This window comes from Anomalospiza imberbis, chromosome 3 (assembly GCF_031753505.1).
Source record: "Anomalospiza imberbis isolate Cuckoo-Finch-1a 21T00152 chromosome 3, ASM3175350v1, whole genome shotgun sequence".
NCBI lineage: Eukaryota > Metazoa > Chordata > Aves > Passeriformes > Viduidae > Anomalospiza > Anomalospiza imberbis.
The window spans coordinates 9640934-9905941 of NC_089683.1; the positions used below are offsets into that span (position 1 = coordinate 9640934).

Sequence of the window (265008 nt, forward strand, 5' to 3'; positions counted from 1 at the left end):
CGTTATTACGTTTGTCTTCCCAACTGTTACATTCTTTCCTCAAAATGGCTGAACAGCTGCCCACCAACAGGAAAGGTTGAGCATATTCCTCTTTTTGGTTTGCTTGTACACATGGCTTTTGTTTTCCCTATTAAACCATCATTATCTCAACCTGTGAGATTTTTTTCCCTCTACTTTCTCTCCATCCTGCTGGGGGAGATGGAGTGAGTAGGTGGGAGGGTATTCGACCTTTGGCCTGGGGCAGCCCACCATACCTGGACTCCTAAGGGTACCACTAGATATCTGTATTTAGGCATAAAACGACTGCTCACCCTTAAAGAAGCTGTGGGTCATAATAACAGGTGTACAAAACCCAAAACAGAGTAGAAAGAAATGGAAATGAAGCATAGCTACAAAAACTTTGCAAATACTCATTGTCCATTTTGTATGGTAACTTAAAGAATATGATGGGATAGAGGCTTACACACCTTACACATCTTCCATTTCTGCACTGCCTGAATCCAAACCTGTCCATGTCTCTTTCCCTTCCTGATATTGTGTTTGCTCCAAACTCTGACCATCTACAGGGCTGCAACCAGTTCTCTGCACTCACTGACATGAAAAGTGCTGGCCTTGCTCACTAGTGAGTTTATTTGGGGATTCCATTTTAATGGCAGGCCCAAGGAGAATTTCTCACTTGTCTGCTCCTGGAAGAAACTGAGCCAAATGCCATGCAAAAGTATATTTTCTCTCTATAGCAGCATTGTCTTTGGTAATCAGGGAGCTCTGCTGGCAACCAAACATCTCACATATTGCAGCTCTTCTGTGAAGAAATGAAAACAAACAGTTGAGGAAAAATCACTTCAGAAAAAATTTCAGCAAAACTGAAATGGTTCAAGGCTCGTCTTTCTCTGTAAATAAAGTGGTGAGGAGAATGAGATGTTTCAGTGAAGTGCTCGGCCACAGCAGAGGTACAGATGAATGGAACTAATGTATGTGCAACTAGAAAATGTTGAGTAGGGAAATTGTTCTACAAATGCCTTTTTTCCTTCCATCTGATCCCTCTTGTACATGCATTCCTCTGGAAAAGTGCTGTGTTGTTGTGGCAAAGGGATTTTGCAAGTATGAATATTGATCCATTCCTTAACAGAGGGAAGTGCCTGAGGTACAATGTAACTTGTGCCGTTGTGTTGGAATGCTCAGTCAGTAAGTTTTGTGCAAAGGAACTGATTGGGGATTTATACACTCTGACAAAGCACCTTTGTCCCATCTTCTATAAGAAAAGGCTTTAGAATCCAGTACATGATACATTATCCAGTGCATTATATTTATTATACAGATATTTTATATCTTCTATGCCAATATAAAAATACCTTGAAGTAAGTAGAGTGGATATCTTTCAGCCTCTTTACATTGCCATAATGTCTCATTAACATTTTATAGAATAATCTGTGAGACAGAGGCTATTAATATGTTAAATTTGAAGGCAAGCTAAAGATTACACAGCTAAAACGGGTCTGGTCTCAAAGGAGAACAGATGCAGTGACATTTTTCAGCCAGAGAGTAAGTGGCATCTTGCATTTTCATACAGAAAACATGCAGTAGCTGTGCTTGAGTTATTTACTACACCTGCACATACCTACAATATTACTTACAGAAAAAGTATTCCAAGAACCTGGAAAGGGAAACTGGATGGCATCATCCACACTTTCTGACTTCCATTAAATAGACAACACTTTCTAGTCACCTTACTTTGAATCAGATACTATGGGAAATATTTTCAGACGACTTCTGATTGACTTTCTGTTATCATTTTAAATACTGATAAAGTGGCTGGAGTCGTTACAAGTGAAACTGTCAGGAAGTGGCTTTTCCATTTTTTTCATAGCTGAACAGGATGTACAGAAGAGAAAGGTATTTCAGTGAAAAATGTAGAGATGACTAGCAAAGTTGCTGATCTACTAGATCAAAGGAAAAAATGCTGATTTAACCTGAACAAGAATCTAGAGCTTGTATTTTACATCTTCTTTCTACTTTCCACTATTAAAATGCTTAGTTCACTATCCAGATTGGAATTTTGCTTGTGGATTCAAGATGTAAAGATATTTTTAATTATATCAATAACTCAGAAAAACAAAAAAAAAAATCTTTAAATTGAACACTGAATTTAAGTCCAGAGGCTGAAAATAACAATTTTGTCCACAAGGTTAGGGTTTCAGAAAGCATACCCATTTTACAATAATGGTTGATTAGAAACCAACAGCATGAATCATTTGTTAAACTTCCATCTGTCGATATGTTTATAACCTTCACAAGAAAACACTGACTGTGGATGTCCCATCCCTGGAAGTGTTGTGCACCATCTCTTCCAACCCAACCCATTCTCTGATTCTACAATAATATGGTCTAGCTTTGGATTCAGCCCTGCTTTGGGCAGGCAATGGGACCAGATGACTAAATAACCCTGTGACTCTATAAGTGGTAAAATCGAATTTCAAAGCTGCTGCTGTTTATTTATTGTAATGGGGAAGAAATTTATGAACTTTCTTTGCTCCTGGCAAACAGGTAATGGGCTTTGCTTGCTCTTTGGCTTAAAAACTCTTAATCAAACTTGCTATTCAGAAGTATTTCATTCTGTCTTGTTAATAGTGAGAAGATTTGTGTAACTTGTGATGTCTTTTTTAAAATCGTTTAAGGGACACCCATCTTTATGTAGGGCCAGTGGGGCACTGTGAATCAGAACGGTGACCAAATCCCTGATGATGGCAGATAGTTAACAAGTTAAAAGATACCAATGGAGCTTCAGCAATTCTCCAGTCATGCACTTTTGCAAATATAATGTAATTTAGCCTTAAATGCTCTGCCCCTGACATCTTTGCTCCACAACTTGGCCCTTTCCATGTACTAACAGTATGTTCAGTCAGTGGGAGCACCTGAGATGTATTGTAGCTTGTCAAGGAACAGTGACATGATGATCTATCTAAGCCTTCCTGTGCTTCCTCCTGAACTTTAACTACCATCATTATTGGGATTTTTTATTATTAATCTACTTAAGAAAGCAAGAAAGAATGCCTGAGTCATCACTGAAAGGTGATAAACTCCCAGAGCTGTTCTTCAAAAGATCTAATGAGGCCTGAGCACCAGTCAGATCAGCAATTTGGCACACTAGTGGCTCCAGGGTGCAGTTCAGCTCCCCATGAAACCTCTGGAAAGAGTCTGGGAACTAGATGATGCTCTAAATGAACAAAGGCTGTTGTTCCACAGGCTGAGTGGCACTGAGCATTCCCAAAGGGTTTTATTATTATTATTATTATTAGATTAGAATCAGGTCTTAAATCACTAAATTGTGTGGAAATTTCCTATTCCAGAAGTAAGCAAACATTCAAGAGTATATATATTTTACTTAGCAGCTACCACAGAAAAATATACAAAGTGGGAATCTGTTAAATACAAAACCTAACTGGATATAAAAATGTATTCCCCTGACATGTCCGTTTCTTTAATAGAGTTTCATTAAAGAGGGAACCATTGTTTTATGGAATATTCTGTGGTTTAATAAATGAAATATGCAGCCATTTAATGTGTCTCAAAAATTTCAATTTTGCATTGTACTTCAATTTTTCATCAGCATAAATTTTGCTCAAATAACTCTCTGTATAAAGGCTTCACTTTGCTTCTGTGCTTGTAAAATACTTCTTTGATACTTCTTTGAAGTTTTGTTACCTTCATTTTTATTTATCCAATCCAGGTGACATTAAAGGTACAGTTCATTATTTAAGAGGTCAACAGATACTTGGGACTCGCTTCCTATAAATCATAAGTTTAGGATACAATAGTAGGGTCCAAAATGGGGTGTAGTCTGGCATGCACACAGGCATATGAGTGTCCCAAAACCACTCTTCCACATGATGGGGCAATAAGCCAGTAAAAGCATATGTCTGCTGTATGTATGGCTTTAATGAGGAGACAGTGTAGACCAGCCATGATGGTGAGGACATCAACCCTGCCAGCCAGGCACATTGTAGTGACAGGATGTCGTGGCCTCTCTCACACCACGTTGTGGAGCATAATGCTGGTTTCACCCTCTACTTCTACCTTGATTGTTAAACACATAATAAATGGCACAAATATTTCACTCAGTCCTATAACTACTCTTCATATCCATTTAACCACACATATGATTGCAGCAGCAACAACTGGCATGCACTGCAATCTCACGATGATGTAGTTCTAGAGATAATCAATGATTCACTCATTAATTTAATAGAAACAGATTATTTTATGGTGATCTCTGCCAAATGTCAGAAGGCCTACAACCTAGACAGTAAAAGAGTGGATTTTAACTTACATACAGAATATGAAAACGTTCAGAGCCACAACCTCAGCACCGCAGTCAGTTCCCTTGTGTGACTATCCCTGATTTCCTGTGAGAAAAGAGTAAACCAGCAAATCTTAAGTTTAGCTTGTGTTGGGATACTCTGAGTGTCGGTTAGATTCCTTTTGCCCTGTAAAAGATTGGTTATGTACACTCAAAAATGTTGACAACATAGAATTACACAATAATCACTTGTCTATAAACTACCATAGCAATAATAGCACTTGAAGATGGGAAAAGCAGAATTTCTGAGACATAGATATCATAGGGTTTTTGTCATTATTAAACTTAAATTTTGTGAAGATTATCCTTTAAAACAGAAATGACCCTCCATCAGCAACAGCTGAATGACACCTCCAGTCTTTCACTCACATACTTGTTCTGAAACTCGTCCTCAGCCGTCTCCTTGGTACTCCTTGTACCATTGTTAATCTGTCACCTGGAAATGACATTACATGTGCTACTTATATCAGTGACAGTGCTCAAAGCCAGTCAGACACAGACAGTTTCTACAGGAAAATTCATTAAAGTTCTCACATGGAATCAGAACTATTTGGTGTTCAGGCTCTTTTTTCCACTGATTAGTTCCAAATTTGCTTTAAATACATGCAGAGAAGAAAGCAGCAGAATTAGACCCTACTTCAGCAAAAACCTAAGCATGTGAGTTTATCCCACTGCATTAGTAACACAACTGAAGTCATGGAGAAGTTTGCTGAATTTGCTTTTCTTTGCAGCCATATCTGTGAAACAAAATCTAGTCTGCTGCACTAGGGAGATGCAGTACGTAGCTTTTTTAAAATAGAAGATGAGCTACAAAGTCTGATCCCTTTTTCTGCTGTAAGCTACAGTATGACTCCTAGCTTAACCACAGAGCAGAGGAACAGCAAACTTACAAAAGAGATGATGTTGGCAAAGCCCCAGTCATTATCTTCCAGCACAGTTTGCTTGAAAGTGGGCAATTTTCTGAGTTCACTTTTGTCCTATGGGAAATGGGATCTCCTGACTCAGCTTTCTTCTACTACTCTCACTTGAACTCTGGTCTAGGACAACTAGATAGGGTGTTCTTTGGGGAAACAGCGAAGACAATAGTCAAACATATCCCCTAGTAGGATATCTATAATTTTCAGTGACCTTAGCTCTTACAAGTCATGGAAATTGTTTGTGTTTGCCATCACAACCTTATTTACTCTTTTTCTGGACTACTTAAAATCACAGAATGGTTTGAGTTGAAAGGGACCTAAAGACCATCCAGTTCCTACTCCCTTGCCATGGGCAGGGACACCTTTCACTAGACCAGGTTGCTCAAAGCCCCATCCAAACTGGCCACGAACACTTTCAGGGATGGAGCATCTACCACTTCTCTGAGCAACCTGTGCCTGAGTCTCATCACCCTCACAGGGAAGAATTTCTTTCTAATATCTAGTCTAAATCTGTCCTCTGGTTTTAAATGGTTTTAAAGCCATTACCTCTTGTCCTATCCCTACAGGATCTTGTCTATATTACCTCTCAGCTCCCCTGTAGCCCTTTTAGGTACTTAAGGTGCTGTAAGTTCTCCCTGGAGCCTTCTTTTTCCAGACTGAACAGCTCCAAATCTCTCAGCCCATCTGCATAAGAGTAACACTTTTTTGCATTCACCCCATGTTTGTCATGTCTGGAGGGATTGCTACTTCTAGTCCAGGTTTCCACAAAGCTTAGAGGACATTCAGTTCATAGCTCCCCCTTATATTCTGTTCAAATTCAGACTATAATAACATCAGTGACACTTTGGAATGCAAGGTAACCCCCTAATCTCATATAATAAGCTGAGATCCTTGTAGGTCAGTGGAGAGAAAGAGACTAAAATCTGACAAACGCCTGAGTGAAGGCATGAATGTTCCCAGAGAACTTCTTAAACATCTATGTAAAATCCAGACCTCATTTCAAAGACCAAACTTATATTAACTTCAGCAGTGCCAAGACTTTAACCTCAGTTTTTAGTTCCAGCAGGGTGAAAAGCCAACTATGAAGAAAGTGATGGGACTGGGAAAAAGGAGAAATGTTGGAGGTGCAATAAAAATTAAAATGAATAATTAATTTCAACTGAGGTAGAACTGGGAAAAATTGTCAATACTGACTGTGCTGTTTTAGCTGGGATCAGATTTTACTTATTTTATAAAAGAATATTTTAGCAGAAGATAAGGAATTTAGCAGTGTCTCTTCTCGAACTGCTTCCATGCTTATCCAAAGGCAAAGTCTGTCCTTTTCTTTTTTGCACACTTTTTAAATTTATTTGCTTATTTCTGCCTTCTACATGCTAACATTTTTCCAAGTTGCTCAGCTTGGTTCTCCACTCTTTCCATAATATGAAAGCTTTATTGTTCCCTTTGAATGCTCCATCACTTTCCCCTCCCAGCTACATGCTTTGGCACAAGTGGACTCTTTTGAGCTTCTGTGTGATGACCACCTGCAGTAGACCTGGGAATGACTAATGTGGAGGTGAGCTGAGATCAGCTTTAACTTGAGTTTCAAATGTAGTCTACAGCTCTTGCTGTTTCCTACCCCCCAAAACTACTTCATTTCCTACACCAACTGCTAAAGCAATAGTCCTGAAAGAGGGAGAAATGATTTACAGTGGCTCTTCTTAATACATGAACATGAATTTTATTTATTGTACCAAATGCCAAATTTTCTAGAGATGAGGTCCATGATTGACATTTTGAAGGAAATATGGTAGATTACTCAAATCTATGGATATACATGTAGAGATTTATAGACCATTGCCTTCAAAATTTAGAACATAGTATATGACTAGTGCTAGTATATATGACTAGTGCATAGGATATGACTAGTGTCCAATGTGCATTTTGCTCATTTACTTTTGCAAGTGGAGATGAAATAGCTGCCAATTCACAAAATTAAAGGGATTTTTTGATAATAATATATTGAAGAGTAGATATGTAGAGGTAGGCTAAATGAAAAGTATCATTTAAAAGCAAATACATAAACTCAGAACCAACATAAACTATTTGTGATTTTTAACTGCTTGAAAATTACATTAAAAAAATTCTATCTATGAAAAAATCTATTCTATATGATCCTGTGAAGACTCAGTGCTAGTCAAAGGACACATTACTTGCCTAGTTCTATGCCTGATAGAGAGTGCCAAAGGAGAGAACTCACTAGTAGTTAAGCACTTAAGTGGTTGATGGAATTTACAGGGTCAGTAGTGACAATTTTCCAGCCATTCTCTTAATCAGGTAAGAGATACTTTGAAATCAATGAAACTACTCAGGATAAGCAATAAGGTGACAGAGTGCATAATAAGCTCCAATAGAAAAATTTCTTGTAATTCATTGTGCAACAAAGCAGATAAGAAAAATCTGCAGTTTCCAAACATGCCTGATACATAACAGCCAGGCAAACACACAAGTGCACATACTGAGGAAGTGAAATTAGTAAATGGTGTCATTTGGTTTAGCATATGATCACTTCTGACAGGCATGAGCTTGTTTCTGATGTGTTTTCTTGTTGGTGCTGGAAAAACAAAAATATGAAGCCAGTTAGGAATGTTTGTGAATGTGATGCTTTCCTTTTCTCCATTCTTTCTTTTCCTATTCTTACAGTAAAAACACTGGAAATGTTTAAAATCCCTAGATCATACAAGGCATATTTTTAATATCTTGTACTAGGGATAACCTTTTTAATAGTACTGGAAATCCCCATATAGCATATCTAGGTGTATCCAGATGGATTGCTTCCATATGAAGACATTTTCTTCTGCCATTTTTCATTCTATTGTACGTATCTGTACCTTATGCTTTTTATAACGAAGGGCTACTCTTAATAACCTTTTATTTATTTTATTTTATTTTTTTTTTTTAGAAAGAGCAGATGTGATGAAGTGAATGAGAGTTCTTGGTTTAATAAAGCACAGTCATCTTCTCTCAGATGTTACAATAAACCAGATTAGATAGAGCTTTAATGGATAAAGTTCCAGCATTACTTCTGCTCTTGATAAATGGTCTGAAATTTCATTTTCTCTGCTCTGTGTACCTTGCTTACGTGCTTGTGTTTAACTGTTTGGAAACTGGAATTGTGACAACATGAAAGTAAAGAACTCCAGGATCCCAAAATATCTCATTATATAAATGATGATTACTACCTGATAGGGAGAAATGAAAGGTGACAAATCCTTCCCTCTCAATTAAATTCCCTTCATGAGAGTCTTTAGTACATTTCTGGCCATAATGTCAGTCAAACAATAACAGAAAACTCAGTGTCATTATGGAAAAAGGACATTAAAACTGTTTTAGAGGTGGAGAGAGGGGATGCACAAATATACTTCAAAGAGAGGGTCTTGTTTTTCTTTTATTCCCTCAGTATTTCCATGAAACCTAAGGCAATGACATCACAACAAAACAAGGTTGCCAAGATATACTATACAAAAACATGTTTTCACATGGTTACATTTTCTGCAAATTATAGTTCTTGGAATATAAATCAGAATAATTGTTTAAATCAGAGTGACTGTTGAAACAGATTTACAGAGATCAAATCAAAAATGTAATAATTCTTGTGGTTTCACTAATGCTCAGAGCACCAAATACTTCTGAAAATTTTGGTTGTCAGTTATATATAGTGTTTACATTAACATGCTGCTTGAACAGAGAAAATATATATTTTAAGATGAAAATGTGAATCCAGGGTTACAAGAATGTTTCTGAAACAGCTAAGTCATCTTGCTTCAAGTAAAACCAGATGTTTGCTTAAAGTGAAAGGCAATCATTTCTTTTAATTATGTTCACTGGTTAGGCCACCAGGAATATCCATATGTGCACACAATGATCCAATTAAAATCAAAGACCTTACGATGGAGAAAGCAATCAACAACTGAAAGGCCACCACATGACATGCGAGGCACTGACCTGGATTCCACTACCTCCGTTCACTCATTTTCACTCAGCAAGTCAAACAGGAGAGACTGCTGCACTCTGCCAACGTCCCCTGGGAGTGTCATGTCCTGGGTCCTTGAGGTATCTCTGGGAACAATGGCTTCCCTAAACAGTTGCTCCAAATTGATGAACCTGGACTAGACACATTTCTCAACTTTGCACTGGGTCAATACCTGCAAAAACATTCCGTATGCAGTAAGGAAACAGCTGCAACACTCTTCCTTGGTCATTTCAGCTCTTAGGATGTTTGGCACTGTGGTGAGTCTAATGGAAGAGAGAAAAAATATGAAAACTCATGAAGTGTTTGGCATGAATATTTCATCAGAAGAGAAGGAGATGGAAAAATGTATCTAATACATGTATATTCATGTCTTCCTGAAATCCTGCCTGTAAATGCCACATAACCATGCTTGGCAGAGACTGTTAGCACAGAATATTAGCATGATATTTCTTAAATAATCCATACTCTTAACTTCTCTTCCTATCCTGGACATTTCACATGCATTTATCACCTAAATTTTTATCTGTGGCTGATGGCTTTGAAACTTTACAACACTTTTCATGGTTTGAAATTTTTATTCAAAACTGTGTTGGTCATATATATAAAGATATATTCTTAGTCCTTCTGTGAGGAAATATATCTACTCACTTAAAGGGAAAAAATACATCTTCTGGGAACTGGCAACTAACTCCAGTAGGACCTCCTCAGTGTCTATGTGATCCTCTCAGCAGACAAGCACAGCTCTATATCCACCTATTTCAATGACAACTATGTGTTGTGTATCAAAGATTGTGCATTACATTTACTTACCATGAAATATACGTGTAATATTTGCATAAACACATGTGCACAAACAACACTTGTACGTGTATAATATGTCACAGGTGGACATAACATTATATCCTCTGATTTTCTTTTTATAATATTCATTCTGGAGCTGAATATTTTCTCCAGGAAGACTTCACAAGTTAATAACTCCTTCTGCCCATGGTTTTCAATTGGTACTACCTCAGCTTAAAGTACAGGACCCTTTTTCTTCTGTGGCATATGTCTTGAGCCTACATTTACCTTTTGCTGGAGGCTGCTCAGTTTTTTGATGGTATTTTATGTCAAAGAGTTTCTTCACCAGTTTATGACAAAGAAAAGGAAAAAAATGAGGGAAAAACCCTTTGTAAAAGGTATTCTCTGACCACATGGATTTGTCAGAAGAGCTGGCATTTTCACACGAGACTGAATAAATAATCAGGTGATAAAATGTCCAACTCTACATAATCAGGTGATAAAATGTCTTTATAAAAAACATGAATAAAACATATGGCTGCAGTGAACCCATTGGGATTTTTAATTGTAATTTCAATGAGCCAAAGAAACACCCTTTTCTATTTTCCTGGGTTACTTCTGTCATGGTTGGGTAGGTCATTTCACATGTGCAGTTTCTGTGCAGAAGGTATTCTCCTTGTCCAATTGTGCACGATCTTGGTTCAATTGTGCATGATCTTGGTTCAATTGCTATATTGTTTTGCTTTTGTTTTCTAGTCCACTTTTTTCCGAAATATTTCTCACCAAAGAAGAGATCCTTTCACTTCTATCCTCACTGCTCTGCAAGACAACCTTTCCCTCTTCCAAGCTTTACATTCAGCCTGAGATTAAGGCCAGAATCTACAGCGTTCTTTGATAAACATGGATATGTATATATAACATCCATGTCCATGTCAACTTTATTTTGATCTTCTGAGTCCTGTACAGTCTTTAAAATGTTTCTTCTTCACATGGCTTCACTTAACTGTCAGTGTTCTCACAGGACCCTGTGTGCATTGCAGCCAATTCTTTAAAGTTCCTCTCATTGTTTGACTAATAAGCATTTATATTAAAACTCTAGGCCAGGATATTTAGAGGGGAAAAAATCATGCCGACCCTGAAAATTTAGTAGCAGACACTTGATTTTTGTTTATTAGTTTGTTGCCAGGAATATCTTCCTCAAGGCACACTCCTTTCTTGAAATACATCTTCACCAATTTTCAGCCTGAGAAAGGAACCAAAACAAGTCGGCATTGGAGTGCATGACCTCCAAGAACTTCTGGCACTGCTCAATGGAAAGTAGATGGCATTACTGCTGATTCAGAAGGGTAGCAGGCAGACTAATTTATATCCTAGAAGGATCCCAAAATATGTCCCAACTATTATTTATTACTAGAAGCTATAAAATAGATTCAAAGAATATTTTATTGCTTATTACCCAAGTCATAAAATATACAAGCACAGGAAATATAAACAACAGCAAAACAAGCTGAGAGAAGGCAAGCTTGCAGCTAGATGAATCATCTCAAAATTCTAAATATTATTTCATGATGGATGGCTGCTGGAGTCTGTAAAAGACTACCAAATCCAGTTCCTTTTTTCACACAGACCACCCCTATCGAAGACCCTTAAATCTAACTGTATTATCACATATTCTCCTCAAAACAGAAAATTTGATTTCCTCATCACCATTTGGTGAGTGTTATGTTGAAAAAGGGCCTACTGCATACCTCTGTCTGGACTAGCTTTTGTAGAAGGATTGTTCTTTTCCACTGTGTTTCAAGGAACAATCAAGAATGTCTACCTTCCTACTGTGCTTGCCTGGGTAAGTCTTTCAAGTCTAGATTTTACAAGCTTTCCAATACTAAATTCTAATAATTTGCCAGTGGTATGTTAAGTGATAGAAACACTATCTGTTGCATATACTGTGAGTTTCTGCTCATTCTCATTTATTATTCTTCTTTTCCACACTGCTTTGGAAGTAGCACATCTTTCTGTGCATCCCTCTTTCCATGCTGCCTACTGCTAATCTGAGGGAGTCTTAGGAAAAGGATATAAAATCAGAAGACAACATTAAAAAGGGTCACAAATTTTATAACTAACACATTTAGAATATTCACATACCCGCACAGGGTCACAAATTATATAACTAACACACTTAGTATATTCACATATCCACATATTCACCATTACAGGCACAAGCATTTCTGGTTTTAAATTCTCTGGTGACAGGGACTCTACAGCCTCTCCAGAAGATTTATTCCATTCCTCAATTGTGCCTTTTTCTACCTAATGCATAATAAAATTGTCCCTCTCTGCAAGTTAAATTGGTTACATCATATTCTAAGGATCATGACCGTGAAGAGCAGATTATTCTACTTTCTTGTAATTTAAAGATTCCTGAAAAACAAACATTTGCTTTTGGAGCCTCCTGACCAGATGGATTGGATTCAGCATATCTGGAAAACCTTAATTAACAGAATGAACACCTTATGACTGACTGAGCAATCTGAACCAATCATTCTATTTTAAATGAGGCTGAAAAAGCATTCCGAGAACTTGCAGATAAATTGTGTATTGGATGGAAACATCATTGCAAAATCTCAGAAGTTTGCAAAATGAATTAAGTTTTACAGCTACTTTATGAACTTGGAAAATGTGAGCCTTAAATGGGAAAAGTTCAATATTTGTCTTTTTCTCTCCTACTTCTTATTTCATTTAGCCAGAAAATGAACTCAGTGTTTAACAAAATTATGCTTTATATCAAATAATATATAATTACTACATTTGTTTAATGGAGTTTAATAATTAAGCAGCTTGAAATACAATCACTAATATAGTTTACAGATAAGAGAAAAACATTTGAAAGTATCTTAAATAAACTACAAAAACATGGGTTAATCTTACGAATGAGTGAAAGTCCATAATCCTGTTTAGGCCATGGTCTGCTGGTAATGCATTCGCAATTAAAGTATTCTGTGATTTATGGAAGTCAGAAAGGAAATTACTCAAAACCATCTACACTAAAGGTTTGTAACTAGCTCTCTGCTCCCAGAGGACAGGACTTTAACTGTCACCATGGCTCAGCTCAGAAAATCTTTGACTTGTTTTGCAAAATACTTGTTTGACTTCTTCAACCTCATATGTTAAATGTATTCAGCTCAGTAAGATAACTAGCAGAGAGGTTACACAAGACTTGTAATTACAATATCAATCCTTATAAGATATTTTCTAACAAATGGAGGAATCTATTTTTATTCTATTTTCATCTTCCTCAAGGAAAATGTTCAGACTAATTAACTTCCCTTGCCATTGAGAACTCAGTGCACCAATAAATAGAATTATAATCTCTTTTCATTTTTTAAATTTTAGACTATTTCAGTCTGTTCAGGTTGTTAAAATATCCATTCAGGACATTAAGTTTAATGGCAAGGAAAAAAAATGAAAAATTTTTCACAAATAATCAAAATTCTGAAGTTGTTTTCATTTTAAAATATTTAGGTTTTGCTTATTTTAAAAAAGCAAACATTTAAAGTTGCCATATTGAGAACATTACAATGGAATATATCGATTATAAGAAAAATGAATTAATGAAACCTTAAGCAAAATATTTGTGAGTTTTCTTTAGCCATGTTAATCCACCAGAAAACTCCATGGGAGAAAAATGCAATAATGTAAGGTAAGAAAAAAAGCAACTTGCAATCATGAACATAGGCTACTCTCAACATGTTGATTTTGTTTGGATGATACATTTTCTTGTAGGAAAGCTGGGAATGAACTAGTCTGTTGCTATTGAGGAACAAAATGTGGTTCAAGGTTTATGTCAAAGCAAGCCTCTGATTCTGTGATGTTATTACCTGTACTTTTTGTCTCTTTCTTGTAAAATAAATTCCTTCTGGATGTACAAGTAGCAGAGCTGATTGACAACACTGCCAGAATTAGTCTTGGCCGGAGAGATGGAACTGATTTTACAAATGAAAAATTAATTAAATGACCTTGGGAAAAAATGCAAAATAAGAAATAAGGTTCATGCCACCCCCTGCATTACAAGAAGCAAGAAGTCATCCTCCACTAATTTTTTTGCTGCTTATCAGTAAGTGCAGATATGCATTCTAAGGACTATGGTAACTGACGGCAGTGATACAGCTGGGATCTGAAATAATTGAACTTTTGAGCTTCATCAAGACAGTGAACATAAAAGATCTGCAAATCCCTGGCACTGCCAGTTGATTGGCTTTTCACAAGGCCATTAGGAAAACCGACTTCTAACAAATACTAAAGGCACCTGAAAATCATTTTTGCTCCATGGCAAAAACTTACTGTAAATGAGATTCTAACCCAACTTCCCTTTTAAAACTTGTAAGTGCCCAATGGCTGGCTCTTCTCTGTCACGTGCAGATGATGTTCAGCCAATACCTGCAGACAGAGAGCCAGCGAGGGACTGCAGAACCCAGCTGCAGTGGGAAGGGTTTGGGAGAATGGCTCCCTCTGATTACAAAGTGAGGCAAGGGATGGTGAGACCACAGGTCTGCCAATGCAGGCAAAAGCACCTGCGGGCAGAATTTTGTCAGCTGCAACCTCCCAGCCCATTGATGAGACTTATAGGCCACTTCCATGCTACAGTCCAAAATTATCTTAGGAACATATCAGCATACCCAAGGGAACTTGAAAAACCTGCACATGTTGTGATTGCAGCCTGGCAGGGGCAGCCCAGGCTATAGATTCCCTGATGGGTTTAAGGTGGGGCAATGGGAGGTAGAGGTAAGAATCTGAAGGAAATGATCCTCCACACATTCCCCATCCCACCAAGCAGCAGCTCCAGAAATCTGCTGTGGATTTTGGGTGAGAAGATTATAAGATATCTTGTTGGTAGAACTGCCACTATCAGTATCATGGTTGCACATGCCTTGGACTTGAAGACAGCAGCATCATAATAGATTTCAAGGCTCTTCTGGCATTTCTCACTTTGAGAGATTATGATCCTGCTAGAGATAGGAAAGGTGACTGCAGAGAAAGGTTTATTTGGCACACAGTCATGTTATTTTGTCATATTAAATATTTCAAAGAAATTCTTTGTTAGGGTGGTGAGGCATTTGAACAGGTTGATCAGAGAGGTTGTGGATCCCCCATTCCTGTAAGAGTTCAAGGCCAGGTTGGATGGTACATAAGTGTAAGGTATTCCTGCCCATGGCAGGGGTTTGGAACTAGATGATCATTAGTATCCCTTCCAACCCAAACCATTCTGTGGTTCTATATTTCCCAGCTTGTCAATAAATGTGACCCTTTTTACCAAATTCAACCACATTTGTTAAGGGAACATATAATTTGTACATATCAAGTTTTTAAGAGATTTGGAAAACAGACAAGTGGATTAAGAGAAGAGCAAAGGTTATGACCTGGTTACAGAAGGGTCAATTTAGCACCATGTGGGTGTGACCATATATCACTCACTCACTCACTCACTCACTCACCTCTTTGCAGAGCCAGGGTGTCCTTAATGAAAGTTGGCCATTTTCCCTCGCTCTGGGAAGGTGTTTGCATCCACCCCTCCGTCCCATAGGTCCCTTTGTCATTCCTCTGAATTGTCACCAGAGTGCAACTATAGACCATTGGTGCTGAAAAGGACAGCAGAGAAAAGGTGATTGATGGTAGTGCTGAAATGACAACACAAGGGGGAGGGCACTAGCAGTGGGGGTGACCCCAACCTAGTCAGGTCCAGGCAAGTCAAGCTGAAAGGAGCCTGGTGGAGAGGTAAGAAAAGCAGCAGCAGAGCAGTAGAAGTTGCTGTGAAGGTCTCTGCACAGAACTAAGTTTGTCAGGGGGGTAGTGCCACCCCCACTCGGACAATCCAGCTTCCAATGTTTTTGTTTTATCACCATTTTTTGTTATTTCAGGCTAGGGGGTGGGAAACATTATCTGTGGGAGCGCCCCCACCATATTGCCTTTGCCAGGTGGCATGGCACAGGAACAGTCACCGTATTGCCTTTGTCTGGGGGAACCACCTGGACACGACCTTCAGGGGGTCTCTGCCTTCTTGTTTTTGTTCCTGCTGGTGCTTTTACTAAATTGTTATCTCAACCCATAGTCTCTCCTTTTTTGTCCCTCCTATACCAAAGGGGGTGGGGGGAGGGAACTGGCCTATGTGGAGTTTAATTTCCTGCTGGTGTTAAAACCCAGCTAAATAAATTTAGTTTCCATGAGTTCTTCAGAAACTGATTCACTCCTTGGTGCCCTTCGCTAATGCCATCTCATTGTTCTTCACAGATCCTTGCACTGTGGACATCAAAATAAGGCCCCAGGGTAGTTTGCACTAAGTCTGAGGAGCTGTTGATGAATGAATCCATTAGTCCACATTAGAAGTCTGCTTGCAGCTGTTTATCAACCACCATTTTTAATCCTTTTTAAAGAAATTACCTTGTTTATTCCCTGGTTAAAATAATTTATTGGATCTATTGTTTAGGCAGATTACTTCTATTTAATATAATGCTGATTCCATGCTCCTTCCTTCTTAATGAAAGAACAACAACAAAAATAAAAATATATTACACTGACCTTTTTCTCTTATTATCAGTATAATATGTTACTATAATATTATTGCTACATCATACATCAAAGTATTTTGAAATCTATTTTCATAAGCAAATGACACTTGTCTTAAATTAAATTCTTCAAATTTGTTATGAATCTGGTTGAACTAACATATATTCCATACTTTTGTCTGAAATCAGCATCTCCCTGGCAATCTTGTAATTACTAGCATCAGTGTAATTATTCCTTTTACATTTAGTCTTGGCACTATGTTTCTTCTGACAGTCTGGCATTTCCAAATTCTTGAAATACTCACTGAAAGAGAATGATGTAGATTCTAAAATCTTCCTTGGGCAGCTAGTTTAAAATTTCAAATTAAAAAAACCTGGATCTAACACTGATTGTTATTTAAGAACATTGATTATTACTAGAAAGTAACATTTTAGATACCATATAATTTACCTTTTACATTCAGAGTAAAAAAAATATATTAAACACATCTTTGTATGTATTGTTATTTACTGTTCTAAAATTGTATCAATAACCTGTTCATTTTATTTATTCTCAAAAACTGCTTTCTTCATATTGTCCTTAACACTAACAGCCAGATTTCCTCTAATAGTATCAGTTTTTCTACAGCTTCCAATATAAAAACCCCAAAAAATCCACATTATATATTGGGACTTTTTTCTACACCTGTTACAGATATAGGTATAGTTACTGCTGCTTTCATTGATAAGTATTTTGGTTCTTTAAACAAGGCTTTCAGTCATGGGATTATGCTGTTTAGGGTTTGAAGTAAACAGTTTTTAATTACCACTCACATTTTTCTGATTAAATTTTTCCTCCCAGATGATTTGGTTTGTAATTGTGTTCAGCTTTGTGAAACGGGTCTTTGCCAAGCCCACGGGGTATGCACACACATGCACACACGCACAGGCACACACGCTGCAGGCATTGCTGCATGCGTGCTTGTGTGTGTGAGAGCGTTTCGGAGTGCGTGCGGGTGTGTGTCCGTGTGTGCATCGTACAGCTGTGCACAGATGGTTGGGATTTTAGTATGTTTATTCAAAGCAACTACAATCAAGTTGCAAATGCTTGAGCTGAACCACAAGCATTGGGAAATTCTTCTACTGACTTAAGTGTCTAACACAGGATTGTCCTGCGCTGTACACAACACGTTCTGACTTAGACAATCAACATGAACAATATTTTCAAATTCTTAGGACATTGAGTTCTGGCAACATGCAGCCACCAGCCAGCATTTCCCAGACTCCTGAAGTCTCTCAAAAGGAATCCTTCATCTTTCCCAAGGCACTGACAATTGGAAGTGCTTATTTGACTTGATCATAACAACCGATACTGACAATAATTTTCAAAAAAATTAGCATCACAATATGAAAAGCAGCATAGCAGACTATAAAGGCAAGCTACAGTTCTTTCCCATATTGAATTATAATCACATTTACATTAAATAAGACAGTCAGAAAATATTGAAGAGGCGGAGATTAAGAGGTTAAAGATAACAGGTGATTTCATGGACAGAGGTCAAAAAGCCAACCTGATCAAACACAACCAGTTGTGGTGTCAGAAAGAATAACTTCATATTAGAAATTTAAAATCAAAACATCTGTCTTAGATAGGGGTAATTTAGCGTTAGTGGTATCCAATTTTCCTCTATGCAGTGAAACAAAGATTTTTATCTGCTATGAACTTGGAAGAGAAGGGTTGGGCTCCTTGGTACAGTTTATTACAGTACTGTCTCGCCAGTCCTACATGAGGGTACTTCAGCAGTTACACAATCTGTTTGGTAACCCAGGAAGAGATTCCATTGCCTAAAATGGAAGGATTCAGAGTCATTTTAGGCACTGAGCTTTGTCCTGCATGGCCTCCATCTGAGTCTGCAGAAAAGAGTTCCTTGAAGGCCTGAAACATATCTCTCAGCTCCATTCAGACCTCTTGGGTAGTTTGAGGTACCTCAAACACACCTACTTGCCCATGTTTAGGTAAAAGAATTCTACCTACCAGCAGCTTCTAAATTTGGGATTTCTTTCCTAGCAGGTTGGCCATCTACTAAGAATTTTCAAGGTAAATGAAAGTTTTCATTTAATGATTTTTTTTTCATAATTTACTATTTGTGTTTTCTCCTTTGCTATTGATATGATCATGTATTTTCTACACTTCATACCAGTGCCATGTATGAATTCATATTTTATCTGTACTGATCTTCCTTTTCTTACTGGTTTCCATGTTTCATATTTTAAGTAAAAGTCTGATCTTAGTTTTTCTGATGCAAAAATTTACACTGTTCTCAGGGCTTTCCTGTCTTCATTTCTTCTGTCAGCACAGTGCTTCCTATCTGGTTTCACTGTGAAATTCACAAGAACTTCAGTTCTCCAGAAGCTCTCCTGAAATTCTGCAGTGCCTGACATAACAGCCTTTTATTTCCACCAGAAGTCACAAAATGCTTCATCAAAATGCAAGACCCTTGCAAAGATCAGAAGAGGGCTGGACAAGATATTCAACTCTCCATCCCATGAAAGAACAGGCATTTTCCAAATTGGCTGCACTGAGACCTGGCAACCAGGGAGTACCTTCAGGAAGGTCTCTGGTGCTGGAGCCTCTTCCTGTTTGTGCTCAGTCCATGAACACATAAGCCCTTTTCCCAGAACTGTGGAGAATGCTGCCTGATCCTTATGCTTCTAATTTCACAAAGATAATGTCTTATAACTATCTCATTTGGTTGCCTGGTTTCCTTTCTTGTATACTAACTATAAATATAGTTGTTATTTTTATTATTATTATTATTATTATTATTATTATTATTATTATTATTATTATTATTATTATTATTGCTCCAAAATATATCAAAATCTCTTTAATGATTAATTACGATATTTTCAAAATACTTTTCAGCCCATGATTAATCTCTGCAGTACAACTAGTACTGGTCCTTCCAAAACAGAAATTTGTGCATTTTGCAGAGCCAAGAAATTTTGAAATAAAATCTTTATTTGAAGGACCATATCTTTACAGATGTTAGTTTGCTCAGACACAAATGCAGCCATGTCAGTCATACATTTCCAGCATAATCTTCTTGGTGAGGGGCAAGGTAAAAATTAGTAATCTTATTTAAATTTTCTGTTTTGGGATTACTCAATAGTCATAATAAAAAGATGAAGGAGTCCCCAAGGAGGTTTCATTCCACTCATTTCAGGATCAGATTAAACACATTTTGATGTGTCTGTTTCCCTACAGGGAGCATGTAGCTGTACATGTCAGACACTCAGCATTCAGAGTTGAACTTAAATTTTCAAAATCCCACATTAAAGTGGGAAATCCTTTTTTTCTAAATATCATTACTAATGACCATTAAAAACATTATTTCTAGCCTCTGCTTTTGTTAAAACCTTGATTTACAACAGCCCTTAGGACATTATCTGCAGAATATGCTGACAGATTAATCACAGTGTGTTAGCTAAATTTATAGCACATTATACCACATCTCCAAAATTATATGTAAGAAGAAAAGATACCTTAAGCTTTTATTTAAACACAGTTTTAATTTGGACTCTTCTGATGTTCTGATGTTTAAAAAAACAAATAATAAACCAGGATGTACGCACCATAATGATTGTGTAACAGCTCATGTAGTGGTTAAAATTCACGTTCTCATTAAGTGTGTCAAAGATCAAGGTATTATATACAAACATGCAAATGCTATGGTGACAGGCACAGTATGTGACCTCAAACAGAACTGTGTTGGTGGGACAGTGCACACACTGATGTCTTGAACAATCTAGAACTTCTGGAAGTAGCTGATAAACAGGTAGAACAGTAATAGAGAGAGGACACTTGCTCAGCTAACATCTCCACAGGAGCCTACTGGACCATTGCTGAAAACAAAACTGCCTGAAGACTCCCAGTCTCTGAAGCTGAGATTTATCAGAACACAAAACATGAATTTGTGTTTGAGAAATGCTTGGTATCTTTTGACCCTGAAGTTGAATGAGGCTCATATGAGCTACTCTGCTACTATCATCCTCATTATCTTCAGTCATGCTGCTGGGTTTTGACCACACATCCCAAAATACACTTGAACATCCATATGGACTCTATGAAAGGAGTTAGACATGGCCCTGACATCCATGAACATTACTCCCCCTGAAATCTCTGGGAGTTATGTGTACATCTGAGGGCATAGTTCGGACCATAAATTTTAAGTACAAGCATCTGGGCACAATTTTCTCTAGTGAGCAGGATTCCAAGTTTCTGTAACATCTGCTGTGGGAACTATAAGTACTTTATATTAATGTTGTAAACTGTGTTAGCTATAATCACCTTTTTAATGGGAAAAAATGCACTCATCTCCACCTGGTGATTCCAGTGATGCAGACACCTGTCTGCTAGGAATTGGATTGAGACCATCAACACATTTCACACAAGCAGTTGAAGGGCTATGAGATGATAATGCCCTGAGGTTATAATTTGCAAGTGACCCACGGATGCTGAGCTTTTTTCAGCAGACATCATTGTCAGATAAGTACTTGTTTCTCTGTAGGGAGTCAGCTAGTTCTATCACTTCATATTTTTGAAAACTGTTTGGCTAAGAGATAACAAATGCATATGAACATAGGAAAGGAAAGAGTCTTTTAACCATGCTGTGGGTACAGAAATCAGAACCATGCTGTAGAATCTATTCTTATTATTTTAATTTGCTTCCTACTTATGTATGTAAATATATAGCAAGTATTGGTTTAACGTTTCCCAGTGCCATCAGTAGTCCTCTTAGCTGTTTCTGGTTTCTTGATGTTTGTTGTCTGCCTCATTATATCGCATTTTATCTCATCATGTATGTGATCCTGATTAAGGAGAAGTGCTTGACTACACTTTATGCTTAAAACTGATTTTCCTCATCTATCTAATTAAGGGAATAGTGAAAAGAGGCAGAGTCATCCAGAGTCATACACAGTCAGGTGTATGTTGCCTTCCATAGGTGGTTGTTGATACTTGAATCAGTCAGATTAAAAGAACCTGGGATAAATCTGCATATCACTTTATTACTACAGTTGTAGAATGCCTTTATAAGAAAAGATAAGATGCAGTTGAACTCTAGATTGAGTTCTAAAGAGCTATGTATGTACCTAGATACATTTTAACTAAATCCTACAAGAATCTCTTTGTTGGAGGAGGAATATTTTACCACTCCTGCTTCTATGCTAAATTTAGTTTCAAAACTGTCCAAAGGGCAATATTTCCAGCTGCATTTTTTAATGATTTCTTACTGCCTGGCCAGTGGAAATGAGTTGAAGCAAAAGTAAAATTAGTGCCAAACTTTTCCCACAGTTTCCCATTATTTTCTGTGAAACGTTATTGATGACCAGTGTATCATTCCCTACAAAAAGGAAGAATATATTTTGCAAAATTGACACTGTTCAGTCTTTTTGAATACAAAAGTAAGGCCCCAAATCCTCAGTACCAGCCTGTACCCTGGTCTGATGTCAGCATCAAAGAAGGGGCTTCTGAACTTACAAAGATGGCGGCATGGATCTATACATGTACCATACATATAGACAGAATCTGCAAGGTGGAAGAATGAATTTAAGATGGAGGAATCAATGGATACCCCAGAATCCTATAAAAACACCACATGGAAGTCTTTTTTACCACCAGTATAGTAGAAACCACTAAGTAACTTCCAAGTCCCCTAAATTAACCCTATTATGAAGCTCCTGATGTTAAAATCAACCTCCCTCAGAAGGCTGGTGTGCAAGGGTGTACCACATCCATGAAACCTCAGGGAGAATCTCCTCTGCTGTTGTAACCCTCAGGTGGCAGTACCTAGATGCAGTTTTGCCTTCTTGGACGAACATGAATTTATTCTTGGAGATTTTAATCCATGCACCATGTGCTTGCTATGTTTTAAAACCAAGTAGTGGAAGTATTTCTAATACTTGCCTCTGAGTCAAGGGTTAGGAGGAAAGATACCAATATAGCTGGGAAAGATTGGTTTGCTAAAGCCAGTTTAAAGTCAATGTGGGAGTGTAATTTTCCTCTGCTTGTGATTTTATTCCCACTGATTCCAGCTCCAAGCATTGAGATAGACTAATGAATCCATGTTTTTACTGGATAAGTAGGCAGGGGACTCAGAGACAAAAAAATTCCACTGAACTTTTATTTTTACCATACTCAAATTGTTAGTAAGGAGTAGGTTTTCTTCCATGCAAAATAAAATGAACTTAGATAAATTGAAATTCTCCAGCTTAAACTGCATGCTATTAGCACTGGCTAAGAAAAGTTCTTATTTTCTGGCAACTTCATGCAGTATGCCTTCAAAAGGAAAATTTAATAACTTGCTTCTTACCACAAGAATGGACCGTAAGCAGAAGTACCCATCAACAGCTTTAAACTCTTCAGTTGTTTGGATGTGAACAGCCTTCAAGAACCTTTCTGGATTCACCAATGTTGTGGGAACCTTCCACTTACACTTGGCTTGGGAAGTGTGAATTCTTATTTTGCAAAGAGCCTGGGGATCTTGCCAAGGCTAATATTCTGGGGTCCATATGTGCTAAGTGATCTGCAATTCTGGAACACAGCAGCAGGCAGTCAAATTGGGGAAACCTCTCAGAGACACTTCAGCCAAGGAAAGGAATATATATTTTTTTCAGGAATAAAGCAGAGAAATGGCCAAAAAAAAGATCATTTGAAATTTGGAAAAATTTAAGACGAGAACTTCTGTCCAGGCTATGTGCATCACAATCAGTTTTTTGTGTTGCTGTAAGTGACAAGCACTTTCCTTAACACTGATTGTGTAAAATGAAGTGTCACTGCACTCAGGATTGTGAGCTCTGAGACCACAACAGAACACATGTTTTACTAAAACTTTACTATATTCATTGGAATGACTATATGCAAGCTGGTGCAAGAATCCTTGGAGTGATAAAGCACCAAATAGATACTGATGGTATTTTTTCACTCATTACATATCAAGAATGCAAATCATTGTTTTCTACTTTCTAATGTTACACCAGAATCTGACTAGCACTGAAAAATACAAACAACTTGATATCTTTTTGCTTTCATGTTTGTCTAAGAAAGCTCTAGGTCTTATGTCATGTGTAACACAGGGGCTTATAGGTAGGAAAAATTAATCTAGTCTGCAGCACATTTATAATAGCTCTTGAATATCCTCAGAACGAGACTTAAATTATTCCACCACATTTACAAATGAGGTGCCCCACACTTCAAGAGAGACACTGAGGTGCTGAAGCAACAAAGCTGGTGGAGGCTGTAGACAGTAAATCATGTAAAGTGTGGCTGAGGAAGTTGGGGGTGTTTAGCCTGGAGGAAAAAAGACTCGGGGGGGACCTTATTGCTGTCTGCAACAACCTGAAAAGAGGGTGTATCAAGGTGGGCTTTGGCCTCTTCTCCCAGGCAACTGGTGACAGGATGAGAAGAAATGGCCTCAAGCTGTGTCAAGGGAGGTTCAGGTTGGGCATCAAGGTTTGTTATGCCTTGGAATGGGCTGCCCTGGGAAGTAGAGAAGTCACCATCCCTGGAAGTGTTCAAGAAACAACTGGATGTGGCACTTAGTGCTGTGGTTTAGTTGACATGATGTTCAGTCAAAGGTTGGACTTGATCCTGGAGATCTTTTTCAGTTTTAATGTGTCTGTGATTCTATCATTCTATGCATAGCAGTTAATTCGATCATACATAATAATATGAAGGTTGTTTTCAATGACAATTGATAACAATATCCACTCTAGAGACCACTGTTTTTCTGGCTTCCATGAAAGGTGAATTGTTCTTCAAAAAATACTAATAAACATTGACGCTATCTCTGGGATCATTACATGAAATTATTTTATCATTGCATTAAATTATTTTGATCTCTCTTTGTTATAGTACATACATTTTAATACATTGCTGTGACACTTTGTAACATTATAAATCTTCAGATGAGTAATACAGTTCTTAAACATTAAATATTATATATTTAGAGTACCTTAAAACAACCTGGCCAAATCACTCTTTCATTACATGTTTGATAGTTCAGTGCTAAGAAAAACCCCACTTTGCACTGAAGTTCAGGTTTGTTTGATCTGTGGTAACTGGGTAGATTTAAAAGTAAATATCTCAGAGGTTTCTCATTGAAACTCGCAGCTTTTGTAATGACTGGTGCACTTTGTGTAATATACGGCATTGGCTTAGCAAGGTTTGACATATATAATTCCATTAATATGTAGGGCTTCATAAAATAAAATGGTCTCTTCTTAGTTAACTTCTTCACCAGAAAAATACTTCTAGTATGGAAACAGTGGGTGGTTTTCAGGAGACCTTTGTGTAAACAGAGTAACAAGAGGAAGAGCCAGCAAGCAGATGGTCTTCTTCTGACTTCTCATTTTAGAGCTACTGTAGCAGGTGTTGAAAACGCCTTCCATTCTCCTGATGTAATAATAGGGGGAAAACAGACCTTTAGGAAAACCACAGAAGAGAGTAATGACTGTATATTCTGTCATGTATCAGTGGGAAACGTTCAAAAATGCAATTCCGTACATGGAACTGATTTATATTTCAAACAAATGTGTGCTGCACAAAGGAGATGTGGCTATTCACAGTGGCTATAAATTACTACAAATTACTCCAGAGAAAGGTCTGGGAAATGAACATCACTTTTCACAAGGGCCAGGAAGTTGGCATGAAAATAGTTTGTGTTTACATTCTAGCATTTTCATAACAACAACTCAAGCCATTTCAGAGTAAGCGTTCTTCCGATTTTGTGGGACTGCAGCATCTTGTGTTTTCCTTTCCCTGCCAGTCATCACAAAGCAAGTGCATTTACAAACACACTCAAAGCTGGACAAACACAAACACATGTTCCATCCAGTTGTTAGAGAACATGTAGAATTATCTGTCATGAAATAGCTATGGATATTAGAAATTTTAAAATTAATTTTAGTTTGTTCATTTCTTCTGGTTTTAAATTTACTTTGGAAAAGTGGAAGAATGCAAAGAGATTGAGGAAAGAGAGACTATACTCACAGCAATAATCCAGAGTTCTCCCTTACTAAACCTTTTCTAATCTGAAAACAGAATTAGATTCTAAATTTCTCCTCTTTCTTCAAAAAAACACTACTTTTATGGTCATCACTCCCCTTTCTGAGATCTAACATATGCTACTGAGATCAGCTGGCTGGAGAGAAGACAGAGATCCTTCATTTTATTGACTCCATAAATAGTCAAATACAAATTATTTGCTCAAGTTTCAGGAACATTCAGTTCACACCAGACAAGCTCAGTGTATTAACATTATAAATTACATCCTTTGGTATTTTTCATCACAGTATTTCTATGGTTAATAGTTTGATTTGGGCATCTGTCTTTACAACACTGAATATCTGAATAGGAAGAATGCCATTCATGGAAGTCTGACACCAATTTGATTGGCATTTAAACTTATTACAAGTTGATCTGCATTCTGCATTTATTGCTGGATTTATTGCTGGATTTCACATACTTGGGTTTATAGATTTTCAGAATCTTGGATTAAGATTTTCAGAAATAATCTCAGATTTTATAAGGCTCTGCTTTCGCATATCCAATTTGAAAAACTCATTTTCTCTTTTATGGACATGTTGATATATTTTCTGCTTTTGTTGACTGCAATTGGATTATAGGTGACTGAGGCCAAAACAACAAGCTCTAATGTTTAAAAAAAAACATTAGATTTCTTAGAATTTAAATCAGGTGAATTTGAGTCATCAAAAATTAATAGTCATATCTAAAATCTTTCAGAAATGAGCCCCTTAATTCTCTGCACTAGTACTTTATTTTTCTCTATAGGGAAGAATAGAGCTACAAACTAAAAATAAGTTCTCATTTGAATTGTCTTTTCTTAGTATGCATCACTACAATTTTATAGAGGATGAGTGAAATTACACAAATGAAGATACACCTGATGTAAATAAAGGGGGTAAAATTCAAAATAAGTAACAAAATATGTTCCTTTCTGCACTTAGATACCTCACGTACTATTAGTCTGAGAAGGAAAAGAAGATAAGTTTCCCTTAAATTTATCTCCTGGATATAATCATAGATTCATAGCAAAATTTAGGTTGGAAAGAACCTCTGGATATCTCTAATCCAACCCTCATCTCAAAGTAAGGTCAACTTAGATCAGGTTGCTCAGGTTCTTGTCCAATCAAGCTTTGAGTTAGCTCCAAGGATGGAAGTTTCAGAGATTTTCTGGATAATTTGTTCCAGTTTTTGGCCACCCTCGTGGTGAAAAACTGTTTCCTACAATGTAGTTGGAATTTCCTGTGGTTTTCACATTAGAATTTAATCACTGAGCATCTTTGAGAAGAGTTTGGCCTGGCCTTCTCCATACCATCACATTAGGTTGCTATAGCAGCAGAAAGACCCCCAATTCCTCTTCACTGGACTAGCTCTAGTGTGTTCATGTCTTTCTGAACAGGGTGCAGTACCCTGGATGTGGTGACACAGATCACAGATAGAAGGAAATAATCACTATTTTTATAGATATTCTGCTTTGACCTTTTCAGGAAGACTGTTCAGAGAATAAAAAACAAAAATCAACTACAAAAATCTGACTTTTGGTAAAGCATTGACTAATAAAGTCAAGTGAGGAATGAATATGAGGGTAGTGTAAAATTGTCTGTGGAAGTGGTGTCTAACTCAGAACTGTGTGAACAACTTGGCAATACGGGTGACTGCATGTCCTGGATCTGCCTGGTCTGCTGATGTAGACAAAGAATGCCTTGGAACATCTCAAGAATCCTTTTCCCTACTTTCCACAGGTGTTTAAATCCAGAAACACTCTGTAACATTGTCTAAGTCACGAAGACCTCAGAATAAAATTCATAATTAGTGTCCAACAAATAAGCAAGTTTTTTCCTTCTGCCAGGAAGAGTAAATAAATAAATCAATAAATAAACCAGACAGAATGTTCCAAAGATCTACAAATCAGGAATTTTATTGGCCAAAACAGAAAAATGTGTTTGAGTGAGGCAGAGTGTATTAGTAACAGTCCTTATCTTCCATCAGAGAACAGCTATCTGGAGTGTCCCTGAAGGAAAGAGGCGTGTCTATGTGGTGGCCAAAGTGCAAAATATCTTCAGCTTTACAGGGGGGAAAAGAGCATCTTTCATCCAGTCCAGACCTAACCAGCAATCTGTGGAGTTGCATCACCTACTTCCTGCACAATGCATCACTTGCCATAAGAACAGATGTACTGGGTCAGATCAAAAGTCCATCTAGCCTGAAATCTTTTCTCTGACAGCGGTCAGTTAAAAGATGTTAGCAAATAGGTGTAGGCAAAAATCAAAAGCAGGGATCTGAACAGCCGTGAACTTTGAAATCAAAATCCTCAGTCGGGTCAGAAATTATTCAGAGTTTCTATCCCTAAAACAGGTCCAGTCAAATCCCTGCCACTATCACAAACTCTGTCTGACAGCACCAAATTCAGTGTGTGCTGGTGAGTGCGAGTGGAAAGACACAGGAAGTGAAGAGACAAATTCCACAGCTTGAACTCCATGTTTTATAATAAACATTGGTTTTAAATCATTGTGGAATTAGCCCAAGAGAGTTGAATCATTCCGCTGCTTGTTTCAGTAATCTATTAAAGACATATACATACTTGCATAGTCTCTCACTATGTCTTTTCATTTTCTGACCAGCTGGATAAATGTTGATAACATGGTACATCGTCCTATTTTAAAAAAGCTCTGTATCTCAAGGATGTGTGTTTATAGGATTATTGGACTTCTTCATGACCTAACACAAACTCTTCTGCCAAAGGATGAAATTGATGCAAAGGCCAGATCTTAACTAGAAACACCCTTGGGTTTTTTTGCAGCAGAATGCCACACACCGTGTGTGGGAATACTCATGTCCAGGAGAGCCTTGCTGGGATTACTGAAATATGAATGCTGTTCATAAAGCACTGCACCTGAAAATACTCTGATCACTTACATAGTTGTGGATTAAGTTGATTAAAGATACAGGTAGGCATCCATCCTCTGGATAACTGGGGTATGTAGAGGAAACAAGATGCCAGACCTACACAGGATATTCCAAACTGGTGGATCTGGTGCTGTTATTTACATTATAACTGCAGAGTTTCACTTTCAAAGATTACACCCACAAATCAAATCCAAGTGTGCTCAATTTTTTCCCCCCACCAGTAACAAATGTCAGTCTTAACTCCAAGCACAAATTGTCTCCTCAGAATAAATCAACAAAACTCTCCTATTTCAAACTCAGTTATGACCACAACATTTTGCACCTGCAGCAATAAAGGGGCTTAGGAATGAAATTTTTCCAAGAGAAAGCAGATCCCACTATAGCAAAGCAAGGGAAGATCTGTTCATATGAGTAAATGAGGGTAGGCGGGCATGGGAGGGGACAGGTCTCTGACTCCCCTTACCCCAAAATGGCCCACACAGGTTGGCCACTGAATCAGTAAAAGCATGTAGGCATACACAGAAAAAAAAAAAAAGAGGTCACACCTCTTCCTTCTGATCAGGAGTGAGGTTTCAGTCCCCTAGGTGCTATGTATATCCGTACCTGTGTGTTGGTGTGCACATCTGTAAGGATGGCATCTGTTTGTGGTCCAGAAGATCCCTTTGCACTGAAGTTTCAATTCACTGCTCATCAAAAGACACTTTCCAACAACTTACTCTTGTGCTGTTTTCATTCTCCTGCAGCTTTCAGGCCTCGGAGACTGACAACCAGACACCGGAAAGTGTTTCAACACAATGTTTACTAATGCAAAAAACCTAGCAGGAAGCCTTGAATTTTTATGTAATACCCATGAACTCAAATCAATTAAAATTTCGGTTCCGCTATAAATGTTTCAGCCAGCTCTGAGCAATCCATAGCTGACACTTCCTTTACTCCAGGAAGCTCTAAGCAGCAGCAAAGGTTTCAGTCCAAGCCATTACGTTAATAGAGCAACAACAGCCCCTGTGCCATGTGTCTGACTTCTAAAGGGCCGCTCGCTGCCCACCTGGCACAGTGCTTTGCATACGCTGCTCATGCTGCAGAGACAGAAAACTCACCAGGGGTAAACTTCAGAGGTGAAAGGCAAAGGAGAGGGACCTCTGCTTCAAAGGTCTCACTGAAACTCTGATGGGGCTGTTTGAGTCTCTACTGCAGTTCACTTTCCCCCCATGTTTCGGAATTTTCTGTAGAAGCTAAAGTTTTTCAGCCCTGTCCTTAACCACTCCATAAAAACAGTGGGGGATCTTGACTTAGCTTACGTGAAGGGAACAGGGCTAGCTTTCCAAACTGGCAGTGTGTCTCCTTCGCCTGCTGAAGCCAAGCGTGCTGCCAGCAGGCCCCAGGTGTGCGCCACATGAGCAGGTGAAGAAAATAAAAAATGTTTATATGCATTGCGATGACAGTTCTGAGTCCATGTAAAGCAAAATACATGACAAGGAGTGTGGTTATCCCAAGACACCAACATTCCTCATGTGTACAAACAGGCAGGAATCCAAAGGCACTCTGCCTTCATCTTGGAAAAAATTCACTGGGCTGTTGCTCTTTAACATGGGTTTTTATTTTATGTTTTAAAAATTGATTCATTTTCAGTTCTATACTTCTTTTTTTAATATATTTTCCTCACAATAGGCAGCAAGGAACTGCTTTGCAAGACAGAATCTCATACTGCATTTACATGACTGCCTAAATTTCAGTGAGATCAGAATCAGCCACAGACAGGTCCTTTCAAAAACACTAATTAAACTACTCTTTGAAACCAGTTTAAATTGGAATTGTCCCTGTGACAAAAGCCTCCATGCTTATAGAGCTCTAACAAGAAAGATCTAACATGCAGCTTCTTTTGAAACAGTATGTGGCACTCGTGACCAATTCAGAGGAAGTGTCCCAAGCTGAGAGTCTGTTGATAAAAAGCTTATGTATAACCAAAGCCAAGTTACTTTATGGTAACAAAGACCCTTCTTGCTCTGTGTTCCAGTGAGGGGAGGCAAGCATTTTTCTTTTCTTTAAAGAGCCATTCTATTTGTTGCGCATCTTGAACAAAACCTCTTCTCATGGACAAATGGAAATTCATAACATATTAATGCCAACATCTATCCATGAATGCACATTCTATCACATCAAAAAGAATAATTTTAGAAATACATAGTAGATATGGGAGAAATGTCACAGTGACACCAGAGTCTCTCTGATAATTAATGATGCCATGAACAGTGAGACAAAAAGTGATAAAAATGCTTTACCTGTGACATGAGCAGATAAAGCCTCAAATTCTAAGCCTCAAGAAATTTTATATACCAAACTATTTCAGTTTGGTACATGGTGAAACTTTCTGTTGTGTTTAAGAAAATAATAAGAAAATTACAAATGCCTTGTCTAGCTAATTCAGATTTTAAAATTGAATTTTGGGGTTGAATTTGTTGTTTTGTATAGAAGAATCATTAGTTTTTAAAGCCTTAAATTATACAGTGAGGTTTAAAAAAATTATCCAAAGCAGTCACACACCTGCTTGATTCAATGCCTGTTTCCAGCAGACTTTGTTGTCACACAGGTGTGTGAGTGAAAACAAAAAGGAGATTGAAAGAGCATTTGTATGTATATGCTTTTATCTAAGCAGGGACATAAATTTCAACCACAAGAATGGGATCATGCCTGGTTTAAGTTGAACAACAGAAAACAAAATGGGCCTCTTGAGATTTTATTACCATCTTCACTTAAAAAAAAAAAAATTAAATCGTAATCTACAAAGTAAATGGACAACATATATATATATCTATATCTATATATATCTAGAGCTGCATCTGTTTCAGAAACATGAAACAGCCCTGAAGTTCAGGTTGGGAGGTAGAGAATGGGTGGCTTCCAACCAAATGAGTTACTAGCTACATTTTGTTTCCTGAACGTGCACTGGCTGCTCTGCTCTGTGGATTGTTACCAGCTTCAGCATTTTTTAAATATTTCCCATTACCCTTTATTTGATATTTTATGCTTCCCCTCATAAACCCTTGAAGCAGATTAATTGTGCCTGTGATGTTTGTTTGTAAGTACAGCTGCTCTTCCTTCCAGTTTGTTTTATAATTGTGATGTCTCAAAGATATCCTCATAAAACTGACGGGTGGATCTGCAAACAACCAGAGTTTTATCAGAAAGGAAATCCAGATTAAAGTTATTGGAGAAAACATTTGAGTAATGCTCAATGTTACCAAATAAAATCACAAAAGAAAACTTTTCAAAAACCATCACTTCTTTGACATGTTTATTATATGTATATAAATACTGCTAATCCTGTGGTTTATGTCATTCAATATACACAAATATACAGTTCTGGTACAGTAGGATGTCTTAGAACAAATAATAAATCCAGCCTCAATAGTCTAAGATGTAATACTAATTGGTTCAGAGGCTGTCATGCTGTACCTCCAACAAGTGCTATATTTCAGGATTCTTTTGTTTATTAGCTGGAAAGAATGGGTGAAGTTTCAGACCAAAGCAATTGCTAACTATAAAACCAGATCAAATAAAGGCTTCAGTTTGAAAGAGCACCTCTAAAGTCCATTTGTGAGATACACTGTTCAGCTGTTAAATGTCTTGTAAGTTTTCCAAAAACTTTGTTGAGCTTTCTTCATAAAATCTATATTATTTTCATTGAAGATTAATGATAGACTTATTAAAATATAAAAAACTTGGAGAGGCTTTCTGTGATTATGAGCAAGGGTCATCACACTACATTACTTTGGAATGTTCTTATAAGCTTTGTCAGTAGAAGTAAACTTTAAAAAAAAAATCTATAGAGCAACTTTTTCAAATCTGTTTTTCATTTTTAAAGGATATAATTTATTTTTTCTTTTTCATTTACAAGTACATGAACAACACCAAATACTAAAATACCACTCTCAGTTCCATCCACACAGTATCATTGAATATCATTTCATTATCACTTGTAACTGAGCAACCATGGCCAATTCAACAGCACAAGGCATGTACAAGGCAGGGAGGGTTGTGCCTGTGGGCTGGCACAGGTCTGCACGTTGCAATGAAGACAGAACGTGTGCACAGGGAAAACCGCCCCTGCTCCTCCATTTTCTATTACCCAAGGCAGGATAAAGGGTACACAGTTCCATATGGCTGCCAGAGAGGATTTGTGTTTCAGAATGAAAAACCTGGAGAAAACAAACAAGGAACCCTTTGGGGCTGCTGCAGCCAGTAAAGATTGTCCCAGGAACCAAGTGATGTGAACCAGGGCTGCCTGCCCCTCACCAGGCCATCGGGGTGCAGGGCTTTCTGCTTTCTTGTCCTGCAGAATAAGAAGTGGTATCCACTCTGGCAGAACCAAAACAAATAGAAGTGTCCAAGATGAGTGGCTGGTTGGCCTGACGTCTCCTTGTCCCTGCCTCTCTGATGGAGAGCATTGCTCTGCCTTTTACAGGGTCTACCACTGTTGAATCTGTCAGTTTATATGGACTCAGGTACCTGAAAGTGATTTAGGTAAAAGTTTTTCACAGTGCCCAATTTGAGATCCCCGAGAAGCCGCTGAAAGCCAAGAAAGCTCCTCTAAGATGCAGTGGCCTGGGTTCATGCCATAGAAGGGCAGCACCACCATGGATGGGATTGGTTTTGCCTTTGCCTATCCATCAGTACAGACATGCATCTGCAGAATCAGGTTCAGGTTTTACAGAGTAATTATATGCTGCAGGATACTGAATTACTCCTGCTGGTGCCTATTTCTCTAACAATTAGAGAGAACAAACTGTGGCTTTGACCCTAACTCAGGCATCTTAATTGAATTACCTGAATCCAAGCCGCTGTGTTTAAACATTTTGCTTCAATCTTATGTAACTTTAGTAACCACCTGTATTGGTATGCACATTTTTAAACAACTTCCTAAAGTGCAGAGTCATCAGTCATTGCTGGAGATCACAACATTTGACAGCGAGAAAGAATATAATTTAAAGTAAAGACTTCTATCACTTTTACCTGAAGGAAAATTAGGACTGAAATGGTAGAAGTACACTGGACCATTTTGGGAAATTCCTGTAAACAGTGGTGTCAGGATACCACCTTCTGTTGCTAAGTATCTGAACTTGAAATCAAGGAATAAGTTTAAACAACCTAAAACCTTTTTCTAAAAAAAAAAGAAAAATAAAAAGCAGCAGTGTTGGAATTTGTTCCCTTCCTCAAAAAACTCAAAGATGTCTCTGCAGTCTTTCCCAGTTTGCCAGTATTAATGAGAGAAAAGGTGTTAAATATCATAGAATCATAGAATATCCTGAGTTGGAAGAGACCCACAAGGATCATTGAAGTCCAGCTCCTAGCCATTCCCAGGATAATCCCAAGAATCACACCATGTGCCTAGGTTTTTGGAAGAGGTAAACTGCAGGTGTGAACTGTGGTTCCATAAAATTATATCAGCTAGAGCAGCAACTCCTTGTGAATCTTGAACTAAATTTACATACAATTATTTTCATACCAGATGAAAAGTCTACAGGACTAGAGATAAGGATCAAATTCGGTGCCTTTTATTTTTTATTACAAATCTTATTCTAAAAAACCTAAATGCACAAGACCCAAAAATGACACAATTTTCACTTCAAAGAGGAAAATGAAACCTCTTAGATAGGGTCACACAGCTGTCCTTACACTACTGAATTAAAGAGTGCCTGATCATATGCCTACCACCAGAGCAGGATTGTTTGAACTGTTACCCTCTTAGGTGGTGCCTGGTATAGTCTTGGCCTAGGCCAGCTAATATTCTCCAAAACTGTTCCCAAGCACACTCTGGGCATTAGCATGGGATTACTGTCTGTCAGTAACTTTACTATCATGTCCTGTGTTGGACAGCAAGAAGATTGAAGAGTGTGGATGTGAGCTAGGTCATGCAGCTGGTCCTGGTGAGAGGAAGTGGGCATCAGCAGCCTTTGGATTCCCAGTAAAAGGCAGGAACATCACAGATAGGAATAGGACTTGATCAAATACAGCCCTCCATTGTTGTAGATGTGCTTACCACACTCCATCTATCTGAAATATGCCACTACACTCTCAAGCATTAAATCTACACTGCTGATCAAAACCTCAGTGTTCTGTTGCTTCCCAAACCCAAAATACCAAATAAAAACTGAGATAAACCTCACCCTTCAGCTAGTCTTCTGATTACCCATCAGTAATTGTGTCCTCCATCAGCATGGCTGTTGCTATGCCAGCTCATAGTGACATCCATGTCTCCTAACACGTAGATGCCAACATCCTGTGATGGTCGATCTGCAGGAGTATTTACTGTCTCCACCACTACTGGTGGATCAGACAAAACTTCTGGCAGGTTCCTGGAGTAGGTAATTGTGCAGTTCTCTGCAAGAGGTGCTGGGGTCCTATACCTCTGCAGCCACCTTCATGGTCTTCCCTAATTCCTGCAAAAGTGCCACTAGCCTGTGGTCATTGTGCCCATTTAGTCATTATGGTGGTGGACTCTGAAGCTGAAAGGCACCAACCTGCGATTAACCCTAGACACAGTGCAGCAATCATTTTGAGTTACTACCAACCTAAGCCAGATTTGAACTGCTGACCAAGAAGTGAAAGGCTTTGTATCCTATTACCAATATCCTAAATCATTCAGCCTCCCCTACAACTATATTTTTTGGATTATTATGTAGGAATAATAATAGAATACCCCATAAACAGGTTCTTTAAATATTCAAACATGTCAGGTTGTACTTTCTACATTTTCAGATAATTGTGGAGTAAATATTTGTTAAATGAAGTATTTTACATCTGTCTTGGACCAAAGCGATCTTTCTGTCAGTAATACCACAGAACACTTGTAAAAGTATGCCGGCCATTACAGAGTTATGCACTCTTGGCAAATACAGTCTTTGAACTCATGTTGCTGTGCTGCCAATAAAAAACATGTTCTTTTTTATCAACTGGATGTCTTTCAATTATACAATCATTGTCTGACAGAAAAGCAGTTGAAATAGATTTTAAAAATCTTTTTTTTTTTAATTTCACACCAGTTGGCAAAAGGTTAATACTTGTTTGCCTAACTCTCAAATAGACATTTGGTGTAGTTCAACAGTACAGAGAAAATACTGTGTAAAGATCAAAAGGAAAAAAAAAGCATGCACATTTTCCTGTGGAAGACAACACATGGTCCTTGCAGAAGGAAATGCTGCCTTTCTTTCCCATATATCAGAGCTAGTCCTTCACCTCATCATGGTGTTCATCTGCAGTTAAAGCAAATTGTGCTGAAGCTGGAGGCCTGGGCTGGTGAATATTTTCATAACCCTTTTTAATCCTATAGAACACCAAAAGCAACCAGTTACCAAAAGTAATAAAATAGCTGCTTCAATCTAGACTGCCATTACACATTCATATATGCAGCCTAATTCAGACTACACTTAAAATTCTTAGATTATCTTTCCTATCACTGTAATCACTGAAACACAGTGAAATTACTTTTCAAGGACACAATAGCACTGAAAACACCCACCACCACCTAGTCAGAGCTGCACACAACAGCATGGATGCACTTTGTGATGTAACATGCTGCCACACTTTATCCTTTTCAGCACAACCTCACACACACCTGCCATGTGCAAAAAATTTACTTCATCCATAGGTTTACAACTAACAAAATACAGTTTAAATACTAAAGATATGCCAAGGTGCCTCCATCTCTGAAACACATGCATTTCCATCTTTTTCCACAAGCAATGCTACTACTTTTGCACTTTGAAAATTAATTTAACCTTCCTACGAAGGAAGGATGCACTTAATTGTCACCTATACAATCACCCTCTCTGTCTACTCTTCTTTCCATGTGCAATTACACTAGTATTTGTCTAACTGATGTGTGATTGCACTGATGTGGGATGTACTTGATCACCCTTTATTCTAAGTTGTTTGTTTTTAATGAGGGAATTTCTCTTTCTGAATCATTCCTCTTTGCATTGCCCAGAAGTACCAAAAACCTCCATTTTTTTCTATATGTATTGTCCTATTTACTTTCTAGACTGTTTCAGTTGGAATTTTTCCCTTTTCACATGAAAGGTCCTGCTGCAATTCTTCTTCCTCACTCTTACTACTTTTTCAATATTTTTTCATCAGCCACCTCCTGCCTCACTGTTGTGCAGGCTCCTCTTTTCTCCTTTGCACTCTCCTCTCTACAGCTCCTGTTCTTATCTTTCTCAATGATCCAGTTAGTGGAGGTGTGAAGACACCTCAGGCGCTGCTGCAAACTGAGTCCATTTGTGCTAGATGGATCTGTTAGTTAAATCAGACACCTTCCCCTTTCCAGCTTTGTCATTGGTCCAAACGGGTGCCGTGGCCACCTCAGTGATCAGACCGAGCAGTTCTCGAAGGATTAGGCTTGTTCCTTCCACAGTAACTCAGCCAAAAGCTCCAACACACCCTGAAAAACAGGAAAAGTATCAAATGTATTTGATATTTATCCCCATCTTCCATGGGCACTTTCCACACTTTGCTGATTAGATGTGAGATGCCCTGATGAAGGAAAGAGGAAAGATACAAACACAAAGCATAATCCTGCCAGGTGCTGAAAGATGCTGGGCATCCACTGAGGTTTTATAGCTAATGATAACCCCAGACCTTCTGCATCCATCAGTACAGATCAACTTCCTTGAAATGTGCTTAATTTGTGCCTGTATATCTTGTGAGCATGTGGTCATTGGGTTCCAGAGGAAGAGAATCTCCCCAAGAAATTGTCTTTGCAAGAAACACACAATTTAAATGCTGCTTCAAGTCTTTCATTTTCAGCATTTTGAATTGTGAATTAACCTGAATAAATTGAACATTAGTGAGATATACAACCTGTGGAATGGGATTTTTTTTCCCTTTATCTTTGAAAAAGTTTATCATGAATTTGTTTGCAAAGTCAAGCCTCAAAAAAGGTAAAATATGCTAATTTTTGAATTAAAATATTAATTATTTGCACCAATTCTGGTGAATTTGTTAATGTATTTACCAATATAAACAAAGGAGAGCTAAAGTCAAGTAAATGGACAGTTTTAAAGTTGATATAATTCCGGCTGTTCCCCAACTTTAATAATCTAACCCCTGTTTAAATTAAAATATCATATCAGCTTTTAATACAAGCCTTACATGAGTTGCAAATTCACAATATGTGTTAAGTTTAAAAAAATCTTCATCTATCATTGCACTATTTAAGCAGTGGCAGCTTTTTAAAAGGTTCCTAGGAACAGAGATCTTTAAATGTAATATAATGTTATATTACCCACACTTGAACTGACCTTCATAAATATAAAATCCTTAAAATTATATGTCCTGATATTTAATACTTTCCTGCAGACTAAGCTGGACCATGATACATTATGAGGTCACTTGTCATTTACAGCTCTTAGAGAAACTTATCATTTTAATGAAGACACTCATTCTGACACAAACAGTAAGGAAATTGTGGACAAACAATTCTTCTGATTGGCTCAGGTGAACATATTCTCATTGCACCATGCAGCCTGCAGGACTTTAAAAATGCCTTCCTAGGTCACTGCCCATTGCTGTATTGCTGTATTGCCCACTGTTGTATTAACAAGCAGCTTATGCTTTGCATTGTTACCATAGGAAATGACTTCTTGAGTTGTCCTGGTGACCACTGAAGGGTTAACCCTTCCTGGTCTCCTGGGATGCAACCAACAGGCTTCCCCAAGGGCTGCTCCTCTCTAAGCAGTAAGGAAGGCAGACGCTTCTGCTCACTTAGCCATTCAGCCAAGAAACAGAGCAAAATATCAGACTGGCCCACAATGTGTTGTACCCAGAAGCCTAAATTATGCCACTTTAGGTACTTTCCTGAGCCACTTACACCCTGTGCTCCCTCTGGAGTGAATGGTAAGTCAGAGGCATCTCTGGGTCACAATTCAACTAGGTAAGGGTGGAACACCTTGAATAAAGGGTTGAAAATCCTAGCAAAAGCAAAGGCAAAACATGGTTAATTTAAACACATTCAGTGTATCTTTGACCCCACCCCTGTTGCAGTGCCTACAATATTTAGGTCCAGATGACAACAGAACAACAGTGGAAGAAAGAGGGGATGTTTTCTTTCTCATATGATCTAGGATCGAGTTCCTGCAGATCTTTCTGATATGAGCTCATGACTGGTTTCTGATCCTGTGTTTTTATTTGCTTTGCATTTTTGGGGAAAATAATGCAATAGCCAAAACAATTAGGTGTGTTAAGTTATAGGCAATAAAGAAATTGGTAGAATCAGAAACAGGAATAACAAACATATTAGAATTTTTAAAATTATGCCAGATTGTCCCTGGTGCCCTTTCACAGCAGATATTATAACCTTTGTGAAAATTTGTATTATTTATCTCCTTTTTAAAAATCAACTGTCAAACAAAATTAATTTTCACTCAGCAAAATATGTCCCAAAATACAGATAATAAATTTATGGAATGAGAAAAGAATGATAAATTACCTTGAGAGAAAAATAATAACTCACTATTTTTTTAAACAATTTGCTTTGCTTTCCAGATTTCATCTATCACCAATTACAAAACAGAGCATAAAGATTTCTGTCAGAAATGTGTCTCCATGAAAGTGATATCAGTCTTTTCACAATGCCTTGGCCAGTATACTAACAGAACTCCTAGATGTGCTTAAACTGGTGATAGAAAAGTTTAGATCAGCTCAGACATGAAGTCACCTCAGTGGCCAGACATGATAATTCTTTCATATGGTGATCAAAATTGTTATGAACAAGTTCAATATGGTTGGAGCTTTTAAAGCATTTATTGTTTAGGTAAATAAATGTTACACTCTTGTTACAACCCCCCCCGCCCCACACACACACACACACACTGTTAATTCCCTTGCACACACCCTTATTACACCCCCCATGTAAACTCTTGTTATACTCCCTCACGGTTATCTCCCTTACAAACACCCCGGTTGTACCCCCTGGTACCCCCCCGCCTTCCCTGTTAAATTCCCTTACACATACCCTGGTTGTACTCCCTTTTACCTGTCCCCTTATAGAAGCCTTCGGGTATTGCCACTGCTGCTCCCTAAAATGGCGGCCGGAAACTTTCCCGGAATATGCAAATCAAGAAAAGCTCAGGAAAACCCCAAAAAAGACCCTGGAAACAACGAGCCAACTTAAAATTTGGGAAACTAAGTGGCTGGACCTACCGGGGAGAAGTTCCTCTACCCCTACAACTGGGTTTTAGAAATCACCCTAACCTAAGTGGAACCAGACTAGAATGAGGACCCCAGCCAACGAGCCAGAAATTGTCTTCCTAGGCACCCCTGTGAGGACGGAAGCCTCAGCTCTGCTGTGAAGCAGGATTGAACACCTCCACCTCTGCGTCACCAAAGAGAGCAACGGTGGTGTGCGCAACCCCTCAGACCCCCACCCAGAGCTGATCACTTTAATAAAGGCATCAAAGGGAGCTGGTCTCCTCGCCCATTTATTTCAAAAATGGTGATCATTATCATTTGGATAACGTGGAGCAACTACTCCAGCAGATACTTTTGGGAACATATATCCCATTGACCTTGTGCACCTGAATAACCTCCTAAATAAGGATTCCAGTCACCCTGAGACCACTCTGAAATCAGTGGGGAGAAAGTGCCTCTATGCTGCTTCACTGCATGGAGCCGGGGTATGAACACGTGCCCTGAAGTGTGACCGTGCAAATTGTTGTTGCTAGTTCACAGAGAAGGCTGATCCAGACCAACTTGTACTTCCCCAGACAATCTGAGAATTACCACAGGCCAACGACTTTTGCCATGAGCAATTTCAGCACAACCATCTTGCTTTGGAGAATAAGAGAATGTAATAATATAGGTACTATCAAAGAGGACCAGCTGGCCTAGAGGCCAAAGGGGGAAATTTAGCATTATTGAATTTACTAGTTAGTATTCATAGCCCTGCGAGAGCAGTTCCGATGGGATGACTGCTGAATTTTTGCTGGAATTGTCTAACCCCTCATCAGAGAAACCTACACTGTTCTCAATACCAATCTGAGGGCTTTATATAAGTAATATAAGAATGACACTGGCAAACAATGAAAATATAATCTATAATTAGGTCTAATGCATCTGGAAGTTGTCACCTCCCAGAACTGGGACTAAAAACCAGGAGGGCTTTTTTACAAATAATCCATTTCACAGCATCATCTAACTGCAATCCTGAAACTGTCAAGAGAAATCTCTCATTTCAAAGTTGTTTTTTTTTTTTTTATTTTCTCGCTTAAAGAGATACTCTTTGTGAATCTCAATCTGAGCTGCCTACCACTCATCTGTACATATTTCAGCACCTTAGGCACACACTCTAGTGTTTTGAATACCACTCCTATGTAAAATTTTTTAAATATAACAACACTGGACACTATAATGACTCCCTTCTATTTCTGGGTCTGGTCCTGAGTATCAAATAGCAAGAAATCAAGTAAGGAAATTTTATTAACAAGTGGCATGGCTTGACCAGAAGTCTAATCAGAACAAGCAACCATCTTCTTTCTCATCACCTTCCTTTCCCAGGAATAGGAGCTAACTGAGTTGATCAGGTGGAAAGTTAGGTCCATGTACCTACACTTACCTAAGCCTCCAAGGGGAACTACTCAGGAAAGGAAAAGGTGCACATTGCCTTTTCTTCTAGTGTGATAAATCACTGAAGATGGGGTGCACTGGCTGGGAAAACCCTAGGAGTTCATGGTTGCAGTGTTATCCCTCAACATTTCGTTCCTGATGATGTATAAGGTATAATGCAGCCCTCAGAGTGCTGTACTCTGCTGTGTTCAGATAATGAGGGGAGACTGAATGTTTCAAGTCCTGAAGATGATTGATACCTGTGTAAGTTTATCATGCTGCCAATAAAGCAAGCAAGTCCTGTGTCTGAAACAGTTTTCACATTAATGTGTATATGACTACTGAGTCAGGAAACCATAACCAGAAAGGCTGGATAAGTATTAAATTCTGAATGTTTCATATTGCACATTAAAAAAATTGTCATTCCAGGTAAAAAATGGTCTGATCTTCAAGAACTCACCAGGTTCTGAATGGAGGTAACCTGTATCACTTATATGAAGATTAACAGCACATTGAAACAAGTAAAATGATTCTGCGATGTTTACTGCAGTAGTTGCTACAACAACTCTAAGGTTCTCATTCTTCCCTAGGAGTTAGAGCTCCCATAAATTTGAAAAGACCACCAAAATCCCAACTCAGAATTAAAACAATCAAAATAGCTAAAAGAACTGAAGCAAGACTACTTAGGTTAGAAAAAATTACATACTGTAGCTTCTATTGCAGATGCCTGATAACTCATTAGCTAATTCCATTTCTCACAGTCTCCCACTATTATTTGTATCTGAAGGTAGGAGCCTTATGCAAAAAAAAGAAGCAATTCAGTATTTATTTAATTAAAATCAGCTGTAATCTACCATCAGTATGTTTGAGTCTCTATGCCTTGGTCAGACATGAAATCTGGATTGTACCCACAGACAGGTTGAAGAAAAAGTGATAAATTCCTGGGAAAAAAAATTAACTGAGGAACCAAAGACTGGAGAAGAGGAAGCAGGATGGTTGTGTTTAAACATATAATGGTTATACAGTGGGTATGACCTACATCATGAATACTGGTCTTCCTTTTCTTTTTTAACCATCAGACAAGGAAGAGTAACAATGGGCACATAACTAAAACTTCAAATTCTTTCATCTTTTGCATGAAAAACCCTCTAAGTCTGCTATTCCTAATAATCATTACGACTCATCAGACTTTGAAGATGACCAAGATTTCTTCTTTTGGTGCAATTCAAAAGTAATTATGGGTATAACCTAACTATAGCTTCATAATAATCTGTCTTACAATGAGATTGATTGATCAAAAAATGTTATCCAGTGTCTTACACCTTTAGGATGTTTCAAAACCATATCCATGAACAAGATTGTTTGCCTGGAAGTCATAACCCTGAATTACTCAAAACATCATCTGACAGACAGCAGAATGATATTTGTTCTCAAACATAAGTTTTTCTGGGTCACCATGTGAAAACATACAAAATGGGCGCTGAGCATGCTCAACCCTGCGTATCCTACCCTCTTGTTTTATTTTTCCCCTTAAGTAGTGATGCTGTGAGGTGATGTGAGATTTTGCATTTCCATTCACAGCAGAGGACTCCATGGAGTGCTCTGATTTGTGACCCTTATCTTTGCCACACATCCTTGCTTAGGAGCATGATCATTTTGGACAGCCTGCTGTGCCCCACACTGGGATTTACAGTAGCATAGACTAAATATTATCCATTTAAACTTATACCTAGAGATCCCAAGCAAGCAAGATTGGAGACATTTCTGTCTCAGCTTCTAATACCAGAATAAACTAACATGGACATAACAAGGAAAAAAAAATATATACACACTGTATTGTTGATTCCTCCTTTATGGGCTACACTGGTGGCAGTGTTTTCTGTTTCTAATCACCATGGCCTTTATGATACTGTACTTAATGAATTATGCTCCTCAGGAGGAGGTCAGTGAAAGAATTGAGCTAAAAACCCCTAACAGTGTTGTTGGCCAGGAGCCAGCTCTTTCGGGGCTGTGTTTCTGCATGAGGTCTACCACAGCTGGAGCGAAACGACTTGCAGGTGGCTCAGTGGGCAAGAGATCACACAGTAATGCTCTGTCCGCCCCTCGACAGCAAGGAGGGAGTCACCTATGCCTGCCGTTGGTGGCTGAAAATGAGCAGGAAATGTCTGACAATCTTGATTAAGAACTCCCAAGCATTGAACTTTCCATAAGGAAAAGGCACACTCAGATCTCTGGGCTTTGACATTCCAATTTCCAATTTAAATACTGCTTGAGGTCCAGGAGAAAACACTAATGCTTATCCTTATGAAGTTAGGCAGTAGATGCCTTAATAAAGATGATGTGCATGGCCCAGTTAGCACACCAAAGCATGGGCAATGAAGTAGGTATGCTCCATTTTCCCCCCAAGTTTCATTCAGAGAGAATTTATAGGTTTTATTTTAAAAGTAGCTGAAACATACTAAGTAATTTTCTGGAGTGTTTTTAAACTATTAATTTCTAAATTACATTAACAGATGCATATGCACAGTGGAAAATAGCATCAAGTAGCTTGGGGGAACAGAGGAGCTCAACGACCTGGCCAAATAAAGTTAAGTTCCACTAACAGCCTTCTTGGACAGCTCTTTTCACATCCCTGGGAACCCTACCGCTCGGTCGTTCAGCTTCACTTTCTTGCAGATTAATCGTTTGTGGTTTTGAAAATATATAAATCTTAAAGATCTGCAGAAACAGAGGAGCAGAAGGCTTTTCCACACCTCAGTCGACAAAAACTACTGTCCATTTGCTGCAGGACTCACTTGAAGCTCCTTAGCAGGAGAGACACAGCCCTGATGTGGCAGCCAAGGATGAAGGGCTGGAGTGACCCTCCTAAATGCAGGCTGGGAGCCAGTGGGGCTATTGGGAAAAGATCAGGGAGCTTGGGGATGGTGCTCAAAACAAACACAAACATCTTTCCATCAGTAGCCACTGAGAGTGTCACCACATCAGTGACAGCTCTGCCTCTCCTAGGCCCATTGTAAGGCTCCTCGTAGGCAAAAGCTGACCTCAAACATAGCACACACCAGGACTGATGGCATGGCTGCAGGGTTGGACCTCAGATTTGCATGTATTCACCAACTCTGCTGCTGCTGCTGCTTTCAGCAACTCAGCTTCTCAGTCTTCTCAGCTATCACCAGTGAAAATTATTTGCTGTTGTAGAAATAGTGTGACTCAGAAGCAACACCATGAGTGACCAGCACAGCTGGTGCTTTTCTCCAGAAAATACTAAATCAATCCTCTTCTAGAAATTTCTAAGGATAAGCATACTGCATCTTTGGTGCTGAGAGTCCTTAGGTTTGGTAGGACTACAAGGCAGACCTCTAAATCTGGCATCAGCAAAATATTTTGCTGAGCCTCCATGACTATATTTAGTGTTTTGCTCTAATTACAGTGATGCAGGTTGGCACGGATGTTGTGGTGCCAAAAAAAGGAAACACCTTAATGGTTTCTGCCAGACTTTTCATTGTAAATAAAATGGCTGTTATTCCTTCTTCAAAGGTAAAAAGTGAATGGCTCAAACTATAGCCTCCTTTTCTTTAACAGCCCTCCTTACTAATTATATTTATCAAATCAGAAATGAGAAACATGTGACTAAGGTGACCATAAAATGATTTAAAGAAAAAATTGAAATACACAGAAGAAATGCAGAGATTACAATTAAGTGTGTTGTTAATGAATCACTGAATATAACTACTAAGCTAGTTAACTATGAAATAACTCAATGTGCAAAGCACTGGCTAAAAGTTATAGAAAATAGCATACTTGGACAAATTTTCATGAGCACACTGTTTTGGCTCTTGATTCACCCACTACGTCTCACAACATTTACAACACAGTTTTTTCTCCATTTCCTTTGTGTAAAGACATGCAAATTTACTGGGACCCAAACTAAAGTCCCACACCTCCTGCAATTTAATTATATTGTAGACATGCCCCTGTAATCTGGAAAGAGTTACACAGACACAGAAGAAGCTAATGCTGATAGGAGCATTCTTAATTATCTTTACACTCATCTCACACTGCAGTACTTGTAGTACTTATGGACAAGCCAGGCCATGGGATTTAATGACTAGAAAGAGTCAGTGGCACAGCATGTTCAGCAAAGCGCCCTCAGCTCTTCCCATCTGGTCTCTAGTTCTCATTCCTGCACCCTTGATCATTAAGTCTTAATTTACTGCAGTTTAAACAAAAAAAAAAAAAAATGTATAATGGGTAACATACAAGCTCATGTTCCTGGTAGCGCTCATTCCCCATAAATTCCCACTACACCTAGGAAACTGTGGTTTGATTTTCTGTATTGCTAATTGGTGAGTACAGCCAAAGACATTCCTAGCAGGTTTTCATCTCTTGAATTTATTTACCACCATGGAAGGGGAAAGGGGCTGTTCCTCTGGGAAGGAGGGAGAAATTGGAAGGATTACATTATTTTGACCTTACATTTGAGCTGACATCTAGCACAGTACTAAATCAGTGACTTGGCACAGGAGAGGGGATTAGCACGGGTGGGTTACAAGCAGTTTGCAGGAGTGCAGCTGTCCTGTGGCTACCAGTGGATGTCAGTAGAGGCTCCACTTGCAAAGGAGCCAAATGGAAAGAGACAAAGGAAAGAAAATCCTCCAGGTTCTCTTAGTATAAAGTGCACAATGCATAAGTTCTTCAAAATGGCTTGTCTTTTCCAGCTAATGATTTAGGACTATCAGCGAGCAGCAGAACACTGAAGGATGTAGCAAAGCTCATTGGGCTGCTTGTAATTCTTCATGCTTTCACCTTTCAAAAGCAACATTTTTTCAGTTAGTTTTAAAACAATGAACAAAGTCAGGAGGCCCTCTGTTGGAATAGTAGAGATTAAAAAGAAAAAATATGTATATCAACTTCTCCCTCTCCTCCAGCCAAGCAGCCACAGATCCAGGAATACTTAAATGCAACAATAAAAATGAAACTTCTCTAATTATTACTTTGCAGGGGTTGGCCTGCAACCTTTTAGTAAAGAAAACAATGGACTAGTGAAGCACAGGATTTTAGCTAAACCCTAGAAAATGTTATATAGAACAAACAAACAGGCAAACAATGCAGTCCAAAATGAAAAGGATTTCCTTTGTTAAATTATAGCCCATCACCTCTTTCAAGCAAAAGCTGATGTCACTTCCGCAGTGAACATTCCTGGCCATGGAGTCACTGATAAGAGTGACTGAACTCCAAAATCATGAGCAGATTTTGATGCCATAGCTTACGCTGAAAATCACAGATTTTATGGGCCATGAGGTACTACCACAGAAGAGAAGAGGTATCACCATTTAATGAGCTTTTGTCCAAGAAAAGTGGTGGGAAAATCCCACAAGAATTTTCTTCAAAATAAATGTGGATTTTCCAGGTCTTTCTATCCTGAAGTAATGCAAAGTAAATTTACTGATTCAATAGGAATCTGAAACTATAATGTTCTATTAGAGGATGAAAGCTTTCATACTCCCAGCTGATATCCTGTAACAAAGGATTGAGAATTACTCTTAGTTATTCTAGCTTGGGTGGATGCTGTTTGGTTTAACATTTTCTGCTCTTCCATTCTGCCCAGTCTGTAAATACAAATTATTATAGCTCATGTGGTCACTAGACTTGGTCAAGTGTTTCAAGAAAATATTTTTTCTTCGGAAAAATGCCAGTCCTAGAAACTGACAAGTTTCATGGGAACATGCAAGTTTTAAAAACTTTTGTTGGGAAAATTTTTTCAGGTCCAGAATGGAATTTCTGGTCAAAACCACAGGGAGAGAGGGAGACAGCTCTATCTCATAATAACAAATACCACAGTGATCATCTTTCCTCATAAATCAGTCCTTTGAGGCTTCTAACTATTTTTCATCCTGGTTTCCTACACAAGTGATGAAAGTTACATGATCACAGGATCTGTCTGTTTATCTCTCAGTCCTCCATTAAAGACATGGGGAGCCATTGGCCAAGTTCTGTATTTACAGAGGTTACTCTGCACTATTTGGGAGTTTTGGATAAACCAAGGGCTAAGTAGAGGAGAGAGATGTAGCTATTCTGCCCACTGTGGGAAAGTCTCCAGCATGAGAACAGACATGAATCTTGGTTTCCAGCTTGCGAAAGAGTCCAGCAGATGTGAGGTGGGGAATTGGAGATGCTCCAAAGACACGGAGGGGCGAGGCAATCACAGACACAGAGAGGGAAGACTCTGAGATAATTGCAGTGGATGGGTGATGAGAAGAGGCACATGACTCATCCACAGGAAACCTGAATTTTCTATTAGTTTTTCCCAGAACCACCTGCACTGCTTTTCTGAAGGTTGTCAGTGTTTTCTTGACAATACTCTTTGCAGACCTGAGCAGCACAAAAAAGAAAGCACAGAACTGTAAAAAGATCTGCTACTTATCTCTTTTCTGAGTGCAAAACTATTTGCTGTATCTTTCAGCACTGTTTCTTCACAGGCATCCCTATCTGCCTGAGGCACTTTGCATTTTTCCCCATGTCTTTTTGCTTGATTATATATCATTGGTATTCAAGACTCTATCTCAGGTGAAAATATTAATTTCTGGTTTTCCGGTTCCTTCCATCCAAGAAGACTCTCAAGTCTGAATTGTGTTGCTTGTCAATTATTTCTCTTTTCCCTTTCTGTATCTGCAGGAGCAGACTCACCATGGATTATGAAGATGCACTGGTCATGGGTATGGCAGACAGGGGAATTAGGACACGATAGATCAGACAAGTCTCACTGGAGGGAAAAAAATAACAACCTTTTGATTTACTGAAAATGAGGAAGCTTCTGTGGAAGAATACCAGAGAAGGCTATTATAACTTAGCAGGTGTATTGCTGTGAGTAAAACCCTTTTTACATCAATTAACCACAGTAGATGAAGATTTGATTCATCCTCTGAGTATTTGCAGATTATGAACAGATTTGCCATAGGAGCTGAACTTCACATACAGGTACATTTCTTCATGGTCTGAACGAGCTTATTTAAAGGTGTGATTGACATGTATTGGCATCTTCTCAGAAACCTAAATAAATATAAACTAGCTCTAGTACCTACGCCCATCTGGTTCATCTGAAAATATTTTATGATTGGAACAGGCTTTTTTGTTGTAATCCCTCAGCAATAGAGTGGCTGCAATATCCCTCTTAAAAATGTATCAAAGGGATGTGCAAATCCAAAATAACAAGAAGATAAAACCAGCATTGTTCATAATGAGTTATTTTATAGGGTGTTTCCCTTCTTTAGCTTCAGTGTTCTGGTAATTTAACACATGGAATAATACCAGCTAGTAATTTTGGCTTTGAATGATGTTATTTTATGTCTTATGAGAAGTTAATTGCATCTTAGACACAGGCAAAAAGGAAAAAAAAAATCCTGAGATATGGGACAGGTTTCTTTATATTGTTGCTTTCTATTCATGCAGCAGTAGTCCATGCTAGACCAAGCAGAACCAAAAATGAGGAGGAAAAAAAGTGGACACAGCAGGTGTAACAGAGAGCTCAGAACACAAAAGGGTGCTATCATTTTATAACATGAGCAAGCCTTCCATAGCGACCTGCAAAGAATGTGGCCTTTGAAATAGCTGCACTAGAATTAGTAGCCTTTCAGGAAATATTACTATTGTTCTGAATTCCACTTGAAAATTTAATTTGCCCCCTGTTATTTTCAGGCAAATTCCAGCAGAGCTTTATTCTATGAAATCTGCGTAGGTGCATAAGAAACATCATCTTGATTAAGGAAATTCATCCGCCTTTGTAGGCAGAGTGATCTATTTATCATGTGTGTGCTTATCTGCTTGAGAGAGAGCTTATATAATTCACATGTAGGGGTGTGTGTTCTACCCTGGAATCATATGCATTCTGTAAGTACATTGTATGTCAGGAAATGTCTAATTAAATCGGAAGAATTGAACAGTTAACTAGCAAGTGTTGAAACATTACTTAGTAAGTACTGAGATGTGAAAACTCACAGTTTGGTCTTAAAAACATGCATAGTACTGCAGTATAGAAAAAAACAAAACAAAACAAAACAAAACAAAACAAAAATAAAACATGATGGGATGCAGCTTTCATACAAACAATATGCCAGAAAAGCAATTGCCTATTGTATGGAAGTCAGACTTTAATTCTGAATGCTCTTAATTGAGGAGTGAAGTGAGTATCAGGTAGCTCTGAGCTGCATCCCTGAGCGGGTTCCAAAGACAAAGACAGCCAGGTGTCATACAAGGTGACTCAGTTGTCTTCCCATCATGATGCCAGGGAGGAGGCATGTCTAGTTGGTTCAGTCAGTGTGACAATCAGGTGTGGTTGGCCTCCAGAGACCATCTCAAGCTTATTTTAGCAAATCTAGCAAGTTATCAGTGCTGATGAGGCTGCAGTAGCACCAGTGGAGTGCAGGAAGCTGGGGTAGTCAGAGCCCCTGTGAGTGCCCAAAATCCCCACTCTGACAGTCCCTGTGAGTTGGAGCTCAAAGGCAGATGCTGTAATGGATCTAAATGCCTGGATTGCACGAGTCTTTTTAATTTGCAGTGGCTCCTGTTGCAAATGACATGGTCTTTTACAGATATTACCCAAGCTTAGAGGGAAAATGTCCTAGCTAGATTTGTAACCCATTAGCAACCACCTCTTAAAAATATTTATTTAACTTAAGAACCTAGACTTTTTAAATAATATGAAAAAATATGAGGTATGGGACACAATTTAGGAGAGAAATTAATAAATTGATATATTTCTGCATTGAAGGATGTCAATGTTAGTAAAATATGTCAATGAAAATTACAGTAATTGTCCAGTCATCTGTGGTGCAATTCTGAAACTTACTACTTTATGGGCACAAAACAGATTTTGGATTGGATTCTGCTGAGATCAGCAAGACAGTTAAATTTGTCATTGGAGCTAAAAATAAAGGTGAACATAGCTTTAACTTATTCTGCTTTGATATAGTATATACTGTACATTTCTTTAGAGAAATGTTCAGCAATACTATTTTGTTCAAAGTCATGTGTAATAAGATCACTGGATTTGTATTTTTGTGTCATGCTAACTTTACTTTTTGCTTTGAAACAATCTTCAAAAAGGAAATGTGGAAGTCTCTTCCACCCGGCTGTACAATGTTTCAAGCTATGACTGGCTGCTGGCTGTCACACTGTGTTATTTCACACTGCCATGTCTGAAAAGATGTAACAGAATATGGCAGAACACAAGACACATCAGAAGTTCAGGAGCTGAAACACAAATTTTGGGGAAAAAAATTGAAAAAAATGTACAGGCTCTCTGCAAAATCCAACCAAGTAGCAAATATGTGACCAAGTACCTGACAGCCAATTTGGAAAGGAACTTATACCACTTCCTTCCCTCTCTCTACAATTAGTGGGTGAGAGGGGTCTGTCAGCAGGGAAAGAAAAATGTGAAGCTAAGAGCAAGAAAGACCATGAGAGCTGGCTACACAGCCTCCACTTTGGTTTAGGTTTTGGTTTTCTTTATTTTCCTTTTTTTTCCTCTGGGTAGATAAGCTAATAGTTCATGGCATTTTCCATTTGTTTTCTGTGGAAAATATGGGTTCAGAGAGACCAGACATTTTATGACTTCTAATCAATTCCAACAAATTTTTCATTAACAGAAAAGAACTGGAAAACACCCTAAAAGTTGAAAGATTCCTGGTTTCCCATTTGAAGTGACTTTAAGCTCTGAAATGGGTTTCAAATACATTTTTTTTAATGTCAAAAAGTAAAATACCTTAGGAATCAAAATAATTCAAGTGAAACAAAGCATTTTTTACTCAAAATATTTTTGATTTTTTCTGTCTGAATAAAAATCAAAATAATTTAAATTGCCTTGACTGACAATATTTCCCTTCCATGTTTTCTGAACTGCCAAGCTAAAACAAAATTCATTACTTTTACTGCAATGTACTAAAATATGCATAAATCTATCTATCTATCTATCTATCTATCTATCTTTATGTTGGATATCAATCAGGAAAAGCAGGTGGAAATTCAAACTCAATCTGTACACGGGAAAAAACTGAGGTAGAGGCTAACCAATAATCTGTTATAGATAATGTACATTAATTTTAGGAAGCATGACCTGGAAAACAGCTTTTTCTCAACACAGCTTGCCAGAATTGTTTATAGTGATGCTAAAAAAGGAGCAGTTGAGAGATTCCTATGAGAATTGACCAGAATTTAAATGAAATCACAGTAAAAGTATCAGATATACATATATGTGTTTTAATTACACTCTAATTTCAACTTTTGCTGTAAAGTTTTGCTGCATCACAAGGAAAGGGCACATTTCCAGACACCTGGGGAGCTGTGCTTAGCCCTGCTCTCTCTGCCCTGCAATGAGGTCATTACTCACTCGTCACTCCAATAATACTGCTATAACTGCAATAAAGCTGGAATATGCAGGGTAGATAAAAACAAAAGGTAATTTTAATATCTTAAATTACATTTTCTCCACTAGATATAGAAGATATTTACATGTTTAGCAATGGGTTAATCTCCCACCTTAAATGGCCTGCTTTAACCTGGAAAAATTTTGAAGAACTTTTAATAGTGAAACTTCCAGTTTCCAGTCTCTGAAATTTGTGTGTCTGGTCAATTTTCATTCTGATGGATGTGAATATGTATGGTGTGCACAGAGCCCAACTAGTAACTTTGATGGTAAAGAATTCACGTAACAGATTGGCTTTTAAGATCTGCTAACCACTGACTTTGGGATCTGTATTAACCTTAGAACACATCTTGCTTGAGCAGGGCAGTGCAAGGCAGAAATCTCCTGCTAGACCCAGAATCAGGATAGGGTGGTGGACAAGAAGATGAGTCCTGCTTCTCCAGGGCAGAGACACACACAGCTCTAATGGGACTGACCCCCCTTCCAGTGGGGCAAGGCTGTGCAATGCTTCTGTGCTTGGTGGTGGGGCTGGTTCAGAGGTCTCTGAATATCGCCACAGTGCCTTTGCACTTGCCCAGTGTAAGACATCTTCTGCTCTCGTGTCTGAGCTGCCTCTTCCTGAACCCTTTTTGCTGCAGAAACAAGCAGCTAATGCCAACCCAAAATGCTTCATGTAGAACACACAAGCCCATTGTCAGAGTCAGCTGGGCTGTACCTGCATTGCTCCCTGTTTGAGCTACTAAAGTCTCCCTCTCCATAACATATTTTAACTGCACAAGGCTGCTTCAAGTCCCTGGCAAAACAATGGCAGATATCTTCAAACACTTTGCCAGAACAGAACCAGGGTCCAGCCCTCAGAAACATCCCTTGGCACTGACCAAGTTACTAACATGGGCATAACCATGGAATTCAACTTGCTGCAGCCTTGCTGCACTGATACAGCTGATCTGACATATCACATCCTTTAGACAAATGTGAAGTCAATTTGTATATCTGCAGTGGCCATTTGCTCAGGATCTCTGAGCACAGGGCAGCTTCACTGGAGCTGTTGAGCTTCTCCAACAGGCCTGCCAATTGACTGGAATTCCTAGACTAACAGCCAAAAAAGCAGCAGGACAGTAGATGATGTATAAAGGTTTGCAGCCAAATATGGTGGAGTTGGCACCTGTGATTTTGGCTCAGCACTGCAGTTCCCACTGTGAAGATCAGTGATTATTGCTTTAATAAGCAGTTCTTAAGTGAGGTATCTGATATCTGTTGTTGCGAGAGAAGGAGTGCCAAAGGCACAAAATATGGGGAAGTTTTAACAAAACATAATCCTTGAGGCTCACCATTCAACTCCCCTTGGATTTCATTATTCTTGAAAAAAAATCTTTGAGTTATTTCACACACGGAAAAAGTACGCATAAAGAGATTTCTCAGTGGATTGCTTATTCGTTGAGATTTTACAACTTGCCAAGAGTGCCCAGATTTCTGAGTCCCATTTAACAAGAATCAAAACTGCAGAAGGTCTCCAAAGTACTAACTTGATACTAACTTGTTCATAATAGCACAACACTCCCAAAGAAAGACATCACCATGATGTTAGTTCATGAATCTCTGATGCCAGCAGGACTCTGTAAAGATTCTTGTTTAAAAACTTCAATTAAGGCTTGTGTTTCTTTGAACATCAGAAGTGGACACATGTTTATGTAAACATATTACGCATAGGTCAATTCTGTTGAGCATATTTGTAGTTTCTTTAAGTTACATTAACATTGGAATAAAAAGTGAAGGCAAGGTCGTGTCCAGCAACAGCTTAATCTGTTTAACTGTTTTAGAATGGAAACACTAACTGTTCAGTCTGAGACTGGGAAATAATTAATCCATATGTAAAGAACTTTTGAATCTGTGTACTAGATTTTTGAATGCGTACATTAATGAACTATTTTATGTGTTACTCATAGTGCCGTAATTGGCTAGATATTCTTCAGTTATGATAGCTACAAGTAGAACATCAAGCTTGGAGAAAAAGATAAAATATCAATGTTGTAAAAATCTCTGTCCTTAAAACCAGAGGTTAGACTTCTTAAGATTACTCTAAATAATGCTTCTTTCTGAAGCACAGAGGATTGCTTGACTTGACTTCTGTAGTCAAGTGAAATCTCAGAGCAATGTGACTTGTAGCATATGTAACTATTAATTCCGGGACCTCTGCAAGAGTTTCAGAAGAGTGTTTCCACTGCTACATGGGGAGCAGCATCTTACAAAGGTGCGTCTGCCTCAGGCTTACCAGCAGATGGAGTTGGAACAAGAGTCTTGATATGCGTCATTATTAACATGAATAAGGTTCTTTTCTGGAATAGCAGCACATAGCTGGTTTACTAGTGACACCTCCATTTATAATATGACAAATGTGCAAGATATAAGTGGAAAGAGATTTTTATTCAAATACAAGTGAAAAAAACACACTTGAGAAGCCTGGAATCTGTGCTGCAATGTCTAACGCTATTTGGTAAAGGTAAGACAAAGGACAAACATGGCTTTTTCCATTCACAAGCATCTGACTGGGTTATTGAAGTGACTTGTAAGGCTTTAAACTATTTCCAGAAAAAGTAAGGTTATGAATGACAAAAAAAGCACCGTGCCAAAGAATACATTGTTACAGATCCTCTTTTCATCCAGCTAATTATTATAGCAAATTTCTCTATTACTTATCTGCATTAATAATTGCAATGACAAAAATTGCATTTTGAATGGTCTAAGACTGAAAACTTTTAGAAACTATTTAATTATATCAAGAAATTAAGAAGTGATTAAAAAAAAAAAAACATTACCTTTCCCCTTCTTCCTGCTCATTTGATGTAGGAATAGATGCTTCTCACCTAAAATAATAATGGAAAAAAGATGCTAATTGCTTCCACTTCTATGAGACATATGAAAAAAGACTCTGACTATTGTATTTTGGTATGAGGACATTCCATGAGTCTTTACATTGGAAGAAGCTGTTCTGATTGCAGACCACAAACCTCTCGTTAAAATTCTTGGAGCAGAAACTGATTATCTGGCTGATTCGTTACAGGAGTGGACATTAAGGCAAAGTTCTTATCATTATGATGTCATAGCTAAGCTATCTGAAAAACAAAGCAAAGCTTTTTTCCCTGTTGACTATTAGAGATGAAAAGAACCTGCAAAGAATCCTTCCATGTACTCCTTCTGCCTTCCTCCACCTTTGGGAGACTGTGACAATGTACTCTGAAATGAGTCCCTCAGCAGAAGTTCCTGCTGCCTTGCAGCTTGTGCAGCCTTTAAAACCCAGGCAAAGTAGGTGAGAAGTGTTGCTCTCTGGTCTGGCAGTTTTTTACATTCAGTCCACACAGGTGCAAATGGCTAGAAGGTGCTGGACAGTGAAGGAGCAATAACATGGAGTTCAGAAAGATTCGGGAATTTGACTACAAATCAGGCAGCCTCACCAGCAGCCCCCAGATGAACTCTGTCAGTCACTGCAGCACTGACTCCTTCCAGATATTCTGGTAAATTGGGAGGAGCAGAGTCGGGGACAAACACAAGGCAGTCAACTATCAGTGGCCTACTTGGGTACCAATTTTGATGCCAGAAAGAGTGGACTTCTGCTGTGAAAGCAAGTCTTTAATTTGGGAACTAGAAGGCTTAAGCACAAACAGAAAGGAAAATTGTGTGATCACCTAAAAGTTTTCTTTAGTGTCCTCTTCCCAGATGCTTTACCTGACCACAGGGGATGCACCCAGGAACAGGTGGTCACTAGGTGGAACAATAACCTCTAATAATTTTTAAATTACATGCCTCTTCATTTTCACTTTCTACCTCTATTCTGCTTTATGGGTAAAGCCTGGAATGAAAGATCAGTTCATCCTTTGTGATCATATATCACCAATGCTCATGCACTCCTACAGCACCTGCTCTGGCCACTGAAGCCTTCGTAGCTGTTCTTTGACCCTAGCAATGCTAAGTAGGGCTCCTTCCCATTTGGCAAGCACTCAGCTTCTTGCCCTGAGGGACAAGAATACAGCTGACTCTGCTCAAAGGTGTTTCACAAAATAGATACCACTCAGGAAGATTGACCTGCAATGTTTAATCTAGGAAGAACCATGTGGCTATATATATGGTTCTGTATATATAGTGTATATATATTTTATATATATATATATATACATATGAAAAACATACATATATGTATATATACACATATATATAGCATATAAACTATTGTGTATATATACACCAATACTGTAAGCAGCACCAGCACATATTTGAATGCAATGGCATTCAAAAAGCTGCCCTGTGAATTTTTTAGGGTACTTCCTGGCATATCTATAGCCCAGGTCAACTAGCACTCTCATAAATTTCTGGGCACACTCAGGAAGTTACCAAAAGCCAGGAAACATTCCCAAAAGGCTGTTTGTATCTGAACCCCCTGTTTAATGGGAAGACAGACCCAGGCTGCTAGCCCCTGCACTGTTGCATTCATAAGCTGAGGTGTAAACTCAGAGCTCACCTATAAGAAAAGAACCTAGAACAAAAGGTACAGACCAAAATCTTTTGAAAGAGACAGAGAGGAGTAACTTTTGTTCTGCTCAATTGTTTAATGGCAGCTCTAAATCGGGGTAGGGAAAATGATCCTTAGAGGATGTACCCACCTCCTCTACACTCACCTACAGTCAACTGTAGGGGTATCCCTGCTCAACCATGGTCCCTCTTAGCATAAGACACTGTGAGATCCTATATGCAAAGGGGCTTAAATTCAATCATGCCCACTGTAGATTTGCACAACTCCTGATTTTTTTACATCACTTCTCAGTGGAGGAGAAAGGATTTGAATCTGTCACACCACAGTGTTCTGATCTGCTGCAGGAAGGAGGGCACCCTACATGCATCCCACTTCAGGAAAAAAAAAACCCTCTAACTTATCATTAAAACCAGATAGAGCACTATTTCACCACAGACAGCCAAATTGCAGATCATGAAGGAAGGAACTTATGTTACTAATTTTAGAAACATGCAAACGTTCAGCATTTGGCAAGCAAAGGCACCTCAGAGTGTCACAAATCAAGGTCCTCATCCCTGAGCATCACTCTGCAGCAACCTTCTCCAGGCTCTGGAGCCCATTCAAGATCGCAAGCTTCTTCAGGTGCCTTAAGAGCAGGAGGATAGTGACAATCTTCTACAGTTCTTAGGCCAAAGCTTATCTGAGATCCAGTCTTTTCTGCAAATATCTCCTAAGCTCACTTGGATACCCTGCAGCTCCACATATTTTCATAATACATGCTTTAAAAAATGAAGGTCCTATTTCTTTTCTCATTTACGTGCATGTAAATTCAGTGCACCTTCACTGAAGCCAGTGACTGAAACTGGCAAAGCAAAACAAACTATAGGAAAAATCAGGCTCTGCATTTCTTAGTTTCAGTTCTTGTATGTGACAAATGATTCTGGGGCCCTGTTTTGGAAGCATCTAACTTGAAACAGCTTTGCAAACCAGAGTACTTAATGCTGTCTAACAATCAGTCTTCTGCAGGCACCCAAAAGTGAAGTCTCACTATTGCAAGTCACTCTTAAAAATCTTGGCCATTTTTTCAAAGGATGTGTCAGGGTCTCAAACAGATGCAAAAGCAATGACCACTCAAATAGTTTGGTGTTTACAGGTTCATCAATCAAAAAGAAACACTTTGATCACCTGACATGATTCAAACAACATACTTGATATCTGATACCGGACCAAGATCATACAGATCTAATAAACTTTTGGCTCCTGCAAATTTCTTTTAAAAAATATAAAAGAGGATCAGTTATAGAGAAGTTGATTAATATGCACTCTGTTCAAACAGTCTTGAACATCTGTGTATTAAATTCATTTATTAAATTATACCAATCTGTATTTTAATGAGTAAAAGATACTTATTCTGCCATCCATCAAAATAAACTCAGGAAATACTTAACATTATAATCATTTTTCTTGTTTGAACATGAGTTATGAAATATGAATCCCACACTAAGAATGCTGTACTTGCCATTATGATCAAATATGTTTTTACAGGTGCACCAAATATTCTGTTTTCATTTCATTCTCAAACTGTTGAAAATATAAACCATGTTTTATATTTCTTTGGTAGGTAATATTGCCTTTTTCCCCCCACATGGCACCCATTATTAGTGAGTTATTACCATGCCTTTTTTCAAACACACACTACATATCCTAAAGTTGCTTAGTAATGAAAATACAAATTTATGTAACATCTAGTATCAAATAACATTTAGGGCACACTTTGGCACTGAAAGGTTTGGGGCACTAATAATTTCAAGTGCATGTTAATATTGCCAGATAAGGTGTATACAATCTGTTGGGCTAAGTTTAGCCTTTTACCACTTTGCTTTTTTGGCCCAAGGAATGTTAACTTTCAGGTACAGCAGGGTTTAATACATGCATGCACAGAACCTTTGTTTCTTATTGTCCTGATAATTATGATTTTGATTTCCATTTTCTTGGTCTCCTTTTATTAAAAAAAAAAAAAAAAGTGGAAGAGGAAAAAATCCTGGCAGATGGACAGCAAGCAGAGCTGGGACAGCAGGTGAGCTAAATTGTAGATTTCTTCCCAGTATCAATTTGACACTATGCCAAACACTAAGTACAGTCATTTAGAAAATTCCTTCCTTCTATTTGTACGGAGTGGATATTCTCAAAACAATACTTGGGAAAGTACAGCAAGAAAAAGCAAGACATGACTGCAAGGCACAAAGCTGCTCAGCTGGAATTGAATCCACACACCTCTGGGCACTTCCGTGGAGCTGCAGTCCAACACAGGTTTGGCACTGGGACTGTGATAAACAGGTAAAACTCACCAAATTAGTAATCCAGTCTACAATGCTACTTTCAGCGAAGAAGTGGGAGCCTCTTCACTGGTTTCAGCAGGAGTAGCTACAAACCATGAAAGAACACATCAGCAACAGAGCCAGCACATTAGAAAAAAAAGCAGTCACACTCTGGAAAGCCCATGTAAGCACACATTAATCTGTTTTTTTTGTAAAACATATCAAGAGACTAGGAAATAATCTGGCATTTTTTTGGCAAAGGGGGAAACCCCTTCAAGGAAACCATCACCTCATACAGGTGCTACCACAGCAGAAGTTACCACCCTGCCAAAATTACAGCTGGGGCAATGTTAACCCTTTTTACAGGTGCGTGGAAACCAGCTGGTACAAGGAAGTTCTATGATGAGTAACTAGGAGTAGCAACTCTGTCATAGCTGATTGTGTCCAAACATTGCACTAAGAGTGAGAAAATGTACCACTTCTAACTTTAAATCAGTATTCAAAAAACTCATTTTCTTACAAGACATCTCATCATTGTCACAGCATTTATGATTTTTACTCCCTGTCTAATTAGTCCATCTCATATACAACATTCTAGGTAATTTCTTGTTGAGGAATCCACTATTTTTGTCCTGTACCAACAGTTTATGTAGATCCAGAAAGTAAAGAAAAGCCACTGGTGTGAACTCTCTAAATAAATAGGCCAAGTAACTAATACATTGTATGCTTAACTACTGTTTGCCTTGACATTCTCCTCCTTGAAACAGCATTCAGTCGTGACTGAAAGACTTACAATGATGTAAAGAAGCTATCACATCCTGACCTGTGTTATTACAAATATTAATTGTGGGCATTGAAGAATTTTCCATGTTATTTTTAAGCACAATTCATCTAGAATTGTGTTCTGAATACTGGATTCCACCAAGAACACTTGCACACCAGACTTCAAAGATAAGAAAAAAAGTAAAACACATCTGATAGGAACATAACCAGCACTTGGTCTACCAGAAGCATGTGAAAATCAAGCAAGTTCCTATCTATTCCACATCTATTTAAACAAAAAAGGGAGCAGACAAATCCTTCCAGCTGGCAAAGCCTAAATCCTTTTTTGGATATTCTGTACTATAAAAAGTAAAATATTGACATATTTACATGTGTAAAAAAACCACAAACAGTAGGGTTTTAACCATAGAAACATTTTCCCTGACTTCTTTTATTATTTGAAAAGTACCTTCCTGGATTGCATTCTATGGACAGATTGGAAATATTTGAAATGTCACATTTATTGTCTAGTTGGAATGAACAGAGATTCATCATTAAATGTAAATAAATAATTAATTAACTTTTCTCTCCATTTTACCACTTCTAGTCAATGCATGAAGAGGAAAAATGTTGAGTTGGTAGAATGATTTCTGCAATCCCACATGATTCTAGGAGGAATCCCTATCAACACAGAAATCACCTTTGTCAGCGACAAACAGGGCTTTAACAGTCATGATTCTTATAAACTCCTCGTCAATAAACATATAAAAAATAAATCTGCATGAAGTGGCAACCCAAAGCCAGTATGGTTTGGGCATGCATCAGAGACAATACTTAGTTAAATGCTGAACAAAGCTTGTCAGGAATATTGAGGATGCTTGAAGTTAATTGCTCGAGTCAGTGAATTCTTTCAGGGAAGTCTTTCGTTTGCAGATCTCTCATCATTCAGCTTCAGTTCGGACCCTCTTTTTCAGGCTTGCCACACATCTGAAAATTTGTCAATTTTTTTATTATAAAGCATGAACTCATACTCTTGTGTAAACTTGGAAAAGATTGAATAGTTTGGTAGTTTCTCCTCCTTGGCCTCCACCCTGATTTGTGAACCAACCAGCATAAACCAACATAATATTTCAGGTTAAACCAGTAAAAGAGTCAGTGAACTACTCCTGGGCTATTTCTTACCTGGCCAAAATCTGGAAGCTAAATTCTCTACCCTTACTAAAGAGGTTGCTCAACCTTCTGCCATCCTAATGAAACTCAAATAGTTTCCACATGGGTGTAGCAATCCTGCTCATATGAAATATTGGCAGAAAGTGTTTTCTTTCTTCTACTCATTAGAAGGCTAAATGGCTGCAAAAGGTTTTTCATGAGAAGAATTTGTTAATTTATCTAATTTTAAGAGAAATAAGAAAATAGCAGTATATTTTTTAGTATTCCACAGAAATATGAACTTCATTATCTACAAGCAGAGGAGTAACACCTGGGTCTAGCTTCTAGTCCCAAACATTCTGACCCACCCAAGGATGCTGATAACAGTATTCAGAATCAAAAATGTGTTTTTCTACTAGTAAGCCTTTTCCTTTGCATGCTATAGGCTATTTTAGGTATCTATGAGACACTTTTGTATCTAGTGGTCAGGAAGAAAATTTAAGTTTTGAGTAGAGAGAAAACACAAGCTAAAGCCCTTAAGTGAATAGTCTACCACCAAACTATTATTGGGAGTTGAATCTTCTGATGCTTCTGATTATTTTTTACCAAAGAGAATCCAATGTCCCTGTGTCCTAAAAAATCCTTCACCAGACTTTCATCTGAGGTCTTTGGAGAGCAATATATTACTCAAGTTTGTAATCATTATATTAAGGAATAAGTTTTTAAACACTCTCTGAACGCATATAATTAACCCAAAGGTGTAGACAATAAAATGCTAACATATAAAAGATTACTTAACATGGAAAAACCCAAATCTCTTAGAAAAATAACAGATCAGAGCAGAGACACTCAGTTCAAATTGAAGAAGATACCTAGCAAGAACTAATGCTGGAAAAACTTTTGTATAAGAAGCAAATGCAAATTCAGTGCAAGTTTACGAAGTTATATGGCTTTAATAGAGGCAAATATATCTCTGAACTACATATACAGGAAAAGGAATGGGTTTTTTTCTTCTATCTCCTGGACTCTGCCTTGGTCCTTTCTACCTCAGTGCTTGAAAGCTATTGGTTAGTTGGAGGGAATATGCAGGAATGTACATAAATTGTCCAACATTTTATAGCAGTTGATTTAAATGAATATGTGAACCTCATAAGGTTAAATGCTAAGCAGAGAACATAAAACCAAATACAAATATTTTAAAGTCCAAAACACGGACCTGTTTAACCATTCTGGCTGGGTAAGTTGCAACTTCTTTTGTCAACATTGGGAGACATCAATGCCTTACCATAAAAAAACTCGGTTCACAAGTTCAATTTCTGTACGTGTGTAGGTGTAGAGCTCCCAGATAGCAGCAAAGGTACTACACATCTGTGAATTAGCTGAGCTGCACATGCATTACTTCCACATACCTGAATCAAGGATTCCTGCTGGTTTTAGAATAAGCACACTTACTGTACACATGTTACCCAGTGTAAGTTCACCCAAAAGTCCCTGGGATTCCTTAGCTGGCTGTCAAAGATGATGTCTGAGATGTCTTCTGCTATTAATAATTGGACAGTTGACTCCTGGTTGACTTTCTCTTCCAAAAGCAACTTTAGGGGATACATGCTTTGAAGTAACCTCAACTACTTTCTAATCACTGTCTTTCTTCAAGGAAGCCCTCCCAGCTGTAATGGCAAGGAACATTGCTATTGCTGCAGTAGATCAGTGGAAATCTTTATTTTTGTTTGTAATGTCTATCAAATTTACATCTCTCTCTCAGAAGCCATATCTTGTAAAATCTGTCTGCTAATGAGACTATTGTTTATTTCCTGTGTGCTTTTTTATATACCACACTGAGAAAAGCAATTGACCAAGAGCAGACACATCAAAGATAATGCAACTGCTGAGAATATAACCATAATTAAAAGCTATTATTTACCAATTTACCATGAAAAATATTTTAAGTGAAACATAAACTGAAATTTTCTCTTGGAGATAGCTGAAAATAGTCCCTTAAGACAAAGGAGTAAGAGATTGTTTATAAGGGCCAGTTCTCAGCAGAGGTTTTGGGAAGGAAATAAGCATTCTTCACCAGTTGCACAGTATATTGCCTTAGGCAGAGTACATTGATACTAAAACAGTTTGTCTTATTATTCATCTCTGTTCATTTCTGCAGTTGGTTTTGGTGTTGACATGAAAATAAATGAATAACAGAGTATCTAAACAAATGTTTTGTCTAATGGAGATCTTATAAATGACATGCCAGTTACACAAAATGTCAGATTCTCTTCTGTCGTTGTGTTTTGCATCAAAACAAAGTATGTGATTTATGAGAAAAACAATTAAATACAACCAAAAGTGCATGGAAAGACTATTTCTAAATTCCACAGAGCTTCAAAATGGATTTTTTAAAAGAAGAAATAAAATTTACTGACTAAAAGCTTTTAACCTCAGAAGGCCCATGGGAATATTAAGAAACTTACACTACTCTGAAAAGAAAAGCCAAGTGGAAGCTCCACAAAACACTTATAGAAGAGGATAGCAAAGCAACAAAATCTAAAATAAGACATGTAGAATGGATTTAGATTAGCTTATACTAATGTCATCTATTAATATTTGGTATACAAGACTACAGTTCCCACAAACATACAATTATGGATATGAAAAGTTTTGAAGTGTCCAGTGTCTCTACCTCCTAAATTGCATGTTTCTTATGGTGTCAACAGAAGGAAAGAGAGACTACCCCAAAGAATGCCTAAATTAATTTTCTGCCCTAAATTCTTCAGCAGAGTCTAGAGAAGTACTGAAAGGAGCATGGATTTGCGATGCCTAGTCCAATTGCTTACTGCTCTTGCTACAGTTACAAGAGTAAGCACCCATGGCTGCTCATATATTGGCCTAAGCCTTTTGTGGAATGCTTTTCCCTTCAAATACTGATCAGATCTGAGGTGGAATGGTGCAATTCCCTGCCCTATTTCTTGTTGACTGCTCTGCCCAAGTCTTAATTTCTGACTGGTCACCAGCTGCTCTTAGCCCCTACTCAATACGAGTTTTACTGATACTTCCAGAATCCTACTCCACTGTGACTGCCCATGGTGCAATTTATCTGCTGATTACTCACTGCTTCAGAGGACATTTCTAATTTTTCCACTCTTTTGGGGGCTCATGCTTGTCCAAACACCTGAATACACTGCACATGATGCATGTTACAAAAATGTCAAGAAACTTGGTGCCTATAATTATCTGGCCTGAATTCCTGCTGTGTGAACATAAAAGAAATAATACTGTTGCACAAAACTGTAATTGTACCTACAGCTGCATTTGGTTGTGCCACTCAAGGCAAAACATCCATTTTATTCTGATTAGCTCCTCTCAGATTCTTTAAAGGAAGAGGACAAGAAGGCTGGAGCCTTCACCTCCTCCATGAGCCATAGCATAGGGGCACCTGCCTCTGTTTCTGGCCACAGACCCTGTTGATTTGGACTCAGACCTACGGACCCAGTTGCTGGCTCAATCTTGGACCAGCCTGGGGATCACTGGACTGTCTCCAATTCTAGTTACCACTACCAAAGCTGACCCTGATCCTGATTCATGCTCTGTTCTTTACCCTGGTCTCCCCTGTCACCATGGACTAGCATGGTGATCTGGACTCCTGGCCAATCCCAGTTGCCACCCCTAGGCCTGCCTCACTCCTTTGCTTGGAGTCAGTGGGATGTGACTCGCAAGGCCTCTGCCCTGCTGGCCATGGCTCCCATCTACCCAGCCCTTAGGGAGCAGCTGACCTTCACTTGCATCCCAATACCTGGCCTTGAAAAAGTGATCCTACCTTCCCAGCATCAATTCCTGAGTTCCTCTTGCTCCAAGCTCCAGTCACAGCTTTAAAAGCGAGGTGCTCTTTGTACAATTGGTTGATGGGGCTATATCAGTCTCCCCCATGCCCTACACCCCACTTGCCATACACAGAATTGCCTTCTGTAGGAAAAATCTATCCCCATGTAAAACTCAAGGGGGCTGGATGCTTTATCCTCTGTGTTTCAAGATAATTCTTCTCAAGAACATTGTTCAAAATTTTCCAAGTCAGCCTTGGAGCTAAGTCCAAGCAGGGATGCAAAAGTCCCAAGACCAGAAGGGCAGAGGAGGGGTGAGCAGTAATCCCCTTGGCACGGGCACATGTGGAGTACCAGACCCAATCCCCCAGAACAAGCATTGCATAAATGGATAAAACAAATGGAAGTGGTTCAGAGCTCATCTGTGCTCCCTCTTCCACTAGTATTCTAATACCTAGATGGAGATGGAGATGAAGATGAAGACAAAGACATAGACAAAGATGAAGACTGATTTTGCCTTTTTTTTCCCCAAGACATCTGCTCTCATAACCACATAGCCAAACTATTTCAAATTACTTCAACCCTAAGAAGTGAGCTGCCTAAGAAGTATAAAACTCTGAAGGACATTCCAGTGACTTAGGAAGAGTCTGGGTACCTCTGGTCTACAGTTCACATGCTCCACATTCTAAATAACACTTATAACTATTTGCATTTAAAGATAAATGACAAAAATTGCATCACACAAATATAAGATAGCAGCCCTCCACACACCTTTAGAGTCAGCTGAAACTAACTTCTCCTCAAAGGAAAGAGAATCTGAAGGTTATGTAAGAAGGGTATGTGTCGTAAACTAATTCATTACCAGCTGTTTTAAAATTTTGTTAAATCAAACAAGAATTATACCAAAATAAATTTGGGTAAATTGCTGGCAGTGATACCTTCCAGTGAGTTAAACTGAAGGAAAACAAAATTTAAAAAGCCAAATATAGAATAATTTTTCATCACAAAGTCAAAATATGGATTTGTTTAGCTGGGGAAATTTTGTCATATTATACTATAATCACTCAACAATAATGATATCTACGAGGTGTCTAGAAACAAGGTTGCTTTCTTCTTTAGTAATTTCCAAGAACGTTTATTTATTCTAGAATCATATTGACCAGAAGGCTTTAACTAAACTTTTAGTGAGCAGCTACAAAATACTGAATACCAAATACCTATGCTGTATATTCCAATAACTAGACCTTAGAATAACTGTGGGATTTTGTGTGTACTGGGAAAAAAAATCATGGTTGTGTATTCTTTCTGTGCAAGAATGTTAATTTAAACTGGTTTAAGTAGTTTATATTTCTAATCTTTAGTCCTAATACTTTCCTTTGATTGAAATATTTATGGGATTATTGATAGTCCCATAAATTCTGAGCACAGTAAAGACCTTCTCACAAGACGAATAAAAATCTGGATGGAAAAGGCCAGATTTCAAGTTTCATTTTACCTCAGAATTCAATAGAATCAGTATAAATACACTTTTGAGCCCCATTATTTTCAGTAATTTGATTTACTAAATGATGTGATATAAACTAAAAAAAAAAAAAAAAAAAAAAATTTGCTTCATAGTGCTTTTATTTAACATTAAATTCTGCTTTGAATTCACTGAGTTTCAAGTTTCTTTAGTTGCAGAGCAAGTAAAAATTCAATAAATTCTTAAGAAACTTGTTATGGATAATTACCTTATTAAAATCCTTGAAGCAGTTATGGGTGTTTTTTATTGTACTGACCCTAATATTTGCCCATAGCACACATGTACACTAATCATATTTTATTTGATTCCGTAGTTCCTCTTTTTTTGAGGCCTATATATTAAGGAAATAATATTGTTAGGTTCATTTGCACAATCAAAATATGCTATATTCCCATGATTTGTACATTTCTCTTCTCTACCTTGATAAGGATTTTAAAATTACAGACCTGTACATGGCATGGTGATTGGCAAAGAATGCTGTATGAAAGACTGTGTGCTGGTTAGAACTGAGATTACCATTTGTTTCAAAATGTTCCAGAGAATGATCGCCCACTAAGATAATGTATCTGAAGTAAAGAAAACATCAAACAGAGTTTAACAACAAGTTGAATCGTGTATTTAAAGGAAATTAGCTGTATTTAACACAGTGCCCTGTGTTGTAGAGTGCAATACTAGACTCTTTATAAACCTTTCTTACCTATTTTTCTAACAGTGACATAAAAAATTCAGTTACAATTCATCATGCCAAAGAGGTGACCCTAGGACTTTAAGGAAACACAAGTAATTATACAGAAAGGATATGTTATAGAAATAATAAAATTCCAGTATAAAGGTCAAGCTATGTGAAGTATAAAGCTTTTATTAAAGAACCTCTAGTTCTGACCTAGAGACCCTCAAAATCATTATTATCGTCCCTACCTCTGTTAAAATTAAATGGTTAGGTCAAGAAACATATTTTAATATCTTCAGCGTAAGTTTTACTGAGAATGTACTCTTGAAAGATCAGATTATAGCAGTATTATGAATAGCAACTGCACCCAGCCTATCTTTTACTTAATTTTACTTTTCCTTGTGCCTCTGGTTCTTTACTTTTAAGAGCAATTTGGGGCAATGATTGGTTTAGTCTTAGTCTAAGAATTAATGAAATAAATTCACTCCAGAGTAATGTTTTATATTCTGTTAGAGCAGATAGCAGTTCCAACTTTGTCAAACAGACTATTACAAAATCTTATAAAAATCACAATAACTGTACCAAAGAGCACCTGTCTTAGACAGCAGATGATAAGTTAATGAGTCCAAAAGACATTAAATAATAGTGAGAAAAGTATGAACAGCAATTGCTCAGTGGCCACTCATGACTGATCCGCAAAACAGCATGTGACAAAAATAAAAAGGCACACAAATCCATATTTGAAAAGAACAAGAATGAAACAGCTCTTTGAGTACAAAGGACAACACATTGATTGCACACTGTGATATATTCTACATGATTTTACACACTCCAGTGTCAACTCTTGTGCGAACTATTTTCAGAGATTTTTCTTAGCTATTATTTTAAACTTTCTTGTTTCACAGGAGAAGGCAAGGTGAAAATATTTGCAATATAGGCTATAAAAAGTAAGACACTTGTTACAAGAAAGTGTTGTTCAAACATGATGGAAGATGCTGAATGAGATGGAAGCAAGTGTGTAAGCGAAGAACTGTGAACTTGTACTCACTTTTTTGTTAAGCTCCTGTTGTGGTTTGACATGGAAATGATTTTTTCAGGAAGTTGAGTCAAACCAATCAGTGGTCAAGTTTGGATATTGGCACCTGAAGTGACCACTGAAGATAGGGATACGCCTCTGAGAACACAGGGGGTTAAAAGCAGGAACTCCCAAGAGCTCGCTCTCTTTGGTTCCGGTCAGGGTGCTGTGCAGACCTCCCCTGCCCAGCCATGGGGTTGGGTGGGGGAGGGGGAGCCATGAGGCCTGGTCGAGGTGAGCTGAGGGGTAGAAGGACTGGAACCGAGCCAGCTCCTGTGGACGGAAGGGTGGAGAGAAGCGGAGATGTCTTTGTCATCCCCCCCCAGAGGGAAGAGACAGAGAGTCCGGACGGCACCTGTAACTTTGCCAGCATGGAGGAGAAGGAGAGGGGGGAAGGCACCCAGCCTTGGCCTTGGGAATCGGCTGCTGGGCAGAGATATCAGCCGTCCAGGGAGTCTGAGCTTTTAACCCTTTCCTGAGAAATGAGGGCTTTGTAAAATATTACTCCTCCTTGATTTGAAGTAGAAGAGAGACAGTCTGGGATCTGAGATGATGGAAGAAGAAATTCTTGAGTTGGAAGGAGATGATGGAGTGGCTTGTGGCTGGACTTTTCTTGTTAGCCATAGACTGAACCAAATTCTCCTAACAGAAGCTGCACTTAGGGTGGTGCGTTGGTGTGCCAAGAGACCTGTTTCAGTGATTACCAGCAGAGGAGTAGAGAGAACAGAGGAGAGTTGGAGAAGGTGTGGAGAAGCCCTCTATCTTCAAGGAAGAAGAAGAGGAGAAGACCTCTGTTCTTGGACCCTCAGCCCCAGGGGAAAATGGGGGGGACTGTAGTCCCAAAATGAGAAATTGAACTGTTGTCTCTTTTGGTCCATGGCAAAGCATCCTTAAAGGAGCCCTAAGAGCAGTCTGTCCATGCACGGTGGTGAGAGCACTGTAACATGGAAAGGAGAGTGTCACCATGGCAGATTTTCTCTGGGCGGTTGCCATGTGTGACATGGAAACACAAGGGTGGCAATTGTGTTTCCTGGGGAGTCTGTGGCACAAGAGAGACTCCTGTCTCCCTTGAAAGATTGAGTATTTGAATATCTGGAGGGTAGCAACTTGATCAGGATCCTGGGTGGTGTCTCACTGTTGAGTTTGTTTAGAAATTAGGTGGAAGGAGGAGGAGTGTTTTGGAAAGTCTTCATCCAGGAATTAGTGTTTGTAGTTTTTATAGTAGTAGTAGTAGTTTAATAAAGTTCTTTTCTTTATTACTAAGTTTGGGCCTGCTCTGCTCTGTTCCTGATCACATCTCACAGCAATTATTTAAAAAAGTACATTTTCATGGAGGCGCTGGCATCGCGCTAGTGTCAAACCATGACAGCTCCTGAAAAACAATATTGTTTAGGAAGACAGATGGATACCAATGAAGCACACTGATCTGTAATAGATGTGGAAAACTCAAGGCTGGGAACCTTTGAGCATCGACTAAAAGGTTCAATAGCTAATGAAATCAATGGAAAATTCTTTTCTCATTTTCAGAACAGGATTTGAAGATCATTACTTTAAATGCACTTTTCAACTGGGAATATGGAGCATTATATGATGGAGAATTAGTCTTTCCATGTTTTCCTGCAGACCTTCCAGGCAAACATAAGAACATCTTTCCCTGTTTTCCCCTTCACTGAATCCACTTCATTTTTCTGTTCCGTTCATAGACATTTTTTATTAACCATAAGCTCCATTTTTTTTTTATTTTTTATCTCTATTGCTTACTGTATTCATTAGCAGGTGAGCATATATTTTCATAGATCATAAAAATAACACCAAAAATATTTTAAAGTTATATGCAGAAGTGAGAGTGTGGCAGAAATAAGTTTGCCCATGCAAGCTCAACTGATTTATCTTGAGAACATGCATTTTGATACATGCCTTCATTACATGATCATTAACTTTTATTTTCCATTGCACACCAGCCGTTTCAGTTCTCAGAGTGGATGGTGTTTACTTAATGAACAGCTGTTCAATATTTACTTCATTGTTCAGTACATGGCCCCATTGTTCAATGGATGGCCTCATGCCATCTTTGTTGCACACTATTCAAACCCTTCTCTAAGGGACATTAATTAATCTCCCCATGAGTTTTCTTTTATGATGCTAATCAGTATAATTTTGAAGGCTTTACAAATATTAATTATATCCACAGTATCCATGTGAGTTTTATGCACATCCTACAAACTCAAGACTGAAGCAGGGAGATTACACTTAATAATATCCATGAATTTTGAGTATCCTGTCTGATACACCTGGGGTTTGATTTCATTGACCTAAGTTGCAGTTGGGAGTCTTCAGCACATCTTCCAATATGTTTCCCCAGTCTGAATCTGGGTACTAAAAATATGAAATACATTCTCTTAGCAGCAATCTATGCAAAGTTTGTTTTAAGTTACTTACTCATGAACATATCTGGAGGTGGGAATTCAGTGTCTAGAATTGTATTCAGTCTTCATAATGAGGTTCTCCCTTTCTCTTACTAAAATCTTTTGCTCTAGCTTTACATTCCTTCCCAGTTCTGCAACAAATGGGTGACGAAGACAACCTTATCTGTGGTACAAACTCCAGAAAGATACTCTCTTGGGGGCAAAGATCCTAGAGGTAAAAACATATGGACCTCTAACTAAAAGTTGCCATGATACATAGGCAAATCTTTAAAGCAGAATTCCCTGCTCTTTGATGCCTAGAATTTTAAATGTTCATAATGTCTCATTTCACACTTCCAGTTTTCCCTGTTACTGATTCCATGCCCAGGTAATTGCCCAGTGGAGAAGGACTTGGACGTGCTGGTGGATGACAAACTGGACATGGCCCAGCAATGTGTGTTGGCAGCCCAGAAAGCCAAATATGTCCTGGGCTGCATTCCAAGCAGTGTGGGCAGCAGGTGAGGGGAGATTCTGCCCCTCTAATCTCTGGTGAGACCCCACCTGCAGTGCTGCATCCAGCTCTGGGGTCCTCAACACAGGCAGGACATGGACCTGTGGGAGCGAGTGCAGAGGAGGCCATCAAGTTGATCAGAAGAAAGGCTGAGAGAATTGGGATTGTTCAGCCTGGAAAAGAGAAGGCTTCAGGGTGACCTAATTGTGGTCCTCCAGTACCTTAAGGAATCCTACAGGAAAGAAGGAACAAGACAATTTACAAGGTCATGTAGTGACAGGACAAGGAGAAATGGGTTCAAATTAAATTAGAGTAGTTTTACATCAGAGATTAGGAACAAATTCTTTACTGTGAGGATGATGAGGCCCTGGCACAGGTTGTCCAGAGAAGTTGCGGATGCCCCATCCCTGGGAGTGTTCAAGACGAGGCTGGATGAGGCTCTAAGCAACTAAGTCTAGTGGAAAGTGTCCCTGCCCATGGCAGTGGCTTGGAACTAGATGGTCTTCAAGTCCCCGTTCCAAGTCAAACCATTCCATGATTCTATGATTCTCTGAATTTCCTCTCTAGTGTTTTGTTTTCCTTTAGTTCTCCCTTACATCCCTGAGTTCTTTTTTCTTTAGATATATTGTTTCAGTCCAGCCCTTTTCTTTCTCAAATTTAGCTTTTTTTTCTATTGCATCTGAGCACAATTTCTCCTTTACATTTTTGTGACAGAACAAGGTTTATAGATGAAAACAGATAATTGTCATAAAGAATATAATGTCAGGCCAGTTTCCTGCTCTTGTTTTAGTGGCCATACAAGTCATAAAGTCCACCTTTTTTTCTACCACTATGACCTAAGATATGCTCAGTTCCGTGGTGAGTGATGGTACCTACTGAGTAGAGAAAGATCTATGGACAATCAGACACCTGAGGATGCTTTGGAGCTTTTAATTCATAAAACTTAAGGTTTCTTATCTGCATCTTCACTGAAGTATGAAAATAACCACTGAAGGCATACTTTTATTTTACAAACCAGCCCCCTGAAAATTTTAATGTCTGTTGCCCTAAGTATAGGGTCACTGGCACATTTCAAAGCCCAGATTTCAAGAACTTCAAGGACATGGGCAAAAAAGCCTTTTTTTTCCTTGCATCATTCCTAGAAATGGCAGAACTGTTTTGGCAGGAGCTTTCCAGAAAAGTACAGCCTGGGACAGCTACTTGGCATGGAAAACTTCAGTCAGAGCAGTTACAGTTTGGCACTATTATAAGTAGAGAAAAATCAAAGTTTCATAATAGGAAGTATTAGGTAATTTTAATAATAGGCAGTTCTATCACCTATAAAACCTTTAAACATAAAAAAATATTATTTGTGTAAACAAATATTGAGAAAAGTCCGTTTAAAAAGTGTCCTAGTGAAATGGAGTAAAAACAAACATACAAAAAATGTGAAATATCACATCCTGACTCTGAAAAATAAAGACACATATACTTCTCCACCTTAACACAGCATGTGTCTTGAGCTTTCAGTCCTCAGTCCAAAAACAGAAGAACAAAAAACATAGCTTTAATCTGCCAGAAGATTTTTAAAATAGGTAAATATTAAGTAAGAGTCCTTGAGCTTCCTTGCTTCCCTGTATTAAAAAATGGCTAGTCTAGGGCCTAACTTCTGATATTTTTCTAGGCCCTATAATTTACCTTAATTAATCTCCAAATAATGTATTTAATTTTCTGTGTACTGCAATCTGGTGAAGATTCTTTTTTCATCTCTCTCTCATTTTTCCATTCTGTCAATAAAAAATCTATTGCCCTTGACTCCAGTCTCATGGGCCAGGACTTAGCTCAAAACTTTAAAATGTCTTTCACTGGCTTTTGAAAAAAATTATTACAAAACACTGTCCTGGAATTAAATACACCAGTGATACTCAATGAATATCAATCGGGAGTGCTTAAGACAGTTGAAAATCACATTTATTCAATAGTTCCTACTTTTTAAAGTCAAAGAGGGTTTTATGACTGTCTAATCAGTCTTGCATAACAGTCTATAACTCTTCCACAATAATTTCTGGATTATTCACATAATTTTTCTACTTGCTAGAGAACATGATTCAGAATCATATTCTCTCTGGATGTAAAATCTTCATGTAATGGCAAATGTACCTCATCTTTGGAACAGTGGTTTTAGCCATGAAAAACAGACAATCCAGCACCAGCACTACATAGAAAGAAAACCCACAAAGTCTATTCTGTTGTTCTGAGGGCAGCAAAGGATTGACTTGAATAAAAGTGATCACACGCTATGTGGATAGTTCAGAATTCATATCAACCAGCAGAAAATCCCTGGGATAAAAAGAGTTACCTAAATTAAAGGGTTATATAGATATATATGACACAGTATTACTAGTATATATTGCTTCTATTGTTTACCATAATCCCAGGCAGTAAACTCACAGGACCTTGCTGGTTTAAATAAAATGCAAGAATGAACTGACTGAAGGATACATTTTAATAGCCTTCTGTCAGAGAGAGTTAACACACTTGCACTTCTAATAACAGCATTTTTATTAAATCTTTATTATGTTGTATTAAAAAAAAGTCCCCTTAGCCCTCAGGTAGTTGGTCAATGCTGAGTTTTCAAATGAAATATTTATGAAGTTCTTTGTTTAGAAGTTTAATTGTATCTTTAAATGACTTTCATATGTTTATATGGTTTACCCTCCCATATAAATGCCATATGATGCTCTATCATACTGTCCGGAATAGTCATTATGCATTTCACCATTACAACTGTTACATAACAATAAGCAGAAAAAAAGGACAAAAGGATAACTAAGTTAAACCAGATCTTATACATACTTATTTTGTTGGTAACACAGATTGTATCTCCAGCAAAATGTGTTTCTAATCATGTAACATTGCATAGTGCTGTAACACTTTCCATATTTAAACTTTTGGTCAATGTATAATACTATAAAAGATACTAAATTGTACTCTGCACTGACCTTTCTATTTCTCTGCCATGGGGAGAGGGAAGGAGAAAACTCTTGTGAGAATGGGGCTAGAATGAGAAGACCTAAAGAGTACTCCTTGAATGAATTTCAGTTTTGCTTTATAAGAGCTCTGAAGATCTATCACTCTCATGACACAATATTTAAGGAAAATGCATGGCTTAGAAGCTTTATTATCCTTCCAAGACATGAATGAAAATTTTCAATACATTTTCTGCATTTATCAGCTAAAAGGAAATTTTCTAAACTGAAAGCACACTGGTGATTTTTGTCACTTCATGTGAAAGTAGTGCTGCATTAAATCTGACCCCACTGTTTTCAACAATGCTATTAAGGTGTCTTCTGTAGAGCAGATTTTGGACATCTGGTCCAGGCAATCTTTATTATTAGTCTTCAAAAGGTCTAGGCCAGTTAGATGACAAGGTCTATGCCAGTTAGATGACATGATAGGAGATCATCTTGGAGATCCCAAATAAAGGTGTCTGCAGCTTTATCCATGGAAGACATCCACCCATCCACCTGTGAAACCCTTTTCTGACCCACAGCTAGGGAGTGAGATCATGAAACCAACTCAATTTATTGTGAAAAGTGACACCCTTCTCTGTGCCTTGGGCAGGCTGGAGAGTCACCACAAGATGAAATCAAAGGAAAGAAAAAGATACGAGAGAAATTCAAATGAATAAAAGGAAATTGTAAGTTCATTACTTGAGATTTTGCTTGTAGTTGCCAAAAAGGATGGGGAAGGATATGATATCTGTGGTTTGTATGAACCATACATTACTATTATGTAATCACAGGTTTTAATAGAGTGTTAGCTCACAGCACTACTCAAACACCCTCTGCAGATTTCATATTTGTTGGTCAAGTACTACATCAAAACCCTTTGAGGAGAGTATCAGCTCACAGCTCATGAAAACCAGTCCTTTTGCAAAACTGGCATAAAAAAAATCCTGTTGATCAAGAGGGCTGTCAGTACATGACTAAGTAACATGCCCTTTCTAAAACAGCTAAATGTCTTGCTAAATCTGTGCTCTTGATGACAACTTTCATTGTAACAAATGGCCCCTAAGCTCTGTCTTTTCCATATAAAGAACCTCATCCAGTTATTATACTAACAGCCAACGACTTCTGAGAAATAATCTCATTATTTAAGGTAGATACCAGTGTTTTCCTATCTAATACATTAGAATGAACTCTATGTGCAACAAGAAAAGCTCTGGAAAGTATCTGTGGGGGCCACTGATTTCAGAAGCTTTTTTTAAAGCTGCTGCTATTTTATAGAAAAGACCACCTGCAAGAACTGAAAATTTTGCAACTTTTTGTATAACTGCTCCAACAATCATGCACATAACTTTGAAATCCTATATGTTAACTGCACCAGCTGAAAATTGATAGAATTGTTCTCATCAAGATGCCTATCTTTGAAAGAAAAAGTTATAGCTAGATATGATTAAATATGGTAATCTTTTAAGTGACATAAAAAAAACTGCCAGGTTTTTTCCAATATTTTATAGTGCAAACATAATTTAATGTTATAATTTTAAATCCAATTGACAATAGTAGCTCACCAATTTCAGTAACTAGTTAGTTAAATGTATCACACATAAAATAAATTTTTTTCCTATTTTGTTCTCATACAAAGGCTGGATTTTATTCTAGTCTCATTGATATAATTCTATTTACTTCACAGTCGTTACTTATTAACGACAATGGGAAGAGAAACAGAGCCACCAAATCCGTTTCCTCTTTTTTTCTTGATGCAACCTGATGCTTTTTGGTTTACCATGGAATGGTTGCATAGTGAGGGAGAGAGATTTGCTTGTGTTTCTAATAATGTGTTCTCTTCAGAGAGAGTCAATATTTGCCCTGCCCAGTTTGACTGGCTTCACTTTAAAAATCCTTATTTTTGCTTTAAAAAAATTGGAGGTGGTAAAGAACACATCCATTAGGACTTGCGGTCATTTGGGAAATGTGACTGAAAGGAACATCCATTTTTGTCAGAGAAAATTATATTATTGAATTTCTTTTGTGAAGTGAGCAAGTCCTGCCCTAAAACTAAATAAAGCCCTTTACATCTACCAGAATGTCATCTAAGAACATAATGCTTAAAACCCTTCAACTCTCCATGTCAGACTTCATGACCCTTTAACCTCAATTTTTTTCTTAGGCAGCACTGTCCAGTAGCTGTTCCTTCTGTGTATTCCCCCCTCTCTGATAGGTGTCACTTGACAGCAAGTGGTACCCCCTGCCTGTTTCTGCCCTGAATAATCTTGGTACCCCCAGTACATCTCATAAGAACTTAATTCCACTTATTGTGCTGAACTTATTCTGCTTTCTGGAAAATGCTTAGCAGAATAGTACATGCTATTCCAGATAAGGTCTTATCAGAGAGTTGAATCAGGACAAATAGCCTATCTTTATGGAAGAACTGTTTTGGAAGTATTTCAATTGAAATTTAATGGAAATACCATTAAGCTTTGTTTGGCTTTGTAAAAGGTGATACAAAATACTCTGAATCAGCGCAGCTGAAAAAATACAATCCTCACTGATGCTCACTCAGAAAAAAATTTTCCCTTTTGAGACGACTTGGTTAATTACTTTGCTTATTTGTGACCAAAATTGAAAAGAAAAGCAAAAAGCTCTGTCATTACTCATTATGTATGTAATTTATCACAGAATACAGTTCTGTCTCTCCGCTTATTAAGCTCTCCCAGACATTCTTTTGTGTTCTGGGCTTCTGAAAAAGCCTAAAAGAAAACTGATGTTGCCTAACTGAATCACTGCAGTCTTCTGCAAACCTCACTGATGTTTCCTCACTGGTACTTCTAAGCTGATTTAGGATTTTAGACACTTAATAGCCAACTTGATCATTCATGAAAAAGAAAAATTAAAAATTAACAGTTTGCACTTCTTGTATTTCATTATGCTCAGGCAGGAGTCTGCTGATCCCTGCTGACCCCTCCAGTGCAACATTCTGTTAGTGAGAATGGCATGAAAGGATGAGCAAAGGTGCCACACAAAAACCACTTTGAAGTGGAGGACCACTCCAACTTTGATTTCTTTCTCCTTCTCTGACCAGTCTCTCCTTTGAGGAGCTCTTGTGGGCATTAGCCAGCACAGTTGCAGAACTCTGCTGCCCCAACAGTGTGGGTCTGTCAAAAAGATCCTGGTGGGTTGTGTTGATATTAGCTCAAGAGATAAAGGCCAGTTGTCTCGTGATCCTTGAAAGGCATTAGGAGGGAGTCAGCCCCAGCAGTTAGCCAGGAATGATGGACAGGAACAGCCTGCAAGCATTTCTCAAAGGAGATCAGTCAGAGAAGGAGCCTGCAGCTGCAGAGCAGGGAGGTGCTCTGTTATTGCTCTTGCTATTTTTCTTTTTTCTTTCCTTTAAATAAAGTAGATTATTATTCTTTTACGTAAATCAGACTCACCCATGTTAGTGCTTGGTTGAGCTCTGAGTGTCAAGTTGGAGCACTGTGCTGAAAGTAGGGCTGTGATTTTCAAATTGTCTAAGGACTTTGGGCAGACATAACTAAATTAAAGCTGGGATATTTAATGTTGGCACATTTTGAGTGATTTTCACAGTGGTGCAGATGAAACACTCCAAGTTTGTAGAGAAACCTATTCAATAGCTGAACCACATTCCCATTCCATGCAGTTCTGCTTCTCCCATGTACTGCAGAGAACAAACAAAAGAGAAGGATCAGGCTGTGCTGTTTCAGGTAATGTTCTTCACTCTGTTCCTTCTCCCTCAGTTTCTTCTGTGCCATTGCAAGAGTGAGAGGGAATGTATTCCCAGCACCACATCCAGGCTGGAACAGTCACATCCCAGTTTTTGCCCATGGTAGACAGGAAACATGCAATGATAAATCATTGAGTCACAGGCTGAGATCATGCCTGCAGACATGTTCAAGCAGGTTTATGGGCTTTCCTCACCTGCACACTCCCTACCACCCCAGGGAAGCTTTGCTCAACAGCTCAGTCCCACCAAGGTGCACCACTCTGTGTAAATTCATGGACACCAAGTTGATCAGGAGTGTTGATCTGCTAGAGGTAGGAGGGCTCTGCAGAGGGATCTGAAAAGGCTGGATCTGTGGGCCAAGACCAGTGGTATGAGGTTAAACAAAACCAAGTGCCAGTCCTGCACTTTGACCACAACAACTCCCTGCAGTCCTACAAGCTGGGCACAGAGCGGCTGGAAAGCTGCCAGAAGGAAAAGGACCTGAAGGTGCTGGTTGAAAGCAGCTGTACAGCATGTGCCCAAGTGGCCAAGAAGGCCAGTGGCATCCTGGCCTGTATTAGGAATAGTATGGCCAGCAGGACCAGGAAAAAGTACTGTACTCAGCACCGCTGAGGGGCATTTGGAGTGCTGTGTGCAGCTCCAGGCCACTCACTCCAAGAAGGACATTGAGGTACAGGAACGAGTGCAGAGAAGGGCAATGGAGCTGGTGAAGGATCTTGAACACAAGTCTGATGAGGAGCAGCTGAGAGAGCTGGGGGTGTTTAGCCTGGAGAAAAGGAGGCTCAGAGGGAACCTTATTGCACTCTACAACTTTCTTAAAGAAGGTGATAGTCTGGTGGGAGTCAGACTCCTCTCCCAGGTAACCAGCAACAGCATGAGAGGACATAGCCTCAAGCTGTGCCAGGAGAGGTTTAGGTTGGACATTAGGAGGAATTTATTCACTGTGGTTAGACATTGGAACAGGCTGCCCAGGAAGGTGGTGGAGTCACCATTTCTGGTAATGAAAGACTGGATATGGCCCTTAGTGCCATGCTTTAGTTGTGCTGGGTCATAGCTTGGACTTGATGATCTCAGAGGTCTTTTCCAACCTGAGTGATTCTATGGCTGTGTGACACATCACACCCACTGGACCGTGTTTTCCTTAGGAAGAGTTTTGCATGGAAGATGCTGGAACCAGACAGTAGTAGTATCAGATACTGGTGAACTGCTATTAGTAGAATTAAATAAAATGCAAACATAGGTAGCTTGACTTTACAGTGTCTCTGCCTATTGTAAGAACTCTTCCTTAGTATAGGCACCATAGGCTGCCCCATAGCCAGCAACAGCTATTCAACTTCTTGTTTTCACTATAAAATGGCAGTGAACTTTCCTAGCTAAAGCTTTTGTGTCATTTTGGCAAGTCCCTAAGTCCTCTCCAGTACTCAAAGCCCAAATCTTTTTATCTGGGGGAAAAAAGGCACAAGAAATAGAAAGGAAGAAGTTTTTTTCTGATGGCCTTGTGCAGTTAAAAGTCATAAACAGTAAAGAAATCTACATGCTAAGGTTCCAACAGAAACAGAGACTTGGCTGACTTCCGTAATCTGAATTTTGCATTAATTAAGTGTTTTGAATTTGATTAGAATAAACTAGCCATCTCATTTGGTCCAGCATTTGCCCCTTTCCAGACTTTTTAAAAAACATATACAAGGTGATCCAGGATTCTAACTAAAGTAATGAGAAGGCAAAGAAGAGGATGGGGAGTTGAAGACAGAAAGATAAGCAGGACACAGACAAAAAAAACAGTTTTCATCTTCCTAGGACTTGCATTTGAATTTAATATCTGTTTTACCTTGTGAGACCTACACAGACGACACTCCTATATTAATCCTAAATTCACATATTTTATATATGTATTTTTTTATTGAAGTATAATTATTTTCTGAAACCAAGAAACATGAAATAAACATGGTAACAATTATTGGTGCTTTGTTCCTGCTTTTGTTGGATCTTGGAGAGGCACTTGACAACCCAGACCAGGGCTACTTTGACAATGTTTGAAGAACCAGTTCAGCCATAGGTTGATGTCAGCTCCACTAATCAGAACTCTCTCAGCAGATAAGTGTATTCACATGTTGCACTGCACTGCTCAGATGTGCGTGGCAAGCTCCACACATCACACAGGCTACTCAACATCAGCTTTCTTTACAAGACAATTTATCTTGAAACTATTCATTCAGCTGCAGTGTCACTAATTTTTCCTTTAAATACACCTTCACCAATTCCTGATAAGAATGACTATCCGGATGCCATCTGGATGCCATCCAGAGGGACCTGGCAGGCTTTAGAGGTGACCCAGTGAAAACCTCACACTCATCAAGGCCCAGAGCAAGGTCCTGCACATGGATCAGGGCAATCCCAAATCCAAATATAGCAGGGCTGAGAATGGATTGAAAGTAGCCCTGAGGAGAAGATCTTAGGGAGCTGGTGAATGAGAGAAACAAATAACCCAGCAATGTGAGCTTGCAGCCCAGAAAGCCAAACCAAAAGAAAAATTCTGGGAAGTGATTCTGTCGCTCTACTCTTCTTTCCTGAGACCCTACCTGGAATACCTAATCTGATTCTGGGGTCTCCAACGTAGGAAGGACATGGACCTGAGGTAGCATGTCCAGAGGAGGTGCTCAGAGGACTGGAGCATCTCTGCTATGAAGACAGGATAAGACAGTCAGGGCTGTTCAGTCCTGGGGAGAGAAGGCTCTGGGGAGATGTTGTTGTGGCCTTCCAGTGCCTAAAGGGGCTGCAAGAGATGGAGAGGGACTTTTCACAATGGCATGAAGTGACAGGACAAGGGAGAATGTGTTCAAATTGAAAAGAGGGTGGGTTTACACTAGATAGTAGAAAGAAATTCTTCATTAATAGGGTGGTGGACACTGGAAGAGGTTGCACAGAGAAGCTGTGGATTGCCCCATCCCTGGACGTGTTCTAGGCCAGGGTGGATGGGGCTTTGAGCAGCCTGGTCTAGTGGAAGGTGTCCCTGCCCATGGCCAGAGGCTGAAACTAAATGACCTTTAACCAAACCGTTTAATACAAACCATTTTATGGTTCTATGCCTGCTTCAGTCAATGTGAAACCTTGGAGAAGAGTTCACTGTTACACCATCACAGCCTTGTACGTAAAGTACAGGAGCAGAAGTAACAGACCTGGAGTTCAGTTCCCCATTCAGCTACAAGGAGCCTGAACCCTTAGCTCCCATTTCCCAGCATGCTGAACTGGAGACTATGCACCACTCTTTGTTTGTGCAAACATGTGAGCATGTTCACAGAGAGAGGAAGGGGAGAAGGTGTTGAAATCTGTCCTGTGACATAGCCAAGAATTCAAGATTCATGGGGCCAGACAGACACTTAACCAATTCTGATTGTGTAATCTGCTCGGCGACCCACAGTCCTGGGAAGTAGTAGCAGTAGCTGCTGATTTGAATCCCCCATTTTCTCCCTTGACTTTGTATTTTAAGTTATGCTCCATGTTGGATTTACCATTGCCTATGCACCAGGCAGCTCAGGGGTCACGTGTTATTTTCTTGAGCAAAAGCTATACAGCCTTCTGAGGACATGCTTTCAAAACATTCAGCTGCAGCAAAAGGTGCCTTAAAGCACATGCAGCAGCCAAACTGTGGACACTTTAAGCTTTTACCAGAATATTTCAGACCTTATAACAATCCTGGTTATTATTCTTGGATTTAGACACTTCACATCAGTTGTGTTCTGGGCAACTTTGTATTATTCTGGATCTCATCTTAGACATCCACAACATAACTGATCTTTAGCTCCTGCTGTTAATTCCTGCAGCACACCAGTGCTTAAGGTTTTCTATTGAGTTGAGCAGAGACATGTCTGAACTAAATCCAGTAGTTTCATTACTGTGTCACTTAGGATGTATGTGTTCCTGTCCAGGAATTTAAACATTGATAGAAAAATTGGGTATGTTGAAATATTTTGCTGTTCTTTTGATCATCTAGAATATTTTTCCAATGCTATATGTTGTTTGAAGAGCACTTTTATGCTAAAAATTTCTGCTTTTTGTTGTTTTTTAATTCCAACCTGGAACTAAGCACCATGCAGTTGCTCTCTCACTGCCCCTCCTACACAGAGGTGAATCAGAGAGGGGTAAAACCTGTGGGTTGAGAACAGTATAACAGTATATTGTGATATAACAATAATAAAAACAACAATAAATAATAATTATAATTAAAAGAGAGACAATAAAGAGAAGGAGAGAAATAAAACCCATGGGAAACAAGTGATGCCCAGTACAATTTCTCCCCACACACTGACCAATGCCCAGCCCATCCCTGAGCAGTGATTGGCAGCTCCCAGCCAACTCCCCCCAGCTTATGCACCAGGCATGACGTTCCTTGGTATGGAATATCCCTTTGGCCACTTTGGGACAGCTGTCTTGGCCATGCTCCCTCTGACTTCTTGTGCACCTCCTCACTGGCAGAGCATGAGACGCTGAAAAGTTTTTGACTTTGGGTAAGCACTACTTAGCAACAGCTACAACATCAGTGTGTTGTTGACATTATTCTCATGCTAAATCCAAGAAACACAGCACTGAACAAGCTAAGACGAAAAAAATTAACTCTATCCCAGCCAAAATCAGAACACATTTTCAATGCAGAAGTGAAACAGAGAATCTGCAGTTTCCATTTCAAATAAATAGAGAAAGGGTGTGTTGTCAAAAAAATTGTCATTCAGTTGAATTGGGATCTTAGTCGTGGAGTTTTATCACTTAAAGACTCATCTTGCAGGAAGCAAAAGAAACCTGTAAGCAGGAGAAATAGAGTAAGCTGAGCAGAAACTCATAATAACATCTCTGTTGATTCACCAAGTTGCCACCTTGATCCCTTTATATACTGTTGTGATAGTGGCAGAAGAAACAAGATTTCTCCAAGGTTTCTGAGTCAGCCATGTCTCTTTCTCTGCATGGACCTGGAGCCTGGAACCAAAGCCTGTGGTTCCAGGAATTATAAAGACTAGCTGCAGTTTAACTTTTACTATTTCATTTAATAAAATATGTATATTTTTATAACACCATGGCTATGATGTGCCATGATCCTAACTACTGTTCCTGTCCTGACCCAAGGCTCACATATCAGCAAAGCTACATTTTTTTAGTAAGCCTTGGGTATATTCCACTTGGAATTTTTTGTTTGCAAGACAAAGCTCACGACCCTAGTTCTTTACTTATCTGTATTAAATTACAAGTCTTGTTGCTACACAATGAGAAAAATTGGTATCAGTCAGTTTTAAATGGATTGCTCTAAAATTGTAACAGACCACAGAAAGATTTCTGAACCTTCTGTTTATAGCAACTAACAGAAGTTTTGTTTCCACACAGTATTTTCCATGACATCTACAAAACACCACTAGTGAGAAAGCTCAAGTGCTGAGATCACTGTTTGCCATGATGACCAAAATTGCTTTACAGTTTCCCTGTGCTTCCTGCTCCCCCATAACTATTTGTTGTTTCTTGGCTTATAACAAGACTGTAAATTCTTTCAGGTTTCTTTTCCTTTGTTTTTTACAACACTTAGCACAACAGGATCCCAAGGATCTGAAACATTTTAGTAATATTGCAACTAATAATGAAATCATAGGAGTTTTGTCCAGTGTGGTTTAGTTGCAAATCTGTAAGGACAGGGAAAGAAAAGAATTATTTTTAGAGTTCATCTTTTCTACCTCCTTTCGATATTGTTCACCCAGTTCCTGTTACTGGAGTTGGCTTGACTACGTGGTCGGTCCAGTAGTACAATTCCTCCAGCAAAGTTCTTTGCCTGCTGTACAAAGCCGAGCTCAATGGGCATTGTTATCAGCAATGACATGGGATATAGTCCTCTAGTTATATTTGTACATTTTTAAAATTTATTTACTTGGTTGATAATACCCACTCATAATAAATCAACTCCAAGCCACTCCCAAAGATCCTCTTCAATACCAAAAGTATGAGACTACACCTGCTGACTGAAAAGAAAGCATCCCTTCACTAGGAGCAGGTTTCCTCGTGGATTACTAGAGAACAAGTTAAATTACTCCCTTTCTTCCACTGCAGTGAAAATGTCTTACTTCCACAATTTCAAGTGGTCAATACCTGGGAGAAGAGAATCTAGAAAAGTCCTAGGTATCACTGAGAAGGAAGAAAAGGCAGGTACAACATTTGTAAAATATAACCATGCCCCTCCCACTCTCCCATTGCTCATATTAGACAGAAATATTACCGGGAAATGTATTTGGAGTGGCTGCTGTGAAGGAAAAGGAGAAGAAAGCAGGTATGATGTAATATTTTGGCAACTGGATGAAGAAACAGAAAGAGGTTTTGAAGTTAAAATGAAGATAGTAAAGACAATAATCAGAAGATAATTTTAAAAATCAGAAAAATAACATATATCATGTGAATATAGACATTGGTGAGCAGGTGCTATTGCAGGTGCTGACCAGCGGGAAGGAAAGTGAGTGCTTAGGTTTTGGTTGATCCTGCTGTGAGGATAAAATGTTTCACTGAATGTGTAAAAAACCAAAGTGGGTCAAAGGGAGGTAGAGGGTCAAGGAAGAAGGCTCTGCACTGCTACCTGAAGAGGTAGGAAGAAGAACAAGGGAAAGATGTGAGGGAAAAGGAAGGGGAAAAGGAGAGGAGAAGAGAGGAGAGGAGAGGAGAGGAGAGGAGAGGAGAGGAGAGGAGAGGAGAGGAGAGGAGAGGAGAGGAGAGGAGAGGAGAGGAGAGGAGAGGAGAGGAGAGGAGAGGAGAGGAGAGGAGAGGAGAGGAGAGGAGAGGAGAGGAGAGGAGAGGAGAGGAGAGGAGAGAAATGAGCAAGCAGGTCACCAATCAGTAACATTAGCGGCCTAAGAAACTCACTATTAAAAATCATTCCTGCAGAGGGAAAGAACTGAAGGAAATGCTCCAAAAGTTTCTCAATTTAGGTTTGCTTCCTTATATTTTAGGTCAGACTTTTTTTCATATGCTCAAAGTGAGCTTCTTAAATTACTCTGTTTAGAAATAAACACATGGAAACAATAAACATCTAGAACATCAGCTTGCATATTTCCTTAATGTATGCATATTTCTCTCCAATTTTCCACATGAAATGAGACTAATTCACTTAAATTTCTTGGGATCCACCCTCTGTAAAAGTTTCCATGATTTCAGGGTTAGCTCAGTAGTTGGTTAATACCTTTGAGAGCATTGACTTAAAAAGTTTAAGTCAGCCACTCAGCTGGTGCATAGCAGAATATTTACACCATATTCAAGTAACCTCTGTCAATTTACACTGATGAGAAATTACCTTTTATTTCTTTTCCTATAGTAAATAAAGACAATATTATGCATATAATTATAAAGGAATACAATCAAGGTTTCTTCAAAGGTTTTTCTACTTTGAGGTATTTTGTGCCAATTTTATTAATATATTATTTGAAATTTAAATGTGCTGCTTTATATTCCACAGTTATTTCCAAATGTAAAATTAGTTCACAGTCTTCCCCTGGCTTAATACTGACAGCAGAACTATGTTCAATCTGAGTGTTTTTCTGGCAATCCTGGAGCAAAGAACTTGTCTTCACACTGTTTAACTCTGTTGTCCTCAGCAGTGGCAAAAGGAGATGCACATGACAGCCCATGATCATGGTTACTCTTTGTAGCACATGCACTTCAAAAATTCCCATACCCCCAAACCAACACATGAGAGTTGCCAGAAAATGCACGCCTGTGTGGTCCTTCTCATATCTGTCAATGGACTGCTGTCCATTAATTTGGCTAATCCTGTTTTGAATGTGCTGGCACTGCCTCCACAACATCCCAGGGCACCACAGTACAGATTTGCATTGCCTCTTTTATAAAGAGTAATTTTTTTTCTGGTCTGCTTTCCCTTTTTTCATTATTATGCCCATGACATTTCAGATTCTGTACAGGTGACTCATGCTAAAATCTCACTGATTACTGTTATGAATTATCTGCCCCAATTCATCTAAGAGATCTTAAGGACAGATTTGCTCCTAATTTTGTAGTAGCAACATATAGCCTGGCTGGAAGGAGAGCATGGCCCAGTATGCAGGAGGAGGTAAGAGGGAGAGAGTACATATTGAGGCACCATGAACTAAGAGGGAAGGTCTTGGGCAGTGGGGGAGATCTGTTTATGTATTAAACTATTCTCAAGGGCTAGTTTAATGTGTGGTTGGGGTCAGGAAAAGACAAAAAAAAACCACTCCTGAATTTGAGAGTCCTACCTCTGCCACTTATACTTTCAAAGACTTCTTGACAGTTTATAAATAAAATGTAACTATAAATTTATGCATATTAATTATTTATATATATAAACTATAACTGTATACATATATATATATATATATATATATATATATATAAATTTATTTTATACATTTAATAAATATTTTATGCTGTTCTAGCCAAGTGTCCCCCAACTTACCAGTTCATATGTTGCAATACTTGTTAGAAACCACCTCTGTCTACAAACTCTTTTGGACTTTATGTCTGATTGATTTAAAAAGTCTTAGTGCCATGCAAACATGAAGAATACCAAAAGAATCCATTATCTTCCAATGCATGGTATTAAGATTTTTGTCTGTTTAATAGCACTGAATAAATAAATACCTTATACCAAGCATTATCGAGCAGTGGAACTTATTTACCAAGTCCCATGGTTTATCAACTGACAACTAGAATCTCTCAGTTAGAAAGACTTCTATTATGTATTTATTTTACATGATGTCAAACCCATTGCAGTCCTCACTGCACAACACTCTCTGGGAAATATATCACTGTGAAAATGAATCTGCCCACTTCTATTTTTCCCTGGTCTTCAAATTCTGTGCAATTGTATTCTTTCATGCCTTTTCTTTATTACAATGAAGAAGGATGGACTATGAATTACTTTCTTCTCTGTGCACATGGACGTATTTTAATAATTCTGTTAATTTGGTTTATGCATCACTGAACTTCTTTATGCTTTATTTTTCAGACTGTGAACCATTCTTTTGCTTCTTAAGCTTTCTAGTTTGATAATATATGGACATAGGAAATGAAAAGTATGCCAGAAGTTGCAGTATCAAATTAATAAGTTATATGAGTGAGAGGCAGAATACTGTCCCCACTTCTGCTCCCTATTTGCCAGTCCCTATGTCACTTACCACACTTCATTCGCTCCTGGGATAGCTTAGTGCTTGTTATTACAGATTCATCATTATGTATACAACTACTTTAGCAGGGATTTTTATGTAGGAGATTCCCATTGATGTTTATTTTTAGGCATCCAGTTTATTTTCTAATGCTCTGTTTTAACCAGCATTTTCTTCATACAATACCTTTTTTTTCTGTGATCGACTGCCAGTGGTCCTCCCATAGAATTTTATCTCTCTACTCCAACATATCCCTAAAGGTTGTTTAATGTAAAGGCTATAAAAATGTCAACATGGATTAGCTACATTCATATTTTTAATTATCCAATCATTTGTGAAGGACTTGCTCTCAACTGAATGGCTCTGCAATTGCTTCATTCCCTTCACTCACTGCTTTTATTAAACCTGACACACTGTAGAGCCTCTTTGACAGCCACACAGGAATCACACAAACAGGAGACAAGGAGCTGACAGAGTTCCACCCAGGTGTTTTGACATCACCCCATCATATGCATCTCTCTGGAATACAGCTATAACTTTCAGGCCTACTGCAGGATAATCAAATCTGTCAGATGATGCTATTTTTCCTGCTGTTGCCTACACTCTAATAAATGGAAAAGGGATTTGCTCTTTTTGAGATTTACTAAGTGAGTTTTAACTTGTGTGGATAATACTTTTCTATAACTGAGTTACAGCTGAACTTATGATAATGATCCCACTACATTTTTATGAGCTTTACAACTTTTACAACTTTTATGTTATTAGATATCATTGTTAATGCCTCAAAATTTAGCATTTCAAAAGTTGCCAAGTCCCAAAGGCTAAAAGGAACACTTGAAACTTTTAACAGGCAAACTCTTTTTTGACAACTTACACATAAGTATAAGCTTAAGCTAGAAAATTTAAAGTAGGAGAAAGCAATTTTTTCCAAAAATATTCACTGAAACAAATTACAACGAGATATGATATCTGGTTTTGCTCTCAGTATCTTCAGATCAAGACTCTTCTGCAACTACAGGTTAACCAACCACAAGGTATCAGAAGCATTAATAATTTGATATTTACCATATATACTCTGCATAATAAAATTATATTGATTAATATAGCATTATTCTGGTCATGAACTCCACAAACTTTATTGAATGTACTTATTGCAGTCTGTGATAATGACAATTCTTTATTTTGAAATCCACATGTCATTCTGATGCAGTAAAATATTTTAAAACGTTAAGCCTAGGAAATCTTGATCTTCAAATTTTTTGGGAAAAAAATTCTTACACAAAAAAATGTTGAACTTCTTGACACAGTCCAACAATGTTCTGCCAAGTCGTCAAGGTAAAAAAAATAACCAGCTCGGCAGTGATGCATGAAACATTCACAGGAGAAAACCTGCTTTTATGACAGTAAAAGAATTAATCAGTTCCACATTTTGAACAATCTATAAAACAAAAACTTTCCCAATTTTTTTCTAAACTTTTGAAAATACATTCAATATATGTTTCATTTGCTTTGTTTTTTTTTTTCCCAATCAGATTTATTTATGTGCCTATTTCCCACGCAGCATTTGTATCTGTTCACATTGACTGCTCAAATATTCCTCAGGGAAGCAGGAAGTGGGGACCTCAGCCTTCCACAAGGCCTCCAGTGAGGCAGTGGGTTGATCCACGGGATGTAGAAAGATGGTAAAGGTAGGTCTGTGTTACTGGATGGCCAGATGGAAAACAGGGCTTATTTTACCCTTGCAGCACCCACATTCCTCCAGTTTGCAGGGATAGCCTGTGTTTGCACTGAACAGGTGTGGTAATTTGGAAACAGCAATCCCCTCCTGACTTATGAAGGAAGAAGTGTGTTCCCAACTCACATCACATTTTATGCTCTGCAGACTGTGCAGTGTGGTTAAGACACCCATTGCAATTGCTGCTCCTAAGAGCTTTGGTTTCTTTTACAAGATGCAATATTTACTTTGTGGATGTCAAGAAGCTGGAGAGGCAGACACACAGTTGAATCTCAGCTGAGAAGAGAAGGCTGGAGGCAATAAGGGCTACATTCCTATGTACATCTCAAGGGAACAGCAAACAATACCCACAAAAGTCTGATAAACCTCAATGATCTGAGGCACAGACAATGAATGACTTTTTGCCACCTTCCTCCAAATATAAGTGTGTCCTGTTCCACAATCATCACCTTGAAATCAAGCCAAACCAGTGGCTGTGGAGGTACATGCAATAAGACATGGCTAACTCCCGCTGTGTGAAAGGTGCTTGTGATGCGCCATTACCTCCAGCTTTCAATTCTAGCTGATGTTTCCTTAATTGTTACCACATCACTTCTAGTTTTGTTTCTCTTTTCACTATTTTTATTGGGGAAAAATGCAGATATTTCCCCTGAAATGGAAGCTGGAAATCAACTTGAGATATGGTGAGGTGAGTCTTTTTCAGCAGTTGATTACTCCCAGCCCTTTCACATACTCAAAGTAAATGCTGGAGTCAGAGTGGAATACTTCAGTCCCACAGGTTCAATGCAAAACAGATTTTAATCTACAGTTTGTATTTTTGCTGGTAACACACATTAAGATACTTGATATCTTAATGAGTTGCTATATTCAAGGCACTGAATCAGGAAAAATAGATTTCAGATGGAAGCTAAGCCCCCTGTAAGCATCCCCAAGCAGAATAGCTTTTCAAACTGTGTGTTTTCCCTTTCAGAGAGGCACACATGCAAACAGATTGTTTAGGGCGTCCTCTAAGGCAGTACATTCCTCAGGAACAGCCATGCCTCACTGCAACTTAATGGCCACATTTACAGCAGTAATGAAAATGAGCCACGACTGATTCTCTGCCCAGCTGACACAGCAGAGGTTTCATCCGTACAACTGAACAGTCTCACTGCTCAAACCTGGTGGTACCTCCGAACCTTTTGCTGGGAATGAACTCCGGTATGTGCCACCCGTAGGTGTCTGTTCAGGCATCACCTGGGAGACAGCTTCTTGGCACAAGTGAAACGCACGCCCGAGACTGTGTGCTAGCAAACAATATGGACAACATGTGGAAGTGCCTGGACCCGCACCAGCAGTGATTACTTTATTGGAAGAGCTGGAGTCAGCGTGTGTAGCTCTAATTATTTAATGTCAAAGCATTAAGTAGCCATGAGAGCCCAGTGTGGGATACTCTCAGAACTGTTTTTGGGTGCCTTATACTCTAAGACTCCAAACAGAAATACTGCAATGAGCACCTACACCATGTCCAGGGACAGCGCTCTTTTGTCAGGATCAATGGTCAGGGAAGCTGTGCTTCCAGTAGTTTTTGTTCTTGTAAGCAAACCCAGTGGAGCTGCGTTGGTCAAAGTAACAGACCATCCATCCAGTCTGCTGTAGAGAAAGGAGACTCAGATGTCTTTTGTCTCTGGCAGTTATTCTTCCATAGAAATACAATGCAGTTGAATGGGTGCTTTCCAAACACAGTCTACAACATTCTAACAAGCTTGGAGAGCTTTTATTTATCTGTGCACAATGTTTGTTTTTTAATTGGACATTATGGAAACTCTGACAGTGACATAAAAGATGATTAGCAATAAAACAACATATAAACGAGTGGCTTCTAGATTTAGTAATAGGCTAAATGTCTACATTCAGACATGGTTAATCAAAACCAGTTTGTAAACTTCATTTTATTCAGGTCAGCCAGTCAACAGTACATGTAATGCATACTATAAAACTGATTTAGGGCTTTTGGACACCCAAGCATCTACATAAACCAAGCCAGCATTAACCAGGTCTGTCTACTCATAAATTACAGCACATTGTTTTTAAGTGACCAGGATAAAAAGCAACATGCCGTGAACCATCTACATCATGTTTTTTTCTCCTTTGACCAATTTCCCAGTTACTCTCTCAAATTATCACTCCAGTTTCTTCTTTGTTCATCCTTGTATTGTTTCCATATAACTGTCCAAACCCGCCTGCAAGGCAACTAATCAAAAAAAGCTGAATCACAAGAACATTGACCACTTGATAGTTTGCCCAGCTTATTAAAAATATGAGTTTGACATCCTGCAGCATGTTTTAACAATTGGTTTGCAAATTACAGAATGGCTAAATACAATTAAATTCATTCCATTGTACACAATAACTATTTAACATATGCTGTGAATCTTGTACACAGATCAGGACTCTGCACTGTTTTCCTACAGCTGTTAGTTAAGTCTTGTTGCCTCGTGCTACAGATCCACCAGTTCTTGTAACATAAACAGACTTGAGCTGGGTCATAGCTTGGTTGCAATTTTAACAAAACTAAATAAAACCTCAAACCCCCATTCAGATGGTTTTTAGAAGCAGTGATGGCCTTCCATAAATGAAATTATTCACTTCATACTCACTGCAAATCAATACTGGGTTCCCTTACCTCTCTTAGAGGTGAGCCATTCCCTAAGTACTGGACCAGTACCTTGACTTTTATCTCAAATACCAGAACACAGGCAGAGCTGAAATTACTTACTGCTTATTCCAACAGTGGGTTTTGCATAAATTTATATCACTTTCCTTCCCCTCAAAAAGTACATATTTTATCCACTACCATATACGTGATAATATATGGGTTCACATGAGCTAACACGACATAGGATCTGTCCCATGGATATTCCATGCCACTCCGCGTGCATCAGATCTAAGAAGCACGTGATCCATGACTCCCAGGGGATATGAAACACATGTGGGTCTGATTCTCCACGTTGTTATTCCAACTCTACACCCTTGCAACTCTAACAAAGTTACACCAGTGCAAAACTGTTGTACTGAAGTGGAGGATTAAACCCATATGTCTCTTTATACGAGCCAAATTTACAGGACAAAGTTTTTCAAATGCATTCAGTAAACATTCAGAATTCTTCAGAGTTCTATACCTGTTTGGTCCTCAGACAGTAATTTTCCTGCTTAAGGAAAAGCTTTATCTTAAGGACAGCAACTGTTACTTGTTAAAAGGCTGTCAATAAGAATCTGAGTTTAAAAAAAAAAAAGACAAAAAGATTGAGAAGATTTGCAACCTATGAAACACTTAAAACAAGATGGCATATCCTCAAACTCAGTCAGCCATGATTAGAACCCCTTTTCCCTGCTTAGATGCATATCTCTTTGTAGAATCACAACCCATCACCATTTGAAAAGACTTATGATTCCATTGTGCAACTTTTGAAGAGTTTCTCCTGGCCTCTTTCCAGACAGTACACCTGTACAGACAGTACAAATTAGTTTAGCAACATTTTACTGCAATAGAAAATTAACTAATTCTGTTTGATTTGGATTTGTATAAAATTCTGCAAACTAATAAGCTATATGTTTATATACTAAGTCAGATACAGATAGAAAGACATTAAACAAATATTGACTGATTCTCCTGAAGTGTACTTTAGGAACAGGGATCTGGGCTGGAGCTCTGAGGCGACATTACTAGTTTAGTTTAATAGATAAACCCAAAAATTCAGATTAGCTCCCTATATATATCTTCAGAATATTCCACTGTATTCAAAAATTTGAAACTTCCTTCTGGTTGATGAAAAATTATTGAACCAGCCTAAAGAAAGTTGAGAGTAGATTTTTAATGCTATGCAAAAAATACTGAGGAAATCTAATAATTATGAAGATAATAAGAACAAAAATAATAAAAATAACACGATTTTAAAAATACTGATGTATTTTAATTTCAACCAATTATAGGTCAATTCTGATTGTATGTTCTGAATGTTTTTCCTCCAGGAAGTGTCTTTGATCAAGGCAGTTATTTATTTGTTTTGTTAAGTGTTTAAAAATTATTTTATACCTCCCTACTTATACCTGTAATATGATTAGATATGGAAATGAATAAATAAGCTCCATGAACACTTTATATTTAGTTATGATAGTATTACATACTAATACAGTTATTAACATAATAACCAAAAAACAGTAGTGACTTCAGTTATTCAATACCATAAGTAATATCTAATATGAATATCATTCCTGGCGTTATTAAATTAGAATGAGAAGGGCATATCTAAATACTAAGAGTTCTCTGATCTAAATACCTTTTTGTGCTTAAATAATTATGTACAGACACTTATTTAGACTATGATATCTCCCACCTAATTCTAATACTAATAGTAGGAGGTTGTTTCAGCCACCTAAATTTAGATGTCATATACTTGGGTGAAGGGGCTGAACACATAAGGGACAGTAAGGGAGCCATAGAACTGGCAGCTCTGATGTACCACCCATAATTTTCTAGAACAGCAGCTGTAGGTCAGTCAGGAAATAATAATATTCCCATTATAATCTGAATTTCTAGTTTAAGCAGTACAGTCAGTGGCACTGAAACAGCAATTCAACTCACTTGGCACACTTAGGGTAGGATTTGGTTACTTAAGCAAAGGTATCTGCTGCCACTGGGAAGCATAAGAGTCCTTTGGGTGCAATATCCATTCATCCCATCCTAACATATGGTAATATCCATTCATCCCATCCTAACATATGTACCATAGGAGAGAGTAGATAATCTTTCCTCTTCATTGAAAATAAACACTGTCATAAAGCTAAAAAACACAGTCACTTTTTTGGGATTTCCTTCATTTGCCCACATGTGTCTACAGTCACGTTAGGTTTGTTGTGTCTGAGATGACCATACAGTGATGGATGTTCTGCAGCAGCAGCAGCAGCAGGGAAGTAAATGAACCGATATCCTCTGGTGAAACCCAGGCATCAGAAGCCCTCTTAGATGTCATTTTAGCTATCTGAAACTTCTGACACGTATTAAACAGAACTTACAGAAAAGCCCCACCTTTCGCCTGTACTGAAAGTCACATGGAATCCCAACTGAAAGTCAGGTGGGATCTCACACATGGTGTCTCATGAATCCCATTTATACAGTTTATCACCACTGTTCCACCCCTACTCTGGAATTTGACTTATAGATCAAAGTTTCTACCAAAGTAGAAGCTGTTGGTTGGAGCTTAGCTGTATGGGAATTTGCTAAATTGACTAATGAAGCCTTTTCACCTCCTCCTTCGTCTCCTCTGTGCTCTCTTTGGGATCAATTCTGTTTCTAGCAGAATTTTGTCCCCAACTTTATGGAGTATGACTGGTCACTTCACATGCACTGCTGCTTTCCTGAACATCAGTCCCATTAGATGACATTCTTCAGTATTGTCCTCTTACGGACAAGATAAATAATGCTATCAGAAATGCATTAATTTTGTGTAGTTTCACCTCTAAGTCCCATGAACACTGAGTCCAGGATTTGATTTTGTGGTTCTTTTCCCTACATTTCCAAGGCTTCAACATTTTTATATAAGACAATTAAGTGCCATTCCAAGCCTAAAAATGTTACAGAAATGGGTAAAGATAGCAAACCTTTGGGCTTAGCCCAGAGAGGAAAAGAGAAGGAAATACTATGAGTATTTTTTCTACATCTGAATAAGTATCTAACATCTAAATCAAAATAGTTTCTACTTAAAGAAGAATTACGTTACAGATACTTTTAACAATGCTGCATACAGCATCACAAAATGCAAAAACTTTCATGATGCTTTGGAAAACCAACAGGAATTTAAACGAGATACAAACCAGGCATCTTCTAATCCTTCTTCAAGTTTTGTTCCTTCTTTTCTCCTTGTTCACAATATGACTCAGAAGGGCAGATCCTACCTGATATAAAACAGTCCATCCAGCTTTATCAAAGTAGTTACAGTCACACTGAAGGAAAATCTGGCATGATGCATCTAAAGTCCAGATTTAACATTAACTGTGACTAATTGTGAATGTTCTCTTCCTACGCAGAGTTATGTCTTTACCTGAACATCTTTCTGCTTTTTATTATTAGGCCTAAATAGGACATCAAAGGTTATTTATTTTTTAAATCTTCATGGAAAAATGTCTCTCATTTCCATAAAACTTCTCCTTCTTACTTTAATTTGCTTCTGAGGACTTCAAAACATCTTATTGTCTGTAGCAGAAGAAACATCTGTTGAAGTCATACATAGTTTATTGGCTGGAATCAGTGATAAAAGACAGCATAGAGACTCACCAAAACATTTCATTGCTATCAACGTAAAACAAAATATTACAAAAAACAAGTTTGTTTTTTTTTTCTTTTTTTTTTCTTTTTAATAAGAGAAACATGGGGAAAATTTTGCAAGCCAAATAGACAAGAAAACTGTGAGTTTAATTCATTAAGCCTCATATGACCAGATTTTGTATCCCAGCCAGCTGAAGCCTAACCACACTACAAAATTGTTTTTTAATTAGCTAAGAAAGAGAAACAATTTATGAACAATGGTATTTCTCTCCACAGGATTTCCTGTTTAGAGGAATTGCTTTCTACACTAGAATTGATTTTTGCTCTTTCTACCTACTGATCCGTTTTACCACTTGCCTAGTGCAGCCTGATATTAATTACTACTCTTTTTTTGGCATAAAACACCAACAAGGCCCCAGCATCACATTTCAGATCTAAGCCAGCCCCCTAGAAGTAAGGTGGGAAGTATATGCAATGAAAATAGAACTGCCATATTTTTTCCGTTTTTTTATTAGTCTTCCACAATTCATCAATGCTCTGCCTCAGACACAGAGAATTTTAGAAAGAAGACCACTTGGCAGGTTTACAGAAACCTGACTGTCTTATTGGCATGACAATACAAAGGCAAATAACTTGAATAAAACTTCTGGTGATGAGGAGGAAGAATTGCAAGATGGTACATTGGAAACCTCGTGTCACAAAGTACACTTCTTGTGTAGGAGCAAGGAAGACTGCATCAAGACTGCATCAAAAAACTGATACTTAGCAAGTGGGATCCCCTGCAGATACTTTCGCAATTTGATACAATTGTCTATTCAATTTCCATCTACTTGCAGGTGTTCAAGCAGGTTCTAGTGCTTCTGCTCAATTGTTCTTTACTTTTTTTCTATTTTGCTATTCCATTTCCTTTTTAATGGTACCCTACCTACCCTACCTACTTTTTCCTTTTTGTTTTGGGTTGGTTTTTTTTCTCCTTTACACCCTAGAAAATGAAAATTTTTCCATTTTATCTGTAACTAGTTTCATCTTTTCCTTTTGCAGATTCTCTCCGCTTTCCACCATGTTCCTTACCCTTATGTATAATTCTGTTTGAATTGTCTTTTCTCCCTTCTGATTCCTATTTGTCTCCTTTTCCTATTAGTGCTATCTATACCATTTTCTTTTACTTCATGTCCAATTTTATCTAGTTTCTCTTATTTTCCTTTCCTTTTCTTGTCTTTTTTCCCCAGGTTCTCCACTGTACCTCAGTTTCTGTTGTACATACACATTGGCATTTGAGACAATGAAAAAGGCAACAAATGAAACGAAGTCAGCTGAGATAAGCACCAGAGGTCTGGTTGTCTCTTACATATTTTCTGCATTTCTTTTTTGCCTTTTCTGCATGTGCCTCAAGCTTGATGATCATTTTATTCCTCAATGTCCTTCACACTTTTACAAGAGCATCAGCTGTTTTTGCTTGAGGTAAGCATTGTTTATTCAACAAAATGTGTTTTTCTTCTGCATATACAATTGTGAAAAAGGCGTAACTGTTAACTATGGATGAACAGATAGGTTTTGCCCTTTTGAGCCAGATTTCTTAATTCCAAGGTCCAGAGGTTTATGACTTGTTTTTTGTAGTTCCAGATCTGCGGTCAGGATGCCCTAGCCCCCAGCTGGAAGCATCTATGGCTTCTTGAAATATTTTTTGTATTTTGTTATTTCACAAAACTCTGTAGCATTTATGTCAAACATCAATATTTTTTTGAAAACCCCATAGTACCCATAGGGATCTTCTTCATAACTTTCGTTTTAAAGCAGGTAAGCATTCAGTCTCCTTTAAGGAAGCTGCAGATTATTAGAAAGATACTAAAAATATTGGGATAAATTAATGATTCAGAGCAGAATCTTTACAAAATATATAATTTTAAAAGGTAAAAAGCAGTATGTTATAGATACCTACAAAGTCAAAAGCAGAATGTGTAGTAAAGAGTCATTGCTACTTGTTCCATAGGTAAGATAATGCAACCCACCCACTTGCTGCTGCAAGAGAGAGAGGAAGTTTTGCTGAAGAAATCAAATCCTGAAGGGACTGTATGATCATAACAGTAATGGGAGGAGTTATTATGAAAAGACAATATATAATTAAATGTAACATTCCTTTGAAAAAGAAAAATCCCCACAAAGAATCATTTCACAAGTGCTAGGTATACCTGAGAATGTAAACTAAGTAATTTTTGGCTACTGGTTATTGCCATTTGACAGTTTCTCTACAGGCTGAGTAAAACAGAAAGATGGTCTTAGCCACCTCCTTAGGACTGCAGACCATAAAAATTCCTTTTGTGCTAAATACTCTTTCCATAGAAAATGATTTGTCTCATCTAGCTCTATGGCATATGGCAGTTGTTAATGCAAAGGAGTCCCATGCCATTTCATATGCCTTATAGAATCTTCTCTGGCCTCCAGATGGGTCTATTGTACATTGCTTGCTCCAGGGGGACATCTCGGGTACTGTATGTCACAGGCATCAGGAATTTATAGTTTGGCAATCAAACAGTTGCCTACGTCATTAGTAAGAGAATCTTAAACACCTACCTCACATGCAGATGCACAAATATTGACAGTTATTTAGGTTTAGGCTCTGAATTTTAAATTCATTCTGAATTTAAAGCAATTTGAATTCTACCCCTCAAATTACAGAAGATTATTTCTACTCTTCATGTTATCCTCCAGTGCTTACATCACATGGCTGGTTGTCACAAATCAACTCCTTGATTTCCATTGCCTCAGTATAGTTCCACGACCTTGTCAGGCCCAATGGTGAGACTGACTGGCCTGTAATACCCAGGTTTTCCTTTTTAATCTTTTTTTTTAAAATCGGGGTTATGCTTCCCCTTTTGCAGTCAGTGGGAACTTTGCCATAATGTCACAACTTCTCAAATGTGATGGGTAGTGGCTTAAGTGATTTCAACCACCAGTTCCCTCAGGACCTGTGGATGAATTTCATCTGTTCCACGTACCTGTGCACCTTCAGGTTTCTTAGATGGTCTCAGACCTGATCATCTCTTACAGCGGGTGGTTCTTCATTCTCCCAGTCCCTGCCTCTGCCTTCTGCAATTCAGGCAGTGTGGCTGGAATGCATTGGTGAAAATCAAGGCAAAAAAGTTGTTGAGCATCTCAACCTTCTCCATATCCTGGGTGCCCATGTCTCTCAATTCCTTCCAGAGAGGGTTCACATTTTTCCTAGTCTTCCTTTTATTGCTGAGGTACCTACAGAAGCTTTGCTTGTTGCCCTCGATGTCCCTGGGCAGGTTTAATTCTATCAGTTTTCCTAACTTGATCCCTGGTCCTCAGAAAACTTCTCTACATTCCTCACAGCCTACTTGTCCTCACTTCCTCCCTCTTGTATGCTTACTTTTTGCATCTGAGTTTGTTGAGGAGCTTCCTGATCATTCACGCAGGCCTTCTAAGGCTTTTGGCTGACTTCTAGTTTGTTGGAATTCATTGCTCCTGAGCTTGGGGGAGGTGATCCTCAAACACTGGCCAGCTTTCTTGTGCCCTTCTTCCCTTCAGGGCTCTATCCCACAGTACATTATGAAGCAGATCCCTGATGAGGCCAAAGTCTTCTTCACTGAAGTCCGGGGTACTCAGTTTGCTGTGCGCCCTCCTTGCCACCCCATAGATCTCAAACTCCTGTAGTAAGGAAGCTGAACCCCGGGCTGTGGCCCCCGTCCTGCAACCATTTGTCAATCAACCAGATTTGACTGGCCCTTTCAAACCCTTGTGACTAAGTCCTTGTGATGAAGAGGACTGATGAAGAAAAATATCGGCTCTGCAAAGCTCCTTACGGTTACTCCTAGGGCTCTGTAATCCTTCCTGACCCTGCTCAGCCTGCTCCTGCCTGTATCACTGGTGTCCATGCAAAACAACAGCAGCAGATAATGCTTTGTGTTCCTATACAAGGCTTGGCAGTCTCTCGGTGACATCCCTGATACCAGCCACCAGTTGGCAGCACACCTCTCTAGAGAGCACATCAGGCCAGGAAATGGGTGCTCCCGTACTTCCCAGAAAGGAGTAATCTACTACCACAACTCATCACCTTTCCTTATTTACACTGGTTTTTGTACAGGGAGCAATTTTACATTTCATTGCATCACACAATGCTTGACCAAAGTATTAATAATGTTGTGTTTGATCTAGAGCTGTAGCCAAAAGGAAGACTTGCTTATGATATGCTCTTAAGTTAATCTCATGATATTTAAATTGTTTAAATGATTTCATTTTTCAAACAAATTTAAACTAAATATTTAAATTATTCAATTATTTAAATTAATAAATCACTGACCCTGCTGGGGTCAGAATTATTGCTCTGTTCATGAGGATTTGCTATCGGTGTTTCCTTGATTACCTATGGGTGCGTGCAACAACTGAAATATCACAAATAGAGCAGTTATTTCTGCATGTAAAGAAGCTGACAATTCCAGTGCCTTTTACAATACTGTGCAACTATGTTCTAATATTTGGCTTTTCAGGTTACTACTGAATTCAGGGAGGTCAGAAAATTACAGATATTCCCATTATTTTTGGCTTCGCAGTTGACATGTACTTCAAGTTCCTACAAGGAACACTAATTAAGTGTTGGAGGCTTATCTACAAAAAGTCTCAGTATTCATTCACCTCACAAATAACCACTGCAATATTCAGAGCAGAGTAATTACAAGATACATACACAGTTCACTGAGTTTACCTCTGCTTTTATCAGTATGGATCTGCTTTAAAGACTACCCTGAACTGATCAGCCATGTTATCAGGATTATTTGCTTTCTGGAAATGTTAGAGATCAATGAGGACTGAAATCCCCTTACAGCAGGCACTGTGCCTTCCTTCCTTTAATAGCCAATCTCTGCAGCAGTGATTCCAGACTTCAAAGACAAGATCAGCTAACTCTTCTTGTAAAATAGGCCAAACTCTACCCAGAGAGTGCAAAAACGTGTAAAATTGGATACAAACTGACAAGGCCTTCAGATGTCCTGCACACAGTGAAAGAACTCTGAAAACCTGAAATATGCGTCTGATTTTGGAGCCTGTAAAATTGCTGCAGTTTTGCCAACAAAAAATTCTCCTACAGACTTGAAAACACATAAGAAACTTAAACATTACAGAACAAAGATGGATAAAATGAATAAAAGAAAATTCCAGATTTTACACACTTTATGGTGAATTATATTTTTAGGATCAATCCAAATTATACATTTCACAGATTATTATTATACAATGAAAGGATTCCTATTCAATTCAAGCAATTAATTAGCCAAGACGGTGGGTTGGCCCTGGCTAGCTGCTAAGCACCCACCCACTCAGTTAACTCTTCTCTCCCTTAAGACAGTGAGAAAGTAGAAGGAAGGTGAGAAGACTCACAGACTGAGTTGATAATAGTTTAACAAAGAAAACAAAGGTTGCATGTGCAAGAAAAACGAAGTAATGAATTCATTACTCCCTATAAGCCAGCAGATATTCAGCCTCTTCCTGGGCAGCAGGGGCCCTGCACACACAATAGTTACTTGGCAAGACAAATGCCATAACTTCCCCTTCCTCTTCTCTCTGCCAGTTTTTATTTCTGGGCACAATGACATAGGGTATGGGATATTCCCCCTGGTCTGTGGGGATCAGCTGAACCAGATGTGTCTCCTTGTCATATTTTGCCCTACCCAAGCCTTCTCACTGGGGGTAAGCAAGGGGGGAGAAAACCTTGATGCTGTGCAAACACTGTTCAGCAAAAGCCAAAACACTGATGTGTCACCAATATTGTTTCAGCCACAAATCCAAAGCACAGCACCACACAGGCTGCTGTGATGAAAATTAACTCCATCCCAAGAAGAGCCAAAGGAAAATTAGAATTTGTCTGAGTGGCTGAGTAGTAAATACATAATAAAGACTAATTAAAGTGTAACTGGGTTGATGAAATGTGAATGGAAGAAGCATGTAGAAGAGTCACCAACTACCAGCAAATATGGACTTGACCAAGGATCCCATTGTCCCTAAAACCACATAGAGTCATGGAAAGGCTTGTGCTGGAAGGGACCTTAAAATCATCCAGTTCCAACCCCCCTGTCATAGGCAAGGACACCTTCCACTAGACCAGGTCCCTCAGAGTCCCACCCAACTTGGCCTTGAACCGTTTGCAAGAGTTTCAGTGATCCCACACAAAGGGCGATGAGGAGAAAGCAAAATATTTCATGAAGGTGGAGGATCTCAACCTCAAGCAACATTACAGAACCAACATAACACCCATCCTGTGGGGAAAAAAGAAGGGGATGTAATGCAAGAAGCATACGTAGAAGAAGTGTAAAACATTTTCTTGAAAACACTACAATGTGAACATTACATGCAAAGTCTTTCTTCTGATGAAAAGGGATTACCAAGCCAGCAAGACAGGCAAGTTATTTCAAAGTTCTTCCAGTTTTGAACAGTTTCCATACACCTAGGCACAGTACCTGCTTTTTGCACTGTTTTATGAGAGAAAGTGTTGATTTTCTTTACATTAGCATTTCCCACAAACCCAACCACAAGTGAGCTCACGTACCCACTTGTGCAAATGGAAGTGGGTTTTAGAACCTGGTGTTTTGTTGTATCGTGTTTTTACATCTTTGTAACAGTTCTGTAATGGTCTGCCCCTTCACCCCCCATTTTCCCCCAATGGTTCCACCCTGAGCTCTCCCACCCCTCCTCCAATGCTACTCCTCCCTGGTGACTTGTCCATCACACAGCTCCTAATCCCATCCTCCCAAAATCTTCCACCTTGGGCATCGAGTGAGTGGACAAAGGCCAGGGGTCCCTCCCTTAACCTTCCCCCATTGGTTTGTGTTTCTGTCTGTCCTCCTGCCTTCCACTCCCCCGAATTCCCCCATTGGGTGGTGGGCGTCCTTCCCCCTTGTCTCCGCCCCGGTACTTTAGGTGTTTATGAAAGCCATGTGGGCACTTTCAGCCGCCGGGACATGGAATTCAGAGCTCCCCAGAGCTTACAATAAACCTAAGACTTTTCCCCTGCCATGAGTCGACTCCCTCATTACCTTCTCGGATGCCGCCTCTCCTCCATACAAGGCAGACAGCGAAGCACTCTGTCTTAGCTGCTCCCCGAATCTGCCACAAGAGACAGGAGAGTGGCCCCCGCTGTTGACCATGCCTCTGCCGGGCAGGCGAAGCCAGGGGGCTTCAGAGTTGAGCACAGCGGCAGTGTTTTGCACAAAAAACGTTTTGGAACCCTGCTTTGGCCTGGAATCCATTCAACTGCCACTGAGGACAAAAAAATTTCCAGTAAAAAAAAGATTAAAAAATAATTTTTTCTTTGACACTCTACCTCAGATCATTCTCTTCAAGAACTTGGCTCACCCTGTGGTCAATACACATTGTTTGGTCACTGCTTTGGATTTCTTGCTATGCACAAGAAGCTTTCACACTATCTTTTGTAAACTCTTCCAAGAATTAATCTGGCAGGGTGATGACCATTCTGGCCTAATCCAGAAAAACACTTAAGGCTGTCTTTAGGCACCCAAGTAGTTCTAACCAGACTGAGCTCATAATACTATTGTTTTACAAGATGGTGAAATATCTGTTTACTCATTAAAGTCTGAATATTAAGATTCAAGATTGCTTGTTCTATCCATTACAGATGTTTTCTCCTCATAAATGACAATCAAAATTTCATTTGCTTGATGTTTATATCTTTGTTCCATTTTCTACTCTACTGAATATCTCTCAGTGAAAAATTCCAGGCTCTTCTCAAACAATTTATTGTTCTTTTCTTTTTCTTCATTATTATTAATGGGAAATTCCAGACTTTGCAGATAAGATTTATATACACTTTCAAATAGGTCAGAAAAAGAGACTGTCAGGAAAGTTTAAAAAGCCTGTCTTGCAATTTATGGCTTTATTGAAAAAAAAAAAAAAATTGTGTGCTCAATTAATGTTAAGCACATGAGTAGCTTATATACCTCACTGTACAGTTTCATTAATGACCTAAATAATAGGAGACAGAACATGACTATTAAGCATTCAGATGACACTATGAGAGGAGAAATAACAATGTCCTGTTGCAAAAAGAGTTAGGCTTTATATTTGCTACATAATATTAGATTTACTTCAGTTTTCAAAGGGATTTTTCTTTAGTTTAACTCTTTTTTTTTCCTTTGGTAATCACTCTCTTAATACAGATAGAAAAAACAATAACCCTTTTCCAAGCAATCTATTTAGATTTGCCTGTAATTGATCTTCTCATCTTATTACCATGACTGTGTTCCAGATAGTCCTTATTTTTCCTAAACACATAGTGATTCAAGCAAGTCAAGCATTTTCTTTCTTCTTTGACTTTCTGATTCTTCCGACCCTGGGGATACTTACCATCTTTGTGTCAGTGCTTCTGCACTCATTAATATGTTTTGGTCTGGAGAGTCCATTTACTCAAGGGAAAATTCTTTCAGTTTTTTTTTCCCTGGATCTTCAGGTTTATTTTTGTCTCAGGAAGGAATTGAGGATATTGGCTTCTGGATAAAAAAATTGAGACTTTGGTCATGTATCTATGTATCTATGTATCTATGCATCTATGTATCTATGACTTTGGTCATAGATATCACTTCTCTTTATAGTGCATTAAAAATACAGCTTACTTGCATGGCCTGACATTAGAGCATACAGATTAAAACACTAAGATTTATTAATAGTGTGGTATTCTCAGTGATACTTTTTGTTCTATGATCCTTCATCTTTTTTTACTAGTTATTTTTACTAGTTTAAAGTTTTTTTACTAGTTTTTGAGACAAGGCATGTCTTTTTGTAAGACTGCTCAAGATTTTTCTCCAGCTTTTGGCTGTGGCCTTCTGAAAAGATTACTGTATTTGAACAGAACTACAACAATTTTAAACAAACTTATTATCTAAGTGTGCTGTAGTTTCTACAGTATTAAAAGCTTCCAACATTTCCTAGTTCAAAGAGTTCAAATGGGAAAGAATGAAAAAGATCGAGCCAGACTCCTCACATTGTCACCAACTGACAGGATGAGATGCGTTGAAACACAAAAAAACTCCATTTCAGAAGAAGGAAATTGTTTGGGGTTTTTTTGTTTTGGTTTTTTTTTTTTTTTTTTTGTTTTTTTTTTTTTACTGTGGACATAATCAAACATCAAACACTGGAACTAGAGGTCAAGAAAGCTTGTGGAGACTCCATCCTGGGAGATGCTCAAATTCCAACTGGACACAAGGCTCTGTGCAAGTGGCTCTAGGCTCTAATTCACGCTACTTTGAGCAGGCAGATTGGACTAAGAAACCTACAGAGATTTTTGACAACCTCAGCTGCACTGTGAGTGGATGACTATGAAACCTGACTCTTCACTGCTGACATTGAAATACCCACCCAGGATGTGGACAGCTGTCTTTCAAAAACTACATCAGCAGAACATTTGGTCAACTTAAAAACTGAAGTCACTCTAACAAGAAAGACTTATCATGAAAACCAAAAGCAAAGAGGAAAGAGCACTCTGCGGCGATAAGATATGCTGACACTGGGATTGTTATCTTAGTCACTGGACAATGTAAAACCAGTTTCCATATTGTTAGCAGTGAAAACTGAATAAACTTCAAAATCAGGGCTCCTGGTGCTTCTTCTCCTTCCAGACACCATTGCTTTCTCATTTGTATATACAAAATATTTTAACTTCAACAAGAGAGTTAACGTATTAACCACCTTACTGTTTTTTTTCTATCTTCAGCTGACAGACAATTTCATGGTTAGCAAACTTCCTTAGGCTATAAGATAACTTTTCAGTCCCAATCTTATTTGTTAGGTACGTATCTTAGCTATGAAACTGTGAAACTTCTATACAAAAGACATTGTTGCTTCTCTATGGGTTGATGCATAGGGGCTTAAGATATTAAAATCCAATTGTGTGCTGACTACGGAAGTCTTTATTCTTCCATGACTACATGTTTAATATCATAGCCAAGTGCTCTTGAGCTTTGTTCTGATAAGCACAAAAGCTTATAAATCAGTTAAGGCTGGGTTTTTTTTAAGCTATTCTTTATTAAGTGTATATAATCCAGCAAAGAAATTAAGAGTTCAAACACCAGTCATAGGTAAATGAGATATAGTAAGCATGTGTATACATAATTATAGTTTGTGTCCTGTAAAGATAATCTTTCTTATGGAACAATGAAAACAAACATAGAATCAAAACCACAAAAAATAGGAAAGAAAGGGTAGAGAGGAAAAGATAACATGAAAGATTAATGCAATCTGCAGTATATTAGTCTGCTATCTGATACTCAACCTAAGAGTGTGCTCGGTAACACTGAACTATGACTTGACTGTTCTGATTGGAACAAAGGAATCAATCACTCAGTTTGTGAGGAAAATGTGTAGGTCTTATATGTTCAATTTATTTATACTAGGCAGCTCTTCTATACAAAGCTTTTAAGTTCTGGTAGAAAATGTTAACATTGCATTGCAAACCAGTTCTAATAATATTAAAGGGCATTATTTTGGTCATATTTGCAGAGTGCACTTAATATTATTTTAAAAAAAGGAAAGTAAAATAAAAAGAATATTCAATTTCCCAATTTCTATTTTGCAGGCATCCCTAGTATTCCTCTAGCATAACATTTTTCAGAAAATATTTACCTTTCCTGGTTGTTAACTCTTCCTTATTCAAGAGTATTTGTCAAAACGTGTCTGGCTAAAGTCTCAAGACCCTGGGTATCAGTTTCCGAAAGGGCTGTGTTGTACCGGCCTGCCAGATTGTTTGGAAACCACTCAAAAATCTCTAGTAGGGCACGGTATAACAACGGCAAAACCCTCAACCTAAAAGTGTGTGTGCCACCTTTGAAAATAGGACTAAACTCACTTGGCTGGTGCCACTAGAGCCTCTATCATATTTTTTTTTACATTGTAAAACTGTAGTGCAGATAGAGAATTCTGTGGCTGAGAGCACTGTTATTCTCCTGGAGAAACAGTGGAATTTCATAGCTTCCAGGATAAGTCTTGTGACATTTCACAAGCTAAATGATGTCATCCCAACATACTCTCCTAAGGATCTTGATATATTCCCCTTCATGCAGGACTCTTCACCACTGCCACCTCCCCAGCCAGGCAAGGAGCTCCCACAGATCCTCCATCACATCTGCATCAGAAGCCATTGTCTCAAAAGCCCAGGGGCATCTCAGCAGAGGCTCAAGTGTGGACAACTGCATCAAGGCCACAGAGTTTGTTCACTTACCTAGGTAATTCATACTAGCTGTACTGTAGACAACCCAATTTAGATGTCTGCATCTGAATCTGAATCTAAATCACAAACAGAGTTTTGACTTGGCATCTAATATTAAGCACAAATTTCCACAACTGGAAAGAAAGTATTTTACAAGTCAGCATATTGACCAGAATTCTATTACAGAAAGTTTAAGGGAAGTCAGAGGTAAAATCCCTAATTTTTAACTATATACATAGAATTAGACATTTAGAAGCTTTGCAAATTCCAGTGCTGCATATCTATGCACTTCAGTATATTAAGTGACTATTAAATGACCTGATAACATGAGCATTTGCAAGCACAGGACCTCAAAAAATCTTCTGCATTCTTCCAAATAAAATGAATTTTACAGTAAAGTAAGTACATTGGCCACAGTAGATGGTTTTGGTGAAATACTTCAGAATTTATAAGCAAGAATACTGACACGATGATTGCACTGTACCATTACAATATTGCAATTACATGCAAAACAGGGTTTGTGGATCTCAGTCATTATATTAAATTGTCACATTTATCCTTAGATTGATTTAACATGTTTATAAAAATGTATTAACACTTTCTTATAGTACATTAAATTATCCCAGAAAAGACACTTTCATATTTTGAAGCATGAAATTTATTTTAAAAATTGGTTTCACATTTTAAGAAAATGTTTTGTTTTTCTTATCACAATTTAGAGAAGTACATTGCAATAAGAACACTGGGATTCTTCTTCACATGTCCATGGCTGGCCACACTTAATTTTCAAATCAAAAAAGCTCAAATTCAAAAACAACTGTGCACTTATAAGTGACAGATAAAAGCTGCAGAAAAACTGAAAAGGCAGCCCATTGGGTTTCTTGGATTTTTTTAGCAGATTTCTTTGAGGATTTTTCATTTTGGAAGTTCATCACTTAATCTTTATTTTCATCATACAGACTCTAAAGAAAATCACCATGATTTTCAACAGTCTATTTATTGTGCTACACATCACAATTGGTAATTTATAAAAATTAACAGTTTCTCTAGAACACATTATCAAAGAACATGTGTAACTCTTATGCACCAGAAAGATTTTTTCTCCCATAAAATCCACTGATGCATATCCAAGAAACCCCTGGACAGAGCCTGCTGAAGATCTTTTGCACTTAATGTATAAGACTACTCAATTCAAATAATGTGTGCAACGCTGAACCTAAGAGGCACTAATGCCAGAAACAACAACTGCACCATATCAAGCCCAGGAAAAAGTAATGGGACTAGAAAGGGAGATTTTCCAAAAATCAGAGGTTTTATTTCATCTGTAATATCGTTGATAAATGGAAATGCTACCATGCAAAATCTCAGCATTTTTTTGGCTGGAAAGGCACTCATGCTAATATAATGAGTCTGGATTACAGAGGTTTGCCAAGCTTAGATCATGTATAGATTAGTAATGATGCCTTTTAATGTCTTAATGACCTCTTAATGAAATACATTTATAATGCTACAATTTGGTGAGGACTCACTAAACATTTTTCATATCAGAACATGATGTTCAAAGCTAAGTTCTTAATAATAATTAACACATGTATTGTTCTTTTACTCTTCAAAGTGCTTTAAGAACGTCAGTAATTAGTTAAAAACCTGTGCGCTGGATGTATGTTATCTGCTTAGGCTCGAAGAGGCCCACAACAATCAAACTGGAGCTAGCCAGTAAAGTCCAAGCAGAAAATAGTCACTTCTCCTGTGTTCTGAAGAATTTTAGATCAAGGCAGGAAAGACCTGTCACAAGATAAATTAAATGCAGGTGGTGGCCACTTCATACAAATAGTATTAGACAAATAGTATAAACATAGACTATACTTTTAAAAAATGCACCCAGAATATTAAAGCTTAATTAATTTTTTTCTAAAAAGCAAAGAAAGAAAAGGCAACCTCTGAAACAAAAAACTCCCCCAAACCATCTGAAACCTCATTTTGCTAATTTATGTTCTCAGCATCCATAGTGAGCAATTTTAGCATAAACAATGGGAGGCTTGTGGTGCTGATTCAAAACTTGCTGATACTCACTGTGAGCTACAACACACCCCATGTAAATCACACGCCTTTGCTCCTGTGACTGATATGTGGCAGGGCAGGGGTTAACTGATCAAAGGAGGGACTGCAGCTGCCTAATTTGCAGGGGCTTATCTGCCAGATCAGTACAGGTAGGAAAAGAAATCAGAGGTAGTTGTGGCCAAGCAAGGCTCATCCTGAGTACCCAGAGAACATGGTTGCTTGAGAAGAGAGGTTTCCCTTCTCAGGTTCACATGAATATGTCCCCCAAACCAGGGAAAACTTCATTCTGAGAACCTTCCTTCAGTGCTAGAGGAAAAGAATTGTTTCACACCATTGTACTGCTTCAGATGGAACAATTTACTACTACAAAACAAAGTGAATTCAGAGACTTTGCTTTTTATAGATATTATAGAATTTTGATTTGAACAAATAATTCAAATACATCTCTGAAAACTCATGCAATAAGCCAGCTATACATGAATATCTCATTCTAGTTAGGCTAGATTTCAAATTGTTTTAATACCTAATCAACTGACGTGTTTGTTTTCTAAGGAGAGACAACAGCAACTCCTACATTCACAGAAATATTGTGAAGATAAACATATAAAAGATTCATCAGCAACGGCATTATGTGCTTAAAATAAATCTGCAGCTAGATTTAGTCAGTTGGAGTTGGGAAGGATTTGGCTGTCTGCTTATGATCTCAGTTTCAAGGAGAAAAAAATGTTTATATTTAGTTGAATTTTAATTTCAGCAGTCACAAAAGGTGTTACTTATTATCCTTTCTAACTTCTTTTGCCATTTTTAGCAATGTAAGATTTAAAGTAAAGTGATACTCCAAGCTTATTTAATTTGAAGCATTGCAAAAAAATGCCAATATTAAACTCTGTATGTTTTAGCAAAACATACTTTTGAAATTTTATTTGAGAAAGGAAGAAATTAGGAATAGAGGAGAATTTGGTGATTGAAAGAATGGCATGGAATATTCAAATAATAAAGAACTGATTGTAACAAAGAAAACACCTTTAGTAAAGGGCAGAAGCTGAAAGTCTGATTATTTACATATTGCACTCACTTGGATTTCTTCCAGCCATATGCTGGAATTTCACTTTACCTTATGTTAATTTTTTGGCAAATGGCAGCATGATGCTTGTGAGGTCTTCAGAAATATGACCTAGAAAAAAACGATAGCAAATTCTTGAACACACTTGTTCTACTTAAATTATACAGACAGCACAAGAAAGGAAGGGAAGAATGTTCAAAAATGCTATGGGATCTCAAGCTGCTGACCTCTGAGTCTGAAGAAAAAGTGACCAGTTTCCATTCTTTTTCTTGGAAGGCGTAGCGAGGCCAAGTTTTATGGAGCAAGCCTTGCCCTACCATAGCCACCTCCCTCCTGCCTGTTGAAGAGTCAGTCTCCCCAGAAAAGCAATTCCAATAGACCTCTGAAATCTAAGGCAGGAAATTCCTTTCAGCACTGTTTTCAGCAATGAAAAGGACTGTCAAAACACCTTCCCAGAGGATTACAGGGCTCCTGCCCAGGAACTAGTGGAGAAAGTTCGGCACTTACATGAATACAATGCCCCCAGCTCTAGTTCATGTGTAACAAGAGCAGCTTTAATGCACATTTATACTAAGGCCAGTTAACACTTTCAAACTCAGTGCAAGAATGTCACTTTTGTAACGAAGACTGCTAAAAAATTCTAAAAATACACCAAATACATTCTTTCTCTAAGTGTGCATGCCTCCCAGTTTGCAAATGGAATTGTTTTCTTAATTAAATACTCTTTTTTATTTTGTATCTGGGCAATACATAATTTTATTAAAGACCTTTTTATAGTCTTCCCATAAACCCACTGCATATGCAATCACATTCCATATACACAGGTATCAGTATGCATATGTTTCTTCTGCTCTCTTTCAAGCACAGTAACTATGAATTTATTGGTAAACTTGGAAATGTTGCTTATTTCAGAGTCTTTTTTAATACAATTGGTAAGGTGGTGCTGCTCACTAGAATTCACTCAATGATGGCTGACTGCCAGGACAGGATTGGGTTGCACAAACACCTGAAAGTCCCAGCCAAGATGTCCTAGGGGATTTTGCTGTGTTCTGAGATGTTCAGACACCAGCTGCCAGACCAGAAAGTGCCTGATAGTCCTGTGTCTCCTGTGCCAGACCCCTACATATGTCTTAGGTGCACAAGAACCTGTCAAATAGCACTAGATTGCTACATGTAGGCAGCTGAATCCAGTTTCCAATGGCTTTCTAAGTAAAGTAAGCAACAAAACTGGCCACAACAGCGAAACAGCTGACTTCAATAGCTCCAGTAACAGCCTAACTCCACCTCTGAGCTATTCAAAAATAATTGTATTGAAAATAGCAACTACTTGAAATGTTACTCCCTCCTAAAGGAAATCCCAAGAAAACTAAAACCCCAAAATAATAGGTTCCCATAGACTATAATGGGAAATAAACATAGAACATTACAGAGTATTTCTCAGATGGAATTGTCTGGGTTTAATTATTTAAACGTACCTTGTAAGTTAACAGGAGTTTGTTGTCAGTCATAGAATCATTGAATCCTAGAGTAGTGTGGGTTGAAAGGTCCTTTAAAAGTCACCTAGTCCAACCTCTCTGCAATGTGCGGGGACACTTTCAACTAGATCAGGTTGCTCAGAGCCCCAGCCAACCTGACCTAGAATGTTTACAGGGATGGGGTATCCAGCACCTCTTTTAGCAACCTGTTCCAGTGTTTCACCATGCTCATCAATAATTTCATCCTTAAATGTAATCTACCCTCTTGTTTTTGTCATGTGCCAGCAAACCACAGTCTAATATTTGTGTCATTGATATATTCTTATATTTTTTAATAGGTAAGTATTTCAGAGCAACAGACAAATACCACAATCTCTGGCCTCCTCCTCACCCTTTCCCCTGATTATCTAGTAATTGAACCTGCCTTGCACCCCAGTAAAAAAAAAACAGTAGAAACTGGAGGGATGTGTCTGTCTATAATCCAAAAGAAAAGTCTGCCATCTCAAGAAAGATGAAGACTCTCTGCACACTCTGTGCCCATGCAGCATTCTGGAGAGAGGCACATAAGAAAAGCTTATTCGCTACTGCTAACTGATTGAAAATATAGTAAGTCAGAATGAGGTTTCCTTCTCCTGTGCAGGGGAAAATGATGTCCTGTGAAGTCAGAAACACAAGCACAAGATGAAACAGCAGAAGAATTTGCCAGAGAATAATAGATGAGCCATTATAGGCACTTCTACAGAAAATGTAAGGAGATCTGATGTGCTGCAAACTGGGAAACTGCCAGAAATCATGGCAAAATATCAACAACTGCTAGGTTCAACGGGCTGTAATCAGTGGCCCCAAGTTCAGTTGAAGGCCACTCACTAACAGCACAGCCAGGGGTTGATAGCAGGACCAGCACAGTCTGACCTCTGCATTCATGACCTGGACAACAGGCCAGACCCTCAGCAAAACTGGGAGGACTGGGGTGAAGGCACTGACACTCAGAGTAACCTCAGTGGGCTGCAGGGACGGCCATAGAGGAACATCACACAACTCCACAAAGTACTGAGCTCTGCACCAGGAAAAGGAATGATCCCACACACCAAGCAGGCTGGGGAACAAGCAGCTGGAAAACAGCTCTGCAGAGAAGGACCTGGGGGTCCTGGTGGACAACAGTTTTACTGCAAGCCAGCAATGAGTCCTTGCAACAAGGAAGGCCAACAGTATCCTGGGGCTGTGGCAGGAGGAGCATTGCTAGGAGGCTCACAGCAATGACCCTTGTCTTCCACTCAGCAGTGGTGAGGCCTCATCTGGAGTGCTGTGTCCAGTCATGGGATCCCAATGCAAGAGAGACATGGACTTACATGGACAAGTCTAGCAAAGGGCCATAAAGATGACTGAGGGACAGAAGCAAGAGAAGGCCTAGAGAGATGGGACTGTTCAACCTGGACAAATCTCAGGGAGCTTCTATCAATGTTTAGGGGAGTAAAGATACCTGATGTAGGGAAGTAAAGATGTGGGAGCCCGTGACATGATAAGAAGAAGTAGTCACAAACAGAAATTCGGGAAATAAAATATAAAATTAAAATACCCCAAACCATCTTACTTATGGTAAGACTGGTCAAAAATTGGAAGAGGTTACCCAGAAAACTTGTGGAGTCTCTATCACTGGGGAGAATGAAACTCAAATGGTTACAGAGCTGTGAGCAACCTGCTGCAGCTGACTGTGCTTTGGGCAGGGGAATTGACCTAGAAAATCTCCAGACTCCCTTCCTATGTTATTCTTCCTATGAGTCTGTGTATCTGTAAGGGCAGTTTAAAGGGGCAGATGCAAAAGCAGAAAAATAACATTTTGGTTTGTCATTCCTATGCTTAACTTCTAGAGTGAAATTATAACTATGTAGTTACACTTGTCCATGTACTCCATTCACCATTTGTGCTAGACTCAGGAGCAGATGGGTTGACCTCTCTTCCATTTGATGGCTAAACCTCATGTTTGTTTTGGAACTATATCTCTTTCCAAAATTAAATAAGGGAATAGAAAATCAAAGTTACCTACTCTGCCCTATAAAGTACTATAACAATATAATGGTGGCAGGGAAAGGAGAACAAGGGTTCTAAAATGTTAAAACTTTCTTTTGTGTAACACTGACATAAATTAAATGAAAATTATAATACATCATTAAATTAAAATTCAGTCACAGACTTTACTTCACCAACAATACAGTTTTAGAGTATAAAGAATATTGCATTATTACCAAGGATACAGATAAGACACACATAACATTTTAGGGGATTTAACGTAGTTAAACTTAAGCAAAAGCTGTTGTAAAAAAGAACAATTTGATACATTTAAAATGGCGGAAGCAGAAATAATTTTAATTTACTATCTGCATTGGGACTAAAACCAAAACATTACCACAGCAGGTTTTTTGCTGCATATTGACCTCAAGGGCAAAGTAGTTGGTCTCATCACTAAGAAGAAGGAAATAGTGTAGAAAGGTGTTTGGAAAGTTCACCACTTTCTAGTGGTTTGTATTTCATTGTCGTCTTTTAACTCTGCATATGACTGCTTAAAGGGAGATCACATACAAGTAATCGTACATAACAGCTCAGAATAAAATTCAGTATTCTGCAAAGGCTAAGCAAAAATGTGATCCATGTTACTGAGGCAAAAGGTAGGGCTAGAACTGACTTTTTATAAGAGAAAGACTGAAGCCTGCGCCCTCTGAAACATCAGAAAATCTCTGATGAGGATTCCTAGCCAAACACGGCTGTGATTCACAACTAACAGTGCTCATGGTCAGTTTTAGATAGCAACAGAGGAAGGCAAGAGAAAAAAGAAACCACAAATTATTCAACTAGTACTCAAATGCACTTATAAATGGAATTTATTTTCTTGAAATTCAATGTTTTATTTCATTTACAGTTTGCAGCTATTAAATATGAGGCAGTTGCTGTGTGAGTTGTTCCAGTACACACAGCTGCATTAACAGCTAGCTACAAACACATTTTACACTAGTGGGTACTTTCAAGAACCAAATGTCTCTTCAGGAAGTTTTACCAGCAACTTTTTTTCATGTGCTTGTGCAGTTTCAGCGAATTCAGTATGTTACTTTCCACATACGTGCACTTTTTTCTGTCTCTGCTGCCTTAAAACTAATTTCCACTCATCTGTGGGGCAATACTAACAAAGACACTTCCATCTGTTCATCGACAGGATTTGCTATCCTGTAACTGTTGACATGTAAAGGGCATTTTCTATTTTGATTGGACATGAATTGTGCTTTCTTTGGATTAAGCATTTTAAACTGAACTATGAAATAGCTTTAAATATATAGGTCATAGCAATTATTGTGTTATTTATATTACTAAACAAGTCTGCAGCAGATGGCCTCCAGGGCTCTGGCCAGAAGAACCTAACTCCTGCAGATTTATTTGGTGCTTAGAGATACTACCAACTAACTTCTCAAACCTCCTTGAATGCCATTGTGCCTCTCTTTTGACGCCAGAAAAAATATTCCAGGCTTATTTGTTTCAGCACCAATATTCCTCAAGGCCTTCCTGGTACCTGGCTATATAAAACTTTCCTACTTGGGCCAGGGCCATGCCCCTGCAGTAAAATGAAGCAGCACCAGAGACCCTTAGCCATCCAAGGGGCACAGCCTGGCCACACTTACACTTTTTAGTACTTGGGTCAGTTCTTTTTTGGAGCTAGGTGGTACCACTGTGGCCATTAGACAAAATTGTTATATTGTGCAGGGGTTTTTTCATTCATAAGTACTTGAAAAATACAAAGACTGTACTGCAGTCCTCCAGGGTGACTTCTTCATTTCACAAAATGTGGGCGAGATGCAGTGCGATGGTATGGGCTGGGTGAGAATGCAAAGGCTGCTAGGGCAACTCTGGAAGACTACACGAGGTGAAGAACATCATGTCTGATGGAGGCTTTTTCAGCCTGACTACTCAGCATGACTTCTGGTGCAAGTCCATACCCTAGAATGTACCCAGGACTTTTCATCAGTGTTCACAGGCCCAGAACAGGGCAGTGCTTGACCAATCTGAACAACCAGTGGTTCAGCACTAAAGGACACACTGGTCCTGTTTCATGTAGCAGTAAAAACATAACCAGGGAAGTAATGCCAAATACTCATGAAAATCTGACCTTATAAAGCACTACCCCAAGCTTCCATAACATAAGTTTCATTTTTTCCCTATGCCTGAATTAAATGAGCCCTTAAACATATTTATTGTATTCCACCCTGATCTACCAAAATTTTTTACGCACATGACCCACTTTAAGATCACTTTTTTCCAGGATACTGTTTGTTTAAGCAAGTCTATGCATGTCCAGAAACTCTGGGACCATTGCTCTATGTGAGATCATTCACATGCTCCAAGTTTTGTGTTTGCTGTATTGTGGCTTTATATATTAAAAAAAAAAAAAAAAAAAAAAGGCACAAGAGCAATACTACATATATATATGAGAGACATAAAATATACAACCTCCAACCAAGTTCTGATTCCAAAACCTTGCAGTTGTCTTTTTTAGTCTTATAATACAGGAATACCCGCTAAAATGTTATTGCTGCCATTTATAATAGGAACATAACTCAAAGGCACAACGTCTGCATGTACTCACACTATTGGGCACAATGAGACAATCTCTTGACACTATGTCAAGTTCATTTTTTTCCAAGGAGATGTGGAATATGGACATTTTTCTACTTCAAGTTTCCCTTTGCCCACAGACCAGGGCAAAGTGCCTCTTCCAATAAGCAAAAGAGCTTTTTGTGACTTCACTACAGTAACTTACCAACTCTAATTCATATCAAAAGAAACACATGCATTCATTATTTTAATATCACAGATGAGCTAACCTGCCACTGACAAACCAATTTTATAAACAGTTTAATAAAATGTACTCTGATCAACAGTACATTAAGCACCTCAGTGGCTCTTGTACATATTTGCACATTAGACAAACTGAGTTCTGGAATAAGAAATAACCCAAAGGATTTGATATGAACCCCAGACAAAAAGCAATGTTAGTGGCAAATAGGAACATGAAAACTGTATCAGATCAGGCCAAAAGTCCATTCTATCTTTGACAGCCTCCAACAGTTGTGCCAAGGAAAGGGCAAGCACGTTGGACTACTTCCCTGGTGCAAGCTCTGGCACAGTGACAGCTCTCAGGGCTACCTGAACCTTTACAGAATATTCTCACATTTAACAGTCCCTGATAGATTTTCTTTCCATAAATCAGCCTTATCTTTTTGCAAATTCCTGTGAAATTCTAGAAATCTGTGACATTTACAATAAAGTTTAAGACTACTTAAAATACTTTTTGTTTTGAAACTGCTGCCTATTAGCTTAATTTGTTTTCCAAAGGCTTTGCATTAGAAATTACAATGAGGAATCACTGTCCATTCAACTTGGTTTCACAAACCATTGTCATTATTTCCCCAAGCTACTTTTCTCATTAGCTTGTCTTCCAATTTCCATTTTACTTACTACGAGGAAGTGTTGGAACTCACCCCGGTAAGGGCCACTAATTGTTGGCATCAGTGCCTGGCACCCATCGATGGTGGATGGAAACTGACTGCCACCATTAGTTTATTATCTTACTGTAAGATTTTCATGCCGTCTCTCTCTGAGTTCACACAGACAGCTCCTCACAACACTGGCTCCTTTTCCCTTTCTTCCTCATGGCTGGCTGACTTCTTCCTGTTCCTATCATGACCTCCTAACACTTTCTGTCCCAAGTTGCACATACTAACCCTTACTGCCCCTAACACAAACACCCCACCCTTGCTCCTCACAGCAGCACAGCCAACCAACTCTCCTCTCAACCAGCTGACCCACTCTTTTATAATACCCATCCTTACTGGACACAGCTGTGACCTAACAAAGGCAAGGCTGCTCCTACTCTTTGGTAATTAGTACAGCTGCAACTCCTCAGGGGTGAGATTGCCTTCTCTATCCCTGCAATGCACTATCCCTGACTGCACTATCTCTCTTCTCTCACAATCCATCCTCCCACATAAAGGAATTTCAGATCTGTGAAAAATTCTGTCACATTATCCGTATTTTTTGCAGGATTACTGCACCCTTTCTGAGAGATAGGAACTGCAGACCCCATCCAAGCAGAGAGCATGTCACCATCACACAGAGTAAGAACCATGGCATTCACTTCCCAACAGTTGGTGACACTACCTGACTGTGGAAGCACAAGGCTTTATATTCCACCTAATGCTCAGCTTTATCTCACATGTCAACATGTCCATCATTTTACTGCTCAATAGAAATCAAGAAGTCCTTCTGCAACCTGACAATTTTTCTTAAATCTAAATAACTCAGTGTGAATAACAGACTTTACTACTTCACTGTCCACCCCTTTTTCCAGACTATTTATGCCTGTGTTGAACAGTACTGACCTTCAGACAAACTCCTTTTAAGTCCTATCTATTACACAATCAATTGAAAAAGACGATAATCAATTCCTAACCATTCTTTTCTACCCTAGCTTTCTACCAAGTATCCACCCATCTGAAGGTTGTAATCTTTATCTCATTGAGCTTGTTCACCAGTGCACACCACCAATTCACACACTGATGTGAAGTATTCCAATTTTTGTTTTGAGTTTGTGCAAAGTAGGGATCTTGGTGCTAAGACACAAAAGACTGGCTCCCCAGTCATCAAAACTTTACACTATTTATATGTTTTAGCCTACAATGCCATCAGCATTATGCAATTTTTTATGTAATTAGCACTCACACCCCTTATATGCTAATTATAGCTCTTGTTTCTCATGACAATTAGTCCACATGCACAGTTTTTTCCCCCATTAGAGCTGGGAGTCTGTTTAGAGCAGGTGGTCTATGAGCTGATTGTCATGATCTCCTACTGCTGGACTTACCTTTCCCTCAGTTACTGCTCAGTTCTCCTGATTTCACTCCTGGTGGCTGTCATTCAGACAGCTCAATCATCGTGGGATTGTCCTCCCTTTTCCTTAAAACAGATTAGCCAAGCATGCAATTTTCACAATGTAACTGCTTAATCATAACTGTCTTGTTATAGCTACTAATTAACAACTAAAATTGCAGTTTGAGTCAAATCCTGAGGGGCTCAAATCTTGAGCGGCTCAATAAAACATGACTCCTGAATCTTCTAAAAACCTTTAATGAAAATTCTTGCCCAAACCAGCAGGGCCTACCATGCCTGGTGCACCCCAAGTATCGCCAGCTGGTCAAGGGAGGTGATTGTCCTGCTCTGCTCTGCACTGGTATGGCCTCACCTTGAGTCCTGTGTGCAGTTTTGGATACCACAATACAAAAAATAAATAAAGGTATTAGAAAGTGGCCAAAGGAGAGCTACAAAAATGGTGAAAGTCTAGAGGGAAAGCCGTATGAGAGCAACTGAGGTCACTGGGCTTGTTCAGCCTGGAGAAGAGACTGACAGGAGACATCACTGCAGTCTTCAACATCATTACAAGGGGAAGCCAAGGGGCAGGCATCAATCTTTCTCTTGTGACCAGGACAGAACCTGAGGGAATGGCAGGAAGCTGAGTCATGGGAGGTTTAGGTTGGATGTTAGGAAATGGTTCCTCACCCAGAGGGTGGTTGGGCACTGGGAACAAGCTCTCCAGGGCAGTGCTCAGAGCACCAAGCCTGACAGAGTTCAAGAAGCATTTGGACAATGCTCTAAGGCACATGGTGGGATTCTTGGAGCCTCCTGTCCAGAGCCAGGAATTGGACGTGATGATACAGATGTGTCCCTTCCAACTCAGGATATTCTATGATTCTATGATTCTGTGTTCACTGGCCTGGTTTTGCATTGGCAGATGAGGTCACTTGGCTCCTCCAGAGATTCCCACAGATTTCTGAGGCACCACGTCCCTCCACAGAAAATAAACCTGATGGTTCTCAAGTGCACCATATCTACTCCTATTCCACTTCCTCTTGTGTTTGTTATTTTTCTCACTGATTTGATCAATATGCACACCAACCTTAGGGAATCTTTTTGAAGTTGCTCAGGGTTTGGCTAGAAGCAGTACTCCCCAGTCCTCCAGCACCTCCTGTAGCATGTGATTACATAGTCCAGCTGCTTCATGCCTGAAAACCTGTGCAACTCCTGAATAAACACCATCCAGTCTTGCCAATTTCCTACTATTCAATTTATTTCTTTTTACCTGCTACTCCGGCTTCAACTGGAAACATCTCTTCCAACACTTCTACCCAAAAAGCAGCATTTTAACATGACAACCTCCCTGAGGTCCTCTTAGATAAGCTTGGGGTTTAGTTTATTCATTACATCTTCTCTGAGTTCCTTTCATACCTTACCTAGCAGGTGTGCAGACTCTGTGTCAGGTTCCTGGTGCTTAGGGAAAAAAATTACTGCTACTTTTATTATCTCCACAGAATCACAGAATCAATTAGGTTGGAAAGCACCTCTGAGATCACTGAGTCCAACCTATGACCTAACAGCAGCATGTCAACTTGGCCATGGCACAGAGTGCCGTACCCAGTCTTTCCTTAAACACCTCCATGGACAGTGACTCCACCACCTCCCTGGGCAGCCCGTTCTGAGGTCCAATCATCCTTTCTATGAAGAATTTCTTCCTAATGTCCAACCTAAACTTCCCCTGGCACAGCTCAAGAATATGTCCTCCTATCCTGTTGCTAGTTGCATGGCGTTCTTTTGCAAGTTGATCCTCAAATCATTTTTTTAATTTTTTTTGGAGTGGGGAGGAATGTGTGTGCTTTAGTGTGTTGCTACAGTCCAGGTGCTCTGGTACAGTTTCCTCACTTAGATGCAACTAAGGGAAACATCCTTGGGGGTGCTGGATGACAGACAGCTCAATATGATCCAGGAACATGCCCAGGTGGCCAAGAAGGCCAATGGCATCTTGGCCCATATCAAGAACAGTGTTGCCAGCCAGACTTGGCCCTGGTGAGGCTGCAGCTCCAGTAGTCTGCTCAGTTTTGGGTCCCTGATTTTAAGAAGGTCATTGATGTGCTGAAGCGTTTTTAGCGAAGAGGAACAAGGCTCATGAAAGGTCCAGAAAACATTATGAGGTATGCCTTATGAGGAACAGCTGAGGGAGCTCAGGGGCAACCTCCTTGCTCACTAAAGCCACCTGACAGAAGGTGGTAGTGAGGAAGGGGGTGGTTTCTTCTGCCATGCCTACAGTGAGAGGACCAGAGGAAATGGCCTTAAACAGACTTTTAGGAAAGAAGATCACTGTTAGAGTGGTCAGGCATTGGATTAGGCTACCCAGGGAAGTGATGGAGTCACCATTGTAGGGGGTGTTTAAGAGGTGTCTGGATCTGGTGCCAGGTTGATGTGGTTTAGTGGTTTTGGGGTTGCAGCGGCAGCACTAGGCTGATGGTTGGCTCGGAGGATTCAGCCTTGGTGATTCTACAATTCTAGCCTTCAAACATACTGAAGGGTAAGCCTGCACTTCACTATCCCTTTCTCTGCCATTTTTTAGGCACTCCAGCTCATTTTGCTCTTTCAAAACTACCTATTCTTTTTCTCCTTTGCCAGAATTCCCGAAAAACCGTGACCTGTGAGAAAGAGTGAATGACAGGCAGAAGGAAACCCCCAAAACGCGCGTCCCGGGACGACCTCCCCTCTTGCTCCTGCCATTCCCAAGCGGCTGGCAGGCGCCTAAGGCCGGGCGAGCAGGGCTGGGTAGGAAGGGCTGGGTGGAAGGCCGGTCCCCTCCCTCAGATGGGTCGCAGCCGCCGCCCTCACAGCGCGGGCGGCGGGCGGCGGGCGGCGGGAGGCGGGTCGGGCCCGCCCTCAGCGCGCCCCGCGGCCCCGGCGGAAGGAGCGGCCCGGCCCCTCCTCGCCGGCTGCTTCCGCCCGGTGTCGGCAGAGACAGCGCCGGCCGCCGCCTTGCCGGGAGCCGGGGAGCCTGCCAGCGGGGAAGGTAAGTGCCGCAGCGGCCGTGCCCTGCCCTCCTCTGCCCCTGTGCCGGCTCCGAGAGCCACCCCGAGCCCGCGGGCGGTCACCCCCCGCCGCCGTGCGGGGCTGACCCGCAGCCTCGCCCAGCAGGGAGGAGCCGCCAGCCCGGCTGTGTCGGGTGTCAGGTCTGTAACAGACCCGTTCCAACGAATACCGCTGGTGATCTCTAGGCGTGCGCTTGAGGATGGACTGACACATCCCATGCAGAAAGAAGCGCTTCGTGCTTGCTCCCTTGACTTGTTTTGTCATGGAGGAGACTTCATGAAACGAGTCCTAAGTGGTGTCTCTTTTTCCAGAAAATAACTGAGGTGATGCTATTTGTGGTGTTTTTTCTCTGTTTTAGCGCTTGTTCCTGTGAAGCATCTCTCAGAGCTGAGTGATGCTTGTTATCTTGGTGGCGTGTTATAAAACAAGAAACGAAGGAAAAGTCTGTGACCTGAAGGGCCTATAAATAGGAAAAGAGGAAAATAAGATTATACATTCTTAACAGCTAGAAGTTAGATGAGATTTTTTTAAGTGGAAAGAGACGTAAGTTAGTTGCGGAGGTACTGGTTTGGAAAAGCAGGGAGTCCTGCAGGCTCACACCCTCTTTCGGGAACCTGCTGTCTGTCAGGTTTGCTGTCACTGCTGGTCCCAGGGCATCATCACTGTCAGCACCCACCTTCACGCCTGTAGTTACTACACAAGAGAAGAGGTGCTTGTGCCAGACAGGGTGAGCAGCAGGTTCTGGAAGCAAGAAAATGCTGGAATGGAAATGTGTGGTGAAAGAAATTAGGAAAAAGATGAAGAGCTATTTGAGGCATCACAGTTGTTGAGAGCTTTCTTAGTGATAAGTTTTTTGTTGCATTGCAAAAATGAAGAAACAGCTTATTTTCTTGCAACTTAACTGTAATAATGAAGCCTTGAATGGCTTGAATGATGCAGAATGTTATTTTTTTTAGGTGTTGTATACTCCTGGCCCTCTGGGACTTTATGGTGCCCAGTTAAGGTCTGAGAGTCCATCCAGATGGGCCTGTGTCAGAATCTGGATATAAATCCGTATTCTGTGTGCCTCAGAGACTAGAAGCCTTCAATTACTAATTGTGATTATTGCAGCTTCCTATTTTCTTGTGACACTTGCTTATGATGTCAAAGAGGGAAGTGGTCATACGTTTACAGACCTGGGTAAGCGACGACACTAAGATTTTATACTTTCCATCATGGAATTACTACAAGGTTTATATCAAAGCAGTTGAAGTTAGTGATTTCTTATTAATCTTGGACAGTAACCTAAGCCAATGCCTGTGAAAAAAAGGCAAGCATGTCTTCTTTACCTAGTCCCCCTCTGTGAGTATCCACTCAACTTGCAATAAAGTGCAGTCCAGGAACTTTCTGGAATAGATGTGCTGAGGTCTTAAAGAGCCACTGCGGATTTCTCCATCAACTCATCCTTGCTTTGACCCATAGTTAGCTCTAGTTTTCCAAACATCCAGCCTCAAGTAGTTCTGTGGGTCAAAAATCCACTAACTCACTAACATCTGTTGGTTTTCGACACGCTTTCTGCTACCTCTGCATAGCATTGTCTGTTTTGTTTGATTCACAAGGGCAATTACGATAAATTGTATATGTGTAATGGTAAAACAAATTTTCCAATATGACTGGCCAAGCCAAAGAACTTATCAGTAAATTTGACAAGATTTACCCTACAGCTTCCTAATTGCACTGTTTTCAGTGCTGTTTTTTGTTTGTTTTTAATTGATAACTTTGATTTCTTTTAAATTAATATTTATTTTTCCATTCTTGTGGTGTGTTATAATGAGGGCACCTTATCTGGAAAAAGGGGTGATCCTGATTTTGGATGATGTCTCGGTTATTTTTATTGAGTAGTAGAATCATAATTTCAAGGTTTCAGCTTTAAAGCATGCTACGTATGTATTTGTACAGAAAACATGCTTACAGGATATGAAGAACAGGTAATTTTCACTTACTTATTTCAGGCATGCTCTTAATAGCTATGTGGCTGTGTTTTTTCTGCTCCTGACAAACTGCTGTGTAGACACTAAATTCCCAGTGAAATGTTTGACAACACTGGATTCCAGCTTACATGTTGAATGATGACATTTAGATGTCTTGTGAGGCTTGTAAACATGTTACACTAAATTATTCTGGTAAAAAATATTCATAATAGGAAAAAAAAAAGTGTAATATGAAATGTCTGAGCTTAAAGAACAATTAGGTGTGAAACAAATGGAAGTTTTCACACTGAATACAAGCCTGACTACATAGTCACTGGTGAAATGAATGAGAACTACTTGTTTAGTTCGCTGGGGTTGCACAACCACCTCATGTAGTGTGACAGCACCTTGTTACCAAATGTTAGGTAATCCTGATGTGCCAGAACAATGTCTAACCAGTGATGCTACAACTTCAGGTTTGGCAGGGTTTCTTTCATCATTACCCTTGTTTCTTTCTTCAGTATCTTTGCTTCCTCCTGCTGCTACTATGCTGCCTTGATTCTTTCCTTTTTCCATCTCATCTCTGGCTTCTATTTATATTCTGTTACCACTGTCCTTTGTTTAGACCAATTCTTTGTTCAAATCTATAGTTAAAAAAGAAAAAACCACTGTGATCAAACTTTTTGCAGAGTCTGACTCCTCAAATTTTACCTCCTGAAAGAAATTGTAGCACCAATTTGGAACGAGTATCAGATGATAACTGGATTCTTATTTGAAGCTGTGATGAGCATAGGCTTTATGTATTCAAAGTCACGAGTTACCAGGATTTAGCAGAGTTATCTTGATGGGAGGAGCTGGGCCCTTGTGCAAAATGCTGTAATCGAGTAACTTCAGGGGTTACTGGTGCGATGAGGAACAAGCTGCGGTTTTCCCAGCACGGTGATTTGTCTTTGGATCCTCTTGTGACTAGAACTGTAGGTCTGCCTGTTAGAGCACTGGCATGTGCAGGCCTTCTTGAAGCACTGGTTGTAGAGAAACCTTCTAGCTCCTGCACCACTGTGTCCAGCCTGGCTGTTCAGTTCCCTGTCCTGCCCACCTGATGAGCAGAACCAGTGCTTCTTACTGGGAAGGACTCGGACTCCAGGCCTCACATCAGTAGTACAGACAATGAAATTGCTGTAGCGACTCAGAAAGGGATCTAATACTGATGTTACTCATGTCTCCTGATCATTGCTTCTCCTGCTTGACTTCTATGTCCTTTGCACAGAGCTCCATGCAGTCTGCTTCAGTTTTCATGTCTCTGCTTGCAGTGCCTTCCTAACCTGTTTAGGTGAGTGGATGAGTATCAGAATGTACAGCTGCTGCAGGAAACATGAGGAGGTGGAAAGCAGCAAGCACAGGTTGAGGGGTAACTGGAGAATGCAGCTGTGACTAGGAAGTTGATCTACTGTGAGTCCATGGGATTTTGACTAATTCTTTTATGTCCTCATTAGAAAGCAAGAAAACCAGCAGCAGCTGGAGAGCTAAGCTGAAGGTGGGATAAACAGTTGATGTAAGAATATATGCAAGTTGAAATAATAAAACAGGAAGAAAAAGATGTTTTGCATTTGGAGCATATTTTAGGTCAAAGGAGAATAACTAACATGGAAATATAGAAGAAACAAAGAAATAAGGGATAGTTTCATGGGGAGATTTATGCTGAACAGCATAGGGAAGGATGGGGGAAGCCAAATCAAGGGCAGTGTGATGCTAATTGTACTTGTGGACTTTTTTTTTAAATTTGATGTCGGCTTCTTGCTAGTATTCTTTATGCTCTTTGAACTTTGCATTACTTGACAAGATAAAAGAAAGAATAGTGCTCTCAATGAAGTAGTGAATCTTATTCTGATAGGAGATGGAAAAGAAGTTACTGAGCATAAAGTGAAATAGATTTGCTTTTTTCTCCTTTTGCCTGTTATTATTGCTGGTGAAAGATGGACGTTTCTTCAAATGCTTAACTTCTGGGAGCTGTGGTTTAAGGGAATATGTAGGTTGCTGTTACTTTAAATTGTTGCATTTTTATGTTTCATGGAATGTTGGGCAGATTACCTGTATTACTTAAACATCTGTCCAATAGAAATGTGACACCTGTAGTTCTTTTGATGTAGGGGAAAAATAAGAGTATAGAACACCAGGCTGACGAGCCAAATAGTTTTTTGGTGTTTTTCTTTTGAAAAGTCCTCATTTTCCCTAGGGATAGTAGGAACCACATGGTAAAGAAGTATAATCTTTGTTTATTGAGCAAGTGGTTTTTTCCCAAATTCTTAGACCACAAGCAGGCTTGTATATGTTTCCTCTTCCTCAGTGCTATTTTCAGTTTTTTTCTTGTCCATGTGTCCTTGATAACCTATTCCTTCACTCTTTTTCTTTTTTTTGCAGCATATTTTGATACTTCTCTCTCTCCTTTGAAGCAATACCCTGTGAAAGGCCATGTCTTCTTCCCCATAATTCACATAACTGTTCACTTTTGAGCATGCTTTTGTTTGTGAGGTGATTTGTGCTGAAGTTTAGAGACCAGGGATGTTTCTTCTCTCTGTATCCAAACATAAGCATGATGGGTTCTTGTTCATGAAGAATAACATTTCCACCTCTAACTTCAGCCAAGTTTTAACCCAGTCTGCAGTCGTGGTGTTACATTTCAGTTTTGCCCACTGCCTCCGAAAATACTGATGTTCAACATAATTCTAATAAACAAATTGCATACTTTGCAAACTTTACTGTATTTGTGACAATTTTCTCATGCTATCCACTCCAAAGTGATTTATTCTCCCTTTGACTTTCTAATGCAATGGGCAGCTGGGAAAGTTTATTTGCAAGATTCTCTTGACATGAGTCTGCTCTGTCTTTGAAACTTATTGGTCAGAAGAGACCTGGCATAGATTTTTTTTTTTCCCCTGGAAACCTTTCTTACCATGTAGACATTGTACTTCAGCAGCAGCTTTTTATGTTCTTTTATGTAGATACTCTATTTGACTGAGGTTTTGCTAACATTGCAGTTTAGTCTCAGAATATAAAGTATGTTTATTATACCTTCATGTTATTCATGCCTACCACCTTCTGTTTATTCCCCCGTAGGATTTCAGTTTAAAAAGCCCCATTTTCTCTTTGGATCCAGTACTTTAATGCAGTATTTGGAAGGAAAGCAGTCTTTGAAAGTTACTTTATTTCACCAGTAAATTTCAGTAGTGTGTACAAATGAACAGCTTTTTCTTCCTTTGAGACTAAAAGGTTTCCCAAAATCCTACTTTCTGTTCTGGAAAATGCTTCATATTACACCAAATGAAGCCATCCTATTTGCTTTCATTCAAATGAAACCACCATGACTTCTTTGAGTAGATGTGTTTCTTTGAGCAACAGCTTTCTTTTTAGGTCATGGACATTCTTAGTTTTATCATCAGGCCTGTGTACTGACTGGGAAATTTGAATTTGCTGGGAGAATAGTTACCACTTTCTTGTAATCTGTGGGATTCCCAACCTTAATTATGCTCATGAAGTTACTTTAAGAAAAAACAAACCAAGACAAAAAACTTGTACTTGTTTGGGGTCATTTTCATGTTGGTAGCTCTCAACAGTTCACAAAGAGTTTGCTTTTGAAAAAGTGAAAGTTACCATCTTGGTGTGATTAAATAGAGTAGCAAGACATGATATGTAGGACCTCTTCCATTGTATCCTGAAATGTCTTTCATAAAACGTACTCCAATTTTAGAAAGTCATGTCTTTCTCCTTTTGGATGCATTTGTGGTGTCTGGTATTGTGTGAAACCTCAGGGACCCTTGGCCACACCAGGGTAACTTCTCGGGGTTTCCTCTAAGTTCGCTCTGAGTCCAGTGCTCTGTGTTTAACCAAGAGTTAAACTGCAATGGCAAATGAAGGAGCTTTGATCTAGCTGATAACAAAGGACATGGACTCTGCTCTTGGAGCACTGGGCAAGTATAACTGGGATTTTGTGACCTTTGTTAAGCTGGAGGTCTGTGATTGCCAAAGGAGAAAGAGACTAGGCATCAAAATTGGAGCATTGTTGCCGGAGCTGTAGTGAAACTGAGCTGTAGTATCTGCTTGCCGACTGTTAAGTGCTGTAGACCGCCAGTTGATGCTTTCAGAGGTGTGGCTGCTTTCACAAAGGTTTAATAAAGGTTAATAAGTGTACCTGATCCCCATGGAAGTCTTTAATTTGCTTTCTTACCTTCTTGAGAGTAGCGAGGAAGTCAAGGCCAAGAGTACTGTAGTAGTTCCATAATGATAATTAACAGAAGATCTTTTTTTTTTTTTTAAAGTCAGTACATCCTGAACTTCTCAATGCTAGAACTCACAGTGACATATAAAGATTGGTTAAAAGTTGTGGTGGGCCTTCCTAATCCATTTCCCCAGGGTTTGATCATCTTATCTGTTGAATAATTTTGTGCCAGACTAATGTATCATTGTGGGATCTGAAAATGTTTTCTGATTTCTTGATTCCATAACTCCAAAACTCTTTCAAATCATTTATTTCAGAGCAAAGCACCTGTTTGGAATAACATAGCTGGGGAACCCATCTGTTCTTTATTTGAGTCCTCAAATGGATCTTTCCAAGCTAACAATTTTTTGATTTGTGAGTCCTGTCCTGCTTTGATGAATAGCTGTCTCAATAATTGTTTTATAATGTTTGGCTGTGACATGTGCACCTTGTCTGACACAAAATGGATTCCCAGAAGCTATTTTCCCTGCATCCCTAACATAGGGACTGTGCTTGGTCATTGCTTGGTCATTGCTACAATATTATTAATGATAATACCATGTTACAAGGTCTTGCAGGTAGATCTAGTTCTTAAAACTAGGTTTCTCCCTCCTTAGGTCTTTTCACAGTCCCCCATGTGTTGTCTTTGAACAAGTTTCAGACTTGAGAAGTGATACCAGTTTTCATTCTGCACTTCAGCTTTTTATCATTACAACCCTAAACATGAGTAAGCTGTGCCCCATTTCCACATGTGTCACTGATATTTTTGTACAATCATCAGTGAAATTCTCCCAGCAGTTTTACTCCTTGAGGGAGTGGCATGGGGGAATGACACAGGAACAAAACAAATTGAAGGCATAGTATTGTTAGCTCATCAAATTATTATTAAAACAAGGCTTCCTAATTAGTTTACTGGTTTTAGAGGAAAGCAGTGTTATTTTGTATAGCTACATTGCTTTGTTTGATGTGTCTGTAGTGTTAATTTTTTAGCTTTGTTCATTTTTACAAATAATGCCTAACAGTTTTTATTTACTAATTCAGAGCTAGTGTGAAAGGGACTCGTATATGACTTTGACAGGGAATTGTGCTGGAAAGTACAATGAAGAAATGTTTCAATTTTATGTGCTACTGGCTGCTGCTGCTTTTCTTACACAGAATTGGTCAAGATTTGTGACTGATGTCACAACAGCTTGCAGAGTCTTTGGCCTGTGTTTATTGTTTTCCCTGAGAAAATCTGGCATCCATTGTTTGTTGTTTGTCCAGATAAATCTTTGGTGAGATCTGGGCATCGTGTGTCATGTTGTACCTCATCTCTCACATCATGAAATCCCCACTTCCCTTGTTCCTCTTTGCAGTTTTCTTACCAGGTCGGTCTGTCCCTTTCTAGTTCCTAGCTATGAGCATGTAGGTTCCAGTCTGCAGATCAAAGAGCTTACGTCGGGTCTGGATGGTTCTCCTGTGGGAATAATGAAGAAGTTGTCAGAGCCTTAGTGTAGAAGGCAGCTGAAGGAATCTTGTTATTTTTCTAGTTATTCTTTTACATTCTAGTGTTGAATTCAGTCACATAAAATCACCTATTAGGGTAGGGTTTCTTTTTTATTTAACCTGGTACAGCTAATCAATAGAATACATCGACTTCAGTTTCCTGTATTTTTGGAGGACTGGTCTAGTTTAGATTCATTTTCTGTCACCTAAATACTTAGTTATTGTCATGGATTGTGTTCATGAAACTGTGCATTTACTAAGGTACTAGAAAACTTGTTTGAGATCCTTGTTGTACCTCATGCTTTATTTTTTCTGCTGTTTTAGGGCCATAAGAATTGTAAACTGTTGAATTGTGGAAAACTGTGGAGAAAGCTTAGTACATCTTTCTGTTGAGATCAAAATTACCATTTCGTCCACCTGAGTCTTAAAAACCTTCAAGAAAAATTCCGCTGCCTTCCTAGCGATCATCCATTGCCTTCTTAGCAGGTAGTTTTTTATGATACCTTTGAATGTCAAGACACAACTTGTGGCTGTTACCTCTTGTTTTACCATCTTCCATTGCAAAGAAAGCTTTGGCTATGCTGCTTTTGCAGGTCTCCTTCAAATGGCTCTAGGTTGCTATTTGGTTAAAGCATGGGAGACTTAAAAGCACCTTCATAAAACTTTTCCTCTAGCCTAGTTATTTACTTGACCCTCCCAAGTTTCCTTGTGTTCGTGATGTGGTGGGATTGAACAGAGCTGGGCTCAGTGTTGGAGGTGTGTTTCTGATGAACATCCTCAGTTTTACAGGCTCCAGTATTGACCCAAGATTACTTGACAGCTGGCAGACAGTAGTTGATTATCTTTTAAGCTTGTTCAGTTACTTTTCAAACTATGCAAGTCAGTTTATCCAGTCTGCATTTCCTTGGCCTAGAAAGGAGAATGCAGAGGGAGACAGTGCCAAAATTCTTAATAAGGCAGTGTGCATATTTACATATTTTATTTCAGTGTGCATTTACTTATTTTCTTTCATTCTTGTAGTCAGGTATTTTCAAATTGAGGGCAGTTGCATTCCTTGAGCATGGTTTGCTTGTGGCAGACTGGTCTCTTGTTCTGATTAGCATCTCTTCCTTTATGTGATCAGAGGAACTTACACGATACACGCTTCTATGATTTTTCCTGTGGAGTCAGCTGAGCCAGGTCTACCTATAGAGCCTTGGGTGCTCTTTCTTGTCTCTTCTGCTGGAAAATGGCTTTGATTTTAAATATCTTTTCATCCTTAACCATCAAGACCGCCACTGATTTACAGTGGGTTTTGATAATCAGCATCCGTGCAATTGGCACTTTATGGTGTATCTAGTCCAGTCTCATGAATTTACATGCTTTATATGTTTTCCTAACTTTGTAGGTTATCCCTAAGATGTAGTCCAGGTCCTTTCTCAAAAAGGTCAAAGCAGGTCAGGTTGCTGAAAGCATTATCTAGTTGGAGATTGTCCTGCCTTTCAGGGCAACTTGCATTATTTGATAGTCCTAATTGTGCATGTGGGGGAAACCTTCGTTAGAATTTCCTTCACTGCAACTTTTGACTGTTTCTCCTTGTCCTTTGGACATACATCACATGCTTCAGCATCCATATAATCTAATTGGCTTTCTCTAGGATATTGATGTCTTGCTTGTCTGAGGAGTCCAAAACTGGACACGGTTCTCCAGATGCAGTCTTTCCAATGCCAAGCAGTGGAAGATAAAACCATTCCAAGATTTCAGGCTATTCCTTGTGCAGTCTTGTATACACTTGAGCTTGATGGTTATAGGGACTCATTACTGACTCATTTTCAGCTTGCTAATCATTTGTGTCTTTTTTGGAAAGCCTCTTCCTAGCTTTTAAGCCCCCAGCCTGTGTTGCTGCACTGGATTGCTGAACTCTTGGTGCGGAACTTTCTATTTGCTCTTGGCTTTCATGTAGTTCCCACCTTTCCAGCCTGTCAGGGTCCATTTGGATAGCAGCCCTGCCCTCCAGTGTTTCAGTTGGTTTGTCTTCCTCCCCCTGACATTTTGCAGGACCCTTCTGAGAGTGGCTCCTGTCCTGTGTGCAGGTGTTCAGTGGAGACATTGGACATTATTGCCCAATACTCATTCTTGAAAGACATTGCTGGTACATTAATGGTTGTTTCATGTTCTTGGGTACAACCTTGAGTGGGATTTTTTATTTTTTTATATAACTTTCTGTGAACTGAGGTGAGGTTGACTGGCCTAGAGCTCCCTGGACACTCTTAACATGGGCATGGTGGTTGCTTTTTTTGCAGTTTCCAGACATGTTTTCCAATAATAGAATTGTTAAGGTTGAAAAAGAGCTCTAAGGTCATCAAGTCTGACTGTTAACCCAGCACTTCCATGTTCATCACTAAACCGTGTCTTCAAGGGCCACATCTACACATTTTTTAACACTTCCAGGAATTCCACCACTCTCCTGGGTAGCTTTTTCCAATGTCATTGTGACTTACCAGAAAAGTTAGAGAGTGGCCTCATAGTAGCCTTGGCCATGTACACCTTGGGGTGTGTCTCTCATGATTTTGTGGAAAATCATGTCATTTATGTCAAATCTGCTGCAGTGGTCCTTTCTCCTTTATTTTGGTTTCACCATTGTTTTATGCAAGTTACCTTTGCCCTTGTGGTTACCATTGCATCTTTCACTACAGCATCATGCTTCAGAATAGGTACACCAACCTGTTTGCCTTGGCTTGTGATTGAATAGTTTCTATGCCAGATATCAGTTTACTTACTCTGATTACATTGCATGGTGCTAGTCTGAGTTTGTGATAACTCTTTTATTGAACACTCTAAATGTCTATCAAATTTTGTTATTTCCAAGTTATCTTTGAAATAAAATGTCAAGTCCAAGTAATAGTGTGGGATGGAGCGGTTAAAATATGTTATCAGGAAAGAGGCATAAATAATTAGCCCGATGCTTGCAAAGTTCACTTAGCTTTACTATCAGCATTTTACTTTGGGGTCAGTTGAACCAAAGATGATAAGAATTGGTCCTATGGCAGAGGTAATCTGCCCTTTTTGGATAACTCTGTTTCCAGATATTCCGTTCTGAAAAAATGACCATAGGTGGCTTCTGGATCAGTGGGGAGACACTGAAATACATGTGTTGGTTTGCAGGTGCACTTGTATGTCTTCATATGTTTTTACTATAATCTTTGGTAACCAGAAGAGGATTTTTCTAATCTGGAGGTAGCAACCACGAAACTGATCCCACGATTATTCCCCTAATCAGTTCATCTATTGACACCTAAAGCTTTGTATCCTGTAATAGGAGTTTGTTTTCTGGTCAACACCTACACTAAGGGTGTGTTAATCTAGAGCTAAAGCCCTGTGAATCAAAACCCATATTTCGATATTCTGACAGAAATTTTGATACTAGATTAAGCACTCTTGACAGAATCTGAATTTCTTGTAATACTTTTCTTGCATTTGGTTAGAGAATTTATGTGCAGGGGTTGCAGAGAAGGAAGAAAATACTGCTTGGGATTTAATGAGGTCTGATTTCCTAGCTAGATGCATCTCTTTGAGTCTTGTTACTTTTCTCGGTGATAACTTGTGAAACTCCCACCAGTCAAGTTTGTCCTTCTGTCTCCTCAACATTCTTGGAGTTGCTGTGGCACAAACTGTGCTCTCTCTGTGTGCTCATCTCTCAAAACCTCTGCCTGTTAAATCTATTTGGAAATAGATAGACCATCTTACGATATTTCTAGAGGAAATGCAGGCAATTTGAGCCAAAGATAGATGCCTGTAATAGAATTACTGTTCTTCGAAGCTTCATTTAGGAAGGAGGAGGGAGATCCAGAGGTATTTTTGGCTATTACTGATTTCATCTTGAAACAGGACTGAATAGTATTCTGGGAGAATATCCACTATCTTTTCCCTGTTTTTCTCTTGTGTCCATTTTTATTACCAAAGGCCATAAAGTCACAAATTAAAAACCTGACAATAAATAAATAAAAATCCCTCAGATACAACATAGAGCTAGTACAAAGAAGCCATTTGGGATTGTCTCAGGCAGTTTTTCAGATAACCATTTCTTGTCTAGTGTAAAATCTTCTTTTCAGGTACTGCAATCCTGTGTGTTTTTGAGATTTGAAGTTAAAGACTGGACCAAAGCTAAAACAACAGGTCTGTGTGAACCTGAAAATCCTCCCACACCAGTCCAAAATGTATTGTTGAGTTTTCTGCTCTCATTACTTAAATTCTGACCTTAATGTTGCAAATGCTTCTTTTGAATGAAGAGTTGTCAGTGGGATTTCCATTTAGATTTGCTGTGTGAAATCAATTCATAATGAAAGTATGCAACAGATTTTATTGGTTCATGATCAGAAACTTTGTCCAAAACCTACTTTCTTGGGTAAGAACTAGTCAATTTTGCTTCTTGGATTCTAAACACCTCAGAAAAGGGGTGACAGTTTATGTTCACTGTGGTTGTTGATGTAACTGGATTTCTTTATTGAAACTGTTCTTGGCTTCTTTTGACTTTAAATAATGAAGAAATACAAGCAGGGGTAATGCATTAAAAATGTACCTCTTTACAGTTTGGCAAAATTGACTTTACTTACATTTCAGTCACTACAAATTAGATAATAACATGGCAAACAATGAAGTAGTAAAGGTGTTTGCATTATCATTAAAAGAACTTCTTTTTGCGGGTGCGGGGGTGAAATGGGCAGATGGGGGTACAAGGTTTCATCCAGAGAATTGTGCTGCTATTTACAGTATTAAAGAACACTTCTCCCTTCCCTCCAGAAGTGTTTTCTATTTGTACTAGATTCAGTTTTTTTCAAGGTGGTACTTGTTAGTTCAAAACAAAACATTTTCTGTCTTTTCTGTATTGATTGTTCTTTACCTTAACCTTTCAAAACCCCAGATTAAAACACGGGAAAGTAAGGAAATGTTGTTTCTTCACATGTATTTTTCTAATGTTGTCAAGTGTCATTACTTAAAATTTCAGTCAGATCTGTTCCTTTTAAGTTGTGTAGCACTGAGAATTTTTCAGTGACTATTAGTGAGGGTAGTGCCCCCCACTTAATAGTGCAGCAGACCTTGCAGATCTTTCAGGCTTTGGTTTACATGCCTGAAATTTCACAAACTGACTAAGAAATAGAACTTGTGTTCTTTTTCACTAAGCAAAAATAGTTGAAAGGCTTAATGTTATTTTTAACTATGCTTTTGATGGTTAAAGATCATAGTATTATGCTGCAATATCCACTTTTATTATGAGGCGCACAGAACTTGGAAAGACATTCATGCACTAGTTCTGGTTTTTTTGGTATTTTTTCATTTGTTTGCCTTCAAGCAGATTAATCTGCTTCAGATTAATCTTTTCAGTAGACAGTATGAACAAGAAATTGAAAATTATTTGCCTTTAAGGTAGAATAGAGCTTATTGTCCAGTTTATTGTGGTAAGCACATTTACAACAGTTTATCATTGTGTATTTCTGTGACAGAAACTGAAAGATGCTTTCTCTCATATAGTAGCAACATGTATCACCTTCTACAGCCCCTTCAAACATCAAAGACTGAACTGGGCCTCAGATTACTGGATATGACAGCTGTTGTGGGTGGGATGGTTTGGCTGTTTTTTTTGTTTGTTTGTTTGTTTTTTGTTTTTTTTTTTTTTTTTTTTTTTGCAGTTATTCTTGGGCAAGGCATAATAGCAAAGAGACAACTCTGTAAGTATTGACCTGTTGTAACAGTATCTTATTCTGCTCAACAGCAAACATGAAGTCGGGGTCAGAAGAGCCAGTCCCCTTACATGAAGAATTTATCTACTGTTGTGGAGCTGCTACCCATGTCTTAAAGTGTGGGCCCTGGAAAGATCTCTCAAAAGATGAAAGTAAAAATCTACCCAGGCTCTTGTTCATGATTATTCCTGGTAAGGGTCTTTTTTTTTGTTTAAGTCTAGAAGTTTGTTGATTGAAAGAGGTATGTCCAGTTTCATTTTCAAAAATCTCACTATGTAATTGGTAGATTTTGGCTCATGCACATGGCCAAAAAATCAATAATATTGCAGTGGTGAAATTTCTTTGTTACATTCGATTGCTACCGCTACCTTTATTTTTAACAGTGCCAGAAGGCAGCACTTAGAAATTAGGATGTCTTACTCATTTTCTTCGTGGTGGTGGTTTGCTGAGAGCATTGTGGGGTTTTGTTTGTTTTCATTGCTCTTCTTCCATTTATCTCTTGCACCTTGAAGTGTTATTGCAATGTCAGCTGTGTGCCAACTGACAGATGAAAGTTACAGTATTTGAGGAAAAATTCTAGATCCAGTTGTTTCTTTAAGTTGGTTGTTTTTAATAGTAAAGGTTTTTTAACTTAGATTTTTGCACATGAATTTTTATGCTGACCTTCTTGAACTCAGTGAGTATTGTACAGTTCTTCATTATATTTAAATGTGGCTGTCTTAAAATGAGAGCTCTCAACTTGCATTTGTCATATGTTAAAATTATTGGAGAAGTCCTAATTTCGTTGAAGTCTACAAATGAGCTGTAGGAATTCTGTCTTTAGCAAAAGTAGATCTTGAACCCACTCAAGAACAGATACTGTGACTCTTTCACCACCTTACAGTTTGCAGATTTCTAATGCTTTCTATTGTTTATTTGAATGTACTGGATACTGTTGTTATTTCTCCTAGAATGAGTGGTGCAAATAATGACTTTTCTGAGTATCCACAACTTTGGTTCACTGTTAGTGTTCCTAGTTGCTGTTTATGGGACTGTGTGTGGCTTGGTCTTTACTTAGTGGTAAATGAGAATACAGGTGCATTTTTTCCGGGTTTTTTTTCAAGGTTTTGGAAGATCCATGGAATATTTGATGTTAGTTTCCTTGGGCACAGTGATTTTATGCCTTTGCCTCCAGGAGCTGAATAGTAACTTTTTAAGCAGTGACAGTGAAGTTTAAATTCTTTTCTTAACTGAAAAGAAGAAGCCTTCTATGAGTACATCTTGTTCCTGTTTTGTGGGGAATAACCTTTTAAATCAAATACCCTATACAGTATCTCTTTAGTACCTCTCTGGAGGTACAAGCCTGATTTCATGCTTTTCAATTGCTGCTTTCTCTCAGTTGAGGTATTTGATATGGAACAGCTAAGTTTAGAATTTCTTTTTCCCCCATGTTCTGGAGTTTTCACCTGTCTTCAGACTGATGCCTTCTATTTGGGGTGATAGTAGAGGCTGTAACAAAGATAAATCTGTAAAGCTAGATTATATCAGTAGAAAGATATATAGGGGAAGAGCAAAAAAGTCAAACATTAGCATCCAAGGCTTGGTACCTCTACTAGGCATGTAATTTATTCTGTTCAAAATGTACCAAGTCACATACATTGCATGGTCTCCATATTAATAATAGAAAACTTGTAATGCAAGAAAATGTAGTGGCAGGGCTACATGGAGCTGATTTTCTGCAGAAAAGTTCTGTGAAGACTCCTTAATAACATCTTAACTAGACAGATGTTCAGAAACAGACATCAATGAAATACTCAATGTGCTTCTGTCATGGTCTTCAGGCTTTTGCAAGCAGGTGATTTATTGTTTTGTTCTTATTTCAGAATTATGTTGGTAACAAGCTGGAAGTTCTCTCACTGCGAAAACAATTTAAAACCTCAGCAACTGCTATAATGCTATCTTCACTTTAAGTGCCCAAATTCAGTAGTGAATTAAGTTACCCAAGCTTCTTGCTGTGGCTGGCAGGGAGCTAAGTGGGACCTGGCATAACAAAGTGCAGTTTTGCTTCTCATAAAACAAATGGTGGAGTTTTTTGCTACTGTTATATGCCTAATTTTTAGCCTTCAAGGGAAGGCTTATCTGCCAGTGCAAAAAACACAGCCTTAGGAGAGATCTGGACATTTGGGTCATCTGGCGACGTGTTCATGTACCTAAACAGTCAGGATTAGATAGCATTCCCCTTGTGCTTTTGTAACTTCCTGAGTATGAAAAGTGGAGCCCTTCTGGAGTCCAGCAATTTTCACACTTGAAAGGCATGTATCCATGGTTGAGATTCATTATGGAATGTGGGAAAGAGGGGCAGAAGGACAGCTTGGTACACAAGTCAAGGAAAGCAATATCCAGACAAGGGCAGCTCTGACTTTAAAAAAGAGAGCATGTACAGCCAAGTGTTGAGTGATCTGAACTGAAGGTGATTAGTCCTGCTGCATGTGTTACTCTGTTCTGTGCATTGAACTGCTCTGGTACATACTTTTCCAGTCCTAATGAGATTCAGGCATATGATTTTCTTAACACATAGTCAAACCAAACAGAGTTGTGGGTGGGTATTGAAAAAGATGACAAAATTCTTGGCTTCTGCTGGAATCTAATTGTTGCAAGAGATTTGAGAATAAATCCTGTATATTTATTTTCATTTTGTGTTTTAATCAGGTTACTTCAGAACAGGGAGGATTCCTCTCAGGTCCAACTTAGCTTTCTCCCTCTCTGCACTTCAAAAAAAAAACAAAAAAACAAAAACAAAAAAAAAAAAAAAAAAAAAAAAAAAAAAAAAAAAAAAACCTCCAAAACATTCTTCTACTCTGAAATCAATGACTTAAAATGAAGCAGGATTCTGTCTCCTGAGAACTGATAACTCACTGTGCTTGAAGCAGTTGAAAAACAGAATATGCAGCAGGGTTTAATATCATTTCACTGCAACAGGCTAATGTTTTTTTTGTTAGTGGCAGAGTGAGTGAACTTACAATTTTAATAAAGCTTTGCTGTATTAATAGAAATGTTTAATACACACTTTGTTTCATAGCATTTCTTCTTGTGTCCACAAAACCGCTGAATAGGAGTAATAATGTGTTTTACTAAAGTAATTACTGTGTAGAAGGTCAAATCTTTCCTCAGTCCAGAATATATGTGTATACTTGTTTGACTTTCTTAATATGAATTCTTTTCTATTAAAATTGATGAGATTTACTCATTAGAATAACATTAAATGTGTACAGTTGAAGGATCAGGTACATGATTTTCTCATTAGATTTACTCATTAGAATAACATTAAATGTGTACAGTTGAAGGATCAGGTACATGATTTTCTGGATATGTAGGTGTTATGGAAAGGACAGGAATTGCTGTTTTTCCTCTTGTGTCCTAAAGGACTGTTTTTGCTTTTACAGTGTTTGTTTAGTGTAAAATTAGCAGTGAAATACAAAATCTGCTACAGCAATATTTAACATTGCTTGTGTTCATTGAAAACCATAATCCACAAAGTGTAATGGAATTTTTTTTCTGTTTTAATAGTATCTGTCTATTTGTGCCTGTGTATTTATGAAACATTTAGCCTTGTAAATAAATACTCTACAAAATTTAAAACCACTGTGCTGTTTATCATGACATTTTGCTTTTCATCAAAGTTTTTCCTGCATTTCATTGCAGGAGTACATTGGGATACCTTTGTTTCAGGCTTCCTAATTTGTGTTACCATTGCTGTAAACAAGGCAATTTTGCAATTTACAATCTTGTACTTGGGAAGCATATATAAGGTAAATTATATATTTTTTGTGGTAAATCATGTTACACAAGTTTCATTCATTAATATACAGAAATAATTTCAGAATCTGGTTCTCTGGCCTGCATTCAGAATACTCCCTATGCTTTGCCAAGTTTCTTGATCTGCCTGTTTGCAGTTGAATCACTGCTGTTTTTTTGGATCATGTTGCTGTTTACCAACTCATGCTGTCACTTGGTGATGTTTAAGGGCTATGAGGACTTAGACACTTTTTTCAAGTATAAAGGTATTTCTTCTGAGCTAATCCTCTGAGTCAAGAATTGCTTATGCACAACAGAAATTGCATATTTGGATTCTCATCTCCTAGGAGTAGGTAGATGTACTTACATCAACAACACTCTTTCACTTGAAGACTACTGAACTATTTTTCAGCAATGAAAACAGTGCAAACAATTTTTCTGGATTATGACAAGTCTTTAGTATATTCTCTCTTGAGATGAGAGTTCCTGTTAGTTTTAAAATCTTTACATTTTTTACTGTAACCTAGGGACTCCAAAAAGCTTTCTATACATTATCTACCTTTGTCTTCACCTGCTGTTTTACTTAAGTCATCACCCTCAACACTTGCATAAGGAAAGTTATAATAAGAATCACTGTGTTATAATACTTCTCAATAAAACTAATTGTATAGCCCTGAAGCTTAGTTTCTTTGTATTTTGTTTCTTTGGTTCCCACCAAACCAGCTGTTTAAAAGTTATTAATTTTTCACTCTGCTCAGCGGTTACTGGAATGAATTGTTCTTCAGAGGGTCTATTTTCACCATCGAGACCAAGGGGTAAAATAATCAATTTCCTCATTCAGCAAACTGTGTAGAGCATCTTTAATTCTCTTCAGTTTGGTTTTAGAATGGGCGTTGGTTTATACAAAATTTATGTGACTAAATGCCCTTGTTGGTACAAAATGTTCTTATTATAACTTTGTCTGCAACAACTGAATTGGATCTAGTAATGACCCTCAATATCAGATGAGCCTGCATTATGTCGCTTCTGGCAACCTTAGCCAGGCTATAATCTGGAATCCTGTATGGAATCTTGGCACCTCATGTGGATGGTTCAGACTGTTTATGTGAAGCAAAATCTGATTTTGGAGTCAAGACCATGGAGTTAGTCAGGGGAAGCTACTTTATCTTTTCAGACACTACTTTCCAAGTCAGCAACCAGTCTCCTCCCCCAGAAAACAGCAGTGTTCACGACTTGCCTTTGAAATGCAGCTGGAGGAAAGGGAATGTTGCTGGCAATGGCCAGACATATTAAGAGGAAAATAGATTTCTTACCTCCTGGGCAAGGGGAGTTCTGAGTTCTGGGTCATTTATGTTTTGTGCCTAAAGTCACTGACTGAGCTCTAGCAGCAATTCTGTGAAGGAAGTTGAGAACCTGTTCTGTCTGAATGCATTAGGCAGTTTTTCCTCTTTCTAGTTTTGTGGTTGGTTGTTCTTACTTGGGTTTTTTTGGAAAGAATAGTACCAGAGCATCATCCAGGAAAAAAAGACTGTACCCATGTGTTCTTTCCAGTTTTGTCACTATCATCAGTATTATGAGAGCTCTTATGAAGTTTGGTTTGGTTTGTAAGTTTTTGTTGTTGTTGTTGTTGTTGTTGTTGTTGTTTGGGTTTTTTGTTTGTTTTTTTGTTTGTTTGGGGTTTTTTTTGTTTGTTTGTTTCCTTTTTCTTGGCAGTTTGTTGGGGGTTTTTTGGTTTTTTTTTGAGGTGGGGAGAGGTGGGGTGTGGTCAAACTGAGTCCATGGCATTACACCTGGTTCAGAAAGGGACTCTAAGGCCCAATTTCATAAAGCCTGATTAAACAACTAATTCAGATGTTGAAGGAAGGAGCATAAATTTCTGTGTAGTTTGTAGAACCAGTAGGTAGGGATGGCACTGCCATGAGCATTTCTGCCTACAGAGGGGTTAGGTGGTTGCCCTGAGATGTGAAATCTCCATCTGGGGAGATAATCAAAACTTGAGTGTGTCTGCAGCCTGCTCTGACTCTGCATGAGCAGGGAGGAGCTGGGCTCAGAGATCTTAGATGATCCCTTCCAAATTCAGTGATCCTGCAAATGTGACCCCTGAACTGGCCATCCAGGCTCCTTCTCCATGTGTGGATTCTAGTCTTGGTTGATATTGGGATACTTTCAAAAGGTACTAAAGTCTATGGATAATCATAGATAAATCTTAAGAATTCTTAAGAATTGGTCGTCCTTTCAAAAGCTGTAGTTTGCCTTCACAGCTGTACTGAACAGTGAAAACCTTAAAAATGAAACTGGGTTTGTTAATTGTTGGGAACCAAATAGAATTAAAAATTGATAAGGAATGAAGCATGCTACTTATATACAGTATAAGCAGAGTATGCCAGAAGAGGGAGCTGTTCTAAAGATCAGGAAAAAAAAATTAGCGTGTTTTGGCAAAGTTATTGCTAAAATAGCCAGATATAACATACTACAGGCTTCAGGCTGTCCTCTGAAAGCACAGGTAAGCATCTCTACTGTATTCTTATCAGAAAAAAAAATAGTTGTTTTATAGGACCGTGTGACAGTGATTAACCAGTTATGTTAGTTGCTGAGGGTCATACAAATGCCTTTTATTTGCGTTAGGAGGAGTGAGATAAAACAAGTCAAATTAGAGCAGAGAATATAAGATTGGGAGTGCTAAGGCTTCTGTTACCACCTTTCCTTTGGGTTCCTTCTCAGTATATGGCCAATCATCCTCACAAATTGTGTCCCAAAGTACCAAAAAAATCTTCGTTCACATTTACAGTATTTGTAATCATACAATAACCTAAGCTTCTAGTCTAGCATTCGCTTACGATCAGCTAACACCAAGTAAATAAATTAACATAGAAGCACAGCTGCATAGAATGAGACAACAAATACTTCCTCTCTGGAGTGTTTAAATCATTGACAAGCTCCATGGGCAGCTCCACTCTTACTCACTGTGAAAATTTCTTGTGCCAGGGCAGGTGTCACCTTCCAGTGTACAGCAGTAAATACCCAAAGGACATTAAGGAAAATAACTAAGCACATAAAAGTACTTCTGGTCTTTTTTAAAGGAATCATTCATTTAATTTTGGATTTTTGGGGTTGAATTAAGTAATGCTTCTACATGCAATGAGAATTTTTAGGTGAAATTCTGGAAGTGTAACTACATTATGTTGAAAAAAGCTCCAGAGGTCCCCTGTTCATACACTAACTTACACTTTTCTTAGTCCTGTATCACATATTTCTGATGTGAGCTGAGGTTGTTTCTTATGTGGATATTTTCCATCATATTAACATTGTGTTTTGTGTGCTTATCTTTACCTACCTCTACTAGTGTAAGGTACAAAGTTTCATAAGTCCTATTGTCTTTCCTCATTTTGATCATACCATCCCAAAGAGGTGGTTGCTTTTGTTCTCCATCCTCAGCTGAGACAATAGAGCAGATAAAAAGGAAATATTAGGTGTTCAGAAGTGGAAATGTTGTTATTTAACACATCTGGTCCAGGGAATCAACTCAAAAATTTTGTTTTATTGGAGTCTTGGCTCTCTTGACAAGGCATGTGGAGGGTTATGGAGCTCAGAATGGCATCTAGTCCAGCTGGCACACTTGAGTCACATGTGGCTGATCAGCAGGAACCAAAAAAAGTCTGAGTTCTGCATTTGATTTGTGTCCTTATTATATGCTGTTCATATCCAAACAGCTGAGCAGAATTTGTTCTGTGTGTGCACAGATACTCTATTTAGGAATGATTTCTCTTTTACATTTCATCTTAGCAGCAGCATTCACCTATTCTGTGGTATTTGCAGTGCGTGAAATTAAACTTAGTTCTGCAGATACTATACTTGACTGGATTATTTACTGTTAAACATTGTTCTTTACTGTGTGGAGAGGATCACCAGGCAGCAACTGAATGAACAAGAGGACACAGTCTCAAGCTGCGTCAAGGGAAATATAGGTTGGATATTAGGAAAAAGTTTTTTACAGAAAGGGTGATAAAAGTACTAGAATGGACTGCCTGAGGAGGTGGTGGAATCACCATCCCTGGATGTGTTTAAAAAAAGACCGCATGGGGCACTCAATGCCATGATCTAGCTGAGGTGCTAAGGCATGGGTTGGACTCGATGATCTTGAAGATCTCTTCCAACCCAGACATTCTGTGAATTCTGTAAAAAAAAAAAAATCCCTGACAACCTTCAGTGTTTTCCTTCAGAGAGGAAGAGAAATGCTGTGCTCTTTTATTGTGGCCTCACCTGCAGCATAGGGATTGAAGCAACCAGTTGATTTTTGAATGTATTATTTGCCTGCTGGGCTGCTCATTGCACTGGCTCAGAGATAACTACCTGGTGTTCCTAAAATTTTCAAGAGTCTTTCCCTGTATTCCACCTCCCTGTATTATGGCCTTACATGATCAGCATAACATAATCAGAGTTTTCCTGGAAAGTCTGTACCATTACCATCTTTTATTAGCAGGTAACACTTAAGCAATTGAACCTGTCTTTAGATGTGGGTGGCTAGTGAAGAGACTAGCCATTCATATAGCTCTTGCCTTCACACAGTTGTTAGAACCATGAAGTTAGGTATAAAGCAGATGTTCCTGAATGTAAAGTAGTGTGGAAGTTAGAAACTTTTTGTAGAGTGTTCAATTAAGGCTCACCAGACAATGGAAATCCAAGAGATTAGTGCTTGGAGCACTTAAAAAACTTCCTAAGGCCATTATTTTGCAATTCAAAATGTTTGTCAACAATACTGGCATAAGGTATTCCTTTTCCCACCATGGTGTGCCATTCCACCCCTCAGTTATGCCAGAACAATACTTTCAGAGATCGTGCTGTGAATTAAATAAATACATACATTTATTTCTGGGGTCTTTTTCCAGCTGGAACAGTTCCCTGTTTGGATTCACAGCAGGGCCCCCCCAGAGTTGTGCCAGTGTAATTCAGGGGCTGGTGAGCCATGGTAGGAGGGTGGGAATGATAGTCAGGGGGGAAGGTGGGAGTTCCTTCAGCTGGATTTGTCACAGAACTTTCTGTTGTTAAATTATGGTGTCAGTCCACAGCACTCAGCACATACATGAGTCCACATGTTCTGAGACTTTGGCAGGAGCGCTGCCCCACCAGCCTCTCCAGGTGGTAGTGATTCGCTGAGAATGCCTCTCCCTTGAGGCTTCGGCTTTTGTTTCCACTGCAGCTCCAGCTGAAGCTGCTAGCTCTTTGCATTTGACCTTGAGTTCTCAGATTCTGACGTTGAGAATTTGTATTTTACATCGCGATTAACCTATTTCTTTTTTTCTGAGTAAAAAAATTTGCTTTCCTACTCTCCCGTAACTGGTATGTGGGATGAAAAAGTCATCACTGAGAACAGACTACACTGTAGAGTTGAAAGTTTGTGCAGCATAACAATCCAGGTAGAAGTACATAGAGTAAGATAAAATGTTTTTCCCTTTCCCTGTGACTGGTCTTCTTATCAGCAGGTACGGAAGTAAGAGCACAGTTTTTTATTTCAGTGAGAAATAAGCACTGCAAAACAGTTTTTATTCTTATGCTTGTATGGGGTGTGTCACTATATTTTGTGTATTTGCACTTTGCACAAGAGCAAAAGCATACGCACAAACATACACAAACCAAGAAACAACGCACCCATATCTACCTGATATTTCCAAAGCTACTCCTCCCAACTTTTCTAGCCATTTCTTTATCTCCAGCGCAAATATTCATGACAAATACAAGATCAGCCTTGTTTCCTCAGGTGGTCGTGAATGTAAGGTACTGTAACCTGGAGTTTGTGCATAAAAATTAAAGTATTACTAGCCACTGATTATTTGGTTTGTTTCTTATTTATAAAATGTGAATAAATATCAAATGACCCTCCCCTTTACTTACTGAGGTAAATAGTTTGACTTCCTGAGGACATTATTTGTAGCAGATAATACTAATTTGTCTGTACCTATTTGATTTTTGCTTTCACTCCACATAAAACTTTGAATATGTTGGTGAATTTTCCCCAGTTTTTTTCTGAGACATAGTAGATGCCAAAGGATACTAAAATAAAAGCTTGGCTAGAAGACATGCATGCTGGTAGAGTATCCCCTTAAGGAAAGGTGTGTATTCTATCCCACATTATATATTAAAAAATTCAGTTCTTAGGACATTGTTCTTCACTATTTCTGCTGCTTATGGACTACTTGTTTGTGACTAATATTTTAAAATATGCTGACAGTTGAGCTTTGTTTACTGGGTCAGCCCACAAGCTTCCATTGTCTTTAGAACAGAAAAAAACATAGTCTTTCATTAAAAATAAAAACTTCCTCATGCAGAGAGGAGACTGTATGTCAGGTCTAGGCTTGAAATATGCCATTTTTGTTGAATTTCCCAGTGCTCCACAAGTATCTCTGATGGGGGCTTGGCACAGTAGAGCTTGTTAAGTTTGAGAAGGCAGAGTAATGACAGGATGGTTGAACATCCAGCTGTGTTTGACAGTATTTCCCTCCACTAAATCTGGGTGGCAGATGGGACTTACTGAAGTGACTTACTGAAATTTCTCAATCCACAGGCTTCTTTTGGTGTCCTCTCCCTACTAATGAGGCGTTTTCAGCATGGATCCTTCCTGCCTGGCTGTGTGAGCAGCATCAGGGGAGGAAGTGATCCCTCTCCTGCAGCATGCAGTGGCTTGAGTTGGCCAGAGTTACGGAAAAGTTGTGTTCTAGAGTATTTTTCTTGATTTGAAAATTTTGAAAAGGATCTGTTTCTCTTCATGGGATGAATGAATCAGGAGGGAAGAAGAAATTGCTTGGTGAAGGCCCTACCTATGAAGGAAATCCAGTGTTTCCATGTGCATCATATACAAACAAAGCATTTAAAATGTTTAAAGGTACAGCAGCAGTGTACAGTGTACTTCCTTTCTGGGAGCTGATACCAGAAATACCTGAGCTACTATGAATTTGCCTTGATATTAAATATCTTGACTTAGTTGTATCTGACAAGAATGAAAAATAAAAATCCTCTTTCAGATTCTAGTTAACATGGTCTTATTTCTATCCAATATTAACTCTTATGCATCACTGAGTCTGTAATAGAAACAAATATGACCTATTATGTTCAATATCTGGATTATGGAAAACAGTATGAGCAGAAACTCAGTCATAACTCTTGCTCTTGTTTTTCTGTTAGGGGCATGATGGAAGATTTTGTTCATTGTCCTGATTTCCATTTTTGAAAACAAACCTTGATTATCCTTGGATTAAAAAATTCTCACAGGAATAAGTAAATACATAATGATACATAAATACTGCCTTCCGTCTTTAAGTTTTAGATATTTTTTATCCATTATTACAGCCTTCTCTTAAGAGGCAGAAACTCTTGGCAATAGATCTTGAATGGGTGAATAAATGTGCTTGTGAAGTGACTTGTGTTTTGTGTTTCTTGAAAATAGTGTTTTAATTGAAGTCTTCACGGAGCATCTACTTAGGACCAGTATTAATACCCCAACTACAAGACCTTTTTCCTCAGTCAGAAATACAGTGGTGTCAATGCAAAATATCTGCCCCTAAGGATGTGAATTGGTAAATCTTGATTTATCCATGTTCAGAACAGTCTGTTCTTTTATCTTGCGTTTCTGAAGGTGCAAGGCAGATGCAAATGTAGAATTAGTTCACAAAATCAACTTAGATTGTTGGTTTCAAATACAACATTCTTTAAGTTTCAATACACAAAATTTGCAGAAGAACGCTTTCAGCCTTTTTTTTCTGAAATCAACTGTCTGGGTGTTTGTTCTCTCTTGCCATTTGTTTCCTGTCTGTTACTCCCTTGATAAAACTAGCAATAGCCAAACCTAATAACCCCAAAGCACCCAAACCTGTGTGTTTTCTTCTTTTTTTTTAAAATTCTTACCAGTGGTACAACATAGGAAAATCTGATACAGATTTGAAAATATTTTTCTGGTGCCATTTGAGTGTGCTGTTTGCTTTCTCCTTGTATATTATTCAAAAGTGATCAAATTTTCAGAGCTGTGTATCTGCACAAAACAAATAATTTGTGGTTATCTTGGGCTTGAATTTTTTTTCCCATCTTTGTCTTTTTCCTGCTGCTGTTGTCTCATCAGGGCTGTGTTATTCAGATGTTTCGTAGGCTTTCTTGTGAACCCATTTGACATCAAGTCTCGTGTTCCTCTTCACGCACTTCCTTTGTTCTCCCTCTTTCTGTCAGGAGGTTTGTTTTCTTCTGCTCCAATGCTGCTTCAGACAACGAAGCTGGCTGAAAAATTTCCACTGGAAATTCTAGACCCAGCACAGAACTCAGAGTAGCCTCTCTGCCAGCATTGGTTGTAAGATGGTTTGCGTCAGACCAACTACCTCTGGGGTGTTAAAAGTAGTTATATCTGTCTTCATCTGCTTAAGAGACTATGTATGTGTAGGTGTGTACTAGGAGATCTAACTAAATGTTTTGACTTTTCATTTACTGTGGGGAAAACAATACACAAAAATTCTTTAATTGTAAGCACTAGAAAATTCTGGGTTTTACCATTGAAAAGTGTTAAAAATTGTCTATTCCATTGAGAACTCAATTATTTCAGTTTTATGTCTCTGTCTTAACTCCCAAGAAACATTAGTTTACAGACACATTAAAAAAATTAAATCAAGGCTTTTTTTGTATTTATGTACCTCTTTTGGTTGAGATGGCAGAAGTAATTATTGAAGTACATCTGTGGACTTTATCACGCTTGCAATATTGCTTAATTACAAAGTCCAGTAGGTTTTCAGTGGATGAAATCAGTATTTTGGGCTTCATATCTTATCCGCCTGGATAGATGCTGTTAATTATTGCCATGGGAAAACCAGCATATACTGTCACAATTTTTAGCTGGTAATTTTAATTCACAAGGTTCAGGTACTCTTGTCACTTGGGCAAAAGCAGCTGTGTTAGGTTAATTCAGGTTTATCAGACTGTCTGTGGGATTTCTTTAGAGGTGAATGAACCTACATTTATGCTGAAGGTGAAACAGCATTAGAGAACAACAGACAAGCTTATTGGCTTTGCAAAACATATACAAAAATGTGTATTATAAAATCCTATATGTAAGTTTTATAGCTGTTTCAAACTAATAACAGTGTATGTGTGTAGGTATATATAGGGAAAAAATATGAAATGTTCTTGAAAAACCTCTCTAATAAGCTGTGTTACAGACACCTGGCTGAATACTTCTGAGATCCCCTATTTTCACAACCCCAGCAAATATCTTACGGTGCTTTCCAGCCAAATTCACTATTCCAGAGTCAGAGAGGATCAAACAGAGTTTTCACATGTGTTTCTGTATAATGTTCTTGTAATGTTTTGCTCCTTGGCTGATGCTGCTCCCCTAGAGTGGGGACTATAAAAGAATACAGGACGAAGAATGCCAGCCCCTGAGATGTGCAAACAGGTGAAAGCTTCATTGACATGAGTTTATGATGGTCACTCAAATGTTTTTTGACATGTTTTATATGAAATCCCTTGACCTTGCATGTCAGAGAGACCTGTGTGTTGCCTTTTAAGGACTGCTCACCAGCCATGGTGTCAGATTCTGCAGTTTTCTCCCAAGTGTGAGAACATCATTGTGTTTTTTGCATGCTCCATTTAAATTCTTCTGACATCTGTGTGGGCTGCTTTCCATTCAGTAATATAGGGGAGTTGCATCTTCTTCCATGGTGGCTGGTCAGACGCCAAAGGCAGATTAAGTTTCGTTGAGCAAGGAACTTGTCACTGGGGCTCTTCGAGCTGGAGCTGGGAGCTTTGGCAGCTCTGTGAAGAGGCAGTGAGAATCATCACCACAAAAATTATTTTTATGTATCCTGCTGTGCACGCCTTGATTTCAAATTTGATTTATGGCTGCACTTCTTTTATTTTTTTTTACTTTTTAGAAGCTGCATTTGTTTTTTCTTGCAGGAGACTATAATGTGAATACTGTGGCATACACTTCATTCTGAAAGTGGATTATTTATAAAATTACTCTTATGGTAATTGCTGGCATATTTTCCAGTTTCCTAAAGTTCTCTGTAAACCCACTGCTGGCTGTGTATTTCCCTTCTTGTATTCATGTAGCTGCCGTTATTCTTTATAGTCCTGCTGAGGTCCCAGAGCAAGCAGAAAGCAACTGCTGGAGAAGTGCAAAAAGCACCATGGCTCAGTGCCAGCTGCTGCTCCCATGGATGGTCAGGTTCCTGGGATGCCTCTGGAAGCACTGGGGAACGTCTCACAGGACAGTGCATGGAACCCAAATGCTTGTTTCAAAGCAAGGTGCAAGAAACCTTGTCGCTGTTTGGGATGACTTAGTTACACGTCAGTTTTTTATTCACTCCCCACCACTCTTGGCTTTTACTATATGCTGCTTAAATATATCTCTCTCAATTCAGCTATCCCTTCCAGAACTGCTAAAAATTACCTAGTTTTATGGTATAGTCTCAATTTCTTTTGAACAAGCTGTATATATTTTTGACTCACATTTTTCTGCTCAGAAGACTTCTTTCATGTTTTGGTGAATATCTTTGTTTCTAACCTGAAACATTTTTTGCATGGGATTTTCTTATGCTAGTGTTCTCTTACCTGTGGTTTCCATTTGACATGAATGTGTTCTGTTGCTGAAGAATTCAAAATGCTTGGCAATTTGTAAGCCATAAACGCTGTCATTGCTTGTGAGGAATGGCTGTGTCTGTGACTTAAAGTGAGCATTATGTGTTTGTTGTTTTCCATTCATAATTAAACTGATAGAGTTGCACTGATGGTACACTGTATGCAAGTTTAAATTTATCAAGTCTGAATAATTCCCCTTGTGGAAGTGCAGCATCTCAAATATTAGTATTTCATTTTAAGACAGGCCAAGTTTGACTTTATGATGCATTGTATAGGAAATCATGTGAAATCAGGATAAAGGTTATTCTTTAGAAGAGATATCCTGGGGTAAATATTCTATTTATAGAAGTTATTCTCTTTCCACTGCCTAAGTGTCTTATTGAGGAAGCAGATGGCGTTTAAAATCTTGATTTGATGGAAAAAGCGTTACAGGAAAATGTTTGAAAGGTAGGCAAATGCATCTTTATAAGTAATGCTCATATTTCTTCTTACATGGCTGACTAAAGAGTAGTACTTCTACTTCTTGGAAGCCTGTATCTGCAGTATATAGCAGTGGAGAATATTTACCTCCTAAAATAGCTCCAAGTTCCACCTCTGCACTCTTGGTTGTTCTGTACTGTTTCGTGTTAGCTGTGGGTGGAACAGATCGGAAAAGGAAACAGTGGATTCCCACTTCAAATTAAAAATGGAAAGACTTTGAGCTTAATGTAGAATAGCTGGGGTGAAATGTCATGTGTTGCAGAGAAAAACAGAGTGTGGCAGGAGTCCTGTGCTTATTGCAGCTTATGGGTGCATCAGATAAAGTGGTCCCACTGTTCTCATTCACTGTATAAGTTGTCCATTTGACACACTCTTTCCATGAAGTGCTTGGAAATCTTTTGCAAATTAGACAAATCCTCAGTGTATTACCGTCTTGATTCTCTTTCTGTTATGGTCACCATTTACAGCTATTGTTCTGAAACAACATAAATGCTGTTGAAAATTAAGCACAGTTGAGAGTAACTGCTTGAGATGTGCTTCATGGTTCAGATGACTGCAGTTTGAGATTTATTGGCATTCATGAATGATTCAGCTGTCCTGAGGTGTCTGAGGATTGATGTGGTATTCAAATAACTGGAGTAACCTTCAAATCATGGAGGTTAACACTGCATTTACTTATGGTTTCCATTTTTCGACACTTAGTTGCTGAGTGATAGAGCATAGGCAGTTCTGGTTTACTGTACTGGGAAATCCTTATAAAGCACAAATGAGCACTGTCTGGGTGCCCTTGTGATTAACCTGGTAGTTCTTTGTCTATAAAATAAAATAATCTATTTGAACACAGTCCAGTTGCAAAGATAAGCTTAAAACATTATTGATCACAGACTGCTGTACATATTAAGTCCCAGTTATTTCTATTAGCTGTTATTATTACTCTGTTGTATGAAGAAAATCTTAATCAGTCCAGGTTTTGTTTTTTTCCTCCCATAAAGTATTTTGACAGCAGCTCAATCAAGAGCCTACAAAATTACTTTGAAGACATATGAGATAAATATTCTTCACTCATAAATATTGTAGATGCCAGCTTTCAAGAGCAGGGACTATTAATCTGCATTTACCTTGGTCAGTACAAATCTGGAATAACTCCATTGGAATTGCAAGTTCAATAAAGAATAAATTTGTAGCTGCTTTACACATGGTGATTTCTCTGTAGAAATTTTTGCTGTTAAAATTCTTGTTGATTTTCATTCCCCTTTGTGCCAGCAGTTCTAATTCATACCCCTTCAAGGCATTTTGAAATGCCAGTAGCAGTTCTAACAGCTCAGACCTCTCAGTATATCTCTTACCAGGAGCAGGTGCTTATGAGGTCTGGGGCTTCTTTTGCATTTATGAATTTTCTCTTCTACCTGCATAAAATGCACACCACCTTTATCACAGGATGAAAGTCCCCTTTCACTGAAAGAAGTATTAGATTTTCTTAGGCTTTGTATAATATTTGATGCAGAGCCTCACTGTTCTTAAGCAGTTCTTACCTGACTGTTCTTCAGCTAAGCAGATTTTATGTGTTAGGTTCACCTGGCTGATCATGGGAAAGAGCACCAAAATGTCTCAGCTGCTGTCATTTCTTGCATCCTTGTTCTGCATTATTAAAGGGGAGAAAAGTGTAAAGAAAAAATGCTGCGATTGAGATTAATTTTGTGATTCCTTGATCTCAAAACTCCTAATGGTGTTATATTTCAGGATTAAACATAATGCAAAACATTATGATAATTTGTACTATAAAATTGTACTACAATTGATTTTGGATAACTGCTACTTTTTTCTTCAGCCTTGCTGAAAGACAGATTTCCTCTGTGTATCATCAATCCAAGGAACTTGACAAATGATGTCAAGATTATGTTTTATTGTCTCTGGGGCCCTTCATGTTGTATATTTTTGATGGATGAAAGCATGATGCAACTGTATGGATGTGTGAGTCTTGTGAATTTTGAATTGTTTTCCTGGAAATCAACTTGCACAAATTTGGTTGTGTTCTGGAGTTTTTACAAAACAACAGTTTCTTTTTTTAAAGTCTCCTTTAATGGCAAGCTTACTAAGAGATGCTTAGAAATACATAATAACTGATAGTGATGTTTTGGGTTTGGGGTTTTTTCCCCCCACATCTGTGTACTCCAGTAAAAATAATGTTTTTCTAAGATCACTAGTTTTATTAAGATTTAAAACCCCCCAGAGACACTAAATGTAAGTGAGGGGTGAAGTGTGTGAGATACATTACCTAGAGGGAAAGGCTCCCTTCCTGTGCTCATGCATCATCCCAAGGTGAGCTGTGCACCTCCCATGCACGTGGTTCTGCTCTGGGTGGCTGTGGGTGCCTCGGTGGCACTGGGCTCAGGGAACCTCTTGGGACAGCAATGAACTTACTGTGTGCTACCTGAAGACCAAAAGGGTGGAAGTAAAACAAGAAAATATGAAAATACCCGCTACTGAAGGAGAAAAAGTTTTTGTTTTTATTTCCATGCACCGTTTTCACTGGTACTAATTTGATTATAGGTCTAATTCTTCTTCTCTGTCACTGTCAATACTTACACAGCTCAGCCTCTGTTATTACAATCAGGCTGATATAGAGAAGTTGACAGAATTTGAATGAAGGCTTTTTTGTTTTGTAATACACAGGTGTTATTTTGGCATATCTTTGTCTTAAAAAATGACAGCCATTTACACAATACTGCTCGTGCTGCCTTTTGCTGTTGACGATAACCACACTAAGAATTGCCTGATGTGGGAGTTGAAAGGCACATAACTGAGCAATCCCAACCATGATGGTTAGCTTTGCTGTCGTCTAAACAATAATAAAAAAATCAGTGTAACTACTCTGGAAAATCAATAAATAAATAAATAAATAGGAATTTTATGTTCTGGTATCTGTGTGAAATTTTTTATGCATCATATGGAAATTAGGAAAGTTCTGCTTCATCTTCATATGGATTTCCTCTCCAATTTATCCACTAGTGATATCCAACAGAGAAAGAAAAAAGGAGGAGCAAAGTATAGAGTTTTGTTTGTCAATCCAGAGATTCCTTTCATATATATACTTTCATCTTTGGGACAGTATTTCAGTTTCCACTTCAGCAATGGTATATGACTGTTGATATTTTCCATGTTTAACAGTGGATTTTAGAGTAGGGTGGTCTGAATTCCCAGGGCAATCATGTCCATTCAGACACCAGCCTTTTATGAGAAGGCCTCAGAAGCTGCTGGGACACCAGGAGGGAGGACAGATTATCCCATGGTTCTAGACCACAGGAGTTGAAAAGGAAAGCGCTTCTCCACTGGTGTAGAAAGGGACAGAGAGAAAATGAAGTTGCAAGCAGGAAAATATTTATTTGGTCCAATGTGTTGAAGATAAAATCATCCTTTCTTTTAGGGTCAGGACAGCCTTTTTGTATACTAACAATGCCACATACCTATTTTGAAGTGGCAAAACTGAGATATTTGGAGAGCAGGCATTGGGATCACGTGATACATGCTGTACACTTTGTGATGTTTTAATTTCACATTCCTGTGACTGGATGGGATAGATAAGCAAGCTGGTTGACCGCTGACGGAAAAAGATGTTTTCGCTTGTGTTCGACTTCAATTTTAGGTTTTGCAATTTCGAAGTAATTCTGTAAAATGTTTCCCATGAGTGCCATTGGTCAGTGGAATTAAACAAGTTGAATAGCATAGCCCATAACATTGAGGAAATAAAAACTGGAAATGTACTAGAGAAAATAAATTAACAAATTGCTGTGTAATGCTGTTTAGTTTGTTTTGAAGCAGATTGCTTGCTGTTGAAAGGTTATTATTGACTGTGCTTGTATGTTTTGTTTTTTGGCAGGTAACCCTGGACTGGCAGGTTATTACAGGACCTTTATACAGGCCCTTTATTGTGGACTGAACCAGCAGTATCCCGTCTGGGTTGTGAGCCACGCTGGACACTGTAAACCTCCGAGTGGGATGGAAATGATTGAAGGTACAATACTGTAACCTGTGTATAGAATTGTTTGTACCCTTCCAGTTTCAGGGGCAAAACTTGTGCTTATTAAAAACAGATTAACACGAGTTTTAAATGTCTCCACTGTATTTGCACAGAAAAGTTTTCACAGTTGTATGTGAAGAGAAGTTAGTGAAGTATTTTAGGTAATATTTTAGGTAATAGGTAGTATTTTAGATTTGCCAGACAAATATGTGCTATTAAGAGAATAAAAAAGTTAACTGTTGGCAGTCATTAGAGACACGTTACAGTGAAGAAGCTCTAGAATGTGTTTATGTTGAGAAGAGTAGATTAGAAAAGTATGTTTTTTAATTAAATGTCCAGTTCAGAGATTGAGTGCGTTAGGAGAGATTTAATTATCTCTGAATTTAAAAATAGATGTACTAAATCAGTGAATTACCTGGAAGCAAGTACATCTTTCTAAGACTGGGGCATGGGATGTTTGCAGGGGAGAGGTTGCTTGTGTATCTGTTAAGAGTCTTTTGACATGCAGATCTGCAGCAAGAGATGGTGCTCCAAGCATAGTTAGATGGGGGGAACCTGCAGTGAAACCTGTCCTGAAAGCTGATTGATCTTGGAAGTCCTCTGGACTTGGACAAGCTACAATGATGTAGTAGTAAATCCAGTGTTTCTGATATTTTCTTCCTGTATCACACTGTGCAAACACCCCACTTCAGAGACCACTGATTTAGAGTGTGCAAGCATTTAAATTGTGCACTTGACTTATGAATGATGCTGCTCTGTAAAGAGGTCTAAAATGTAGCAAACTACAAAGGAATAATACTCCTGATAAGACTTAGTTCAAGTACAGTATGGAAGTCTAATAAAGACTAAAGTAAGTTTTCCAACAGCAGCCATCAATCACAGACTACTTCCTAATTGACTGGAGGGGTATCACTTAGCAATTTGGAAACTGAACAAAGCTACACCCTTCATTTCTACTTCTGTATGATATCCTTCTATTCAGAGAACTCTTGCAATCTCTGCTCCACAGAGGCACACACCATTAATTGAACATTTCACTGCTGTAATTCTGCTTCCAGCAATCAATCCACTGTGCAAAACTATTTGAAACTTAATTTTACTCATCCAATACAATACAGAAGTTTACCTCAGTTTCAATGCCCTTATCCCTCTCCTCAGCTTTTAAAAAGACATTTATTTTAAACACTGCTGTGTAAAACAGGGCAACATCAATCCTTAGGTGTAGGCAAAGTTACAAAAATAAGAAGTTTTCTAGTTCTCTCTTATTTTGTTTAAAATTAGCATAAAACATATGCATAGACAGCAGGTGTACATAGATAGCAATGTTTTAAAGTGGTTTAATACTGTGGACATCTGCCGTGGCTGGATGAGAAATAAGAAATAGAACATTTCAGACAGAAATAAGTGTAGAATCATGGAATCATTACATTTGGAAAAGATTAAGGCAACCTAATGCCACAATACCCACTAAACCATATCAAGTGCCATGTCTGCTTATTTTCTGAACACTTCCAAGGATGGTGACTTCACCACTTCCCTGGGCAGCCTGTTCCAATGCTTAACCACTCTCAGTGAAGACATTTTTCCTAGTGTCCAACCTGAACCTTCCTTGGCACAACTTGAGGTCATTTTCACCTGTTGTATCCCCTTGTTACCTGGAACAGACCAACCCCTGCCTGCCTGGCTACAGCCTCTTTTCAGGTAATTGTAGAGAGCAGTAAGGTCCTCTCTGAACTTCTTTTTTCCAAGCTGAACACCCCCAGCTCTCTAAGCTGCTTATCAGATTTGTGCTCCAGACCCTTCCCCAGCTCGTTGCCTTTCTCTGGACACACTCCAACACCTCAATGTCCTTCAAGAAAATGGAAGGCATGCTTTTGTTTGTCCTTAGGGCTGCCAATAAACTACTTTTGGTAGCAAAGCGAGATTGAGAATAAAGAAAAATTAAATCAGAATTAAATTATTAATGTATTTGTCCTAATAGTCTGTATTTGCCAGGTACTACAGAAATATGGAATCCTGTGATTCATATCTTAATCAACTAAAGAGACACAAATGATGTATTAAAATATCATATACCTTATAAGTAGCTAATCAGCATTTGTGACTTAATGATACAGTATTTGGTCAAATGATAAATTATATTCAAGATAAATCTCTAGAACTTCATAAATTATACAGATGAGTATTGAGTTAGACACAGTCAAATCAGCAAGGCATGTTTTTCCTTCTGAATGACAGGAAATTTTGTGTGGCATTCTTAATAGTCAATTTACAAAATAAATTTCTAGTTTGATCTTTTATGTTCTATGGCCTGTAGAAAATAATAGTGTGTCCTTAAAATCTGCTAAACTAGCCTTAGTTTATAGTTCTTGGTGAAAAAAAGATAGGTAATGATTGATTTATAGTCCATCAAAAGAGTGTTTCCACTGCTTGCTCTTTACACGGGGAGAATAGGGCCTTCAGACCATTTTGAAACTGAATTACATCCTAAGAAACAGTATGGGAAAAGGAGAGAAGTGGTGAAGGAGTAATAAATTATCTGTGAAGACATTGATTATGTGAACCTGAAATGTTAATGTACCATCAGTGTGAAGTTTTGAACTCAAATTAAGTTGTGCATAAAAAGAAGTAAATTCTAATGTTACAGGAAAAATTTGAAGTGGTGTGTAGCTTAAATTTATTTGATATATTGCTTCTTGACTGTTGTTATAATTCATCTGAATGGGGTTTGCTTTTGCAGCCCTCTGGCTTCTAATGAAACTGCAGAACTGGCTGTGAGTGAGAGTCTGCCTATAGCTCAAGTGGTATAAATCCAGAAAAAATGACTTAAATTGTTTGGGTAAAATTGAATTTATACTTCAGCAAGTTAATAATCTTGTTAATTGCTGGCTAGTTGTCCACCAAATGACAGATAGAAGTGTGGGCATGATTAGCAGATATGAGCCATAAGTTTTTACCATCATGATATGCTGTGCTGGTAGGAAAGAGCCTAAAATAGTATCTTGAGCAAGACAAAGAGTGTGGTGTTCTATAATAAGAGGTTATGAGTTATTTAGGACAGTGATTCCCAAACTGTGATCTCGCTGATCAGATGCACTTGGCACTTTTGCTGCTTTCCACTTGCTAAGTGGAATGAATAGTGACTAAGAATACTTTTCCAATAACACTTCTGTGTAAGCATTTGCTGCAGTGCCCTTGGAGATGTTGTGCCACCACGAACGTGTGGTGCTGGCAAGGAGTGGGATTGTGGTCTGCACGTCTGCAAACGGGAGAGGAGGAGGTCGTGGAAGTTTGGTGTTCCAAGAACTGGGTTCCTAAAAATAGGGACTTTTCCTTGTTGTTGTGTATCACAGAATTATAGAATGACCTGGCTTGGAAGGGAACTTAAATATCATTTAGTTACAACCTCCCTGCCATGGACACAGACACCTTCCCCTAGACCAGGTTGCTCACAGCTCCATCCAGCCTGGCCGTAAACATTTCCAGTGACAGAAGTTACACAGACACAGGGACTCTGTATGCATTTGGTAGTTTTTACTGGCTTGTGACTCATTTATTTAAAGTAGAATAGATGTTTTTAGCAATTGCTGATGAGGGAAAATGCCTACATTGCTGAATCAGGTGGATCAGAGATACTGGCAGTTTCTTTGGTCAGTAAAAAAACACCTCAGAATTAATCTCTGTCATATTCAGAAGTTTTTTGACCAGCACATCCTTATCTGTGCTTCAGCCCTGTATGATTAGTTATAACAGCAGATATGTGGCCACACTGAGGTATGCAGTGATAGCCATGTTTAAAAAGCATTGATGTCTTGCATATTTCTATATACATATATACATAGGCAGAAAAGCAGTAGGAATGCAGCTGGGCTGGCATCTCGCATGCATACTTTAAACTTATGCGTATACACATTTAATTTATGTTATATACATTTAATTCACATTAGTTTCTATTTCAATAACATTTTCTGCTTCCTAGATGTATCAGTTAAAATATCTGAGAATCAGTGAAACATGAATTGTCTTTAATATAAGTTCCTTTGAGTTTTAGTCCGTTACATTTCTATATTACAGATGCAGAAAACTCTATAGTTATGTTTATGGCCTAGAATACATTAAATTCTGCTTAACTGTAATGCAGATTTATATGACACAATGTTTCACAGTCTAGTGGTATCACACTTTAGATACAACAAAAACCCCAAATTTCGAGCATGCCATCACAGTAGAATTATGCTGGTTTCACAACTATTTCATACCAGATGTATTTATAGAGAGGGAAAGGTTCCTGTTCATGGAGCTGGCCTTGGCACTAATTAATCACATGGAGCCCCTCTCGTGGTATTTGTCAGCAGTGAGGGATCCCAGGTCAGGGTGTGCACAGAAGGATTGGTTGTTTTCACAAAATGGGACAGAAACTGTCAGCTCACTGCAGTGCAGTCCTGCTGCCCCTTGTGATCCAGCAACTGCTGTTACCCAGAAACCTTATTCCTTCCTTGTCTTGGAAAAGGCAACCTAAGGACGGAAGCTTGTGTGCATGTGTAAAAGTTATTATGAGCCATTTAAATGTTGAGGTTTTTGTCTTAGCCTGCTAAGATCTGAATTTTACTGTATGGCTTTAATGCTTAGTGTCTATTTTAAGGAAACAAATGGTCAGTTCATCTTATGAACCCACTGGAATGCTTGAAATCTAGATGTGTGAAAAGTAAGCAGCCCTAGGGATGCTACACTACTCCATTTACTTCTTTCCTTTAAACCACATTCAGTTAATTATTCATGGAGGTCCCATAATCATGCCCATAATTATGCAAATACATCCTTAGAGTGAAATCTTGGCATTTGGCATTGACTTTATCAGTCCTGCTTAATTTCAAGCGTGTGTTTAAAAGTCTTATTGCATTCAAAATCAAAATTAAGAAAATTAAAATTTTGCCATATATGAAATATTTCTAAGTTGCTCTGTTGTTTTTTTTTTCTGGCCATTCAAAATGTTAACAATTTTAGGTGTTGATATTATCATACCTTAGCAGCCATGTATTTAATTGTAAAGATCATTTATACCTTAGCAGCCATGTATTTAATTGTAAAGATCATTTATACCTTAGCAGCCATGTATTTAATTGTAAAGATCATATAAACACTATTAAGCTCATTTTGGTACTGCTTAATGTATATCCCATTGAGTTTGACGGAGTAGTGACCAATGTTTGCTGACATTACAAGGAACAGGATTTTGTCTTTACATTTCTTATGGCTGTATGAAAAATAGGTTCTCTGCATTCTCTCATTTCTTTCATTCTTAAGTTTTCCACTAAGTCTGTTGACGTAATGTGTATTGGAATATTATTAAAAATTGTCCACGTGGAGAGCTTTTTAATCCATTCTAATACTTCATTCAACTAATTCATTGGTTAAAAGAACCAGAATTTTTTATCCATACCTACAAATAAGAAAAACATAATTCTGTTTTTAAAGATTTTTGAAAACTGATACAATCTTCTGGATCTTTATCCAGAAAACAAGATTTTAAAAAAAAAAAGACAAGAATTCATCCATTAGAGAGCACAATGTCTTTACTGCATTCCAGGAAACTTTGGATGTAGGTTTTGAAATTGTTAAGGGGTTATTTTGTGCATTTCATCCCATGACATAGGTATGTTCTCCAAATGATAACACCATTTCTGTTTAGATGCAGGTGGCTTTTTGGGGGAAAAGTGTTCAAGAATGTTCTACCTGGTTAAGAGGTAACAGTTACATCTTCTGGTGTCTGTTTGAAGGCAGGTCACAGTTCCCTGGAATGAGCAGTACTATGATGTTTCAGAGTAGCTTGTTTAATGCTTACCATACTGTTAAAGGGAAAGTAAAAACCTAATGTAATTTGAAAAAAACAGAGTATTTAGAGGATCAGGTTATTTTCCCCAGGGAGAATACTTAAAAATCTTTTAACACAACTCAATTTGAAAGATATTCTTACATCTGCTAACAGAATGACAATGAAGTAACCCCACAGCAGGGAATAATCATTATGTCTGAAGGTGTAAGAGGCCTGGATTTGTTTTTATAGTTGAGTCAAAAATTTTATTCACTTCACAGGTTGGCTGCAGGAAGAAAAGCTGATCAATAGTTTAATTTAGCAATTCTAATTTATATTAGGGACCTTTGATTTAATTTTGATACCCACAAAACTTGAAACAAATGTACAGATCTTGATGGGATCAGTCCAGTGTTTAATGACTTTTTTTTTAATTGATAGTGATCTACAGCTGTAAGAGTGAGAAACTATCAGTAATGCACAACAGCATTCCACATTCTAAAAATAATCAGGTTTGGAACATGGACCCTTTCTGGTTTTGTTTCAGTTTTAGGAATTTCCCTCCCTTTGAGGAGCAATGTAGGCATTTCAGGGAAATACAGGAAACTGTAAGGCAGAGTGTGCAGAAGTGACTGTGAATGGCCTCATTCTTAAATAACCAGTAATGAGTTACTGTTACCTCTAGTGTATCTTAAATCTGTATTATCTGAGTAGAGGCAGAGTGCTTGAAGAGATGATAAAGAACAAAATATGTGGTACTGTGGATTCAGGTTGAATGAGTGAGTCATTGCTGCTTGCTGGATGAAGTTTTTCTTTTTTCTAATTTTGATACCATGGGGTACTACTGTCTTTCTTTAAGATATACATATTTTTACATTTCTAAAGGCTGAATTTGAGGTTTTGTCGATTAATACATTTATTAAAATAACCTAATTTACTGCAGTTATTGAATTACTGGTGTGGTCAGGTGAATACTTGTTTGCCAAGTAATGCCCCATTGGGGTAAACATTGTAGCAGATAATTTAAATTCTTTGGCAGTGCCGTTGTAGTGTCACTTTTTTTAGAACAGAACTATGGTTTCAAGCATATTTATTGCTGAGCTTGCTGCCACTTCCGTGCTATGGTTTACATGATTTGGGGGATTTTTCAGTTAATCACAAAGAGGGCAATATCTGTGTTCCCGAATACAATTCAGTATGAAACTACTTCATCATATTTGGAGCTGTTTATATCTAGAGTGCAGGTAAGACTCAGGTAATGTGTCTTATTATAAAAATTATACTGTAAAGCCTCAGGCAGTTTCAATACGTTTATATTGAGCTGTTGCTTCAATATCTGCTAACGTAAATGAGTGAGGAAACCAAACTTTTTACAGCCGTGACTCTAGAACTGCTTGTGGTGAGCTGATTTACTTTCCATGAAGGACCTCTCACATGTGCAAATTGAAGACCAAAAATCCCTTATTCATCCCCTACCATGGGCAGAGACACCTTCCATGAGATAAGGCTGCTCAAAGCCCAGTTCAGCCTGTCTTTGAGGGATGGGGCATCCACAAATCACAGTAAAGAATTTTGTCCTTATACCTAAACTAAACCTGCCCTCTTCCAGTTTAAAGCCATTTCCCTTTCTCCTATCACTCCATGCCCTTGTAAAAGTCCCTCTCCAACTTGCTTGTAGCCCCTTTAAGTACTCAGTTTTGTACTGGTGGCATTTCAGTCTCTATTTCACCTATCAGGTAAAACTCCAAGTAGAATAAAGCCATCACAGCAGTACCTTGGGCAGGTTGCCATAGTTGTGTGCTGGGCACTTCAAGTGCATGGTTAGGAAAGAAACCTTCAGCATTTTCTTCAGGAAGGTTAAAAAGGAAACTGCTGTCTTGGTAACAGAGAATTAATTTTTAAACAGTGTAACAGAACACTGGAGAAGAAAAGATATAAATCAGAATTTAAAGTAGTAATTTCACAAAAACGTGTTTCTTCCCCAAAGATACAAAATTTGCACTGCACAGCATATGCAAATGGTTACTTAAAGCATCAGCAACTGATAAAGAAACCTGCTACTTTTATACAAAGGACAAGCTAATATTCTATTTGCTCTGCTGAGTTTTACCATTGATTTTCATAAATTCAGACTTTTGCAGGTGCTGTTTTGTCTGTTTCTCTTTTGCCAGTGGGGATCAGTTCTGTGAGTCACTGAGCCATAGCTGGTTCCCTCTGCTGTCAGGTCACACTCCTTGTGAAAAGAGGAGCCCAGGCAGAGATTACAAAGCTTTTCAAGGCAGGTAGCATTGGGAGTGTTGACTGAGTCCTGTGAGGTGGCACAGCACTGCAGAATGTTTTGCAGACATGCTGTGCTGCAGCCCTCAGCACTGCTAGCAGGGAGTCTTATTCTCTGCTGCCATAAACAGATGTAGCTCTTTGCAGTCAGTTCTGTGCTACCAGTTTACTGCAGCAGGGAATAGAAGATAATAATTTTAAAGGGTTCTTATAATCCATCAGTTTTGAGTGATACAGATGAAAGATGGAAAAATGTTATGCTTGCCTAATTGGATCATTTACTCCTTAAAAAGGATGTTGTTGTTACATAATTTGGATCTTAGTATTAAATTTGACATTTCCATGGACTAATGAACATAGAAACCTACATTTCCATTTATATTTCTATTGAAACAGTATCCAAGATGAATATTCACAAGGGCGAAGAAAAAGACTAAGTTTACTGAATGCCATCCTAATGTCCATTACAGGAGCTGGTGAAACAGGAAGTGCATTACTCTTATTTTGGTATTGTTCTGAAGAGTCATACTTAATTGAGCATGTCAGTCTTAGTTGATACCACAGTACTGAATAAAACTTTTGGATGGATTTTCAAGAAAAATTGGGACTGGCCTAGCAAATTAAAAGTTACAGCTTCAATTCAGTAGAAGCATCAAAAACTTCAGAAAATGTCACACATCAATCTGTCCAATCACTGTGAAGTACAGATTCTGTATTGTAACTTGGGCTGTTATATAACTGCCCCTCTCAACTCCCTGCTTTTTCCCTTTTCTTTCTCTTAGCATCATGATGTGCACCTTCTCATTTTCTCTTACTTGGAAAATAATTCTTTTTATTTCCTGTCTGTGAAATAACATGGGTTGTCTTCCTTGGCCAGCTGTCTTACTCTGCTCTAAACTCTGGCTCTCCCTTGTTTGCTCTCAGTCCTTCTTTCTCTATTTGTATCTGTTTAAACTGCCCAAAGTTTTGAAGTGCTGTTTTCAATAGGTGTGACTGTTGGACTTGCCTACTGTGGTGCAGCACCTCATTTGTCATAACCAATGGAATCAATGCCTGTGAAGTGATACTCGTCTATTTGTTCCCTTCAATACTCACACAATTTCTACTGTCCTTTCCTTACCATCTATGCTACACCTCCCCATTCTTGGTGTGCAGAACATCATTATTCTGGTTTTCTTCTGTTGTAAGTTGTGTTGAAGTGTGCAGTTTTGTTTTGTGGGTGACTGGGGGGCATTGACACAGCCTTGCACTCAACTTCAGTGTGTCCAGAAACAAAAAACATAGCATGGACAATCACCTTCCCAGGGACTCAGACCTCTTTGCTTTTTGCCCCTTGAGGTCATTTTATGTTGGAAATTCAGATCTGCTCCTATACAGTGATGGGTCTCTAGCCTGTATGCTGCAAAGTGTGGGGTTTTTTTTTGAAAGTTTGTTTTATTGTTTGTTTTCTCTCTTTGTAATATGATGCTGAGAATTCTTAGAGATTGCACTTCCTGCAGTTATTCAGCTTACTGACTATAAAATGCAGTCATTCAAATACAGAAAACTTTAATATATACATTATGTAAAACACCCATATAACATTTGCTTTATGCTCATTAAAGTGCTTGGAATGGAGATGTTGATTGGTTAGAACTGCATAATAAAACACTTTTTAATGATGTTTGCCTTGCATTGGAAACAACCAACAAAATTCTGCTTCAAAGTTTGTACTGTTATTTCATAATTACTTGATAATAATTACTCTGAACAGATGGAAACAAGACTGGGAATGTAAAATAAAATAAGTTTCTAAGAGATAATTTTAAAAGTTCAGGGTGCTCCTGTATGCTTTTAATAAAAATCTGGGGTTTAGTACTTGTCATGTTTATTAGTTCATTTTGTCAGACTACTCTTGTACTAATTTAATTATAATACAGCTTCCTTTGAAAAACATATTAGGTGTTAAACAAGTGTCCCAGCAATAGGTGTGTAGAAAGCAAAGGAAATCAGTAGTTCAGTTTGTAAAATAAGGCCTTGTTATTTTTTTAGTAAAGAAAATAATACATATGACCACTTCAGTGTCTTGAGTAAATGGTAATTTATTTGTGGAGGATACCTTTACAAAAAGCAATTGCTCTAATAAACACTAATGAGTGGTGTGTTTATATTAAAAGTTGCATGAACAGTTCCTGAGGGTGCTAGGGCCAGACTAAGGTCTAAGGGTTAATCTAAAACACAATGCTTTAAGACCTGGTTCTTGGTGTCAGGAGGAGTTCTTCAATATTTATTTAACATTCTTTCAGAGTTTCCAGCCTATTTCTTTGACATTTTTTTTGCTTGCTGATACAATTTATCCATGGTTCACTAATCAAATGAAAGATTGAATGAAACAGGCTTTGAGCAACATATCTTTAGGGGATGCCCATACTAGACCCACAAACCTTAAGTCTCAATTTTTAAGCTTACACTTCTATTGTGACACTTTCAAATGGCATGGTTCATTTTTTAGGAATTATTGTCTTTTGCTATGAGGAAAAAAATAATCAAATTATTTATTTAATTTCCAGAATTAGACTTTATATTATGCACACCATTTTAACCAGCTAATCTAAGTAAATTTTTTGTCATTTCTGCCTGTCACTACATATAGGAAAAGATAAAAACTTTCCAGGTGTTGCTTCATCTAAACACAAGTTATTCAGTCAAAACTACTGCTGCTTCCACCAGTGTCTGTCTGTGTGTTTGTGGTGGAAAATAGAGGTGGTATGTAAAGTCTAAACCACTTGGCTCAATATGTTGGTTTTACTTGGGTATTTGGTGGAGATGCAGAGGAATTTATATGTCCCTGAGCTACCCCACTCATTCAGTCTCCAGACACTTACTTGTCCTTACCCTGCAAAAGGTCCAGTTCTGAAAATTCTTGACCACATGAGTTTATAGAAGTGATTGCTTGAAGTTTGTCCTTAGATATCCTGCTACCACTTCTTAGAGTCAGTGGTCCATGGAAGAGGAAGATACAGTGCAGGTAGACCAGTGTTTTTTACCTCCCTTTCCTTCATTACATGTAATTGCAGGTCAGCTTTCCTCATGGTTCCTTACTTGTTCAGGAGTAATTTGGAGACCTTGTTTATGAGCTGATCTTGGGACATTCTTCAAAGTCACTCCATGACAAGTGGACAAGTGTTCATATGTACTGAGCTCAAATACTCAGTCACCTGTTGTGACCAGTGCAATTCGGAGTTTGGACATGTAAAATTGGGGAAGTACAAAGGTGTGCAGAAATTTAAAGGTCCTGTTAGAAAGTCAGGCCTCTGGTATCTTTTTGAATCTTCCAGTAAAAAGAAGTCTATGATTCAGCAGACTTTTTAATGAAAGGCTAACTTTTATGAATTGGCAGCCTCAAGTCTGCTCATATAACTGCTACACTTTTTTTTCTGAATAAGAATTTCCTTTGCATACACAGCAGAAAAACAAACAAACACAATTCTCTGTTATTTCCCTGAAAGCCAACATCCTCTTTCCTAGCAAGATTAACTTGTCGACTAATCTTAGAGCAAACACTTTATTTTAATATATCATTGTTTTCTGCCTGTAGTTTTAGTAGAGGTTAGAAAAAGAGATTCATTAAAGTGATGGCGCATTTGTTTTTCTGAAAGCATATCAGAAAATTAATGCTTTGCCAAAAAAAAAATACAGAAATACAGTATTTCTTTTAATACACCAATTAAATAAAGTCTTAAAATCATGTCTTGGCCCAAATGGGGTGTTTGTAGCATAAGGTACAAGTCGTATAATTTCTACTATCTGAAAACTACTTAAATGAGCTCTCCTTCAGCCATGGCATGTATTCCACACCTGAGGTGAAGTCACTCTGGTCTGTTCTTTGATGTAGAGCCATTGGAGTGCTGACTGCCAGTGTGTTTGTGCAAGTCTGTTTGCTTATACAAAGAACCCATTTAAGCTTCTCCACCCAAGAAATTCATGTTGATTTTGGATAATCCCTAGGCGATTTTATTCTGTAAAATAAATAAATAAATCTTTCAGACTTGTGATGCAGCCCAGCTCTTTCACATTTTGGACTATTAGAAGTGTAGCATTTGTGTTGGGGAAACATGAAGTGACACAAGGCGTGGGCAATTTTATGTTTGTCCAGATGTCAAATAGGATGCCTGTTTCAATACAGGGTTATGTGATGCTGGAGCTTCACCTGAGGAGTGTGGGGTTGGTCCATGATGAGAGTTTTGCATGGGAATTACCAGTCCCCACACGGCATGCTCATTCCCCGGTGTGGCTTCTCTAGGAATAGTGCCAAGATGATTTGCTTTGGCAATAAACCACTATTTCAGAAGAAAAGGAAAGGTTGTATTAAACAGCTGAAACAATTCTCTGGGGTCAGCCTTGGCTGTCAGGACTGACTGGCAGTCTCAGAGAGGTTCTCTGTGTGTGCAACACAGGCCAGTAGCCGAGGGAATCAGAGCATCTTTGCTCTGAGTGTGTGAGCAGGGCTGCGGTGAGGGTGATTTGGCCCACAGTAGAATGAGTGTCCATGGTCATCATCAATCACAACTGACCCATCCATCCAATTAAAAATCGCTTCTGCAGGCCCAGCTCTCCCTGGCTCCCTTAAGGAAACACTGGTGCACAGGCTTGAATTGAGTGTTCTCAAGTCTGGCCAAATGCAAGGAGGAAAAAGCCATTGTTTTCACTTTATTCTCAATCCCCAGCCATGTCCTTCCTCAGGGTTCTTGCTCTGACAACACAGCTGGTTCTGAACAAGCACATTTCTACTGAAGCCAATGGGTTTGGGTATGTTAGCCAGAATGTCTACACTGCTATTTATTAGGTAAAAAAAACATTAAATTAGGTATGTAATGTCTTAGCTAATTAACTGTATTTGTCTAACATAGTTAATCTAATCTTAGAAAGTATTGAGATGGGCCTAGACTGTCTCTGCTGTGCTATTTATTAATTTCATGGCAGCAGTCTTCAGCAGCCCTTTTAGCAGATACTGAATTCATGTATGGAAAAGCCATTAACCTCGTGAGACTGAATTATACAAATAAAAATTTGTCTCGTTTCCTGCTTGGTTGTTGGGGTTTTGTGAACCATGAAAAGTTCTCTACAAGATTTATACACATACTTTGTCTCATTTTCCCATGCTTTAACTGGAAAATAAGCTGAAAACACTTATTTTCAATAATTGAAAGGAAATATAAAACATTAAAAGATGTGCTGATAAACTGCTGAGATGTCAGGGCCCGAGTGAAACAGTACGGAAATTATAGCAAATGATTACCAGGGATAATTGAGTCACTCAATCCAACACTATATATATTACCAACACATATATCTTACAATATGTGTTGTAATACATATATACTCAATATAACTTACTCCTTCACTTGTTGCTCTATCCAGTGGGCCATCATGTTTGTACTCTTCTGGCATTTTTTGTGTTACATATACCTGTAATTAAACTTGGGATGTAGACAACCTGTTCCTACATGAGGCTGAGCTGCTGTGTAATTTAATGTAGGAATGGCAGCTTTTGCTAAAAATAGAAACTAAATTTAAAAACAGTGGTTTTGCCTTAGACTTTTGTTTAGGGTTTTGTAAAATACGACAAACTCTTTGTTTTCCATTACATGTAGAAAGCCTAAAATAAACAAAATATCATTCTCATCTAATTTTGCATTCCTTGGGTGTATTTTGGTAAACCTTTTTTGTTTTGAGTAAATTGTTCATAAATTATGCTGGGATATGATCATCGGTAGTTTTAGCAGAAATACTAGTTTAACTGAAGAGCAACTTTGTTGGGACTTTGATGGTAATTATTTAAACTCAGAAAAGATCCATCTTGAGCAGTTATTTTTCTTCTAAAGGGTATGTTCCGTACACATGATCAAAAAGGTGGTATAGCGCCAGCCCACTTGGGCTACCAGTTAGTTCTGTCACTATCAACTTCCAATAACTTCACTACAGCAGTGTTAATAATCTTTAGTATTTGAGGTTATTGTCCAGTTGCTATGAAATTTACTGTGTAGGAATTAAAGCACTGACAGCCATAATTTGATACATGTTGTTCACAGTCATAGGCAGTTAATTCATAGTTACCTCTTTCCTCAAGCAGGTGCAGAACAATCTGAAACAGAACTACAATTCTGACTTTCTTGTACCATTGTTTTTCAATGTATTTCAGTCTTTTTGATGTATTTATCTTAACAGTGTCTGCCTGATGGACACTTTCTTCCACATCTATTTTTCACACAGGGGACTGTTGCAGAGCTCATCAAAAGACACCAAGTGGGAAGTTAAACACCTTACTGAGCCAGTTAGGGCTGTGTGTGCACTCTGTTAGCTGCTCCTGAGTTGTCAGAGGTGGGTGGCTTTTGCCAGGAACCTAGGAGCCATCTGTAGGACCATGGCTCAGTAATGAGCTGATCCCCACTCTGTGTCCAAACTGTGCTTCCAGGAGGTTTAGCTTACTTCAGGCTAAAGCTGCACTGCAAGTCAGCCTGAAGGAGCATAAAAGATTAGAGGTTTAATCTGTAGTATGAAACTGAATCCTGAGATAATAGCACAGATTTAAGAGGTTAAGTGATACTAGTACCACTCCATCTCATCTAGGTAAGCTAGGGGCATGCATTCCTTCATTCTTTCTGTCTCTTTTCTATTACTCTTCTTTTTAGTATTTATTCTTACAGTCATGTCAGTAGAGTAGTCCAGCATAAACTGGAGTGGTGTATCCTTAACTTAGTGTTTAATTGTGGATGTGACAGCCTGGTCAGAGAGCGAGAAAACTAGATAAGTTTTCCCAGAATTGGCTTGTGAGACTTTAGGGAGTTTAAGATAAACAATGATAGCTTGTTATTATAAACAACCTTCAGGTATTGTTTTCCTACTCTCCCTGTTTTTCTTAAGGATTGTTTATAAGAAAGGCATTTTGTTAATTAGCCAATCAGGTGAAATCTGTTGATTAATTGACCAATCTGGTCTGTCTGTATCAGAACAGTCTATAAAAAGAGAGAATTTCAAAGTAAAGCGAGATGCTGTGTAAACCAGCCTTCTGGTGAATCTCTGTCATTTCTTACTCAGCAGCGACATTTAGTTTAGTGGGTAAAGCACTTTTCTAGCAGATGAAAGAGCTGTGAACCCCCTTAGAATGGGGAACTTCAGATACACGTCACCATTGTAATAAGCAAGTTAAAGATGCCTGAATTGCTGTATATTTTTACAGACACCAGTTCAATTTGTCTTGTTGACTAGCCAGGAAGTATGGAGTTAAATCCTCATCATGAGAGATTACCCAAGCTCCTTTAGAAGGTCCCTGTCAAAACAGGAGTGAAACTGTACAGTAATCTACAACCACAAAGCGTTAACTTGATTTTCCTCTTTGCAGCTGAATTTTCCTCTTTGCATTAACAGGGGTATTTTATGTAGGTGCTGGTGTTCTGTGTTGACACATAGCATTTCCTATTTTTTCTCATTCCATGGGACATTTTTGTGCATCTTTAATACAGGAGATTTTGAATATCTGAAGGTTGCTAGTGCATGATGACATATATGGTAGCTTGTCTTCTGTGGGGAGGGACTCATTCCTGGGCAGTATTGCTGTTGTAGGTCCTGATCTCTCAGTGTAAAGTTGGATTGATTTAAGCTGATCCAATGCGCTGAGTTTGGTCTTGTTCTGAATGAAGGAGATCAAAATAGTGGATGATGTGCTATGAAATCTCCATGTGTTTACATATCTTGTGCTGGTTCCCAAGCTACACATAAGGCTTCACATCCTGTGCATGTGATTTATCAGTCAGTGTTTTCCAGTGGTGGTAACTGAAAATTAGATTTTTAAGTCTGGTGAGGGGTTTTTCTTGTGTTTGGTTTATTTGGGTTTTTTTTAAATTAATACATATTTTTATTTCAGTGTTCTACAAAGAAGAGGGCAAAAAAAAAAAACATGCCTGAAATTTTATTCACTGAACCAAAGGACTTCTTTTCTTTTATGTCTCAGACACAGATATTAAGGAGCTAGAGGATGTTTTTGGACTCAACGGACAAGTAGAGCACAAGCTGAACTTCCTCAAAAAGAATGTGTCAAAAGATATAAAGCTGGTACTGATTGCTCATTCTATTGGTTGCTACATCACCCTGGAGATGATGAAACGAGCATCAGAACTTCAGGTACATGAACCTTCTTGAATGCGAGTTGCTTTATTAGCAAAGCAGTGCACATGCTCAGCCTGTGGGTAATGCCATGTATTTCCTGTGGAAACTCTGTTTTGTTATACACAAACAAACAAAAAAAATGGCTTGAACCTAGTAACATATAATGAAGCAGACTGATGTAATTCTGTGTCTGAATTTGAATCTTTAATGCCCTTGGAATATAAATAATTAATAATGGTGAGACATATATTTGTGACTTCCTTGTTGTCATCTTTAAATAATTTATAAGCAAATCACTAGATGTTTGGCAATTGCATTATGTGTTACACCAAAAATTAAGATTGGTAGTGATTTTTATGGTGGTCTCTTATCTTGAGGCAAACTGCTGCTTAGACATGGGAAAATGTATGGGAATGAATAGTAATATAAATTATGAGGAGTACTACTACGAAAGACATAGATTTTAAAATTTAATACAAATCACTGCTTCTGCAATTCAGTCTTGGTTTGTGTAACCAATGACAGTGAGAGCTGTAACTGCATGTTCTATATATCTGAACATTTTTCTTTGTCCCTGTGAAGCAGTAAGAAGGCTGAAGCAGGACCATATCCTTGCCCTCTGTAAATGGCAAACTGTGCTCAGTACTAACTGTCTATTAGTGGCAGATAAATGGAAAATAGGGAGTTTTTATTCTTAAACATTCACTCTTACTAAATTATTGCTTCTTTCTTTATTTTGTAAAATCTTCAGTGGAAGTTCCCATGTTAGTGATGACATGAAGTCTGGGGTTAATATATGCATGTGGTTAGTACATGTAACATATGTGGTTAATATATGCATGTCCACTGCTTCATTACCATTTTCACTGCACATCTAACTTTTTCTTCCTTTAAAGGTAAAAGGGACTAAAAATGTGAAACATGAGGATAACCTGATCTATAATAATAACAGGCATATTTCACTTTGTGATTATAAACAAGAATATTTTTTGAGAGAAATTTTGCATATTTTCAGAAAGGAACATTCTAGAAAATATGTGCATTGATTTATTCAAACGTGCCAACTTTTTGGGGTCAAAATCTGTAGTCTTTATTGCTCAAATGATTTTATCTGCTTTCAATTAAAATAAAATTTGTTGAGTAACATTTTTACACCTGGCTCACCGGATGCTGACAGCTTTTTGTCAGTATTTTGAAATGTAGGGATCTTTGGGACCCTCTTAGACCTCATGGTGCACTGTGTGCATAAAGTTAATTTATGACAAGCTACATTTAAGATGCATTCAACAATAGAAAATATTTGTGTAAGTCGGAGTATTGTGCAATCTTTGTCCCTTTGCCAAAAATAAGTTAACTCTTAGGTTTTATAACATATGAAGTGTGATAATAAGAAACTTGTGTTTCCATCTCTCCCTTTATTTTTACTGGAATATTTCATTCCCACAAGATTCTGAGCATATGTGTATTTTAGTAGCTAGATGATTTGATTTTATATTTGTGTAGTTCTTGGTGATATTTTTTCATTATATGAATTTCTGGTTTGGTCTTTAAATTCTCTGCTTTGCAAAGAGCCTTTCATTATTTACAATTTATTATTCTGAGCTAGAGGTTAATTTGTTGTATTTTTTATTCAAATAATCCAGTAAACATTTATATTTGGAAATGTATGTTTAGCAGATTTGATTTTTAGAATCACAGAGTCATAGAATTGTTAAGTTTGGGAAAGATCTCTAAGGTCATTGAGTCCAGTTGTTAATGCAGTACTGCTGTGTTCAGCACTAAACCATGTCCCCACAGTGCCACATCCACATGTTTCTTGAACAGTTCCAGGATGGTGATTCAACCACTTCCCTGTGCAGTCTGTTCCAATGCCTGACCCCACTTCACTGAAGAAACTTTTGTTTCATAACTTAAAGCTCTTCCATAGTTCAACCACATACAGACTAGATTGCCCCTCCCTTAGCATGCATGAAAAGGAGAAAGTACATCCCCTTCTCTCTCCTTCTTGGTTCCTCTTCAGCTATCAGTTTTCACAGAATCAAGGTTTCACACTCATCAAGGTTGGAAGAGACTTTCAAGATCATCAAGTCCAGTCATCAACCCAGGACCACCATATTCATCCCTAATCCATATCCCCAGGTGCCTTATCCAGTATGCCTTTTCAACACTTCCAAAGACAGTGCCTCCACTACCTCCTAGGGCAACTTATTTCAATGCCTAACCACTCATTCAGTGCAAAAAAAGATCTCTAATAACTAATCTGAATCTCCCTTTGTGCAATGTTAGGCCATTTCCACATATGTTTTCCCTTGAGACTGACCCCCATGTCTCTGCAGCATCCTTTCAGTTGTAGAGGTCTCCTCTGAGCCTCCTCTTCTCCAGACTAAAAAATCCAGCTCCCTCAGCCACTTCTCATAAGACTTGTTATCTAGACCCTTTACCAGCTTTATTGCCCTTCTTTGGACCCGAATGCTGCTGCTATCTAGGGCCCCTGTGCTCTGCAAGTAAATGGGGTACTGCATTTTTTCCTTAGACTTGTGTGAGATAATGCTTTCCTCTTTAATTTGTGGAAATGAAACAGGAATTGCTGGTTTATTCCAGCATGAATTCAGTTTTGGAGCCTATCCCTATTTTCCCATTGACTCTCAGGGAGGCTTCCATTGAGGGTTCCTTCAGGAGAGCCACTAACACAAACTTAGTCTTAGGTTGATGCCTTTAACCAAGTCTGATTAGTAGAGAAGGACATACAGGTTCCATCCATACTTGTAACTAAGTGGGGCTATGGCACAGATTTCAGCAATGGGACAGTGATGTTTAAAACTTGTCTGTAAGTGACTTTCTGGCCCAAAGGAAGCAGCAACTCCCAGCAGTACCCTTGCATGGTTCTGGGCTTGCTGAGGTCCGGGACCATTCCCAGTAGTTAGTTTGGATGTGACATCCTTTTTGGAGGCAGGAGGAGATTCATCCATGTGAGCACAAACCATCCTGTGCCCTCCTGTTCAGTGAAAAGCTGCAGAATAATTCCTGGCTGGTGTTTTCTGGCTCACAAGTAACCACAAACACTTTCCAGTTGTCATGGTGGGCTTCAAGTCTTAACAACATTCACCTCTCCGTGGGAAGTAGAGCATCCAGATTTTGCCAGACTGCTAAAAAATTTTGGCAATGGGAAGGAAAAAAATCAGCCTCACTTTGTGAAGATGGAAAACTACAGTAATGTACAGCTTCCTTGATACTTGCCCTTAACCTCATAATCTTCTTCACTCTTTATTCAGACAACAGAACTGAAAAATGAAGCTCAGTGACAAAATTATTTTCTCAGTTGTTGGAACATGCATCTGACCCATAAATATGCTACATCCCCCAGGCATTCTCTTCTAAAATACAAATCCTTACTTGGAGGACTTCCTTGTACTTTACTGGCGGCACTATTGAATGTTTCCTAAAACACTCCATTTGATCATTAATTTAATCAAAGATTGACAAGTTTCCTTGCTAGTGAAATTCAATCTCTTACAGCATTAGTCCTGCATTTGCAGTGATGCTTTTGAAATGCTAACACCTTTGTGGTAGTAAATTTACTCTTGTTAATGAGTATAGTATAAGTATTGCTCTTCCTGTAAAACTCATAGAAGAGGAAGAGTTTAAAACCTCTGAGTAGTATCAGTTTAAGCAAATTAAATTTCTGTAATATGTAAATCAAACTCACACATTGCTACCGTGTCTCGGTGTTGTGAAGAAATATTGGGTATTGCTGGAATTTGTTGATTTCAGAAATGATAGCTAAAAACACAGAACTTGGAATAGTTGTGCATTTTAAAACACATTCCTCACTTGGAAACCCTGAGGCATAATTTCTGTGCACATACTGATTATTTAGTTTCAGTTGTTGAGCACTTGGTTGTGAGTATGGGGAGCACTTTCCTAATGTTAGGAAAGAGAAAACTACCATGTTTTTAAATATGGGTACTTCTACAAGAAAACAAAGGTCTTTACTCTGGAACTAGTGGAAATCTGCAGCATCTGTGAGATTGAAAGACGGGGATTTTTTTAACAGTACAGGCACTGCTAAGCTTGTCTGACCTTGGAGAAAATAGGGAATCTTTTCAGCAGGATTAAAGGAAGGGGGGAAGAATATATGAAAGCAGTGACACTCATTCAGTTTTTATCTTGCTGAGATTAGAACCTAAATATGTAATCCAATACGCATGGTGTCACCACTACAGAAAATATCTTCTGAAAGGATGGCAATGTAGCAGGTTGTGACTAGAAGTTCAGGTGCTTTTTGGAAAGAGAGAAAAGATGAAAATATAACCACTCATGAGAGAAAAAGGAATATAAATTTTTATTACATATTTCAATGAAAGTTTCATTTGATATAATAGCATCTGATTCCAATGTTGATTACCTAAATTAGATGTCATGGTACTTTAAACAAAGTCAGTTTATATAGCTGTCATCTAGATAAATTAACTTCCAATGGTCTTACTGTCTGTTATAAAATATGCTTAGCAAGGCATATTTTTAACCACCTTGAATGCTCCCTTTCAACAATAAGTTTATCTCAGATATTTTGAAAAGTTCAGTGAGACTGCATAAAATAGAGAAATATTATAGAAATATATATTGAGAGGGAGTAATAATACACAAATTTCTTGTTAGTTGCAGGCCTCAATGAAAAAGTGAAAAAAATCAGCATAAAAATAAAATGGGTAAGAGACTTACAGTAACACAAACTCAGTGACAATATTTGTAAAATTATTATACGGGGAAAAAACCAGATGGCTATGCTTAGCAGACTTCACAAGGGAATTGGTGCACATTTCAGATAAATGTGTATCTTGTGAAGAGAGCTGTGCATTTCTAGGCCATGGTATAAAACTAAGCTGAGTCTGGTGTTGTTTTCTTCTTCAGTCCATCCATCCATATAAATGAAATACATATTAAAAGAACAAACAAATGGCATTGGGCTCGTATGCGCCCACCTTCATCCCCCTTTATGTGTTGAGGAAGCAAGAAAAGACCTGACAAAATTTTGCACAGATTTAAACATGAATCTAAGTTCAGCTGCCTTCAGTGAGGTGAGTGTATTAATTTAACTTTATGGATGTCTTAAGTTGGTCTCTGAGTTGGATTATTTTTATGAGACAGAGAGAGTGATTTGGCAGTTCTATCAGTTCTGGGTGCATCAAGTCTTTGGAAGCATATACAAGGAAGCCCAGGCGATCTGAGACAAAATCAACCTCGGAACTGTGGATGATGCTTCAGTAATTCTGATGGAGCAGGCAGTAAAGCAGCAATAGGAACGTTGGGCATATGCAAATGTTCTGCAGCTCACTTGCCTGGAAAAAGGGAGAAGTAGTGCAGATGACTTATTAAATCTAACCAAATAAAATAAATAAGATACTGTATCTTTGAAGAATCAAAGAAGTTGCTACAAAGATATGTAGAGAGATTTTTTTTTCCTAAAAAAAGAAAATATGAAAAAACCTTCACATGAAAAGCTAAGGCAAATATAAAACATCCTCTGTATGGGTGGGAGGCTGCAAAGTAAGGAGATGGGTTCATGGCAAACAAAGGTTTTTAAGGGAAATACTAACTTTTGGCTGAGACACTCATAGAAGGCTCGGATTTAAAATTTCAGCAAACCTTGAAAATACCAGCGAAAGGCTGATAACTGTGGAATGAGGTTGAAAGTGTCAGCTCACCCAAGAGACTGCTAGCAACCATTATTTTCACTGGCTTGATGACAGACCCTAACCCTGAGGGATCCAGTTATATTCTCTTCTACCTTTCCCCTTCAAAAAAAAAGCTTTAAAAATGTAAACAGTAAGAAAATGCAGCAGTCAACAGGCAGATGGGCTCTTTTGTATAACCCTCAATGGACACTGCTTTTGTCAGTAGGAGCAGGCACTGTCCATTTCCATGTGCTCTGCTAGAAATTACTTCACAGGCAAACAACCCCACCTTGTAATACAGTGAACAAAAGATTGTGAAGTGTCTCAAGGATGCAAAAAAAAAAATTTAAGAAACTTAAAACGAAATGAGATATACCCTGTTGAAGGTGATCCAACTCTTAAGATGTGACATGCCTGAGGGAATTTTAAATTTTGAACAGTTTTCCATGTGTATCCATAGTGTACCTTGTGTGGTTTTTGAAGTGGGTGAAGCAGGTAGGTGTAACCTGCTCAATCCTAGATCTTTATTGGGAATAATGGATTACATATACTTCAGTACTCTCCTGAGTCAAGAAAATTTGCCTTCCAGAAGTGTTGAAGATGAGATGAGATTGGTAAATAGCAGAGTTACAATTTTTGCAATTAAAAGAGAGGCCTGACAAAATCAGCAATGCTGTATCTGTCAGCTAATTACCAAGCAGATGAATAATAGTTTCTGTTTTTAACACTGATCACATTTTAGGAGTGAGGATTCAGAATTAATAAACAGCATTGCCCTAAGATTTCCTTGTTTGGACCATAAGCCTGTGATCAGAAGGCCTGAGAAAAAGCTCAATTCCCAAAATTTTCTGTGAAAAATTGTGTTTTATTCATATTTTCACTGAAACTTCAACTTCTCTCAAATTGTTTAGTATACTGGTTTACTGCTCAGTTAAATATAGAAATAATAGGAAAAGCAAGATTTGACCTGTTCTAATTCAAAGAAGGAAAACTTAAGAATAATAATTTTGATTTCAAGAGACTTGATTTTTTTCATAATATTGTGTTTATTTCACTGCTAATGAAACATCTGATTTCAAGTGTATGTAGTCAAAATTCTAATACACCTATAAAAATTATTTTTTCTAGAAGTTAAAAGACATTAAAGTAGCCAAATGTACAAACAGAAAAGAAAGCAAAATAAACTGAAAAGTAGAATCTGTGATCATTCATCAGGAATCCAAAGTAAAACATGAGAATTAGGCGGAAATGAAGGACTAAAAATAAAAAGATGGTTAAAATGGTAAATGGCAGAATAACAGGATTTAATAAGTACTATGAATTTTTACAGATTTGTTAATAAAATTTGTTATTTTGAATCTTCAGAAATTTAGATTCATATTGTAATAACTAACTGAAATGACTGTATAAAAATGAGGCAATTGAAAGCAAGAAGTGAGTTTCAAAAACAATTAGGATTTATGGCATATGTTTTAAGAAGAGCTCAACTCAACACCCTTCTACAAGCCAGATTTCCCAAAGAACATTTTATGCTGGGTGGTGAGATCTTTTGAAATTCTGCAGTCATGTGCGCATAGCTCTTGAAAATCAGAGAGTCATCTCTTTGGAGAATTGGACCAAATTATTGGAATTCAGTATATGTTGCACATAGCTTGAAATTTTTCTGTTTTTATACTGCAGTTAATGTGCTTTTACAGAAGACAACAGAGCCAAAATTCTAGCAGTTCTCATGCTGTTTTAATGGTAGGTGAAGGAGATCACCGAACGCAGCCAGTTAGGACATTAAAGAGTTGTTCATGAAAGGAGCAGGTGAAGGGATATTGTGGTGATTTTGAACATAGACTTTGCAAACGTAGTTACACTTTGAGCTCAGCTTTAGCTCTAGTAACCAATATCTGTTCCCAGAAGCTCTATATTAAAATGGAATTTCACTGCCAGTCTAGAGCCCTCAGCAAAGAAGTTGAGCTACTTAGTCAGCCTTTGCCTCATGCTGTATATGGTACAGTTGCTCAAGCAATGAGGAAGGACTTGGCTTAGAACTTTATAAAAGAGGTTACTGAGGATGGACAGGGTTGTAATTGCAAATATTTCCTACTCTGCCGTATTGTTCATTTGTCCATTGCACATGATCCATGGCAAAGCCTAGGGGTACTTCTGCTGCATTGGTTTCTACCCAAGAGTGGTTTGTCCTGTTTGAAGAGTTCACTGTAGGAGTGAAAGGAATCGGGAAATGACAAAACTTCATACAAAACAGTTACAACATCTCTGAGCTTAGATAGCACATCCACTGCATGGAGGGCATTTTTAATACCCTGTGGAATTAAGTCAGGCAAATGCTGGAGAACTTTTTTTTATGTATGTCTTTAATAATTCATTGATTGCTGATTATTTTAGGGGAGTTTTTGCCACCATTGATCTTTTCAGATACCTGAGGATGTGTTCCGTGACTATAAGCTTGTCTTTAGGGAACTAAATCAAGCCCTCAAGATTTCTTCTTAGGAATCCCCATCTGTACTCTTATGGCTGAGGCTATCTTCAAAATTAAATATTATAGAAGTCCACTTACTTTTCTATTTGTCTCAATGTGTAAGTGTTTGAAATACTTAATTTCTGGTTTTTGGGTGCAAGTCTACTTATCTGTGGCATTTTGTGAAAAAAACTCATTGGAGTTTGCTCTTTTATGTGGAATTGAGTGTTAAATATACATTTAAGCAGAAGTCCAGGAAGGACAATGTATTTAATTAACTTATTTCCTTTGAAGTCCTGTAAGGAAGTTGAATTGATGTTAATGAAAATATGCTTTTAATAGCTTTGTTACAACATTTTTAGTCACTGGAAAATTTTAAGAACATTCTGCTTAATTTCAAATTCCAAAACAAAGCATAGTTTTATATAAGGAGCTAGCTGAATTCACTGAGTCCTAATTGTTCTTGAAAACACTGAATTTCTGCTCCTCTGTTTTAAAACAGTAGTATGACTACTGCAAGTGTATTTTACTGAGATGGAAGGTACAAACCCCATTTTTCAATAAATATAATTTAAATTGTGACCTTTAAATGTGAGCTGGCATGGCTCAGACTTTTTTCCTGTCACTGGCAATTGAAAGATATTCTGCAAATTCTTGTTCTCAGTTGCACTAAAACCTTTACTTACCTGATGACCAGTTTTATTTATGTGATAAATTAGATATGATAATTTTTCTCTTTTAGAAGATTCCTGCATATATTCAGTTTGTCGTAATAATTAAGGCTACCGGTAGTCTGTAGTATTGCAAAGGAAGGAATTTTCTATTTTTCCCTTACTATATAAAATCCTTACAGTTCTGGAAAGATGAAAGCAAGGATGGAAAAATGAGCTGAGAGAATTCCTAACTCCATTCTCTTTTTTTACCTTCCTCTGATACCCTGACAAGAATTTGGGACGTAAGTTCTCTTTCAGAACTCAAATATTCATGGTTTATTTTCATTCTCTGACAAAAATATAAAGTTCTGCTCAGTGTATACTTCCTGACTCACTCATCCTGTTTTTCACTGATATCACAAGGCAGAACCTTACTGTTCTTCTTTATTCAGCGTACATGATTAAGCCACTAAGCCACTTTCATTTGTTAAAATGGTAAGGGCCTGAACTCCTTGCAGTATTCAATACCAGCTTAGCTTGTCTTACTCCTAACCCTTTGAGCTGAGAAGGACTATGGGTCTGGTTTGACTGGATGCCTTTTTGAGGGCTGACTCAAGTGAGTAGTAAAATAAACCCCTTCCAAATATCTTGAGTGGAACACTTAAAAATAGAAGTCTAGGGATCTCAAGGCACTGATGGAAAATCATGGCCTTTCCTTTTCATCAGCAGAATGAGATTATAATTGTAAAGCTGGTTTCTCATTTACTTTGTTCAGCCCCATTTCCTTAAACTGAATGGATTGTCATTGAGATTTATTGGTAGGTATGGCTGTACATCAATAGCTGTGAAAGCAGTTGGTTCAAGACAACACAAAGTCTGATTCTTAATGTTTTCTTTTGGTTGAGCCACCTCTTCACTTTAAGGGCACATTGCTGGTTCATCCTAAGTGGTAAATGTGCCAGAGAATGTGTACAAAGGTCACATTTCCCAGTCCCTGTGCCATAAGGGTACCTGTAGATGCAATGTGGTGATCTCACGGGAGTGCTACATTGAAAAAAATAACCCACCCTGTTCTTCCAAAATGAAAATGGAAAGAATTTCTGCTGGAAAGTGGCAGCTACATTCTGACATCCATGTAATGGGAGCAACTGAAAGCTTTATGGTGTGTAACTGTGACACTGCATTCCAACATAAGCTTCTCCCTGCCCTTCTTCCAACCAATAAACTATTCTTCCTCTCTTTTCACTCTCACCCCTCCTAATCTTCTTCTGTTTATATGCTTTAATCATAATAGCAACAAATCCATCCCTGCTGGTATTATCACACCGTTGCAAATTTTGGCCGTCTCCTTTGGCACTTCCCTTGTAGATGGAATGACGTTGCCCACTTTGATGGGGCTTAATTCTCTATGTAAAATACTGCCCTGTCAATGAATATTTTCTCTATTAAACTATTTTCAGTCCAACAATAAGATACAGATTTTTGGGAGAACAGTTTTGTCATTATTACCTTAACCCATAAAAAGGCTTTTTTTTTTTTTTTAATTCAAACATTTTGGGCAAGTTTTCAGTTACCCAAATATTTGTAGTACAGAGTAATTTGCATTTCAGCCCTGTGAGACTTATAAATGTAATGAACAGTCTGTGTGTTTAATATTTTTTACATTTTTAATAATTTGCAAATAGTTCAGTATGTAGACCTGACCTGATGAAAAATAGTTTGCAGTGTCTGTAGAGAATACTTCTGAGACTTTTGTGTATTTAGCAGAATTCTGGGCTTCAGCTGGAAAAATTCTAGGAGTACTTTTTACTGGAAAATATTTCAAGTAATGTGAAGCAACAGATAGTTTTTTCCTGTGCCATGACCCAGTTGTAAGGTGAGGTATGGAAAGTCCCTCTCCTATTGCTATAAAACAGGTTTCAGCATTGGAAGTCAAGTACACAGAAAATGCTGATACCTGATGAAAGGTGTGATTGAAAGTATATTTACTTCAAAGGAAATTGTCAAAGGTCTCAATTTACTTGTCAATCCAAGAGATTAATCTCTAACTACTTTGATCAGTGTTTTGTGGCAGCCATGGTCTTCATCTGTCTATCCAAGAATAGAGAAGAGAGTCTTGGTTTCTAGAGCTGGGAATATTGTGTCTTTGGTGATATCTGCATGGAGTGTAGGCTTTCACATTTAATCACTGGGAAATTATCCTTTGATCAGAATTTATTCATGGGGCAGAATTAGGAGATATTAAATTAATGAACATTTTGCCACTAGTTTCAACAGGAGCAATATCACACACCCATCTGTACTGTAGGTGCAATCACAGAGCACCAGGAGTACTCAAAAGGGACATTGGGTACAGTCATATCAGGGCTCTTCTTTTTGGTTACTGTGCTTGTGATCACTGTTGTCAAAGGTGATTTCTTACTCTCAGCAGCTGAAGCTGGATACTGCTGAGATTTCCATGCCTCTCACTTGCTTATCCTCAGTTGCCTTTGTCCCATTCCAGTTCTTTTGTAATTAAACTCTGCAGAGCAACTTGTAGTATTCTCCTAATAATACAGCACAAAGTTAATACTGTAGAAGCCTTATGGGGATTCATGTTTTAACAGGACTCTTCGTATGGAGAGGCCAATGAGTTTGGATGCAGGACTCCAGTGCATAAGGCTCAGAATCAAATTTATGCTAAGTCAGTGGAAAGTGGCCTTAAAGTAGACATAAATTTAGTCACACCTCACCTTGGTGCAAATGACACTCAGATCCACATACCTAAGGATGTAATCATTGTACCCAGAACTGTATTTGTCATTACACTGGAGATCACGGTTTGAAATGCAAATACATTAACAAAAATGCTGGTCCTTGAATTTTGTTTCCATCCAAGTGGAACTGCCAGGAAGCACTGGAGGCTTGGGGTCTTATAGGTGTACTTCAATAAAATTGGATAATGTATGTTAAATAAAAAAGGAGCCAGGACATGGAAAAACCATGTGATCACTGTAGAGTATTTTAAACAGATGCAAATTTCGCCTGCTATATATATCATCAGGTAAAAGCTGAAAGAAAATAGTAAAAATATAAGTAAAAGTTTTAGTCCATTTGAAAAAACGGGTGGATTATATATATTTTTAAATAGTTGGTCAAATTCAAATGTTGAAGGAGGTCTCATTTATATGATAATATTGGACATATTGAATGTAAGAAACAATAAGTTAAATAACTTATAAAAATTCAGTTTGTTGTGATCCATTGTATTACATTTGACCACTTCAGAAGGAAGATACAAAGAAACCTTATGGTCAGGAAATACTAACCAAAAGGAAGCTTCCCTTAGATTTACTTAACTGTTGCTTGGCTTACATTTGTGCCATTTGCAAATAGTGACTTTGTCTGATATCACTGAAGTCAGCATTGCCCATACAACTTAATTCCTTTAAAAAAAATCCAAGTATGACCTTATATTTTGCAACAGTTGATACCATTATAGAACATTGTGAAGTTGTGAAGATTATGCCCAGTTTCACAAGATGGGTCTCAGTGTGCCCTGTATCTTTCATTACCTTTTATCTTGAAGGAAGTTAATGCTATTGAAGTGTTTGGAAACAACACATTTCTGAGGTTTCCAGGAAGATTTATATGTATGTTGTTTCTTAGAGAAACCTTCCAGGAAGTATATAACTATATACACTGTTTCCTGAAGAGCTGATATAGCTGATACTTCATGCATAGGTCCAGATAGGAATAGCTAAAACCATGGGATATGTGTTTATATGAATTTGTGTTGTCCTGAAGCCAGCCTGTTGTAGTCTGTGAAGTTCTCTCTTCTATAAATCAGAATGATGGAGATCTGTCTAAGTTGACCACCTCCCTTTAGGTCAGTAATAGTGATGAAGATTTTTAGAGGTGAGAGGGGTCTCCATGGGCTTTACCTGTGATGCAGGAGAAGCAAAAGTGGTCTCCTCCTCAAGCTGAATTGAATATCCCAATCTATTAGAATATGCTATATGTAATTTTAACTATAAAGTTAATTCTGAAAAAAGGAGAGTGCATCAGACACCAAGAGGCAGAGACATCCTTGACATCAAAGGTAAATGGAAAACAGCACTTGGACAGGAAACAGCCCTTGTCACACAGCCAGCCTGAGCTGAGGATGTGAGTACTTAATGGAAAGGACTGTAAAGAAAGCTAAGAGAGTACATCTTTTATGGTGGCTGTAGTTTTTACATCATGTAAATATTGTTCATGTGTTTTATATATATATATATGTTTATGAAATTTAATTATTATTATAATACCTAAGCCCCTATTTATGGACTTTTCCGTAGTCCAGCAAATATTTTTTGCCCTGATGTGAAGTATAGCTTCTGTGCCCTCATCTGCCTTCCTTGGAAGCAGTAAAAAATGACTACAGGTAGAGAGTATATGCTGTGTTCCCCATAACACTGTAAACATTGTTTACACGCTCACAGTAAAATTCATCAAGTATTTGAAATCACAAAGGAATTCTCCATCAACACTGATTTCTGTATTTTGTTTCAGTAGCCTTTTCTCTAGGCTTAAAAAAAAATTCTTTCCTGGGCTTTTAAAAATATTTTAATTTAATGACTTCCATATTAGAAAAGGGGACCCATGAGAGTGATAGTGTTGTGGGTCTGCCATCTTCTCATCCTGTGCTGTATCATCAGTTTTGGGGGTTTGGATCTTTTTCCAAAGCATCATAAAATATGTCCTTGGGTGCTGGAGGATTTCTTACAGTTTGATGGGAAGGAAATAGAGAATGGTTGTGGACTGGGTTTAATGATCAATCTTGTGCTGAAGTGTTGAAAAGTTCATCTTATTAACAGAATACTTTGAATTACAAGTATTTTTTTCCATGGTGTTCTTAACTTCACCTTTTTTTTGTTTTTTGTTTTTTTTTTTTTTGGAGGAAGAGTAAAAGCTTTAGGAATAATGTGTGATTTGTTTTCTCCTTCTGAAAGGATATATTTCTTTCCTGAGCATAACCACTCTGCAGACATTCTGCCAGCTTGCTGTATAACTGAAACAAATAGATTTTTAATTTTTGAATGTGTTAAACATTTACACAAAATAAGGAATAGAGGGAAAAAAACCCTCACTTTTTAAGTCAATGTGTTTGCTTTTCATCATTCATTTAGTCAGCATCTATAATACGCAGTCCCAGTAGTTGCATGAGGAAAGTTGAATATATAAGTAACATCATCAGGCTTTATGTTAACTAGTTTTTTACAGCTCCCAGACACAATGTTCTGGTTTGGGAAGTCCAGGCTGTCTGTACATCCATGTAAGGGGGCATTTCTTTTTCTTGCACCATTCCTGCTGGTAACAGTTCTACAGTTGGGACACTATACCTTGATGCAGCATAAAAAATTGTGTCAATACAGACTCCTGATACCTGCTTTAGCATTTTAGATTTTTCATTTCTTTCCATTGCATTTACTTGTGTCACTTGTTCCACCCAGAATATTATTGAGTATCATTTGCATTTATTGCCCTTAAAAATTTGTGTAGGTATGATTATCCACCCCATTACCTTTTTGCTCCCATTTTGCCATGCAATTCATGTTTTTTTTCTCTATATATAACTTCTTCGAGAAATTTTATCATCCAAGCCCCTTGTTAATTTTAGGCTGTATTTGTGGCTCACTCTTGGTTGAAATCTTTCCATTTAGGATGTAGAGCACAGGATGCAATCTGCATTATCTCCCAGAGGCAGAGCTTCCTCTGGCATTTGTGATGTGTTTCCTCACTGTGTGTAACATGAAGTTGCAGAGCTTCTCTCGTTTGCTTTCTGCACCATATCATATTGCAAACTTGCATCTCCCACATGTCTTTACCACTGTATTACTTGCCAGGATTTTTGCTACTCATTCATGCTTTAGATTTTTTTTTTTTGGCATATTTAAAAATAGTAGTAGCTTCTAAGTGTGTTCTTTGAGCTGAATAATTAAAATACCAAATTTAACTTCACCTCATTATTATACCACTGCTTTCCAGTTCAGGAGTGGGGTGAAGGTGGGTGTTGTTTTGGGGCTTTTGTTGGTGGGCAGGTATTTTCTGAACTTCTGCTTAGGAAAATTACCTTAAAGATCATAAAACAGGCACCCAAGCTGGATCTCAGAAAGGTGGTTTGGCATGTACTGAAGGACCTTGTCCATGGAAACTACAATCTAGCTACAAAAGAGGTTGTGACAGTCAGTATGAAATACTTCTAGCTTCTTGTCTTATACTGCCTATCTGCAACTTGAAGATCAAATCTTCAAACATTCACCTAATATCATAATTACTGCATATTTTCAGTTTTTACAAAAGTAATTAATGTATTCTGGTCTTCTTACATTGCCATGTTAAGGGGCAGCAGCGTATTGACAGTATTTTCAGTGCTAGAGATCATACACTGCTGTGGATGGGCCTCTTTAGAGAACACTTGCTCAGATACTGCTTAATGGTAGCATTTTGTTTCCCTCAAAATATTGTTTAGAAGTGTGGCCTGCTGCCTCTCCCTGGAAGAGGGGTCTTATTTTGTTCTATATGATGAAGCTCCTAGCTAGAAGCTGTAGGTAGTCTCTAATTAGTGGGAAGCAGATAATTCTACTAGAAGGTGGTTTTAGATCACTTGATATTTTTTGAGGATCTGTCCATGACTGACTTCAGTTGGGAGTCTTGGGTGAGTTAACTCCTAACTCAGGCACCTCAGTTTAGAACCAGTAGTGAACTTGGATAACACTGAACCAGGATGGACTCTGAAAGGGCAAAAGTTTATTCTCAGTTATTTTCCCACCATTTCATGGAGCAATTTCAGCAGATACCTTTAATATCTGTGTTTATAAACACATACAGAGTTAGTGACAGGCCGTTCTTTCCTTGCTGAAGCATCTGATGAATGCTGAGCATCTGATGAATGATCCCTTGATAACAGAGAGGAGATCTTTATATACTTGCCAGGGTTGCCCCACCATGTGTTTAGAATCTCGTGTAGACAACCAATTATTAAATATCACTGAACAGGTCAAGGTATTTCTGATTGAATGAGGTAAATATATGAAGAATTGTATTTAAATTCTTTTTTTGCATAAAACATACCAGGGCCCATGCTGTGGCTCCTGACGGCAAGTGGCAAAATACAGCTTAGATTCCAGGCGTGAAGCCTTCCGAGACCCAAACTTGATTGCTTCACAGACGTCCTGTATTTAGAAGAATCCCTGGCCTACACTGTTTTCTAGCCTGTGCCCAGATGTCCAGCTGGCTTTGGCCAGAATCGTGCCAGAGAACATACTAAAAGATGTTGGTCTTGGAGCCTAGGCCCTAGCCCGATTTCACTTACCAGTACTGAGGTTACAATGCAGACTGGAAAGCATGGGTTTTATCACATGTTAGAAGATAACATTTTTTGTACTGGTTTCACCTCTTTATATTTACAGAAGACATACAAGGGGGGAAAAAACATGCTGGCTAGTCAATAATGAGTGCCTCTGCTCCTATAAAGCTCAGGTTATTGCTGTACTGACAAAGAGAACTGTTTGTCATACTGCTCTTCTGGCACAGCTCAGCTCTGTGTATGTATGCATGCCTTACTGTATTTATGAATTTGCTCTTTTAGTGTAAGATGTCATTAATATTCATGTAACCAGAGTGCTGGATGGGGATCTCTAGGTATTGCTGTATTTATTCAGTGAAGAATTAGAAGCATGTACCTGGGTATGTGCACGTGTGTGTGTGTGCATGTGTTGGGCTTGGCACATGCCCAAGGCAATGCCAAGGCCTAATGCCTTAGAGGTAAAGGCACTGAAGTTGTTAAGCAAAATACAATCCAAAGTTTATGTGGGAAATGCTTGCATGCTTTTATGCTCAGTCCTTAAAAGTTCATTTGATTTTACATACTCATGTTTTATATCTTTGGCACTGTTGTTTGGGTGCATATGTGTCTATGTCAAAGGAAAATAGCATCCTGACCTTGTAAATCATGTTCATCCTAAGGATCATTGCTCTCTGCTGCTGTCCTGTTGCATTTACGCTGCTGTGCTCTCACCTACATGAAAACAATAACTGGGTCATTGTATGTTTAAAAATGGCATCAGGTAGTTCTGCTGAAGAGTAATTTCTCCAGACAGTAATTTCTCAGTGAGAGAATTTCTACCTGTGTGTGTCTGTTTATCCTCCATGTGCCTTCACAGCCCATGCATCTTGATTCCCTTCAAGAACTCAATCCCTAGCTGGATCCTCATTATACCTGTGGAAATTCTACCAGAAGGTCCTGTGATCAGTTCTGGATCCTTGATTCAGTTTGTTCTCAAACTATGAAAATTCAAATACCCTTAGTGAAGTTGAGCTGACAAACATGAACACGATGCTGTTGGTGACACTCAAAAAGTCTGTTTTTCTTAGGGAGCAAGAGTTCCTTCAGCCAGTCAGAGAATTCAAGAGTGTAATTTAGTTTTACCAGCATATTCACAAAGTTGCATATACTAACTCTGTATTTAGTTGGAAAACAAATTCAGCCTTCAGGGAGCATGGTATGCTCTTCATAGAAAAACACTTTTTGTAGAAAATTTAAAATCTTTCCTTCTGTCACTTAGTCTCACAGATTATATATAATGAAATTAGAAGGCTGGAAAAAAAGAAATAGAAAAAAATAGAATGCGTCTGATGCCGGGACAAAAAGGGAAAATTTGGGCACTAAGAAACAGGAAATGTAGAAAATTTAAAATGAAACTTTGAAATCAAGTGCATATTCCTCTGCCCTGTTCTATAGCCCCTGTATGCTGGGAGGGGTCCATAGAAGATGTTAATAGAAGAGTCTCTTGTGCTAAGCAGCCAATATTGAGCTAAGCCACCATGACATTAATTGTAACAAAAAAAATACAAACTTTTCTACAAAATGTTGGTTATTTGCAATTTTTTACCATTTTGTTTTAGAGAAGCAGTTTGGTTACCCAGAAAAGTAACCTTTCATTAGAGCAGAGAATTGTAATTTACCATACAGTTATTTAAAATATTCCTGCTTTTGCAATATGTATTTTCATGTGGAATCATCTAATTATACACATTTCAGTTTATTTGTCCATAAAAAGCATGCTAAGGCTTCTCTGTGGGGCTTAATTCTTACAAAGTATTTTGAAATTAACTGTTATAAAATCTTCCATTAACTGTGTTTGAGATATTTGTTTTGTTACCTCTTTAATATGCCAAACATTTGTTTGGAATTACGGGAGATCCATAGGGTAAAGTGGAAGAAAATGCATACAGTATGTTTTGACTTCCCACCAAGAGAAAAAAAGTGTTTTGTCATTTGTGTCCATTCTGTAGCTCTTTTGCTGTCATGAAGTCCTGTGGATTTGTTGATATTGAGCTGTGGCAGAGTTCACTGGCACAGAAACCAAATGACATCTTAAACAGATGAAGAAGAAATTATTCAAGATTTTAAAGTAGAACTCTATATTTTATATATTATATTAATGAGTGAGCAAAGTGAATGGACGAGCCCAGCAAGTCCTGCTGTGGGGAGAGGACAGCCCAAACCAACACTGTCTGGTTTGTCCTGTGCGTTTTCTTGGAAATCTGCTCGGCACAGCTGTGGCAATAAAGCATAAGCCCTGATCCTTGTTGTTTTGCCTGCAGGTTTCTGCATACTGAGTAGAAGAAATTGTGTGATTAATGTGGCGTTCCGTGTCAAGGGTAGACTGTAGATTACCATTAAGTGCATCATTATGTTATCTTTGAGAAATTTACTAGGTTTCACCTGACAGATAATAGCTTTTCTTCTGCCAACACAAGATGGGAATAACAAACTAATACATGGAGTGGCCTAATATATATCAAAAGAAGTGCTGCTTTTGACAGAGAAGCAGCTCTTGCTTTTTGTAGGGTTTTGAAGAAATTTTAAATTCCTTCAAAACTTCCTCACTTATTTTCTTTCCAGAGCTGTGTGGGTGCAGTGCCATGCTTGGGCGCTCCATTACTGAGCAGCGGATGGTGCAATGACTCTGATGTAACACATCATGGATTGTTTCCTTTCTTCTGTCCCCTGATTTGAAGTCAGAGTTCCCTCTGGGCCCTGAAATGCGTAACTGGTGTGGGATCTGAGCCTTGTGATCTTTTTGGTGGTGGTTATTGTATTAACCATTTCTGCTATCCCGATGATCAAGAACAGGTTATGCAGCAGGAGCAAGTGCTTTCCAAAACTTCCCTGCTCAAAAGCCAGTGAGAGCCTCCAGCAGCCACTGCTTCTGTCATTAAAGCAGAGTGAACCAGTGATTTATGTCTGAGAAAGTTTCACTTTCTGGTATTTTCTTCAGTGGACCAGAGTCTTTTTATTTTATGGCTCTGATAGAGATATCTGAGCATACCTGTGGTCTGTCATGGGCAGGGATGGTCTGTCCATTGAGAGCCAAGGGACAGGACTGAGAAAGCATGGCTGTAATTAGTGTATTCACTTACTTGGAGTCTCCTCTGAAAAAAATCTTCGAAATGGCTCTTGCTCTTTTCTGTTAGCCAGTGTCTGCCTTTTCACATCCTGACTGCTTTTCTCTCCCATTTTATTTCTATTAGCAAAATGTCTCTCTGTATTAAGAGCATGTGGCATGGTGTGACAGCCCTCTCCAGGCCCTTGCTGTGTGAGCTCAGAAGGCATATACCTGGGTGCCTGAGTCTGCAACCAGCATTTCTTGTGTAATCAAAACTGGCTGATTTCAAAAGCATTGACCTCCTGTTGTTGGCATCGAAGGACTTAACTGCTCTGAAAATTGATTTACTTCTTTGAGTACTGGTTGTAAGTGGCATCCAGGTTTTAAGCATGATTTTGCATCCTCAGCACTGTCATTTACCAGTCCCTTAAACAAGTAGTATTACCCACTCAAATGTCAAATTGTAGCTGAAGAATATATTTCAACTCATTCAGTGGAAGGCACTAGTGGAAAATATTACTGTGGGGGTGTTTGAAACTTTATCCAATTTGCATACTTGTAGTGTTTTTATAAGGAAACCATTTAAACATTTTTTAAAAATCCTTTGCTCGTGTGGTTGAGACTATTAAATAATGCAGTGTTAAACAGCAACTTATTGTAAATTTAATGATTTGGCTTTTTTGTACTCTGTTCTCATCTTAATCAAAACAAAACAACTTCCAGCTTTTGCTGCAAATCCAAACACAAGTTTAGACATAACCCTTATGCAGTGAAGCTGTGAAGGTACTCAGTTGTCATTTTGTCATCTTGCTTTGGATAGATTTGGGTAAAAGCTCAATGGAAAGCTCAGATGTACAGGAATGTATGTGTGGAATCTTGCTAGAAGCCATTTATATGGGCCAGTGATCATGGGAAGTGAATCATATTCAGTGGGGATCCTTCCTAAACAAAGCACCTTGGTCAATACCATGCTTTTACAGAATGGGTATTTAATATTCTTTGTTTTGAGAGCTCACTTTTCCTGTAAAATAAGAAGTTTCTCTTCCCTCCATGTTCTAAAATTTACTGTGCAGGTCATACATTCCTGAAGTTAATGGACTGATTGCTCTAGATACCGAAATACATAAACAGTGTCAAAAGGGAAACTCCTGAAGTTCCCACGCCTTCCTCCTGTGGTGTGTGTTGAAAGAATCAAGAGCAGAACATTCTGGGCTAGTTTGTTCTGTGGATGCATACTCAGGCCATGCACCATTTCATTCTCTCTGTGATATATACACACTGCTAGACAAGGGAGTAGGAGGTGCCTTGGCACCCACATGAGTAATGTGAAGTTTGCAGGTAATGTTAGCTTTTGGTTCTTAACAAAATGTGGAACATCTGACATACTGCATCAGATTGTAGGCCCTTGAACCATTCATTTCACAGGGTTTGAGCCCTGTGAAATGTAGAGTTAAAAATTAATGCTGAAATAGAAGCAGCTGCCTTGATGAGTAACCGAAGGAGCATCTATGCCTTGAATAGTGAACTTCAGTGTATGTGCTCTCCTGAGTATTGACATCTCGCAGTTCACTAGCATGATAAGTGAATTACTGGTAAATAAATTGACCAGTTGTACAAATACTGTTAATTGTCACAATCATCAATAGCGACAATTACAGTATAATTTAAGAGTACTTGTACAGTTTTGAGTGGGTTGACCAATGCAGAGTCAAGGATAGGTGGTACAGCCCTCAGCAACTCCTGGACACGAGGTGTGTTTGCCTTCAGTTGAATTCAGCCAACTTTCTGTAGTCCCTGGATCCATTTGAGCCTCTGTTTCCAGTGTCTCCTCTTTCTCAGCTCTCTGACTTTCCATATGCTTAAAAGATAAATATTACTGGAGTTTGAATTGGGGGTAGTTTAAACTAGGTGAATCTGAATGTTACTCTCTAATATTGTTAATATTTCTGCATTATATCTAAACTTACATGTATGCATGGATACATTTTTTAATTATATAAATAAATATTTGTAATACTTTTTGTATTTTGACTGATGGTTATCACACGAAACTTGATGAATTATGAGAAGGGTTTCCATAAAGAGGAGGATCATTAACCTTTGCACATTATTTAATGGTGTTTATTTGTCATTCGTAGTTGTGGCAATATGTGGTACTTATGACAGACAGTGTCCTCCATTTTCAGAATAATTGGTTTTATAATAATTCTGAAAATTTTAACTTGAATATAATTCTGTGTCATCTACCTGATTTCAGCTAGGGTAAACTGTGTATAGATAAATTCCAGGCATTTAAAAAGTAAAAAAAAAAAAACAAAAATTATTAACTGATGGTAAGCATTTGAATATTATTCATTTCCTTAATCTTACCTGAATGTTTCTACTTCACTTATTTGAAGACACATATATGACATGCTTTTTTATCATTATATGTGTCTTTATAACAAAATGGGTTAAATCTCATATCTACACTTCTGTTGCAAAGAAGTTGAACTAAATCTTTCAAGCAATTCTGCAGCCAAATGCACATTTCAAGATCATGGCTTGGGAATCCAGCCAGTTAATTAAGAAATAGTGGATAAATGTTTGAAAAATACGAATTTTACATTTCTCTGTTATTGTCTGCAAAATGTTTAAAAGAGAAATTAAATAAAATTATCCTCCATCTTTTAAATTTGTGGGTCATTACAAAATGCAGGAATGTACAGGATGGGGTAACAGCTTTCCTGGTTTGTCCTTTTTCTGCCAAGGTTTAGCAGCTTTCCCTGTGGTTAGTACAGCCATCCAAGCAACTAATCCTATATCTATAAACTGCAATGTCAAAGGATTAAAGTGTGCCTGGGAACACGGGTCAAATCTGCTTTAGATCACAACAGTTTGGGTTCAGCTCCTAGCTGAAATATCACAAAACTACCATGTAATTTAGTAAAAGTTTTGCATTCCTTTACTTCAGCTGCTGGTTGCCTTTAATAAAGAGGCCCAGGATTGATTTCCCTGAGAAGGTATTTTTCTTTGTCTCAAACCAAAGTAGTATCAGCTGGAAAGTAGAAAGATTTATTAAAATATTTCTGTATTTTATATAAATAACTCTCTCAAATTCTGCTTCTAAAATTCCGTAAGAAGTACAGTTTCTGATGATGGATGCATGACACAGAGGATTCTCTGCCCTCTCTCTGTCTGGCTGAACACAGTGATTTAAGAGACAGAGGGCAGTGGTGACAAGTTCCTACCTGTCACAGCTGGTGTGTCTCCTCTGGGACTTCTCCACCTCTCCAGGTGCCCCAGAGTGACAGGTGTGAGGCTCTGCAAGAACAGTAACCAGAACAATGGTTCACCTGCTTGAAGGTGTTGCTGAGGTTGTCAGTCTATAATCTCCTTCCATAAAAACTGCTACCATGAAAAAAAAAAGGACAAGTCATTTTCAAAGGAGACTCCTTCTGAAGGAAACGTTCCTACTTCTTACCGAAGCCTGCTGCCTCCCTGAACCAGGGTAAAGATGTGAAGAGAAAGCTTCCCATCTTCCCACCCTGGTACAGCTCTTGGATTATTATCCATTATTGATTCTTCAAGTAGACAACAATGAAATTGCAACAAGCAGCCCAAGGACAATCAAGAGAGACTTCAGGGCCTTGGGACAACTGGTTAAGGAATCAAAAGCACAGATAGTATTCTCTGTCCTTCCAGCTGCAGGGAATGATGAGGGAAGAAGCAGGAGGAGCCAGCAGATCACTACCTGACTCTGACCAGCTGTGTGTTCAGACATGGACAGTGAGCAGAATGAAGCCCCCATAATCTGAGGTGAAATGGTTAGTGACCTGCTACCCAGCATAGACTCACAGTTGTCAGTGACGAGCGGGACGAGGGCAGTGATTGTCACCCTGTACTGGGCAATGTTGAGGCCATGCCTCGAGTGCTGAGTTCAGTTTTGGGCCCCTCATGACAAAAGAAAGACATTGAGGTGCTGGAGTGTGTCCAGAGGACAAGAGAGCTGGGAAGGGCTCTGGAGCACAAGTCTGATGAGCAGGGGCTGAGGAAGGTGAGTGGGGAAAAGGAGTTTCAGGGGGACCATATTGCTCTACAACTACCTGAAGGAAGGTTGTAACCAGGTGGGGATCAGTCTCTTCTTCCAAGGAACAAGTGATAAGACAAGAGGAAGCAGCTTGAAGTTGTGCCAGGGGAGGTTTAGATTGGATATTGGGGAAAATTCCTTCACAGAAGGGGTTGCCAAGCACTTAATAGGCTGCCCAAGGGAAGTGGTTTATTCACCATCCCTAGAGGTACTTAAATGATGTATAGATGTGGCACTTGGGAACATGGTTTATTTGTGTATGTGGCAATGCTAGGCTAACAGTTGGACTCAGTGATCTTAAAGACCTTCTCCAACCTAAAGGATTCTGTGATTTTATTGTATTTTCTGAATTTTTCCAGTTTGTTCTGTTACAATGCCCAGATTGTGTAAGCATCTCTTGGTGGCATTCCCTGCCTTCCATTGGAGGGCTGCTGGGACCAGGAGTGCTGCACACAGGTGTAGTGGCATACATTAGCTGTCTCATCTGGGAGTAAAGAAAATTATCATAAAATATATTTTACAGACATAATAATCTCATTTGCACGACATGTAGAATGATGTGCACTAAGCAGACATATGTAACTACATTTATTGATATTGAGTCACCAAGAAAGCCCAGCTGTTTATACCTTATTATCTACCAATGCCATATCCAGATCCTCTCTTACTTTTTTTAATAGATAGTTCTGTTAGGTAGGGCTGTGTCTCTTTGACAGTTATTCCTATATGAGTTATTGCAATATATTTTTACTTCCAGAAAAAAGTCACAGTTATTCTTCTAGAATGTTTGCTTGATGTTAGCAATGAAATATAACTATAAGTAAATGTATTAACTCACTTTTGATTAGTATGGGTGGGTGTGATTTTAATTAATTTATTTGTATTTTAAGGCTATAGTGTATTATTATAACATAATTACCACCTTCAGAATGTCTGTTTTCATTATAAGATATAAAAACCAATTTTATGCCAGTGTACCACTGTAGTGAAGAGGCTGTATGCTTCTTGTTCTGACCAAGTTTACATGTATTGAGGTGCAAATTTAAAACCCTGTGTGTTGTCAGTTTTTAAAGCTACCACCACAGCAGCTGACATTTTAAAATGTGTTCGGTTGGTTTACTTAGAGAAAATAGTTCACCAGGTGAAATGAAAGGCAGTGTACTTTTCCTGACATAAAAAGCCCGCCGGGACTGAGCAGAGGGCTCCTGCCTGCTGCCCTCTGCTGGGGTTACTCCTGCTGGTGCTTCCCGGTTCGTCATGATCTCCAAAGGCCACTCACCTCTTGAGTTCTTCCCTGTCTTATTATAAAACATAATTTTGTAACCATGTACTTGTTTGCTTCATGTTTTAAATAACTGTATCTGGGCACACCACACAGCCTTTGGGACAATGTGCCTGGAAACTCAATTTCATTGCGATGGAGACCCATTTAAAGCTTGGGTCTGGCAGGCTGGGCTCTGGTGCTGTGGCCTTGCTGACGGTGGTTTCTCATGCTCTGGCAGGTTCTGCGCTCCGTGCTGCTGTTCCCGACCATCGAGCGCATGGCTCAGTCCCCCCAGGGGAAGCTCATGACCCCGCTGCTGTGCAAGCTCCGCTACGCTCTGTACATGCCCGTGTACCTGCTGTCCTTCCTCCCCGAGGGAGTCAAGGCCTCCCTGGTGAGGTTTGCACTGCGGGGGATGAAGACCTGTGATGAGTCTTCAATAACAACCTCCATAAATCTCTTCAGTGTCGACTGCATTGGTGAGCACCTTTTCTGTGTTGAACAGTCTTTTGTATTTTTCTCATTTAGTAAATGTTGATTTAGTTTTTTAATATTAAAGCATGAGTTTTGAAGAATAACAGGTCTGGTCTTTTCTAAAATTAAGACCATGGGTACAGGAAAGTCTCATATGAGTAAATTAAAAAAAAAATCCGAAATGCAAAATAACAAAATATTTTCACAAATAATATATATTTCTTAAGCAAACTGGCCTATACTACTGATGTGATTTCTCATGTGATTAAAACACTCTTTTTACAGTCTACTTTATGTGACTTTCATCTGCTTACTTTTTGCATTTCATTCATATTGAATGGTTAATGTAAATCAGTAATCAGTTTCACAAAGAGTTCTTTGCATCTGTTTTTATTAAGCTGTTTTAGCTAGCTGTATATACTCTATCATCTGAATTGGAATTTTGGTAAATTCAGAAAAGGACCTTCAGCCTACAAAGACACATAGAAGTTACTTTATGCATTGAATTTCAGCACTTTTTTGGGCATAAAGAGAAAGATTAACGCTCCTCCAAAGCATATTGTACATATATTTTGCACATTCTAGCAAGAGAAACAACTTCAAGAAGCAGAATAATTTCAGATATATTATGTTAAGTTTAGAATGAAAACCAGAATGTGAATTGTGCTATACCCCAGGTATTTTGGTAAGTTAACAGTTTAAAACAATTTGGAATGGAATTGACATGCTAACGCAGTAATAATAGCAAGAAGGAAGTTTTGATTGCATTAATAGTAGTAAAAACACATTCCTACATTTCCACTTGGGCTCTGTCTTCTATCAGTTAAATTTTACTTACTAATCATCCAAACAGATGTGCCAGACTAACTGCGATTGCAGTGAGGGGCAATCAGTGCCTTTCATGGATCTGTGGGTGTGTGGCTCTGTGTGGGAGGCTCACTGTAGGACTGTACACAGACCAAAAGCAGGATGGGTTTGTGCTGCCAGCCTGGACAGCCCCACTTTTGTTGTACAAACAGGACATAATGACAGTCACTCCCTTGCAGTGCCCTGTGCCTGAGAAAAGCAGGCTCCTGGTTGATAATGCACATTTCTGATTTAACTCCTATAGTTTATTGCTTGAGTTTCTATTAATTGATGACAGTTTTGTGGTGACCAAGGAGTAAGCAACCACGCAGTCATACCTACATGGGGTGTTCAAGTGTCTTCCTTTGATAGTTTTGTCTCAGAAGAAGGTATGTGGAGGTCTGTGAGGTCACATCTCCACAAGCCAGGAATCCTTCTCTGGTCCCCACAGATAAACTTTTACCTCTAAAAAACAGGTTATACACAGCCAGGGTTGTATTGGAAATGGTCCTTGGCCTGTGTTAACCTCCAAAAAAGCATGGCCAGCCATTGTTTGTATGTGTTGTTTGGCCCAGGCCACAGCAGCAGCAGGAATAATTTAACAGAACAGGATTTTGTGTTCTGCTGTTGGAGGCTGACTCTTTAGTCCCCAGGTGAATGAGCCAGGTTGATGTGTGCCTGTCAGCCTGTTGTAATTTCCTGTGTGTACCAGTGTCTGACCTGTGTCATAGCTGTAAGGTAAATTGAAGCAAGAAACCAGGTTGAAGGCTCTTCACTCATAGGATGTGTTCTCTGCCTATGTTTGGTTTGTTGCCTGAATTAATTCTACCAGAATGAAAACCCCTGGGAGCCAATGTCTTGTAAAACTTGCATAAATAGGCCTTATTGATGCAACTAGTTCTTTTGGGCTTGTGATACCATCTCTCTCAAGCAGAATTCCCCTTTGGTTTGCATCTTTGGAAACTGTTGATGTTTTACAGCCCAGTGACTCAGGACCACATGCATGGATTAATAATCTTTGAGCATCCGGATATTGCCTGTTAACCTTCTCTTTTATTGTTTGAGGACAATAGAAAATGTTACCATTCAGCAAAAATTTGCTAAATTGAGCACAACAACTGAGTCTATCTTATGAGACTGCTCATCTGTGAGTTGCTGAAGCCTCTGAACTTGTGGTAGATGATTTTCTGAACATTTCCTTTTCCCTTAATAAATTACCAGGTATGGTTCAGAAACATTCAGTAAATGAAGTTGTTTCTTCTCACCAGGAAGGTTGCATGTCAACTCATTAAAAATATATATATATTGCCTTTGGCATGTAACTCTGTTGCGTTACTGTACTTGTAATAAAAGCTGTGATTAAGGGCAGAAAAGATGGTAAAAGTTTCCTTAAATCTAATACGTCCGTTAAAACAAACCAACCTGCCAGGGATTTGTTACCACATCCAAGGCTTAGTCACAACAATGTTTTCTCTCCTCTGAAAGGAAATGAGATTTGAAAACTTAATTAGAGCAGAACTCTAAGACCAAGTGCTTCTCCCATTGACACTGAGAGTGAAAAACTCCATTCAGTTGCTGCAGGATCAGGCCCTTGGCTGAAAGAATCAGTGAAGGAATAATTACATTACCTATCTGTCCCACTGTTCCAAATTACGTTTGTTCCTACTTCTTACCCAAACACATCTTTCTGTTGTCCTAACTCCATAGTTGATGATATATGGAAGCCCCAGTTACACAGCAAGAGGAATTGTGATGACACTGTCCAGAAAGCAAACGTAATAGTATGTCTTGTCCCAAAGAGGAAACAGCACAGAAGGAGAAGAGACAGCAGGGACTGTAAAGAAGATGGATTGTAAGGAAGGATGGGAACATACAGTATAAAAATAATAAAGGACCTATATGAAATAAGCAAAAGGGGCTGAAAGGCCTTTGCTTACCTGGTTTACTTCTAGCAAAGATATCTTGGGGCAGAAAAAGCATTACAATGGACAAACAAGCAGTTGGGTACTTGTATTTATGAACTTAGGAGATGAATAGACAGAAATATTGAACATTAGTGACCCTGACTTATCTGAAACATTTTCACTGTGTTTATTCAGGCAAGCAAAACAAGGCTACCCCTATCTAACACAGTGGTGGTAGTTCTACAGATCCTGTGTAGTCCTGCAGTGCTGGAATACTTTTGCACTCCAGTGCCCTGAAATTTGTAAATATTTCTTCGGTGACAGATGCCAGTAGTAGACTCACAGGGACAGTAAACCATTCTATCTACATGGGACAGGATTTATTGTCCAGCCATTTGACTGGCAAACTTCCTCCATTTGTTTCTGTAAAATTTCCACAAAAGCACAGACATTACATAATGGGTAAACACTGCACAGCTTTTTCGAGAGGCAGGCTCACAGGTCAGAGGTTAATGTCTGGATGACAGGGAAGATACAGATAAGCACAATAGCAAGAAAAACCTCTAACTGGCCCAAATGAGGTGGGTCCCTTGTGATCTTGAACCTGTGACTTCCCTGGAGGAATCTCCCTGTTTGTTTAACCTGGTCGGGGAGCAGGGGAGCTCTGCAGCCTGGGGCAGGGGGAGATCTGCTTTGTACTGTTGGGGCAGGTTGGGAAGGAGGGGACTCAGAAGCCTGAAACAAGGCTTTCAGATTCATTTAGGCTGTCACATGAGTGAAAGCTGGAAATAAGAGAAATAGTTAATTTAAGCATCCAACAGAATTAGTACAACAAATAATTAAGATAAAACTCCAGAGTTGTGTTTCAAATTTTATCTTGTTCCAAGTGTGGAAACATTCAGATTTCATGTGGAGTGTTGAAATTTCCCTTGTTTTACAGAGGAAAAAGGGGCTATGGCAGTTTCATGTACTCCACAGGACTGTATAGGAAGCAAGTCCCAGCTGAGGCATTGAGGCTTGTCTCCCAGCAGTAGCTTCTTCTCCCTGTGGGATGTACAGGATGACAAAATTAAATCCCTGAGGTGCCAGAGAGTAAAAGGTTTTATTGTGGGATAAATTTTACACTATCAAATAGCATCTTGGAGATAAATTTACATCAAAAGCCAGTAAAATGTAGGCTTCCAGTTGCTATGAAAATGGAACAGAAGCTTTTACATTGATGACTCAAGTTATCTTAAAAGTTTCTTTCCAGGAAGCCAAGTGGGAGGTAGCATTCTGGGTTTGAATTACCCAGCCTCAGGAGTTATCATGGCTTGAGATCTGTTTCTATTCCAATTATTTTTATTTATCAGAGAGATTTTAAATGTGACATTATGGTTGGTCTTCATCTGATCACTGTCAACATCACGCTGTCTCAGTAGTTGGCTTTAAAGCATGAAAGGTGAATCACACCCTGCAATGACTGATGCATTTTACTAATCACAGAGGGACTCTCTCTACTAGAAACCAAAAGCAGAGGGAGATAAATGCCACTCAGAATCTACTGGCTGTTCTTTTTGCTTCAGATATCAGAAAACAATGTGTTCCAGATTTTCTATGCAGCTTTTGCCCTTGCTGCTAGGACAGTCAGATATACTTTGTCTGCACTAGAATTTACAGCTGCTGATTTCTAGTGAGAGTCCTGTTTTTTGTTTCCTGCCTTCTTTGAAAACTCATTTTTCATTTTCACCTCAGCTTCCTGACAAGTAACATGGGAAATTTTTTTGAGTTCTTTTTCTGGGACTGAAGTGCTGTGGAAATACCCAGCTAACCAAAATACTTGGGTAAGGATAGTGCATCATACTGTGTTCATGGAACTCAGTAGCACCTCCACCTATTCTGTTTGTGTTTTTCAGAGATAAAAACCAGTGCTTAAGGGATTAGGTAAGCACTTGATAAAAATCTTCACATGAAATGGTGAAATAAGAGGTTTTGCCCCTGAAAAAAATATTTTAAAAAGTTGTATAATTGCACAGCTAAAATTTAGTTTACCTTTCTTTCTTGCTCTGCTTTTTAAATTAAAATGCAACAGAAGTTATGATGAGCAGATGTAAATTCAGCACAGAAGGCATAGTTCTTTTGATTTTTGTTTAACGGAACAAAATCAGAAGAGCTCTGCCTTCCATGCTGAATGGAACAAAACCCATCCATTGAGGCATGCACAGCCGAGGAGGATATGCACATTATGTACTCATCTAGGTTTTATTTCAAATGCTGTACCAGCATGTTCAGAAAAGAACCCAGTGTTCAAGACAAGGGATGAGCTATTGGCCAGCATCACTTAGCTGGTCAGCAGCAGAACTCTATATAGACCTGCATCCCAAGGCAGCAAATTGATCTACTGAACCTGCCTAGCCACTAGTTTAACTTAAATACACATATATATATATATATATATATATATATATATATATGTACGTTAGTCATGAGCAGCTCCCCCAAACCACACTGGCCAGACAGGCTGGTGCATGCAGTACATTTCAAAATAGAGACAGAAACTGATACTACAGAGGATTTCAGGAAGCACCTTGCAATCCCACACGTACATCTTTACCATCCTACCATCATAGTAGGCAGGAGAATAAAAGCTTTCCTTACACTCTGGGCACTGGGTAACTGTGCAGATCTTTGAACCCAGACTAGGACATTTTCAAGTTGGTTTTCCAGGCTGATGGAAATCCAAGCCCTGGTAGTAAAAAGTGATTGCTTTATTTCTTCTGATGAATATACATTGTAGATAACTTCTGGCTACAATGCAGAAACCATTTCAAGGATGTTTTATATTTAAATATGTATAGAATTTCAGACATGATGGATAGCCAGACAAAATTTCATGGTGAACAGAAATTACTGACATGGTACATAAATTCCATCTACATAAACTAAACCATGTTACATCTGTGCAGCGTAGCGCAGTATATCACAGGTGGGCAAAAACACTGGAGCTCAGCAGGTCTCCTCTCTTCCAATGTGCATTCTTTGATGCTCAGTGGGACAGAAAGGTCAAAAAATTGATACAACAGATAGTCTCTCCCTCTTCACTAACATCTGATTAATTAGGCTTCAAGAGAAGTCTGTCCTGAAATCAGGTAACTCTACAGCTGTCTCCTGCAAGATGTTTTTTGCCTCTCTGAATTTGCTCTGCCAGAAGGCTGCTTTAGGTAGCCCAGCAGCCTGACCCAGTGTGCAAAACCCTCTGGTCCTGCAGCATTTCTCAGCAGCCTCTTGTGTGCTTTCGCAGTTGAGTCCTATCCACTTCTGACATTTTAAGTGATGATCGTAATATGTGTTTCTGTAAAGTGTTTAAGAGCGTGTTTCCTTACCTGTGGAAACACAGTAATATTTTATCACCTGCTTCGCAGGAAAAGGTGCCACAGAATAACAGTCTTTAATATTTTCATGTTTCCTTTGCTACTGTTTATTTTCCTGTGTGATGCCTGACTAAAATGTTTATTTAATGTAGTCGGACAACTTACCTTACCAAGGCAGCACTTAAGCTAATGGAAAAACCTCACATATGCTCTATTCTTTCTGTGAGTGAATAAACTTTTCCTTATTTCAGAGTAGGATGCTCATATTAAATTACTGGAGGAAGGCAATGACTTTTATGTATTTATAGTCCTATTTATTTATTAAAGTTAATCTGCTTCATAATTTACCCCATTACAAAAAGAAAGAAATATGTTTAATGAGGACTTTTATTACTTGCAGAAGCTTTTACTTTCCTGTGAAAGCCTTATGAAAATAATAGTAATAATGTGGAAACTTCTCATTTGGTCTGTTTCTGTTAATTATTCCTCTCTTTCTTCTTGGGGGGAAAACCCAACATAAAAAACTCCCATCATAAATATTACTCATAAGGCGTGAATGTTTTGATAGTGGAACTGCTGATCATTTCCATGAAATGTGAGGCACAGTTGGGATTTGGTTGGGGAAGGGGATATTGTTTATTCACCCCTGGTGAGGCTTCATCCCCAGGGACATGATTTACACCCACAAATTTGCAGTGAGTCTAATGATGTGTTGCAAATGGCATGAAAAAGGAAGAGGTAACATCAACAAAGCAGAAAGGATGTTGAAAATAAGTGTATGCCAGTGAAGTGCTACCAGCTACAGTTGCTTTGTGTTAAACTATGCCAGACAGCCATCTGCAGATTGGCACTTTATTTTTCCTGGGCCAATACAAACCCCCCTGGATTCAGGGGAAGGACTCCCTTCTGCAGTAGGCTCATGACTTTTGAATGAGACGTGTCTGCTGAAACTCCCCCAAGGAATATCTGAAGTAGAAGTCATGGCTCTGATATAACTTGTGTTTACTGGTTAGAAATTTAGCTTGATTTGTCGAACTCCTTCATCATGCAGTACCAGCAAATCACTTAAACACATGCTAAATCCATACCCATGGGTAAACTCCAGACATTTGTGTCTTGGAATAAGTTTTTTCTGAAAATGACATTTACAAAGCAGGTAATTAATTTAGTACCTGTTATTCCATGTGACTGAAGAGGACACTGGTTTGGATTTAATTCCTGTGATCAGCTAAAACAATATGGCAATCCACTTTGCTGCTGCTCCTTGTCATGAAGATGTCCACCAGCGCTCAATAATTCTTTAATGTCACAATATTGACAAGGAGAAAATTCCTTCAGAATCTTCATGGATATGGGAAGGAAATGCTGGCTTTTCTTAAGCAAACCCAGTGGCACAAGAGATTGCTTGCTGCTTAGTGCAAAGGTCAGGTCTATTTAAAGTGAGGTTTAGAAGTAGTGGATTTTGTTTATGAAGTACAAAGTGGTATAAAGTCCACCTTTCTTATGAAACAAAGCCACTCCAGTTGAAAGAAGGTTCACCTTTTTCAAAGGATGGGTGGTCCAGATGTTGAATTTCATGAGGCTTCCTCAAGAAAGAATCAGCACCAGGTCCCAGTCCAGAAGGGCACTTAAACTGACCTCCATGTAGCTACTCACAGGCTAGACCCCTGCCTAGCAAAGCAGGGTAATCCCATAGAGCGCAGGCAGGAACCACAGGGTGGAGATGCTGAAGTGCTGCAGACAGTCTCCATCCTGGCCATTCCTTATGGAGTGAGCACCATCTACAGCAGATCCTTCTGTGTCCTTCTTGCAGGGTAAGAGCAGACACTTTCCATAACCAAAGTCTGGACACTGGCAGAAATCCCAGCATCACAGCCATCTGCCACGGTATGTGAGAGCTTAAACTGGAGATGAATTTTTCTACCTAAGGGACAGTTCTATCATTTGAAGATGGTGGGAGTTGTTCCAAAGTAACTTCAGGCAGGATTAAGTCTGTGGACATTTCAGTTTTCCATCACACATGCCACTTCATCTGCACATGCTTCATCACACAAAGTAAATGAGTGTTTTTCGCACTCCCCAACAAAGCATCTATTGTTTGCAAAGCACCTGGGTATAATTGTTGAATAACTTTTTATTTTTGCCTTTAGCCTCTACTCTGCTTTCTCAAACACAGCTGACTGATTTTCTTGTATAGTTGTGATCTTCCTGCAACTGTAGTACCAAGCAGATTGGAGAAGCCCATCCATAACAATTGCAGCTGTTTCTGCCTATTCATGTCCATCATGGTTATACATTAACTGCTATGTTTGCATTCTAAATTCAAGTGTAAACTTAAGCAGACCCCAAAGTCAATGTTTATGTCTTGTAAACCTCTAAACATCAACATTTTATCTAATGTGTCTGTGCATGTGTGGAAGCACATGTTCCTGCATTAGTCATCCTTGATACAAAGCAGTTCCTTCTGTTTGATGTTTTAAACAATAAGTTATATGATATTTCCAAGATTGCTGTTGGCAATAATTACTGGTAGAAAATATGTTTTCCTCATAGGAAATTACAGTGCTGTTTGGTATTATTAGTTCTTACCACTGTTTTCTGACTCCTTCAGAGGAATGACAGAGATTGCTTCCTCAAGAGCAAAAGATAAACTGGAAATGAAGCTAATGTTACACTTCACTGAAGAACCTTACAGTAAGACAGGCAACTTACTAGGAAAAAAATATGATCAGATAGTAGTATATTTATTGAGGTAAAATTATTTTCAAAAATTCAGTCAACTATTTACTGGTCATTTTGATACAAATGTAGCATTTATTCTTAACTTTGCAATTTAGGCAACTTTGCTTTAAAGGACTTTTCGAAGAGTTGTATTGCAGCATGTCGAAGTTCAGATGAACTGTGCAGCACATGAAAATCACAGACTCACAGAATGGTTTGTTTTTGAAAGGACCTTAAAGATGATCCAGTTCTAACCCCCCTGCTGTGGGCAGGGACAGTTTCCACTAGAAAAGGCTGCTCAAAGCCCCATCCAACCTGGCCTTGAACACTTCCAGGGATGGGGAACCCACAGCTTCCCTGGGCAACCCATTCCAGTGTCTTACCACCCTCACAGTAATAAATTTGTTCCTAATATCTAATCTAAACTTGCTCTCTGTCAATTTAAAGCCATTCCATCTTGTCCTATTACTCCACGCCCTTGTAAAAATCCCTCTCAGCTCTTTTATAGCCCCATTAGGTATTGGAAGGTACCATAAGGTCTCCCAGAGCCTTTGCTTCTCCAGTCTGAACAGTCCCAACTCTGTTCATAGGAGAGTCTTTGGCAATAATCATCCCATTGAAGTCAAATTATTTTATTCTTGTACTCTCTGCGTGTAGTCCCTTGAAAGGACAAGCAAAAGTCTGTGTGCATATCTGCAACTCAATGTTCAGCAGTAACAATTTAGAAATAAACTGTAAAATTTGTGGAGCAGAAATGTTATTTTCCTGATAGGCTAAGTAGCCTCTGAGATGCTGAAGCCAACTTGACTGGGACCATTAGCACTCACATGGAGTATAACTCTTTCTTAGATGCCAAAAAAAAAAAAGATCTAGTCATGCCAAAAAAAAAAAAAAAAGATCTAGTCAGGCCCTCAGGACTCTTTCCTTTGGCTACAATTACTGGCAAATTATCAATTTAATTTTATATTGTCCAATTTACCTTTACAGAGGCCAGGAGTGGGAATTTAACATTGTAATTTTGTATATTTAAAAATATTTCTGAAGCATTTTGTAGTAAGAGATTATCGTGAAATTATCCTGCTGCGAGGCAGATTTGCTAGGGGATGCATCAATGAAATGTTATGGAAGAAAGAGACTAAGAATTTGTGGAGGTTTTGTGGAAGTCTCTTTTGTGACAGAAGAAAGCATCACTTCAGGCTTTTCCATGTCAGTACTGCCAGCACCTGACAAAAGATATCCCCAGTCTCTGCATGGTCCTTAGCCAAAACAAACAACAGTCTGATGTAATAGCAGTAATAGACATTAAATGGCAAATGGTGAAATAGCAGATTCATTCTGTGAAAAAAACCTGACAGTAAATGACAGTTTTGTAAGGCAGAGCATCAGAAGTCTCCTGGGAAACTATAGTGTCAATATGGGGAAGAAAGATGTATGGAAACTGTAGAGAGTGAGAGACTAATGACAGGGTAATGAGGTTGCTTGTTTTTCACAGGGCATAAGACTTGGCTATTAAAATCACTCTGCTTCCTCAAAAGAATATTTTCAAGTGTGCACAGAGGTTGGAGCACTTTCAATCAGACCAGTGTCATGGGAGCTTTGGCTTCCTTAGCCATGAAAAGGTGATTAACATTGAAACATTTAGTAAAGGACGCTTGATGATGAATTCAAGGGAAAAGATAAAAAATCCCTCTGTATATCACTATAAGCAAATTTGTGCTCATGAATGATGTGAAATTACGGTGGAGAAAGAAAATCATAAGGGACAAAAGGACTACTGGAAGGTGGTAGATGTGGCAGGTGATGTGCAGGTCATGTAAATTTCAAAAGTATGGAAAATAAAATCACACTGCAAACCTTTAAAAAACATCAAAATTATTGGTTAATTTTCTTAACAGACACAGGTGAAAGAACTGACAGAGCTGGAATATCAATATGAAGGGACCTAACACTCTTGGGAAAGAAGAGCAGGGAGAAAGCAGGAGGATGGATGTGCTTGTCTTTCCATCCACATATTAAAGACAAGAGACCTGTTGAATATTATGTCTGCCAGAGCATGACAGATGGATTTAAGGGGCTTCTAAGAAAATTTGGAGCTATCCGAAGTGCAGCATGTCATATGCTTGAAGGTTGTAGAGGAGGGAATCCACGACATATACTATTCAGCTACTTCTCACAGTTCATTGCTTTACATATATATTTATATATATAGAAATATATATATATATATATAAATACATATGTAATAGAGCAAGAAAAGCAATTGGCAGAGAGTAATGGCAGTTTGATACAGAGCATTTGAAGATGAGGCAGATTGGCTTCATATTTTCACGAAAGGGTAACACCTGTGCTAGAAAAGAAATACTTAACACGTTTACAACATAAAGTTCTATTCATTCAGTAGTCCTCTTAAAATCCTGACATAGTCAGTGGAGAAATAGGTAACACTTGTCTGATGTATCTTGGTCAGTACCTAAGGATGAGATGAACCATGTACTTTAGTCTGACTGTGAAGAAAGAAAAATTAAGCTTTAGATACCCACATTTAATCAGGTGCATCCTATGACAGGTATAAAATAGAGTTGTTTAGACTGAACAGGAGACAACTGAAGAACATAGAAAGAGTTTTCAAGTAAAGAGCAGTAATTTAACTTACATGTCCATGGTAGATGAGGTAATATATAATGGAGTGCATTGCAACAAAAGTGATTCAGATGAGATTTTAGTTAATGATGTGAGCAGAATTCTAGATGGGATTTCCTATGAAGATAATGAAACTTTCATCATGCATGCTTCCTAATGACAGGATGCATAAGTACCTGCTGAAAATAACAATAGTACGATTGATCCATCCTAAGAAAAAGACACCAATGGAGATCACTTCCAGCCCTGTAATGCTGATTAAATATACAAGAGTAGCATTGAGAATTTCAGAACCCATAATGAGGGACAGTTTAACATAGAAGAACCAAGCAAAACAGGTGAACAGATGCAACATAGAATGATTGAGGAAACCCAAATATAGGTAAAGCATGCCTAATGTCAGACATTAGTTAAAAGCAAATCTGAAAGTTCATAAAATGTGACTGAATTCTGGTATGGTTTTAGCCTTCTCCAATTAGCATTCTCCAACTATTCAGGCCCAATTGAGTTAGCACTGCCATGCATCATCCCCATAAGCAGTTTGGGTAGGGGAAGAATCTAATTCTGTGGAAACAAGCCATTCTATTCCACTTGGCCTCAGGGCCTCAGAATAGTTCCTGGTTCCACTTCATACACTGGTGCAGATATAGCCTACATTTGTACCTGCAAAAGCAACAACAGTTTGATTGTTGAAAACAGACTGTGGAAGTTTGACTTCACAATTGTCAAAGCAGAAGCTGAGAAGATGCATTTTGTGTTGGCAGAGGGGTAAGATAGTCTAGGAAAGGCTTTTTACAAAGCTGTTGATCAGTGAAGGGACAAAGGTCTATCAAAAGCAAGCCAATATGGAAATATGTGCTTTACAGCCTGGCATTTATGGAACAGTTTAGTAGATTTTTGTCTAACCAGTGAGTACTTGATGAAGGTACAATGAAAGTCACCATAATTTTCCAAACCATCAAGCCATGTCTGGGAGAACTGTACTATGCACTGGGTTTAAAAAAAAACCTGTAAGGCTCTAATATCGGAGAAGGGCAAACTAATAAAGACTTTTGCTCAGACTTCTATGTAAGAAATGTGGAATAACTAAGTAAATTGTAGCCACTCCTAAATTTTTTATATCCAGTCTAGTAGAAATGATGTTCAGTAGTTGTAATAATACACTAAACAAGAATGTTGTTTTTTTAAGAAATAGTGACAAATATTGCTGAAAAATTAGCTCAAAATTGGATGAATATAAACACCTTCATACTGAGATATACTTTTGACTTACACAAGAAATAATAGTTGGAAATGAGGTCCGAAGTCCATCTTGCCTGGTCTCTCATTTCCAATAGTCAAAACAAAATGCTTCCAAGAAATGGGCAAAAATTCTGCAGTAGAAAAGTCTGCCAGTTAGTAAAGACATTGTTCTTTGAGGTAAAGGCTTAAAGACCTGAGGCTTTTGTAGTTACAGTATGTAGCTTTAAATTGGAGTTTGTTAAGAGAATTCTAAATATTCCTTGACTTCCAATGTCTTTGTCCTCTCTTATTAATTTCTTGGCCTTGAGATGTTCTTGTAATGGATTGGTGTAAAATTGCTATTCTTTCACATGTTGTTCTACTTCTTAATATTCCTTTATATTACAAATGATTTGCAAAATATTTTTTAATAACTCAAGAGTTCTCTTCTGGGCTTGGTTGCACATCAGGTTTGTGGCTTTTAATCAATAGTGAGCTGTCTTTCATTAAAAGACAGCCTCAAACACAAGGGAGGACAGAGACCAGCTGCAAAATATTGTTTTACTGAGGAATAAATGAATTAACTGAGTGACATTCAGCCTGGAAAAATAAAGCTAATGGAATACATAAGAATTTTTTTTAAAGTGTGTAAAGCATATGTTCTCTATAGATGGGGAACAGAATCAAGGGAGCCAGAAGTAGTGGGTGGGTGAGCATGGCCAGGAAGGGTCATAAAACTTGTTGTGCTGCAGAGTCTCAGAATACCCTACAGAAATACTGAGAATAACCACAGCCTGCAACACAGTTACAAGGGGATCGCTGATCTCTTACAAACCCCTTCAGTTCTTTATTCATTTCTTGGTGAAAAAAAGACAATATCTTAGTATGCGTGACCTTTACAAAACAGTGTGTCTCTCCACTCTCTGTATTCATCTGCTGGAGGGGTTGGTTGATCTGAGTAGTGGCACCAGATTTGCATTTGAGAGGCATCATGAAGGCTTGGCCGTGCTCTTCTTTTCCTCTGAATTTGTCCACTCTAGAAACTGTTACAGTATGTTCTTCCAAGGTTGATGCTGCTGAAATTGTACTATCTGGACCTTGAAATACAAATTTGGCTTTGTGTTTCTCCTTGTATCCATTGCAGACCATAGCTCCTACTAACTTATAAAATAGAACAATATTTTGATGTATAAGACTTAATAAATTTACACCTACAGCCACAATCTTGTTGATAGAGTCAACATAATCTAAAGCCAGCAGCAGTAGGGAAATGAAGTGAGCTCGGGTAACCCTTTGTAGTCTTGTTTGTCTGATGAACAAGCTGTTAAAGAATGTGTGTGTGCATCCATTAAATTGTCTAGACTGGGGCTATCTTCACAACCACTCATTTTTGTTGGAAAAGGAACTATTTTGATGATTTCCTGAAACTTACTAGCCAATGAAGTTGAAAAGGATTTTTTCCTTTGTTATTGCCCCTTGTTTCATTAGTATGGCATCTCTTTCTGTCTATTCTTTCTATCACAGTAAATTCATTTCTTTAGCCCAGAAAGAACACAGTATCATTTTTATGCAATTAATATACAGACTACAGATCAAGCCACACAGAATGGGCTCTTGTCACAGCACTACAACACAGAGCTATTTTTAAATTAATATAGGGCATGTATATCTCTGAAAGTTTGTCAGGATTAAGTCAGAAATACATAGCCTATTATAGTTTATGGATATGTGAGCTGTGTAATTTTTTCAAAGTAATTTTTTTCAAGAATTCTTTCCATAAAGACATAGTTCCAGATCATCTCAAATTTTCTCAGACAACAGAGTGTGACCCCCTCAGATTTTAGTGTGAGTTTATGATTGATTAGCCCTAATCTAATCTTCTTCTTGCAAATAATCAGGCAATTCTTCTTTGGATATTCAATAATCTAGCAAGAATTATAAAGACTTAAGGAAAAACACGTATTTCTGTCCAAGTATAGGAAATCTCTGTACTGCTTCAAGAATCAAGTATAAAGTTTATCTATCCTGAGTAAGAAATGTGTTTCTTCCCTGAAATTTGCACAACTTCCCAAGTTCTAGCATAGATCTCTTGATACCCAGAGAGTCAACGGATGAGAAATTGGTTTTGACTATTGTTCTGAAATCTTTAGAAAACCATAATAATAATGCTAAGCATGCATTTCTTAAAAATCAGGAAGTTTTCTATTTCACACATGATTTGCTTGGCTACACTGTGGCTGTATCAATGTGTTTGAAGTTTAGCTCAATTGATACAGGTATCCATCTAACAACTGGCTGCTTGAATTGGAGATTAAATAACCCAAGGCACTGAAAAGCTTGATTGATTTCAGTCATTATTGTTTGTGAAAACTAATAATTTAGCTGAAGGATATTAAGTCCTTGCTGTGACACTTTGGGTTAAAGAGCTACCAATGATATAAAGCACTCTATTCTTTTCTGGATCCTTGATTTGAGTCCAATCAGGGTTCCTCTACCACAAAACCCCCACAAATAAATCAAACACATTTTGGCACAGTTTGTCGTCTCTGCTTAGCAAGTGTGTGAGACTGAACTGACACTGATCCTTAATCACCTTTAATCCATGGAGAGGGAATGATCCTACCAGGGCAGGAAAAAGGTCACTGGCAGGATCATGGGGAGAAGCTAAGTTGGCAGTAAATTTCATAAGCCTGACCTGGGAATAAATGAGGAGCTTCCATTTTCAAGGTAATCTGTGTATATAAAAGACCTGCTTATGAAAAGTTACAGCATTTTAAGAAGGTTAAAAACACAATAAACATGGTCTTTGTCTGTTTAAACTTTGATTCATTTTAAGCTCTTAGGCCTAATTATTTTTGATGGTTAATTAACACTAGCTTTTTTTTTTTGTTGTTATTAAATCTTGGTGACCTGGTTATGAATTACAAGGGGTATCAGCAGCTTGAGATGGAACAGAGCATAATAAAAACACTATGGGATTCTACAGCTGTCACCAGGTACCTTGGCCAGTTTCTGTAGGTTTGCAACCACATTTTTTGTTTGTTTTGTTTGAAATAAACCCATATGAAGGAATATTTACAAAGACCATGATACTGGAAAAATTCATGTTATAAGCTTCACTTTCTGTGCTTTAGATTATCCCACTGACTCAGGCTTACTCATCATGCATCAGTCCAGTATATGCAAAAGTAAAGATTTGAAGGAATGGGATTATGCCATGAAAATTAAGAACAAAGCCCACTTAGATTTGCTTTAGACTGTTAAACCAGATGAACGTACTGAATAAGCAAAAAGATGTTTACAGGAAAAGCTAAAGAGCTTCAGTATTTCCTTCCTAGGAATCCTTGACTGGTTCAAAGCCAAATTGTTAGGATCCTGTTTCCTAGATAGAGCAAAGACTAGCTCTAAGTGCAGGGACACTGGACTTTTGCCTTCCATGCAAAGAATAAGAAAAAATAATTGTTGTTTCTTTATTCCAAATTCTTTTCAGGAGAGAGCTGCAGTTTATGTGTCCTCAGCAGGTAGAGAGATGGCTTCATAAGTCACATCCCTGCGCGACAGGATTTAGGATTTAACTCCAGCCTTGATACTGCAAACCATCCTTGCCCAGTAAAGAGCTTTCAAACCATTGTGTATGTTGTGACTGGAATTGTGGAGCACTCACACTCATGTCTTTGAGAACGCCCTTCTTATTTCAGGGTCTGAGTATCCAGTTTACCAAAAGAGCTGATGCAAGTGGTGTTCATCTCATTTATACATCCCGTCATCCCATCATAGCTGTGCTGTGGTTCTTCAGACGCTATTCTCATGAGTTATCACGGGTGAAGTCCCTCCTTCAGTCCCTCCTTGCTTTTGGGAGGAAGCTCTACAAGTGCTCAACTTCTCATAAAGCTCAGGCAACCACTGCATACACCTTCATTTTATGGCAGGATCAGCTTATTTCAGTTGAACCAAATATCAGTTAGGGACTGGTGGAAGACACACAAATTTCAAGCTACAGGACAGTTCTCATCCTTCAAATATATAGCACTGTCACTTCAAACATTCCTGCTAAAAGCAGAGGCAGTGCATCCTATGCAGAATGTGTGGGTGCAGTATTAGGTCCTCCAAGCCTTTGGTGTTGGCTTCACTAAGCCAGTTCAGAGAAAGATTTTAAGTTCAAGCAGCACAGTTTTCTCACAGAGGCATGTTTTTACTTTGGGTACTTTCAGACTAACCTTTGGCTCTGTTTTTGAGGTTTTCTTCACCAGCTGTGAAGATTTTACTTATCACTATAAAAAGCAACATTCAAGGTATTGGTGAGCATCTCTAAGGGAACATGATGAATTTGGCTCTGTACATTTCATTATTGATAAAGAAATACATTTTTCAAGGACTAATTTATAGACATTTTTACACAATGTTTTTCACTTGCAAGTATTTTTAAGACAGTTTACAAAACACATTTCATTGTCATAGCAGCCTGAAGCGTGTTTTTAAAATGAGAAAACTGAGACATAGAGATTTTTTAATTTGCACAGGGTCTCGGAGGATTTCAGTGATAATTCAGAAAAATTCCAGGCCTCTTGACCTTTCATCCCACGGTCTTACCTTTCACTTTTAGTGATTTTTCAGGATATTTATTTCAGTCTTCTTTTACCTTTACTGAACCCTGGGTATTTCTCTTTTCAGTGACAGTGGTGGATGCCAAACAGATTGAAGCTACACACTCACCCTAGCCCAGCATGGACACTGGGGTCACAGCTCCAGCAGAGCTTCCACACAGCCCATTTAAGTGCATTACCTGAGCCATAGTCCTGCAGGTTGCTGGATGTGCTTTATTTTTGTGCAGTGTCTGGTTCTGCAGGTTTGGGTGAAACAGCTTCACACAGGAAGTTCAGCATCTGGGCTCTACATTGCATTTTATATTCTACTTAAAATCATGGCAATAAAACCCAAGAAATATTTTTTCCAGGACTCTTGGTAATGGTTCTGAGATTCTAGAGATTTCCTGCTAAAGCAAGCATTGGCTCAGGTTGAAAATCTTTCCAGAGACTTAAACACCAGGTAGCAAACACTGGGCAGGTGATCTCACAGGACAACCTTTCTCTCCAAACCTAGTGAAAGATTTCAGATGCCATTCATTTTTTAAGTGTCAGCATCTGGTTGTGCCCAGTGCACAACCTGATTTTCAGAGCTGCTGAAAAGCTCTAAGTAACAGTCCTTGAGAGCCTTTTGAGATGGCTTTCTAATTGCACACAAAAGAAGTAAGTTCTGAGTTATTTCCTTAGAAAAATCCACTTGGTATTCATAAAATAAGGAAACAGAACAAGTTTTTTTTGAAAAGGAAAGAACTAAATATTCAAAAAATGCCAAGGTTAGCAGAGTATAGTATTAGGAAATAGCAGAGAGATTTCTCCCTGAACTTGTGATTTAGCCTTAGAGAAAAATAGCTTTTTTGAAGAAGCCCAGATTGACATTCCATAGCAGCAAGAGAGGTTACTGTTCCTGGTTTATAATAGTATATCTTTAAATATAGCTTTCCCCAGATATTAAACATCTTACAGTAATGTGGATTAGAGGGAAACAATGGATTTAGGATATTTTGACCATACTAAAAATGTTTACAATGTCTCCCATTACATTCTAACAAAGTTTGGGGAATATGATATACCTGAAGCACCTACTAGACAGATGTATGACTGGCTGGAAAATGGGATTCAGGAAGATTTTTGAAACTGGAAAGATATATCTAGTAGGATTTTGTAACAGTCTTATCTTCATTCCTTTAGTGTTCAGTAGCTGTTAGGGATGGGACCAGCGGAATACAGTGTGTGTATTTGCTGAGGTTACAGAAAGCACCATGCTAGAATATGCTGCAAATGTGCTGGAGAGGGCCAGGATCAAAGTGACCTTCATAAGCTAAGACAAGACTGGGGGGCAAGGAGAGGAGAATGCTGTCATTCCTTAGAGAGCCAAGTTGTTCTGGGTAAATTTCTTACAAGGATGGTAAATTACTGGTTAAGGAATAGATCCACAAGAAAATACCATGGGACTGTTGTGGGTCACAAGTTCACGTGGGTTAGCGTGTTGTAAAATGAGGCATGATTCTCATACCTATGAAGGGCTACAAGGGCTGAAAGAGCTGCAGCTCTGCTGTTGAAGAGAGAGAGAGACACACTGGCATAAGCTGAAATTCTGCGTCACTAAAATTCAAGGGAAAGATGAGCCACTGGTCATATCCACAGGAAACCAGAAAAGAGTAGTAGCAGATGTAGAGAATGGTACCTAAAAGGTGAGGTTGATGTAAGTATGAGGTATCTGGCCTTTGTAGAGATTTGCCCTAAAATTAATTTTATTAACTGTGTTTACAATTAGAGAAGCTCAGGGCAACACACTTAAAGTGAATGTGTCAAATATGTGTGCAGATCAGTTTCCTGTGGCAGCAAGGTTCATAATTAATTGCATATGACATTAAAAAGTATTTCCTTTTATTGTTTTGTATTTAAATGTTTTGTGCTCTAAGAGAGGGAAAACCGGTGTGTCGTGAAGTATCACGAGCATGATGGCAACAGATCTTTAATTGTACTTCTTTGATTGTTTTCCCCACCATTCTCAGTTTTGCAGTGTCCCTCAGGGGCTGTGACTGTCAGCATACAGAATAAATGGTTCTTCAGGTGTGGTCACATGGTGTGATCTGTAGTGGTACTGCAGAATTCTGCATCATCCTCCTACTACTATTTAAGAAACTTGGTATATGGTCTGATTGGACTTTCCAGCTAATGCAGATAGTGAACATCAGTCATCTGGGGGATCTCTGGATTCCAGTTACGTTCTCTGCATTGATTGTAAGCTTGTAATGGAAAAAATACTCTTTTTTCTGCATGTATCTTGATTTCTTTACTTCTTTAATTTGAACTTCATTAGTGCATTGATTTTTTTCTCTCTTCTCATCGGATCTGTCTTATTCTCACTGCCTGTTCCTTGCAAACTGACTAACATCGTGTCCTGTGTAAATGCTGTCAGTAAAGTACTTATCTGTTTACCAGATCATTAAGAAATCAAGTACCCATTTATTTTAATGCTGATCTGGACTAGAATCTTGGGCCAGGATTCATTCCACCTCAATTTAGTAATTTTATTCAGATTAAGGTCTACAGATTTTATCACTGAAAATAGAGTCATCTTGAGAAGTGATTTATTTCATAGAAGAAATTATTAATTTGCCAGCTGTGTTCAGTAATTATTAGAGATATTAAAAAAAAATTTCAGATTGTATTAATTTATGAGGATTTATTTAAATTTTGTTGCTATAAATATATTATTTTAAAAGTTGTGATATCTCTAAACCTTCTTTATTGTAATGATTATCTAGGCCTATTTTTTTTATTTGCTTCCAAACTCCTTATCATATTACAGCCTTTAATTTTATAGATGTTTAATTCCAGCCAAAGTTTGTTGTGTCATATGTGAAAGAGTTTTTTAAAGACCTGTAATTTTTGTCATCTGGTTATGCATACTGAAGATTTTAAAGATCAGTAAAATCCTATTTAACTTTGTAAAATCAGTACCAATTAGATAGTATTTTCTACTCCCAAAATCATAGGACAGGGTGATTCTTGTGTAGCAAGATTGTTATTAACTCAGCAATTCTCTGTTTAGAGTTCTTTCAAACCCTTAATATACCTTCTAGCTCTGATGTATTCTTTGTTCTCTCTCCACTGTTGCTACTTCTCGATATCTCACTACTTAAAGAGAAATAGTTACTGCCAGAAAAAGAATATAGAGAGCAAAAACCTCCTGAATGTATTGAACAAGAAAGTTGGATGCCATAAAGGAAAGTAATTTATCTTCCAAACAGCATCATTATCTTCTTTAGCTGCTCCCGTAGCCTATACAAATTCTGTTGTAGGCATGTTTTTTCTGATATACCTAAGGAATATTTTATTGTTTATTTTTAAATCCTTTAATGTTTGTTCTTGGAAACCTACTTCTGCTCTTTGCAATTTCCTCTTACTTAACGCCTGCTGAAGTTTAAGTTCCTGTTTATTGGTTTCCCTAGGATCATGTTTCCAAAATTTGAAGGATTCCTGTTTGGTTGAAATAGACTCTTGAACCTTGCTGTTCATCCGGTTTAGCTTAATCCTGCCTTCCTGGTTCCCTTTCTTGCACAGTGCCCAAACCTTCAGAGACATTTCCTTTTGAAGTACTGCCCTTACTGCCTTTGCTGTCTTACAGTTTTAGTATCTCTGTGACTAATCTCAGTTTACTACATGTGTGAATTCCACTTCAATTCTTATTATTTACTGAAAAAAACACACAAGCCACTGAGAAGTATGAGCAGAGAGCACCGAGAACAGGAGGTAGGACAGAGGAACCAGGAAGATGGGAGAAGGGACAATACTTACTGTTCCCACTGTGTGACTGAACTGGGGGTGGAGAGCTGCCTGCAGCATCCCAGTAGTGTTGAATCTGTCAGGTTCTGCACTGAGGGCCACTGGTATCTGTCATCCTTGGCCTCCATCCACTGCAGGTATTGCAAGGTAATGCAGAAGTTCTGTGCCTGTGTGCTATCCACTGTGGCCTGCTAACAAGAACTACGTTCTGGGCTGGAAAGTAGAAGTCTTGACATACTGAGATCCTCATATAGGGCGTTTGGTACAAGTCCTGTTGCCACAGATATCCTGCCAAATCCAGGCTTCCAGGCTCTTGCACTTAGTGCTTTGAGAAATCCTCTAAATCCAGTGAGCCACCTTGGTCACCTGAATCACCAGCACTTAAAGTAGCAAGGGCTGCTTTCCACATCCTGCCTTCTGATACAGAGCAGGGCTTTTGGCAAACAGTTTCAGTTATAGGTAATAGTTTATTTCTGAGCACTAAAGTGATAGAGTTACCACATTAGAAACAGAACTCAATCAGAAATTAATTAAATACTTCTGGAATTCCTCATTATGGACTTACAGAATGGTTTGGATAGGAAAGGACCTTAAAGATCATCCAGTTCTAACTCCCCTGCCATGGGGAGGGACACCTTTCACTAGACTTGGTTGTTCAAAGCCCCATCCAACCTGGCCTTGAACACTTCCACAGATGGGGCATCCACAGCTTCTGAAGCAACCTGTGCCAGTGCCTCACCACCCTCACAGTAAAGAATTTCTTCCTAATACGCAATCTAAACCTGCCGTCTTTGAGCTTAAGGCCATTCCCCCTTATCCTGTTAGTCCATGCCCTTGTGAGAATTCCTTCTCTGTCTCTGTTGCAGCCCCTTTGGATACTGGAAAGTGCTATAAATCTTCCCCAAATCCTTCTCTCATCCAGGCTGAACAGCCCCAACTCTCTCAGCCTGTCTTCACAGGAGAGGTGCTCCAGCTCTGTGGTCAATTTACTGACCCTCCTCTGGACTTGTTCCAGTTTTCTTTCCTATCTCTTATTTAAGTTTTTCCTAGATGATTTTTGAAGGTGTGCATCTTTCTAAAAACAAGGTGTGTCATTCATCAGTTTGAAGCTGAATTGAGAAGACAACCAGTGTCAGGATATGAACTCAGCAATGCTGTAGATGCACTGGTGCACTGATTTTGCCAGCTGCACCACAGGATTGGATGACTGAGTTTCTAGACATGAAACTGCACAGAGACCACTTTTCCAAGCATAGTAGGATGGGATCAGCAAATTTGTTGGATTGTCTATGACAACCCTTTCATCTTGTCAAGGAAAGGAAAACTTGCATGAGCTGCATTCAATGTTTGATTGAAGAAGGCAGAGCTCTGCAGGCCTATAACTGAATTGCATCTGCTTTGACTGGCTCAGAAATAGATATTACTTTCTATGATTTTTTTTTTTATTCATTTGAGAGCACTGGCTTTGTCTATTAACATTTGATCTCCAGTGGCATCACTCATCTCTTCAGTGGCGTTCTGTTTCCTTAGAGCACGGTGGAATTCAGCCAACTCCATGTTTTGGTCACCACCAAAGACATTTGTGATTGCCATTTCCTCCCCTATCTCACAGTATGAGAATGTTTTACTCCTGTCTCAAAGCAGCGTCAGATCCAACACTGTCATTAACTACTTGTGCACAAAATTTCATTGGTTCAGATTTTAAAAATTATCAGAATCTTTCCATTTTCTCCTGTTTTTCAGGAGAAGATTTAGTATCTTAGAATACTTTCAACTACTCTGAGACCTAGAAATTGAAATGCTTTTGGATAACTTAGCCACATTGGTTTTACAAATTGGTGAGAAAGTAGAATATTGTCATTTATGCCCACATATAGGTTATGAATATCTCTGTGATCAGAGGTCAGGAGAGGCTTGGCCATTTTATTAGCCCAGTAAGCTAACTGGTCCAAAAAAGAGATAAAAGAAGTGCTAATTCCTTGGCTAGCTTCACATTTCTTCAGTACAGCGTGATGATGACAGAAATGGCTAGCCCTTATTAAAACACTCTTTGAAGATCCTCTCATATTCTGGAAACATAATGCATGGAGCAACTCCTGATTCTGCAGCTGAATACAATGTTTTTTCTAGCAGCAGAATTCATAATCTACAGTGCTTGTTCAAAGCCAGGTTTTGGACTGTACATTGAGATTCTGTAGGTTTTGTTGTACGAGAAGTCAGGCTAGGTGGACATTGTGATCCTTCTGTGTCAGAATGTTTAAATTGGTGAATATTTAGGCATCCAGAAAAACCAGCCCACTTTTCAGAAGTGCTTAGTTCCCATTGCTGTCTAACATACAAGGGACATGCCTGAACTCAAGACTTCATAAAATTAATTAGGTGTCCAAATGTTAGACTCAATCATTTATGTCTCTGAGACAGTATCTTCCAGATCAACTCAAAATAAATTGCACTAGGCTATTTTTAATACTTTACGTTCCAGAGAGCTAAGGCCTAGACATTTGGTGTCCAGTCCAGTCCTAACTGGACAGGTACCATCAATTTTACACAGGACAACTACATATTTGTAGTTGCCATTGCTTCTATTATTTTTTGTGTCGAATGTTTGAATTACTTGAATAATGAGATGTCAATAAGATGTCATAATGAGGTGTCAATAAGATGAGATGTCAAGGATCATGGTGTCACCTACTGATTAATAATGCCTTGTAATCTATGTTTTGTATTTAAAGCCCAGTCTTGAATACCCTTCATAGGGGATTTTCATACTGACCTTTACCTTTCTAAAAGCACGTAGTTCAAGCTTGTTGTAGATGTTAGCGAACCCAGTGGGAAGAATGATGATGTCTGACTTAGTTCAGAAGGCTGAATGATTTCTTTATTATAATTATGCTATAATACATTAATATACTATATAAAAGAGGATACTAAAAACTACATGATACTTTCTCTAACTATCATATCTAGCTACGAACAACTCATGACCCTGTTCGCCAGAGTCCAGACAGAGGTGGATTTGCCATCAGGCCCAAACAATCCACCATGATCCAACCAAGTGATCACTCTAGGTAAACAATTCTCCAAACACATTCCACAAGAGAAAAACAAGGAGCAGAAATAGAAATTGTTTTCTCTTTCATTTCTCTCTGTGTACCTTTATGAAAAATCCTGAGAGAGAGAGAAATGTGCTTGCTACACAAGCTAGTCATTAGAGTTCTTTCTCTGGTCAAGAGAGAGAAAGTCATCACCATGGACTGATCTAGAAGTCTGTAGGATAGATAGAGTTACAATTGAAAAATCCTTTCCTTTTCCATTCATTATGGAATTAATTAATAAGAGGTGAGTTAATTCAGTCTGTATGCCTTTTTAATCATTTGGTTAAGTGAGACAAACTGCTCTTTCTGTCAGTGGCATTCTTTTCCATGGGATTGTCAAGACGATGACTGCTCTAGTTGCTCTGCTTTTTTGCAGAGTTGTGTCTGTATTGTTCTTTTTAACAGTTTTGCTATGTATTTACATTATTGCTTGTTTCTTTTTCTGCAGCTAACATCTTGTACATGGCAAGCCAAGAAATGATGAAGGTGGTGGAGAGAGACAGTACAACCATAAAGCAAAATTTAAAAAAGGTAACTATTTAAACCTCAGTTTTCAAAGGGAGCCCACATGCACGAGAAGATGTTACACCCAGTTACATTTGTGTAAAACAAGAATTTCAGCAGGCTTGATTCTGCTTTTTTGTGAGTGTCATTACATTGAAGGGGTCACTGATTCTTAAAATGTGTTGATCCACACCTTTGTAGATGTACCATTCATCACTATCAGATGAACCATCTGGTTTGCTTACCTTGCTGGAGGAGAAGCAGTGTGTTCTGGCTGGGCATGAGGTATGGTTCCCAGTGGGGCCTGTAGTTACCTGGGTTCTGATCACACGGGTGGGGGGTCAGATATTATCATGGGATTCTGCAGGCTCAATCTTCCATGGCTTCGAAATGGAACAGAGAGGAGTCAGCAAAATTATGGCTCCACCATTTCACCCATTGGACTGTAATATAAGAGAAATTCCTCAGAAGCTGGAGCTACTGCTCTACAGGTGAATTAATTCATTTCAGGGACCTTTCTCATACTGAGCTTTCTTGTCTCTATGGATTTATTGTTGAAAGAGATTCTGTAAAGTTCTCATTTGGACCAATCACATTTTCCCAGTAACAGTTCAAGGGCTGACACAGACCAGGAACTGTTCTAATTGGAGTTCTGATGTGGTCACCCTGTGGTCACCATGTTTTGGAGGCTGAGATAATTTAATAGTGTGACCATGGTCAGACAAATCTAGATGGCTTATGAGCCAGAAAACTGTCACATTTAATAAACTTCTATTGAGATAGCCTCTGTGTAAGTAGTTAATCAGGGTAACATATGCTACTGTGTTCCTTTCCGTCTCTACATTTTTCTGTATCATCCCTGTCTTTTTCCTGGAAGAATGATTCTAACACTTTGCACTGGAAGAGATTTTCCTCAGAGAATGGAGTTTTCTAGGACAAAGGTCCTAGATTTCTGTAAAATTACTCTGTGCCTTTTAAATAGAAATGGTATAAAGTTCCTTTCATAAAAGTCTTTTTGTGGCTGAAAATAGACTTATTTTTTAGTTAGCCCATTTGCCTTCTCTGCACTTTGAAAGTTCATATTTTAAAGGAGTTGAAGTAGCACACATTAACAGGCATCCCTGCACTGTACCGGGCATGCCTGGGCTTTCCCATTTTTGTTGCAGAGCACTCAAAGTTCTGCACTTTGTGGGGAATCTCAGTGAAGAGTCTAAATGGCTCATCTTGCAGACTGCAAATACTCCCATTGTCTTAAAAAAAACTTTCCATGGGTTGATCCAAAGCCCAGTGAATTCAAGGAAAATGGTTGATTTTATTGACTGAATCACTCCTCTGAGTGTCAGGGAGCTGGATGATCTGCCTGTTCCCTGAGCCATGAGCCAAGGCTGACCCCACACAGGCAGTGCCCTCTGCAAGCAGGATGCAGTCCCACAGCACCTGAGCAGAGCACAGGAGTAGGGTCTATTGACTGTCCCAGACAAGGCAAATCAATGTAACAGGTCCAGCATCCCTCCAGAGAATCCAGTCAGGAGCAAAAGGGGACAGGGGCAGAGACGAGTGGAGACAAGGCTAAACGTGGGTCCAAAGTCTATCCAGGAGGGATTGCCAAAGACATGGTGGAAGGGAAGCTGCAAGGTGGGAGCCATCCAGGTGTCAAGCTGTGTGTAATGTAGATCTGATGTTGGTCTGGGACACAGGGCCAGGGCTGAAGTCACTCCACAGAGTCGCTTGGGAGGCTGAGACTGAAGAAGGACAGAGCTGGAGACCCTGGAGCCCTGTGCAGGAAGTGTGGGCTGGGGGCCAGGAAAGGCTGGTGAGGGCTGTCAGTGCCCTGAAGGGTGGGACTGCAGGTCCCTGTGTTGGCCAGGGTACAAAGTGAAGTCTGCCAGGAGCAGGACTCCAGGTGCTTGTGGAAATGTTAATCACAAGCACAGGTGCTTGAAGTTAAGCAGAAATGCTTTGTTGGGTGGGATGGTGGTGGTGACAATCAGCTGCAGCTCCAGTGACTTCATGTGCTCTATCAGATGCTTCACATTACAAATTATGTGATTTGATATCACATTAAAAAATATGATTTCTTGTACTGAATGAAGGCCCATAGCTAACAGTAAGAGTTTGCAGGTGTCCTAGTCTGCTCCATCTGTGCTTTTGTTGACTCTGTCAATCTAAGCATGGCCTTGGCAGGCAGCAGCTGTTTTAAACCTGTGTTAACTTTCTTTTGTTGATTCTTCTGTGTCCTCATACATGTGTGGCAAACACATTCAAGAAAACAAAAAGCTGAAGCAAGCTTGTAAGAGTTAGCAAACTGAAGAAAAAGAAGGTCTAAAAGTGAAGCTAAATGCTTCTCTTTTTTCATCTTCTAGTAATTTCTGGGAATGTAAGAATTAAGGGAAAAATTTTCAGTTGGCATCATGTTAAATGTGAAGAGTATTGAAAATAAAAATGGGCTTAACTTATAAAGGTTGGAAGTTTATAAAAACAGGATCTATAGTCCAAGTTGCTATAGAACTGGCAAGCTGTTCCTTTAAAAAATTTATACTGTTTAGTAGTCGCTGTGATCATATGGTAAAAGCCAATCTTAACACCTGACTTTGCCAGCTGCTGCAGAATAGAAAAGTTATTTCTGGATCTTATTTGCATTGTGTGATCTGAAAGAAGAGACACAAAATTATTCCAATCTTTCCATGTCCAGGTTTAGCTATAATTAATACTAGCTAGGGACCAGGAGAAATTTTATCACCAGACTGCAGATTCTTAGTCTAACAAAGTTAATTGCTTGGATTTATGTTGAAAGAATGGGAGCTGGAATATTGTTTGGATAATTAAGTGAGGTTTTTCACTTAAACTCTTTTAAAGTCAGGACTTGTGCACATTAACTAGCAGTGGAACTGTATGAGGAGGATGGAGACCTGTCTTCTAAGAAAGTAATATATGATAGAGCCTTTGAAATATTGTGTAAAACTATTTGTCCTGATCAAGCAGTACATGGACGTACAGGATTGCAGTGTTGTCATATTGCAGTGACATGGGGGGTTGTGATAAACCAGAAAATCCAAACAAATAAGGTAAAGGATACTGATAAAAGATTTCCTCAGCTTTGGAGGTTAATTATTAGCTGATCATGTCTAAGCTGAACTACCTACATTCTTTCACTGTAATAACACCAACTCCCTTTCCTAACAGAAGCTGGAGGTAAAGATACTACTGAACTAGAGGAAGTTTATTGTAATTCCTGCACAAAAGGAAGTGGGTGTAATTCCATGTTCTTAAAAGATGGATCATCACAGAGCATCATGAAGCTTTTACAAACAGAATAAAAAAAATATTAAAAGGCAGAGGAAAATGGATGTATTTGGCATTCCTGGAATGGACAATGATATTTCCTTATAGAGATTCTCACCAGCACATAGCTTTTAAAGTTTGCATCATGCCCTGTTCATTGCTCTCTTTTTAGACTTAGACTTAATGAGTCTTTTTCTAAACATATAAACCTGTTATAGTAAATATAGCCTTATATAAACCAAGATAATTGCATGAAAGGGTAAGACTAGGTGCTTACAGAGGAAATTCTCTTAAAATAATCACCCCTCAGATTTCTACTTATTGAGAGGTATATCTGGTTCATTAGTCCATGTGTAATACACAATAGTCGTATTTTGAATTGTAGGATCTGCTCCAAATCCCTTTTAAATTCATTGAAGAGCTTCCACAGGCTTCAGGAATTCCTGAATCAGTGAGTTTTTATAGTGGTTCATAATTTTTTAAGATCATAAACCATCTCCGCCCAACTGCAAATCGATTCTTTTGGCTGACATGTTAAACCAAAAACATTTATATTTTCCTTGAGTTTTTTGCCAGTGGTCTGGTGTAGCAGTTGCATTGATTGCATAAGGAAAAAGACAGGAAACATCTCATTTAGAGATACAAAGATGAAAAAAACCTCAACCTGTTGTCTGAGAAGAAAGTTATAGACTGGAAATGTATCAACATATTAATCTATTTTCACTCACACTGTGGAAGTTTATATTGTAGGTGGCTTTATCGACCTTATAGATGGTTAAGTGGGGAAGAAATACAGTTTTGAAAGAATTGAATTAATGAAGTCTGTGTTTACTACTTTGTGCTTATTCCAGTGGTATATTTAAAATTTAAAGCAGTGCAAATTTATATCACACCAATGATACCATAGGTAACATGTTCTCCAAAAGTATCAACTAAACCATGACATGCAGATTTAGAATAAAGGCTGAAGAATGAAGTATTTCCTCTCCACAGAGAAGTGCTGAAGTATTTTGTCTCCACAGTGAAGTGCTAGGCTTTTCTTTTGCAAGATTGTCCTGCTAGAGAAATTTTTTAAACTAAGCAACCAAGAACTATTTTGACCCCTGAAGCAACTGTTTTGATGTTGCCTAGTCTTTTTGTTTGAGTCTCCGTAGAGTTCCACGGGGGTTAGCAGTTATTCCCAGTGACAGGAGCATGATCTGAAGATAGGTGCTTAAAAGAATGTTACAAATACTTCTCCTGCCCACAGCCTGAGTGAGGTGCTTGCCTACATTTGTGAAAAACCTTCCAAAAACTCTTTCTGAATAGGTGTAAAGTGTTCTCTGTAGCCAAGAACACCTCTTTTTTTGGCTGGTCTCACATCCTTTTTGGCTTGCACTCCCTGGAGGTGCAGAGTTGAAGCCAGGGAAGTTGCACATCTGCTTGGGGATTTTGTTGTCATTTAACCACAAGAACAAAATTTTCTTTGAAATGCCCAGAATGCCTAATCAGGAATCAGCAGCTTCTCTTCTTGGTGCAAAGGATCCCAATGAACATTTTAAAAAGTCAGTGTACCACGATATACTTACTGGTGATGTTTCATTTATTCTGTAACTGAGTGCCTGTTACCATCATTTGTGCTGTGTGGTATTCTAGTAAAGAAGTGATTATAAGAATTTCCAAAATGTTTGGGGTGGGTATAAGATGTATGCTGCACACAGTGAGCAAAGACAGCAGTATTTCCCCTGCCTTCTGAAGAACATTTAAAAGTTACCACCGACCCTTTACTACCCATTTATTTCTTAGCTCCTACTGTGCACACCACTGGGGAGCATTGCCTTTTACGGCCAGATGCTGATCCTGCTGTTGCAAGAGGGATTTGACTGATTTACCTTATATAAAGTCCCACTGAATGTAGACAGTGTCAGGCTGATACTCAGAGGGAAAAACTGTTTGCAGTAAATACAGTTGGAAGAATCTGTCCCAGCAGTAGTATTGCTTAAATAGTGTTTTCAGGTCTGTTTGTCTTTATTTTGGTATTTATACAGACTTGACTTCTGAAATATTCATGTTCCTGACACATCTAAATATATACCCTCAAAATGCTTTTAAGTCTTTCAAAGTAACATAGATAATATAAATAAGTTAATCACCCTGATTTGTTGATAAATCCTGTGCATCCTTTTTAAAAGCACAGTTTTTACTTTGAGTTTGACCCATCATTATCTGTGAGAAAGTGGAAATAAAAGTGGTCTCTCTTGATCTCATGGGTCTTTGTGCAGAGCAGCCAGTAGCATTGATAATAAACTGCAGCAGAGTTAGAGAAGCCTTTTTCCCTTTGTTGATTTACCAAGTCTCAACACTGATAAAGGCATGAAAACTGTGTGAGAATACTTGAATACCTGACACAGGGGAGAGCACTCACACACCTGGAATCACATGCAAAGTAGCCACTACATCAGGCCCTATCTAAGGCATTGCATCCTAATTTTTCTCATAGTAAAAGGTTTCTTCACCTCCTTTTCAGACAGGGAAGCTGGTTTTGTTTTTTTTTATGCTGGTTTAACAACACTGGCCACCATTATGTTAAATAAACTCACCACAAGCACTTGAACTACCCATTACATCTTCGCTGCAAGTCCTACAGGTCAGTATTTATGAAGAGCATTGCGGATTTTGACAAGGATTGACAAGATTGTCAACTGCCTCTTCTCAAAACAGTCCAGCTGAAAACATTTGGTTTCACATTGCCCTTGGAAAGCTGAGAAAACCCAGTTCTGGTAAAACAAGCTGAGAAGCAAGTTCCCCAGGACCTTTCCATCAAACTGGCTGATCTCAACCATGGCAGGATCATGAGGGAAAGAGATGGTATCTCAGAGAACCATATCCCAAAGCATTTAGGGCTTCCTAAGGCAATACCAGCTCTTTGAATTCCTAGAAGCCAAAGTACAACTGAAGCAAATTTTTTAAAATTATGTCCCAAACCAATCTGTTCCCATGTCATTTATCCTATTCTTTTGGCAGGATAAGGTGGAGACACTTTCATAATTCCAGAGAAGCTAAGTCATTTTCTATAAACTTTGGTTGAAACTAAAATTAATTCTGGGATAATGCCTTTTAAACTAGTTTTCATCCAAGAACAAATAAACTGGTTACTGTTGAGAGATGTCACCCAGAGAGAAACTGCTGGAGCAGCCAGTGAATGCATGTGGGAGTAATACTGATAAAATGTGAATGTATCAGAGACAAGGATTTCAACAAGGACACTGGTGCAATCCTGCTATTGCACGTGTGCCACAGAGGTCCTTCACTCCTGGCCATCAGCTAGAGTGATGTCTGCCCATGTCACAAGATCCTAAAGTTGTTATAACATGTACCAAAGTCTAGAGAGATATAAAAAATTCAATTAATATATTTTAACTTTTTTGATTTATTTTTCAGTGCTGGTCTATGACAGTTACAGAAGAGGCAGAAAAGAAATCTTTCTGTAACTTGTACTTCTGTGAACTGTCATACATACTATAACAAGTGCCAATGGAGTCAACTGCAGGAAATCTTTATTATTTTCTTAGAAACTCTTTAAAATGTAAACATCCTGTTGATGCAAATCTCAGATTCTTCTGATGTTTACTTAGCAGCTGCCATCATTGTGCAGTGTCAGAGTACACATACCATATTACAGGGTATGAGGCTGACAGAACCCTGTTTGGACTTGTGTTTTATTTTACAGAAGCTAAGGCTGAAAATACTTCTGAGCCATTTAATGGTAAATCATCATCTAAGAATACTGCTGTTATTTTAAAGCAATTTGGAGTTTAGAAATTGCATAACTATTTCAAATGCAACATTGAAATGGCTGGCAAAGACAGCCCACCTCCCCTTCACTGTGCCTTCAACAGCAGATCCTGACAGAGGACATGTTTTAGTCACTCACAGCAAGCAGGATATTGCATGAGGAATCATAAAGTCTTTGTCATGTCCAGTGGTAGCTGCCATTTCCCTTCTGAGTCAGGAATACCTGGAAGTCTCACCATTCAATATTGCAAAAGAATAAAAGATAATCCTCTTACCCTCATGGCAGAAAAGTTTAAAAATGCAAATATTGGAAAGTTTAAGCCCACAGCAAAAACAGAAAGAACTTCCTATTTATTGTTTTGGAAATCTGTTTATTTTTAAGCTAGTCTAATTATTTTGGGTGCCTGACTCATCATTTCTGAATGCTTAGATTGGCAGCAGCTTCCCATTGCTGATGCAGTGGTTCTGCTGACTCAGGATGTCTTTACAGCCATCCACCATCCATAGGAAAATATGCACTTTACAGATCCATGCAGGCCAGGCAGTGCATGCCAGTGTTCCCTACATTAATGGAGATCCCATGTGCCTCTGGTTACACATGGTTTGTTAATTATTCCTGCCTGCCTGCTGCAATAGCAAAGCTCCTGATGTTAAAATTAAGATGGGAAGATGGATTCTGGAAACTTTTATTTAAATATATCTAAAATTATGTTGTTTAAATGTATTAGGAAATAGGGTGGCATTTTAAAGTCTGTATATTTCATGTCTGTGTGTGACACAGCAAAGAGCAGATACATTTTGTCATTCAAAAGGAGATCCTCAATCTCATAAATGGCAGTCAAGTAGCTGTCAGGATTCCTAGGCCCTGTACCAACATCTAGATCACTGAAAACATGTTTGCAGTCTTGGTCTTTCTCATAATCCAGTAATAAGGAAGCATTTTGAAAACAATTCTGCAATTATGAAACACTTCTGTTAAAGTTTTGGATGTGCAGGCATGGGCACATGGACAGAGTGCACACACCAACACCTGCACATGAAATAAGCAGGCAAAATAACTGCAGCATCAAATCAAGTTCCCCAAATCATCTGTTTAAAAACTGTTCTCAGTGGATTACAACAGACCCAAACCTTACTTAGTTGCATGTATGACACAAGTGTCTGTCCTACCTTGACTGGTTTTATTTCAAGCCAAAGGATTCTACAATGTCTACAAATAAAGCTTGGGGAAAATGCACTGTTTTCTCATGGTAGCAATTCCTAGCTTGGAGAGGGAAGCTTCGCATTCCTGTGTAGAGAAGACATGTGCTGAGCTAGTAAAGAGGTAACTAGTGAGGGAGCAGTAATAGAGAGGAGGAGGAGGCAGGAAGAACCAAAGGCTTTGTTTGTTTGGCCAAATGAAGGCTTCTGGTGCTATATGAGGTGGTGGCTTGGAACTACCCAAGCAAGGCCATCTTTCCTGAATGTGTGATGGAAATTGAGATGCCTGGTAGACATGTAAACACCGCAGTACAGTGACCTGTATATAGATGGTTTTATGCTGAACTGAACCCAATCCTGCTGACAGGAACAACTGCTACTCTGAGAGATGCCTGGAGAACAGTGCTGGGAGCAGAGGCTCTAGAAAAAAACAACTTGGGTTGGAGTTGGGACTCAAAACGAGATGGAGGACCCAGGAGACTAAAATTTGGACTTTGCAGGGCAAAAATGGGGGACAAGAACAAGAAGCAGTAGTAGGAATTAGAAATAATGAGATATGGAGAATAAAACTGAAATTAAGAACCGAAGGGAGTGTAGGGCAGTCTTGAGACCAGAAAGGGTCTCAAGAAGTCATACCCCTGTAAAGAGTGAGCAAATGACTGGACAGCAAGACCAATAGCTGGTAAAAGTTCTGCCCTTTTCTGCTTGGAATGGAACCTTAATTTCCAAAATCTTTTTATTCCTGTTCCTAGTAGATGCCATTTACCATGTTTGCCTTAAGAACAGAAGCAGAACAAAAGGAGGGAATTTGTAGAGATGGAGAGTAAGTGGTGAGGACCTGGTGTTCCCAATGGAGGTACCTGAGAGGGTTATTATTTTGGCCAACAGTTGACTAAATGTCCATTGGTGACTGGCATTTTTTAAGTGTGATCCTGGAGAGCATCTTTGCTGTAGTTTCAGTTGGAAGGACTCCATGTGGTCCAAAGTATGGTAACCAAAGTATGGTAAATATGGACAAAGTGGACATTTGCTTCAAAAACACATCATAGATTTTCGAACTCAATCATTGATTTCTGTGCTGGACGCCTCCAATGTGACACCAGCGGGAAGGTATCCCATGCTCCTCTGGCCAGAAGCTGACAGTGCTGCTTCTTTCAATTATACCATGACCTTAAGGAACAGAGGCCTAAAGCAGCAAATCTAGAGGTGTTGACACTGCTGGCAGTACATGTAGGTGCCACATGTGAAATACCTGAGGTTTGGTTTACCTCCTCGAAGCCCAGCAGACTGTATGCACAGGTTCTGCTAAAACCAGTTGCATTACCAAACATTTCACAGTTGGGGAGCACTGACCTCCATTCAGACACCTTTTGTGTAAGTATTCAGCGCTGATCTTTCATTAAAACATCCCTTTTCCTTTTTCTTCTTTCATTAACCAAAAGAGCTGTGTAATGTAGGAGACAGCAGGATGTACAACCTCATCTGTGGCAGAAGGGGAAAAATGCCTATTGAAATGAAAGTGAGTAAGTTGATTGTAAAGGCACCTAAACTTTGAAGAGAATAGGCTCTTGGTGAAGTCATCAATATTTTTCATAGATAGTCACCATTTGTTCTCATTTTTCTGAATATCTCATTTAAGACCTTGAAATGTGTATTACAGACAGATAAACAGTGTTTCAGAACACCTGCAAAAGCAGTCCAGGAGTGCTGTCTTTTGAGTACAGTCAATACTGTCTAATGCTGCACACACTTGAAAACCAGCTTGAGGTGTTTCACTCTACACTACATGCTTTCATATTAATAAATGTAGTTTGACATTAATTTCTGTGCTCCCCACTTGCGAAATGAAGATAAAATTGCCACTAAGGTGTTGCAAAACTAAATTAATAAATGTGAGCATGTGAATCCTGTAGTAGTGCATGCCAGAGGAATGCAGAGCATAAAGAAAATAAATCCTGTCTGTAAACCATAAAATATGTAGTAAATAAATCCTCAGACCGCACACAGAATTTAAAATGAAAAATACTATCAAATAGCAGCTCATCAGCTGAATGTCATCTTGTCAGTGGATTGAGTGAATCAAGGATCCTGTGGATCATGCAGTGAAAGATTAAACTGTAATGCAGGTATATCAGGGGCAAGCTAAGAATGCACATGAATCTTCTATTTAGGAATTTTCCAATCTGTGAGTTCTCAAGTTTACAGCCCTACCTGGAGAACAGCCCATTTCACAGTCCATGCAGACTAAGACAAGTATTTTATCCACCTTTGTAAGTGTAAATGGCTTTTCATCTTTTTCTAAATGATCATGTGATGAGTCTCTGTGACTTGCCTTTCAAAAAATCTAACCATTTCAAGGACTACTCCATTAAATTGGAGCTGCTCCATTGCTCTTTCCCCCTCAGTTTCATAATCTTTATTTCCCTATCTGTTGGTAGTAGAGCCCAGGGTTAAACATAATTTGGTCAGATGTTTTGCTTCCAAAAGGCCTGAATGCATCTGGACATTTTACATTGGCTTTTCTGAAGAACTTTTGGTAGTGTGATATCTTGTGATTGATGAATTGAAGGCAAGATCAAAAGAAATTTTCTGCTAGAGCTAAACACATCTTGTTTTCAGCAAGTAGTGAGTGTCAAAGGAAACCAATAATGTTTGTTAACATGGGATGGCTTATGTTCTATGTTTTGCACATAAATAGAAGTATAACTGGGGTTGGTGTCTGTGCGACTGAGATACTATATTTTGGATATAGCCAATAGTCAGTAATGTACAAGACTTGGGCAAACTTCAGCAAGAGAAAAGGAAGTTAGACAAAACCTTGTAATAGTTTGTGAAGTGCAGTCTGGGCTCTTAGCCCACCTCTACCCCAGTGGGTCCATTTATTTATATTCCACATGGCTACAAAAATGATGGAATTGAAGATATTTGTGATGAAAGGAAAACTTCTTGTCCCCTAATTTATGTTAGCATTGCTCAATTATTCACTGAAGTACAGAAATGAAATATGAAACAAATGCGAATAATGGAATCGGGCCAAGCTGTGTTTGATGTGTTGAGCAATCAGCATCCTTCTGGTACCTGCATTCAAACATTTTAGTATGAAGAGTGCTCCCCATTAATCTTGTTCTTGTACAGTCTGAAATCCATAGGTTTTTACTCTCTCCCAGAAAACTACTTTCCCCTCATATACTTTATAGAAATTGAAAAGCACAGCTATAGCATGCAAATTCGAGATGAAAATGAGGAGAAACGATGACTTGGGGAAACATGACACTCACTGTTTCTAACAGAGAGAAAAGACACTTCCATGAAGATGGTATTTTCCTGGAATTTACAACTTTTGTGTCCAGGTGGGCTCTAGGGCAGGTAGCACCAGCTTCATGTATGTCATTGGCCAAGGTTATTTGGGCAAGATCAAAACAAAATGGACTTTTGTAGAATTTTACTTCCAAGTTACAGCCCAGAAGAAAGTTGTTTGTTGGTCTCTGGGAGGTGCCTGCACTCCACACAGGCAGCACTTCACAAGGATAAGACAGAGAGTTGGGACAGTTCAGCCTTGAGAAGGGAAGGTTCCAGGAGACCTTAGAACACCTTCCAGTAATTAAAGGGGGCCTGTAAGAAAAATGGGACAAAATTTTTAGCAAGGACTGTTGCAATAGGACAAGGGGCAGTAGTTTTAAACTGAAAGAGGATCAGTTCAGACTAGCTATCAGGAGGAAGTGTTTTCACAACGAGGGTGGTGAGACACTGGCACAGGTTGCCCAGAGAGGTCGTGGAGATGCCTCAGCCCTGAAAACATTTAAGGTCAGGTTGTATGGGGATTTGAGCAACCTAATATCAGTGAAGATGTGCCTGGTCATTGCTTTTTTTAAATAGCTGGAAAGCTAACACAGAAAACTGCTAACAGCTATGGAAAACACAGCAGCTGGGCTGCTTTGGGGTGGATCCATGGACAACTCAATGTTCTGAGCCATAATGAGAAATTTACTAAATCAGCCAGGCTTTCAGCAGATTTCTGTTTCCAGAGTTAAACCTGTATTGTGTTCCACAGTTTTGCAGGTGAGGAAACTGAGTTGCAGAGCATTTAATTGTCTTCATATCTTCAGACCTGGAAACAACCAAGAAGTACCAATCTGCTGTTCCTTACAGTGTATCTCAGGACTTGATGCATTACTTATTTCCAAACAATTGTACTGGTTGCTCCATCAGTAACTGTCCGCATTGATTATTTGATATGCTTTTCTTTCTAGCTGATTTTTTACTACGGAACTGGAGACAGCTGGTGTCCACAGCACTACTACGATGAGATCAAAATGGATTTTCCTGACGGTGACATTCGGCTCTGTGAGAAGGGGCTCCGCCACGCCTTCGTGCTTGATGCCAGCAAGGAGATGGCTGCCATGATCGCAGACTGGCTACAGGACGATCTGACCAAATTATAAACACTAATTCAGTGATCAACAAGAAAATTATGTAATTATTTTGTGAACGTGTAATTTTTTTTTGTGAGAGAGTCTGTCTTATTTTTTTTATGTTTACTATAGATTATGGCTTGTTTTCTACTGAGATGTTTTAGAGAAAGTTAAAGAGAGACTGGCTGGTCCAAAGTACAGTTTTATTGTCTCAGTGCTTATGTAGTTTAATCCCAAGTCTTCAGGACTCTGGAAGATTTGGCAAAGGAATATTTATTGCCTGCTGGCGCTCTAGACAATGCTGATACAACTGTACCTGAGCTACTACCACCCCACTCTCTGCTGGAGAAGTATCAGGATGTGGGTGGGTCCTGGCAATGGGTCCTGCTATGCTGTGAAAGGCCTGGCCCTCTCCTCGTGTCTCACCCCTCTGTGCAAGCCAGAACAGCCCAAGGCCCTGGGCAGCCCTGACGTTGTCTCCTCTGGGTCAGAGGGGGTCGGTGGTCAAGCTGAGTTTGGGATGAGTTCAGGGAAGATGTGTAGATCAGGTGTGCAGTTTCTCCAAGTCTCACCATGGGTTTGGGGCACTGCCAGGACTCCATGGGGTATTAGAAATGCTGTAAGGTATCTGTGGCTGCTCAGCAAGGGAATACATAAGGATCTCTTGCCTGGAACATGGCCAAGTGTTTCATTTTTCAATTGACTGTAGAGAAGGGAAAGTACACTGGTCAAAAATGCCAGTATTTAAAAGTTAAAATGGATTGCAGAATCCATGTGTAACAACTTCTAGGTGGCCTAGCTCTCCTGATGAAGTCCATGAGAACAGTGCTTGCTCAGCAACTTTAAAGAATTGAAGCACTTTTGATGCATGTCTAAATTTCAGTTCTTTACTATAAGGACTGAAGTATGAAATTTTCTGCCAAGCCACAAATTAGGTACATTCACCATCAGAAAACATCTGTTACTGTGCCATGGCTGCCCCCATAACATGGCATGAACGTTACTTTTGAGAACCAGACCCTTACATGGTGCTGACAAGTTCCCTGTTCTTCACATTTGCTGAACCCGTTCCTTTACAGATGGGGAAAAAAAAAAGAAAAAAAAAAAGAAAAAAGCTTCCTACCAGTTGTGATAACAAAAGAAGTTGCAGGGAACAGCTAGAAATGAAAATATTGCAAGTAAGGGGAACAGAGCCAAGTGTAATCAGGAAAAGCTTTATAGCCATGAACCTGTGAAATAGTCTCCCTGTGGAGTTCATAAAGACATTTATAAATAAGCTAAACATTACAGAGTAGTCAGGGGAGGTCCTGCCCTTGCAAAAAGATGAATTTAGATGATGCACTGAGTATCTAACTTACATGATTAATTACCAGTTTTGATACATGTGAGAATGGTATTGGAGAATGTTCTCTGTGATGCAGAAAGATCGATTAATTGCTTTGTTTTCTTACACAATTATACATACCCCTTCCACTGCTCTCTAAACCCCCCTTGAACCTTTCACTAATATTTAGAGCACCTTGTAACAGAGTTCAGTTCCTAGATATTTTGGACTAGTTTTCAAACCTGCAGACTGACACTGGATTTAAGTGACCTTCTCTGTATCAGAAACTGGTTTAGCTTTTGAGACTAGCCAGTGGATTTTCCAATTACACTGCCACATAATGAAATGGTACTGATGAGTAGGGCAGGAATGTTGGGGACACAGTTTCAGCAGTGTGGGGAGGAACCCAACACGTTCAAAGTGAGGAGACTGTGCCCAAGCAACTGATTCTGCTTATTGGAGAGACATGGGACTTTCTGTCTTTCTACAAGTTCATTTTCAGTCATGATCAAACCAATCCTTGTGCTCACTGTAGAAATCCATAGTTGTATGTGTGTGATAGCCCCCAGATGTTGGCATCATCCCAGTTGGATGGGCTTGTGGCAGATGCTCTCTGCATCTGTTGGCTGAGGTGCTCCCTGGGGCAGAGCCGGGGAGGATATGCACATACGTGGAGATACATTTATGTACACCTATATGTACATGTGCACCTGTTTGTATGTCAGTAGCATAAAAACCACAGTTCACTTGGTTGTTTTGGTTTGCACATTGATCTGCTTGAACAAAACATTTGTTCTTCGAAGTACGTGGAGTCAGGGAATGGACAAAGACTCAGTTTGTGGGAGTTCAGCTGTTGTAGTGGATCTCCTGAGACCAGACAGAATATTGCATTAACCAAAGATGACAAGCAACTACTACAGCCTGGAAACTGAAGCACCTAAGAGAAGCAGTTGTTTACAGTGCATTATGCGTATACTTTGTATGAGGAGTTAATTTAGCAATACTTGTACTTGACTTGTGTATGCCTTTTATATAAAAGTTAATCCATTATACTAAACCCTAACTGCATTAAGACCTAAACTGAAATTAGGTCTGGTCAGTGATGACCAGATCTACCGCAGAAGAATGCCTTACAATTTTCTTAAAATCATTTTCTCTAGTATTATTAAAACCATATTGATTCAATTGCTACCTTTCTCCTAGAAGCTGTTACTGTAAGGCTAAGATCTGAAATTTTGCTACTCTATTCATTGCTAAAACACACGGGCCTAGTTTCCACAGCTGTATTTCCTGAGAGGAGCAGATCCCACACAGTGAGAATCCAGCTCCTCGGAAGTCCGTGGTGTTCATTGTCACCCCAGGCAAAAAGTGTCAAAAGTGCTCGTGGTCCAAATGTGCCAATTTACCATGAAAACACAGTGTGGTTTTGCCTATTTTGGACTATTTAAGAATTCTTGGAAAACCTATCACAAATATATTGACTGTAAGCTGTAGCACCTACTCACTGTCATTCACATCTGTGCTTGATTCTCACTACACGAGTAACCCTGCTAGTGCAGTGACTTTGACTCATGTGCAAGTGTTTTGCTAGATCGATACCTTTTAATAGAAGTACACAACTCCAATAACAAAAATAAAGAAATTTATGGTAAAATGTAACTTGATTCTTTGTTTTGGTAACTTGTTTAGTCCTAGTTCAGCTCCTTTATTACTTTATGCATACAAAATCTACAAGAATACTTTCCAGACCCCAAATTTCACATGCAATGCAGACATCTGCCAAGTGCACAGAAAATCCGTGGGTGGTAGGCACCTGACTTGCTTAAGCATTTTTATCCAGAGCCTCTCCAAAATAATCAATCAGTTTCCCCTTGCTGCCTCCAGCTCCATGTTTGCTGCTCTGAATGAGCTATAGAGTGTGTGGATCAGTGAGGCTTGTCCCTTCAGGAAGCTGGATGAGTGCTTGCCCAGTGTTTATGGGGAAGAATTTGGAGTTGGACTCCAAGTTAAACACCAGATTCTTGACTCACAGAGACAGATTGCATACATGAGCCACAGCAGATAATTTCTTCTCTGCAGCTGAGGTCATTTATGTATTTATTTTACAGAAAATGGGTTTATATGTGCATCCACCCCCCCATCCCTTTCTTTGGTCTAGCTAATTGCCAGCAAAGACTTTAAACAAGATGTTCAATGTTACCATTTTAAAGTCACTCAAACTATTACTGGGTTTGGATAGACTCACTAGACCCAAGAGATTTGCTTTACTCTGTGTCACAGGTCATGCTCAGACTCCCAACTACAATAAGTTTCTGAGGCTCTTCACTTGCAAGCAAATGTTCTCTTTCCTGGCACATTTACAAACTAAGGATCCAGAGAGTGTTTGTGAGTGACCAGGAACTATTAAAACAGCATATATTTCTGGAACAGCTGATGGGGGTTGAGCACGAGCAGCAGATCCAGCAGTAACAGCACAAGCAGCTGCCAGGAGCGATCGCTGCTCTCAGTAGCATCACGCAGAAGTTATGGAACAGGCTAACATTCGTGCTCAGATGGGACAGGCAGGGAGGGATTTAATTAAAAACTCTTTCAGAGTGCTTGAGCTGATAGTCAACGGCCTGGGTTTTGCCTATTGCAGGAATGTGATTGCAGGAGAATAGTTGTGTTGCGGAAAGTAGTCTGCAGCAGCTAGTAAAATACAGGGTGTTTTTTAAAACATCTGACTGACTGTACCTGACTGCAGGGTTTGCCAGTCAAACACTCAGAGATTTCTCCATCCTGTTTGAAGCAATTTACACTGAAGGAGGAAATGAGAGGGGCCTCCTGCTCTCCCCCTTTGTCAACATCTTCAACAAAGCCCCCCAGACTTGGAAATACTGTGCTTCATACACTGATAGCAATCCATGGGATGAGATAACTGAGAATTAGGAAGAACTGGCTTTCTGAATGCCAAGACTCATCTACTCCTCTTCCCTAACCGATACCCTTAAAATTTGGAAAGTATTCTGCTGTTCCGATCTAACTTGTAGGTCACAGGAATGCCATTTTCAGAACATAAATGTTTTGATGTCCTAACATGCTTTCTTTGTGCAAGGGGTACGGCAACTCATTGGTGATTACAGAAAAGAACTTGTATTTTCACCCACAAAATAAACCCACGGGATTCTAAGTATCCAGAGTGGTTCAGCCCCAAGTCAGATGATGTCCTGTTTTACCAATGCTTGCATTTTCTTCTGTTGTATTCATGTTTGACCTTGGACATCTCCTCTGTCCTTGCTGTGCCTTTGATTTCTCTTCAGCTTCAAACTGCCTAGTTTATGTTGTCAATCACTTGAGCAGTCTGCAGTGCTGTGGAGTAAAAACCGTTGAACACAAACCCCATCACTCCCACTGCTTTCAGTGAAGATGTGGAGCAATGCCTGTGAACAGCCATTTGCTCTCGCCCTTCACTGCTCTGTTGAAAACAGCTTGTTACACTAGCACATTCCTGTAAAACTGCTCAGAGTGGGCCAGGGGACAAGGGGCAAAATGCCATCCTGCCTCCCTCCCCAGAGAACCTTTACCAAAGCATTCCTTTAGCCAGTGTCGCCATAAAATGGGCATGTGGGGATGCAGAACACTGACCAAAAGGTGGGGCCTGCTTGGTCAGTCGTTCAGTGTGCACTGGGAACAGAAATGACCATGCCTCACTCCAGTTGAGTTCTCCACGTTTCTTCTGAGTCTTGAAAGCTAAGTTTGCTTTGTTATGTCTAAAACACATACCTGATGCCTTGAGGACTTTTTCCATGCCTCCAAATGTGCCTTACTCCACATCTGAGTGTTCACATGTGTACTTAGGGGTGTAGGAGAGAGTCATATTCCTTATTACCTTCACTCTCTGTCCCCAAGGCACTTGGGTGATGTCCATTGCAGGATGCCTGCTAAAGCACCTCACTCTCAGTCCAGTCTGTCCTTGAACACTTCCAGGGATGGGGCATCCATAGCTTCTCGGGGCAACCTCCAGTGCCTCACCACCCTGACAGGAAAGAATTTCCTCCTAATATCCAATCTAGATCTGTCCTCTTTTAGTTTAAAACCATTCCCCTTTGTCCTATCACTATCTGCCTATGTAAAAAGTTGCTTTCCCACTTTTTAATAAGCCCCCCTTTAAGCACTGAAGTCCACAAGGAGGTCTCATGTCCAGGCTGATGGAGTCAATGGAGGGAATTGTTTGGCTGGCTGGAGCTGGATGGCTTCCCACCACGGCAGGTGAACATTATTCAGAAACACAGGGAAGAAAAAGGATGTACATTTTGATGATAAATCCATCACAAACAATCACTTGTTCTGTGACTTTATTTATTGGAAAATACCTGTGGCTTCCCTGGAAGGCAGTTTAAAGTGAATGGGTATTTCATTTTTGGTTTAACACCTTAGGTAGTCCAGGGAATCAAGGTGGTTTACAAAGGCTGCTCTTGACATCTGGTTTTAGGACACAAGCACAAGTCATCAAAATAACATCTTGAAGAAGTCTATTTATCAATAAAATATTTAATAAACTTATCTGTACAAAATATTAAAAAGGTTAATGAAGAGTATACAAGAATATTTATTTAACAAATATATACTGCTATATAATATATTCAAGAAAATATAGATTGCTGTTTACAGTTCATTTACAATCCCATATGTACAATCTATTTAAACTTTAGATACATACAAACAATGCATTTACACCATCACGTACAGAGCTATCTTCTTTAAAGATATTTCACACACCCAGACCTGAAAAAGCTGCACAAATACATGGATAGTTCAGAGGCACACACAGGGATACGAGTATTGCTTCAAGAATCGTAACTACTAGAAATACAGCTATTGGAAACTTTCTCATTTTTTGATATTTTCCTTTCTAATCAAAGAAAAGAACATATAAATAAAACCATGACTGACCAGCAGAGAGGCTCATTTTGTCAGAGGATCTCCAGAAAATGTTGACTTGTGCCACAGACTTGACTCCAGAAACAAGCACACAGTGATGGGATACAAAGGGACTGGGCAAACTGAATCAACATTGCTCCCTGCTTCATCTGAGACAGGGAGCACCAGGAGCAGAGCAGGTCTGTGCTGCACAGACAAGTGTCCATTTCCTTTCAGCAGCATCTCCACCAGCTTTTCCAGTGGGAGCTGCAGAGCAAGACAGAACTGGTGATTCCGGATGGGCACAGCCCCTGATTCCTCCTCAGGCTATGAGAGCTCCATTTGCAAAGGCACTGCACAAACGTGGCTTCAGCTGAAGCTGAAGTGTAGGAGCTCTGGACCTTCAGCACCTCAGGAACTCAGACCTTTCTTTAAAAGGTTAATCACTCACAGCAGGTGGGATGAATGTAAGCAGGATGATCCCCCCCCTCCCTGGGCAAGGAGAAGATGAACTGCTCCTACAAAACACCCCATCCCAGTTGATCACTTCCTACATAGCAATTTAACTCTGGCACCTTCAAGGAACAAAGCCTGGCCCCTCCCTCTGTGACCATCCCTTTTCCTGACCTGTGGATGCTCTTTCACACTGCTGCTGCTGGCTGAGCTCCTGGGAGCCCCTTGGTGCTCAGCAGTTCCTGGCACACAGCTCCCTGGGATGACCAGCTTGGGAGCAAATTAGCCCTAAACTTTGCCTCCTGTTTATTCCCTACTGTTCTCCTCCCCTCTCTTCACCAAGGCAGGAGGAAATGAATGAAACACCACAGGGAACGCTACCATCTCCCAAAAAACTGGGACCAAGGCCAATGCCACAGCTCCCAGGGAGGCACTTGGCCCAGCCTCTGGGTCTTATTCCTCTGATGATGGAGACCAGGGTGGCACCAGCACAGGTTGACATTCTGGCAAAGAGAAGGGGAGGGAAGACCCAAATACTCCCACCTTCCATAAGAAAGGCACTTGAGTGTGTGACCCATTGTTTGAAGGTCCCCTCCTCCCACCAGCTTCAACCCTGCCAGGCCTGTCCCCTCTCTGTCCCCTGCCCAAAGGCAGAGACTGCACCAAGTCCTCCTGCTGCTGAGCCTCAGCCTTCCCTTCCCCACCCTCCTGCTCCACCAAACACCACAGCAAGCCTCCACACACCCCATCCTGAAAACCCAAAGCATGAGCACAAGTATCAAAGCAGAAAAATGAGCTCACAAAATGTATGACTGAACTATTAAGTGGTGATGACAGAAAAATGGAGAGCAAAACCTGCTGAAAAACCATTGAAAATGTGTGGAGTTCTGGTTCCATCCATGGAATGGATGGGAATGGATCAGGCTTTGGTTTAAGATTTTTCAATACCAGTTCCATGCAAATACTCTGCTGCCCAAGCTTCCTACCCTAGTCCATCCACTGAGCAAGAGTCAAACATGGTGCATCCATCACCCTGCCAGTGCTCCTTCCCACCACCACCTGTATCAGGCTCCTCTCCAACATGGAAAATTCAGGTGTTGTTTGAGTACTGCAGCCAGTAAAAGCGAAAAGCAGACACAGGGCCATTTGTGTCTTGAGGTGCAAAGATGCAAAACATCCTTTAAGATGTAGGTGGGCTCCTTCGTCAGTGGGTTACACCAGCATGAATTCCAAATTTTTGTCATTTTCTGAAGGCCCAGATCACTGGCTGGTAGGACATAAGTGATTTTCCAAGATATCTTTGCACCTCTATGTACCTCGCAACATGTTGTACTAGGAACAAAGAGCTTAGAAGGACTGAATGCAGCTGGTTTTACCTTGAAAGACATAAACCAGCTTATGACAAAATTGTGTCACACACACCAGCCCGGTGGAACATTTCACTCTTTTACTAGCCATTAATTCAAATGTAGGAAAGACAGAAAAACTCTCCCCCTCCCACACAAATTCACAGGTTCCCGACCATCAGCAACACCCCACCCATAGAACAGGTACTCCCCAATTGTAGCGGTGCGTTTGGGGCAACACCCAACTCCTTTCCTCATTGTGTTTTCATGGAGGACACATTCCCACAGTGGGGACACTGCTACACTCTGGTCCTGCCACCCTGCTTCTCCATTCTGACCCCACATAAAGGGATCCCTGATGCCAAGGGAGCTGCTCTGAGGCCAGTGGGACACCCATGATCTGCTGGTCATAAGGACTTAAAAAAAGAATCACACTGCTCTCAAAGACCTTGTTTTTTTCCCACACAGGTTTTCCCATCCATTCACCTACCCAGAGCATGATGTGAAGACAGAAAAACTCAGCCCACAACTCCAGCTGCACCCAGGACAGGGGACACAGGAAGTGATGTGATGGAACTGTCCAGCCAGGTCCATGAGATAGCCCTTGGTTCTGATCATCTGTCACACACAGTGGCACACGGCCCCATTTCAGGTGGCAGCCTCTGTGCAATACCCAGAGCTGCCATTGCCCTACAAAGGGTTTTTTCTCTGTGGCACATGGCCCTGCTGCCCCAGCACAGACAAAAGAGAAGGCACTTGGATTTCAGAACTCAATCCGTGCTCAGCAGGAAGCTATGGCATTTCCCACCAGTTTTAGTCCAACACAAGAATGAGCTGGGCTGGCATTTATGATGTATCTGCCACTTTAACATGGGTCCTGCGGGTTTTGATCTAACTATAAACACTGCTAACGATACAATCAAGCAGAAGCTCAGGGCAAAACTCCTGTTAAGGCTGAAGATCAAAGCCATGGCAGCCCCTCAGCATCCAAGGTGCTCTGCTCCATTTGCCCAGATGCAGCCCTTGGGACCTGCATTCCCAGGGGCTCCCAAGGGATGTCCCAGCCTGTCTTGTCTCCTCCCTGCCAACAGCGGGGGGTGTGTGTGTCTGCTTCTCTGTGGGGGCCAGCACAGGTGACTGTCCCCAAATGCCACTTTCGTGACTGTCCCCAAATGCCACTTTCGTGCGTGTGGGATAAGGGTTTAAAACTGTGAAAGGAGCTGTTTGTTTTGCAAGAGCAGTGTGATGGATAAACCACGGCCCAGTGAGAGCTGCACAGCCAAGGGCTGGGTTAAAACCCATGGGGTGCAAAGGCACTCAGGAATCGCTGGCACTCAGACTTGAGCAGAAGGCTCAAGGCTTGGGGTTTGCTTTTAATCAGAACTGTGCCTTTGAAGCCTTTTCCTCATGGGTATGCCAACCATCAGCCAACAGGCAAAGAGGATGTGGCTCCATCTGCCAGTGCTGATCAGAAGTGAGGCCACTGGGATCAATGCAGCTGTGCCAGGATGAAGCTACATCAAGCCCTTTTCCATATGAATCCTTCTCTCTGCCAGAGGATACTGATTTCCTTCCTATCATTTGATTTGAAGTATGATGAAAAAAAATAGGGGGGGGGGGACACACATGGTTAGAAAAGCCCCCTTGTTTAAAGAGAATTAAAAAGCAATTATTCCTTTTTAAAAAAAAATAAAATCTGTGATTCCTGGGAAATATTTCTAGGCCAGAAGCACCCCTGGTGACCAGGGTTAAATAGGGTATAAAGTCATTTTGCTTCTGACTGTTTCTGAAGGCAATGGCTTGAGCACAAGCTCAAAGAACCCCCAGATAAGGCACATACACCAGTCAGTCCCTGTTCCAACTGGGCGAGTTTCCCCAAATCCCAGCCCCAGTGCTTCTAGGTCAAATTAGATCACTCTGCAAGTTTCCCTACTCCTGTGCAATTACATTCCCATGTCAGAGAGGAGGGAGCCAGTTAAGCACGGATACACAGTCCTTTTCAAATGCTTAATATTTCTAGTTTCACTGTAATTATATCCTGCAGATAAAAATGGTGCTCAAGGTCAAACAAATCCTTCAGGAGAATATGCACTGCATGGAAACTGTTTGGGTTTTTTTTAACTGGAAAGGTTGTATAAATACTGCAGATTGAGAACCTATAATTATCCATTAAAATCACTCTGAGACTGCTGAATTAATATTTGTCCATGTTCAACCCCTAGTCTCGTATTTATAAAGTTTACATGTGCCCAAAAATCAGCTCAGGCAAGAGGCAATTGATCAGAAATACATTTTTTCTGGGCCTTTCCTTTGGCATTATAGTGTGATGTTCTTCGGAGAAGCAGCTCCAAGGATGGGGGCTGGGCTGGGCCACCACTATCCTGCAGCCAGTGCCCCACCAACCTCTCTCCAAAGGCAGGATTCACTGCTCCATGCCCTCTACAGACACATCCCTGTGTTGCCCCAACTGTGCAGGGCTGCAACAAGTCAGCTGAGAGAACCTCCTTGCCTGGGAAAGGCTTTCACACCCACCATTTCCACTTAGAATCATGCAGTCATTAAGGTTGGAAAAGATCATGTCCTACCATCGACCCCACATCACCACCATATTCACCATTAAACCGTCTCCTCAAGCGCCATATCCACACAGTCTTTGAACACTTCCAGGGATGGTGACTATACTTCCCTGGGCAGAGCTTTACAACTCTTTCTGTGACTTTTTTCCCCAAATATTTAACGTAAACCTCTACACATTTGCAACGGCTCTGACGGTTGTTGCCCAAGACTAGTCCCACTGTTTGGGGCAATCTCCAAATCTGCCTGAGGATGGAGAGGCAGCCCTTGCAGTCATCATACAGGGATTCATAAAGGGGACAGTGGTGGCTTTTGCTCTGGAAATGCTCCTCTGGGAGCAACGAGCAACGTTACCGCCAAGCCCTGCAGCTGATACACTCGCTCGGGAGGATCAGCACAGTTACCCACCAAAGCCCCCAGCTCCACTCTCCTCCACCCCTGCCCTGCTCATACACATCCCCCTGGAGCAGCCCCAAGCAGGAAGAGGATCCAACTCCATCCTTTGTCCTCCCTTTGTCCTCCAGAGGTTGTTTGCCCAGGGAAGGAACAGGAGGTACTTGGCACAGGCCCCAGCACTGCTGGGCTCCTCTCGGGGGGATGAAGTTTGCTCCCCCACCAAACACTCCTGTTCAGGGGTGTCCACAGCCAGCAGAGCCAAGTCAGGTTCCCAACAGGTGAAACCATGGACAGCATCGCTGCCAGCAGTGGCCTCTGCGCTCCTCCCAGATCTTCCCCTCTCGTCTATCCTAGTGATCCAGGCCATGGAACTGCAGCAACTGAGCCACTGCCTTTGTCCCCAGCACCAGCAAAGCCATCATGGGGTTCAGGACAAAAGTCCCAGCAGTGAGCACTGCCCCAGAGTCAGGGTTGGGGTGAGGAGTTGCAAGACCCAACCTGTCACCCTACTCTCCATCAGCCACCTCCAGACCTGAGGTGGGTGACATCTGTCAATTTCCTGCAACTCTGGCTGAAAAAAAACCCACAAGAATGGGAATCACTGGCATTACCACCCCTTGGACACAGTACCACAGGAGCAGGTCTCAGGACACCTTTTTGGTGGAGGCTCACAAGAGCCACCAGACAGCAGGGGCTGCCAGGAGCTATATATATATATCTTGCTTGGATTTGAACTGCCCATGAACCTTCACCACAAATATTTGGAGGAAGGGGAGGGGGTAAGAGAAACAAAAACATTTTAAAAATTGTCTCAGCAGTGAGAAAAACTATCAAACAAAACCAAAGGCAATTGAAAAATTAGGTACTTCCAAAGCTTGGTAACTTTATAACTGATGTAGAATCTGGCAGCTCAAGCACTACTGCGCCAACCTCCTTCTCCAACCAGCTGGGCTGAAGTCAAAGGGTAGAGGAAATCCACAAACCCTCATGCTGACCCCTCCTCACACACTCAGGAACCTCAGCCTCCCCAGATGCTGACAGGGAGAAAACCCATGGCATGGACCTGATCTTTCCTCCCCTCCCTGCCCAACCTCCATCTCTGAGCATCCCCCTGGAGACAGGTACATCATTAGCATATATTTACATTCATGCTGAGGTAGGGAGATGGATTTTCCTCTTGGATGCACGGATGTAAAGCCAGAGGAGCTCTGCAGGTGTCAGAGGGGTACATGACACTTACAGGCACCACACTCGCTCCTCTGAGCTGCCAGCTGCCCCAGTCTGAGGATGCAGAGCAGGCTCCGTGGGTGAGGATGGAGGGAGGCTGGGGGTGTTATCCCAGTGGATCTGTCACTGTTTTCAATGGACACATTTACTTCCTACTGATGCACTTGGGGGGAAGGGGCTGTTGAACCTCACCAAGGCTTTCCTGATCTTTGAAATTATTTGGATCTCAGCAGAGCTCTTTGAGGCGACCCCCTCTCTGCCCTGGCCAGGCTCAGCCCTCCCAGCAGAACACCCCTGCCATGGAGAACAACTGGATTTAAGTAGGAAAAACCCCCATATTTTCCAGCAGGAATTTATCTCCTCCAAAAGCAAACTACCATCACTAATAAGCACTGATGCTTATACACTAACACCCTGGCCACAAGAAAAACAACAAACACCAAATCTGTGCAAATGCATCTCTGGTCTAAGCCAAGCCACCCAGAAAGCCAAAATTTGGTACCAAAACACACTGAGGTGCAGCAGAAAAGCTTCCCAGCACCCAAAGCACGCCCTGGCATGGATGAAGAGCTTCTCTGGTTTAAAGGTGTAATTTATTAACTCAGCTCCTGAGTTACTAAAACCCTGCAGCCCTTTCAGCACACGTCAAAGCACCCCACTTCATATAGAAGTCCCTGAGGGTAGCACTCAGCCCTCTGCATGGGAAAGATCTGTTCCTGGAGGATCCAGCTCCCTTAATGGAGCAGAGAGCAGCCAGCACTCCAGGGAGGGACACAGCTCCCTGGGAAATCGATGCCAAAGGAAGATAGGGTGGAGCTTAGTGCTTTTATAGAGATTATTTGGAAAGAGAAGAACCCGAGTGAAATGGCTCCTCCCTAGGGAACTTGGGACCTTTGTTTCTCTCCAGACGTGCTCAGGATGGCTGTGTGATTTGCGGGCCTGATGCTGGGTTCCCAGTATGCCTTGGAAATGCAGTTTTGTGCAGGAAAGTGAGGGGACTCACCAGCCAGTACCTCCTGCAGGACACAGACAACACATTCTGACCATGTGGAGTGGAGGCATCTCCAGCTAACACCTCCCAGGGCCACTCCCATCTTTCTAAGAGCACAAGCTCTGCTTCAGACCTGACTCTTTCAGCCTCTGGTTCTCCTTCATTCCTGTCTCTGCCAGCAGACTCACAAACCTCTCCTCACTGCAAACAGGCCTGGACCAAGTGATTACAGCCCACGCCAGCCACATGTTCTCCACCCCCTGCCTTCCCCCAGGGATCCCTTATTTTCCACCAGGAAACCCAGGGCAGCAATCTGAAGACTGCCAGAAAAACTCCTTTGACTCAAAGAAAAGAGCATTCCTTCCTCACCTCCAACCCACTGCCACAGCCAGAGGGTGATGCTGGCCCGATCCCTCTGCTGCAGACACCACTCCACCTCCCCCCCACCCCAGGTCATGATTCCAACCAAGACAATTTTGGCTAGACATTTTCCAAAACCTTTGGGAAAGAAGCTGTCAGCTCAACTTAGGCAAACCAAGTGAATCAGGCAGAGCTCAGAGGCTGAGGAGACATTCCCTGTGGGCTCTGCCAGGCTGTGTGGCCCCCTTTCCAGGGGGGACCCAGCAAGGCACAGAGATGGTGGCAGCCTCAGTCTCAGAGGCCATCCCCCATCCCTCTTGGGGTCATGGACAGGGTGGCCCAGGGAAGACAGGGGACGCTTGGCTTTTGGAAAGGCACACACCAAAATGTGCATGTGTGTATATATCTATATATATATATACATTTTATATATATATATATATATATATATATATATATATATATAAAATGGGTAGGGCTGCTGAGCAAGGCCAAGAGGGATAGGGAGAGCTGCAGAAATTGCTACCTGCAGCCACACGTCTCCACAACCATGTCCTCATACTGTTTGTAAACCACATTGTTCCCAGAGTCTATATAGAGGATGCTGATGGGGCTGAGCTTGGAGGGCACGCAGCAGCTCGGGGGGGTGGACTCCGGGTCCATGGAGTTCATCAGCGTCTGGATAATGGCATGGTTGGTGGGCTCCAGGTGGGAGCGCAGGGGGAAGTCGCAGACCCCCTCACAGTGATAGGCCTCGTAATCCAGGGGGGCGATTATCCAGTCATCCCAGCCCAGCTCCTTGAAGTTCACGTGCAGGGGCTTCCTGCTGCAGCGAGTCTTCGCCTTCTTCCCATGGCCCCTGCCCCCAGACCGGGCGGCAATGGTGGTCCTCCTCTTCCTTCGCTTGAGATACGCCTCCTGGCCAGGATCGGGGGGCTCCAGGAGGGGAGGGCTGCCCAGGGCCTTGATCTTGTCCCGGATCTCCTTGAAGAGGTTCTCCTTCCTCTGGGTGCGGGAGAAGGCCACGAGCAGGGCTCGCTCATGGGGCTGTGGCCGGGGTTTGCCGAAGCCCAGCTGCCGGGGGGGCAGGAGCTGCCCCGACCGATCCGAGACGATCCTCAGCAGGAAGCACAGCAGCTTTCCCGAGAGCGATCTCTCCCTCTGATCTCGCAAGGCCTCCCAGACATCAAACACCTCCCATCTGGAGGAGCCCGTGTCCAAAACGTCTGCAGCCCTGGAGTCCAGCAGCCGGGGCTCCTCGCCGTCCTGGCTCGGGCAGGTGGCAAGGAGGAGGTGGTGGAAGGTGCCTTCGGGGGACAGGGCCAAGCTCTGGTTTTCAGGGAGGGAGCGCAGGATCCGCAGCTCTGCACTCGTCACCTCCTCTGCATCGGGCAGGCTGGAGATGTCAAAGAGGTATCGCTGCTCCGCGGCAGATGGGGAGGCATCTGGAAGAGATAACACAGAAGGGGAAAAAAAAGGAAAAAAAGATTTAAATATCTGCAAGCCAAAGCCAAGCTCTCATTAGGGAGGTGGAAGGGACGCAGAGGTAACGGGAGAGGGACATCTTGCTGTGCAGCATGGCTTCCTGAGCATCCCAGCGGGACACAGGCTGTGTGTCCTGCATCCAGGAGCATCACTCTGGTTGGAGGAACCAAAAACAAATGGGGAGGAGAAGGTGCAGAGGGAAGGAGGAACCAGTTCAAACAAGTAGCTTTTCATCAGCACTCTTTTCTACATCCTGAGGAGGCTTCTTTGCTTCCTCCCAGGTGTTCCAGTGACCCCAGATGCACCACTATTCTGTTTTGGCACGGATGCCACACCTGAACCTGTGCAGCATGTTACCATCCCCAGTCAGCAGTTTGTCACCTACTTCTTCTGCCCCAAGTGTCACACACATAAAAATGCTGTTAAAAATTCCACTTTCCCCTCGCAGATAGGCACGGGCACACAGGTCTCATAGAGGCACCCACAGCAGCTGAAAGTGAGCCCAGCCTCAGTTTGGCACTATTTTTAGTGGATCCAAAGACCTGACACATACTTGTGCAGTTTCTGGCACTGAATAAATATACTCAATGTGAATTAAAAAAAGAAACACCAAAGGAGGTGGAGCTGGGAAGAAGAGGTGAATTGACTTCTGGGAGGGTTGTTTTTTGTTTTCTCCCTCGTTAACGAGAAACCTGACCTGGGCATGCTGCAAACATCTCTACTGTGCCCGGAGCGCCCCGACCCGCTGCCGGCAGAGCAGCGACACCCCCGCCCCGCACCCGCCCACCCCCGCCGGCAGCGCCGCTGGGTGCAGCCTGCACCGCCCGCCGCGGGGGAAACTTCTTCTCCCTGTCATTTGCTGCTGCTCCTATTATTAGCATGAATAGTAGTATTATTATTCATTATGGTTATTAAAATTACTATTTGAAAAGCAGATCTAAAATTCCTATGAGAAGCAGATAAGAGCAGATAAGGAGATCCCTTTGAAGAGTTCATCTGGTTTCGTTTTGCGCTGAAACTTCCCAGGACCTGTGCTCAGTTTTCGCTCAGCTCTCACAAGCCGAACTGCCCACCCTTCCACCGGAGCATCCTCCTGCCGGTCCCGCCTCGCTCCCCCGACGTTTCCCCATCAGCTTGCAGTAAACCTCCTCCCGCAAAAGCTGCCGGCAGGATAGGACCCCTTCTGGGTGTGGGTATGGGGCTAGGGGGGTTCTCCCACCACAAGGCAGCCAGCGACAGGGACGGGGTGCGGCTGCCGCTACTTTTCAGTTTGCGTTTCCATTTTATTCGATCGGGAATGGTTTTTTTTTTTCCTCCAGCCAAGCGTACTTGGCCGGCAGGGCGCGAAGTACACATATATATATATATATATTTGTTAAAAGTGTATCGTTAGGTGCGTATATACATTATTATAATTATTATTATTATTATTATTATTATTATCGTGGGTATGAAGAGGGCAGAAGAGGGCGAAGAGGGAGAAGGGGACCGCGATGCCGAGCTCAGCCGGCGGCGTTAGCGGGAGTCGTCCCGGAGCGCCGCGGCCGCCCGGGGCCGAGTACCCCGCGGGACACCGTGGCTGCGCTCCCTCCCTGGCCCGGCCCGGCCCGTCGCGGTGCACCGTGGAGTTTTTCGGGCTGCAAAGGCTCTGGCAGGACGGGGGATGCCGCGCGGAGAAGCTGCTCTCAAAGTGCGCCGCACCCCCGGCCCCGCATCAGGTGGCGGGAGGTCCCGAGAGCCTCCGCACCGCCGCTCATCCCGTCCTGGCCGGCTGCACCTCTCTCCCCGTCCCGAACCGCATCCCCAGAACCCAGCGCCATCCTTGATACCGACGGTGTGTGCAACCCCATCGCCACCGCAGACCCCCGCTCTGCGCCACGCTCATCTCCGTCGGCAAACCCCTTCACTGGTGCCAGGCACAAACCTTTTGCTGTCCCCATCGTCAACCCTCCTAACCGTATGCTCACACACAACCCCACTCCCAGCCCCGTCCTCGCCCCCACTCCCACGCTCAGATTCGCGCACGGTTTCATTCCCGTTAAACGATCGGGATGCGCAGCCCCTGTCCCGTGAAGCTCCATCCCCTGCAATTACCCCGTGCGGAAACCAACGCACAACCCCATTCCCCAACCAACGCACAGTCCTATCCCAGGCACAGCCCCGTGCTCGGACCAGCATGCAAGCATCCTCTCCGTGTGCCATCACGTCCCCAAACTCACGCTCAGAGTGATGCACAACCCCGTGTATCCATCCCCACATCCACACAGGAGCCCGATCCCCACACCCATGCGGAACACCGTCTCCATCCCCAAGCCGCATCCTCATCCCCAAGCCCATTCCGAAGCCCAAGCATCGACTTCTCTCCCGCCCGACGGCGCAGTCCCGGCGGGGCGGCGGGTCCGCGCTCCCCTGCTCGGCCGCGGCTCACCGCACTCACCGCTGCGCGCCCGCTCCGCGAAGCCCGTCACGGTGTCGGCGCGGCGGCCGGGGGAGCGGCGGGCGGCCAGGCGCTGGTACAGGGCCACCATGTAATGATGCGGCACCACCGTGCCGTTGCGGAGAGCCCCGTCCCTCCGCGGCGGGGAGGAGAAGGGGGAGGCGGCGGCGGCGGCGGAGGAGGAGGAGGCGGAGGAAGGCGCGGCTGCCGAGGGTCGCTGGGGAGCGGCGGCTGACGGGCCGCGCACGGCGGCGGCCTCCAGCCCGCGGCGAAGGCGGCAGGCGCCCAGCAGGCAGAGGCAGAGGGCGGCGGCGGCGGCGCGGAGGCGCATGGCGGCGGCCCGGGGCTCGGCGCGGAGCTGCTGCCGCCGCCGCTCCCCGCCCGCTTTTGAACATCGTCTTCGCCCGCCGCCGCCGCCGCCGCCGCCACCGCCGCGGCCGCGGCCGCCCGCCGCCCGGGGGCGCCCCCTGCCGGCCGCTCGCCCCTCCCCGCCCGAGCGCCGCCCGCGCCCCGCACCCGCCCCGCCCGCCCCGGCAGGTGAGAGACCCTCCGGACCCCCCCTCGGGCTCCGACCCGCCCGCCCCGGCAGGTGAGAGACCCCCGGATCGCCAGGTGAGGGATCCCCGGGCCCTCCATCGGATCCCGCTCCGTGTCACCCGGCAGGTGACAGATCCCTCAAGGCTCCGGGCTCGCAGCCGGTGGGGGCACCCGCACCCCTCCTTTGGCGTGGGGAGCTGCGTCCCACAGCCCCGTGCCAAGGCGTCACCCTAGCCTAACTGTGGGGTGGAATGGGGTTGTGTTTGACTGTGGAAGGCGACCCCAGTTCGGGATGGCGGGAGGTTGGGGGGCCACCACCACCTCTGTTTGCAGGGGTGACATTTCGGAGCAGGAAATCCCCCGTATCGAAGACTGGACCGGGAAACTTCACCCCATATTGGAGCGGTTCACTCACCACCCCATCCTGGGGCGGAGGTCCCTGTTCTTCACTGGAGATGGGGCTGTCCTGGCTCTGTTTCGAACGGAGGAACCGCCACCCCATGTTTCGGGCAGACCCCTTTTCCCCGACACTGGCTCGCGGGGGTGATGCCAGCGGCGGGGCCGGGCCGGGAGCGGCCGGGGAAGCCGGAGCGACCCGCTATGGAGCGGCCCCGGGGCCGCGCTTCGAGATGCCCCGGGCTGCCCCGAGCCTCCATCGGCCCCGGTAATTCCTCCTCGGGAGTCGGACACCGGAGCAAAACAAAGACCCAGCCGGGCTGCGGGCTGATGTTTTCCCTCGCGTAGGGTTTCCTTGGTAAAATTCAGATGTTTCCTTGGGTCTCGATTAAAATAACAAAGTGGGGTATTTACTAGGATGTTATTTCAAGTCCCTTAAGTCCCTGGTTATGTCTGTTGCGATTTCTCCGCAAATACAAAAACAAGTGCTGTGATGATTTATTTGAAGGAATGTAGGTGTTTCGCCAAAACAAACAGCACTTTTTTTTTTTCTTCTCCCCCCCGAAACAATCACTTCTCACGAGCATTTGTCACTGCAGCCTCTTGGATTTCTTTCTGCTGTAATTTTACAGGTGTCTTGTCACAGTATCGCCAGCGGGTTTCTAATGCCAACCAGCGGCTTTGCTCGGTATGTACACACACACGCTGTGCAGAGACATGGACGGCACTCCCAGGACACCACCCCAAGAAAACCCCATCCCAACAAATTCCTGTCCCAAGCAGCGCTGGATGGCCAGGCCTGAAGCCATTTGCACACCTTGCGCAGCACTTGCAGGGTTTGCACAGCTTTTGCACAGCCTTTGCACGGGGCTTGCACAGCCTGTACACGGAGTTGGCATGGCTTGCATGGCATTTGCACACTCAGCGTGTTCACACGGGGCCTTGCACACACCACCCCCCCAGCAGTAAGTGACCCCCCAGAGCCTAACCCAGCTGGGGCAGGAGGCAGAGGAAGGGCTCACAGAGGAAGGCTTCATTAACTGTTACTCTTCTGTCAGTCTCTTATTAAATCCAGCCTGATGTTATTCAGATACTAAAGGTCATTTTTAAAAACCATCTGATAAGACCTCCCAGACCTGAGGCCTCATTCCCCCCCTGGCCAGGGTGCTGAGACTCCACTCGGGAGCCCTCCCAGAACCAGAACATGGCAGCAGGGCTCAGTGCTCAGGGCGTCTCTTCCCAAAGATGGAAAGGCTGAAAGGCACTGTCTGGTCCTGTCCCACTTAATCCCACCTCAAAGCGCAGCCCCAGGCTCCAAACTGTGCTCCTGATGCTCCCACTGCAGCCTATGGCAGCACTCAGTGGCCAAGGAAGGGATCAAAACGGTCAGCAAAAGGATGGAAGGATGATGGGCTGGGAAGGACTGTTGAATGGGCAGACAAGTTATCCATAAACCTCTGGGCTTCTTGCAATGGTTTCTGGAGCATCCTGCCTGGAACTGTTTCACACAGGTAACAGTGAAAGGTACAAAAATGGTGAGTGTGGGCCTAGCGTTAAACCCCCAAGTCTGTACATCCTCCTGCAGGCTGGGGTGCATGTACCTGCCACACATGTGGAACACCAAGCTTCACCAAATTCCCTGGCACTGGAACTGTCACTGTCACTGCATTTTTGATGTGTATGTTTCAAAAATTAAAGTTACATTGATACAACAGACAGCTGTGCCTCCTGTTTGTTCTTCCCCCACAACTTTTACTGCCCACAGACCAGTCCTCAGCCCCCGGTGTGGGCACCAGGGCCAAATCCCTGCCTGCTGTGAGATGGCAGAGCTGAGCAATGGGTTCCTGTGCATCAATTTGCACCACACCATCCTTGTCCCTCTGTGCAGCTGTCCCCATGACAGAGCCCTGTGCTGCTGGGTGACAAGAGGCAGATCCCTGTGCTCGTTGTCTGTATGGAGACCCAGACACAGGCACACACACCCGCACACAACACCAGTGACATGGACACACATCTGTGAGTGCCAGAAGGCACATGAACACACACACACACACACAGGTACCCCAACCCAAGCAGCAAATCCTGCCCAGTTGAGCTGGAGGGTAGATGTGAAATCCCACAGCTCATCCTCCCAACCACACAGCATCTATCGAGACACACAAGCACTGACTTTCCCATCTGTTCTCCATTGCAGCCTCATTTAAACCCTTCTGGGCTTTCTTGAATTTCCATCAGCCCAGCCCAGCCCAGCCCAGCTGCAGGACCTTCCCAAGCCTCCCGAGCCCTGCACAGCAGCACAGCAGCTCCTGCCCCCAGTCCTTCCCCGTGCTGGGGATGGGCTCCCTTCTCTCCCACTGCAAAACTTGTGTGCATAATTTCACCCTGGCAAAAAGCCATCTTCTACCAGCCCCCTTCCAAACCCAAATTAGCACGCTGCTGCAGCAGCAGAAATTGGAGAGGAAAGGCTGCAGTTTTATTTTACAACTCAATTAGCAAGTTTATACAGAAAAAAACACCCACATAACTGAGGGAGATTTTATGTCCGTTCAGCTTCACCAGTAAATAGCCTAGTTCCTCCTGAGGGCACTCCCCACTGCTGTGGGCACAGCGATGTGCTCCTGCCCGTGGGGCCCCTCAATCAGCGTGGTGATCCTGGCTCCAGCCCTGCTCACTTGCTCCATCTCTCTTTGCTCTTACCCTTAAAAATCCTCTGGGTACCTCTATCATGGGCTGAAAAACACAGTTTTGAGACTGTCCTGACACCCTGTTCACCGAGTATTAAATTGGAAGTGTGCCAAAACCTAAGATGAAGGGCCACATTTGCCTCTAATTTTTCCTTAAGAGCCAGTCCCAAATAACATTAAGCCAGTGGCTGTATGCCCAGGAGGGATCCTGACTCCTGAAACAGCTTGCACCATGTCCCACTTCAGTCTCTCCCTTCCTTGACCAATAGACCCTTCTGGTCAGGTTTCTGGAAAGAAAAGGGACAGTCTTCTCACTAACCCAGTTTTTTTACTGGGAACATTTTTTGGATGGTGATTGCTTCAGGGTCAGTAAGGAATAGTTCCTGCCTGGCTGACACTTGGGCTTGTCCCCTCCGTTGCAGCCCCCCTTCCTGAGCTCCCTGTTTTTGTGCCCAGCACTGCCCTACTTGCCCTTCTGCATTGTCCATGGCAGCTGGGGATCTTTGTGTGCGGAGCACTGAATCATTTCTGTGCTCAGGGTTTGAGTCCTGGTCATGGTGAATCACCCTACCATGGCTACCTCCTCTTGTACAGCTGTGGGCAAGGTCCCAGCCTGGCAAAAGGGCTGCCCTACTGATGCTCTTCAGCACAGGAATGAATTTGATTTAATTAGAACCCCACCAGACATGGAAGACCACTTCTCAAAGCAGGAAACTGAGGCAGAAGGGAAATCTTCAAGGAATAACCATATGCCTCATGTCTCAGCTACATTCCCAGAGCTGTGCACCTCCACCTCACCTTCCCTGTCATCAGCCCTTTCTGATGGAATAGAAATAAGCTGCAGTGACAAACCCCCTCCACGCTTCAAAACTGGAGGTGTTTGCAGCTGTTTCTGTTAGCTGAGCCAGTGGAGCTCCACCAGATTTTCAAGTCTTGAGCAAGTTCAGTGATCAGACTATTGATGCCAGTGGCTATTTGGAAAAGTGTGTTTTCATGTAGTGACCACACAAGAAGCCCCTTGGGGCTTCACTTAACAAATGTCTTCTAGTGAGATGGCTACAAGTGACGGCAGGGCCAGCTCAGCAAGTAGCTAAGCAACACCATCGTTTTCTTTCCAAATCTTCCAGCAACTCCTTCCAAAACTTACTTAAACTGAGGCCAAGCTGAATTCTTTCTGATTGTCTGCTCAGGGATAGCCAGGGAAGATAAGACAAGTCAAGGTACAAACTCCATGCATGAAACATCAGATGGATTCAAGGACCTCATAGGCTGCTTTGCTTCAGGCCCAGAGACCTGACGTCAGCTCAGTCTGGCTGCCTAAAGCTGTGCTTGTCTCACATCACTTTCTATTTGAGCAATTTGATCACTGTGCTCTAGCTAGGGGACAGGAAATGCTTTGCAGAGAGTTCAATCCTTCTGGAAACAAAAAAGCTTCTTGAAAAAGGCTTTCCAATATCCCCTCAGGGAAAATTGTCCTATTCGGCATCTGGTCGACAGGGTCTGGCATAAGCCACCTGAAAATAGTGAGTCAAAACACAATTGAGCGCTCAGTTAATTTTTAAAAAATTTAAAAGCTGACTCTGCTTTTTGAAAAGTGCAGAGTCAGCAAGTAATTTGTCAATGCACCAATCACGGATGCTGGATCATGGTGATGACTCACCCCAAGTGTCCTCACGGTGGTAGTCTAGGCCAGCATCTAGCTGGAAGGGGTGGGATTCAGTTCCCTTCATTTTGGGTTCCTTTTCAGTCTAACTAACCAGTTTCTTCCCATTACTAGTTCCTGGAGAGAGAGCAGTACTTCCAGAAAGCAGTTCCTACAGCATTAACACAGAGTCCAGCTGAGACAGCTGTCACAGAGCTCAAGAAAGCTGTCAGCTGTCTCCTCCCCACCCCTGGATGAACATATGAGATGCTACGAGGGGAAGCACTGTCCTACAGCTCTCCTCAGACTCTGCTCTGTGATTCCTTATTCTTATGCATTAAATCCTTTGATCTCCACTCAGTCTTTTTTTCTCTCATCAGTTTCCCACATCACATCTTCCCCAACTTCTTGTCCTCTAGCTCCCAGTCCCTTTGTCAAGGCTCCTCAGATTTGGGGGCATCATGGAGGAGAAGGGAAGACCTGGCTGGGAGAGTATTTGCCAGCAGATACCCAAGGGAACACCGCAAAAGGAACAGAGTACCTCACCCTGATCTTTCCAGTTCCCAATTCCTCCTAGGAGGTTCCTTCTCTGCCCTCTCCCCATCTCTTCCCAGCCAGTGCTGCTCATGACTGTTGTGCCAAGCCCACTTCTCTGCCACTTCAGAGAGAATTTCTCCACACAAAACCCAAGTTCTTTGCTTTCCATCGCAATGCAAGGACTTACCAGCAACTCCAGTTATTGGTAATAACTCCAGTTATCTCACTCATAACTTTCCGGATGCAGCTGTTCACCGCTATGAACATGGAAGGGAAGTGTCTGGGTTTTTTTCTCCCCCTTAAGTTATCTTCCTATCCTTTGGTATTGTTGTTACCTTTTCTCTCTCATTCACTTCAATGCTCTAATCCCATGCTTTTATTTTCTGCCACAGACCTGACAAATGGAACTAAATTCTGGCAAATTTGCTTTCCTGGACAGTTACTCTGGGGACACCAACAAGCCCTGGGGGTTGGCTGAGGTGTGCAGATGGCCAGAGAAGACCTGCCAGCCTTAGCTCCAGTCCAGCTCTCCTCCCTCACTCCCCTGTGCCTGCTGCTGTGCTGGGCTGTGAGGAGGAGAAGGAATGGAGGAAGGTGGGTGTGTGGGTGGGGGAAAAGATGTGGTGCAAAGTCGTGTTTGATTGCAGCTTTGCATGGTCTGCATCACTTCCATCCAAGATTGTCCCTGAGCTCCCTGCAAGGGCAGCATGTCCTTCCATGACACACGTGGGGGGTTTGGGCCCACAGGAGAGATGACTGTCACCTGAAATGCCCCACAGACACCAGCACACACCATGGGGCAAACTGAGCCGTTCACAAACTAATCCTTACCACTGATACCTCCTGGTCTCCTACCCAGTTCTGCATTTTAACTCCACCATTTCTGCTTTCCTTTTCCATCTTGCCTTTTCCAACTTTTTGTTTTGTAAACAAAAATTCATGCCGTGGGCCTCTTTCTCCTTCAGCTGCTGAGCAGCATGAGAAGGTCGGAAAAGAACCCATCCCATGGGCAGAGCCAGCCCGTCCCAGCTCAGCAGAGGGGCCGGGTGGGACCGAGCATCCTCTGGAAGCGTGCGAGCCCTGGGAAGGCTCTCCCGGGGCAGGAGCACCATCTCCTGGAGAAGGGATTTATAGCACTGCGGCTCCGTGCAAGGTGTTTTCCGAGGCACAGCTGGCATGCGGAAGGCACTAGCAGCTCGGAAGGCACCCCCTCTGGCTTCTCTCGGCGTAGGCTGTGAAATACGCATAAAGGAACCCAGTACAAGTGTGCCCTGTGTAAAAAGGAGGGAGACGGAAAACTGGCTGCAAATGGGAACACGTTTTGTGGGCACACCCCTTTTTCTCTGTGCTGTGCATTAGACAGACTTGAGTGTGAGTCGCAAGATCAGGAGTTAAAGTTTTTACTATGGGTGTGTCAGATGAAGTTCCATTTTATTTCACACTTGAGTCTCTGTCTCAAAGAGTCATCGAGTTAATACAAACAGCAAATCACATCTCGCTTAAGGAAGGGTCCTTTGCAAAGTTTTGAGGTGTAACTTAGTGCAAGCTTTCTGCCTATGTATCTTTCCATTGGTAAATGCAATAAAAGGAGATATATGCAATGTATTACATCCTGCAGCCCCTGCAGATTTATTTAGTTCTCCCACTAAAGTTAAAGGCATGCCTCTGAACAGGGACAGATGCATAGATGGAGCCACTGACACACATTAGTATGGAATGTCAAGTGCCCTTTTAGGAATGCCCTTGATTTCCTAACACATCATGGTGGTGTGTGTTCACAACTGTCTATCTCAGCTCTTTGCAGACAAGGTGGTATAGGCTGTACTGACATCAGTATTTGGGTAGCATCTGCTTCTGCATCAACAAGAAAGGCACAGACCTGTTATTTATAGTAGGACACAAAGATAATCCCAGGGGTGGAGCATCTCTCCTATGGAGATGGGTTGAGAGAGCTGGGGCTGTTCAGGATGGAGAAGAGAAGGCTCTGGGGAGACCTCACTGCAGCCTTACAGCACTTAAAGGGGGCTTCAGAAAAGAAACAGAGCCATTTTTTATATGTGTGGACAGTGACAGGACAAGGGGGAATAGTTTTAAACTAAAAGAGAGAGATTTAGATAGGATGATAGGAAGAAATTCTTTATGGTGAGGGTGATGAGGCACAGCCACAGGTTGCCCAGAGAAGCTGTGGATATCCTACCCCTGGAAGTGTACAAGGTCACGTTGGATGGGGCCCTGAGCAACCTGATCTAGTGGATAGTGTCCCTGCCCATGACAGTAGGGGGGGCAGAACAAGATAATATTTAAGGTCCCTTTCAACCCAGGCCTTTTTATAATTCTATGATTTATATTTAATGCAGGCAACACACGTGCTTTGCCTTGCCCACTTGTTTGTCCTTACCCACCAGAACACTTATGCACAGGTTCAGGCACCTAAGATAATATCAGATTCTTTAATGTTGAATATATGGTGCCACCTGAGACATCCAGACCTCCAGCTGCTGCCTCAGAAAAGAGGGGGGCATTTTAACCTTCTGCCTCATTGACCAGAATGATGTCTGTAGACCTTTTCCAACCTAAATGATTCTGTGAGTCTACAGGGGTGTCCTGAGTATCTTGCAGAGAAACTCCAGGTATCTATTTTAGCACCTGAGCATGTGACCTTATGAGAAGATAATCAGAATTTAGTAGGGAAAAAAAATAAAATGGGACTTTCTGATACTGAAGAAATCCTTGAAGAGTACAGCACTGTGTGTGTTGGGTCGCTTCAGCAGTGTACAGGGAGCTCTGCCTATTTCTGTGGTTCACACATTGATCTCACTAGGTTAGTAAGTCAAAATATGACATTTTGGGCTCCTTTACCTGTGTCCAGAAGAACAGTGCAGCTCCAAATACTTAATATGAGTGGGTCCTGTATGAAATGAAATGAAATGAAATGAAATGAAATGATTGTTGGGAGGGCAGTTGATGATTTGCTAACCAGCACTTCACACTTGGAACAAGGAGGTGTTAAATTCTGCCTCTAACCTTTCTGTAGGGCCTCACCCTGCATGCAGATTCAGTCTTGGCTGACAGTTTTTATAAGAGTCAAAGGCACAGGGACAGTTAAAAGTTGTCCTGGGCCTTGATGAATTAGCGGTGTGGAAACTGCAAGTGAACCTAGATCTGAATCTTCTCTGCAGCTTTTTCCTCTCAATCTTCTCCATAGTTTTTTTTCTCCTGTACAGTACTGGCTTGTGGATACAGTATTTATAAGACAAGTTGTGAATATAAAGGCTCATGAGCTCTTCAAGTAGATGTAATTGTGCAAGTAGAGGTAGCCACGTGGACTACATCTATACACATACATTAAATACTAGTAGGAACACTCATTGGTACTGAGGTCAGCCTATGTCCACATGGATAAACTCCCATCATCTCCAAAACTGATGGTCATGTACAAACTGTCAGCTGAGAAAGGTCCCCAGCCTCTGTTAACAACTGAACTGCCCCAGAAACTCTTAATCAGGGTCTGAGTCCAAAAACACATCAGAGACCCTCTTAACTCTGTGACAATGCTGACCTGGCTCCCAGGCACTATTTAACTTATTTGGGCAAATGAAACACTGGAGACCCTGGAGATCAGGGCGGGGTACCTGCTGGGCTTGTGTGTAGAAAACCTAGGTCACTGTCAGCATTGTCTGCAGCCTCGCCTTCATTCCTTCAAAAGCTTATTCCAGCATGGCTGGGCTGAACCTTAGCCAGCCAAGAAACAGTGGCTTTTTTTCTTGGAAGAAAGGTCTGGGCCTTTGGTATTTGGTGGGGAGCTGAGAAGCTGGCAGCAAGAGCAGTGAAGAACACTGCCTTGGGAAGGGACCTCAGCCAGCACTGGCTGGGACTCTGGGACACTCCTTCCCATCTTAGTTTTCCCCTCTCTTTTGCAACAGGTCCCTGACTGCTCTTGTGGGCAGCTTGGGAAAAGGATTAAGAAAATACTGAAGTTGTATTTACAACCTTGCACAGGATTGGAATGGATGTTCCTGTTCCTGGTGGAGTGTCAGGAAGGAAGAGCACCTTCCATGCAAACAACTTTTCCTCAGTTCCTGCATTTCCCTTTTTACTTCCCAATTCAGCACTGCCCAGACCACTTCCCGTGACTGTGTAATGCTCAGTAGCAGTTACCATTCTGGTTTTGTAATTGTAGCTTTGAACGCCCCAGTGACTCATTCCAGCTTAGGCTCCAGTCATATGAACCAGGAATAAAAACAGCTCATTGTAGGACCAGCTTGAACAATGTGCTCTCCCAAGGAGACTTCATTTCCATTCTCCTCAGGCTGATTGTTTCTCTCACCAGGTGGTGGTTGCTTCTTGCTCTACAGAAAGCTGAAAACTTGATTCATGAGAAAACTATCCAAAATGTTTGCTACACCACTGTACCATAAAAGGCTACATCTCTCTCTGGGGATGTTTTTCCCTCGGTCTTTCTGAAGCACAATCACCCACTTCTCTAAAATCTCCAACACCCATATAGTGCCACTTTAGTGTTCACTGTGTTGGAGGAGTGTGATAAAGGAGTATTTAGGGTAGATTCATTTCACTTGATCTACAACATGAGATATGTTAGACACACATCAGCTGTGCCACTATTTGGACCAGAATTTTTCCTTTTGTCCATTGATTACAAAGCCAGTCTACCAGATCAGCACAGAGCAAGATGATGAGCAGGTCAAAATCTAATTTAAAGCAAGAATAATCTCCCAGTGCAACACTAGATAGGCAAGTAGTTACTGCTTCATAATACCTTTATAACTGCAGCCACAAATATCTCAATTAAAAACCATAAATTTAAATAACCATGTCCATGACCTGGGGAAACCCAGAATCTGTTAGCCACTTTCTAGGTAGGCGTCGGAGCACCTGACTCAAAATGCTTGCTGTAAAACATCTGTGAGCTAAACTCAGCTCCTGAAAGAAACAGCAATGAACGATGTTCACCTCCCTACCACACCTGTGTATGAACAACTGGTTGATGAGATGGGTTGTACTGATTCTGCTATGAGACAGAGGCATCTTGCAGATCTCCTTGGACAACTGGGTCACTCTCTCCCGGCTTGCTGTCACCTAGAAAAGGTTGGGCCATTTGAATGGCTCTCATGGCATCTGCTGAATTAGTTATCTTGGATTGAAAAAAATGCAGCAGAATCAATGTGACTCAGTTTACCAAAAGGCTGCATTGTACTTGCCTTTTATTTCCATCACACACTGGAGGTATATGAGAAGTGGCTGGTGAGCCAAATCAAATAGGTATCTGCTGAGTTCATGCCTCAGTTTTTCCCTTAAAGGGACACAAATCTTGGCCTCTCACCTACTGAGCTGCCAGGTTTTTACAGTGGTTGGAGGAGCTGAAAGTTGTCCAGGCATTTCCTCCTCTGTTGTGCTTGGTTAAAATGGGTCATTGAGTTATTGTAGTGTTTTTCAGTGGGGAGCAGCCACAGAGACTGGCAGATACATGGAGCAACAGACAGAGCAATCGCACACACCTTTTTAGGAAGAGGTGCTGAAGAATAACATACTAACACCCCTTCACCTCCCAGCCCTTTTTCTTTTTCTTGCTAATTCCGAAAGTTGAAATTTTTCCTTTTGGGAGAATTTCAGTCAGGTCCAGAATCACTCATAAAATGGAGGAATTGTTCCAACAATGACCCTGAAAGGTTCCTCATTTTAAAAGGAAATCCAGGAACAAAACCTGGCCAGCTCTAACCAGGATGGTTCACACTGTGCTCTGGTGGGTAGTTCAGCAGAGAAGCCTGGGTCTCCATCAATCTCAGCCTTCACACTTACAGTCAGGAATCTGCATAAAGGGAATCACTTCCACACTTTCACACGGGTAATGAGCAACCAGGAGCCAGCACCAAAACCAAGCAGGCTTTGGGCTCTTGCTCATCTCCAACTAAATAACTTAGCACAAACATAAACACCTCCAGAGCTTATTTGGTGGGAGTGAGGGAAGTGATGGTAAAATCCTTGGGCACCGGCTTTGGTCAGGTGTGAGGTGAAGATGGACTTGAAAAACTTGGCAACATATTTAGGTGGAAACTTGTGCAGTTATTGACTGTTCCTTCACTTTTCCTGGACTGGAGAAATACTTTCCATTGCTGCTATGTAAATACTTAACTACTCAAAAACCATTGTTTCTTTGGGGGAAAAAAATAAAAATCACTGTATCTATCTACTGTAGATATGAATTTTGAATAATACAGACAATTTTCTGCATTTTAGAGTTTGGTTTTATTAAACTGAGGAAAACCAGGAAATCTCATCTTTTCTTCCTCACTGGCTACCATGAAACTTATCTGTGATTTACCTAGGACCCCCAAACTTAAGAGAGGTGGAATTTTAATTCCAGGGCTGCAGCAGGTCAAGAGCCAGGCTTATCTTTCAGCAGGGATTACCTATGGTTTATACTAGATTATTCCTGACATGTGGCTCATCATATTACAGGTTAAATGTTTAAAGTGGGGAGGAAAGCATGAGGCATAATGAATAACAGCTCTATAACTCTGCTCGCTTCTCTCCAGAATAAATTGATACCGAGTTTAGGAGGTGTGTAGATTAAAAGACTGCCATGACAGGCTATCAACAACCTTACCACATCATATAACAAGAGTGAACTTTAAATCTACCATTTTGGCTACCTTTGAAACTCACTGAGAAGCCCAGTCCTAATATAAAATCTCCTAGTGGTTCACATCTGGGTTTTGTAATTGTCATCTGAAAACAAATAGTGTTAAGAGTGATAAGTGAGTGATCATCTCACTGGACTCTTAACGCAGCCTTTTTCGGTAATGAAATTATATTGCATCTCTCCCAAATCAAGGCTCAAAAAAGGTTCCATGTTCAGCTTTTAAACTGTGTTTCCATAGCTGATTTATTTTGTTTTTAAATATGCTCCTTTGCCCTTGCTTTTTCCCCCCACATTTTATTCACTATACCCTAAGCAGGGCTCTGATTTCCCCTCATCCTGCCATGATTACAGCTGAAGTCCTCTGCCAGGGATTCAAAACTTGGTGGACAATTTCCTCTGGGCTTATAAACTCACTGTTGTTCTCCTGCTGCTTTGGGGAGATGAAAAGCAAATCCATGAGCTGCCAAGAATCACACCCAGGCAGGGATGCAGTGCTGCAAGAGCTGGTCCCTGCTCAGTGTACAGGAGACAGACATGACCCTGGGATGAGTTCATGGGGTCACACCTTGACCCTGATGGAGACCCTTCATCTCCCCGTGCCCCTGTGAAGAACAGAGAGGGATTAAACTGTAGGGCTGCAGTCCGTTTGCATGGAGCAGAATGAACAGACCCCAGCCACAAATCACTCAATATTTTAACAGGCTCTGAGAGCTTTTTCTTCCTTGCTTTAACCCTTTGTGGGACCTCAGTACGTGCTGGAGATGGCTGGTGAGCAGTCCTCGAGCACAGGTGGTGATTCTTCCCCTTTTGCATACCACTCCGTCCCCCTGCATCCATGTTGAGGCAGGTGGCTGAGAAAACCCCTCTGGGCTATGTGTCAGTGAAAGTTAATTATTGGGAGTAAATTGTGTATCAAAAGTAAATACAAACATCAGTCCTAACTGCAAACACATCACTGACTGACTTTAGCTCTGTAGAAAATCCCAGTGTAACTGGTCCCAGAGTCAGGTTTTGAGCACAAGCTCAGGGTTACACTGAGTTGGTGGGATTGTGTGTGCGAGTGAATGGTGCCAAACAGGAGCTGGGCACTGGGCTTCCAAAGGGTGAATGCCATGTTTTAGCAGATGCTATGAAGAAAATTAACTCTACTGCATGCAAAACTAGCACGATGAGACACAGCTGGGGATCGCAGTCCGCACCAGTGCCCATCCCGCGTCCATAGGTGGTATTTGAGTGCTCTCTAGTGGACAGAAAACGGATCGAGAGGAACAAAACTGATGTGATGTCCCTGAGCCTAAGTCACTCTCAGTGTGACTCTCTGAGTGTCTGAGGCATTGGGTCTGTAATACCCACACACCATGGGCCTGTGCTGAGTGTCTGGGAGCAGGATTTGGGAGGGGGCTCAAAGCCAGGTCTCCCTGATCTGTGATGCTTCAGGGCAGAGGTTTGATGAGAGATTAGTGCAGGGTGGCATGGGATGCCCACTTCACCTGGTGAGAGCTGACTCACAAGCACAAAAACCACCTCAATCCCTTTACACTATTTTTCCTTGCTTTTCCTTGCATTGAAGGAAACACCTGCAGTTCCTGCTCCTGTGTGTAGTCAGCGGTTAGAAGAGCAGAGGTACTGTGGGAGGAGAGTAGAAACATCGGTCATGGAAGGGAAGAAAGAAGTGGGAAAAATTATATTAACTCATTTCCCAGCTGCTGCTGAGCCTCCAGGAGCCCTTTGCTCTGAGAGCCCTACCAGTGCTGGACATAGTAGCTCTGAGGGAAAATATTCTTGTTTCATAGCACAAAGTGATAAGCAACTGGGTAAAGTGGAAACCTAGACTATGTCAGTGTAAAAACAAGGTTATCAAGGAAGTCAGCTCAGGACACAAGCCATGAAATAGTTATGTAGTAGGTACTCCCAGACCAGCAGAACCATACTGCTGAACCAAAATGTTCAAAAGGTGTTCCAAAATCTTGACATTTATAAGGATATTGTATTGCAATTGGGATTTACTTATAGTAGGTGTCTGAGTTTTAAGAATAACTCATTTTCCTTTTGCTTCTGTGAAATGGCAGCGAAAAGATTTTTTTATGCTGGTGGTAGTGAAACCAGAAACAGCCACTTGACTCATGAAACAGCTACACCTCTAGTTAAAGAGGTTATATGCATCTCCCCACAAACTCTTTGTTTAAAACCTGGCTTCTCCATTACCTCTGTGCTGGGAGGGATATTATTTAGCCTTCCTGGATGATACTATTTTTCAGCATGAGTTCCTCTTACATAGGTACTTCCCAATGCTCAACATCTGGAAGACAAAAAAAAAACCTCCTTCAAACTCCGATTGAGCCTAATTACTTGTCTCCCACTCATTCTTTTCCTTCACTTTCTAGAAGCTTTTGACTGAAATCAGACTTATCTTTTCTTGAAGTATTTTCTCCCACTTGGAGCAGTCATCTTTGGCCTCGCCTCATTTATGCAGAAACCACAGAGGGTCTAGCACAGTACCACACATACCTGCAGTAAAAGAACATGCATTTTTATTTAGGCAGCTATTCTATGCAAATCGATTAATAGTTTTACTACAGAGGCTATGCATAAATTAGACTAGTAAATACAGACTGCATGAATATGCTGATTCAGTTTGTTGAGTGTATGGAAAGAAAGGGGAAAAAAACAGAAAAAGAATGTATAAAAGTAAGTCAAGCAATGTACTATACCAGTCAGTACTGCAGAGCTAAGAGGCAGAGGAAAAAAGCCATAAATCCCAAAGAAAATAGTCCTGAAACTTCAGAGAGTTTCTTTGTCTTTCCTTTGCTCATAGAGAATTTAACTGATGCAAAGGGGACCATGAAAGAGAGAGGAACAGCTGAGGGTAACCCAAGTAGTAGGTAGGAAAATGTAAGTTTATGTGATGGCTGTTACTGGTATTGGTTCTCAGATTCTTTGCACATTCTCCCATAGGCTTTCCCCTACAGGTTTCCAATGGATAATTGAGTTAAAACATGGTTAAGTGGAAGAAATTTTCTGTATAGCATCCAAAGCAACATGGGAATCAAACTCCAAATATCCTGGGAGATTGCTTCTGAAAGAGGCAAGTCAATGCTTAGCTCCTGCAGATCGCTCTATTGGCATATTAGTTTTCTCCTGACGAGTTTGATTTGTGTCCCCCTTTTATGCAGAGGTTCACTCTTCACAGTCACAGTCACCATCTGAGCAAAGACCTTGCCCTAACCTTGTGGGAAAATCAGCTGATTATTTCCACAACTTTAGATTTAGCACCACTTGTTTTATTCATATATTATGATGGTATGGGCTGTGGAATTATAGAAATGCCATATATGATAAGACTTGTTAGGAAATCAGATAAACAGGCAGTGCTCGGACTTCTCCATGAGTACACAGACACAGCATACACAGCCTCTCCAGGACAGAGTGGCAGCTTACTGGGGCCAAGCAGACACTTCTGTTTGGGGAGAAAATCCCCAGCTTTTGAAGCACCTTCACAGGCACCTGGCAACACCTGGAAGGACACTGCTCAGCAAGCTTCAGTGGGAACTCATGGGCTCAGGTCCTGCTCTATTTTTGTTGTCTCAGACAGCAAACTGCCAGCTGCTTACTCCTTGTTACTATCTGAATAAATTGCACTATCCAAATGGGAATAAAAATGCCATTGGAGAAGCAATTTGTTTAGCCATAAAATTATTCATTATATGCTTTCAGGAATTCCACCTCAGGGCTTTTTAACCCTTCAGAGGCCACATGAGAATGATTAATGTTCCAAAAGCACTTTCTGGTAGCTTGCAGCACTTCTGGAAACTGCAACTCCTGTGCCAGAAAGGTTGCAGCTGGGTGGTGGTGTTTACTCTGCTTAACAAAAGGTTTGTAGTGGCAGGGAGAGAAAACAATGGGGATTTAGGAAGGAACCCCACCTATGAAGTCCCCTTTTTTTTTTTTTTTTTTTTTTTTTTTTGACTCTTGGGTTTCACATTCCAGATTTCTTGTTTCACCACAAGAATTAAAAGATTGTTCTGTGTCTGCCACTTTGGACATCTCTTGATTTTGACATTTCCATCACTCCCAAACTCCTCCAGCTGTTCCTTTCTGAGGTGAAAAATCTTAATCCACTCACTAGGTCCTCTTTCAAGGGCTGCTCCTCTCTGGGGATACTGCTGCATAC

The 265008-nt window shown here is 39.8% G+C and overlaps 2 protein-coding genes across 3 annotated transcripts; one reads left to right on the plus strand and one right to left on the minus strand.

Annotated features, from left to right (window-relative positions):
• The first annotated feature begins 119848 nt into the window (after positions 1 to 119848).
• Positions 119849 to 233377, plus strand: LDAH (lipid droplet associated hydrolase). Of its 2 annotated transcripts, none has more exons than XM_068183357.1 (7): positions 119849 to 120007; positions 133463 to 133621; positions 152173 to 152307; positions 168393 to 168562; positions 193329 to 193569; positions 218165 to 218247; positions 230727 to 233377. In XM_068183357.1, the coding sequence occupies exons 2-7, from the start codon at positions 133468 to 133470 to the stop codon at positions 230916 to 230918; spliced, it is 975 nt and encodes a 324-aa protein (XP_068039458.1). In that variant the 5' UTR covers positions 119849 to 120007; positions 133463 to 133467; the 3' UTR covers positions 230919 to 233377. The 2 variants fall into 2 exon arrangements, with proteins under 2 accessions (XP_068039458.1, XP_068039459.1); XM_068183358.1 differs by lacking the exon at positions 119849 to 120007 and adding an exon at positions 121352 to 121368.
• Positions 233378 to 244821: 11444 nt separating this feature from the next.
• Positions 244822 to 248784, minus strand: GDF7 (growth differentiation factor 7). The gene is made up of 2 exons (XM_068186689.1): positions 248381 to 248784; positions 244822 to 245903 (listed from the first exon to the last, which is right to left on the minus strand). The coding sequence occupies exons 1-2, from the start codon at positions 248709 to 248711 to the stop codon at positions 244981 to 244983; spliced, it is 1254 nt and encodes a 417-aa protein (XP_068042790.1). The 5' UTR covers positions 248712 to 248784; the 3' UTR covers positions 244822 to 244980.
• Positions 248785 to 265008: the final 16224 nt, after the last annotated feature.

Excerpts from the sequence above, each read along its gene's own strand:
- GDF7 (XM_068186689.1), bottom strand. The coding sequence starts at position 248,711 with ATGCGCCTCCGCGCCGCCGCCGCCGCCCTCTGCCTCTGCCTGCTGGGC. Across the intron at positions 245,904-248,380 it reads CGCGGAGCGGGCGCGCAGCG|ATGCCTCCCCATCTGCCGCG; the intron begins GTGAGTGCGGTG and ends TATCTCTTCCAG.
- LDAH (XM_068183357.1), top strand. The coding sequence starts at position 133,468 with ATGAAGTCGGGGTCAGAAGAGCCAGTCCCCTTACATGAAGAATTTATC. Across the intron at positions 152,308-168,392 it reads TGGGATGGAAATGATTGAAG|ACACAGATATTAAGGAGCTA; the intron begins GTACAATACTGT and ends TTTATGTCTCAG. Across the intron at positions 218,248-230,726 it reads TAAAGCAAAATTTAAAAAAG|CTGATTTTTTACTACGGAAC; the intron begins GTAACTATTTAA and ends TTTTCTTTCTAG.